The 288358-nt window shown below is 44.1% G+C and overlaps 10 protein-coding genes and 1 non-coding gene across 13 annotated transcripts; 5 read left to right on the forward strand and 6 right to left on the reverse strand.

Annotated features, from left to right (window-relative positions):
- Positions 1 to 3411: 3411 nt before the first annotated feature.
- Positions 3412 to 3484, forward strand: Trnak-uuu (transfer RNA lysine (anticodon UUU)). The gene has a single exon. It is a non-coding gene; the product is annotated as a tRNA-Lys (tRNA).
- Positions 3485 to 3810: 326 nt separating this feature from the next.
- Positions 3811 to 18317, reverse strand: LOC128301454 (leucine-rich repeats and immunoglobulin-like domains protein 3). Its single transcript, XM_053037947.1, has 6 exons — positions 18043 to 18317; positions 10541 to 10615; positions 10163 to 10444; positions 9415 to 10066; positions 9170 to 9338; positions 3811 to 9103 (listed from the first exon to the last, which is right to left on the reverse strand). The coding sequence occupies exons 1-6, from the start codon at positions 18246 to 18248 to the stop codon at positions 6984 to 6986; spliced, it is 3504 nt and encodes a 1167-aa protein (XP_052893907.1). The 5' UTR covers positions 18249 to 18317; the 3' UTR covers positions 3811 to 6983.
- Positions 18318 to 31754: 13437 nt separating this feature from the next.
- On the reverse strand, positions 31755 to 34157 carry LOC128303976 (U6 snRNA-associated Sm-like protein LSm4). Its single transcript, XM_053041085.1, has 4 exons — positions 34074 to 34157; positions 33954 to 33995; positions 32177 to 32275; positions 31755 to 32084 (listed from the first exon to the last, which is right to left on the reverse strand). The coding sequence occupies exons 1-4, from the start codon at positions 34074 to 34076 to the stop codon at positions 31770 to 31772; spliced, it is 459 nt and encodes a 152-aa protein (XP_052897045.1). The 5' UTR covers positions 34077 to 34157; the 3' UTR covers positions 31755 to 31769.
- Positions 34158 to 34970: 813 nt separating this feature from the next.
- LOC128300717 (N-alpha-acetyltransferase 40-like) lies at positions 34971 to 35651 on the reverse strand. Its single transcript, XM_053036882.1, has one exon. It carries the CDS (start codon positions 35649 to 35651, stop codon positions 34971 to 34973), a length of 681 nt encoding a protein of 226 aa, XP_052892842.1.
- A 581-nt stretch (positions 35652 to 36232) lies between these two features.
- Positions 36233 to 38983, forward strand: LOC128300984 (aspartate aminotransferase, mitochondrial). 2 transcript variants are annotated; one of them, XM_053037263.1, is made up of 4 exons: positions 36233 to 36283; positions 36382 to 36526; positions 37272 to 37779; positions 38127 to 38983. In XM_053037263.1, the coding sequence occupies exons 2-4, from the start codon at positions 36438 to 36440 to the stop codon at positions 38820 to 38822; spliced, it is 1293 nt and encodes a 430-aa protein (XP_052893223.1). In that variant the 5' UTR covers positions 36233 to 36283; positions 36382 to 36437; the 3' UTR covers positions 38823 to 38983. The 2 variants fall into 2 exon arrangements, with proteins under 2 accessions (XP_052893223.1, XP_052893224.1); XM_053037264.1 differs by lacking the exon at positions 36233 to 36283 and having other exon boundaries at positions 36296 to 36526.
- A 5018-nt stretch (positions 38984 to 44001) lies between these two features.
- LOC128303336 (CD166 antigen-like) lies at positions 44002 to 181549 on the reverse strand. Its single transcript, XM_053040262.1, has 17 exons — positions 181429 to 181549; positions 112332 to 112461; positions 98856 to 98970; positions 98297 to 98390; positions 82640 to 82753; positions 67888 to 68091; positions 65300 to 65445; positions 62974 to 63118; positions 58577 to 58707; positions 57956 to 58115; positions 57106 to 57399; positions 56816 to 56957; positions 54407 to 54606; positions 54061 to 54260; positions 47300 to 47480; positions 47120 to 47181; positions 44002 to 44499 (listed from the first exon to the last, which is right to left on the reverse strand). Exons 1-17 carry the CDS (start codon positions 181547 to 181549, stop codon positions 44002 to 44004), a joined length of 2937 nt encoding a protein of 978 aa, XP_052896222.1.
- On the forward strand, positions 87384 to 89978 carry LOC128303337 (thymic stromal cotransporter protein-like). Its single transcript, XM_053040263.1, has 8 exons — positions 87384 to 87530; positions 87612 to 87819; positions 87890 to 88003; positions 88248 to 88496; positions 88561 to 89033; positions 89166 to 89292; positions 89510 to 89666; positions 89873 to 89978. Exons 1-8 carry the CDS (start codon positions 87384 to 87386, stop codon positions 89976 to 89978), a joined length of 1581 nt encoding a protein of 526 aa, XP_052896223.1.
- A 70538-nt stretch (positions 181550 to 252087) lies between the features above and the next one.
- On the forward strand, positions 252088 to 253104 carry LOC128304029 (uncharacterized). 2 transcript variants are annotated; one of them, XM_053041152.1, is made up of 3 exons: positions 252088 to 252139; positions 252217 to 252346; positions 252420 to 253104. In XM_053041152.1, exons 2-3 carry the CDS (start codon positions 252280 to 252282, stop codon positions 252920 to 252922), a joined length of 570 nt encoding a protein of 189 aa, XP_052897112.1. In that variant the 5' UTR covers positions 252088 to 252139; positions 252217 to 252279; the 3' UTR covers positions 252923 to 253104. The 2 variants fall into 2 exon arrangements, with proteins under 2 accessions (XP_052897112.1, XP_052897110.1); XM_053041150.1 differs by lacking the exon at positions 252088 to 252139 and having other exon boundaries at positions 252165 to 252346.
- A 110-nt stretch (positions 253105 to 253214) lies between these two features.
- On the reverse strand, positions 253215 to 255267 carry LOC128304013 (DNA fragmentation factor subunit beta). The gene is made up of 4 exons (XM_053041127.1): positions 254908 to 255267; positions 254441 to 254564; positions 254184 to 254369; positions 253215 to 254102 (listed from the first exon to the last, which is right to left on the reverse strand). The coding sequence occupies exons 1-4, from the start codon at positions 255061 to 255063 to the stop codon at positions 253312 to 253314; spliced, it is 1257 nt and encodes a 418-aa protein (XP_052897087.1). The 5' UTR covers positions 255064 to 255267; the 3' UTR covers positions 253215 to 253311.
- Positions 255268 to 256567: 1300 nt separating this feature from the next.
- LOC128304176 (uncharacterized) lies at positions 256568 to 258241 on the forward strand. The gene is made up of 2 exons (XM_053041332.1): positions 256568 to 256808; positions 256876 to 258241. Exons 1-2 carry the CDS (start codon positions 256748 to 256750, stop codon positions 258051 to 258053), a joined length of 1239 nt encoding a protein of 412 aa, XP_052897292.1. The 5' UTR covers positions 256568 to 256747; the 3' UTR covers positions 258054 to 258241.
- A 567-nt stretch (positions 258242 to 258808) lies between these two features.
- LOC128302551 (cilia- and flagella-associated protein 20-like) lies at positions 258809 to 260738 on the reverse strand. The gene is made up of 2 exons (XM_053039400.1): positions 260393 to 260738; positions 258809 to 259616 (listed from the first exon to the last, which is right to left on the reverse strand). Exons 1-2 carry the CDS (start codon positions 260666 to 260668, stop codon positions 259287 to 259289), a joined length of 606 nt encoding a protein of 201 aa, XP_052895360.1. The 5' UTR covers positions 260669 to 260738; the 3' UTR covers positions 258809 to 259286.
- Positions 260739 to 288358: the final 27620 nt, after the last annotated feature.

Here is a 288358-nt window from a genome sequence, read left to right on the forward strand (position 1 = left end):
ATCATGTACATGCACCTAGCATTTCTATATTACCTAAATTATTTTGTAGAGTTGAGTTAGGCAAAAAATAAAAAGAACGTCTTCATCTTTAGAAATATAAAGGATAATTGGTATTTTAAGTACTAGAAAAAAGTGATTATCCTTTCGCAGATCTCATCTTTACACAATAATTTAAGCAATCTAGAAAAGCAGGTATACATGTGCATGTACATGATAAAGATATAGCTTGAAACGCAAGGATGACAGTTGTTCAATTGAAATTGACAATTGTGTTAATCATTTGGACAGAGTAGCTTACGCTGTGTGTCGTGTGTACAAGTGGTAGACAGTGGTGACTAATCAAAGAGACGGTTGTTATAATCAAGTGGACAGTTGTTTTCAGGACTGGTAAACCCTGTATATTGAGGTTTTCTCTATGTATCCGTCTTTCAACAGCATCAATGCAAGCCTATAAAAGTTCAAGAAATGGTTTCAATTTTGTCAATTTTAGCTCGGTAACCAATATAATACACTTCTACAAATACTCTTCTTACCAAAACTCATAAAAAAACACACACACCCCGGAACAAAACCACCGACAAAAAAGCAAACACTACCAACCGGATCGGGATCATCCCACAACCATCCGGGTCATCAACGCCATCATCCGTTCGATATTCGAACGCGCAGAGACTAAGTGCAAAGCAAAACCAAAACAACTAAAAAGTGGAAGACACCCCGAACCGAAGCTTATTTCATTTAATATGCAAATATATCCACACCGAAGCTGCATGCAAACGGTGTAAAAGCGGATCCATTTTTATGCCCTTTCTAACGAGTTTCGTCACTTCCCGCTGGCTGCGTCATATGATGAAGCAGTGAAGGGCTCCCATGGGCCATCTGCTCGAGGTTTTAAGTTATGCACGCTTTTATGCACTGGCGGTGCATAATCCTTCGCCCGTTTTTTTTCGCCCCCTTCCATTCGACCATCAAATCCATCCAGCTCGGCTAAGCGCACTACGTAATGTGGGCATTCCATTGTTCCCCTTTGCCGTGGCGCGTGTGTCTATCGGCGGCCACTAGCGCTAACTTTACCTTTTGCTGAACGGATTGCCGTTTCGTAAGGGGGAACAACCTACGCCGGTACCACCACCAAACCACTGATCCGATCTGTTTCGGATCTCCTTCCCGGGGCATTAATGATGCAATTGCGTTGAAATTTTAAACGATCAAACTTTTGATTGCATTTTTATTACCTCGTGTGAGTGTTATAATGTAAATTGTTATTTATAAACTTACATGAGTTTTGAGCAGTAAAGTTAAGCTGAATAAAATTTCGGAACAGCTCAGAGCGTTACCTAGCTTTGATAAAACTGCAACACGCAGATCATTGCTCAAGAGTTGAATGATTAATTATCGACTGTCTTTAACAATCAATAGTGGCATTGAAAAGAACCATCCCTAAAGCAACAACATGATTCTAACGAGTTGAGTATGATTTCACCAAACAAATACTGCATAATTGATGACTGATACGGCTCGGGGGAGGGAAGAGTCTTTGCACCAACGAAATATTGATAGCCTTTTGATCTATTTTTAATCCCACACAATCGATGCGATGATTGCATTAATTATTCACCAGTACCAGCACATTGTCTAAATACGCTACTGTGAACAACAACAACGACAAAGAATATTTAAAGTTCCCCAGAGACAGATTCACAAAGTCTTGTGCCCACAAGTCACCGAAGGGTAGATAATGAGTGCCAATGATGAGAACTTAATATTCAGGTCCAATTGACAGCAAACCATTGCAATTAAAAAGAATTTTAGTGAACTAATGGGAACTTTTAAGAAAAAGTTATTTTTACTATGTTAAAACACAAATTGCAACACCTTTCAATTGTTTACAACATCCGGTTGCATAAAACGTATTCGAATCTTTGTTCTCGATGATATTTCCAAGAGGTAATCCAACCGTACTGTAGCCATTAAACAGCAGTGTTCTTTTTTTATGTGCTTTTAATAAATATCTATTCTTAGGTGAAGTTTTAAGATGCTCTGGGAGTTGTCGAAACGTGCCATCTCGGTCCGAACGGTTTACGTGCCAGCTGGGGGGAGAAAATGGTTCGCCACGCCACATTGAACTGTATATCCTTGTTCTCATCGCAATAAAACAAAATACCTCTCATTACATGGCCAGTTGGTGATTCGAACGTACCGTAAGGAGGGCAGATCATCCGTACCCCCATTCAGCCAAACAAATGAGGTAAAATACCTTTCCGTCAAAAGAGGAAAGGCAAAACATTGTTGATGCTCTTGTGTTGAATATCTCAAAGATTTAGAATTTCCACACTCACACACACACAACAAAAGCAAAGCAAAGCAGCTGAAGCGACGGTATCACCCAGCCCCAAAATAAATGCATATTTCTTCTACGTTGTTGTACGCGGGCAAAAAGAAAAGTTGTTTAAAACCCGCAACCATAGCCTAAAAGGACGAGACACGAGACACAAGCACAAAGCGAACGGGCACATAAAATCGCCAGTAAAACTTTAATGCAAATTGAATTTTATGCTCAGCCCATAGCGACACGAACCGGCACGAACAGTGATACTTTTGCTTCGCGCCGTAAGTTTTTGTCCGCGGTGGCGGCGTCACTGGTGGCAAATGGTGGTGGTTAAATTTGTTTCGCCACGTCCCGTAACCTCTTTTCGACCGGATCCGATCCGGCGCAAATGCTTGTTCGGTTCAGTTTTAAAAATTATTCTCTTTTCCCGTACCAGTAAACATTTGTTACCCACGTTCGCCCACGAGATTGCTTGAAGGCGAAAGGAGAAACGACCTTGCAAGCAACGGTTGGTGCTTCCGCCTAGTACTGTGTTTAGAATGGTGTCATTTCGTTGGTTTGATCAACTTTTTTTGTTCAACAGTCGGATACAAATAACATCTGACGCTTCGTCCGGCCGAATCGTTTGCCGTAAACTGTGCAAAGAAAACGGGACACATTCTTGCTTAATGAGCAATATTATTTGAGAGAATACCGTTTCACAAATAAATGCACTCTATTTCAAGTGACAAGTGATCATTACCATAATGATCATATAGACTATCGAACATTCGACGTCTATTAAAACAAAAATTTGCTTAATTTTACCCACAATAAACGTAGTTTTTTTTTTAATTGCATAACTAAATTAATTTTTTGTAATAAAATAGATAATGTTCCCTTATAAAATCATGACGATCATGTCATAACGATCACATTTTCATAAGCACGCACTAATACTTGCGTAATGTAAATAGCGAAGTACACGTGTACGTGTGTACAGGCTACTAACGTTACTAAAAAAAAACGTTCTAACGCAATACATTGTAAATCACGACGGCGTAGCAGAACTCAGTTATTTGAAAAAGTCCAGATCTCCATCAGCCCGGATAGCTCAGTCGGTAGAGCGTTGGACTTTTAATCCAACGGTCTAGGGTTCAAGTCCCTATTCGGGCGGCGACGGCAAGTTGACACATTTTTATAAAAAAATGTTTAGTAAAAGTAAATAAAAGACGTAATCAATCTCTCTATCGATCGTGATCGAAAATAAATTTACATTAAGGATAAAATTACCATCTGATGATGATCCAAATGTGTGTGATATTGGTTGTGCACACAACACTTTTTTTGACCATTGTCATGAGACATTTTGTCAGGTAGAATACTACGTGTGGGTTAAATACACTGTTCCGAACTGATTTGAACTAAGCGATCAACTAATGTGATATATTTGATAAGGAACCGTGTAATAATCAATCCTCCATTTGGAGCTTTTTTAAGGTCATGTTTTTTTATTTTCACTCGCGTTCATTGTCTTTCCTTTTATTTTAATAAATATTGTATTCCGCATTACCGCACTATTATATCTTTTTTTACAGTTATGACCACAACATCTTAAACTGTTCTGTTTTACACTGTTCAATTTGCATTTGCCAGTTTCGACGACGTTCCCTATAATGTTAGCTTTTTTGTTTTACTACTGATGGTTAATTCGTACGGTGTAATTCATGGAGTTGCTTCATAAAATCATGGGACAATTTTACGTACTATTGTTGCACTGGACGTCAAGAATAATCGACTGAGGTTGGAAAGTAAAATTAATTACACTTTTTAATAAGTAATGTATTCGAATTCACACTAAACAAATGGTTCGCTAGTAAACATTTGGGAAACAAAACGAATAGCACTTGCAAAAGCATTTTTTGAAAACATGTTACATTCAGCATTGTGGGTTCATCTGATGACTTAACGTATTGAAGAGCTGCTCGATTAAGGCCAATTTTTATTTAATTCTTTAAGCTGTTTGCAAAATTGTAAGATTGTATACATCCAAACAAAGCCACTTGCACGTTAATGTACATTATAATTCCAAAAAGAATGGTCCCTATATCACTAGCAATAACGCACGGCATCCCGTTAGCGTTGGGTTGAAATAACGACGGCGTTGCATTAGATTTGATGAATTAAAATGCATTAAATTCATGTTGCAACTATTACTTAAAAGGGATCAAATGTTATCGAAAAAGCATTAGGGAAATATTATTAAAGTAAAACGGAAATACATTTTAAAGAATTTCAAACAATAGAAGGAAACGATGGACAAAACAAAGTTGAACTGAAAATAACAAGCTGCCGTGCGTTGACAGCAGTCAAGAATTTACTCGGCACAATGATCAAATTTGATTATGAAGAGGCGTCGATGTAGAGAGATCGGTACAAATAGTACACGCACATCTCAACAAATATCTCTTTATAACGAAAAAAAAAACACCTCACTAACTGGTACCTTCAAAGTAAAAGGTATCTTTGGTCTCTAATCAAATATTATATCTATTACAAGCCTCTCGATCCGTCTGCGAGTGTAAGAGTGTCGTTAATCAATTAGTGATCAAGTACAAATTTAGTCATTTGCAAATGCATGTTTTAGATCAAAACGTTATGAAGAACAGTAAAAGAATTTGGGAACAAAATATATGTTTGAGCGTAACAACGAACATGTCAAATTCGCAAATTTTAACCGACGTTGCATCTATGACCATTTTACGTGTACGAGAATCACGATGCAAAATTGTAGGATCGTTAATTATTCTATTTTAAAGTATCCTTCCGCTCGTGGTACCACCAACGTTGCATACTTGGTGTAGATATTTATTGGGAGCGTGTTATGTTATTAGTTGCGCTAATTTTTAGTGAGCCTGGGTAACGATTCGACAATTAAAAAGTACGCAAAATGAGGAAACAAAAGGACCAGTAAATGCGACAGTTAATGATTAATAGAGATGATGTGTAGGACAGGCGTTATGCTTGCAGGGAAACAGAATTTTGACGAATACTATAAACTATACTAACAAAACCTAACATCACAGATCAAAATTAATTAACAAATGAATCTTGCAGACATAACTTCACTGCAGATATTGCATGCTCTGCACGAGCAACTCGTATTGGAACGGGCAATGTACAAACAAATCAAAAACATTACAAACTCAATAAATTGGTTAATTTGTTCAAGGTCGAAGCTGTTGGGCAACAAATCGACATTGCTCCGATGCAAATCTTAACCTTGGGGAAGCTTGGGAAATAGTAGCAATACAATTATCACACATATTTAAACACGCTCAAACTACCACAATATTATAACTCGACATCATATTTCAATTGCATTCGTAGCAATTATTTTGCATCGCAGGTAAGGGCACGCAATCATTTGCTTATTCCCAGATTAACTTCATTCTACAATCACAATTGCAATATAATACATTGTATCATCGTATCATATATCGTCAGTGCTGTTTACTGTTGAATCGTTTAATCGATCGACGTTGTACACAATTCATATCTATCGCATTTTAAGACACGGGCATATTAATTTGAAATTTCAAAGCGTCCAAAATTCCAACAAAGAATGTATAAAAACGTAGTGCTGTTATTGGGTAACAGTGCGTAAAAAATATTCAATTTAAATCATTATGTAAGATTTGAAAATTTCCTTTTTTGCTATGCTTACACCCTATCAAACAGCGTTATGTTGTCTTTTGTGGCACTTTTTCTGTTGTGTTTTTAACGTAATTTCAGGCACTGTTGGGAGCAAATTTAAATCCGTGAAATGTGCCCCATGTCAATGTAAATAAAGTTAAATCTATTGCAAACATTTATTGTGCATTAAATAAAACAGGGTTTTTTCCTTAAGGCATTGCTTGGCAAATTATAATGAAGGTTAGATGGATCAGAAGAATCAATCAGCTACCAGTCTCTATCAATGTTTGCATACTTCAGTTTTTACCATGTTTTTTTTTTTTACTATTTTTGTCATGTATAGTTCTAGTTTATGCCAAGAGAAATTGTTACAATTAATATTAAGGAACTCACACTGTCACACCACAATATGCCTCACCACGATCTGTTAATTTGTCACACGGTAAACACACTCTTGCATAAATTTGACTAACAGCACACGAACGCTTCATTGTATCAATATTATCGTACATAGTTAATCTAGTTAAAGGAACAATCGATTATTTGTTTGTTATCGCGCACTGTTATTCAATTATGAAATAAATGACTTATGCGTACTAAACTGGTTGTTGTAAACCTTACGACGTATTTTTTGCAACATTTCCTAACTGGTATTTGGAATGAACGGAAGGCACCCATAGGGATGTGAAAAACTATAAGGCATTGTGGAACATTGTGCTGTTCACGACGGTCACCATATTCCATTCTCGATTAAGAAAATTACTTTACGACGTTGAAATTTTGAGCAGTAATGTTTTAAGTAGGAGCGTAACGCTATCATCTAAGTGAGAGTTCAAATAGTAATGGTAGAATAAATATTATTATTTCTTACTAATATGCAGACCAGCTGCTGTCACAGAGTCGTGTTGATCGTAGAAAAATCTTGGATCTAAAGGTGCCTATGTTGAAGGTTGAGTGTTGAATTTCGAGTGTTAAGACTCTACCTGTTCACTTTTCGCCTAGTGTCGTTGCTGACCACCCTCGACGATAGCTGTCGTTGCTCACTGGGAAACTCACCATTCATCGTACTTCCATTGCTGCTCCCCGTACCGATGCCACTGCTCGCAGAAGTGGGACGTACCTCCTTGTCAGGGCATTGGTCCATCGATTTGGTTCTATATTTGGCCGGTTTTTCCATTAATCGGGGGTTTTCCAGCAGAAGTTGATACAGCTGATTGACTTGTATCTGCTGTTGCGGAGCAGGCTGCATCTTCTTCGGCGGTAGGACTGGATCTGCAGAAGCTTCCAATGAGGACGTCCGTAACGTCGCTTCTGTCACTGAGCTCGTAGGTTGCATAAACACTGGAAAGGTTTGTGAATTTGGCATACGAGTTGCTATGAGAGCAGCATGGGTCGGAATTCGATCGTCTCTCGGTATCGGATCAGCGGTCGGTTTATGAGCAGCAGCTTCAACGATCAGTACGGCATTAGTTGCATTTACTGGTGGTATTGGTGGAGGAGGTTCCAGACGTGGATCGTCATCAGGATCATGCGAATTTTGGGGTGATGATAAAATGAGAGCATCTGATCGCCTCGACAACTGATACGGTTTATGGTGATGAAGTTCCTGATCACTGGTATGTTTTCGATTGAGCGAATTCAGTAAACACTTCAAATCTTCCTGACTGCCACGATGTGCAGCATTTGTCGAGCCAGTAGCAGATGCACAATCACCACCGGTTCCAGAATCCTTTGATGAGAGATCATCATCTAGATCGTCCGAATCGAGCTCCGTTGAGCGAACATTCGTTTTTGAAACTGCGGTGTAGAAACCGGCATGATCACGCCCAATGGTACCACCATCAGCACTCTCACCGTCATCATCTACGTTGCTCGTTACCTCGTTACTGCGTACCATCGGTATTAAATATTCGAAGTAGCCAGCAGGCGTGGTAGAGGTGCCGACACCGCTACGCACAATTAAATTTGGTTGATTTATCTCCATCCCGGTCGCAAGATCCAGTTCTGTTTCTCCCGGACATCCACCTACAGTACCTCGTATCCGTTTTTGCATACGATACATACAAATCATCCAAATCAACGATGTTAGCAGCACACAAAGTATAAGTGCGATCACGATAGTCATCCAAGAGTTGAATATTTTGGCGTGCAACTGCACTTCTTCCTGAATGCCCGATCCATACGAAGTACTTACATCGCCCAAAACAGACCCATGCATATCTTCCGGGCCATCAACGACGATGAGTCGAGTCGGACCACTCTCAGTAGTAAAATCGTTCTCGAAACGACATTCATACAATCCAGCATCGGTCATCTCCGTATCGACAATAACAAGCAATTGACCCTCACCCGTAACGAAATGACGCTCCGTCAATCCTATTGGCTCTCCATCCTTCAACCAAAGTATAACTGGTTTTGGCGTAGCAGTTACCTTGCATTCCAGCACACTGGCTTTACCGATTGCAATTTCCAGGTTTGTTATCGATCGACTAGCTTGCTGGCTCTCTAGCACTACAACTGAAGCGTTGGCACGAATAATTCCAGCCGGATTTTCGGCCGTGCAGCTGTACACTCCCATGTCGACAAGTTGAACATTTAGGATTAGAAAAGCGCCCTCATTCGGTATGACGTGCATCCGTCGTTCCTTAGCAGCTGGGAAATCATTGCCACCATCTTTTTCCCACGATATCTGCGGTTTAGGTTCACCCATTGCTGCACAGTCTAACCGAGCCACCTTACCCGGATCAACGCTTATATCCGATGGGGTCTTGCGAAACCTGGGATACGTTCCAACGGTTATCTTCACTTTGGGAGAGTACACCACACCGAAGCTATTGGTTATTATACATTGGTATTTTCCGGCGCCAGATTGCTGGATGTTTGGTATAATCAACTCCGTTGTACCAATCGTACCGTTTTCGTTATTTATCTGATGGATCGTATACTGTTCGGCTGGAAGCTCCAAGTTGTCCTGCTTCCACTTGAATGTCATAGGATCAGCTGCGATCGATGTGGCTGTGCACACAAGTGATACGTTAGTGCCGCGGATACCGAGCTGAGATTTCGGTTCATCGATAAGATGAGGTTTAGGGGAATCATCTGCAAGTGATAAAAGGATAAAAATAAAAAATAGTGCAATTTTATAACCTGTAGATTAATACTTACAGCAAGAGAAGTTCGATGGATGAAGATCACGGATTAATCGATTCCGCAACCAAATCGGGTAGATACATTCGGCATCGATTTGAAACACCTCCTTCCTATCCTTAATCCAGTGGTAAAACCACTCTAGCTTACAGTCGCATATTAAATTAGTCGAGTTCATAATTAAGTTCTGGAAGTAGAAATAAAAACAAACAATCATCAGTAATTGTACAACACGAAAGCAACATCTATAATTCAGTCATCACCTTTAACCGTGGTGTATCCTTGAACGCATTGATCTGTATCGATGAAATGTTATTTTGGCTCATCTCCAACAACGTCAGTGAATTCAGCCCCAGAAATGCATTTCTACTGACGGATTTTATCTCATTCGCGTTCAAATACAACCGCTCCAGTTCGCTTAAACCCAGAAACGGTCCGCGCATATCCTCGATCGTCCACGAGATACGATTACCGTTCAGATAAAGCGTTTTTAGCGATCGCGTTTCATTAAACGTGCCTTCTCCAATCGCAGATATGCGATTTCCTTGCAAATTTAGCGTTTGCAGGACGGATAATTCTTCAAAAGTGTAACGATCGAGTGACTCCAGCTGGTTGTATGCGAGATCCAAACTGATCAGCTTCGGCGTAAATTCCCATCCAGACTGTTCGATTTCGAGTATCCGATTGTGGGCCAAACCGAGATTGGTGAGGCTGGTCAGATTAAAGAATCCGCCCTTCCGTATGGTAGTAATGCTGTTGTTGTTCAACTCAAGGATCGCTATCGCTAGCAGCCCATGAAATACGCCAGCCATCAACGCTGGAATGCGATTGTTATTGAGCTTCAGGCTTTTCAGTTGATTCAAGTTCTGGAAGGTTAGACTTTGCACTTCCTCCAAACCATTGCTGCTAATTTCCCTGCAAATAGATTTTTAAATACAAACAAATAACTTGTTATAGAATCGTCTGGTCCAACAATCATTTAGAATAATATTGAATTGTAATAATACTTACAGCCGTTTCAGCGATTGCAATCTATCAAATGTACCTTTCGTGAGGGTACTCAATTTATTGAAGTTCAAGTTCAAATACTGTAGATTGTTTTTCACCGGAAATGAGCTATACTGAACCTCCTGTATTGCGTTGCGCGATAGATCGAGAAACTTCAACGATGGCAGCCCCGCCAACGCTTCCATATCGATAGTTTCGATTTCATTGTTGCTCACAAACAGCTTGGTGAGGTTTCTAACGCCCCTCAAAACCGGCAAACGTTGCAATCGATTGTTGTTTAAGTTCCTGCAACGAGAAATTGTTAGTTACGAATGAAACGTTTGTTTAATATTAAAGTAAAGTAAGTGCATATATATTTTTTTAAAAATCACTTCAACTTACAACTCTTGCAGCTTGCGAAGGTCAGCCAATTGCGCCGAAATTGTTTCGTGGCTCAAATGGTTGGACGCCAGATCGCTGAAAAACAAAAACAGAAATTAGAAAAACGATTATAAAGTGATAGTAGATAACATAACAGGTGGTTATAAATCAATCATGTTCGGTTTAATCTTCAAATTTGAGAGGATTTTCCCAAATAAGTCGCAATACTCGAAGTAATATAATAATATTCATCGAACCGGATGTTTATTACCGAATTTCGAGGATTACCAAGAACTCCATCTAAACATCACATGTTGAGATTTGCCTAACTTGGTGGCTAGAGTGTTGAAAAATAAACAACATTAAAAAAAAAACGTTTAGCCAATATAATCATACCAGCAACGTAATATTTCACCGATAAGATAAGTACAGAAAAAAAGGTGTGTTCTGCTTCACAAAATAGACACATCACGCTCGGTTACCCACCAAAATAAGCCAATAATCATTCGTGCTGGGCGTGATAAGAAGAATAAGGATTGAAAGATATGTTTGAAAACAAAATGCTACTACTTGAGGCACGTCCATATCATCCATGGTCCATGTGTTATAAGTTGCTGTTATGATTATTTCAAGTCACCCACCAATTTCCAAAATCCACCCAAAATACACACGTTACTGCAACGAGTTATTACATAATTTAATAGAAGAATTACTAGCTTTACAAGTACAACATACAATGAAAACAATGATGAAGTACATCACTACGTGATCATATGCCATAGTTTAAACATTATCATATCAATTTTAGGGGGTTTATACTATTCACATGATTTATGGCCGTGGGAACTCCACGGCAGACGATCGAGCCTATCTGTGACAAAACTTTATAATCGAATTTTTTCCCCCGACAGCACAGCTAGCGAGGGTTGAATTTGATAAATGAAGTGACTTATTAATGAACCGTCACTGACAATTGTCAAATGCATTGTACATCTCCTAGATAACGACGGGGGTATATTTTGTCAATGAACGATCATTAAAATGACATTCCACATTCCATAATGTAAATGATCGTCAGTTGAAAGCAATTATATAATCGCTCAATAATACACAGTGATGCTCAAAAGCTGAAAATAATGAGAAGCTTTTATCTAAACAAAAAACAACGAAAAATCCCGGCATTAAATGAATTCACCAACTACGTGACACGAATAAAACAACAACCAGCAGCACACATATGCGTACTGCTTGGCACCAGGCAGACTGATCCGTTGTTTCCACGGCAGTCGAGAGACGGTTTTGTTGTCAGTGCTGCACTAATGCGCACACAGTGCACAACAAACTTGCATTTGCATTGCCGCTCAACGCAGGGTAAACTGCACCATCCTATCCCTTCCGCCACATTCATGAATGGTCGAGGTCCGCAACCTCACCTTGCTCGAGCCGATCGGAACTCCCTCGGATCCCAGAACCCCGTCAGCCTGCGGAACTAACACGTGTGTAGGCGATGACTGAGTGGTATGCAATTACGCGCTGAGGTAATGCACATGCGCGGGAGGACACATCATTATTTATTTGCAAGTGGGGGTTTTCCGCACTACCGGGGCTGTATACTAAACTCGTTTCGCATGACGATTTCAACGATGGAGCCAATCAGTCTAATCAATCCGCAGGCAGATAGGTAAATTTAATGGCCAGTCATCCACCAGCATTGTGGAACTTCCCGATAGGAATTTGTCGGTAATCAAGAAATATATTGCTTTTTCTAACCTTTAAAACACATTTCATGTTAACCAATCGTTTCGGTTAGTAAAACCGTTTTGTGCAAAGGCCGATTTGTGGCCGAATATTAAGCTCCTCCATTAAATCATAATCGATACACACCCACATTCCTTTCGCTCTGCTGGTCAGTTTGTGCAAAATTAAAGTGCAACCTCCACCAGCTGACCACGATCATCATATGGATGCTGGGTGTGGTATGATCGTTTTGGGATAAAACGACACATACAACGACAGCTAGCAAATACAGCAATACGGCAACAACCCCCCTTGAAGCCGTTTTCGATTAGTCACACTGTTATTCCGCGGTGGCCACCACCGTACGATCCACAACACACGCCAGCCAGGTTCTGTTGTATCGCGTTAAGGTTAACATTGATAACCGTTAGACGGTGGAGGCAATTTGCAAAATCGTACCGAGCCGTTCGTGTGACAGACGATCAGGTTTCTCGCTCGACCGTTGCGACACCATAAAGGCCCTACACGGGAGGGACAAACAGAAACGCTCCTTGTGATAAATACGGAAATTTGCGTAACGTTCAAACATGTGTAACAAAGAGAGAACAAACACGCTAGGTTGTGCGAGCAGGAACAAGAATTTGATGTCAACCGTAATAAATCGCTCGGGTTCCAATCATTCAGCGATAAGTGAAGATTTAATCGACGTAATTTAGCCTTTAAGGTCTCTTAAGGCGACCGGATTGGCATACACTCCGAAGACACTCCATCTCGGAAGACTCAAACTTCGATCAAAATGTACCAACACACCATCTATCTCTCTGTCCAGTTAAATTGTCAACAAAATTATGATACATCGCACACAATTGCTTTCATTTTGCTAAATTCGTACACGTGCAGCTCTCTCAACTAGTAGCAAACAAACAAACAAAAAAAGATTATCTAAATCGAGGCCTCCACCATACTCACGTATGGCCAGTTCCCATCAAACACGATAACTTTGCTAATATCGTTTTACACCAGCGAAACGAGGTTGTGATAACGAACAAGTTCGTTTTGAAGTTGATTTTGCTCGTGTCGAAATGATTCGTTCGTGCGAAAAGTCTGCCTTTATCTAGCAAAACATAGATAAAAATACATCAATCAAATAGAAGTTGACTGAGCGTTCCCTAGCATTACGCGTTCCCATAAAACTAACATTGGTTGGATCGACTTTTGACTTGAAACAAATTTTGTTTAAAACTGAAACTTCTAGATTCCAGAGAACTCCAGACAAGTCCACGATTGGTTTTGGGAGAACCTGCGTCAATTAAGATTCATGGATGAATCTTTAAATCGAATTAATGGCTCTGAAACTATTTAATGAAGAATTATGGTTCTCCAAAGAAGGAATATTTTGATGATTTTTTACGTCAAATTCAAGAATCTTTAGGCACCTTCAATTTTTTAGGATCATATAGGCAAATATAGGCAGAATCAATGATCTTAACCTTCAGACAATTATGAATGTTTTGACAAATCGACTCATAATTCTTTGCAGAAGATTCATATTAATGATTGTTCTCAAAAGATCAATTAAGTACAATCTGGATCCCAGATAGCATTCGATCTTATGTCCTCCGATCCGCTTTAGTAGACCGAACGGCGACACACAAGACCATTGAACCATTACACAAAAGGCAATATAATACAAAACAAAACCCAAATAAAAACAGTACCGTACGTGCCGCCCCACAACTGTAATCGAAGGTGAATTTCAACGGGCAATAAAATTATTTCTTTGCCCAAACCCCTTTGATCTTGATGCTATATGCCACCCATTTACAAGCTCGCACCGGAACACATATCGAACACCCATCGACAGTTCGTTTGGTGATCGTGTAGGTAGCATAGATAAAGGCTACGAGGGGTTGTAAAGCAAATAAATACTTGCCACCTATCTTATCGAGGTTATCAAACCGACCACCAATAGCACGATGATAGGTAAATCAAACGTTAACTGGGAGCGTGTGCGATTCTTTGTGTGATTTAAAGTTTTAAAGTAGTTTATATATTTGGAGCAATTGGAATTTTAGAACGAGAATATAAACAAGCTCTATTGCACAATCGCACCGACACAGTTTAGTTGACATTGTGAACAAAATTGAAACAAATATATGAGAAATATGAGAATAACATTTATATACGATACAATTATTATATAATGCAATTCAATTCCCTGCCTCGCTGTTTATCGTGCGGGGGGCTCTCGAAAGCTCAAATGATTGATGTGTAAACATCAATATGTTTCTAACCGATTGTGTGTGTGCGGCCATTGAATTGATGCTATTCATTTGATTGTTATAATGCTCCTACAAATAGTAGATACGAAAGCCAGCCAGATAGTTCACTTGACGCTTTCCGATCGGTCGGCTGATCGTTAACTATCGAACGCATGGCAATGCTCTTATCGCACTGTACGAAGAATGACAAACCACACTGAATGGTTGCACCATTATCGATCATCACTGCATAAATAGACAACTGTAAAACAGTAACCCGTTGTGTGAACGCAGTTTTCCAAATAGACTGTAAACAAACTGATCGATCGATTGAAAACCCTTCCTCGGGGGGGCTGCAAAAGGGTGGAACAGATAAAGAGAGAGAGAGAGAGAGCAAAAAAAGGGCCCAATTCTTGGAAAGCCGCCTGTTCAAACACACCCGTAGAACTACGATTTCGTGACGATAAGAGAAAACCTCCGACATTGGCCAGCCTCGGGGTGTTTTTTTTTTATTTCCTTTCTTAACCTTCCTTCACCCATCACCTAGTCTTCGACAGTTGTTATCCAACTACCCCACTACCGGTGTATGTTGGCACACAAGCTATCGATAGCTAGAAAACTTAATGGTATAACCCAACCGTGAACGTTCAAATACAATTCTGCCATTCAAAATTTGCTGATAAGCAATCGGCCAGCAAAGCAAAAGCCTGTAATGATGTGCCCTCGGGTGGAACTTGGGTATGACATTTTCATGCATTATTGAACCTCCATTTCTTGGAAACAAACATCCGCCACGTTCTGTCTTTGAAATGAACGAATAAAAAAAAAAAACAAGTTCTTCTACAACCCCGTTTATGTTGCGTCGAATTGATCAGCAAAAGCTTTCGAAACCTTAAAAACCAAACCAAATAAATAATGATATCATCTTTAGAAGGAAAACCGTGTAACCGTTCGTGGAAAGCAGAGCAGTTAAACACTCCATAATGCACTCCACGATGTGTTGTAGGAAAAGGGCCGCCGCCGTCAGCGCGTCCATCGGCCTCCACCAGCAGAATAAAGTGCAGCAATTGCGCACTTTAGCGATACACAACAGCAAAGTTGTCACCAGCAGCAAACCCTTCGATCGGGAATCGAAGCCATACGCGGTTTTTCTGGTCCACCATTTGGCTTTATTTTACGCTGCCGATTCGTTGGTTTTGGCCGTGGGTAAAAATCACCACTGACGAGCAATTCGACGGCGTGTTGTGGGTGGGCAGAGAATTTGCGATAAGCCTCCACAGCAAACAACGTAGAACAAATGCATATTTGCGAGCCAATAATGATGGATCTGCAGTCAAAGTTGTTTGGAGTGTGAAACAGTTGAAGTGTAATTTGCTGAATCAGGCAGATAAAATTGTTTATATTATTTATTATGTACAGTATTTACATTATGTAAGTTCTATCGAATGGTTCTTTGGTTTGGCCAACACATAAGCACAAGAGACCTATAGCACAGAAAATTCTTCAGAAATTCTATTTTCTTTAGCTATTTATTCATGTTTGCTCAAACAAGCAAAAAGTTCTCGTTAAATACAAGAAAAAAATCCATATATTACAGACATTCTAAGAAACGAATTACCAAAACTCATTCCCAAACCTTTCTTCTCCTCGCTGTAAATACATCTAACGTGCTGAAAACCGATTCTGAATACTGCCACGGACAGGCAGTACCACTTCCGGTGGTTCTAGCTCAAACTAGACGCACACGAAACGGAACCCGCAGTGCGCATTGTCTACAACACCTCGACAACAGATCATCCAGAGCAATCTTCAATCAACACAGCCCTTCACGATCGATCGCTTGGGCAAAAGAGGGAGAGCCGCCCCGCTATCAAATGTGCTGATTGATCGATTTGGGATGTTGATGTTACTAACCAAATCTTCGCATCTTTGACTGAAGCATGAAGTGCATGTGCACCATCGGTTACAAAGTGCATTCCGTAATGAGGTACAGCAGGGAAGCGAGGGTGTGTGCCTTACATTACACCGTAAATCACGTAGACGGGACGTGGAAAAATGATGGCTGATAGTCGCTGTGATGCATTCGATAAGATGGACAAGCAACAGAAAGGACAAATGTCTTTGTTCCCCTTGGAAATTGTTTGCCTTTAACTTCTTTAACTCGTCTAACGTTGGTATTATTGCTGATCGATACTTTTGCGGCCTTTTTTTTTGCGCCGGAAAAAAATGTTGTCCGCTCTACCAAATCATCCTGAAAAGTTTTATTTGCTCTATTTACGCTAATTATGCAATTTTTATTCAGCTCCGTTGGCTGCCGACGAATCCAAATCGATCAAACTTTCGTTCGTGTGGCATAGGCGTGCATCTACTTCATGAAAGCAATCGATGAAAAGGATGGCAAAAAAATGGTTTATCTGTCTGTTTTAGTCTGCTTGCAGATAGAGCATGTCTTGTCTTGCCATTTGGTGTAATACACCAATGGTCAAGGGATAATTCGCATCTAAAATTGCTCAGCAAAGCAACTTCGAAGACTAAGCTGTTATATGGCACCCACGACCCAAAAGGTCGGTAAAGTCAAGCCGAAGAAGTTCCAGGAACTAATTTCGTAATCCCAACTTCCTGCAGAAGTTGACACACACGTCTGTGAACAGGGGCATCGCGTGTTCACCGTGGTCGAAGACCTTTCCCATTAATAAGCAAATGATCTTCTGCGGTCGATTAAGCATTTCCGAAACAGGTTTAAACTTTCCACCGTCTTAGAGACGACCTTTAGGTACACGAATTTTACTTAGCACTATGATGGATTGCATTTTGCCGGAACGACGTCCACGAGCTCCTGCCCTACGCATCTTCAATCTTTACTCCCTCGGTCGCGCGCGGATCGAGTTGATCGGCGGCAAGGTTTTTGCACGCTTCTCTGCCGGAAATGTCACCGCACCAGCCCATCCATTAATTTGTCCATGCTTATTGGCATACCGAGCGGCGGGTTGTATGTTCGAGTGCATTGGAAAGTGCATGACTGGGCGGGGTGGCATCTTTCCCGGCACACACACACACACACACTGTCCATGGATGGAGTTTGCTAAACCTCAGCCTAGTCTAAGATCCAGTGTGTGAGGTGTGCAGTGTGTTCAGTGTGACACTTCTTGAAGGAAAGTACAACCTCCGACTAGTGGTGGCCTTTTAAGAAGCGTCGGGTCGTCGGGCGTCAGAGGGGTTTGTTATATTAATAAATCAAAAAACCGTTCCAACCGCTATACGGTGAACGGTTCGGCCTCCGGACGAACTCCTCGTCCCAGTACAGACTTACCGGCACACATCAAGTGCCGAGACTGTGGGGTTTCGCATGTGGATATGACGGTATTACGGTAAGCATTCGGCGACTAATGGATGTTTAAAAACGGAGAATCCCGAGACACGACACGAGTTTGGCGGAAAATTTGAATCCATCCCACCGTCACCATCAGCACCCATCGTCCGCAACGCGGCCGACCTCACGCCCAGGTCAGGTCAGGTAATACTTACAGATTATCCACCCAGCGCGGCATCGGGAACAGCGTCTTCAGGTTCTTCTTCGAGCAATCGATGGCATTTCCCAGGCAGGGGCAATGTCTCTGACCAAAGTTGCAAAAGTTGGTGTCATCCTCGCCGTCGCCCGTGACAAACGCACCACCACCGAACGGGGACAGGCAAATGCCAACGGCAAGGATGGTGGCAATTAATCGGAGCATTTTTATTTTTACTTTACCACCGTGCCTGCCTGGCGACCACTCCCCTTTGCCTCTCCTCGTGTACGTCTATAGATCGCGTGATCCTTCTCTCTGCGTGTGCACGATCAATTCACAGACACACAGCACATAGGGGGAGTGAGGGTTGATTTTTCTGGCCCAATCTTGCTCACTTTCTCTCACGCGCGTGCTTCTTTGTTTGACAATCGTTCTACCTCATCACAGGCGGTGCTTTCGTGCGTGAAGAGGAGTCGCATCGTTTTATCGCGTTTTTATTACAAAACAAAACAGCAGCAACAACAAAAAATCCGCTGCACACTTTTGATGCTTTAGCTCATCGAAAACGGGGCACCAAGATTTGAGACAATTTGTGTATTCGGCGCGGCGCAATACTTCCAATTCCAATCTTGCGCTTCGGGTATTACTTAACCGACCGTGGGTTTCACAATTTTCGCACATCCGACGTTCACTTTCGGCATCACAATCCTGCCGGTACTAAGACGTTCGCATCCACCGGTATCATCATTCTTTGGGACACGTTCATTACCAGCTGCGGGTGATGCTGCACCGGAGGCCATTGCACAATGGGATGTGTGGGAAATGTTTGTACGTATCCTACCGTCCACGGTTTTTAGCTCAGTAGGACAATGTTCGGAGATACGTTAGGATCTCGGTGAATGGTTTTGGCTGCTTACATAAACGAAATCTTCAAACACATCGCACGTCCGGTATGTACACTGGGATGTAATTGGATGCTACATCGCACTATCGTGTGCCCCTTACCACCGTCGTGCTGATCCGTCTCCGAGATTCCCGGAAAACTCCCGGACCGTGGAAACCATACCCCGTGCTGTTACGCCACAACGTGCGCCTCTGGGTAGAGGATTCTTCACGCACGTCGAAAGAAAAAGTACACGCACTTTTCTTCTCTCCCTCTCTCACACACACAAACACACTCTCTCTCTCTCGCACGTACAAGGCCTACTTGTGCATTAAAATCGTGGTTTGTTTTGCTGCTTCAAGACGATACCATATGCGCCGTCGACGTTGTCATTCTAACTGGGAACCCAACAGTCTGGGGCCAAAACGGTGGGGCTTTCTCTTTGCTTACTTACAGCCCGGGTTTACGGCACACCGCGCAACACGAGATCAAAACACACCACTCCCACACACGACCGTACACCCACGCACTATTCGCGCCTGTGCGCGCACCAACACCAAGCAGCTCGGAGACGCGTCGCACTGTGTGTCACACACAACGGGGGGACGGGCAACTCTTGTTTGTTCGACCCACGGTGTTTGATTAATTTTTCGGGAGGTTTTTTTTCGTTGTTTGTTTGGATGTTATTGTTTGTCCCTTAACCACTAGGTGTACAGTCACGCACACACAGCAACACCAGCGTGTTCCCGCAGTTGCATCTCTTGCACCGATGAGCATAGAGCAGACCGTAGCATGCTGTGCTTTCCTGCCGCTATTTCTACCTTCCCCTGTGTCTTTTTTTATGCTACACACAAGTACAGTTGGTTTACTTTTGCTTCCATTTACCGATTATGGTAACACACATCCGTAGTGCGGTGCGATCTCGCATCGCGGGGCAGTTTTATCGCTATTTCTAATGCTTTGCGCTTATGTAAGTTAGGCATTGGTCACATGTAGGCACAATTTCCATCACTATCACCACGGTGAACCGCTTATCCAATCGTAAAGGTTAAGAATTAGTGGTGAAAAATCAATTCAAAAAGTCACACTTTTCGCGCTACTCAATGCGGAGCAACCCCCAGACGACACACACAACAGCATATCACACCGCGAAGCAACACGAACAACAAAAATACACCCTCCAATACAACACACACCGACCCGTTTGTGCCCTGTGTTTCACGATAAATCTTCTCGCGCTCGCACGTATATATTTCTCTCTCGCATGGGACGGCTACGCACCCCTTCGGTTCGAAGCATAAAGCAGCATAAAGTCAAACTGTCAAAATAAACGCGCGTTTCTCTTCACTCTCGCTTCGCTCTCTTTTTTCGCACAAAACAGAAAAAGGCACACACAAACGCGCTCTGCGCGGCGAAGGACGAACCGTACGGCGAGAGCGTCCAGAACGAAGTGAATATCTCGAATGCTGCGTCGTTGTGTTGTGCCCCCGACGATTCTTCGCGCCGGTGACGTTGTGCGTGTTGTTTTCTTTTCCGGATATACAGTGCGGCAGGCGCTAGTGCGGACACGATGGAAATGTTTCATTTCGCTGGTTGGGAACAAATGCAAGCTACAGTCTGAATAAAGACCCTCCCCACACGGTCTCGCTCTCCATAATGAACACCTTTTCAATGAGATCTTCGCATAACGAGCAATTCAAACTGCTTCTAAAACGCCCCGTTTTATTAAATCAAATTTCTCATAATGCGAACTAAAGTTAGCTGTAATTGGGAAATGCAGAACTTCAAATGGAAACATCGAAGAATTCCCTACAGGGCTTGTGGAATTACTGATGTCCAGAAAAAAGCCTCTGCATCAGAAAATCAGACCAATCCTTAACCTCCTGAAGACATTCTAAAGGTGAACGACTAATGAATAAATAAGACAAATGCTATTTCTCAACATCGATCACTAATAAACACTTGACCTTTAAACCATTAAGATAATATCATTTAATAACTACAATAACGTGATTAATGTAAGACAAATTATGTAAATATAAATAACGTTATGAACGTTATAAACATTATTACGGGGTGGAATGGGCTATTTCAAATTTCATACAAATTAAAAAGAAATGAACTTCCCACATATCGAGTGAAACTCTGGAAAGGACTAATCTCGCTATGAGAAGTGAGTTGAGTGTACTACAAAATGTTGGAAATGTTTGAATATTTAGTACTACAACAATACAAATCGTTTCTTAAATGTATTCCAGTAAAACATGTTTACAACAACACAAACTAAGCCCACAGTCAACAATGCTTACAGTTCGAAAGGGCACTTGTTTTCACAACATTTTACATGTCTAAATACTCGCTTGCCACACTGTGAGCGCTTAACCTACGGTGGAGGCGCATGGCGAGGTGACGAAACGAACGGCCATTTCTCGGCCTACTCTTTTTCTCGCTTTTTCTTTCCCACCCTTTTTACGTTCTCTGCGTGCGCACATGTGTTTTTTTTCTTTCCCGTTTTCTTCGCTTCATACTCTCCTACGCACACGAACGTACCGTTCAGCTACGTTTCTTTACACCGCACGCCGTCCTGTCTTTTCTCTCGCCCACTCATCCCCTTCGCCACCCCGCACGTCTAACGTACAACTAACGACGCATTTCTAGACATCTTGGCACTGGCGTATAGCCTGCTTAGGGGTAGCACACGGAACGGACCGAGTGAACAGGGTAAGAGGTGCGGTGTGGTGTGTTCTCGAACCGGAAGGGTGCGTTGGGAGAGGGAGAGATTGTAATCCCATCCCTTGATCGATGGACGCAGATGGATGGTGATGGTGGTTGGCAGGAGCAGGGGATTCCACCCCAACGCATTAGGAAAATACCCCCGCACGGCTCGGTTTTCAGCAAGCAGGCCATGACGATGAGGGTGCTAGAAGTGTATTGTGTGGGAGCGAGAGAAAAAAAAACGAACGTTCAAACATGCTTGAGGTGAAGTCGTTTTGTCAACCGTTCCTATCCCGGTTCGAATCGCCTGCTTACAGTGTTAGCGGAACCAATATGCACGCTAGAGGAGCGAAACGTTCTACATCGCCCTCTCGGTCGAACGCCCACGCACCATTATATTGCGTGCGTGGGGAAGATCATCTTGCAGGCTATCCGATTTTAAGCGACTTGATTTATTCGATAAAGCATAATCGGTGTATTTCTCTACCTTCCGCTCTCTTTCGCTCCGTTAGTTGCCTGCGCTGGGAAATATGATGAGACTTTTCACCAGTTGTGGATGCTGATACAGCATCATCAATTATGGAACTAACGGTGGACATCGTTTGATATAACGATCAATAGATTCTGAAGATTCACGCACCGTATACGGAGTGATACGAGCTGACTCATGGCCAAAACTAGCGATACAAGAAACCGAAGGGGATTAGACATTTACGACAAACTAACCACAGAACGGTCCGTTTTCAAACCACGTCCTCCTGTGTGTCTTTCTTCTTGTTACCATAGGGAACCGATCTTTGGAAGGTCGTAAAACAGGCTCATATTCAACGGACGGAACCCAAAGGGCTAATCCGATTTGGTTGATAGTATTACAAGAAATAGAATGAGAGCGCATTTATGGAATTAAATTTATTAAATTACCCACAGGGATATTGTGTGCCTGGTCGCGACTCGACCCGGTAAAGCAACACCGAACTCTCCGCTTAATTAATCCTATTATTTGATACGCGCTATTGATGCACTCGAGACGATGATCATTAAGGAATGCTTTAGCAAGACGAATGCTGCGTTCCTGAAACATACCCTTTATGAAGAGTAATAGCACGAAAGATGATTTAAAAATAAAAAACAAAACACCACCCTCAAACTGTTCGGATCAATGAATATCCCAGGGACATTACTGGACGAAAGTCTTCATGAAGTAGAATAAAGTATGATGTCCTTTCTTCGTAATAATCCTGTTTTTTTTTTCTTCCCTCACTCGTGCACAAAAATAATTGCATCGGAAAACTATCAAAGTGTCGGCCATAAATCACCGACAGCGACGGCAGGCAAGTCCAAGGGCAAAGGAGATTCCTTCCCGTACAATGCATCCGCGATCGGTTCGATCAGTTTGCAGAAAATTCTAAACTACCCCAAACTGCACAATACGCGCACTTTTCCTACCTTTTGTCCGCGGGGTTTCACTTGCCAACGATCTAGCTTATCTTATCACGCTTACTGGCTACCGGGTTCCGAGTGAGCGGGATGCCACATCACACCTTGTTCGGAATTTCTTTATCCTGTCGTCCGTCTTTTCGGGTGGTTCGCTTTTGCTGGTCGTACTTGAATTTTTTTTCAGTTCGTTCTCCTATTTCTTTGCCAAGTGTTGGTCTGAACATCTTTCTTTCTTTACACTTTCGTACGGTTGTTGGGTTCTTGGGTCAGCATCGTTTTTCTTTTCCAACGTGTTCCCGGCCATGTGTGTTACTCTGGGCCCTTTATACGCTGTTGAGCTGTGTGAGTGTGGCCGAAAGTCACACAAAGGAAGCATAAATCCATGCTCGAGAGGGCGAAGGACAAGAGGACACGTCGGAACAACAACAACACGAACGAAAGATCATTTTACAAACCACGCTCTTTTGGGTGACGCTTTGAAGAATCTTCTTTCGCTTCTTTCTGTTCAATTCGCTTCGTCTTCATTGTTCGCCATACGTGTTAGTACACGGCCCTCGAGCGTTTCCCTTCGTTCAATCGCAACTGAAATCCTGCCCGTTTCGATTCATTTCATTCTGCTGCTGCTCTCCGCCTGCACCGTACGTGCCGTAATATTTTGTGTGGCTTCCCTTTTGACACTTGCTTCTTGCTTTTGGGTTCTCACTTTTGGTGTTCTTTTTTCGCTTTTTTTTTTGGGTGGACTCGATGGTATGGTGTCTTGAACGCACATTGTCCAAATACATTTTACGAATGCATCTCTGGTTTGGTTACCGGGTCCGCCAGGGCATGCACACCACATGCCTGCATTGATGCACATCAATAAACTGTTCAACTGGCTTCAATGGTGCGATTCTGTACGGTGGAAGCGTTAGCTAGGAAGCTTTTACCCCGAATTGTACCGAAAGGGAATTGAGTGAACGGCGGCAATAAGGAGGTTTAAAAAATGCAGCTAAAGTTCTTTCATTTCATTTCCGTCGCTCCGAGGTAAACAGCGAAGAAAAAAGAAACACGGAAAATCCATTTTCAACGACACCTTCAAAGGACAGATTCAGGTTGTACGGAAAAAGTAAGCGAACGCAATACTAAAACCTTACACCGAAACGTACTTAAAGCATGAACCAAACAGGGGAAGAAAACACAGCAACCATAGCGCATATTATACGCACAGCCAGAAACAGTGCAGGCGTAATAAGAGAGTCAACACACCGAACAGAATCGTAACAAATGCACGAATAAGGAAATTCGTGTACGGATTCTATTTCATCCGGTGCGGTGCGAGAAGAATCTTCCCAAAAATGCATCGAAAACGTTTGTTTTTCTTTCTCTGCTCTTTCGAAAATGCGGACCACAAACACATTCTAATGGGTTAATACCAAAACACCCCGGAATATGGCGCAATACAAAGCAGAACGCATTTTAAAACGTCCGTTAGTTAGTTGGTGGCGGCACTGTCGCACCACCAGAGAATATGCCGCACCATTAGAAGCGAGAATCGTGAACAAAGGGGAAACGAAAAGCGCTTTCGAAAGTGACAAAAAGACAAATGTCTGCCAGAATTGGACGCAGGGAATTCCACCACAATCCGCCCGGTCTGCGATTGTGAAGCAGATAGCGCGATTTCCGAGATGCTCTTTGGAGATAGCTCTTGGAGGTGGTGTGCGTACCCAAATAAGGTACGGTGTGTGTAGGAGAATCCCGAAGTTGGTTGGATTTTACAGTGAGTTACTCATTTTATGTCGTGGAAAAATCAGAAATATATTTTTTTACTCTTCTAGCAATAGGGGTGAGGGGATATTATGTCAGAACACATGCTTTTAGTCGAATTAGCGTTGGACAACGAGTCTGGAGCTCTGCTTACACAGAGTGATCTTCTATAGTGAATCTAAACAAGTATAATATCAGTGAAATCATGGAATATAATTTGTTGATCAATCAAACCTATATGAATTATTTAGTCCACCTTCTTCTGCAAGTCCCACTACTTTGATTGAAAACATAATAACTTTAAAATTTATTCTATGGTGACTAATTTACACAACTTCCTACTTACTTATCTGGCCCTACATCGAGCAGCGTCGTTATTCATTTGTTTTTCCTTTCTGGCGGACGATTAAACACCCTTACTTCATCTCAATTTGAGCTTCTTGATAAGTATGAGGAATATTAACTTTAATAAAGGTTAAGTTTATTTTTATAATACTTGTTTATTATATTTTTAATTAGAATTGGCATCTTGCCTTTAGACTCCGTTGGATAATTGTAAAAATTGTTGTTCACTTGTTATTTAAAAATTTAAAAAAAAAAATAAATTAAAATTTCCGAACAGCACACATGAACCCGGGTTGATTCGAAAATTGATACCGACTGTTCGGAACCGGAGTCCGCCCGGAGAAAGACGAGAACACCGCCATAACAACCGCAGCCGCGCACGGTTCCATCAATCACCGAAAGCAAACGATCACGCGTTCGACGGGTGCTGCAGGGTGCAGGGCCCATGGCAGGAAGTTGAAGCACGAAACGATGAACCCAGAACGATCGACCAAGCGTTCGAGAACCCGAAACCCAGATGGGTAATTATGTGATTATGGTGCAATAATTTCGAATCGCTTTTGCAGGATACCCCTCTAATCAACGCGGGGTTTTGTTGTGGTAATTTTGACGCAGTGGATCGATTGCTTCAACCCCCCTTCTCGCTGGCATTGACTGGGCTCGAAACGAGATTTTGGGATTTGAACCGCCGAATCGCAAATCGGATTGGATTTCTTCTTCGGCTGAGCTTTACCACCAGCGCACACACATCCTTCCAGCCAGCTGTGCTGTTTGCTGCTGCTGCTGCACGAGCCACACGGCACGAGTGATTCTAGGCAATTATTTTGTAGCTTCTGAAGTACCTCCCTCGATCGAAGCTAATGGCATCCTTTAGGGGCACTTCGTACACGCGTCAGCCCGGTTCCATTCGATGGGAAACCACCATTTTTGGGGCTATCATTTACAAGCGGGGAGAGTTTTCGGGAATCTATTTTGAATTAATTGATGGTTCCAGCCACACATGCAGCATAATAGGGGGCGGAAGCGCTTAAGGCTGGTTATTGAAATGAACGTTTTGCTAAAGCATTGCTGTACAGCCGCAATTTGGTGCAGTAAATGATCTTCGATCTTACCACGCGTTTACTGGCCCATTACGCGTACTTCCGCTGTGGATGGATTCGCTTCAATTGCACCAAATATTTCTCCTTCCTGCGTTCTTTAACTCACCGTTAAGAGATGTTTCTGATAATTAATAGAAATATTTTAATATCGCTTTAAGAACACAGGAAACAAAGCTTAAAAACTAATTGGCTGCGGACATATTTCTTTCCTTGCGTAAACCTTTGGGATTGGTCTGGGCGTCCTTAAAGAACAGTTAAAAAGATCTTTTAAGGTATCTCCTAAAAATAAATTGCCCGGAAACCTACAGCGGTCTAAACGAACGAACTGTGTTTTCTCCGAAATGTTCATCGCAACACCATCATCGTCTCTCGCCATCAAAATTATGCATCCGTTGGCTTACCACGTGCAAAGCGTTCCATTACATGCAATAACAACCGCTGGAACAGCATTTTAAAACACGCACACGATTGGCAAATTAAAAAGCTCAAAAAAGACGAACCCGAAGGGCAAATCCCCAACACCTTCAGAAACCGGTGCGCCGTAAATTTATTTCGGCAGGATACGTCAGGAATTCATCCACTTTGATTACTCTCGAGTTTCCCTTTTGGTGTCGTTCGGCCATCGCAGAGCCAACACTACCGTTGGGGGTAGGTGTCATACATCAACCGAATGACATCAGAATGGGACGCAGCACACCTTCGCTGGGTGTCGGATGGTAATGCGCAAACACCGACGCGCCATCCCAGTGCGCAAGGCAGCGTCTGACGATCGATATTCATCGATTAGCAATTTTATGTGTTTTCGACCCAACTAAGGTCTTCCCTGCGCTGTCATCTGCCGTTCATGTTGCACGAAACATCGAACAAACACTTTCAAAAAAAAACTTGGTATCATACATTACAACATACAAGAGCACGAAAAAACAGCACAGCAAATGATCAGTTCTCGCCCAATTTCCACCTTCCACATTGCCCGAAATGGTTGCGGTAAGTTCTGGATGAAATTGATCCGTTTGCAATCGGAGAGCGGTCGCACCATAAATTGGCTTCAGATATGTAAAGAAAAGAATTGCCGTACCGTGCAGCTTATGGTACGCTTCCTAATAGGGATTTCTTCGCTTTCCGTGTGTGTCCGCGTCCGGCACATTCACCGGGCCACCGGGGTGAGGATGTCCATTTGGGACATAATCTGGCTAAATTAGGTCTGAAACTCATCCCGATCTTACCCGCGAAGAACCCTTTATCTCACGCGTACAATCATATAGCATCGGATGTGGAGACTGGTGTGAAATCACACCTAACGCCCGCGCGGTTCATCCCCTGCCTTCCTTCCGCTGATTACAAACGAACCACGGAAACACACGGACCAACGACGGGTAAACATTCGGAAACGATCCCATTTTTTGCCCCCATTATGTTTCGCTGGCCACTTTGCGAAACTGCATGTGGCTCTGCGCGTCGAAGTGTGTGCAGAAGCGAAACGGTAGAGTTCAACGCGCGAACAGACGGCAAACCTTTACCGGTACTCCTGGTTGATGGTTGTGGACCCCTTGACCACCGGTCCACCAGTACATGAGATTTTTATGTAAAACCATTGCTTTCCAGCACATTCGATCACGGGATCGCTTTGGGACGGTCGGGAATGATGCTCATTCTCGCAAACCTCGGTGAAGCTGATCGAGGATGAAAATGCTCACACAGTGCACCAGTGTCGCACGATTTGGTGGACATACAAATGATTTGATTTATCTTCTGATCTTTTGTACTATTTAGAAATTAATTTAGAAGTATATTATTTTTCTCTATTGATTATCATTTTTTTGGGAAAACGATCTTCGGTCTAGAGCTGCGAGTTGAAGACGATCGATAGAAGTTTAATTTAAATTATGTTTATCGATCTATCCTTGTGATCATTTTTAACATTTTTATGGACATAATCAAAAAATTGAACATGGTTTAACACGTGAAATATTATCCACTTACAGCAAGTTTAAAGATGTCCTTATTTCCTTAAACCAAAATAAATTCATTTCCCTTGCTGGCCCCATAGTGACCCGCGCATAGTGTGATCCCGACGAGTTAAGTACGATGTAAAAACGTGACCAACAACATCTCGCCTTCGAACCAGAAACAACGAGTGTCGATCGCCGCGAATCTGCTTGCATGCTGGCCTTACAATTGGGAACAATGGGTACATATTCACGTACATTGGTCCGATTCGTGTTGTTCCCCGATCGGTTCCGCCCGCCGACGAACAAGCGGCACAGGGAGGTGGAAAAATCGCAAACAGCATCCCGAAGGAATGGGTTGGCGATCGCGTAACGACCCAGCGTAGCCGATCGGTCGAAGTCGATCCTACGGGGCAATGGAAGAATAGCGCACTAACGAAGCAGCAAACGCGCGGGGTAGAACAGCCCTAGAACGGGCCACGGGGCGACGCTGAGAAGAAAGAAAACCGGTTTCCTTTCATTTCACACCAGGCACCTTTATTCAATTTGGTCGAGGTGTCGTTTTTAACAGATTTCAAACGATTAATTCTCGCTCTTTCCCACTTCACACGCTCACGATGCGCGGTCCGTTGCTGTTGTTATTGTTTTTTCTTCCTTCTTGGCAATGGCCACCCTTTTTTTCCACCCCTTGATCGTTGGCATGGTTGGATGGACTTGGTCGTCTTGGTTTTTCTTCCCCGGTCATCACGCACCCAACGGAAGGTAACGCTACGCTTTCGTCTGTTCTGTATCTGTTGGTGGCTGCGTGCGTGACTCCTTCGATCGATGTATGGCTGTATTTTAAAAGGTTCTGAACGTTGCCCTGGTAAACGATTCGTTCCAGAGGAGATTGTGCACGATTGCCGGGCTCCAAGAGCAACATTCGCCACGGACTTATCAAGCTTTTCCCCATCTTGCTCTTGTGTACGCGCACACGAGCTTGCCCACAGGGTGTAGGATGTGTTGGAGTATAAATTGGATTAGGAGTCAAATGTTTAAAAACTTCATTCGACTAACTACAATAAAGTATGAAACCGCTTTAAACCGCTTTAAGGGGAGCATATGAACATATTTTTAATTTTAATAGAGCACCCGAAATCACATCGATCCACCCTGTTTCTGTTTGGTGGGGTATCGTTTTAAGCAGAAAGAACCCAACTGCGAAGCCTCGCCTGACCCGGGCACGATTATTCACCTGAGAATCAGTTAAGCGGCATCATCGACGCCCCGGTTCTTGTGGAGCTGTTCAGGGAACGGTTTTGTGAAGAAGAACACCCCCAATAACGGTCGGTTCCCGGGGGAAGAAAATGAAGCAGGCGCGAAGAAGGCCCACAGAATAATTTATACAAAAAGAAATTAAATTTATCTTCGCTTATTCCACCGCACGTCCGGCCGTGACGTGAGCTTTCAAAGCTGGACAGTGGAATCCCCACCACAGCCCCACCTTCATCGCCACACCGCAACTCCGATGAAAAGATTTTCGGAAGGTTTTCATCTGCGATTTAAAGGTCTATTATATTTTATGTATTCTGTCGCTCTTGCCCGGTGCGGGATTTGAAATTTGTACAAAGAACGTACACATCACTTTGACCATCATCAGGCAGGTCGATTTTTCTTTTTTTTCCGATGGACTGAAATGTTCCGCAGCATTCGACCTTTCCAGGAATGACCGCAAACGATGGTTTGATGATTAAGCTCCAAAAAATAAAAAGGAACCACTGCTTGCTGGGGACACAAAAGGTGTGACGAATATCCGTAAAGCCACGAATCTTTATTCTCCATCTGGAAGACATTTCGGACATGGTTAAGCATCTCAGCTTGTGGGTTGTACAATGCCGATCGTTTGACTCACCACCAACTATAGTTCGAGTTTTTGACATTGAAGGATTTCATTCTACAATTGTTCAAGAACGTTTTCGATCGAAATGTTAATTCCGTGGAGAGAAGAGTAGTGGCTATCATGAAAGAACTTTAGCCATCAATTGTTCTATATAGTCACGTCTATGCGTGTGTAGATTGCAGTTAAAAACTGCGCTTGTTATTACCAAACCAAATGATGATGATAAAATGTTGGAATCCCCCATCGTTTGAGTCTCTCAATTCTTCTATTTTCAAAATATATCACGCTTATCGATAGATATCGAAATGTATATCCAGAACTCTCACAGACGACATTTACAGTCTAAAATCTACGAAAAATAAGGCATTGTGTTCAGGATCATCAATACTCTGCCGCATTCTTGGTGTAGCTGCAAGTATCAATAGTTCCTCTGACCCTCTATTGCTAAGATCAAAGTACTAAGCTCCAGACACTTGAAGCATTAGAGCTTAAAGCATCTTTCACACGAATAGTTATGTGGATACTGTTTAACAACCAGTAAGTGTATCAAATCTGCCTAGAACGTGAGTTATAAGTTTGTTAAGGTTGCCAATCCAATTATTCAACTGATATATTGTCGATGAATAGCTATTTGAATCATTCTTGACTCACTTAACTCCCGAATCAAATGCTTTGGGATTTTATGCTCCACGGTGTCTAGCAACTCATTCATAGTGATAGAATTTCTTCACGTGATTTGTTATTCCCATCTCTAAATCATGCTCGAATATCTGATCGCCTGCCTGTGCTCGACAATCGAAAAGCATCATTATAGAAAATCAGATTAAAAAGGTTACTTGCTTACTTTTTTCTTACTTTTAAATCATTTTAAATCATTGCAACGATTGCAACGCAATCAGTTGAGCAGCACGATTGTGCTAATTATATTACACAACCCAGAACACATTAATGACCAATAGACAAGACAAACAAACAAGACAACCTAATGTAGAAAACAAGATAAATTATCTTGTCAACATACCTTTTCCCTACTTAAACGATTGCTAACAATTTATTACTATTTTGCTATAAACTGACTCGGTTTTTGGCAAATGTATCCCCCCGCTACACACGCATTCGTGTCATCATACGCAAACTCCCAATTTGACGCATTTCACGCCCCAAAACAGATGCTAATGAGACAGAACTGCAAATTAAACTAGCGAATAATAACACATTTAAATTTTCCAAAACTATCCATAACGGACGCCATGTCGCCGCTACAACCGTTCACTGCCGTTTTAGTTATGAATATGAATGTTTCCATTTTCTTACGAGATGTTAAGCGTACGAGCAGCAACAGCAACACCCGCTGGTCGGATGAGCCGTGCGACCAAATAAGGCGACGGGACGCATGGGACCGCCTCCTCCCTTGGATGTGTCTTTTCGGCGTACATAAAATGGGTATTTGTTTGGTTTCATCCTTACCCGACCACCGTCCTTCTACCGCATTTCCATATTGCCGAACGATCGATCGATCGATTCGAGGGTAACTTTAATTTGCTACTGGCCTCCCACACGACCGCCTCGTCTACTGCCACCCCTTCCCAAAATAGTCCACCCGAGAAACCTTAGCAAATTGCCGAACACAATAACAAAAAAAAAGAAGGCAATCTTTATACCACTAAACCAATTCCACGCGTTTTGAGCAGCCTTTTATTTCTTGTTTTGTTGTGCGTTTCGATTTGGGTTCCCGAGACCGGCCCGATTGCCGCCCCGATTGCCACCGAAGGTGTTCCGATTGTTGGCGTTCATATTGTTTCGCCCACCGCCTCCACCACCGCCAGCGCCACCGCCGCCACCGCGGCCCTGGTTCTGGTTCCGTCCACCCTTGTTCATCTCGGCCCGGCTGCGCGACTTCGACTGCATGTCCTCCTTCACCATGTCAATCACTTCATCCGGGATGCGCAGATACTTGATCGTGCTGCCCCGGATATAGCATTCCGGCATACGCCAAAACTTATCACCATCCTGCAGGCAGAGAAGTGAAGGTTTTTTTTGCTTATTTAATCTCTAATGCTGCCCGGCATCGGGCAGAAAAACATCTTCGCTGAAATGCTTACCTTTGAAGTGCAGATGACCTCCCGCAGATTAATATTCATCCAGGTGTCACAGCTCACCAGGTGTCCGTTGTATGTTTCGCCATTTTTCAGCTCCACCAACTGCACGCGAAGAATGCACGCGAACGCACGCCAACGAAAGGTGTAGATTTGGCGAAGAAAACAGACAAAAACGAAGCGAATAATGTAGTATCTTTACGAGCCATATTGACACCCGACCGGACGGTGAATGAATAGAGCACTACAAATGGAGATCTTCCTTCCACGATAGGCGAATAGGATGCGTCACATCGTGTGGCGTTATAGCCATGAACAAAATGGCACTATTTTATAGTTATGTTTCTCGCGGTTTTTTTACAACTTAAATGAAAATGTGTTTCGTTTGATCAACATTAAAAAATATGCAAAATTGGAAGCCATCAAACGGAGGAGAAAATTATGATTGGTGAAAATGTGCTTTTTACGGCGGATGCGGCATGATCATTGGCATACCAAATAATAAATTATAATGATATAATTTATGTAGTAAAATGAAGGTAGATACGATGAACACGCACGGTTTTAATAAAGTTAGGATCGCCTGTTCGTGATAATAAGCAAAGCGTGTTGTTGAAAAGAAGATTCACATTTTCCATGGTACCAAAGTTTTCGATCGAAAGCCTTTTCAAGCGTTCTAGTTCAATTATATACTTGATAATAAACTTACTAGATAATATTATTATTACATTCCTTGCTAACAAGATTATATGTATTTAAGGGGTTTTAGTCAATTTATCAAGTTCATTCATTCGATCGGGCTTGATCGCGGTGAATAAACTACGTTTATGCTAGATTCGCTTTCAAATGTTCAGGGACATGATAATTAAAAGCATGTCCTCAACACTAGCTTTCAACTATATCTCAGACAAGTCTAAAATAAGGCGACCAAGATTTAATAAAACACGGTTAGTTTGTGCTACAATATCAATGAGAAAACTTCTTCTTGGGGTAATAATCTACAAGTTCATGCCTGCCTTATGTGATACACTAGACTATATGTTAGCACTTTATATGTCCGAGCTACGGTCCAGATGGGGTTTTGTGTCAATTCTGCGGTGTAAATAGCGATGTCACTTTCTGTAACACAGCCAGACCAACCATCGATGAGAAAACCTATCCAGGTAAAAATTATTCTTGAAAAAATAATGAGAATCGTGGGTCTAACGTAATGTAAGTGATAGAATAGATTTTCAAAGATGGGCAGTGATTAGAAGAATATTACAGATGCAGCACAATGCGAAATAAACATCTAAACTTCCAATTAAAGGCACGTACAATAACATGATATAACAATACATAAAAGAGAATAGTTACTATTCCATAATTTTCGGTTGCCGTATCAACAAAAGGATAACTTGCTGATTGCGGTACTGGCTCTGGTTCTATTGCAATCGATCAACCATAAATTCATTATGCAGCTAGGCGGTATGCAGTACAGGTCAGGATGCATAAAACATTCCTAATCAATGCTCAAATCTGGCCTAATTATTGTGCTGCATGCACAGCATTTGACAAAACGACATTGAGCAAATAAAGCCATTGCTAGACGGTCATTCATTATGCCACATTCCGGCAAACCCGCTTGTGATCCACTGTCTGCCACATCGAGACGAGTAATTCTGCTAATTCCAGAGAACTTCTCCTGCTATTATGGAACTACACTGTGGAACTACAGCAGGTATAAAAATATTGAAAATATCACCGATATACTAAACCACCAACTACCGGAACACCGTCTTACCATAGGATGACTCTGTGCTGTTTTCAATAAGGATAGCGGAAGCTAAAAGTACAGTAAGAACAAAATTAAAATGAATAAAGCGACACGCAACTAAAATACATTAAATGGGAGCATTATTACCATTGTATATCCTAAAATGTACACGATTAGAAGCAATATTTTTCTCAAACACCGAGCGGCAAATGATTTCCCGTTTTCTAAACAAAACAAATGCAAATTGACATTGGATCTTTGCTGTCAGACATGACTTGACAGCTGGCTGTACGGTGAACAGTCAAGAAAATATTTTCACGTAGGTTGTACATCAAACAAGCAGACCTCTGAGCCGCCGTTGTACCTGTTTGAAGAACGCGTAATCTCATCGGTTACAATTTCGTATGAAAATGTGAAGAAAAATGTGCACTTGTGGAGGTATTTAATTGAATTTTTGTATTCTTTATTCACACAGTAGTTCTTACAAATGTTTATCCAATAATACGTGAGATCGGGGGCGGCCCGGTGGCATGATGGTAGCGGAGCCGGTCTTTACACGAACGGAGCGGACCAAGGACTGACTATCCTGCTATGTGGTAAAATAATAAATCGATACGGCCAGAGGCCGTCTTAACGAAAAACAATACGTGAGATCGATCTTGGAACAAGATCGTTTCACGAACCTAAAGCCTCCTTTCTAAAGGGACGTTCCGAACTTTCTATCATACCGAAATCAAAATGAGACATTAGTGCCCTTCAAATTTACTGTAGAATTCATTTTATCCTGAACAGAACTCGGCCGATATTAAAATCAAAACAAATTCAATTCTATGTAATGATGTTCAATTCTATATTTATTAAACGTAACTTCCTTTTCATCAAGCTTTGAACAATGGAAAATGTCTATCTTTTCTCTTTGCTCGGCGGTCTTTATTGAAAATTCATGTTTTTCGAAAGTCTGTACACAGCTCAGATAAATTAAATGATCTGGTTTGAAAATGATTCATGTTACACAGTTGGCTGAATAGTGTTCTATTGCAGCAGTTATTGGAGGAGCAGCGATTTTTGATGTTTCTTCATAATCTCATAGCACAGAGTCGGTGCTACCAACACCTCATACTCCGAGTTGACGGAAGCTTCCTTTTTCTCCTCGGTAAAACCCAATCGATAGAGGAATCTTTTGAGGGCGATATCTCGCTTAGCCGCACCGATGATCAACAGCTCAACGCCAAGTCTATGGGCAAGTACCTCGAGCGTCTTCATCAGATATGAACCCAAACCTAGGTTTTGGTAGTTTTTGTCCACGTGCAAACCGTGAATGGTTATGGCAGTGTGTCCCATTGCGATGTTAAACCGGAAAAACACATAACCAATCGGAAGAAAGGTGGATGGCTCGTAAGCGATCAAGTAGCGCGCCCACTGCAGGAATAGATCCTTGTAGGAGGTGTTCTTCTGCCAACGGAATCCAAAGGCGAGATATTTCTGCTTCAAGTTGCGTTCCGCAAGATCGTACGCCCATTCCATGAACGATGTTTCCAAATCCTGTCTTCTTTTGCACATGATGTTGAATTCCACGTGCCGTTGGTTTTCTACGCAGCGAAATACACGACACTCCGGGATGGCATTGTTGAGGTTTGGATGCTTTGCAGCCAAATTAATATAGTCCTTTTGAAATTTGGCATATTTTTTACCACTGATACCGGACGGCACCATATACTCAACCATCTTGGCAACTGAGTCGAAGCACAACACAAAACTAATATGAACAATTCATTCGCGAGGCAACACGTTTCGCGGGCCATTGTTCTAGTTTCGTGGAAATTGGCGACTCCTTGGAGAATGGCCGCTATTGTCCAAATGCGCGATTGAAGCTAACGGGGTTTTTGCTGTTGACAGTTGGAATCTTCACATCAATAATTGGTACCGGAGTTGAATTAAAGTTCAGGACTGTGATCGATAATTTATATTTTATTAATTTCAAATGCGATAAACTATAATTGAAATAATAAAACGCAAAAACACATCATTGCACAAAAATGTTTTACACAAGGTTGGACCATTGAAACCACAAAACAAATCATGTAATTTTCTTGGCAAATGTTTGCGAGATGCGATCGTGTCTTTCGTATAAATAATTCTTGCGTTTTGCTCAAATTATAAGTTTAGTAAGAAACAGGAACATTAAACACGTTCTGCGCAATAAAACAATCCATTGTGCACTCTCCATGCGGCGCGCAACTGTCAAACACGTTGTCAATATGGCCGCCAGCACGATTCTCACCCATGGTCTGTGTTTTCTCCGGTTGTCAAAAGCGGGACGTGTTTTGATAACGCTCTGATAACGATTTCCATTATCGGTGAGTAGGAAACGCTAGGCAAACGACCCAAGATTGTTAAGCGGTAGACCACAAACAGTACAATCAACCGTGCCGTGTCGCTTCCATCTGTTTTCCAGTTATTACTCTGTGGTTCTCTCGGTGAAAAGCGGTGCGTTTCTTCGTTCCGGAAAAGATGGCCTGCTCGAAAGCCCTCCAACGCAGCTCAGCTGTTTTGTTGCGAAATGTGATGCCAGCCCAAGGTCAGCTGGCTGTGCGGGCCAGGTAAGAATGCGTTTTATCACTTCGACGGTTTGCATTGACCGGCATTAGGATTAGCTGATAGGGTCGCTGCACCATTAGTGACCTTCGACCGAATTGGCAAGGTCATGGCAGTCAGTAGATGATGCCGTGATCGTGTTTGCGAACAGAACTGAACGCACTCTAGTTGATGACGTTGGATGAGTGGTATTTATGGTTCAATGATTACCTAACGGAGTATGGTCAGGTTTTTCTAGTGAAGGATCTATAAATAACACACGGTGAAAGCAAACTAAGGCCAATGACTATATTTCTGTTGCTGGAAGGTATTTAAATTGTTACAGTTTTGTAATCGATCTTGTAATATTTTTCTAAACACGCAAAAAACATGTAAGCCGATTACACAACAAATCTGATTTGTCTGGCATTTAGTATGCATAGCGTGAAATGGCCTTTTTTAATCTGTTGTTACCCAAAAAGTTATCATCATGTTGCTGTGTCATTATCAACCGCTTTTCTCCCACATTACACTGTTAAGAAGGTGCGAATAGGAGATTTTCATATTTATGTTATCTTACCGATGCTTGATAATGTTTTAAGCAAATACGGATAAGACTTACGTATTTGTGTTACAGTTTACCACGTTAATCAAACACCTTTAAACATTCAGATGATGTTTAACATTCAAAACTATTATCAGACTTTTTTTTCTTATATTACTTTCATATGAACAAAAATTTTCTAATAATTTGTTTAATGTTTCTTTTAGCTCCTGGTGGAGTGGTGTACAGATGGGACCACCGGACGTTATCCTGGGTGTGACGGAAGCCTTCAAGCGTGACACCAACCCGAAAAAGATCAACCTAGGCGTTGGTGCGTACCGTGACGACAGTGGCAAACCCTTCGTGCTGCCGAGTGTGAAAAAGGCCGAGAAGCGTCTGGCGGACAAGCAGCTCGATCACGAATATTCACCAATCGGTGGTACGGCCGAATTTTGCAAACACAGCATCCTTCTAGCGCTCGGTGAAACAAACGAGCATGTCGCAAATGGCCTGAATGCAACCGTGCAAGGTATCAGTGGTACCGGAGCACTTCGCATCGGTGGTGCCTTTCTAGCCAGTTTCTTCCCCGGACCGAAGGATATCTACCTGCCGACACCCTCGTGGGGTAACCATGGACCGATCTTCCGCCATTCGGGACTGAACGTAAAGTCGTACCGTTATTACGATCCATCGACCTGCGGGTTTGACTTCGCTGGAGCGCTGGAAGATCTGTCGGTAAGTGGCGCAAACGAATCTGTATCGGTGGCGCTTGCAATGACGAAAGCCCCTATTATCGCCACTTCTCGCGTAGTGAATGGGTTGATGGTAGCGCACATGGTGCGACGTCAGAGTACGTCTCATTATCAGCTGTGCTCGATCTCATCGAGTACGCCATGGCCTCGCAAATGTTGTTTTGCTTCAAGTTGTTTGCACCCTTTTATTGACCAATGCAATGGTATGCGCATTTGGTATGTGTGTGCTTTGTTTGTGCCGGATGTTTTGTCTTCGTTTGGTTCAAATGGTCGAATTGGATGAATCACATTTATTTATGAAATTTTGTTTGTTCTTTTCTCAACTTTCAGAAAATTCCCGAAAAATCCATAGTATTATTGCATGCCTGCGCACACAACCCAACGGGCGTCGATCCGAAACCGGAACAATGGGCAGAGATGTCGACTGTCATTAAGAAGCGCAATTTGTTCCCATTCTTCGACATGGCATACCAAGGCTTTGCCAGCGGTGACGTCGACAAGGATGCACTGGCAGTGCGCGCTTTCCTACGCGATGGTCACCAGATTGCGCTGGCCCAGAGTTTCGCCAAGAACATGGGTCTGTACGGTGAGCGAGCGGGAGCATTTTCATTGGTTACGGGCAGCAAAGATGAGGCGGATCGCACAATGTCCCAGATTAAGATTATTATTCGTCCCATGTACTCGAACCCACCAATCAACGGTGCACGCCTCGTGTCGGAAATACTCGGTGACAAGCAACTGCGCCAGGAGTGGCTCGCCGATGTGAAGCTAATGGCGGATCGTATCATCTCCGTACGTTCAACTTTGCGCAACAACCTGAAAGAGCTGGGCTCATCGCGCAACTGGTCCCACATTACCGACCAAATCGGAATGTTCTGTTTCACCGGCATGAACCAGCAACAGTGCGAACGTTTAACGAAAGAGTTCAGCGTTTATCTGACGAAAGATGGCCGCATTTCGATGGCTGGCGTTACTTCGAAGAATGTGGCGTATCTGGCCGAGGCTATCCATGCCGTCACGAAGTAGACGTTCTATAGCGAAAACCCCGAATCGAACCGACGATTAACACATTTTTGACGCAGAGCGAAATTGAATGCATTTAGAATGCATTTTTTTCTTTATCAAGGATCTACAGTGCTTTACAACGATATTATACTGGAATGGAAAATGGAAACAGAAATCCGCAACACACAATCCGCAGTGCGCATGTGCGAACGTATTTAGGAAAAGCATTTTTGTATCACCTTCTATCTAGCGTAGCACTTTAGTGGCTTAATTTATGCAACGCGTTTTTAATACGTGTTGCGCGATTGTGTATACGGACGGATTTGGGCCAGCAAAAACAAAAGAAAAGAAAAGTGAAATTAGAAATTACACCACGAGCTTTCTTCATATCAATGAAATTGATGGTTGGCAAAGGCATTTTTGTTACTCTGGTTTTTGGTTTCTTAGCATGTACTTTGGAGATCTATTTTTGTGTTCTTTTTAAACACTATAAGTGACATGCACGCCTTATTTCATGTGTAAGGATGTTAAAACACAGCAAAAAAGTTACAAACAGCTAGTGAAGATATAGAAAAGAAAAATGGTAGTGGAATTGTGTAAGGGAGAGATTAAACTAGATGTATTTAAACCCAAAATAGATGGCTGCTGGTAGCATAACGTCTAACGTATCACTGCCTTAAATCAAATGGTTAAGGAGTATGTTACTGTTGTACATCCGAAATGTTGATATATTACGTTGGTCTTAGCCAGGTACACATTAGTAATAGAGTTCGAAACTCTGGCATATGAATCTTTTTGGCTTAGAGACTTGGCTTATTCTTCCCTTCATTTTTTCTAAAAAAACTGGACAGAAGATGAACGAACAAGAATATAATCTAAACAACAAAATCATGTATCAAGTATCGAGGTACTCGTATTCAATCTTACTTCGGATTCGGATCATAACCTAGGTGGAAACTCAGTGATTTAAAAGAGAACACGTATTTTGGATCCTAATCTCGAATTGCGGTTAGGAAGTACAATGAAGTACTACAGAGATCGACAGAAGCCGTGTATATGTTTCCTTTTCTTGCTCTGTATGAAGAGTTTCTAGAACAATCTTTGAGTTAAATTCCAATGATATCATTTGAGGTTCGTTTCGGTAGGCTCATCATTACAACTCCACCAAAAAGACATAGTCGATATTATCATGTGTGGCTTAGATCCCTTTGGAACTTATGAACTATTTGTCACTCACTATTACACACACCTCGCACACCATAATAGTTCGGTAAAATCCCCATTAATAATGAAACTATTCCTACCCATTGTCGTCGTGATGTAATTAGCAGGAGAAAAACGCGTAAAATAATTAGGGGCGATGCTAATTGATTGATGATACGCATGGACGTACCGAAACTACCGCACATTAAAGAACTAATTTTAGCGCAAAACTTGTGCAGCTTACGAGCCCAATTAGTCATGGATCTAATTACAACAGAATCCATTCGTCATTTATTAAACAACTTCAAAGTTCAGTGAGACATTCTACATTTGCCATTCGTGTGTGCCATTGTGATTTTACTGTGCATTAATTAAATTTGAAACAGTATGAAGCAACGTAAATGCAGGTGTATTGGGCCTGGGGTGCTTACTTCGTTAATTGACTTACTTTATAAGTGTTGCCAAAATTCGGTACACACAAATAGGGCTTACGCGTGTAAGTACTGTGCGGCCAAAACAATTAAACAGAAAGCTCAACCATCGACCGACCACAATCAAACAGGTAAAGTAACGGTACTCAAACAAATAGAACCGCACATACGCAAACATGCATAATTGTAAAACTCAGCCCCTCGGCCGGTCCCGGTCGGCACATGCATCGCCCCATTAGGAAAGCCATGTATGTGGGTTTTTGTAATAATTAAATACGTGTGCAAGTAAGAAAAGCACTACAACCATTGGCGAGAGTGTGAATAATGCCACGGGAAGGCCGGCGGGCAACATTGAAACGGCAAAGAAACAACACACTCCCGACTGTGGTGAGATCCTGCCGGAAAGCGGAAAAACTTTTCCACCCAACTGCTGTTATTGCAATGAGCGTTGCAGTTTAGCTGCGTGGCTGGTGTGGCGAAAACCGGGTAGTCAACATTGTCCGGTTCCCATGGACGGACCCGGGGATACTGTGTACCTCCAAGCGAGCCATTGATGGTGGTCAGTTTTCCAACTCGCCCGGGGAGAAAAATTTTCCACGATCAAACCATTATTCATCATGCCTGTGGACAACGCCAACCGGTGTTTTTCGGAAGGGAGGGAAACATTTTCCGAACGATTAGTGTAAAGTCGACAAAATGATGGTGTCTTATGCTTGGGCGAGCGTTAAATTGTGCTCCAGCGGCGCAAGTTTTCTGCTCGCATGATTTCGTATTAACATTTTGCGTTAAAATTACGACTATTCCCAGGTAGCTGCAGCAGTTGTGTACGGTAAAGTTAAATTTATGAGATTTCGCACTAGTAGGACAGATATAACAAAAAAGAAAAACAAAGCCACAAATCCAGCACAGTTTTAAACACAGGTTGTTTTGTTTCTTTTATTATTTCCAAACCGTTTTGGATGTTTATTGTTTTATTTTTTTTTGTTTCTTTGCCGTTTAAACTAACTCTCTGCTATGTTTTCGCCCTAACTTACAGACCATGTTTGACTTTTCTTTTTTCATATAATGTTTTGCTTGCTTCCTCTTATTTGTACACAACAACATTACAATTTTTGCTCTTCCGACGCATTTTTTTGTTTGTTCTTTATTGTTTTATGAGTTCCGATGATTTATCATTCTTTTTTTTCCACCCCCTTGCACAAAACCGAGGGGCGCAATGTGAATTGTTACACCCAAACTGTGTGTAGCGAATGTTTTCCACTAACTTTTTTTGTTTTGTTTTTCGCTTCTTCTAGAAATTAGTTGAAATTTCCACTTCCAGGGCACACATTTTTGCACACTTTCGGTTTGTACAGTACACCATTTGCGGGGGTCCAAACATTTTGCCAATTTCGTACATTGTAAATTGTTAGATGTTTTGTTTTCCTCTTCGATTAAAATATGTACAAATCTGCTACTCTCTGGTCTGGTGGCCTGTTTTTTTTTGTGTCAACGGGATCGGTACAAAGAAAAAAAAAGGTCGGAACAGGGAAACAGGTGGCTTATAAAATCTACCAAGTAGTTTGCGGGGTTGCATCTATCTGCCATCATGTACGTGTATGTAAAGGTTTTGCATTTTTGTTTTAAAACACCATGTAAAGTTTTTCCTTAACTACGCGCATATTTACATCCTTGTTTTTTTTAACCATCGCAGGAAGCATAAAACGGAGTCTCATTTACAGGATATGTGGGTAGTGGAAAAAAAAATCCCTATGTACACTTAGATCGTTAGGTAACCTTCGATACCATCGCACTCTATCTCTGAAACAATACATCACACTCACACACAGACGCGTGCGGTAACAGACGGTTTGAAAAATGCTCCAAACTGGAGATATGTAGGACAGTAAATAGCTACGAGCGGGATATGAAAATATAACATTACTGGTACTAAGTTCAATGGATCAATGCATGGAGTAAACCGATTCGATAAGTTCACGGTGTGATATGTTGGGCTGCTGATACTTTTACTAATAATTGGCACACAACTGTTTGAAATGGGTGTGAGTTACGGTGTGAAATGAAACTACGCGAAAAACGGTACGGTGAAATCGGCTATTGAGGCATTTCGCTGCTGGTGTAATAGCACCTATCCACCCCGTCGTGATCATTCAATTGAGCTACCTATATGCGGTGTGAGCGACCATGCGCCTCCATGAGAAATCACGCTGTAACTCTGCTGTAACGGATCGTACGCACCGCTTCTAGTTTTTAAAACAGATTACCTATCCAAGGTGTTCCATATACTCTATTACATTTACGTTAACATCAATGGTTTAGTTTCTGGATTTTTATGTTTTTTTCTTTGCTTTTTTTTTCTTTTCGCTATTACACAACGCGGTCGCTGTTTCCAAATATTCTTCTTGCAAGGGAGTGTCCCTTTGAGATCGTTACGAGTTGATCGCTTAGATTCGTTTCATGTTTAAAAGCCAAAAATAATCAATGCAAACTCCACAATCGTTGCCAAGTTTGTCTGTCGTTATAAGTTTTTGTAACACTGTTTGTGATTCTCACCGTTTCCTGTCCAAATATTGGACAACTGGGGCTGGTGTGTCGAATGTTTTTTGTCCTGTTTTGTCTACTCTTTAGTTCGCTAATTAGAAACACCAACTTTACACACTTTACTGTTTCTTGCTAGTGTTTACGGTTTGATGCTTTTTTTACGTTTGTGCTCGTGTCAGTATGGGTACGTGGAACATCTTCTGATTGACTTTATGATTTCTCTGAACAACAAATGTAACGTTCCATTTGTTGCAGTTAATTAACCTGTGACGTGGTTTTAAATGTTCGAAAAAACAATGAAAAACAAAAGTTTCAACTTCTGCCGTTCCTTCGGTGTGTGATGCTTCGTATTCCTGTTGTTTATTATTTAATTGTCCCTTTTTGTTGGTGTGTGTTACAGAGCAAGTTTTATTTTCATAATATCAATGCCTTCTTCATTATTTTCCGTGCCAAAGAGGATTACTTGAAACAAGACCAACAGCAGTTTCTTTTGAAGTTTGTTTTGCCAACTCGTGAAGCTATGATAGATTTTATAAATTCTTTTAATGATTATTTAATTTACTAACAATTAAAATATAATAGTTTGTAAACTTTTTAAAAGGTTAATAATGTGGCTAAGTTTCGTACAGATTGGTGTTGATACAGTGAATAGTTTGTTCATGAAAAAAATGATAATACAATAACACGGTATCAAAACAGAACAATGAATTTATCTAGTAACTGTCTCGAAGGGAAGTCAATCAGTCAGAGCCATTTTTTGTTTAGTTTATTGAATTAAATATATAACTTTTCTCCCACACTGATGCTTGTTTCGTACAAATTTAACCAGAAACGCTTCTCTAACCACCGCTCGTTGTTTTTCGTACCGAGATCGCTAGCTGCAAGAAGCGTACGGAAAAGAAAAATGCTCTCCTGGAAGCTCATACTACATCACCGAACATCATCATTATCCTACAGCACGTCGTGCTTGCCCGGCCGTTCTTCAGAGCACAGGGGCCAGCCTTCTTTGCGGTTTCGGAATCGAACTAGACGCAGCTTTCGGGCACGCGAGTCGTCATTAGCATATTTTTGATGGTATGTACATTGATGTCATAATCGTTAGGATTAACTCCGGTACCGGTGCCACCGTTCGGCAGCAGGCTTGATTGATGATGGCTGCCAACTAGTGTTTGGCCAGTACTGCCACCACCACCACCACCACCGCTACCGCCGCTGTACATTAGCGCACCTCCAACGCCACCAACACCGTCCAAACCGCCGCTATCGAGTGGATGTGACCCGGCCGGGCTGAGGTAAGTGCCTCCGAGAGGAGTGCCGGTCGTGCTGCCGATAGCGCCCGCCGTGACGCCACCGCCACCAGTCAATAGACCGCCGGACGTGTAGTACGGACCTAATTTAATACTATCACCCGGTTGATTAACATTCGGGTGTAATTGATTCGCCGTCGTCGGACCTAATGTCCCCGCCGCGGACGGTATCAGCAGCTCCGATGGTCGTATGTCATGGTTCGGGTATCTGTCATACTGCGAATAGAGTGAACAGCGGGTACGCGATTATTTAATTGATTTTTGATCTGGTAATTAATTTTCTGTTACGACAATAACCAACGCGTAGATTGGCAAACATTGGCAGAATCAGTGCACTCGGGGGAATTTTCATATGCAAAACTGCGAGAATTTATGTTCCGGTCCGGTGTTCTCAAGCATTTGCTGGACGTATGGCTGTGTAATGGGACTGATTGATGGTGTAATTTGAATGGGATCTTAATAAAATCCTATTTTACAGGGGTTTACAACTGTACCTAAAATTTAATGCAATTTAATTGCTTAGATGTGTTTAATGTAACACTAAAACTGCTTAAAAACTGCTGTTTAAAAGGAAGATGGACAGTAAGCTTGTTAAAAAATGAAGTTTTTATTTCAATTTCTCGAATCTAAAATAGATTTCAGGAGTAGCTGGAAAAAATCCTTATCAACATTTAGTCTCAGATACCTGCCGAACCGAATGACTTAAAGTTTTTCGTCAGATTTTTTTAATAATTATAACTCAATTTACATGAACGTATTCAACGCTTTTATTTAAAATTAATTTTCCATCCAAGGTAAAAAAAAATATTCACCAAAACTTGATTTTACAATTTTATACGAACATCTAAAAGCGTGTTTGCAAAAGCACTTCTGAGTGTGTACTGGTTTTGGTAAAATTTAAATAAATGTTAGAAGATTTTATAACAGAATTATGGTTCTAAAAATTATACAACAACCAACGTAGAATTATTTATTGCCAAACAATTTATTTGATTATAATGAAATCAATAGTCAAAACGACTAGCCTGGTTCTTCTAGTGTTAATAAAACCAAAGCACCCAAAAACAGGAAAATAAAAATTAATTTGCTCAAAAAATCAACAACACAATAGCAAAAAGACTCCCGAAGACATCTTCCATCATCTGCTGCACAAAAACCAGGATACAATACTTCATTATGACAGTGAATCGGGAGGACACTCGGGAGGAGGAAAAAAACTCGGCACAAGTATAAGCAACAGCATCCATTCTAACGACAAGCTGTTAACAAGGTGCATTAAGAAATGAGGGGGGAAAAAATACTAGTTCCAGGCGGTGAGTCGAGAACATGAAACGATAATTGACACCCAGTGACACCATCAGTCTTCCTGTCCCACCCAGCCCAGGATGTACCGAACCATGGCAAACGGACGGGGTTTTCGGGGGTAGCTCGAGGGAAAAACGGAAAAGAAAAACAACAGCAAAATGAGCACGACCACCGGCATTGCTGCCCGGTTCGGTATGGTTCGGTGAGTGGAACATTTTGACACGATTATTTGGCCGTAAAAAACAGGGCCGACCAGCAGGGCAGCCCAGGGTTTGCGTTGATGAGGGTTGTTGGGTTTTGGTTTCCTAGATGATTTGGGCAATTGAAGAACTTCTGGGTGCTGTTTACAGTTGTTGTTTCACGGATCTAACAACAACAATAACAAGCGCCGGCACAACTCTCGCCCTTGCGTGTGCCATTCCTACGGGTGTCGGTGTTCAGTGCACGGAGCAGGAAGAAGCCTTCCGTGAGCGGTTCACTCCATTCGAAAGGCCATGTTCGTCGTGTTCGGTAAGGCTTACGTTGTTATCGACAACGACTATGCTGTTCAGTTGTTGTGTGGACAATCTTAGCATGTACAGCATCGATACGTACACGGCTATTGCCCATTTCCCGCCGGCGGGAAAAGGCTTCTCCATTGGGCGCGCCAACTGCCGGTGGTACGAAAATGGTTCGAACACGTCGTTCGACACGATCACCCGCAGCGGAACAGGACAGGACGCTGGAACCGGACCAGTGATAGCAAAGAAATATTTGAACCTCGGAATCGTTTGTCTGTGCACGGTGCCGGATGACGGTGGGCCCCGGATGTGGACGGGCGGACGGAAAACGAATTTCAGCAATGTATTATTAATACGTGAAATCGAGACGGCATGCAAAGCACTCAGCAAGACACTTTTATCGCTTTTGTCAGCAAGTTAGCAAGCAGCATCAGGAACAACGGTCGTAGAGGGTGTCTTCGAGAAAATATTGTGCATTATTCGAAGTTTGATGCTTTAAAATGCTCGTCATGCAAAGAGAAACCCCGACGACGATGGCTTATTGTAGTGTGGCAAATTGCTGCAATGCGATGGAGCTTTTACAGCGGCTCCGAATAATGACATGAGTTGATGTGCAGTGAATCAAAAACGCGAAAGGATAGATGGAGCGAACAACACCCTCCTGTGGTGATATCAGTTACAACATCAACTTGCGTCTAATGGTGTCTATTGGAGGCTTATAGGTTACAATGTTTATGGCTGCTTATGTGCATGTTTTAGAACGCAACCAACCAACAACACTCAGGAAAAGTCGTTTTGTCGTTTATTTGATTAAATAGTGTGACACTTATTGTATCACTCTTCAGGAAGTTTCGCGATCGGTTACATTGTGCCGGGCATGAAAAAGTTGAGCCCTTCCCACGATCGATGCTACACTATTGATGAAAGGTAAAACTTTGCCCACCCCCGAGTGCCACGGCGGAGTGGAAAATCAATTACAGTTCCAGGAATAAAGTGGGTGGGAAAATGCTTTTCCGCGCTGCGATACTTACAAAGTTCCCGTTTGGCCACTTAGAGGAGTTGAAGCTAACGCTTTCCGGATCGTTCGACACTGCTGCAAGTAGAGTAGAAGGAACGAATGAAATACCATGACGGAAAGTAACCTTCGTACAAAAGCAAGTAAACCATTGCCGCAGCTTGATTGAAATAAATTTGTTTTAATTGAGCCTTACCGAACTGCGCTGGTATCACGTCCGGGTCCCGCTCATCCTCCATCCCATCCGGTGCGCCCAGCTTTTCGTCCCGCGATCGTCCATCGACGATCAGTCCACATCCGGTTCCGGTTCCACCGTAGCCGGTACCACTGCCGGCCGTGTTACCCTGCTGCCAGCGGGGGCTTTGTTTGGTAGACTTCTGTTTCCGTCCAGAGTCGGGTCGGGTCGGGCCAGTGTTGATGAAATATTATGCAATTCAACCAGCACAAAGGATTGCGTTTAGTAGTGAATAAAAGGGGAAAAAAACAACAAAAAACATGGATGAAAAATCGCGTTTAAATAGTGCAAGTAACAATGGGAATTAGCAGGACGTAAAGTATGGCCCGAAAGAACACCCTAAAACAAATCGTTTCCAACCATTGTAGTCGATTTTCCAGCAGATTACCACCGCCAAACAATCGACTAATTAATCTTATTGAGCGAACGTCTTTTTTTCTTTCTCTCTCTCTCTTTACCGCTTTCGGAAGAGGTTTATGAAACATGTGAGAATGAAAATGCTGCGCTTGGAGGAAAATGAAAAATGGTCAATTCATAGAGCGCGAATGATGGAAATTTAATTCACTAAGTTTTAATAATATTTTGGGACAGCCCGGTGGTCTTCACACGATCGGATCGGATCCAGACCAACCCCTCGGACCCTCAAGGGGTTCCAAAATTATTTCATTTAATTTCATATGTCATTTTTTGTGTGCCTCAAGGGTTTAATAATTTATATAATAACTTAAATCTATACGAACTTAAGGTAAACTGACTGAACAATGAAGTAAGGAATCCCGTGAAAGGAAAAAGATTAAAAAACAGGAAAGAAGGAATGTAACAATGAAGAAACAAAAGAGAGTAAAAAAGAAGGGAAAGTAAAAGAAAGAAAGGCAAAACATAAAAGAAAGAAAAAAAAAGATTGTTAGGAGGAGAAAGAAAGAAGGAGAGCAGAGCGAAAGGAAGCAAGAGAAACATTAAAATCGAAAGTGCCGAAGACATCGTTGAAGCTCCTGAAACAAACAAACAAAGGAATCGTTCTGTCCGTGCAGGGTCGGACGAAGGGTGCGAGAAGGAACATAAACAGGAAACCTGGGCCAGATGAGTCAATCCCTCTAAGGAGGAGACTGGCAACAAAACATGCTTGGATTTTTTTACGCCAAGAAGTCAAGGTGTCCAAGGTTTGGACTCTAAGCCTAGTATTTGGCATCGAGAAGGGTAAGAAGGGATCGGGGAAGGGAATTACCGAAAAAGGCGTCGAAATATAATATTCGAGAAGAATTTTTGAATCTGTTCTAATCTATTGATGCCATATTGGCTAGTCGGGTTCCAAATGACAACATCAGCTTCAAGGATGGAACGTACGAGAAAAAAGTATCAGACATCATCAGAAGGTCGTTGAATTTACAGGTTATGCGAATCAACAGTCCAAATGATCTACTGGCGTTATAACAAAATGTCTTGAGGTGTATTGAATTAATCGGCTTTTCATAATTCCAAACAGTCTTGTACAAAACGCACTAAGTCTGGTTTGTAGATAAATGTCAATATTGTTCGGATTCTCAAGCTATTTCCAAGGTTAATGGAGGGACTCATTATCTTTTTCATCGAAGAGTAATTCTATTGTTTTGGGGCTCTCCATTCGATCTGATAAACCGGAAGGTGTGGATCAGTTGTCAATTTTAAAATATTGTTTTTCTATTTTTGGAGAAAATAATTTTCTTCAACACAGTAAACATAAACTAGAAAAGTTCTAAGTTCTAACCGCCTGCACTAAAAACGCGAAGACAGCAAATTTTCTTTGGTTTTCGTACAGTCAAAAGGAAGTAAAAAGAAACACAATATCAATTTAAAACACACCCAACCCAGCAACACAACAGTGTTATGTCTTGCCAATGATTTTCGTTTGAATTATAAAAAAACTGCCTTTCCCCAATTAGAACGATGTGTTCCGGTCGTGTATGTGTGTGAATAATAGTGAGGCAAAATCAATTTCATTCTCATTATGCTTTACTTCCCTTTGCCGAAAAGTGGAAGCGCCCACATTTAAATTGCAATTTTGCCCTCGGTTTAAAGCACTTTCTTTCTCCCGTTCGCCGAAGTCAAGAAGTTTTGACATCTTGCCAGATTTTTTGTTTGTGTGTGTGTGTGTACCGTCTCGCTTTTCTTTCTCGCACCGTGACACGAGTGACAAGGTGACGGGCTGAGTTTGCGTTGCCAAACGGGTGTCGGGTGGAACTCGCGCACACAAGACGTACTTTCTATTGTTTAATGAACGAAACATCATTCAATTATAATGGGAAGCGCGGAGGAAGCGTGAATTAACGTCGCGAAAAACAAAACGGTTCGTGTCGTTGGGTCGGGTCGTGGCCGTGGTTTGTGGGTGGTGGTGCAAAACCCCTCCTCCCTGCGCTGTGGAAAATTTCGCTTCCAGCACGTCCATTCCATCCGGCCCTACCGGGCGTCTCCATCCGTGTGGCACTCTGATTATCAGCGTGCCATAATAAATCCGCGGGCGAACATGTCCTTCAAGTGTATAATAAAACAGAAATAAAACATCGAACTCCGGCCGGTGCCGGTCAGTGCCGGTCGGTTCTGGGTGAGCACTTTTCACTCCCGGAGCAGTCCCAGGGAACACGGGAATTTGTTTTCTGCCATTGTTGTTGCTGGTGCTGCTCCCACCCCCTGCCGTTATGCTATTCTTTGCCCGACCGACTTTGTGGCCGGGACGGTAACATAAAATGGTGCCCTCCGGGGTGGAGCCGGAAAAAGTGAAAAACGAAGATTTAATTACGCCCCGGAACAAGACGCGGCGGGAAAAGCGATTTTTCTTTATTCGCACATTTCAACATTCATGCGACACACAGTTCTATTTGGCGGCCAGCCGTGCCAGCATCCAGCGGAGCGTGGAGGTCAGTGGGAATGAATTTTTGAGATGGCTTTTTTTCTGCCTTTTTGTTTAAAGCGTGAGCCTGAGCCACGTCTCGCTTAAAAGAAAAAAAAAAAAGAAGCAAGAGAAAAGCGCCGGGCAGTTAGTGCCAGCAGTGCTGCTCTTCCGGTTTGTTGTTTTCGGGGCTTACGATTGCTGTTCCCTTTATAAATGGGGAGCACACAACGCTCGGCGCTCGGTGGAACGACCAATTTTAAGCGCAAAAAACCATAATCTGTTGGTGGAAAATAGTACGGAACTATGGAATCTGGTGGATAAGGGCAGCAGATAAAAAAAGAAGAAAAAAAAACTCCACCACACACACACACACAAACAAGCAAAATTTACGATGAAGAAAACAGAGGGCGCCCGAGCACACGAACGGAGCAACAAAAAAAAACGAAGCTGAGCTGTAAAAGACAGAACTGCGCGTGAAAGTGATAGGAAGAGCTTTTACTAGCTGCTGCCTTCCGGGTGGTTCCGCTCCTAGACGACGGTGTGAGCTGGTGGTGGTGGTGGTGCTCCCGCTGGTGCTAATGGCTAGCGAAACAATGCCGAAATGGCTAAATTACGAGCGTACAGCGCGACGAACGCTTTGACGGCGGATTTTAATTGCATTTAATCTAATTTTCACCCCAACACCTTGCAAACGGGCGCCGGGTGATGGCTGTTCCACACCGGGATAATGCAGCAATGGGTGCCGGTTTTGTCAGAATTTTAAAGAGCAGTGCTCGGTTTGGGGGAACGGAGACAAGCAGTTGCCTTCCGGCAACCCACCCAGGCAACGTTCGAGAAAGTTTAACCCCACACCGCCCGCCCGCCCGTCCCGGAACAATGGCTGCCTGGTTGAGGGGTGTGGGGAGGTAGAAGAAATCAGGCTCCGGTATCCGGGTTTTGCGGGCTGCCTGCTGCAGCAACGGTTGCAGTGCAACACGGCACCCCAGCTACACCGCCCGGCGGTGGTACATTGTGTAGAAAGATGAAAAATTGTTTCTCATCCAATTAAGAACCAGACTGCACTAACGGTTCGTTACAAACTCGTGCGCGGAAAGCGAACGCGTGTACAGCGGTACGGACCGAAGAAAACACGTAACACACCACCATCACTAATTCTCGATCGTTTGTTCGGCGGATGTTCTTCCGGCGTAGGTACCGGGAAACCCGGCCGTTCCATCCGACCCGTTGCCCACATTAAACGGCTAAACAGGTTTGGTTTTATTTTTCCAACCATGACTTTTGGTGCTTTCGTTTTCTTCTTCCTTGAAATGGCAACACAATATGCACTGGCACTGTGCACGAATGAATGATCCGCTGATCAGGGGGGGGAAAAGGTGCAATAAGGGGGAGGGGGCGGGAACGATTCCCGCTCCACTCGCGTCCGACCAATTGCCATTCAACGGAAGTGCATTATCTCGAGCCAGTGCAGTTGTGCGAGACGCGATGCAATTGCGAAGGATTTGCGAAAAACATACCGCAGCGCACCGTGCGTTGTATGCAAACATCGGGGCACGCTGGAATCCCTGGGAGCCTGGTGGGGGTGTGTGTGTTTCATTATTCGCCATTGCCATGGATGGACGTTTTATCGTTTCGATCGTTACTTTCGATTGAGGCGTTTAGCCATAACAATTTCAAGCGACTCATTGCGCTATTTAAATGTTGTTCTAATTGAAATGATTATATTTATGTACATTGTAGTATTTTCTTCCATTTGCATTGTTCTCTAATCACATACAGTTATTTGATATCGATTTGGGGTGTTGTTTCATTCTGTTGAAATATGTTTGTTTTGTTTAATTTTCTACCTTTTTCATACAAGTATCATTAGAAATTGTTTAATGTTTAAAGTTTAAAGTTTAAAGACTTATTTATTTAATGTTAAATATTTATTAAATTATTTCTTAGTCCCAGAATTATAGTGGATCATCTCACTACACAACTTATTCTATCCAATGATCTTCAAGGAACATTTATTTAATTTCAGCCATTCTTAGAAACCACTAAAGATAATTCTTTTACAGAAAAAATGATCTTTAATCTGATCATTCCCATCTGATTGACTTAAGTTAACTAAAACAAGTTATTGAATAACGAACAAGATAAGTTCGCCTGTCAACGTCGTGCAAGCGAAAAGCCTTCTGAAACTTGGAGTTGAAAACATTGAGGACCAGCTTTTTGTAGTTAATTCAGATCAAAGATCGCGCACGTTCGCGGAACATGGCTTAGACCTCATTGGTTGGTGGCACTTCAGTAAATCAGAAACTTATCAGAGCACTAAGCAGATGGCGAAAAACGCCGGGAGAGATCTTAGTGAGATGATCGACATCAACATCAATAATTACCAGCTGTTATAGGACAGATTTCCCAAGCAGTTCTGTTAGGTGTCCCGTTTATCGAAGGCGTCTACAACTTCAATACAAGTCCAAAGTCATGGACGATACGTATAAGATCGTGTATTGATAACCGAAACTTACAGAAAGTTAGTAGAAAAATTAAAATCTTTCTCGTTACCATCGTTAAGCAACAAATTCGTGAGAGAAAAGCACTCTCAAGGCTTGAAAAATTGTTGAAATGGACTCTTAAAGTCAGTCCACGTCAGTTCGATATTTTTCTTTTTTTTCAATTATTCATCCTACGGTATCATTACTCAGCTGTAATGATTGGAAGATACGATACACGGCTATCGGAGATATCTAACGCATCACATCGTATCGAACGCTGCCGTTGTTTGATTTTGCTGTTGTGACAATTCCTTCTGTTCTAACCCCCCTCTTTGGGCCCCTGTTCTGTCCACAATAGAAGGGAAATCATTTTCCCATCGCCTCGATGCGGATGCCAATGAAAGACGCTTTGCGAAGCGAGCGGTACGGTTTTGAGATAGGACAAAAACACGTAAAGCTAGTAGCTTTTGTAGCAGTCATATTACATGCCTGATGGTGCTGATGCAGGTAGCAACACACACACACACAATCACTCATGGCTGTCCTTTGTTTGGATCGGGTTTCATGTTATTCTGTGACTTGCTTTTTCCCAACCTCTCGCCGCCGCCTCCTTTGTCGGTTTGGTCGGGATGGTTTCGAAGATGTGAAAAACAAGATAGGAAATGACACAATCACACGAATTTAGTGCCGTGGTAGCGGTAGGTGTGAGGATTCTCGTAAGGAAGGAATGAAGTGTGCGAAGCCCGAAACCAACAGTTCCAGTTTCCGTTTCGTTTCTGGCAAGCTGGCAAGAAAAATCGTATCGTGAAATCACTGTTTGATGTTTTACATACGATCTCATTGTTTTGTAGCTGCGCTGTGCAACTGGAACGGAAAACAAACCAGTGGGTGATTGTTGCCGTTGCCGTACAGGGTGGTTGATTGACAAGTTCTAGTTCTAGGGGTAATGATTTTGTCTACCTAATGATACAAACTCTGGGCTAGTATGGCTTTAGGGACAGTGCCAAATTGAAGCATATAAGACATGGCATGTTTTTTTTCATTAAAAAATTACTGATAAATTTCTCAACACTCTTAGAACCGTCATTGCTACTAATTCTAAACAACACAAAAAAAAATAGAACTCGAAGCAGGTTTATGCTCCGCTGACGCTTCAATCATTTTGCGCAACATCCGATAGCATTGAAGAAAAACGAGACCATTTTGAAACTCTACTCGATGTGCCTTTCATCGGCATTGTGTACTTTGGTAAATATTTGCCACATTTCGTACTGGCAATGGTTGCTAGATTCAATCGTGCACAGGAAAAATTCTGAACCTCCTCCCCCCGTCACCAGCGAAAGGTAATGCATCCGCCATTTTGCTGCTTTACTCACCTTGGCTAGGTTGTCCTGTTTGTTGTTGCCTTGCTTTGAATTACTAACTAAGTCATTACTAACGTTCGTGATGGTGGTGCTGGTGGCGGTCGCTTTGATGTAGTACACACGGACGAAGATAACGAAACAGAGCACCAGCAGCGTCAGCAGTACCCCGAACAGGATCGGTGAGATACTATCAAGCGAGTTGCTCGTTAGCACTGTCGCGCAATGTGTCGAGTGTGTGAAATGGTGAAAGGGAAAGGGATGCAAGAAAAGAAAGCATGAGTCACGTGTGAGTTACCGGGCGCGTGTGTTCGCTGTAAAAGGGGGAAATCATTTTCGCTACCTTGAAGTGGGTACCTACCGGCGCGATTTTCCACACTGCTCTCCAGGTAGAAATCCTTCACCACTATGCCCTGGCTGCGGCCCTTCTGATTGACGGCGTAAATGATGGCTTTCAGGGGGTTGTCGTCGCCGATGTCGTCATACGCACCGCCGTAATGAATCAGATTCTCGAGCGATTCCACCAGAAAGTACGGTTCGTCCGGGTTGGTAACGTTGTACCTGCAATGGATTGCGTGGAAATGCGGGTTAAAACCGGAAAAGTGGCACCGACCCTCACCCACCCCCACCGGATGTATCAGTTGACAGGTGGTGTCGCACTTGGTTTAATGATACTCCGACCGATTATCGAGTGCAATCGATGTGCGCCCGGTCGGAACTAACACTTACGGCGGCAATCACGCGGCATCGTGTAACAGTTTGTCGACTGGGTTGACGATTGTGCAGTTTATTGTGCAGGCGGATGTTTATCGCAGTCACGATTTCGACATTATCTCGCATAATGTCGGTGCAGAAATAACAAAGCCAACCAAGGTAACAGTTGGGTCAATTTGTTTCTGTTGTTCACGGTTGTTCGCGGCAAGTGGGCCGTTAGTTTTGCAATATGTTATCGGAATATTGAATTTCGAATTTAAGAAAAGGTAAATAATTCGAAAGATGTTCAAACATTGTAAGGTGGATTGTTTGAAGCTTTTCATTCTAACTGGAACACAAATAGTTTCAATTTGTTTTGTTGCAAAATTTTGAAATATTTGTATATATTTAAATTCCTGTGCCTACCGTCTAGAGCAGGTAACTTATAATTGTAGTCATTGTGCTTTACATTTTACTAAATTACTTTAGTAACACAAGTAAAGCACCCAAGTTACTAAAGTTATTAAAGATTAAAGTTACCTATGTCTGAGGTTATAGGATATTGCAGTAAATTGGTGAAAATAAGCATAAAGACACCCACTCTTTTTGGGGTTTGTTAAGGCCAAAATCTTTAAAGTGATTATATAAACATTTGATACTTTCCTACATTCCATTCCTTGTTTTCAAATGAATTGTAATGTCCAAGGAATAAAGTAGATAAAAATTTACGCAGTCTTCAAGATACGGTATTATAGCGGACTACTATAATCCGGGAAAAATCCGCGTAACTCGAATTTCCGTGTAAGTCGAATCCTGGTGCAATTTCGTTTATGATTCAAGGTCACAGAGTCGAATGCCTTCTGTGCACTTCATTTATTCAGCAAATCAGGTGATTTTTACAAAGAATATATTAAAATAAAGTAAGAACAAAAGTTTTATATTACACAGAATAGTATTTTCAATTTTTCACACAATTCAAATTCAAACAATACAGAATAGTATTTCAGTTGTCAATTTTTTTAAAACTGCGTATCTCGGGGACTGCCTGTAAACGCATCATGTTTAGTCCATTGTTTTTAAATTGTAGATTTCTGGGACATGTCTAGGTTCCATACCAATACTAATTATTTTGCAGTTTTGGAGCATTACCACATCAACTAGACTAATATGCTTGTAGCTATAACTTGCCATCATTGCGTTGAATATTATGATTTTCACCATTTGTATTACATGGTGTTTTCCAGTCATACTGCCAGTAATGCTTTCCCATACTATTTTTAAAATATTCCTCGAATCAGGAGCATTAGTTTGCAAACCTTTGTAATTGACCAACAACAATTGATTGCATCCCCAGCAAATACTGAGGTGCAACAGAAAACGGGAACGAGAACAAATAAAAAAAAAACATTCCATTGTAATGCTTCACCTTGGCAAGATGCATTCTGTTGCCGACAATAACCATACCCATCGTGGCTTGTTTGGTGTCTGACATATGGAATGCCGATGTTTTCTGAAGAGCGCTTGTTTGGTGTTGCAGCATCTTGTGGGTTGCACTGGGGTTTTCATTTTACCGTATAGGTATTTGCAATTTCTCACCCGGTATCAGCAGTGCTGGAACCGGTGTAAGGTTTCCTTCTCTTTGAACATTTGTCGGTTGAACGTGATTTCCGCGCTTGGTAAAACACGCACACACACACAAACATGAGGATGGCAGCGAGTGTGAGGGTTGGACTGCACGACCCTGCGACGGGGAAGATAATGATGGAGTGTTTCCTATTGTTGGCAGCTGGTAAAGTAATGCAACACCCAACAGAAGCAGCGCAATGTTACACCGAAAGTGGAAGTGATTTGTGTTTGTCCCGGTGCATGCAACGGAATTGGAAGTGACGCATCATCGGGTGGTGCGACACCATCGGGAGGGATTGATTGTCAAACACACATGCACGTGAGTAGTTCGAATTGCACTTCAAGCACACACTCAGACGAATTCGATTGCGGTGCCGCTGCACTCGTGTAAGTGCAACAGACAATGTGCAACACTCCCGGCGGAAGAATGGTAGCACAGAGCACTACTTACCGCACACGACCGGTCCGGCTGGAAATCACTTCGAGGATGAAAATTTGCGGCAAACCACCATCGTACCCGGGCAGACACTGCACTTCAACCGAATGCTGCGTTTGATTGTTTATCGAGCAGTTTTTCACCGTCGACGGAAGTCCTGGCAATGGAAGAGGGGGGGGGGAAGGGAGAGTAGCAAACAGGTTGGAAAATCCGGGAGAATGTGTCAACATTAACGAAAATTCGTTTATTTACACAATCGAAGTACAATAAAATGGACGTGACAGCCGGGAGCCTGGGAAACTTACCTGCCAGTACGACTTGAAAGAAACAGGGCCAATCTTGCGTGCCGACCTCGTTCTGACCCCAGCACGTAAGCGTCCCGTAGTCCTGATCGCTCACCGGCATGTAGCTGAGCAGACTGACGGAACCATTCTTGACGTAGCGCTCCTTGCCAATCTTGAGCGTTTCGCCGGAATTGTTAAACTTCCAATTGAATTGCCGGGGCGGTGGATCGGCATGCACCTCGCACGGTATTTGCAGTGATTCGCTCCGGAATGCACCGACGATGATAATCCGATCGGTAGCACATACCGGTGCATCTGCAAAGAGCAAAAAAAAAACAAAGGTGTGGAAATGTTTTATCCAACCATGTCGATGAGGTTTTTGCAGGTTCCGGTTTTGTGCTAGAAGTGCAGTGCAGAAGGATTATTGTTTCTGTGCTGTTACAAATCGTTTCGCTTTTAATTGATTTTGGTGCATTGATTTGATTCCGAGTTTATTTACTGCGCTATTTACTTTCACCATTCGCGCTTTTCACCATGCTGTTTGTTGATGTTTCAATAGCAATGTAGGTGATTTATGTACTATAGAATTATATCAAATTAATTATTTAAATTAAGTAATAAAGTTTAAGTAACTGTTTAAGAAATGTAGTAAGGACTAACTATCCGGCTACGTGGTAAAATAAGTCGATTTTAACGAAAAAAATAAAATAAAATTATATCAAATACTATACTCTTCAATATTTAAAAAAAAGTACTTTTAATTTTAAACATCTTTACCAACTGCAAAGAATTTATTATTGCTGTTAAAAGCATATATGCTGTGTAATGGGTGAGCTTTCATAGGTTGCCATGGTAGCAAGGATGTACTTACACTTCACCCGTAACGCTAGCTGATTGCTGACTGTTTCACCCTCCGCATTGATTGCACTGCACGAGTAATTTCCGGACGAGTTGCGGGTAACCTTTTGCAGCACAAGGCTCTGATTGGATCGTATCACCCGGGCGGAGGCATTGTGAGTGATCATAACACCCTGCAAAACAAACACACACAATGTACAGCAAAGCGTTAGCTTTTTGAAATTTAAAGAAGAAAGGTGCTACTGCGATTAAAAAACCAAAAACCATCTCCTCCTTCGTTGCTGATTGAAGGGTGAGAAAATGTGGACCGGGTGTGGATAAGTTACTGCTTTAGTATGTATTAAATCGAAGGTGTGCGGTTTTTGGGTCACCAGGATTGCATTATACCGGCTGCTCAGCGGAATTGAAACATCTTTTACGACCCAATTGCATCCCAGGGGGATGTACGCGATCGGCGGAATTTGATGCACAACGATACGCCGACGAGCAATTCGTCCATGGTCCAATCGCTTTTACCGCTCAAAACACGCCGGTACTTCGCCTACTGAGAGTTTCCCGGACGGATGTCCATCCTGGGTGGGTTGGGGGGGGATGAGAGCGGAAACGGAAAGAATTGACCATAAATAACACTTACGTCGTGTAGCCAGTGTAATTTTCTCCACGGAGGATTCGCTTGAACGTGACACTCGAAGTAAACATCGTCCCCCTCCTTGATGTCATCCGCCGATAGTGTGGAACCGAGCCGCAGCGACACAATCGGAGGATCTGAACTCGCCAGATTAGAAAGATTGAATGCATCGTTTTGGAATTGTGTGAAGAGAGAGTGAGAGAAAAAGAGAGAAAGAATAGTAGTCTTCTGGTTAGAAGGACGAAGGAACCGTTGTTTTTTGTGTGTGTCCCGTTCGAAAGGGAACGAGAGAGACCCGGCTGAGCGACAAGATGGTAACGAAAGGAAAAATAAAAAAAAAAAACGTACGATCCAAATTTGGACACAATGGTCAAAATGGTGTTTCTCGTAAGCGTGTGTGTGGGTGTGGGTGGGCGTGCGTGGTTTTTTCGGTTCGGCACACCGAGTGTTGGCAACATTCTGGGACATCCGTTTCCCGATGTCACATTCCCTATTGGCCTCACTGCACCAAACACCTCCCGCTCGGATCACTTTGCTTAACAATAGCGTGACGCAAAAGAGATAAATCATTCGGGCTAATCTTTTTCGTTTTTTCTTCTTCCTTAACGGCTCGTGGGTGGAGGGAGGGGGCACCGGGACCGGCAAATCGATAAACCAGAATTTCATTGGTTTTGCCTCAACCAGAACCTTTCCCCCAAGCACGCTGCAAGGGATGGGACATGCACACCCGACATACGAAACCGGTACGTGCCCGGATCGGTGCAAAGTTCTTGAGACAGTTTTGCCGTCGGATGGTCTTTTTGCGTTTGCGGATTGGGAGGGATGTAGCCGTGCCCTTCCTCCGGCATGTGGGTCTGGTCCAGTTCTGCGGGGGGTTATATCGCCCGCAAAGTGAAACGGACCGGGCGCGAAGGTTGGTAGAATATAATGCTATTAACTCGTTTGAGCCTTTTGCTTTCAGTAAGGCGAAAAATTTGTAACTCCATTGTAATCAAGATATTAAGTAGATTAAGGATCTATTTTGCTCCCGGAGAAAATGTTGGCACGGAACGAAGATTCTTTGTCTGTCAGGGTTATGGGGACCCGTTCTTTTTGGAATTGTTTTCTCCCTTCAATAAACACACGACTTCGAACTTTAAACGAGGATTTGTTTGGCAGCGGCATAAATTGCTGAGATAATATCAAAGGTTTTATGAACTTTGTTGACGCTAGGGATGTAATGTGATAGATTAATTGCAATTATTGGTGATACGAACTGGATTACAAGCGCTGGGAGCTATTTTGTGCTGTGATTTTTTTTTTGTATTACTTACAAAGAGTTTTAATAAATTAATCAATACGATAATGATAAAAGTGTATTAATATAAAATTTGAAGAGTATCTCCAACATGCTCCCGTAAATATTGACGTCATTTACTTGCTTAATTTAAATTTCTATCTAAACCCTACTTACGCTTGATTGTACTACTTCCATTTGCAATTTATCTCCTACATCGTATGTGTACCGACTCACCCATCTTGTGTCCGTAAAGGTGTGAACAACCTGCTGCCTGCTTTCTTCGCAACTGTGTCTAAAAACGGGATTGCTCAATGAAAAACATATCCCACCTTGCACTTGCCAGGCTTTCCGGCGGGGGAAAAGCAACTGTTAGTGGTCGGTAATGCACTTTCCTGCTAACGTAGTTTGTCCATTTTCGTTCCTCGCAAGCTCGCTCCCTTCCGCACTGTGCGACTGCGAATCTTTACCGAACGCGTTAGGGGCGATCGAGGAGAAAAATCATCCCTTCGATCTTGCTTCGTATGTAAGGAATTTGCTTGCACGGGTACGGGGCATCGTTATCGATTCCGACCATTCCACCCGGCATAGGGCCGACAGCCACCGGGGCTCAGCTCAAAGAAGGAAGAAGGATGAAAAATTCAGCACTCTGCACTAATATCATAAATAAAATCTTGCATTTGGGTTAATCGATTGGATTTGGTGCTAAGCTTGTCGTGCGAACGCGATGTGCACAAGATTTCACCAGAGCGTTCCGAAAACGTTTTCCGAGCCGGCTGGGTACCCGCTGCGGTATCTTAACTTCGGAAGGTAACACTTTCGGTAACTACGAGCAGCGAGAAGGAAGGAAAAGAAATTCGGGATGAAGCGAAAAACTCTCAATCCTCTTTTTTCAACGGTGCACTTTTTTTTCGTCTTACCCGGGTGAAAAACTTTACTGTCTGTCTATGTGTTTCTGCTAGGCAACCAGAACGGCATTTGTTTCCTGTACCAGCTGGTGCCGCTTTCGGTGGACCAAGTTGGTGCCAGGTTGAGGATAGAACGAATGGACCGGAAAATCGAATATTTAAAGTGCATCAGTGCAGTACCACGTAGCAGTGTAGCATGTGTGGTATGTTGCTTTCGGGATTGTTTCCCGATCATCCATTCCCAAGCGGACGACGATGTACATGGGTGACGATGAGACAGAAGATTAACGAACCATTTAGCCAGTAAGCAGCGCTGGAGAAGTAGATTTTACCAGTAACTTGTCTTTGGGATTAAAAAGTTTCCAGAACGGGAAAAGGTGTGTATAATAGGTGCATTAATTTTGCAAATAAACCCTTATTAAATTATAAAAGTAATGCATGCAACAAAAGTACATCCAAACAATAGCAAAATAGAATATATAAAAGAGCTATAACAAAAGAAAAGAATATAAAAATATTACAATACAAAACACCAAGTATTGATAAAATACAAATTACATTAAAATATAGAAAAAATAAATAAAAATCAAATAAAAGAAGCATGAGATAAACAACATAAAACTGAAGATAAAATAATCTTTAAACAAATATTTCAAACTTGTCAAACGGTGTCAAACGGTTTAAAACGTTCACACTGTCCACCGGTTTGATGGCAAAAGGTCAGCTACCGTTTCTAATTGCTAATTAGGCAGATAAAACATAGTTTTCTCATTCATTATGCGCCAGCACAAAAATTCATACATTATTCCACTACCGTCCGCTAGTACGGCGCTGCTGCTTTCTTTGCTATCCAGCCGAAAGCCGTCTCGCGCCCCCCAAAGTTAGAAACTGAAATCGTACATTTGGTCGACAGTAATTGTTGGTAAAGTGTTCGCGTAATGCGAACAGTGACTCAGATGGTAAAGCTTAATCGAAAAAGCTTGCACAAAATTTTAGCACAAAAGTTTTTAATTATAGTCACCGTGCGCAGCGAGTAGAGGACGCCGGACGGAAATTCGGAACCCACCGTGTTTTAGTCGCGGGCGCGCAGTTTGCTTGCACGAGCAGGAGCAAGACTTTGAAGGAATGCTTGTAATGGTGGTTCAAATAAATTAGTTACACTGCTGAGGCCGAACAGTGGCAATTCTGGGCCGGCGTGTTCGCTATCCTGTACGCGCGTCTTCCGAACCAAACCGAAAGCCGTACGCGAGCACTCCGTTTCCGTTTCGTTTGGCAAAGGTTTGCCGGAGCAGTGCCGCTTTTCTGTACGGGGTGTGTGTTTTTTTTTTAATTTTCCGAACTTCTCAAATCTTGGTCACACCATCTTAAGATTCGGTGTGGTTCGTAAAGTCTTCGGCGTTGGGGTGGCGGTTTTTGGCGGGTTGAGTACAACGATAAAGTTTTATCAAACATACCGAATCAAAAACCGCAATTAACTCGACAATAAAAAGCCGAATTGTGTTTTGCTTGCAAAAAGGGAAGAATTCGACATTCTGTGGCGAAATGGAACGGCCTTGGTCATGGGTATCGTGGGACGGATGCGTTTAGACTGTCGGTAACGTCTCGCTTACCACCGGTGGTTGCGTACTTCCCATTGGAAAATGATTCACAAACGAGCGGGTCCCGGAATTGCATGACGACCCCGAAAGATGCGAGCATCTACGGTGGAAACATTGCATGGGTACGTGGATGGCGGTGACGGGCCCGTCCTTCTCCTCTACCCACCCCAACTCCTCCTCCAAATGGAAGCAAACGAAAAGTTCTCCACACCTCCGGAACCGGCCACGAAACGGACGCAAACCTTCCCGTACAAGACGGCACACTATAAACGCGAATACTTTTTTACGATTGTTGATTTGAATTTAATTTTAATTAATTTCTTCGCTTCCACGCTTTGATGCGCACGCTAAGGGAGCTTTTATGGGCTCGCTAGTAGCGTCGCGCATTTCTACAGCCGTGCCGGGCAGGCCGGGCCACTGCTGCTCGCGGTGATGGTGAAGACGGTGGCCGACTGGCAGTGAAGTTTCGAATTTATTCTACCCGCAGACATTCGAAGTTCTGTAAACTTGCTACGAACCATTGCGCCAAACAGTGGGTCCCTCTTGTTTCTTTCGGCATTTTTGTCAGGGTTATCTTTATTCACAACATTTTTTTTTGTTGGCTCTACATTTGCTACTCACAGACAACTTCAATCTTCCAGGATGTTTCCAGAAACAGTCCGGTAACGTTGGGGTTTTCCGCCCGGCAAGTTATCAGCTTACCGTCGTCCTCGGTTGTCGGTACGAAGCTAAGCTCCGAGCGGGTGGTGTTGTTCAGTATTTCCTCCTGCGGGTGAGTTGGAAAAACGGGAAAACCAAGCAGAGAGAAAGAGAAAACGAGAGAGAGAGAAACGAAAAAGAATGATTTCATGAAAATTATTGCGAATGTAAAATTTGATAGAGGGCTAGCAGCATGGGAGGATAATTTTATGGCGCACACAGCGCTTTTTTTCACCGTCCTCCAGCAAAACGCAGGGTGACGGCCGTAACGGACGATAAACGATTTGGTTTCGGTCAAGTTAACCTCTTTCGACGGGAAAGCGCACTTAATGGAATGAAATACAAAGCACTTTGAATATTAGAAATTGATATTAGAGAGTCACCGCCGCATGGAGTGGGTGGCAATAGATTAGTTTACGCTGAAATTCTGAAGAGATGTGTTTAGGAAGCAAAAAACATCATGCTTATCCAACTATACGCCATGTCGAGTTGTTATACTTAGTATTATGATACTCATCTTAATCATGTACAATTCGTTTCCCTCTTTTGAAGTGACCTCGTCTGATCGCAGCATCAGTTGATGTACGACCGTAAAAAACTCACCAACAATAATTTACTCGTTCAGCAATTTCTTTTATTGCCCCACAAGATTAAAACGGGGACACTCAACTAAATGTTTCATTTATTTAACTGTCATTCTTTCGCAGAAACAAACGGAAAACACTACTAATTGAATGTACGTTCGGTGTTAATTGCGCTGCGCGAGCGAGTAGTTTTTCCATTTCACAAAGTGCTGTATCATGTTTTGCACCGATACACCGCCACTTTCCTAGCGGCAATTAGATGAAAGTGCTAAATGTTTTAGCATTTGTAAAAATTTTATTCGAATGAAAATGCAAACAAAAAATCCCACTCCAATTCAGTTTTGTGAAAATTCGTTCACTTTGAAGCGATGTAGTGGCGAGCGACGATGATTAAGCGATTGGTGCGAAGTAATCAACAGACATGCTTTAATTTTTAGTTTATTTGCTTGACATCTTAACCAAGCCGCTATGTATCATTAGGTTGCAGAAATAATTTAATATATTGCAATAAATAATAGAGACTTTATATTACGCAGATTAATTAATGATGATTAGGATTATTTATTGCAACAATGAAAAAAAAAAACAGTCAGGACAATTCAGATGGAATTACAATTATCCAATTACCCCTTGGAGCCGTAACTTTAAAGACAGTTTTGTATTTTTGTTTCAATCTGGTTCTGTTATGTCTTTAACTACCGGGCGCCTCCATCAAAATGTACTGGCATCTGGGCAAAAGTACTAGGCGCCTCCATCAAAATGTACTGGCGAAATTTAAATAATTTAACACTTTTAAACATAAAAAAGCATGGAAATTGTTTAGAGTACGATAAAAAATAAATCATTTCAAACGTATGTAGTTTGTTGGTGTATTTGGTACATATATTTACTGTAGAATTCCCCCAATCTTCAATGGGTAATTTCAAGATATTTTAAGAACATTTAAAAACAACAATCTAGTAGCAAAAACTTTTCGCTAGGCAATACTGAAGAAGACTTAGCTTATAAGCCTACTATGAGTATAATTTAAACAACTTCTAGACATCGAACCACCAAATACACCTAGAAACTCATTGACCAGTCTTGGACCAGCCAGTAGAACGGTCCGATTCCTTATTGATTGATGCATACTATCTTTATTGCTTTCGTACTAGAGCAGATTTTACTGTGCGGTCGGACATGGTGTCTGAATACATTCACTCTGCCCGTTAATGCAAGAGGCTGTATTTCAAAGGCTTTTGTTGTTAAGGCTTTAGTTAGTTTGCTCGATCCGACCAGACGCAGACATTGCAAGGCAAGGTAGGCAATACTTAGTTTACGGATGTACGTCCATTTTCATAAATTCAATAAAACATCCCTCCCCGTCATGAAGAAGCGTGTGTTCTTTTTCGTTACGGAGGTCCACATTTGACCATCCCTCCTAGACGTCCGGGAGTAAGACGAATACGTACAGTACGGAAAACAAAGGGAAACCAAACGACCAGGGACTTTCGTTTTCTTCTCTCTTTGTTTGTTTTCACGGCCGAACGATTTCGCCCCTTGTTATTGAGTGAAATGAACGGTTCTTCCTTTCCCATAACTTAGCCATTCGGCCACAACCTCACTTTGTGGCAAAAACCGTCCACAGCGGGGCAAGGGTCCCGGGGTTTTTTTTCTATACTAACCTTTGCCCGTCGTAATTGTCGCTTTCCTTTGTACCAGGTTATAATCGCATTTGGCCTCGAACCAACGCTTTCGCAGGAGATTTCATATCGTCGATCGGCTACTAATGGCGTCTGCGGGTTCATTATCTTCACACTCAATGGTTTCACTGTAGTATATTGTGCCGGACGGGTTGCAGGCGGGTGTTCGCGCATGAAAAGAGTAGTGAGTTAAGAGAGAAAAGGGAAAAATAACACAAACGTACTATATAGAAACCAGTAAATATTCCAGATTACGAAACGGACTTCTGGGGGCAGGTATGCCATGGTGCTGTACAGGAAATAACGACCAGAGAACCTTACATTGATTTTTTCGCTCATTCGCTATCTACAGTTTTATTTTTTGTAAAAGAAATTATTCTATCCCTTGGGAGGAAAAAGGGCCGTCAAGGAATTCGGGGAGCGATTGTGTAGTTCATAATTTGCGAGCACCAAAAAACCAATATTATTTTCAAAATTTGGACAGTGCAAGAACAAAAGGATGTGGTAAAGAAAGTTAATACGTTTTGTGGATTGGATAGACTTGCTGTGTTAACGTAACTTATTATGAGACATTTAATCGGAATAGCGGTCATTTCGTAAAAGTAACTTCAGCACGATTGTTTGAGGGTAAACCGACACAGATGGAGTACAACAGTCAGATGAAAGCGAACCGAACTCAAGAATTTGATGACCGAAATGATAATGAAAGAAGATACGCAACCCTACGGGGCACAAAAGCTATTGTGTAACATTGTTGTGTTCGTTGTTGCAAAAATAAAAAAAAGGAGTCAAATGAATTATTGCTTTTATCATGTTATCGATAACTCTTTCATCTTTTTTTCTTCCCTCGATAGCCTCCGGCTAGGTCATTTAGTGGTGTCAAAATGATTTCACTTTTTCCCTTAAAACCCTACCCAATGTTCGACACAGGTGATGCAAATTCGGTTCTAGTTTTTGCACACCCTCCAGGGATCGTTCTATCGTATACCTGCAATACCCAGAAGATGGAATGAGTTATCATTTACTGTTCCTATTTTTTGAAGAGTTTTTTGTGCCCTTAGGAGTCGTAGTAGCCGTAGCACGAAGGGAGAAGATTAATATTTTTTGATAAAAAAAGGAAAATTTTCCTGAAAGTCGTATCAATCAGGCAAAAAAGGAATTTCCTTGTTTGTGTCCAATTCCGTTGTAGCAAGTTGTAGCCTTTGTGCAATTTTTAAGGAATATCATTTTACGGACGGTTGAAAAATGCTGTTTTCATCCAACAAGGGCAAATTAGAGGGTATTTGGAATTTGTAAAGCTTTCATCACATTTGATTAAAATTACTCCTTTCTATTTATTTAAATAAACAAACATTACCATATAACACATGTAACAATTCATACGAGAAGATTCCCTAGAATGCGCTAGGAAAAAAACACATTTATTTGAAGCAATATATTGAACATTATTTGCTTTTCTTATGAAACTTCAGTTTTGAAATGAAATGTAAAGATAAAAATCAATACGAACCATCAAAATTAGCTTGTAATAAAACAAATAAATCTGGTAAACAAAACTTTCAACAGCTTTTTCAACAATAAGGGACAGGAAGGCTAACAATAATGGAGGTTCTGTCTCTAAAAAAAGAAAACTGATAGGTGGAATTGTTTCAGCGGAAAATTTAATAAATACCGTTAAGCGTACATCATGTTTTCTGCTAAAAACGAGTGTATGGAATTCTGGATAAAATCACAAATAATGCTATGGGTAGAACAATGGAGTGAAAAAATAAATAAGGAGTGTAATACAAGAGCGATAATAATAAAAGCAATAAATCAGCAACAAACATAGACTTTGCATCATTTTAAAGTTTTAAAGGAAATGCCCTACATTAAAAACTGTCAGCATATAATTGTCACGTAACAAGAAAGAAAGGGAAAATCTTCCAAGACCAGCAGCATCCGATCAAGCCGTCCGGAGGGACACAAGATATTAAAAAAAGAGATGTCGTTAGAACAGAGAGAGAGAGAGAGAGAAAAAAAACAATGAAAAATATGGTACGTTTTGCTTGATCATGCCGCCCATTGCAATTGAACCGTTAGCTCAATGGCGATGCGAGAAATACGATGACGAGCTCAATTTTCGCCTGCAAGAACTTGGTACAAAAGCGATAATGTTGTTGGATGCTGGACCTGTACCAGAAGACGGTGCGGTCATTCCACAGCTCCCCCCATCCCCCAACCCCACGGTACCGGTGTAGTGCGGTATGGTCGCAAAAGTAATGAGATTTTAATGAAATGAGAATTCGACAATCAGATGGATTCATCCCGCCGGGAGCAGCCGGAAACCGGAAATCATAATCCCGGGAGAAAATCTTTTGCCCATTAGTTGGCATTTTCTTTCGATCGAGTCCGGGGAAATAACCGGGGCAGCGCCAGTGCACCGAATTGGAAGACACATTTGCTTTCGTTTGGGGTTGGATAAATGTTTAAAATGGTGACAATGATTTGCAGCACACCGGTGAGGTGAGGACGGGGCAAAAAGGGGGCATGTTCCTTCGAGAAAAACCGTTTGCACGCTGTCGACTTACGATGTAAATCCAGCACAAAGCTGCTTTCCTTCGGTTCCACCAGCAGCGTGTTCGTTGCCTGGCAGGTGAAGATGGAATTCAGATCCGAGCGCTGGATCGCTGGCCATAGCAACCGATTTTCGATGACATCGCCAGAATTGTGCTCGTACTGCTCGTCGACCAGGATGCCGTTGATGAGCCACTTGACCGAGGGTTGGGGCCGACCTGCGTGGAATGGGGCGAGTGGAAAACGAGAAAAGCGGTATTTAGATTACTGTTGCACAAACACTAGCGCCACTAGCAGGTGAATTGTTCAGCGAATGCCGATCGGGTGGGCCGGACCGGGTTGACATTGCATATTAAATGATTCCCTCGAGTAGCATAATTTCGTCGCAGCTTATATTTTCGTGCTAGTTTTGTAGCTGTTGGTTTCGGAAATATTTCCACCTGGTATTGGTATGGGCGCAGGAAGGACGCCGCTGTCCAGGTATTTGTTTTGCTTAGAATGCGAATGTTTCTAGTCCGGTTGGTAATTTGGTTGGAAATATTTCATTGTGCAGCGTAGTGCAAAATTCCATCGATGCGTAAGTATTTGATCGACATAATATGGGGATTTTTTTTTTGGTTGATAGCAATATGGCTATGCCACGAGAAATGTTGGTGGTTTCAAGTACTGGGGAGCTTTAAGGTTATTACACAATTTTTGGGCCGGATCTTCCATGAACGTAATGAGCACGATCGTATTGTGTTGATATTGCAAACACTGTACACTATTGTTAATAAACGTAACACAACGCATAAAATTTAAACTAACTTGATTCATAATTACAGTTGTTTTAAAGCCAGCTAATGCAAATATTTTCACTGTAAATGCATTGTTGTTGATTTCTACTAACCGGTCATTACAGATTAATATGAACCATTGATTTCCGCCTTAAACAACGGGTAATTTTATACTCGGCTCAAAACGCTTTTACCCATTGTGTAAATTGAATACATTACCGCACACAGACACCAGGCCCTGGTACGCTATGGCGGGCAGACAAGAACAGCACAAAAAAGCGCACCTTTCGCACTATTGTTTTTGTCCAACTCATCTGGTTAGTTTAATTATGGATTCACCTGCCCATGCGGGGGATTCTTTACACCCATTTACCGTCGCTGACGTACTCGGTATGTGCTGGCGGTACAACAGTTTGCCAAAAGTGTAACCATTCGATTAATTAAATCTGGTGGTCCGACGATGAAACCACGCTGATGTAGATTAAAAATATAATTTATTACTCCACGGTGGTTTGTTCTGCAATCAGCTGCAGGTCTGTTGGGGTCTGTTGGGCCGCCGGTGCTAAGGTTGGTTGAGAATAGAATGCAGCTGCCCCTCCCTGTTTTTTTTGCTGTCTGTTAACAATCTGGCTGTTTAAAGTTGATCATTTTCAGTTTGCTATTGTATGCGCGGGGTAATGCAGGTTTAAAAATTACCCTACTTTAACAGGATAAGCTTTTCACTGTGTTGTTGGGGAAATGTGATTTGAATGGGTTTTTTTTTTAACAGAATTTTTATCTTTAAATTTCTAATCTGAAGATTTTTGAAACCTCCCAGAATGATTCAAAATTAAACAATCTTTAATTAATGATGATTTTGAATTTAATCTATTTTTAAAAAATTAAAATTAAAAATTAAAATTTTTAATTTTAAAATACAAATATAAACAATATAAATTATGAGTTCATTAAGAAAGATGAAAATTCGAAAAACATCTTCAATCACAGCAACAAAAATTGTTTGTATCCCGTTAATCCTTTGTCTACTACAATAACATATTTTTCAAACAAACAATCGTTGACAATTCTCTATCAACTTGAGTGCTTCCAAATATTCAGTTACTTTAAATTTATTAAAATCTTTTCAATACCTCCAGCATTGTTTTCGACATCTTGCATCTGCCACCAATGAAATCCACTCAGGCAGAAAAAAGTCTAAAAGTCGTTCAAAACCTCATTTACGTCAGGACTGTCAGCTTACGATCCTCCCATCGAACGACGGAAGATCGGTAGGAAGATGGCCGCGTTTGCTTGTGTTACTCTGGAAGCCAAACTTCACCCTTCACCCGGCACGGTTACTTGATTTTTCGATTGCACTTTGAGTCGATGTAAGTGGTGAATTAAAAATACCACGAACATTTGTGCACAAGCAAGCACAGCAGGCTGCTTCCACGAACACACACGCGCGTGCACGCTTTTGTGCTCGGTATTCTTATCTTGCTTGGGTTGCTTTCGCCGGACGGCAAAAAAAAACTCCTTAATACCGGCATAATCGATCGATGGCAACACATGAGCTGCAGTGCGCTGAGTGGCAATTATTCGAATTCTCTGAATTCGTTCAACGGCAGGTCAATAAAAAATAAATAACCATTATCTACGTCTGAAACAAACGCGCTGTTCGTTGTTGGCTTGCGTAGCGTGGGGAAACGTTCGGCCGTGGAGGACGAACCTGTCGCCAACGGAGTGTGCAACATCTTGCCACTGATTGACACTGATAGGAGTTAAATTTGATATTGATTCAACCGCTAATCGATTCTGACTACTCAGCACCGTGCGATATTCGCTGGAATTTTGCAGTTTTGATAGCTCAAGCTTTTCAATAGAATTCAGGAGGATAAAAGGAATGAAAATCGGTACAGTTTTGAGATATTCCAGTTAATAATTAAGTAGTGTAATTAAGTAGTGTAGTAGTGTTAATTTTCAAACTGTATTTTAACTTATGCATTTGCATGTTCAAAATTGTGTATTATTTCAGTGGCGTAGACATGATAAATAATCAAAAAATAAATTTATAAAAGTACAAGCGCATTGGCAAATACATTTTCAATAAAAATGTGCTACAATCTGAATGAGTTTTCCATATCGTGCAAGGTAATTAATAGAAAGTGTAAAATTCCTGACACCACGCAACCGGACCATGGCGTATTACTCAGATTGCATTGGTTAATTTTCCGTTCTGGCTCGTGTAATCTCCCTGCTACACGACTAGCGAAAACAAAATGGAAATCACGATAATTTGATTCTTTTTGCTTTGGCGGGTCGCAACAAAGCAGTGTTACCCCGAAATTAATTCCAATAAAATAAGCAGCTATAAAATCAATTCTTATCGTGTGAAAAAATGTAAGTGGTTTCTCTGCACGCAGGTCCTCAGCGGATTTTGCGCCCATGTGGTTTTGGCAGTGTATGTGTGTGTGTGTGTGGATCGTGGAAAAAACATTTCTGCATTTTTACCCGGCAGCCAAATAACCGCGCACCATAGAACCATAAAACTTATCGATGTGGTTTCGCGTGAACTGCAGAAATGAACGAATGGTTTTGTGCTGAAGGTTGGGATTGGAAAATAATAACACAATGCAAGAACGTACCGCGGCCAAGGTAAGGTACGGTGGAAAATACTGTTCTTATGGCAATGCATAGCTGCATTGCTTCCAGAGCAGCAGTGTGGAACTTTGTCGTGTACAAATTGTTGCTAGCACGGAATGAATTCGATGCACCAAGGGAACGTAAGCTGTGTGGCACAGGATAAGCACAGACCCGTTGCAGTACGGGTTGGCCAAGATTGCATGCACCCTTCCGATGAATGGTTTCCGAAACAGGTGAGCTGCTCCATTGGAGGATTGTACGTGGCGTTTTGCACTTTTGTTCGGAACAATAGTTTATCGAACGTTTGCGCATTGAATGGAGCATATAAGCGAGAGAGCGAATAGCATTCACATATTTCATTGTAATTCAATACAATTAGAATCCTTGGAAGAAAGTGTGTTGTAAAAAGTACTCGCAAATAATATGCCAATTTATTACCCCCAAGTAGACATCATTCCAATGTCGGTGGAAATAAATTCCAATGGTTTGATATTGGATGTAGGAGGAGACAATTGAAGATATGGTTGACTTAAACGCGATATTTTTCGTATTAACAGTATAAAAAATACATTCATGAAAAAATGCGTTTAAATGTGTTTAATTTGTTACAAAACATGTAGTATTGTACTTTAAATTCTGTGCCGAAACTCATTCGACACTCAAAGTACACCATGTCCACTGTGCTGTTGTATCGGCATCTTTGTACGATGTGCTCTCCGACCGATAGGTGCTATTTATTTATATAAATTATTTACACTTATTCCCACATTCTATGCATTTCCAAGCCAAAATTCGTCTCCCGTATTGATGGTTCACAGACGACACGGCAGCCCACGGTCCCGGGTTTCGCCTTTCTGTACCGATCGTTTCCGTCAGACGAGAGCGTTTCGTTTCCAATCGATCAACCTATGCTGCGCGTTGAAACCACTGCCATCTGCGAGGAAGCGGGCCGACAGCGACCGACCTTTCCAGCGAACGAATGAATGATGGATGTCAGGAAAAACCGTTTTGCAGTATCGATAACACATGTCCTTCCCGTACACGTCCGCCACACGTTTCCTCCCGCGACGCGCAGCTTGCCTAGCCGTAACCACAGCCGCAGGAATGCTTCTTCGCATAGATCAGCTAGTATCAGCAGATTCGTTCCGAGCGCGTAACCACCACTTTCAACTCACTTCCGGGGTGTTTCTTTCTTGTTTTTTTTTTCTTTTGCATAAACCGGATGCAGGGAAATCTGGAATGTGATGAGAAATTTATTTTGGCCCAACTCATGACAATGCCGTTCCTTTTCTCCCTCACATTCGTACCACCCGACACTTTTATGTGATGCCGTCGTCGGGTCGTGCCACGCGGTGGAAATATTGGATTGGTGGCAATTTTGGGGGCTGGGTGGGCCGGCTGCACATATTCCTCCCAGTAATCGATCCTGTTTCGGAATTTTGTGCTGACAGTACCGAACGTTGACGCGTGACGACACGAAGGGTGTACGGCAGGGAAGAGTCAGCCGGAAATGCGTTGCGATTATGCTGGGAATTGGTATGTGGAAAACAGTTTCTCTTTGTATTTAGGACAACTGATGGCAGTCGAATGTTTTTTTTTGTTTGTTTCTGTGTGGTTCAATTTCAATTCAAAGACTGCTGACTTTCATGCATCATAAAATGTATGAAAATCGGTACGGGGAGACCATCATTGCTGCCGGCAAGACCACATTCAAATTGAACCTTTAAAGTTTACGATGCATAATGAGAAGGTGTACGTGGAAGGGAAGGAAGAAGAGCAAGATGCTACATAAATTGTAGCGTTTCATTTACAATTAATATTTAAATCTTTTATCTACTACTAGGGTTGGCTTATGGCTTTTTATTTTTTTATATTGGACATTAATTCTATATAATAAGCGTTATTGAGGTTTAAGATCTATCGTCCTTTAAAGTCCATTACATTCAATTTATATAATTAAAAAATGGCGTATTGTAATTCACAATGCGCTTTTAAATAGCTTTCGTTTCTGCTCATCCATCTCGATAGAGCAAAAGCCGTCACAATATATAGCAACAAAAGCAAACGACACAAGTAATTACAGTAAAGTAAAGTAACGTGAAAGCTGACTTGAAATGAAGCTATGCGGTTGGAAAAAAGACGACATCACGAAAAGTATCGAACGATCGCTGATGCATAAAAAGCGAAGCGAGTGATGAGTAGTTACCGCAAAACGCATAAGTGACAGCAGTCTCCAGAGCTGTCACGTTTGACATGTGATTATCATGTCAATACCGCTTCACCATTGGCATGGTGATTACTCCGTGAGACATTTCCGGTGGGAAGCATTTTCGATGGTGAAGCTCGCGCCAGTAAAAAAGAACTCCACAGTTGCACAATTACTTTGTTTATCGTGCCGATCTTCGGCGTGTACTGTGGCACACAATTTCCCTTTCATTCTTTACACCCTTTGGGCCGGTTGGATACATGGCTCGGGGAGGGGGGGAAAAAAACAACCAACTACCGGGCAGATTTTCGAAGGGATGAATTCCATCAACGCTATCGGAGAAAATTTATTTGCACGAAATATGTAAATCTGTGACACGTTTGAGCTGTGCGTATGGGTACGCCACCCAAGCGCTACCGTGCCGTGCAAAAAACAAAAAAGCATCCGCATGGTTTCATGATCAATGCATGCAAAAAAAAAACAACGCAGAATATGTAGCAGTCACTGTTCACCAGGTGGAACGGTGGGTTCCAAGCAGGGCGAGGTAAGAGGAGGAACGAATTGCTTGGGTGCCGAAGTACACCGGGGTGGGATTGTCGTGGGATATAGCGACCGGGACAAAAAAAAATCCGGATTGAGATATATGACGCTTGCGAATGGGCACATTTTGTCACATAAAAGCGCGATACATTACTGTACGGTTAGCGCCACACGCGGAGCCGCCATAATCGACGTGCTGCTACTAGCCGGCGTCACACTTGTATGCGTTTATTCCGCAACCATTGTGTACGCACGTGAATGGCTAGTATTTTTAAGGTTATTTTTTGTTTGTTTGTGTGTGTGTGTTTTTTTTTTCATTGCTTTACCACCATTGCAGTTTCCTATCACGCTGTAAATCCGGCCACTTTAATACGCAAACGGTTTTCGCTTTATCGCCATTTTGGGCGAGGGCTTAGTTGGAGCGCTATCTGGCTAACCAGTGGGGGTATGGCCCGGGGGTGCCGATGGGCATGTGATGGGTGATCATGTTAAATTATGGTCCCAAGCAATAGTCTTCATGTTGGCTGCCGTGTTTTATATGTATACAGCCGGTATACACACAAGTAGGTGTGCCCGTATTGTTGTGTCGCCGTTTTCTCACTCTCCCTTGCCTGCACGTTGTTGCTTCGTTATCAAAAGCACCATATTTCAACATTATTGCGCGAAGATAATATTTTCATATTATTAGTTTACCCCTGGCAACGGTGCATCTGCTCGGCATGGAAGGCAATCTCTTGCGCGCGTTTGTTTCCATTGCGCTGCAATGCAACGCGGCAAAGCGGACGAATTGTTGGGTAAGAAACGAGATTTGCAGCAAACACCGGGGACCGGGGACGGAAAAGGAATATGCAATGGGACGCCGGCCGCATCACGGACCTGGCACCGTGCACTGTGCGATTGTAGATCAAAAAGAATCTCCCAGACGTATCGTAATGTTTTCACCAATGTCATTGAAATATGAAGCTCAAGCACGGAAGCAGGGGCGGAAAACGCATCCACCATCGGTGGTGGACGGTGCTGCTTTGTAGAGCAGCATTAAAATGATGTAACGGTTGGCAAAATGCTTCACAATATGAAATTATTGCGCTTCTTCAGCCGCTTGCAATATTAAAGTTATGTGGTGAAACTTCGGGAAGGTAGAATTTTATATTAAAACTTGAAAACCGACAAGATGAGCTATTTCAATCAAGCTTTTGCGCTTCGAGTTGAGAGCTGCGTGAAGTTGGTGAACATACCAAGCTTTTGATTGCAATTTTTTTGGATTTATCAGTGATGAAAGTGACCACAATCGTCCTACAACGTTTGTTGTCTTGAATTGAACTCTGGTATGTTTACTTTGGAGAACAAGCAGCAAAAAATAACCGTAGCCGAACAAAGCGTGCGATTGCTGGACGTGTACTACGAATTGCAAATGATATTTCAGTTTGAGCTTTTTTTTACGCATGACGTGCGCAGCATGACGATCACTCTACGTCCTAAAGCTAGCAGTAGTAAGGCATGCGACCAGTGCAGCACTGGGGTAGTGGTCGATAAAAAAAACTATCGAGCAATGATCTAAAGACGCACAGCAAAATGGCTTTTTGTGGCGGTGGCAATTTTGGTGCAGATCAAAGACCTGCTAAGAAAAGAAATTAAGCTTTTACTTCTCCCATCCAGACCCGGCCTCCGACACAAGAAAGAACGAAAAGATCTGAAGAGATGGCAAACAGGAATTGGGGGAGGGAGCAAAAAAAATTTAATCATTCCCCAAGGAATGCGTGTCATAAACCACTGAATCCAATCAGACGATTCATGATGCAGGACACGGACACGGGTTCGCTCATTCGGAAGCACAAACGATTCGGGCGACATTCTGACAGTCTCGGATGAACGTCATGCCCCAAAACCGAAGCATGTCCTCTCGGTCCAATCGGTGTCCCCCTTTTTTTGCCGTGCAGTTAATTTTGTTGGTTTTCTTCCAGCCTCGTTATTCCACACGTGTATGCCCGGGAAAGAAATTCCGCTTTGCGTTCTTTCTTGCCCCTCACAACCATTGTCTTTGCCTTTCCTCGCACGTATTTAGGTGCCTATTGGCACTGTTCGGAAAAATCTCGGACAGAGGAAAACGACCTTCACCACAGGCGGGTGGCGTCTTGGTTGTGGCGTGCCATAATCGGGTGGGCTTTCGTAAAGCCGATCATTCGATTTGAGGCAGAAGGGGACTGTTTTTGGGCGGTAAAGCCACTACGTACGCAGCGGTCAAACGATCAACCCTGACCATTCGACCATCCCATACGATCGATTATCACGTTTTTAGCTCTAATATTCTGGAAAGCGTCAAATGCCGAAGGGCGGACACCGAACGACATGAGACCATCCCGTCCCGGTCGTGTGCAGAAGACTTTTAATTCCAATATTGGAAGGATGGATGAAAACCAATTTATTTCCCATTTACTTCCAGCGACCAGGATGCGGGGGGGGGGAGGTCATCGATGGGCTGCGTTATGCTTTACCATGTACGCTGCTGCGATGATTTTTCCACTACACAACTGCATGACACAGCGTGTGGCGACCATCCCATCCGAACGCGCTATGCACGTTCTGCACACGGTCTGTGGAATCGCCGGTCGTCGGGAGTTCTTCCAATATTTACGGTGGTGGTGGTGCGTAAATCCTGGCCTATCGATTGACACTGCAATCAACGTTACTCAAACCATTGCGCGCGCTATTCGCAATCGTATCGTTGTATCGTGTTTTGTAACTCTAAACTAGAGCAATGATCGATGGTGGAAAACTGATATTGAAAGGATTTTAGGAATACTAACAAACTAACAAAGCATCATTGGCTTCTCAGAGCTTTGAAGTTGTGTTTTTCGGAAGTACATTAATTTAATTGCAATTTAATCTAATCGAAACTTAGAAACTCATATTGAAATTAGGGTGACAGAGTTTCATCAAAATGTATGTTTTGTTGTATGTAGAAAGGTTGTTCAACAAATAGAGTAATATAAAATTCAATTTGATCATGAAAAAACTTAAATAGGTTAAATTTAAAATCACTCTGCAATAGAGCACACGTAAATTTAGTCAACATCAAAGTTAGATTACTTAAAGCATTTTACTGTAAACATGTTGGCTATTGAAGCAACTTCAAGAATGGATGCATTGATTAAAAATAATTATATAATTATTATTGTAGTACCTAAGTGAAACGTTTTAGCAAAGCAATTCTAAAATATATTGTTTAAATTATATTGTACATGGATTTGCACGTTTTTAATAAATGATTTTTTACGTTATAATAAGTAAATGGGAATAAAAATATTGCAAATGGCAAAGCTTTGGTACGTTCGTCTGAAATTCGCTACTTTCTAACCGATTTGCTTTAAACGAACCCATATTAGGCACGGATGCACCTGATGCACCCGATGCTGCAAAGGATCATTAATTTCAATTTCAAAATCCGGTACCGAACCGACCCCGCTGTGTTGATGGGAAGGAAGAACCGAATTAGGTGCCGATGTTTGACGCGAATCAGCCGAAACGGAGCATATTGGGTGGGTATTGATGAGTGATGGAATTGTGATTGGCAGGCTAATTAAATTATTTACCGTGCAATGGCAATGGCGATGCGTCCGCACAGCACACCGTACGTGTGCATGTGTCCAGGAAAAGCTGGGACATTGGTTACCGTTCTGTGGTATTTTAGGTTTTCGTGTGGCAAGTATTATAGCCTGCAGAAGGACACCTTGCCGTTGCCATAGGCAACGCCCTAACCGACGTGCAGACAGCATGGCACGAATCTTCCGCTGGGGAAACGTTTCACGCGCGGGTACCAACGAAAATCAACGAATCGATGATGTTGATTGAACGGTGATAAATTGGTGAGTAGTGCCGATTTAATAAATCTTCAAATCAGGACACCTCCCGTAGCTGCTAGCTCTGCATGCTGAATACAGCCTCACAATGGTACCTGACTCATGAGCAGCATCGGACGGAATGTGGGATGCCGGTGCTGGAATTTGGACCCGTACCGTCGCAGTACAGCAGTACAGTACGGGTTTGCTTTGCCAACGGTTAACGAAAGGTCGTGTGAAGTTGAATTTCAGGAACGTCTAGGAAGCAGCTATTGTGAAAATGGTTTGGGTTGTCCAAACCACAACGAAGCCCATCGTACATCGGTGTCTGGAAAATGATTAATCGATACAATGGTTAAGGGTTAGGTTCATAAATACCATACGTCAGCGGACGGATTCTGCTCGAACTGGCCCACTGTACGGTGGTGAGCCGGCTGAAAGAACTGTAAAAGGAGCCACGGAGCCCTAGAATTGACCGCACTCATGAGTGACTGAGGCTTCAAATATCTTCATCATATTTACTGCCAAACGATACTTTTGCCCCAAAACAATCATCGCAAGCGGAAGCTTCTTGCAGTGGTTGAGGCTGAGAATAATGATAAATGACATGCAGCGTCTCTCGATAGCAGGAGGCATTCTAGCTTCAACAGCCGAGGCGATTTATTTTGCTGCCATTCAGCTCAAAAAAACGTCAAACTATTTATCAATCCTGCCGGGAACTGTACGCTCTTTGATGTACTCGACCATTGGACCAACTTGGGGAATATCTGTGGCGTTTTCGTTTTTTGTACTGAGAAAATAAGCGTTTTTGTTCGTAACTACTCATCATTTGGCTCTTGATGAAGGTAGCCAAACTTTATTTATTGGTTTTGTTGTGTTCATTAGGGATTTTCGAATTTAAGGGGCGGAGTTATGATAACTGTGAGGTTGATTTTCAGCAGATAAATGTTGATTAGTGAAAATAAATTACAAAAATTAGGGTTTAAATTATTTAACGTACTCACATTAGGTATCCGAAAGTAATGCAAAACCGATTTATTTCATGATAGCATTTTCCTTATCTTCCCACTGCGGCTGCTTTTGAAGATCATTTGATTTTATTGGGCATACTTTAACCGGCACTATCAATAATATATGGCGCTTAAATGGTGCACACGAAACTATTACAAACTGAAATCATTTCATTTCCTTCCTACACAGCACACCCGGTTATGAAAAACTGTCTGGGAAACTTTAACTTTAATAATAAAACATTTTTCAATCACACCGTGCTAAGGCAATGGATAAGTTAAGCTGTTGAAGAGCAAGCAGCACACACACACACATACACTTCCACACCCAAACATTCCCGGTGAGCTTCCCAGTAGCGTTCATTTCACCAGCGGAAATAGCTCTCTGCTCGATAAACCTCGACCTCACCCACCGGTTCGGGCAGAAAGGTGACGAAAAGTGTTGGAACCTTTCCGGTGTGGTGTACTTGGTCGGGCCGCTTGCGTATGCGTATGTTGCAGGTTGAAGACGGCTGCTCGGTGGGTTTTGTGGGCGAAGGCGACGAAAAGTTGTGTATAAACTAAACCATAACTTTAGTACAAAATTCTATCGCTCGCACTGTGCCGGCACCGTGTTCCAATGCCGCCGGTGGCCGCCTGACCATGTACCGAGTGCGTTCCGGGGTTTACCTTTTTGCATGTCTTTAACTCGGCCAGCTCCTAAACGGCATGCAGCCCCGGGTGTGTATGGGTGTCGTGCATTGCTTTGAAGAAGTTTTGTTTGCTGCACTTATCCTCTTATTTAAAATCCTCTCCGTAAGCTTTACGGTTCGGTTGAAATTGTTCGCTTTGTGGATGAAAGCTTCACAAGAACCGGGCCGCTCGCAGTGTTATCAACTGTTTGCATACATGAAAAACTTTCAGTGCCTAACGTGTACAGGTACGGGTGTGTGTGTGTGTGGTAGCATGAACGAAATTTTCCTGCTTTGGAGGAAAATTGAGGAATCGTAAATAGCAGTAAATGCAACGATTCGTACGAAGGGCCCCGCACGACCGGGAACTTTTTAAAGGCGAGCTGAAAAGTCAGTCCCATGACTTGGGGGTTTAGTTTTTAAAATACTGCGCTTTACCAACAGCGCTGCGTAGGTTTTGTTGCATATTTGAAGTGAACGATGAGTGGATAAAGAATGACGGAGAATATAAAACGCCACCGCAGAATGCAGCAGTGAAGAAAGTATTGTAAAAAGCGTGGATGGATTTTTGTTAGATTTTACCCCTTCTCATAAATTCAGCAACTCAAACTCTTGGAAAATTAGCAAACATTACATTCTTCCGTACGTTGAACCACTACGTGAGAAGGGCAGAAAAATAAATTGGATCAATGTACAATTTGAGTAAAGTTTTGACATCATCTACAAACATCAGTGTAAGCATGAGGCACATTCGGAGAGCCAACGCATTTGTTGAACTCCGGTAATGGAACATGCCGGCATAAACTTATGAAACATTTAGGAAACAGGTCAACAAGTTCTATTAAAACATTTTAATGTAACATTTTTAAATTTTAATTTTAACAGAGATCATGCAGATGCCCATGGAGACGCCTAATACCCATTGATTCATGTTTTTCTTTATCGCCACAACAACCTCAAGGGGTCTAGGCCTGCCACATTTCTGATATTCTTTTGACATTAGTTATCTGTAGTGGGATAGTCAGTCCTCCGTACGGTGGATTAGTCCGGATTGGATTTCGGATCGATTCCTGTCGTGTGAAGACCGGCACCACTACCAATACACCACCGGGCCTTTCATTGAATCGATTCATCATCCTCATTGAATAGACGAAAAGTAAAAAGACCTAAACAAAAAATACGTGTCTGCCCTATGTCCAAGATAACAATTGACTTTAAAAGCATATATTTTCATTTTACCACTCAGACAAAAATGTATATAATCGAGATGAGCATAAATATTACGAAATGATTTGGATTTCTAGTGTCGAATTTTGATTGGACCCAACTCATGACTTCCTTTGATTTTATGTTTTTGTTTTGTTTTGTGGATTATAAAGATGACTGTTTTCTTCCAAAATGTTACGAAAATTAATAAATCTGATCAAAAACTTTTAAAAAATGATGGCATATAACAAAAGCAACACAATGAGGAGCTTAAACCACTTGTAGAAAAGGTCTTCTTAAGATGAAATATGTAATTTCAACATGTTGATTGTACTGATACGGGTAGGTAATCCAACGAAAAGCCGCGTTTGACATAATATTTTTAAAGTTCTAAAACATGAGTTTATTCTCAGAAAGTGTGCTCACAGTTTGTTCCACAGCCAACATGTGCGAGGGAATGCTTTTTAAAGATGATCTGATAGAATATACAATTAAATCGCTAACAAAGGTATGCCAGCAGCACGTGTCCTTCAAATCATTATTGCAGCTAAATTGAGAATTTTGATTTGCCTCTAACCCGTAGCAGCAACCCGTCGCTATTCTACGTTGAAACTCACTCGTCGCTTCGAGCTCTCCCTGCACTGGGTGATAACCGGCTGGCAGGGAGCACAATAAAAGCACCTCGCTTGGGATGTGGCTTTTGGTAGGACAATCCCACTACCACTCTGTACCGATTTAAGATTCAATTTTACGGTCTTTTCCCAGCGTAGATTATCTGGCCTGCAATCTAGGTCCATCGATGGATCTGATGTAAAACGGTAGCAATGACTTGCGAATCCCTACAGGTCTCGTCAGCAGGCGTCCCCGACGGCATGGATGCATGCTGTTTGATCCTTGTGTGCCGGGTACCAGCATATTGTGTACTAGGTGTAAGGAAACGCTAGGTAGCTTGACGCTTGTGCTCTGGCTACCCCGGTGTGGACACCGGGAGGATTCCACAACGGTTCGCAGTAACCAATGGGGATGGATAAGTTAAGATAGTGCCGGTTCCGGACTAAAGAACGACTGAGGTTGAATACTGCGTTTCCGGCTGTGTAAGTCTTGCATACTAATGAATCAATTAAACTTCTGTCATTATCAGTGTAAAATGTACGCTTTCGTGACGCTGCAAGACGGCCAGCCGGCCGGCCAGTGCCCAAGTGTTCGTCTGGAAATTATATGAAGTTTCCCTGCAGTACCGGCCGGGATTCATTCACCGCTGTTGCTGCGCTGTGATGAAGAACTTGATGCAATAATCCTACCACGATCGAGCGTTCGAGCGGCTTGTGGGCCGATAGTTTTGGTTGGTTTAATTGAGGTTAGGAACTGCTTCTTGAGAAGTCCCCGGTTCGTCGGGCGCAACTTCTTCTGTCGAGTGTATCCGGTTGTGCTGTTGGCAAAGTAACTGCCAATAATTGCATTAGGAAAATGGACTCTATGATGATGTGAAAGTAGTGTCTTCGAAATTGAATCGAAACTGCTTCGAATGTGTAACTGCAGTGCATGTCGAACGAGATATTAAGGTTGACAAGGCTTTTGAGTGACAATCAAATGGTACGATATACCTGGTAGAATTATTTTGGAACGAACACACGGATGTGAATCCGATTGGTGTAATAATTGTCCTTAATTATCTGTCACAATCCACAGACGATTGGTGAGATTTGCGAGAGCTTGCAAAGGAATGCATATTTCTCAGTAGATTCACCTGATTGGCAAAATTTTCTTCACAATATCTCTTATGCAAATATCGACATCAACCCAGGTTTGGGTTAGATTTATCTACTGACAATAGCTGTAGTAACACGTGCTATGGGAAAAAATCATTCAAAATAACATTCATGTAAATATTGTACTTACCTCCAACAACACGGCACGTTAGGACGATGTCGTCACCTTCCTCTTTGGGTCCAAGCTTTGTGCTGTTCAACTGCTGACCCCACTGACTAAGAACCACGGGATGCTCGGGCAGAACTGTAAGAGTAAGAAAATAATATACAAATTTAAATAATTTATTGAGAAGACGTCGGGAATGAGCTTTTGTTTTGTATTTAGTTAAGCAAATAATTGATAATCATATAACATCGAAACCTTATAAAAATGATTGTTGCGACATTTCTTTGGCCTAATGATTTACTCATAGACCCAGTTTTGCTCTTGTATTTCACACATTTGAATACGGACAGCTCGGAAAAGTTTAGAAAAACAGTTTGACATTCGAACATAAAATGGATCCAGCCAACAATAAAGCTTTGCTCTTCTACAATCCGGTCAAACTTTCTAGATTTCCGTGATGGAACATTATTCTACCGGGCAGTGTTGATTCGTTTTTCCCCCCCCGAACCGCATGTCGCTTGCAATCGCAGCTCTACAATCTATGGTAAAACTTTGTTTTTCCATTTTTCGCCCCCAACCTTCCGCTAATCTAGTTCATCTACTGAGCAGCATCCTGATAACTCGCCCCATCCAGCGTTGTAGTATCGCAAGTAGAGGTGTAAAACACGAACCCGTGAGGGCGTGTAATTGAATCTCCGAAACCTAAATTAATGGGAAAAGTTTTTCACGCGCCGTCAGGTGATTCCTACTTGGCTCGAGACCACCGCACCGCACCGTACGGGGCGCAATCACTGCCGCTGGTAGCGAAAGCGTGAGACAAACGCGGAAGCCAAAAAAAAAAAAGAGTGAATGAAATATTGAACCACCCGGAACGTGTACATCCAAGAAAGGACGTTCGTCGTACGGATGTTTTATGTCCCTGTCCAAACAAACTAACCGTACAACCCCCCACCCTGTACGCTACAAAGGACGAAGGACATCAGTCTTGTCGGATTTCTGCACCGTATTATCGCAACTAACTGGCAAAATGGCAGTTATCAAACAGTTCCTGCACCCATCCTCCCCACATGGTAAACACATGAATCATTGCGGATCCGACGACGACGACGACGACCGATGAGTGCTCCTTGCCAGTGCTGCCCGTGCAAAAGTGTCCGTACACGGAAGTATTTGCGCATATGGCCGGCTGCAGATTCGATTTCTCAATTTGGCCACATAAATTGATTTGATAACTTCTGTATAAACAGTTCATTCAAACTTGCTTTTGGCTTCGGTTCGGTTTTTGCAACTGTTTGCCGAGCATAGATTGCATCAAAGCCGGGATTATCAACAGATTCGTTAGGGACGAGACAGGAATTGCATCTCCCGGATCCGGAGCGTCTAGAGCGAGATAAGCCCACTGTATCAACACTCGCAAATACACTCATACACACACACTGGAAGAATGTGGAAAGGTAGCCGGAGACGGACGCTTCTTTCGACCCAAGAGGGAACAAACCCGGGTACGATATCATCCAGTGCTGGAAAAACCTGACCAATTTGTGCTTATTGAAAGTGTCATCGACAGGCAGCATAAAAAATTGATTCACTCAACACGGGCGGGTTGGGGTAGTGGCTTCAGCCCACCACAGTGGGGTAGCATTTTAAATCAATAAACAAAACGAAGATGCATGCGACTATTTGTCGAGCTTGCTTGTTTGACCATTCATTATCATATCTCCTGTAAATCGCTGTGTACGATTCAATCGAACACGTGAGAGTCGTTTGCGCAGTGTTTAGTGAACGGAGGGGTGCCCAACTATGGGCACATTTGCTCGGTAAGGAAATCAGCACGCACGTGTAGCGAAATTCGTGTAAATACTGATTTATTTTTATTGAATACTATACATTATAATAATTATTCTATGCTTCATTTTTGAAGACGAAATTCTCTTCGCTTTATTGAAGTTTAATTCTATTCCAATCATACTATTTGACCATGCACTTTACCAATGTGTGCACGGTCCCGTGCAGTAGCACGGGCAAACAGTTCCATGGGTACAAAGGACATTTTGATTTCCATCCCCACAAACGATCAATATACTCGATATCTCCTGTGGCGCTTCAAGGAAATAAAGCTAGTTGTGGGCGGACGGATTTGCATTTTCCTTTGGCAGCTTCCGGTTCGGGTGGCCGGGGAGTTGCAACCAGATCGCGCTATTTGTGTGTACAACGGGAGAACAAGTTTATTGGCTGGGATCGTGTTTGTGCTTCACCGTTTGTTGCTACCCGTAGTCAAACATCGCTAGATATTGGGTAGCCTGCAACTGCCTTTGGAAATTCCTTGATGCACTGCTGCTTCCGTGTTGCTTTTATTGCCATTGCCAGTAGGGGTTGGCTGGCGTGTGGAAGCGAGGAAGCAAACAGACGGTGGATGTCATCTGGTATCGGGATAACTGTGTATGTCTGGCAATACTATGTACACAACACAGTAAAATACTTGACTACCCTGTAACCATGCATTCTCGGAAAAAGAGAAAAAAAAAAAGACACACGGGAGATGCAAGAAATCAAGTCGAGGGGACCGTTTTTTAGTGTTAGTGGTGTACTAAAGTTAATGCGTTGTTTTACAACTGGAAGAGAAGCTTTCCATCTTTAATTGGAATTCTAAGTTATCTGGAGAAATAAAATTGGTGTTTGTAATGTTAAAGCTTGACCCAAGTGCAATTAACATAGTGCTTTAATGTGAAGAAGTTGAAGAATAGTAAATTCAGACGTTGAACAATATCTCGACAGGGCGTGCACTTACGCCAACTACCAACCAATTGTTTAATAATTAATTTTGTGATAATTTCCCGCTATCCATTAACCACGGTGGTCCAATCGTAACACCTATAAAACCACCCCTTCGAGTAAAATAAGCTTTATTGATGGCGTTCCAATCCGGACGGCTAATACGTGGCCGGTCATCAAAGATCGATGCTAACCGAAACCACAATGAGGTCACTAATCCAACCACCCAACCTTGGGAAATGGATTATATTGGTTTCCTTGAAATAAAGCACAAAAACTCGCAACCCCTTGCTTGCTTGCCACCTTCTCCATCCTCCAGCGCAGCGGTCAACGAAATTCCAGCACGTCGCAGTATTTGCCGTGTGTTTTGCATGTTTTTGCTTCATGCAGCCCCCACCCCTCCCCCCTCCCCTTTCCAACCGGTTCCGGAAAGTTGAGCATTGAACATCGTTTTTCAATAGCGTTCATGCAGTTTTCTAGTTGTTTCGTACGGCGAACACGAAGGATGCTGTTTACTTTAAAAATTTATTTTCACGTCACAGCAGCCATCGACCGTCGGGGTCGGAGAATGGTCGTAGGGTTCGAATAGTTTATTTTGGTTTTGTTTTACGCCAGGCATTGTCGGTGCACATGGGCAGTGCTCGGTGTGTGCACCCGTACGTTTCGGACCGTGTGGTTTGCCGGTACTCACATATTCTGCACCAAACGATAGCCCTTTTTCCGGGGCCTGAATTTTGCATACAGCAAACAAAATTGCATCGATTGAATACGGTGAAAGTTAGATGGTTTCGGTACGCTGGTTGTGTTGTCTAGACGCGGAGGCTTCCCGTTGTTTAGTGAGCGCACGTCTTGCGAGACGATGGAACCATAAATTGGGGATTCTGCTTCTGCGGAAAGAAACGGATCGCTGCGCAGAAGAATAGCTGATTGAAAAATTATTTCGGGACAGGCAACAAGAAAAGGTGTCAGGCACCGGAGAAATCTGAGCGCTAAGATACCTTTTGTGTGTGGGCATGGAAAGGTTCGTTAAGATATTGAGATGTCGGGCGTATAGTTTGTGTGAAGGGCGATGTTACAATGTGATGAGCTGAAAATAATTACATCAGACACACGAGCTGACGAGCTTGTAGGTATTTTGTTTTTTGTTTCTATGAAATCGGAGCTTTTGTGTATTGTGAAGAGTTTAACAGGAGAATGAATTTAAAATGACAGTTTGAAATCAAGTATCAGACTTTCGTATCAAAGCAGTCCGTTCGCAGTGTTTCGTACGTAAAGATTACGTTTAGAAGTGTATCTTCTATAACTCATGTGAAATTATTTCCGATAAGCCATTAAAAATGTTGCATAATTAAAATATTTTTATTCAAGGTCAATGTTTCGGCTATAAAAAAACAACATCTCTACACCGGCTACACGACCCAAAACAATTCCGGTTTTAACTTCCGCGCTAGCAGCGCGCCAGTAAGCTTTGGTTAGCATGTTCGAAAATTTACTTCCAAAAACCTGTTTCAATGTTTACCGATCGAAAAGCCACCGCCGCAGCATCGCACCAACACCGGCGCAGCGATGCTGTTCGGTTCGGCGCCGCAACCGAACAGCTGAGGTATAGTACCGGTTTGTGTGGGGTTTTAAGCCAACCCCTCGCTCCATGTTCTATTATTTGTCATTTCGTGCTCGGAAGATGATGCTCTTTCCATCATTGCGAACGCCAGCATCCATCGTGAAGGTGGCAAGCGCTGCTTGTTTAACGGATGCACGGTTCAGTGTGAAGAGACTCTTGTGCGCGAAAAGTGGCTTTTTTTGCGCTATGCTAAATATCGTCGCACCAAACTCGTTTTCTAAGCGAAGCGCAACAGAACAATGTTTGAATGTGCTCGGTTTGTGGAAGGTAGTTAAGATTGTTTGTCATCAGCGTTGGTTGTGGTAGCAGTGCGCGGATAGCGAGATAAAAACAAAAGCCCGCATAACGTGCCTGTGACAGTGGGTTTTAGTGGAAATGGAAAGCGGTGGCGTAAGTGTAATGACACCCGTCGGGCGAATCTGGAGCAAAGTGAAACACTTCATCACCATCGAACCGGTGATCGTTTTCTACATCTTCGGTGTCGTTTGCAGCACAGCGTTCAAGGTGTTTGAGTACGAAAAGGTAAGAGGCCATTGCCGTCTGTTGTCTTCATGGTATTCCGCGGTACGTCGAATGAGCGCGTTACGGACGATCTCTTTGTAGGCCTGCGTTACCAAGCTCGGTGCCGACCTGCGGGTATGTGAGTTTTTCGTTGAGCTCGAAGATGATGACATCTGTTCCGAACCAGACGACACCAACCGCACCATTGCCGGGGTGGAGAATTTCACCGTGTTTCGCAGCTTGGTGTGTGAAGCGCAGCAACAATCCACCAACGAGGTGGTGTTTTTGAACTCATATCGTAGCATTATTGGTGAGTTTTGATTTAGGAAAAAAATAGCATGAAGCACATCATGAGTTGATGGATTGTCCATTCATTTCAGTGGGCATTATACAAGCGGTAGTGCTGCTCTTTGCTGGCAGCTGGAGCGATCGTGTTGGGCTGAGGAAGCCATGTATTCTCGTGCCGATCGCAGCCGATATCGTGGCATTCTGCAGTGAGCATTCATGACCGTTTAAATCTATAATGATCTTCTAATGGCATCGTAAACTGCGTGGCGTTGTATGCTGGTGGTGCAGTGAACAAAAAATCTAATCATTAATCCCCTTCATTAAGCTTCATTCATCTTTTCCTTTTTTTGTTGCGCCCAGCACGACGCCACGCCAAGATAAATAGAGGAATATCAATAAGGTGTGCACAAAAAAAAAAACTCAACCGATTTTTTTCGTTTCTTCCTCAAGTTTACATTCTGAGTGCCATCTTCATGCGCGAAATACCGCTGGAGGTGGCGGGCATATTGCCGAACATAATCATCGCATTCAGTGGTGGAATTCCACTGGTCGTTACCGGCATCTACAGCTACTTAACCGTATGTACGGACGAGAAAGATCGTACCTTTAGGTTCGCTTGCACCGCAGTTGTGTACGCCACCATACCGATCGTGGCCAACTTCTTCAGTGGACATCTGTTTAAGTATTTCGGGTTTATAAGTAAGTGGAACTATGCGGATAATGTCGCATCTAGATTATTAAAGTTTATCTTCGTGTTTTTTAGAACTATGCGCACTTTGCATCGTCACTGACACCATTGGTCTGCTGTACGGATTGTTCGTCTTGAAGGAACCAACAGCCGGGGAATCTTCCGCTACCAACGAAACAACCAACGAGGCAAAGGAAAACCAGTCCAAACCAACCCTACGCCAGCTGTTTGACATTAGCCTCGTGGTAGATTGCGTGAAAGTGTTTCTAAAAAAGCGAGACTTCAATTGCCGGAACATCCTGTTTCTGACCGTGCTGGCTTACTTCATCAACTACGGTGCCCTCGGAGACGTGGAATCGGCCGCCATCCTAGCGTACGTCCAGTTCAACTGGATAACGAATCTCGGCACCTGGATATCGTACGATCTGCTAACGACCATGCTGGGAACCCTTCTGGCCATGGGCGTCCTGAGCAAACGGCTCGGTGTTTCGGATGCGATGATTTGTGTGTTTTCCGTGTGCTTCTCGTTGGTTGGAAAGCCGATCATGGTAATAACCGTTGACGGGTGGATAGCGCCGATCGGCCGAGGGCTGGCACAGAATAATTTAGCTAATTGTGCCCCGCCGGCAACTGGTACACGTGTGCACGATTTCACTGTGCGCTTTCTTTTATCTTTGCAGGCCGTTGCCGTGGCGACCGTGAAACCGTACCTGTACTACGTCGCCACCTCGATCGATGTGTTCGAGGGTAGCAAAATGATCGCCATCCGGAGCCTCGTGTCGAAGCTGGTCGGACAGGATGAGATTGGTAGGTTGGGCGCATTATGGACGACAGGGAACGAAAATTGGTTCCGACAGATACACTGGGCGGGTGAATTTATTGATATGGGCAGGGTGGAGGTGTTTTGGGCTTGGCTGTGTCCGTGTCCGCATGCCGAATTACATTGGTCCCATTTATTTCACGCTTCGTTATCATTCCCTTTTTTTTCTCTCTCGCTCTCTTCGGTATGATGCTCCGGTTGTAGGAAAAATGCTGTCCATACTGGGAATTGTGGATTCTGCCCAGGTTGCCATCTATCCGACCATCTACAGTACGGTTTATTTGCAGAGCCAATCGTTCTTCGTTGGCAGCGTGTTCCTACTCAGCGAAGCATTTCTGCTGGTCTCCTTGGGTATTTATGGGTACGTTTTTTGTCCTAAGCCCTGATAGTTCCGATTTTCTCAGCACGGTTGCATCCCGAACACTGTATAAAGGGACTTTACCGCGCGGGGGACACCTTGAGTGGTGTGGCCCCCCAACCTACTCAGCGATCCATTTCGACAACCGATGATGACGATGTTGATGATGGTGGGGTTTTTTTTTTATTTCAATTTACCTTCCATTCCAGAATGCTGTACCTGATGTCCCGACGATCTGAATATGATAAAAACAGAGCACAGTCATCCGCCAAGCAGGGAATCGATAATCCTGCAGTGGATATTACTGCACTTTGATGGTTTTATCTGCATACCCACGAACGTCACTGCCATCGGTTGCACTTCCCGGTGCCTGGAGTGTCGCGAGTCGAGCGCTATTTCGTTTGCATTAATGCGGACCAGCGAGACTGTGGTCGGAACAGTGCAATAAGACACCCGGCCGGGCAGGAAGGATGCGATTGATTGGACAGGAAATTGTTATTTTCCCTCCGCATATCGGTTGGGAAAAATAGCGCATCGGCAAAGGCTCGGTATGGTTAAGTATTGAAGATATTCCTTTTTCCGTCCTTTATTTCATTACTGGGTCTTGGCGAGGGTGACTGTATAAACAGAATCATTTCGCAATAATTGGTTTAATGACATCAAGCCAATGCGTTACGCTCCATTAAATGTGATTGGGTTGGTTAGCAATTGGATATTATTACTCCTTAAGAGATGAACGGAATAATAACCTTCGAGGAAAACTAATATGTTTTCATATCAATATCTTAGTGACTTTTTGGATTCCTATGCTACCTCAAAACATATCCGCCCAAGCTCATTGGGTATTGGGCTCCAAACTTCATTTGTGTTGCAAGATAAATGAGAAATTATTATGATACAAACAGTTTTTTTTTGTAAGAAAAATATGAGCAATGAAAAAAAAACGGACCGAGAACATTATTTTAAGGATGACACTAGAAAAATGGTCACTTTCGTGATTGATTAGTAGCATAAAGTACGTAGAACTATGGGTTAAAATAGATTCCTTCTTTTTCTTCCACCTGAGAGAGAAAAGAAACTGAAATTACAATTTCGTTAAAAAAAAACCCAGACACCATCGGAAGCTTACTTAAACCCTTTAAGGAATTAAGCGATTGTGGCTTTGACTGTTAAGTAACTTTGTTCGCTGGCTCCCGAGAAATTTTGAGTACTGATTAGCCAAACGTTGTTTTACAGGAAAACTACTTGGAACCTTGAAGTCCCTTTTTCCGAGTTGTTCCTTGTTGAAGAATAGTTTAATATTTGGAATGTAATGCTTTTATAATATTTCTGAGATCTTTGAGTTTAAGGAAGCATTATCCTTTGAAAATACGAATCGTTAACCGATTCTACCAGCGCTTAATTGTACATTAGTCTGAGATAACTTACTATTCCCGAAAGCACTAAAACTTTTACTACCTCATTAGAGCGTAGATTCAATCGTACATTCTTGCCACGGCTATAATAGTGCTCCCAGTTTGCAATAGTTTGCCGAACAGAGAAGACAGAGATTTTACACCAACATTGGTCGCGAACTGAAGTCTATCTTGTGCTCATTGTGACCGTGACTTCGTCCCAGACAGTGGTGCCTGTCCTGTGACACTTTGCAGGATGGTAAGTTGGTTGGGTAGCATATGAAAATTATTATCTTCTTAAAGTGTCCGACACCGACAGAGATAAAACCATTCCACTTTCACTACTGTGCCCACACGCACGCAGCAAAAACAAAAAAAAAAACCTTTCGACAAAACGTCAAGGATATTCACTCCTTCATTCGAGATGGTACATTTAATTGGTGGCAAGGGTCATAGAAATAATTACGTTCCTGACACCCGAATGCATAAATGGGCACGGTTCAGTCTAACTTTACTCTCGCCGGCAAAGGAAAAGACTCGAAAGGTTCCCTTAAAACTAAGAAGCCTTCACTCCAGTGCTGTGAGCTGTTGAAGGTTGGCAGCGAGTTTTTTTTGCGTTTTAACAAACTAATAATATGAGCACCGCTAGCAGAAGTAAACGAAACTCGGCACGTAAGTTTTGCAGGAGACAGATGCATTGGTGAATTCGTTTTCCCTTGTCCGCTGTCGTGGCGGCAGGTATTACTGCGAATGCTCGTGTCCGTCGTTAGTACCGTTCCGCAGTGCTGGGAGAAGCTTTTTATGGAAGGCTATGACGGGAGCTAATAAAAAATTACGATATAAGATCGCTCAGTAAAGTTCTGGTGCGTTATGTTCATGCACTGTGAGCGTGGGTAAAGTTTTGAGTGTCTGTATTTTGTTTTGTTCCGTTGTCCCACTCGAAGTGTTCTATTTCTGGGTTCCGCTTATGATTGGCCATTAAGTGTGAGAATCATGCCGGTTGACGGGTGTTTTGCTGCTTAAGATAGTAAACTTGGGGCTTTTGATGCCACCTGTTAGGGGAGGGGCACAGAACAAGCGAATGACCTAGGTTTGAGTTTACGACCTTAATGAGCATTAGAATGACTGAAGAAGGTTGATGCGCGGATTTTTTGGAAGATTTATATTCAGTTTAAAACATGTTTTAAAACATGATTTAATCCAGGACAGGTTGAAAAAATTTAAACGTTTGCATAAAACATCCGAAGATTAAATGAAAATAGTGCTGCATAAATGGTTAAAATCCTTAATGATCTGTAGCAATGTGAAAAGTAAGGAAATCACAAAGCGGAACGAAATCAACAATTTTCATTTTTTGTTATTCATTTGCGTTTATTTGGTAGCTTTTCGTTCCTTTTGGTATCCTTTCGATCCTTTTCGCTTCTTTCGCTCCTTCCACTCCTTTCGCTCCTTTTGTTATAATCGGTACTTTGTTATTCATTGCTTCTTTGCTTTGCTACTTTCGTTACTTTTCATTACTTCTCGTTACTAACGGTACTCGTTCCTTTTGTTAATATCGTTCCTTTTATTCCTTTCCCATTTTGTTGCTTTTCTTTGATGTATCAAAGTGACGATTTACCTACCTTTAGTTGGACTGTGTAAGTTCAATAGAATGTTATATGTTTACTTTCCGTTTGTAGTTTTTTAACTACTCTAGATGTTTATTTACCTGGGCTCAAAAATGGTGTAAATAAATAAAACAAACCACAACCACAGAAGACAAGCGATAAATGGTTTTTTCGCCATCAAACAATGCCTTGAAAAATGGAATACAAATAAAGGCGGTACGTACTAACGTACCTTCTCATTAAGACGATGATTAGTAGTTTGCATCCATTTAGTCAACCGGAATTAAGCCATAAACATGAAATTGACGGTTGAAATGCTCGCAAGATTTGCTTCATTCGTTGCGAGTTTCTTTCCTCGCCGTTCCTTACCGTTAGTGGACAATCCGCAACACTGTCACAAAGAGTGAGCAAGAGCATTGAGCAACCCCTAACCTGTGCAAGGCGTCTGTTTATGCATTGACAAAAAAAAAACCACAACAATGCAAAAACAAAACAAAAAAAAAACAGGCGGAAAACTAGGTGTTGAAGAAAACGGAACTAATTAGCTTCGGAACGGAACCGGAAGCAACTTAATTAAGAAAAATGATACCATATTCCACGCGAATCGGTGCCCTCGTTTACTCGGGGCTGCAAACGGGCGCAACTTCAAACTGGAGTGAAGGATCCCTCAAGGATCGTCCGGGGGCGCTTAGTGTCGTGAAGTAGCGCAAGTACTCGGAAGCCGGGAGGAAAATATAGTTTTTCACACCACACCTCATGCGTACTGTTTCGCTTAATTATCCCGCTTTTTTTCCTTCCTCTTCTGACGGAGAAGATGTTGGCTTAATTGATGTTTATTCATTCATCTTCCGCTAAGTGCATTGTTTAAGGGGAGCAATCTATGCATAAGCGATTGCGAGGATGAAAGATATTTAATAGGTAAGCAGCAATAATAAACCACGGATACAGGGCAACCGAATGTTGGTAAAGAATGATAATAATATTGTTCAATTTTAACTGCAAACCACCGACCTTAATTTCCAGTGGGTTAAACTGTTGTAAGATGTTGTAGGAGAATACTATTAGCCTGCTGTAAGCATTAGGCAAGAAACAACAGTGTTTCTATTAACAGCAAAAATGAATTTAATGATAATTTATTGTAATCTTATGCAGATTGCACTTTGCCTCCAAAGAGAAAAACAGCAATTTCTTCCACAATGACACATTGGCGTGCCTGGCGGTCTTCAACATGTGTTCATTAAGTAGATTGCATAGGAATTTCTACCACAAAAGTGCAACTATTAACTGGTTGTTTAGTATATTTGGAACACACTTCCAAGGCTTACGCGTTAGTTCCTTCGGGCATCCACGGCGATGGTTGTGCTGTGTGGCAAGATTTGCTAAAAGCATTCGCACTTCCGGTATCGGGCCAACATCTAAAGCATCGACAATCGACATCTCTTGATTCCCTCGGCCGTGTGCGAGAGTTATGAATTTTTCATACGTTGTTGATTGATACCCGGGGTGATGGTTGAACCAATGCACGGCTCCTTTGACACGATCGCGAATCCATCGGTTCGCGAGCGTCTAAGGCATGCTAAGCTGGCCCCGACCAAACGGCCAACTAATGTACTGCCGAGAACGTCAGCAGGTGTGATGGACTAGGGAAAACAAAGTGCGTCGTCAGCGATATGCTAATCAGCATCGTCACCAGCTCGCTTGGATTCGTGCAAAGTGTCGGAATATTGGGAAATAATTCAAGAAAAACGGTATCCCCGTGACACACACCTTTTCGGCAGAAAGGGCCCGCCACTTTCGTATTCCTTTTCGCTTGATGCAATCCGGGTTTGAGGCAACGACCGCTTGTACTCCGACATGCTAATGCCGTTTGCCGTCGAACAAAGCTCTAATGACGGGTTCATTAATTTCGTTATTTCAAATACAATGTCTTCCAAGATGACAATGAGCAATCTTTTTCTTCTTCAAAGTCGTGGAGTGAGTGTGCGAGAGAGAGAGGGTGAGAAGAAGAGCAAATTGAATTTCGCAAAAATCAAATGAATTAAATTCTCAAATTTCCTTACCGCTGAGTTGGCGCTGCAGTATAAATATTTACTTATGCAAATGCTTGACGCCGGCTTGGGAACAATGGTGGCTCCGCGCGGGTATACATCCTGTAATTGCGAAGCAACACTGCTAACGCCGGTGCGCGATGACAAATCAATATTTGCCGAAGCGTGAAAATCCGATTGTTACAAAAGACCGAACACTTCAACACTACAGAACAAACGCTAGTGACAACAGCAACGCTGAGGAAGAAATAGACGACACGAAACGGTTGCTACAGTTGGGCCTGAGAGGTTGCTAGGATCTTTATGAAGATGTTAGTTTTTCATTTCTCAGTCCATTCAGCTCGAGAAGAAAGCTTTCATTTGAACATCGACAGTCAAGTGGAACAATTGGTTTCGGTAACTTTCCTTCTAGGAACAGCTTTATTGGCTGTTAGTGAGATTGATTTTCACTACATTTTCATGCAAATGGTGGAATAGTGTAGTAAAAATTTGTTACGCATTAAGTTCTTGTAAATTGGAGTTCAGAGACTAGAAAATCTTGGTAATTCACTTATTTGTCTAATACTGTGAAATTATCTTTAAATAGAATTACATATATTATCAAAAATATTAGAAATTCTTAAATAAAGCACAATAAATCTTGTACTTTGGCCCATAGGAAGCAAAGCACCCATGTGCCGGAAGCTCCCGATCACCGGTGGAACCTCCCTTTTTCTTTCGCAGCGCCGCCTAATGTCAGATTATCATGTTTCGAAATAATTTTTCGTTGTAAAACTCAACAAAAGACGCAAGGAAAACGAGTGCGTTTTGCCGCTAGCGTAATTTGACAGTTTTGCTGTAGTGCCGCAAGGTTATCCCGCACCTCCGCCCGCCGGTAGCGAACGTTGATGATTTTATCGATCCCGGGACCCCCCTCCCCCCCGGGTTACATCAAAAGTGATGGAAAACTGTATAAATTAGCTTCCAGCGCCGGTGTCAAAAAACGAAGGGCGGTCGCGTGATGGCAATCCGGGGTTGTGCTGGTATCAGTGCGCAAAAAATACCCCGAGACCGAGACAACGTGGAAAAACCATTCCATTCAAGCCATGGTACTTTATCGGTAGGGCCTCCGGTTTTTTTTCCGGATTTTGGGGTCTCAAAAAAATGTGATTTTAGCGTTCTACGGTCCCGAAAATTGTTGTGGAAGTGGAAGCTTATCGAGCGCTGTTTTGTTTCTGTGCGGGGTAGCTAATTTGCTTTCGGTGGGGAAAGAACCGGTTACATTAATAATGTGGAAAAAGGTGTGTTTTAGTTTTTAAATCTTGAGGATAAATTTGTACCGCAGCGCGACTCGAAATGATATATTGACCTAATCAATGTGCAAATTTGATGGATGACCCATTGCCAGGCATGTGTTTGTGTAAAAGTCTAGCAAAATTATTTGCAAGTTTCCGACAGGTTCTACGATTTGATTTGATTTCGTAATCGAAAACCCTCCAGCGGATGGTTAGGAAAGTTTTATTCGCAATGCATTTGATTCAACAAGAGCACGCCCGTTGGCAAAGTCTCAGTATATTTAGGGTCCCGCTGCGTAATCGATGGTCGGGCCCCGGTGGTCACGTGGGCACCGTAAACGGCACCGGCCAGCCAACCGGAATGGACTGATACTAGCAAAGATTGGCGCCGAAAAACACCGTTACCAAGGTGCGCGTTGGGTCAAGTAAGCAAAAATAAAATATACGCTGTACTGAAAATTTATTACTTCACCCGAATCCGATCATGGGTGGACGGGTTTTCTTCGGTTTGTTTTTCGCATTTTCCGGGACCTGCAAATCGTTAAACCGATGCGCTGGTGCGGCCAATGGAGCCGGTCATAAATAACCTGCCGCTGGGCGAACGAAAGGCAGGCTGAAAAGGTTAGGTGGTGGTGAACAAATAAAAAACACACACACACGCATCTACCTCCAGTGGACCGTGTACCGAAAGTAGCTGAAAATCTTTCACAACCTACTTGACAACACCCTGTTTTAGGTTGATCCATATTCGATTTTCGGGGCCCTTGAATTGCTCACCATTTTACATCGCTCGTAATGCGGCGCTGCGGAGTGCGGAAAGTGTGATAAATGGTGTCTGGGGGAGGCAAGTGTTGCGTGTGCGCCCGTGTGTGTGTGTGTATGTACTGTGTGCCTTGTGTGGAATGTATGGGCCGGCTCTGTAACCGCTTGGCCGATTGTGGCGCACCGATGCCCGAGCCGACCAGCAGAAGAACCTAAATCTGCAATGGTTTGTTGGAGGCTCAATCAACCGGAACTGATGTGTTTCGAAATTCCATAAGAAAACCCACGCTTCAATGGCGCCGTCTCCTTTGCTGGCCGATAAGTTGTGGCGTACTAAGATCCCACCCCCAACCGCCCCAATTGGTTGTTGTTCTGCAGACGCAGACAATGGACATTGATCGATTATGGATTGCTGAGCAGTGGCGTCGATGCCTATGCGCTCACATCGATCGTAATTGGTCAAGGAGGCCGACGTGTAGCACAACGGAACGTGCCGACGAACCGAACCCAAAAGCACTCTGGGCGTAATAATTTAGTGTGTGCCAAAGATACACGATACTGGCATTAAGAACTTCGTTAGCACATTTGCCGGTGCCCGATTCGCAAATAAACATGTTGGAAGGTGCGTTTTTCAAACATAGCAACAACAATGACGTTGGAAGGTTCAAAAAGGGATATAGTTTACAAAAATTATCATGAGTTATTAATTAGCATATTTTCTATTTTTAAAGTAACACTTTTCTTTTATGACTATTCAATTATTATTTAGCATAATAAAAAATCTAGATCATTGTAAAAGTTTAAAATACCCCAAAATTGGTCGAAATATCTTAAGAAATTCATAAAGTATCCATGTTATCTTAAGATTTAAGACGGATAAGATTAAATTTAAACTAAAAATGATTGTAATATTAATTCGGTATACAATTTTTCAAGTCCTTTCTTCGTGTGCTATAAGCTCTGAGTGATCTCCGCTTTCCAGTTATCAAATATAATAGAAACATTTTCCGTTCTCTTAAAGACAATAACTCCCACTTTCCTGAAAGTCGTGTTAAACTTTGTACTAGACAAATAACCCTGTAGGAAAAATTCCCTTAAAGTCATGGGCATGTTAAGGCAGGTTATGTTCACATTTCGCCTAAGCGTAATACGTCCTGACAAACATAATCTGATGTATTACCGAGAGTGTAAGCACATAAAACACACACACACACACACACACACACACACATTGCAGGGAAGAACAAACGCTTGGGCAAAGTATTTCTCTCAATCTAATTTGCCAAAGTACCCGTTTTGCCTACCGCTCGTGCCGACGACAAAAGGATTAAACATGAAATATGCAACAATGTAAAATGTCAAATTTGGCAAATATTACGGAAGTCGGGCATTAGCGTGGATGGATGGATCAAGCGTGGTGAACAGATGGATTAGTGCACAACCTGCACTGGGAGAAGGGTACCGGAGGACACACCCGGTGGGGAGGGGGGAAAAACCTGAGGTAAAAACATTGCAAATCATCTATTTATGGCGCTTGTTTGTACTCACTGATGATGCTGAGATTATATCGAAAGCTCTGTGTTTGACTGGTACGAAAGTCAACCCGACAGCGGTAGACACCCTCGTCATGGCGCCGGACGTCCTAAGCAAATATTTGTATCGCGTTGTACGGAGAATTCCAGCCCGGTCCCAAATTGACGGCAGGCGTTTGGTGGCGGTGGTAGCACGGCGAAAACGGCGTCAATGCGTAGTACGATGGTGGGAGCGCATGGATCGGAGAAACGGAAGCGGAAGAAAAAAAACGGAAACGATCAGAATCACAGCACAGGTTTGAAAAGTTGATGCTGTGGGTACAGCAACAAAAAAGAGGAAGCACATTTCCTGCGATGTTATTTTTCATAAGATGAAGAAGGATGTTAACCATTTGCCAAATGTTGCGCGTTCGAAACTTGAAAGTTGTTGAATTGCAGCAGGATGTGAAGGATGATTTGATTTTTTTTTTGGTTGCTGTCTTTTTGGTGTACATTATTGATGTAAGAGACAAAGTTTGGTAAGGTTACAAAAACATGCGCTGTGACAGGACTTTTGACCGATGCTGCTTGCTTACCTGTATATCCAGTGTGGCCGGATCGGTGTCGGTGTTGAAGTGGGCTCTGGGTCCAAAAATTTCCGGTGCTGACCAATGGCGTGCTTGCTGTAAAGGTTTCCCCCGTACGTCAAAGCTGCAAATAAAAGGATTCAGATTGCAGAAATAAATGTTTGCGCTTTGTGGACGGCCAACCGTAGAGAAAAACTCAGGATTGAAATTAATCTCATTTGATTTATTAATTTGTTTATTTGTTTTACGCCAATACTTTGAAGCAATTTTATCAATCAATCAATCAATCAATCATACATCAGTTACGTATAGGTGAGAATCAATAAAAGTAATTACAAAACATATTGTATTTCGTGTAACATAAGTGGGTAATACAACAAGTTGCTGTCATTGGCATTTAACTCCCATCAGACATATTTAATGCTTGGAACAGATAGTGTTTCATTCCTGTTTTCACACATTCCTTTCACTGAACGCGTCGGATATTTGAAAAGTCGTACGTTACACTTTTGCTACAGGCTCACCTTACTGACACATGGCAAGTGATTCCTCGAGGTTTGGCGTCACTGCTTTATCGCAAGCACTTTGCTTAGCAGGCGACAGTTTTCCCTTTCCCGTACCCGTACGCAAAGAAAATTGCCTGCCACCGTAAAGAGAGAGTGGCATCATTATGCTCGCTAGCAGGGTTATTCCCCTCACTGGCTGACGGATTCTGCTGGCAAGCGAACGAAACCCTCGTCGGTCGTTAGAAAACGATGGCTTAATGGTGGAGCAATTAAGAAACGTGTGTATGAGAATGGCTTCGCTTTGATGACACTAATTGCTAAATAAATTTATTAAAACTTTATCGTTTCTATACGGGCTGCGATCGGCATGTCATCGGCTTTGGATGCTGGCGTTGGATGAGCAGACAGTGGCTAGGTATACGTGGTCACCCTAATCGCCCTTACTGGAATATCGGTTTAAGCGATTTTTACCTTAACTGTTAGCATGTTTTTCGGGGTGGTTTTTGGTGTTATGATTTTAAACAATTGGCAATCTAAGCTATTTGATAAATATATATTAATTCAGTAAGATTTGCACCGTTTGCAAATTTAAATAAGCGTCTTAGTCTTATACAGGAAAGATTAAGCAATAAACCAAGCTCGAGTATCTCATTAAAGCTGCTTAACAGATACGTAAAATGAGTTGATTATTGAATAACAAAAAGAGTGAATGAGCGATTTCAAAAGTGTAGTTTTTTCTTCTACAAATTGCCAGTCAATTAAAGATGTACTTTAAAGAAAAATAATTTTTCGAAACATTTGTAGGATACTGCTTATGACTTTGTATTTAAATAATCTTTTAATTTATTTTGTCCTGTAAGATTTCCATTGTGATTGTTTTTAAAAGTTCGAACAAATAACATGAAGTGTCTGAAATGGAGGCGCCTGGTAGCGTGTTCAACATGCTCTTGCTGGCTTGACGAAAGCGGATCGTAAATTGCTCACATAACGTGTCTTACACACTTGCGAGCGTTTTGTATCGAAAGGCAAAGAACAAGCGTAGCTTCCTTTGTATGAAAGTGAAAATGGTTCCGGGAGCATGAATGCGTCAGCGCGCACGAAGTGAAAACCCGTATCAACACGCTGGTGACTTTTATCTAAACTTTTCGACAGCCCTCTTCAGCGCGAACGCAGCCCGGCCGGCCTTGTTGCGAATGATTCGCGTTCGGCTTGACGCGTGTCGCTATAACGTGTGACACATATTAACGTGTTTCGCATTCGCGTTTGAAAAGAGTGTTATCAGTCAACACGGTATCGGACGGTGGCAGGGGCGGTACGGGCACGGCAACACAACGTACAAAGACAGTTGATGACGTTTATTAAATGATTTATGTTGTTCCGGAAATGTTTACGCAGTCGCTATTGCCGCTTTACCGGTTGAGCGTTACCCGGTGCGTTTTGTTTATCGTTCCGGGCGCTCCTGGCTGACGAACGGGCTACGGCAAAAGCGAACGAAAAATGGCCGACCGTTTTATGCCGTTTGCCGTGCATGGGTACCGTGATGAGTGGGTAATTTGTTTCCCGTCGGTGCGCCGTTTTTTCGAGATGGTCCGAATTGGCGAAAGTCGGCAAGTCGAACGCAAGGAAAGAATGATGGATGAGTGAAGCCAGCGTGTGCCATAGGTATCGTTCAGTTGCGCTTGTGTTGGTTTGGTAGTTGGTAAATGCGCGGATTCGGAGGACCCCTCCACCGTGCACCTTGGATGCGAGATAACCTGGACACATGCAAGACGGAAAGTTGCCAGAGATTTGGCAACAACGGAAAAAGAAGTCGTTCGATCTAACATCCATGGATCCGGTGATTGATGGTTCTAATAAGCAGCAGGCGGCACATTATAGCTTACGAGCACCAATATGGGACATCATGTAGTGAAGGTTAGATTGAGAAGTTGTTAAATTCAATCGCACTAGCAAAAATTTCAACCTAATGTTAAGCAAGGCAAAAAACGATGATGAAAATTCAAGAAAAAAGAGAAATTTTGCAATAATTTGTTTAATAATTTAAACAGAGATTTAACAATTTATGCCTACAACAGTTCTCTCTTTAAAATAGTGTAATGATGCAAATTTCATTACAATTTTCCCCAATTGTTAGCCACCATGCGTGGCTTCTTCGAACGTGCACTGGGTGGAAAAAGGGCAGCCGAAGAGTAGTTATTTCAATTTCCAACCCATCGCTTCAGTGCACAAATTCTTCGACCATCAAACATGAACGAAGAGCAATTTGTAAGATCCCTTGCATGGCCGTCACAACTGCACAACCGGCAACGAAATTCAACCACTCGGGAGAAGCTTTGGTTGGGGTAGAAATGAAAGCAAAAAAAAAACAGCAACAAGTTATTTCCCATAACCGTTACCATTCGGCCATTTGGCTTCGGCATCGTGTTTAGAATTTTCAACCAATTTGGATGAAAATTCCTTTCGTGCAGTCGCTTTGCCAGCTGAGCTCACATTCAATGGAAAGCTCATTACAAGGGCAAAATGAGCAACAAAAAAAAAGCAGTTTGAATGCTCGAAAGCGTACTGCGACTGGCTCAGTCCGTCCGTTGTAATCAGTGGACGAAAGCAATGAAACGCGCTCCCAAACGGGAATCAAGTCGGGGTCATTCAATACAAAGCAATCAAAGCTCACATGAAGCCCCGGAATGACCAAGGGCGGTGGTATAACGTGCCTTAAATCGGTCGATCGTTTTGATAAACTTAAAGTTGGTTTCGCCACCGCTGGTTCGTACCGACACCCGGGACGGCGAGCGAGAACGGCGCACAGAGGAGGACAAAAATAATGGCAAACATTTCATGGTACCGTTGAATCACGGTTTCAGCAATTTCTTGGTACAATTCTTTGTCCAAGTTCCACATTCTTGCGCGGTATTTCCGCTTTTCTTCAGGTAGCGCAACACGCCTTCAGCGTTTGCGGAATGCGCTGATAAGGATTTGTGATGAACAATATTAATTGTGTTTCCGCACGAATATTCATTGTTTAACAACCCATTCGCTGGCAAACGGCTGGCAAGCCAATGGCAAAGACGGCCCCCGTTAAGACGTTTGTTTGTTTTGCATGTACAACACATTCGGTTGATATTTGAACATGAACCAAACCCAGGCCGGTACGGAACGTTTCGATACGTGGAGAATTCGTTTCGATGGTTTAAAAAATGTCATTAAAGATTAGTCTTTGTGTGTTGCTTTTATCGTTTTTGTATTAGCATTTCAGCAACCGCGCACTCACGCAACACTGACGTTTTCATCATTATCGATAAGAATTTTAAAATACCTTGACAGTGTACAGTTCATGAATTATTCAAACATAAAACTTGATAGTTGATCTTGATACTGGAATCATGATTCAAATAAACGCAAGTTATTTATTGTCCAGAAATAAACTTTTGACAATCTTTCTACTCAATTGTCATAAAATTTCAAATAGAACAATTCATATTTTCATATTCTTTAAAATAAAATAAACTTTACGCTGTTAGTACACTCCGGAAGCCTGAACAAGTCTCTGGCACTGTTTAGATTTTGAACCTGTAATTTAAGAGAGATTTCATTTTATAAAATACATTCTTCAGAAATAGAGAGTTATTTTATTTAACTTGTGCAAAACTTCTTGTTTGTAATCGATGTATCCATCACAATTTAAATCATTTGGCATTAATGTCACGTCACGACTTAAACTAACGCATCCCTTCAATATAATCACAAACACATTATACCCGTAAGTGGTTAGTTGCATCACACTTCCATTAAATTTTGTTTGATTCGCCACGAAGAGAAGACGCCACTGTGACACTGTAGAATTTTTCAACAAAAAAAATATACTGGAACGAATTCTTCTACTCCACGAAGATCGTACGACTGTTGCCAACACCGACAGCGCGATACTTGCGAAGGAGCTGGCTGCGGTTAAGGGTTTCGCTTTTGTTATGTTTTAATTATGTAAATGTACAATAATCTTCTGCAGCGCAACGGATTACGGTATCGACTTTGTGGCTAGGGGTTTCAATGGGGGGGAGTGGGAAAAAAAACCCCACGGATAAGTGAGACACAAAAATTGACAACCGCTAGACGCTGGGGAACACTTCACCGCTACCTCATCGTTCGACAGAAGACAAAAGTAGCCACCTAGACCTGGCAAGATGTGAGCGCAGGAAACAGGTTGGCAGGTTAGTGAGCGAACGGGGTAGGTTAAAAGGCAACCCATTAGAAACGGTGGCAAGTAAACGCCGAACGTCAGTGTAGGTACGGGTTGCTGTTGTGCGCTGTTCACGAGGCGAAAAGAAACCCGTAAACAGCACGAGCAATCGAGAACCGGATCGGTTATGTTAAACCAACCGATTACAACTACTCTGCGGTTTAAAGAGACGCTTTCGCTTTACGCTGCGGGCAAAAGTAGGCGCTGAACCAGGGGAAGCGATACGATTTGCCGGCAGCCTGTGAATGTGTATGGCGTGGGTTAAGCAAGCTCTCGATCGATTTCCTGACAGCCAACGTGTTGATCCGGATCCGGCGATGATTGTTATCATTCGGGCAAAAGTTACGTTATCTGCGGCTTAGTTTACTGTTCAACCTTTTGAGGCCCCCCTCCCGTTTCGATCATTCGATGACATTTAAAGCTTCTCATTTAACAAATAATATCCAGCCGTGGCAATGTGTACGGCATTATTCGGTATTAACGCCTCCAGTAATGATTTGAAGCGGGCTTACACATGACATTAATTGTGTTGCTGAGCATTCAACACTGTGCTCTGATTACATTGCAAAATAGCTGAAGCTTTGCCAGCTGTAATATACATTTATTAGTTCCAGAAGATCCAATATAAACCATGGTTTAATATCTTTTTCTAGCCAAAGCGGTGTAATATGCTTTTAATTCAGTCTTTGAAAAGCATGAGCAATAAAAAATAAAAGTCTTCCAGATTGAATTACACGAAAGAAAGCGGTGTGCTGCTGATAACACGATATCCCCAAAACCCCATCTAAACCCTGACAACATTGTGTAGCCAAATTTGCCTTTTATTTAGTTAAAGTGTACCGTTTACCTTTCTACCATCGCTTGCGACACACGTTTGCGATTCATTAAACCCTAAATTCATTTCGTGCCATTAAACCAATCTTTTAATGTTATTTTCCGGGCTTTACAGTCTTGCTCGGGGTGAGCGAAAACCAAAATAGCCAGGTGAAAGCAAATTTACCATTTCCATTTAACAACCCTTCACAGGCTAGCTTCTGCCGGGAGCAGCGAACGTTCGGGGAGCTGGTTTGTCTCACTTGCTCACATTAATATTGACATGCCCGTGTGTCACCCGACTCAGCAAAGGCACGTAGGTTGCATCCACACTCCACCCACCTGGGTGCTAGGGTTTGAGGCTGTGAATACCGTCCTTGTGTCTTGCCTTGTGTAGATAATCGGCCCCGCAAACGAACAGGTGAGCAGCGCCTGGTGTCTAGGGAAAGCATCAGGTTTTTGCACCGTCATCAAAACCCTGTCGACATGGGCTCCAGTTCTAGAGGACATCTTCAAGAGAGTCTCTATCCCGTCATATCTTTATAGAACGTGGCAGCTCATTCATATTTCGCCTTCCTTCTTGGGTTTGCTAGCAATTTTCAGCGCATATCGCACGTCTCTTGCATCCGATGCTTTCGTGGCATCGCCTTGGTCCCCGTGCTGGCGATGGGCTTTTGTCGACATCATTCTGAAACGACCGCTTAAAGAACCATCAGCCTTTTCAGCAGCTTTTTTTCCACCCCCCGGTGTGAGAGCATAGAGTGAGCGATCGAGTGTGGCGCGGTGTGGCCAGTAAAGAGGCGTAAGAAAATATCGTCCTTAAAGTGAAGAAAGTGACACTCTCTCTTTCTGTAGTGCACTCGTCTCGGCTTCGGTTTGTTCTCCCACCGGCTCACAGAATGTCGCGGAGCGTGCATGTGCAAACCAAGGCTGAAGGAGGCCCTGCGAAACAGCGAATAGTGTTTTCATTTCCAGACCCCTGCAGGGAAAGACCCAAGACATTAATGGAGCAATGCGACGTACCCTTCAGACATGGCGATCTACACATGCGACCGTTGCAACGGTGAGTCTCAGTTACAGCAGGTACAGGCGAAAGAAGCCTTTTGAAACTTCTCCGCACTTTCTTTAGAACGCAAACAAAAACCTATACTTACAGCTCCGAGTCTCTATGGCGCAAAACGATAGTATCGGAAAATTCGTACTCTCCCGGGTGGTGATGCTTTTACTACCGAATGCCTTTACCGTGTATTCGCGATGATAAAAATGGGTGCTTTTAGAGTAGGAAAAGCAAAGAATAAAGCTTTCCTCCCCGGGTCTATGAAATACTGCTCTTGGCTGTGATGCTTTAAAATATGTAACATAAAGGAAGGAGCTGTTACGAAGAAGGCACACAAATTAGGGCGAAAATCAGAGATAGATAGACAGATAGGTAAACAAGCGAGCGCAAGGTAGATAGCGAAACGGAGCAGTAGAACGTTAAGATATAAACGAGCATTCATAAAATAACCGTGCATTGTGGGGAGGGGTGGGTTGGGATCATCTACAATTTTGCATAAATATTTGTATATACTACACACCAGCATACAGTACATAATTTAATCCCCATTTCAACGGTTTATTGCTCCAACAACCCAGAGAGCTTAAATTAGGACGGCTTTGAAGTACCAGAGGTGTGTATCGCTAGGTCGAGCAGAGAGTGTGGAAAAAAAGCCAAATCTTTAAACAGTTGGAAACGATGATACGAGACTGTAAAAAGGAGATCGTGAACCATCCTCGTTCTCGTGTGGAAGTGGTTATTTTTTGAGAGCGAATTCAAGTAAATTTAATGGGTGCTAAGGTAACATGGTTTTTAGAATAAACACATATATTAATTTAATTTTATGTAATTTCTGTAATATAAAATATTTATAATTTAGATCTGTTTAGTATTTTAAAAAAAACTATCACGTGGGGAATTTCCCTAGAGAGATTCGGTAACAAAAAAAAATAATAATAATTTCTACTTAAATTCTTCTGGTTTCTCGTGTTTTAAAATGTTTGAATTATATTGCAATGAATTTAGTGATCATTTCTTATGTGTTTCATCATCAAGCTGCTGTATTGAAGTGCTTTAAACATCTCTTGCAACGCATCATTGCTCTTTTGAGAGGCACGATTCTTGAAACCAAAATATTAAACAACACAAAGCAAGAACCTCTTTCAATATACTACAAAAGAGGTTTTTTAGCTCCGGCTAGCATCAAAGATATCCAACGAGCAGCACAAGTAAAAGCAGCTTAAAATACCTCAGTCCATTATTTTGCATATATCGTTCAGCCACAAAAAAAAAACCTTTAAACCTTTTGACTTGAAGGCTTTTGCAGAATTTGATAAACATGTGCGCGGTTGTTAATAGAAATAGGCGGCCATTTGGTTTATTTTGATTGGTATCCATTTCAGCTAGCCTCGTGCGCGAGAGTGTGTGTGTGGAATATGTTCCTGATGTACGATATGCCTTCCTCCCTCCCCGGAACGGATCGATAACCGGAAGCTCATTGACCGTTTTGGATGCCGTACACAGATTCACCGTTTTGCCGAACGGTAAGTGATGCGAAACGCTTTCCCGAAAAAAAAAATAGGTGGGTGTCCGAGCTTTGTTGATTATTTTTCGCAAAAAACCTTTTATGAAATCGAACCAATTTTAGGGAAAAACGAATCGGAAACGCATAGGAAACGGTCAAACGCTATGAATAAATTGTGTTGTAAAAAATCGTCCCACCCTCGCTCCAATCAGTTCCACCAGTTACGAGGTGATTTGTGTTAGTTGCTGCAGGTCGATTTGATGCTCTGTTCTTGTTACACCGATCGAATGGAGGTGGAATGTACATCAGCGACCGTGTACCCTTTTCCACACTGTCGGACAATTTTGGCTTCAACCGTAGACGAGGGGAATATTGTAAACGTAAGCGTATTATCATGTCCTTCAGGCAAAACCTTTTCCTGCGATTTGGGATCTTGTCTGGTACGGAAGGGACAGCCCGAAGGGCCTATTTGGGACAGTGTTTGTTTGAGTGATATATTGCTCAAAGGTATCAGCGGATGCTGGTAGGGTTCGGGAGTATCCGGCGTAGAGTAGCGACGGTAGGGTTTGGTAGCAATTTTTACTAAAATTGATAATAATTCTTCAAAGACATGTGAGCATCTTTTTCAATTATTGCTTTATGTACCTTCAACACACCAATAAAGTGATTTCAGGAGGGCAAAGGTGGGCAATATTCTATAGAGCACTTATCAATAGGATAAGAAAATAAAAATGAGCAATTAACATTAAAAAGAATTGTAAAAGAATTTTCACAATAAAAAATCGAATTTAATTCCAAAGTTACTAAAATGTTTCCAGCAGCATGCATGCCTTACTGTGTCGCGAAAGCTTTGTTTACAGTACTTCAATTTCACACTTTTACATAATCGTTTCAGTCATTCGGGGTTTCGCTTTTAACTAAAACGCCATAACATTTTTACATCCCGCTTTGCCGCGCTTTCCTTATATGAAATGGCACATCCTTCGCGGAAAATCCTTTCCAGCCCGCTAGTCCAAAAGCACCTGCTCTATCACGTTCAACCACACCAGCAGTCTCAATACATCCAGCTTAAGGAATGATTTTTATGTGAAATATGCAAAATATTCATTGAAGGCACTTTTTTATAGCCCGTCGCAAAGTACTGTAAAGTCGGCACCGACCGCGACCCGGAAACGAATCCGGCCCGGATGGCCCCCCAAAAGAAGGTTCAGCGCCGCAATCGTCGGCGCCGTGCATTCGTTTCGCTGACTGTCGAATGGCAAGTGGGACCGGACTGCATCAGACGGATCGCAACATTTCTTGCGCTGTGCTTCGTCATATTTCATGCACCGTGCAAAAGCTGTGCGCGAATCACCAACCCATCCAAAACCCGCACACAGAACGGTCGCCCTGGCCGGGCCGGGATTGTCACTTTTGCCGCGGTGGAATCAACTTTATTGCACACAAGATCACTGGCAGGGTTGGGAGGATCATGAAAATAAAATTGAAAAATTTAGGAAGCCCACAATGAATTTATGAATATCCAACAGTCCACGATTGCGAAGAGCCAAGCTGATTGGGGCGCAGCAAACGTCGTTAGCGTTTTCACGATGCCTTCTGCTACGTAGGCATCTCCGAGACCTTGGTTGGAATTTGGGTTTGAGAGGGCCGGCTGAGGTTGAGTATGAGAATGGCATTTGCATCAATGCAGTGAGGCATAAATTTGCTAAAGACCTTTTCACTCCGGCCAATGCTTACGGCACCGATAGAGAATATTTAAGGTAATGTTTTTTTATTATTTATTTTTACTTCCTTTCATTATCCGTTCCGGCATCAATCAATCTAAAATAATATTATTGAGCTACTAAAGCATCAATACTAAATTAATCTACTGTGCACAAATGAATGTGATTGGTAATGAGATTAACCCTGCAATGCACTTTGTATTGCCTGAGATAATGTTCAGAAATTTTATATATTATACATTAATTCCAACATATACATTTCCTTTACGTATACCTTATTGAGGCCCATACGGTACTGTATTTTTGCACCCGACGAATAATTTGTTTCAATAAAACCTCGCCCATACAGTGTCACAACAGCAGATTCAAGTGAACTGTTTTGTATTCATTTGAAAAGCTTGATCCACTTTAATTCATTAACGTGAACAATTTTCATCACCTTCACCGGTGGCTGGTGCGGTTCTTGGAGATTAATTGAATATAATTATTATTTTCCCGCCGTTGGAAACGCAGTCCTTATTGTCGCACTTTACTTTTACACTCATTTTACCGCGCGCGAGCGAAGTTTAGCGCATAACGGCCACTGCCGTTTTGCCAGGCGCTAAGTGAAATAATTGCAATGTCATAAGTAATGAGCCTTGGAAGTGGAGAGCTCAATTAATGAGAGTAATGGACCACTTAGCAGAGGTTTTTTTTTTGGGTGAAAGGAACACTTTCATGCGGTTTTTGTGGTAATAGGCGAGAACCGGTGTACGGTAACAAACATTACCAATTCGATCGGATTTTACATTCCGCGATTTGGCTTGCGAGTCTGGTGAGGGGAAAAACAGAGTAATTTAATTATGTAACATTTGAGCGCGGTTGTTTGTTAACGCGGTGTAATGTGGGGAATTAAATTCCAAAATATGTTCTTTTTTCTCAAACATTAGATTTGTATGTAACGCTTCCTTTTGTTTGTTATGTTCCCTATCCTTGTGTTAGGTTGTGGAAAAAAGGCGTCCGCATCGTACAGCTCTTTGAAGTAGCATTTCATAATAACATAACGATGATTTGCTAGGAACATGAGATGATCGCTTAATTTCATGCGAAACGTAGAATGCGAAGCAACATGGTCCGTACACAATGGCGGCGCTAATTACCACCGAATGAATCAACAAAATTGTTTGCCATCCCAGTTGAAACTGCTGCTAAATAGCAATTAGAGTTTTCCTCGCCGCTTTACCGTAATGTGTGTGTGTGTGTTTTAGGGCACACTTTTTCACACATCCTTGATTTAAAGTATGTTTAAGCTGATCGAGTAGAGTGTTGGGTTGTGCTCATAAGTTGGACATATGAACATTAACATCATCATGCTTCAAATGAAAGATTCTTTCCACTATAGTATGTGCAGAGACTGATAGTGAGTGAACTGAAATCATCAGGACAAAACGAGAAAAGCAATGCTAATACCACGCAATAAACATAAGGAGAATGACGTCGATCATGGCATGCTGCTGTACCGCCGCTGTGCCTATCACCAGTAAGGACACCAGTGATAAGTGTGTGTAATGAAGTAGATTGAATGAGTTTCTTTTTGTTCCTGTCGCCTCTCGACACGATACATAAATCGCTAACAAGCAACCTGTTGCCGGTTGAAGTGGATTGACGTCTGGAACAGGCATTTGCCACGGCTCTGTTGGCTATTTTCTAGTGCGACCATTATGCTGAATCGTTGAAACTACTGCAGCAAGAAATCAACACAATTCAAAGGTCAAGTGATTTTGGTTGGTGGTTAGGTTTATGCTGTCTTTGAGCAGAATTGTTGCATATGTTTTTACTAATATCAAACATCTACTATTTATTACAATTGCATGAAGAAGTGGTTTTGAATTGCAAATATTAAAGAATAATAAAATTTCGTCGGTGAGTTCAAGTTTACCTCCTAAGCCTTTCCTCCTAAAAAAGAAAGCATTTGAAATAAACAGGACATAAATTATGCGAATCGATTGACTATTGCCACTAATGGCGCAAAGTTTGATCGTTTCAAATATTTATTTGAAAGCAAGGCAACAACACGACAAATGTGGCGAACGTGTCAGGAACGGTTTAACGTTAGCAAAAGACACTGTCCCAAGACCAGAAAGAGCCTAACAGCACACGCACCATCCCGTTGGGCCCAACTTCTCAGTAATGTCAACTTCATATGAGTCCCCCCCCCAACTCTCTGCCTCTCTCTCTCTCTTTAAAGGGAAGGACTATTCTCGATGGGCACGTTTCAAATAATCCCTTTAGGGTAATGGTTGAATTATGTCGCGTACCGTGTGCCGATTGGGCTGGGCTTGTTTTGGCCCCTGTTTTCGCTTCAAAAACCTTGGCCGCAGTCCCGATAGAAGCAGTTTGGGTGAGAAAAATTGAAATAAATGTACCTCAAGTAGGTATGGAGCGCTGAAACAACGAGCCTGCACCACAATCCACTGCGAAGGTAAGATAGGTGTGGGAGTACTTCATTGTCGTGGTCTGGTTACTGGAACAGCAACAGCTGAACGTTGTCACCACAGAAAGGGGCCGATTCGCCTGGCTCATCTGGCACGAACTTTTGCTGACACAAATTATCTCTTATCGCCTCTAGAGTGTTTAATGGATGAGAAGTATTGTGTAACGCGAGCTGTATATCGTCTAGGACGTTGAGTCTTTAATTTGTGCAGGATATTTTCTTAAACTCTGCTTTTTAAAGCCATCATGGAAGTGAATTTGGTGGAGAACGATTAAACTCTCGCAGTATCATAGGTTTATTGCTTTGCGATAAGCAAGGTAAACTTCACAGCTCCATCCCGTTAACCTTCTTCAATTGATGTGTTCAGAATGTGATTAAAAAAAAAAAGAAATATGTATGTCAGTGGTTCGTGATGAACTGATAATATAAAAGCGAACAAACGCTTTCCCCTTTCCCGCGGTACAATTGTTTGTCTAGCACATGAAGTGAAAGGTTTCAGTCAAAGGTTATGTCATAAATTAACCATTCTCACGTTACACCTCGTGTATCACGGTGACCTCTTACTGCTATGGTGCCGTTTCACGGCTAAGCCGATGTGCGTGTTGAATCTCCCTCCTCCTTCCCAAAAAGAAAAAAAAAACCTAGGGTAATTAAATAGTTATCATGGAAACACTATCAGGGTGTAGTGTGAAATCGTTGAAATACGAAAAACGTTGGCATATACGATAAATCGCGGCACGTACATTACTAACGAAGAGTTTCCAAAAACTTGGTACATTTACTATAGCTGTGGTGTATGGTTTACCTTGAAAAAAAAAAAAACATTCTGGGCACACCAATTGGGGTGCTGCGTGTCTAGTTTCAGTTCATTATTTGTCGCGAACAAGAGTGTACCAGCAGTTGGATTCGTTTGAATTCGTGTTCCCAGCATTTGCGGGCCATTAATTGGTGTTTTGGGACTGGCAGTTAAGACTGGCCTTTTAAGACCAATTGATTTGTGGTGAATTATAATCATTTAACAATACTAAAATAACTTTTCCGGTCTTAAAAACAATAACTATTTTTACAACGACATGCTTTGGGTATGGTCAATTCTTTATAAAATTTAAAATGATTATATAACAAACTTTTTCTATAAAGTAAAGAAAATAATGTTTTAAACTGGCTAACATACCTGTACAATGGAATGCCGGCGTCATCCTTGAACCACAAGACCATGTAGACTTTATCCCTGGAAGGTGCCGATAAAGGACAGGGCAGGGAGATCTTCCGTCCTTCTACAGCCTGTATTTCGGAGGATTTTACTGTGGAATAAAAAACATTAAAGTAAAATGATTAGCATCTCTTCGTATTAGTATATTCAAACTGGAAATGTAAATTTCGGTAAAATCTTTATAATGCTCGATCCATAATTTTTAGAAACCCCAGTTGCAAGGCACATTACAGCTGGGCGAAATCGAATAAATAATAATTTCAGCGTGAGAAATTCGGTCAAATGTGTCGAGCTGTCAACACGCTGCCGGGACGACAATCTGGCAGGCTTGACACTTCAGCAAGGATTCTACCATCACACAAACCCCACGCACGCACACGCACACAGTTTCTTCGGCGACAAAGATTAAGTGTATGATTAATGGAGATTCATATGTTCCTGCCAGTCAACCGGAGCCCACAGATATGCTTCGTCAAAGTGACCCAGAAGCAGTTCATGTTCTTTTGGGGGGCTGATGAATAAACTTATGGCCTTCACGGACACGGGATCAACGCCATGGCAATGGCGCAATCGAATGATGGATGAAGCTGCTGAACGCACGAACGGTTTGGATGAAAATTTCCGTATCCTGCAACAGGGCAAGCGGCTGGGTTCGAGACAGTCGACGGTGGTATCGGCGGCAACGGACGCTAGTCGAGTGGTGGCCGAAGAGTTGAAGATTCCTTTCCACTGGTTCGTTGACAAATAGAGATGTGAATGGAAATCGTTTCATGGGACATGGTATTATCTGTTGATATATGATCGGTCATCGTTATCAGACCCGTGCGGATTAGACGGATGGAGCGCAAAGTAGTATTTATAGTTCAACAATCCGTCGATGGTCGATGGTTCGCTGTAAGCGGTTCTACTATCGGTTCTTGGGCGTAGGGCAAAGCATGGGAATTGAAGGAGCAAACAATAATAAAGCGAGTGTTTGATTCGTGTACAAAGCAACGTACGATACGATTCAGCTACCAAAACACACACATAAAGGGTATGATCCGCTTAACCCTACGCTTCGAACGAAGATAGGAAGGAAAGGAAAACATTAAATAATTATATAAATAAATATTAAGTGTAGTACTAAGTCTTGTATATACATATAAATATGAATGGGTTATGCTGCATTCTTAAAATAATAAAATATAAATAGCATCGAATGCTATAATGTCAGCAATCTTTTGCTGAAGAAACTATAAAACAAACACATAATTATTAGGATTATGTCCAATACTTTCCAAAAGGTGTTATTACGCACCATGAATAAAGCAAGCGATAATTTTATTAACCATTCAGTTTGAAGTGACAGTGATGGGTCGGTAAAGTGTGTACTACGTGCATGTTCTTGTACGTTGAGAAGACAGAATTACATGAACGTGTTAAGAACTGGAATTGTTGCAAGCACACGCCGGAGTATAATCATGCTCAATGGCATCTGTATGCTGGAAGCTTCAGAGTTCACAACATGCTTTTATCTATCGGATTAGGCAAGACATAAAGAAAGCAGGTGAAAGAGAAACACACTCTGCCCATCAACGGAACCGGCCAACAGAAGGAAGACAACTGTCCTAATCTACCGTCGGTCTTGGTTTTTGGTCACATATGGCGATGTACGTCTGGTGCTGTAACCAAACCGGGTCGTCACGGCCATTTGGTGCTCTGTCTACGGTGGTCGCCATCACTGTGGGCAGGGCACCGTACGGCGATGGAGGCTACTTTTACGCATGGTTAGGCCCGGTTGCTCCGATGCTGGCAACTGTAGCGCATTACTCAGCAAATCTACCGCCAGCCGGTAAGAGTACTTTTACCGTCTCGACCGCAACACATTCCTGCCGGGGGGCAAACGAGATCCCGGCAGTGGGAAAGAACAGAGTCATCAGATTACGTATTTCATTAAACAAAATGCCAGCTAAACAGTCGACTTCTCTCTTCGCCTTGTTGCCCGAGCCGCGAGCACGGTTTAAGGTTTGGTTTGGAGGTTTGGTGTTTGTTTGAAGGTATTAATTTGCGGAAGCCACAGTCGATTCGTCACAAACAGGTCCGTTTTGCTTGGTGCCCGGTCGTAGCTGTCCTGCTGATGGCTGAGTTAATTCGTTTGGCGAAACGTGTAGGCCGTGCGGTGGGACAGTGACAGTGCGATCGTGGTAAAGCTTGTTGGATGGATGGATTTAGCTGTCAGGAAGTCATAGTCTGGAACAGGAATTTGTGAGATTTTTTCAGAGACGGAGCGCGAGAGAAATGGAAAGCAAGACCATGAGAAGGACAAGGTAAAAATAGTCTAGAAACGAATTCATCAATCCATAAAGTGTGCTCCGTTGTGAAGTGTGCAACAGACTTCTCTTTAAAATTATCTATCATCCTTCAACAAAGGTCCATTTAAAGAAGTCCCAAAAAAAAATAAAGGAAAGCTATGAAACCAATCTTAATTTGGAAGATTCGTGTGCGGGAAATAAGTAATGGATCCATTGCATATTCAAAGAACTGCCACGTTAGCGTAAAAGCAAAAACGTGATTATCGCCCGATAGCATCCGCGTAGACGGTCGTTTTGGTCCGTTTCACGCCTGTCAAACTTTGCCAATTAATATGCATATAATTCTACTTGCGAGAATCTTACGCTCCGGTGGCAGCGGGAAGCTTCCCCCGCGCGCCGGGCTCGCTCGCACTAAATGGTGGGAATTACAGACAAACATTCCGGACGTCGTTGGGTTTAACAATTTGCAACTGGGGTCCTTCCCCGTGCGTGGCACGTTTTCTTTCGTTGTTGTGTTTTTTTTTTTGTTATCCCTCACTCTCCATGTAGAGGAATATTTTTCGCGTAACGTTAGCGCTAAGCTTGGTGGATTATCTCCCTGCGTCCAGCACTCGGAATCCAGCTGTTTTGCTAGGTTTGTTTAGTTTCCTTCTTCCCAGTGGTACTTGTATTCGAACGGTTATATCCTAGCCGGTTGCTGAAAAAGTTACCCGATAAGCTAGGCAAAATTCTAGCGTTGCTCCGATTCAGAGACGGAAGGATGTGCTTTGGCGATACACAGCCACGCTAAAGGGATTTCTTAATTTGTGCGTAAAAATAACTCAATTACGATGAATGGAGCTTAGCGCGAGAGCTGCTACACGTGACCTAATTTGAATTGAAAAAGTGGAAAGCGTGAAAAATTGTGAAGAAAAGTTTGTTTGGAGCGTGGTAATCGGAACAGCATTGTTACAAAGACACGGTGGTATTATCTATGTGTAGTTGTCAATTGTTTCTGTTTGTTGATGACATTTCCAACAGCAATAATTTAAGAAATTAAATCAATTATTTTTGAATAACAGAAAGAAATTTTCTGTTTTTCATTAGAACGATCCGGATGTGATATTTCCCTCGGTCCTGTCGTGTGAAGACCGGCGCCGCTACCAATACACCACCGGACCGCGCCAAGAAAGGAATTAATCAATGCTATGAAATTGTAGCACCAAAATTGCCCCAACCAGTTACATACAATTACTCGAAGATAATGTGTACCGTCAATTCCAAAAGACACGTACCAGAAGGCAAAGTTTGCTGCACTGTGAAAAGTCTTGTTTGCTTCGTACATCGGCATGTAAAATGTCTCCTTCGTATGGTGGCGCATGATTCACCAACCAAAGCCAACTTGGTTCCAGTTCAAACACGCTAAAGAATGTAGAAATGTACACACCCGCCTACTTGCTGTACGCTGACGAGCTTCTTACCGTTGGTGTCACACATACATGACCTTCGGCTTAGTAAATACACACAAGTAGGCTGGTAATGTGCACGAACCCTGCAAACATTTTGTACGCCTTGAAGGGAAACATAATTAGCGATCTGTTGAAAAACGCAGTGCAACACATCACATGATGGTGCAAAACATGGTAACCGCTGCAAGTCTGAGGCTAAAAAACACATTACTTGCCACTTGCTTCTTACAAACATTCCCCACAGTACAACAAGAACAACCAGGCGCCTCCATCGAAGAAGAATCCGTTCAAATCATGCTTCTCAACCACGTGTGAGAGGGAAGAGCTGCACATGCAACTCGTTCGGCAAGATATGAAATTTTTGTGTAACTTGTACTTTGCGCAGTTTTAAACATTCACTCACTCTCTAAACAACAAAATGGGGACCGTTACGCGAAGGTTGGACGAATTCATGAAACGCTATCTGCACTGCCTGGAATGTCACAGGCACAGCGAGTCAAAACAATACCGAGCGTGGCTTTTGTTGTGTTGTTTTATCATCATTCACACCCACCTGTATTTAATGCAAACCTCTGTTGCGGCTTCCTCACACCTTCGCTGTCCGCGCAAAGCACCATGCTATCATTTGTAAGGTTTTGCATTGTCACATTGAACCCACCATTCTTTCTTATCAGTGACATTTTCTTCTGTTTGTTTCGTTTTGTTGCTGTTATGGTTTTGGGATTTCTCCGGTTTTTTGTTGTTGTTAGTTTTTGTCCTTTCGAACGCTTTTGTTCTATCCTTACACCATGTCGGATGGTCGGAAGGAAGAATCTTGTCGAGTCTGTTTAGGGGTTTTTTGTTTTGTTTGTCATAACATTAACTTTACTTTGTATTTAAGTATTTTAAAGTATTTCTTTTACAATGGATTTAAATGTTATCGAAACAAGTTCTACTTCAACAGCATCAATTTTGTTGTGTTATATGGAAAGGGTTGCTACTTTTATAATTACACAAAAGTGTTCCTGTTCACTCCAATGAATTTTAATATTATTCAATGTTTTCAAACTTAATAAGAAAATATAAATGAATGGAATAAAGGTTTTATTTTCTTCCGTTCCGTATATCAGGATATTGGTTATTTAAAATTTCATTTACATCGCACGAATAGCGAAATGCAGTGAATGCAATGTATTTTCTGGGAAAAGTTTCAAAAAGCCAAAACAAGCGTTGCGCAAAGAGCAAGAAAATTATCCGACAAGCAAAATTGTACGGCCAAACTTCCAGATACGTTTAGCAGCATGTGTATTGAAATGGTTCCAAGAAATTTATGATTATTAGTTTTCCCACTCGACGCTGGTTGGGTTCGCGTGAGCGAAATTTTAGCGCGTGGGTTGTTTTTTTTTCCTTCATCAATTGCATAGCGTCTTGCTGCGAAAGGGCTCCTATCGGCTGGGTAAGTTTATGAAAAAGCGGCCAACTCTATCGAAAGGGATGTGGGAACACCATCTCGTGGTATATTCATAATCCACCGGCCCCAATCTACGGTTGGCAATTTTCATCATCAGCAGGCTAGGCAGCATCTGTTCGGTGTTCGAACCTTCGATTGCAAATCATTCCGGGCCCCTTTCTGCCGTGGATACATCGACAAATGCAGGCAAAATTTCTACGAAATGCGGCTAGGACTAAGGGCCCGGGTATCCAACACGTGGCGGTTCCTTCGTAAACAAACATCGCGAAGGGTTTTGGGTACATTTCTAGGCCTATCGCTCCGGCAATTGCTCCGATCCCTTTACGTTCGAGACCGCCGTTTCGGCGGATTACGGTACGGTGCAAAGAACGGTTTTGGTTCTAGTACAATGGGTTGATGAATGGATTTAATCGCAAACTAGTGCAAATCGTGGTGCGCGGATTATTTCTTATTCGCCCGAACATCAAACACATTCCACGGTATGAATCAATTCCGAAAGGGAGAATTTCGGGGAATATTATTTTCGATCCGGCTCCGTTTCGAGTTTCCATACCGTGGAATATTTCTGCCAAAATCTTGATTGAGGTTGAGCGATTACTGCGAACAGATTGTGATCCCAGAATGTGTTGAATTTGCCTTGTCGTTCTATCGAGAAATGCTTGTTGGGTAACAAATTAAGCGAAGAAAATAGGGATCTCAAAAGTATATTGGATTCTGGACCGCTTGCGGACTATTATTAATCTTAAAATCAAATTATTTGAAACAATGCAATGAAGACTTTATCAAGAATTGCAAAAAGTTTCTCTGGACGACAGACTTCTAATTTGACATGAAGTTTGTTACAACAAGAAGTCATAATTAACAATCTTTTCAACCTGTGCAACAAAGAAAGAAGAGTTAAAGTTCGAAAAGTTTCAGCCTGTGATGAGTCGAAAGTTTCTTTGGAACTATTGAAACATTTTCAGAATAAGATTCAACTGCCTTTCTATACAACTTCAACACCTGAGACTTCTTCAAGTTAGAAGATTGTACGATGATTCTTAAAATAAATCAATCAATACTCCAGTATAAAAGCATGTTCTTCTATGAACCCCATGCTTCCCCAATTTTATGGAGAGTGATTTTATACCATCTAACCCATTCTATATGTACTGCCGAACTTTTAAAGGTTCCGTTTAGCAACAGTTTGATGAGCGATGTTCTGCTGGAACCAACTTTTGCACACTCCCTTCTTGAAACACGTGAGCTCGATTTTAGCAGCATAAAACCACCTTAACCAAACAACACCACTAAGTATGCTTTCGCGGTTAACAGAGCATTGTGATGGTTCTAATGGAGCACCAGGCTGCCGAAAGACTGTTTGAGAATGTTTGTAGCAGGTAAAACTTCGAATTCGGCGCGTTCGGTTTGCATTGTTTGTTTTTATTTTTGTAACTCCTCGAACGTCGACATTCGTATATCGAGGTACCAATGGTAACCCTGCGAAACCGTGCGGGCCGTGGTGTAGATGACTGCGACGCACCATCGGGCCAAAGAGCAAAGATACGATTGTTCACATAAAACGCATTAGAATCGATCGTAGACAGCAGCGGTATGAGTTTCCACTTTGCAATACTGTTTTATTCATCATCGGTGGCTGTGTACTGAATAATTCCGCGTGCAGGCTTTTATCGCCAAACCATTCGCCTAGCATCACTATGCTAGTTCCAACTCCATCGCGTCGAGCATCATTTAAATCTAGCTGAATCAAACCGCCCTAGAGTGATTCAGCTGCGTAAATAGCTTACCATATTTAGCTGAACGTATTACAAAAATAAATTATAGTTGACAAAGTTATGATAAAAGCTAAAAATACTTCGAAACTGCTTCCATGAACTTATGCTGTTCAGTGAGGTGTAGAATAATTTATCGTGAGGCCAAAATTCAAAATCGTCTTCATCTCAGCAATTTTCATCAACCATCCATCCATCCATCCATCCATCCATCCAACCAACCCAATGCCGGTTCAACCAACCGTTCATCTATTCAGTGATCGACCGATTTAGCACTGTGTTCGTCGCTCACCACGCGCACCACACCAACCGGCCGATCGGGAAATCTTACTTGCCCGGTATGTTTTATACCGGGACGCGTACAAGTGCTAGCCTTGCAGAAATTAATCCTTTTACACGCCATTCATCACGCCGATATCAGTGTCGTTACGAATGGTTGCACCGCGTAGCTTAATCGACCCGAACCTGCTTGATGCCATCGTGGGGGGGGGGGGGGAATCGGTCCGGGCCCGCACATTCCGCAATGCATCGCATCGCCGATGCCTTTGCCGGGCCATTATTATTGATCTGCTTCCGGGCGGTTGATGCCGGCTGGAGGCGGTTTTATTACCGCGATAGACACCGTTCAGCCCGTACCAACCCGGGGCAGGATATGACTACCTTGACGAAGGACGCCAACCGTCCTTCCATCCCACCGTGCGGCTCCGTTCCACCGTTCGCATGGCTTTTATTACCATCCTAGACGCTGCACAGCGTCGTGGAAGACAGCATTTCGCATCTCGTGCACGTCGGTCGCTGATCGTTTTCTCGGTAGACGCCCAAGCTGGAAGAAATGCCAAAATGCTGCGACTGCCGTTTGTTGCTTCCGGTCGGCGCGCACATTTCCTATTTTGATGGCAACCTACCAAGCGATCCTATTCTCTCGGGGGCCCTTTTGTTAGATTTATAGACGCTCAAATGAAGCGATACCATGACAAGGTAGAATTATACGTAATTTCCTCAATGTTTTATGAATTTATTATGTGTCGGAGCCCACATCCGCCTTAAAGTAGCTTGCGATCGATTTTGTGGCACCGACGTTAGCCTAGTGTATGGATAGAGTGATATAGGTTGCAATGGGATGAAGCTACGCGGTGGTAAAATGTACACCTCGTAAAACAAGGGAAATTGGTGTGGGTGTGTGTTTACAAATTTGGCTTAAATAAATCATAACTACCGTACTAAGTAACTTGTTGATTGACTGGTGTTCCAAGTGTAGTAGAAGAGTTAAAGCAAGTTATACATTTCAACAGCGGATTTAGTGACATTCCGTTCAGTCAATTTTTACGTTACAGAGTGAATAACAAGCTAACTTAACCTTGAAGTAGGCAACCGGATACCCGGGTATTTTTAACTTTAAACTGCGATTAATTTTGATTCATTGCTTTATTGCGTATTGACCTGAAATTTTCAGTAGCCTCCCAACTATTTATTTCCGATTTTTTGGTGTATACATTGTAACTTTCCACAAGCAGTATGTATTTTATTTTGATTTATTTTAAACTTTACCACGTAACTTGGCAACCAGCATAACCGGGTATTCCAAACATTTTGTACGGAGCATGACACTTCTCTTCTGCTTCCCTTTTTGTTGTGTTTATTTTCAAGTCAAAGTCAATGGATTTAAAATTTAAAATGGATCGTTAGTTTTATCATAACATTTAAAAGAACATAATTAATGAATCAAATAGATTTTAGATATGGAAAATAAACAAACCACCTTTTTTCAGATTTCCTCCAACTATTGCATTGCATATTATGAAACTCGTGAGAGCGATCGCCAGCGCAAGTGAGATGGATTCTGTGAGAAGTCTACCTCATCTCTTGCTCAAAATTACCGTCGACTGGTACGAAATTCCATACAAACCAGCTTTTTTTTTAGATTGCCGATACCAGGAAAGCATCCACGAAAGAGATAGCACCTTGTACAGCAATTTTGGTCGAAAACCGCCGAAAAGTATGCAATATTTAAACACTAACTTTCCCGTTGATCGAGTAAAATTTTGCAGCAATTTTGCACGAAAACCGCCGAAAAGTATGCAATGTTTAAACACTAACTTTCCCGTTGGTCGAGAAAAATTTCTTCGAAAACTACCAGTTTTCGAATGTATAGTACCAGGAGAGCATCCACGGAAGAGGTTGCTCCTGGTACTGCGCCGTAAGGTATGCAATGCTCATACACTACCTTAGCAAACAAATGGCAATGCAATGCGCCGTAAGGTATGCAATGTATATACACTAATTTATCATACAAACCAGCTGTTTTCAGATTTCCGATACCAGGAGAGCATGTTCTTTAAGAGGTGACATCTTCCATTCCCCTCCCCCCTTCCCCCTACCACCATCCTCTTCCCCTTCACCCACCACCCCTTCCCCCTCCCGCCCTTCCCCCTACCCCCCTTCACACATCAAGATGGCGGACAAGATGGCGGACAAGATGGCGGACAAGATGGCGGACAAGATGGCGGACACAAGATGGCGGACAAGATGGCGGACAAGATGGCGGACAAGATGGCGGCCAAGATGGCGGACACAAGATGGCGGCCAAGATGGCGGACAAGATGGCGGCCAAGATGGCGGACAAGATGGCGGCCAAGATGGCGGACAAGATGGCGGACAAGATGGCGGCCAAGATGGTGATCAAGATGGCGGACAAGATGGCGGACAAGATGGCGGACAAGATGGCGGACAAGATGGCGGACAAGATGGCGGCCAAGATGGCGGACAAGATGGCGGACAAGATGGCGGACAAGATGGCGGACAAGATGGCGGCCAAGATGGCGGACACAAGATGGCGGACAAGATGGCGGACAAGATGGCGGCCAAGATGGCCGACAAGATGGCGGACAAGATGGCGGACACAAGATGGCGGCCAAGATGGCGAACAAGATGGCGGACAAGATGGCGGACATGATGGCGGACAAGATGGTGGCCAAGATGGCGGACAAGATGGCGGACAAGATGGCGGACAAGATGGCGGACAAGATGGCGGCCAAGATGGCGGACACAAGATGGCGGACAAGATGGCGGACAAGATGGCGGCCAAGATGGCCGACAAGATGGCGGACAAGATGGCGGCCAAGATGGCGGACAAGATGGCGGACAAGATTGCGGACAAGATGGCGGACAAGATGGCGGCCAAGATGGCGGACAAGATGGCGGACAAGATGGCGGACAAGATGGCGGACAAGATGGCGGACAAGATGGCGGACAAGATGGCGGACAAGATGGCGGACAAGATGGCGGACAAGATGGCGGACACAAGATGGCGGCCAAGATGGCGGACAAGATGGCGGACAAGATGGCGGACAAGATGGCGGACACAAGATGGCGGACAAGATGGCGGACAAGATGGCGGCCAAGATGGCGGACAAGATGGCGGACAAGATGGCGGACAAGATGGCGGACAAGATGGCGGCCAAGATGGCGGACACAAGATGGCGGACAAGATGGCGGACAAGATGGCGGACACAAGATGGCGGACAAGATGGCGGACAAGATGGCGGCCAAGATGGCGGACAAGATGGCGGACAAGATGGCGGACAAGATGGCGGACACAAGATGGCGGACAAGATGGCGGACAAGATGGCGGACAAGATGGCGGCCAAGATGGCCGACAAGATGGCGGACAAAATGGCGGACACAAGATGGCGGCCAAGATGGCGAACAAGATGGCGGACAAGATGGCGGACATGATGGCGGACAAGATGGTGGCCAAGATGGCGGACAAGATGGCGGACAAGATGGCGGACAAGATGGCGGCCAAGATGGCGGACAAGATGGCGGACAAGATGGCGGACAAGATGGCGGACAAGATGGCGGCCAAGATGGCGGACACAAGATGGCGGACAAGATGGCGGCCAAGATGGCCGACAAGATGGCGGACAAGATGGCGGACACAAGATGGCGGCCAAGATGGCGAACAAGATGGCGGACAAGATGGCGGACATGATGGCGGACAAGATGGTGGCCAAGATGGCGGACAAGATGGCGGACAAGATGGCGGACAAGATGGCGGACAAGATGGCGGCCAAGATGGCGGACACAAGATGGCGGACAAGATGGCGGACAAGATGGCGGCCAAGATGGCCGACAAGATGGCGGACAAGATGGCGGCCAAGATGGCGGACAAGATGGCGGACAAGATTGCGGACAAGATGGCGGACAAGATGGCGGCCAAGATGGCGGACAAGATGGCGGACAAGATGGCGGACAAGATGGCGGACAAGATGGCGGACACAAGATGGCGGACAAGATGGCGGCCAAGGTGGCGGCCAAGATGGCGGACAAGATGGCGGACAAGATGGCGGACAAGATGGCGGACAAGATGGCGGACAAGATGGCGGCCAAGATGGCGGACACAAGATGGCGGCCAAGATGGCGGCCAAGATGGCGGACAAGATGGCGGCCAAGATGGCGGACAAGATGGCGGCCAAGATGGCGGACAAGATGGCGGCCAAGATGGTGATCAAGATGGCGGACAAGATGGCGGACAAGATGGCGGACAAGATGGCGGGCACAAGATGGCGGACAAGATGGCGGACAAGATGGCGGCCAAGATGGCCGACAAGATGGCGGACAAGATGGCGGACAAGATGGCGGCCAAGATGGCGGACACAAGATGGCGGACAAGATGGCGGACAAGATGGCGGACAAGATGGCGGCCAAGATGGCCGACAAGATGGCGGACACAAGATGGCGGCCAAGATGGCGGCCAAGATGGCGAACAAGATGGCGGACAAGATGGCGGACATGATGGCGGACAAGATGGTGGCCAAGATGGCGGCCAAGATGGCCGACAAGATGGCGGACAAGATGGCGGACAAGATGGCGGACAAGATGGCGGCCAAGATGGCGGACACAAGATGGCGGACAAGATGGCGGACAAGATGGCGTCCAAGATGGCCGACAAGATGGCGGACAAGATGGCGGCCAAGATGGCGGACAAGATGGCGGACAAGATGGCGGACAAGATGGCGGCCAAGATGGCGGACAAGATGGCGGACAAGATGGCGGACAAGATGGCGGACACAATATGGCGGACAAGATGGCGGACAAGATGGCGGCCAAGATGGCCGACAAGATGGCGGACAAGATGGCGGACACAAGATGGCGGCCAAGATGGCGAACAAGATGGCGGACAAGATGGCGGACATGATGGCGGACAAGATGGCGGACAAGATGGCGGACAAGATGGCGGACAAGATGGCGGACAAGATGGCGGCCAAGATGGCGGACAAGATGGCGGACAAGATGGTGGACAAGATGGCGGACAAGATGGCGGACAAGATGGCGGCCAAGATGGCCGACAAGATGGCGGCCAAGATGGTGATCAAGATGGCGGACAAGATGGCGGACAAGATGGCGGACAAGATGGCGGACACAAGATGGCGGCCAAGATGGCCGACAAGATGGCGGACAAGATGGCGGACACAAGATGGCGGCCAAGATGGCGAACAAGATGGCGGACAAGATGGCGGACATGATGGCGGACAAGATGGCGGCCAAGATGGCGGACAAGATGGCGGACATGATGGCGGACAAGATGGTGGCCAAGATGGCGGACAAGATGGCGGACAAGATGGCGGACAAGATGGCGGACATGATGGCGGACAAGATGGTGGCCAAGATGGCGGACAAGATGGCGGACAAGATGGCGGACAAGATGGCGGACAAGATGGCGGCCAAGATGGCGGCCAAGATGGCGGACACAAGATGGCGGACAAGATGGCGGACAAGATGGCGGCCAAGATGGCGGACAAGATGGCGGACAAGATGGCGGCCAAGATGGCGGACAAGATGGCGGACAAGATTGCGGACAAGATGGCGGACAATATGGCGGACAAGATGGTGGCCAAGGTGGCGGCTAATATGGCGCACAAGATGGCGGACAAGATGGCGGCCAAGATGGCGGACAAGATGGCGGACAAGATGGCGCACAAGATGGCGGACAAGATGGCGGACAAGATGGCGGACAAGATGGCGGACAAGATGGCGGACAAGATGGCGGACAAGATGGCGGCCAAGATGGCGGACAAGATGGCGGACAAGATGGCGGACAAGATGGCGGACAAGATGGCGGCCAAGATGGCGGACAAGATGGCGGACAAGATGGCGGACAAGATGGCGGACAAGATGGCGGACAAGATGGCGGACAAGATGGCGGACAAGATGGCGGACAAGATGGCGGCCAAGATGGCGGACAAGATGGCGGACAAGATGGCGGACAAGATGGCGGACAAGATGGCGCACAAGATGGCGGCCAAGATGGCGGACAAGATGGCGGACAAGATGGCGGACAAGATGGCGCACAAGATGGCGGACAAGATGGCGGACAAGATGGCGGACAAGATGGCGGACAAGATGGCGGACAAGATGGCGGACATGATGGCGGACAAGATGGCGGCCAAAATGGCGGCCAAGGTGGCGGCTAATATGGCGCACAAGATGGCGGACAAGATGGCGGCCAAGATGGCGGACAAGATGGCGGACAAGATGGCGGACAAGATGGCGGACAAGATGGCGGACAAGATGGCGGACAAGATGGCGGCCAAGATGGCGGCCAAGATGGCGGACAAGATGGCGGACAAGATGGCGGACAAGATGGCGGACAAGATGGCGGACAAGATGGCGGACAAGATGGCGGACAAGATGGCGGCCAAGATGGCGGACAAGATGGCGGACAAGATGGCGGACAAGATGGCGGACAAGATGGCGGACAAGATGGCGGACAAGATGGCGGACAAGATGGCGGACAAGATGGCGGACAAGATGGCGGACAAGATGGCGGACAAGATGGCGGACAAGATGGCGGACAAGATGGCGGACAAGATGGCGGACAAGATGGTGGCCAAGATGGCGGACAAGATGGCGGATGAGATGGCGGACAAGATGGCGGACAAGATGGCGGACAAGATGGCGGACAAGATGGCGGACAAGATGGCGGCCAAGATGGCGGGCAAGATGGCGGTTAAGATGGCGGACACAAGATGGCGGACAAGATGGCGGACAAGATGGCGGCCAAGATGGCGGACAAGATGGCGGACAAGATGGCGGACAAGATGGCGGCCAAGATGGCGGCCAAGATGGCGGACAAGATGGCGGACAAAATGGCGGACAAGATGGTGGTCAAGATGGCGGACAAGATGGCGGACAATATGGCGGACAATATGGCGGACACAAGATGGCGGACAAGATGGCGGACAAGATGGCGGCCAAGATGGCCGACAAGATGGCGGACAAGATGGCGGACAAGATGGCGGCCAAGATGGCGGACAAGATGGCGGACAAGATGGCGGGCATGATGGCGGACAAGATGGCGGACAAGATGGCGGACAAGATGGCGGATAAGATGGCGGACAAGATGGCGGACAAGATGGCGGACAAGATGGCGGACAAGATGGCGGACAAGATGGCGGCCAAGATGGCGGGCAAGATGGCGGACAATATGGCGGACAATATGGCGGACACAAGATGGCAGACAAGATGGCGGACAAGATGGCGGCCAAGATGGCCGACAAGATGGCGGACAAGATGGCGGACAAGATGGCGGCCAAGATGGCGGACAAGATGGCGGACAAGATGGCGGGCATGATGGCGGGCATGATGGCGGACAAGATGGCGGACAAGATGGCGGACAAGATGGCGGATAAGATGGCGGCCAAGATGGCGGACAAGATGGCGGACAAGATGGCGGGCATGATGGCGGACAAGATGGCGGACAAGATGGCGGACAAGATGGCGGATAAGATGGCGGCCAAGATGGCGGACAAGATGGCGGACAAGATGGCGGACAAGATGGCGGACACAAGATGGCGGACAAGATGGCGGACAAGATGGCGGCCAAGATGGCGGACAATATGGCGGACAAGATGGCGGACAAGATGGCGGCCAAGATGGTGATCAAGATGGCGGACAAGATGGCGGACACAAGATGGCGGACAAGATGGCGGACAAGATGGCGGCCAAGATGGCGGACAAGATGGCGGACAAGATTGCGGACAAGATGGCGGTCAAGATGGCGGACAAGATGGCGGACAAGATGGCGGACAAGATGGCGGACAAGATGGCGGACAAGATGGCGGCCAAGATGGCGGACACAAGATGGCGGACAAGATGGCGGACAAGATGGCGGCCAAGATGGCCGACAAGATGGCGGACAAGATGGCGGACACAAGATGGCGGCCAAGATGGCGAACAAGATGGCGGACAAGATGGCGGACAAGATGGCGGACATGATGGCGGACACAAGATGGCGGCCAAGGTGGCGGCTAATATGGCGCACAAGATGGCGGACATGATGGCGGACAAGATGGTGGCCAAGGTGGCGGCTAATATGGCGCACAGGATGGCGGACAAGATGGCGGCCAAGATGGCGGACAAGATGGCGGACAAGATTGCGGACAAGATGGCGGACAAGATGGCGGCCAAGATGGCGGCCAAGATGGCGGACAAGATGGCGGACAAGATGGCGGACAAGATGGCGGACAAGATGGCGGACAAGATGGCGGACAAGATGGCGGACAAGATGGCGGACACAAGATGGCGTACAAGATGGCGGACAAGATGGCGGACACAAGATGGCGGCCAAGATGGCGGACAAGATGGCGGACAAGATGGCGGACAAGATGGCGGCCAAGATGGCGGACACAAGATGGCGGACACAAGATGGCGGACAAGATGGCGGCCAAGATGGCCGACAAGATGGCGGACAAGATGGCGGACACAAGATGGCGGCCAAGATGGCGAACAAGATGGCGGACAAGATGGCGGACAAGATGGCGGACACAAGATGGCGGACAAGATGGCGGCCATGGTGGTTGACAAGATGGCGGACAAGATGGCGGACAAGATGGCGGCCAAGATGGCGGCCAAGGTGGCGGACAAGATGGCGGACAAGATGGCGGACAAGATGGCGGAAAAGATGGCGAACAAGATGGCGGCCAAGATGGCGGACAAGATGGCGGACACAAGATGGCGGACAAGATGGCGGACAAGATGGCGGCCAAGGTGGTTGACAAGATGGCGGCCAAGATGGCGGACAAGATGGCGGCCAAGATGGCGGATAAGATGGCGGAAAAGATGGCGGACAAGATGGCGGACAAGATGGCGGACAAGATGGCGGACAAGATGGCGGACACAAGATGGCGGACAAGATGGCGGCCAAGATGTTGGACAAGATGGCGGACAAGATGGCGGCCAAGATGGCGGCCAAGATGGCGGACAAGATGGCGGACAAGATGGCGGACACAAGATGGCAGACAAGATGGCGGACAAGATGGCGGACAAGATGGCGGACAAGATGGCGGACACAAGATGGCGGACAAGATGGCGGCCAAGATGTTGGACAAGATGGCGGACAAGATGGCGGACAAGATGGCGGACAAGATGGCGGACACAAGATGGCGGACAAGATGGCGGCCAAGATGGCGAATAAGATGGCGGACAAGATGGCGGACAAGATGGCGGACAAGATGGCGGACAAGATGGCGGACAAGATGGCGGACAAGATGGCGGCCAAGATGGCGGACAAGATGGCGGCCAAGATGGCGGATAAGATGGCGGAAAAGATGGCGGACAAGATGGCGGACAAGATGGCGGACAAGATGGCGGACAAGATGGCGGACAAGATGGCGGCCAAGATGGCGGACAAGATGGTGGACAAGAGGGCGGACACAAGATGACGGACAAGATGGCGACCAAGATGGCGGACAAGATGGCGGACAAGATGGCGGACATGATGGCGGACAAGATGGCGGACAAGATGGCGGCTAAGATGGCGCACAAGATGGCGGACAAGATGGCGGCCATGGTGGTTGACAAGATGGCGGCCAAAATGGCGGACAAGATGGCGGCCAAGATGGCGGCCAAGGTGGCGGACAAGATGGCGGACAAGATGGCGGACAAGATGGCGGAAAAGATGGCGGACAAGATGGCGCACAAGATGGCGGACAAGATGGCGGACAAGATGGCGGCCAAGGTGGTTGACAAGATGGCGGCCAAGATGGCGGACAAGATGGCGGACAAGATGGCGGTCAAGATGGCGGCCAAGATGGCGGACAAGATGGCGGACAAGATGGCGGACAAGATGGCGCACAAGATGGTGGACAAGATGGCGGACAAGATGGCGGACAAGATGGCGGACAAGATGGCGGACAAGATGGCGGACAAGATGGCGGACAAGATGGCGGACAAGATGGCGGACAAGATGGCGGACAAGATGGCGGACAAGATGGCGGACAAGATGGCGGACAAGATGGCGGACAAGATGGCGGCCAAGATGGCGGGCAAGATGGCGGACAATATGGCGGACAATATGGCGGACACAAGATGGCGGACAAGATGGCGGACAAGATGGCGGCCAAGATGGCGGACAATATGGCGGACAAGATGGCGGACAAGATGGCGGCCAAGATGGTGATCAAGATGGCGGACAAGATGGCGGGCATGATGGCGGACATGATGGCGCACAAGATGGCGGACAAGATGGCGGCCATGGTGGTTGACAAGATGGCGGCCAAAATGGCGGACAAGATGGCGGCCAAGATGGCGGCCAAGGTGGCGGACAAGATGGCGGACAAGATGGCGGAAAAGATGGCGGAAAAGATGGCGGACAAGATGGCGGACAAGATGGCGGACAAGATGGCGGACAAGATGGCGGACAAGATGGCGGACAAGATGGCGGACAAGATGGCGGCCAAGATGGCGGACAAGATGGCGGACAAGATGGCGGACAAGATGGCGGACAAGATGGCGCACAAGATGGCGGACAAGATGGCGGACAAGATGGCGGACAAGATGGCGGACAAGATGGCGCACAAGATGGCGGACAAGATGGCGGACAAGATGGCGGACAAGATGGCGGACAAGATGGCGGACAAGATGGCGGACATGATGGCGGACAAGATGGCGGCCAAAATGGCGGCCAAGGTGGCGGCTAATATGGCGCACAAGATGGCGGACAAGATGGCGGCCAAGATGGCGGACAAGATGGCGGACAAGATGGCGGACAAGATGGCGGACAAGATGGCGGACAAGATGGCGGACAAGATGGCGGCCAAGATGGCGGCCAAGATGGCGGACAAGATGGCGGACAAGATGGCGGACAAGATGGCGGACAAGATGGCGGACAAGATGGCGGACAAGATGGCGGACAAGATGGCGGCCAAGATGGCGGACAAGATGGCGGACAAGATGGCGGACAAGATGGCGGACAAGATGGCGCACAAGATGGCGGCCAAGATGGCGGACAAGATGGCGGACAAGATGGCGGACAAGATGGCGGACAAGATGGCGGACAAGATGGCGGACAAGATGGCGGACAAGATGGCGGACAAGATGGCGGCCAAGGTGATTGACAAGATGGCGGACAAGATGGCGGATGAGATGGCGGACAAGATGGCGGACAAGATGGCGGACAAGATGGCGGACAAGATGGCGGACAAGATGGCGGCCAAGATGGCGGGCAAGATGGCGGTTAAGATGGCGGACACAAGATGGCGGACAAGATGGCGGCCAAGATGGCGGACAAGATGGCGGACAAGATGGCGGACAAGATGGCGGCCAAGATGGCGGCCAAGATGGCGGACAAGATGGCGGACAAAATGGCGGACAAGATGGTGGTCAAGATGGCGGACAAGATGGCGGACAATATGGCGGACAATATGGCGGACACAAGATGGCGGACAAGATGGCGGACAAGATGGCGGCCAAGATGGCCGACAAGATGGCGGACAAGATGGCGGACAAGATGGCGGCCAAGATGGCGGACAAGATGGCGGACAAGATGGCGGGCATGATGGCGGACAAGATGGCGGACAAGATGGCGGACAAGATGGCGGATAAGATGGCGGACAAGATGGCGGACAAGATGGCGGACAAGATGGCGGACAAGATGGCGGACAAGATGGCGGGCAAGATGGCGGACAATATGGCGGACAATATGGCGGACACAAGATGGCGGACAAGATGGCGGACAAGATGGCGGCCAAGATGGCCGACAAGATGGCGGACAAGATGGCGGACAAGATGGCGGCCAAGATGGCGGACAAGATGGCGGACAAGATGGCGGGCATGATGGCGGGCATGATGGCGGACAAGATGGCGGACAAGATGGCGGACAAGATGGCGGACAAGATGGCGGATAAGATGGCGGCCAAGATGGCGGACAAGATGACGGACAAGATGGCGGGCATGATGGCGGACAAGATGGCGGACAAGATGGCGGACAAGATGGCGGATAAGATGGCGGCCAAGATGGCGGACAAGATGGCGGACAAGATGGCGGACAAGATGGCGGACACAAGATGGCGGACAAGATGGCGGACAAGATGGCGGCCAAGATGGCGGACAATATGGCGGACAAGATGGCGGACAAGATGGCGGCCAAGATGGTGATCAAGATGGCGGACAAGATGGCGGACACAAGATGGCGGACAAGATGGCGGACAAGATGGCGGCCAAGATGGCGGACAAGATGGCGGACAAGATTGCGGACAAGATGGCGGTCAAGATGGCGGACAAGATGGCGGACAAGATGGCGGACAAGATGGCGGACAAGATGGCGGACAAGATGGCGGCCAAGATGGCGGACACAAGATGGCGGACAAGATGGCGGACAAGATGGCGGCCAAGATGGCCGACAAGATGGCGGACAAGATGGCGGACACAAGATGGCGGCCAAGATGGCGAACAAGATGGCGGACAAGATGGCGGACAAGATGGCGGACATGATGGCGGACAAGATGGCGGCCAAGGTGGCGGCTAATATGGCGCACAAGATGGCGGACATGATGGCGGACAAGATGGTGGCCAAGGTGGCGGCTAATATGGCGCACAAGATGGCGGACAAGATGGCGGCCAAGATGGCGGACAAGATGGCGGACAAGATTGCGGACAAGATGGCGGACAAGATGGCGGCCAAGATGGCGGCCAAGATGGCGGACAAGATGGCGGACAAGATGGCGGACAAGATGGCGGACAAGATGGCGGACAAGATGGCGCACAAGATGGCGGCCAAGATGGCGGACACAAGATGGCGGACAAGATGGCGGACAAGATGGCGGACACAAGATGGCGGCCAAGATGGCGGACAAGATGGCGGACAAGATGGCGGACAAGATGGCGGCCAAGATGGCGGACACAAGATGGCGGACACAAGATGGCGGACAAGATGGCGGCCAAGATGGCCGACAAGATGGCGGACAAGATGGCGGACACAAGATGGCGGCCAAGATGGCGAACAAGATGGCGGACAAGATGGCGGACAAGATGGCGGACAAGATGGCGGACACAAGATGGCGGACAAGATGGCGGCCAAGATGTTGGACAAGATGGCGGACAAGATGGCGGCCAAGATGGCGGCCAAGATGGCGGACAAGATGGCGGACAAGATGGCGGACACAAGATGGCAGACAAGATGGCGGACAAGATGGCGGACAAGATGGCGGACAAGATGGCGGCTAAGATGGCGCACAAGATGGCGGACAAGATGTTGGACAAGATGGCGGACACAAGATGGCGGACAAGATGGCGGCCAAGATGGCCGACAAGATGGCGGACAAGATTGCGGACAAGATGGCGGACAAGATGGCGGACAAGATGGCGGCCAAGGTGGTTGACAAGATGGCGGACAAGATGGCGGACAAGATGGCGGCCAAGATGGCGGCCAAGGTGGCGGACAAGATGGCGGACAAGATGGCGGACAAGATGGCGGAAAAGATGGCGAAAAAGATGGCGCACAAGATGGCGGACAAGATGGCGGACACAAGATGGCGGACAAGATGGCGGACAAGATGGCGGCCAAGGTGGTTGACAAGATGGCGGCCAAGATGGCGGACAAGATGGCGGCCAAGATGGCGGATAAGATGGCGGAAAAGATGGCGGACAAGATGGCGGACAAGATGGCGGACAAGATGGCGGACAAGATGGCGGACACAAGATGGCGGACAAGATGGCGGCCAAGATGTTGGACAAGATGGCGGACAAGATGGCGGCCAAGATGGCGGCCAAGATGGCGGACAAGATGGCGGACAAGATGGCGGACACAAGATGGCAGACAAGATGGCGGACAAGATGGCGGACAAGATGGCGGACAAGATGGCGGCTAAGATGGCGCACAAGATGGCGGACAAGATGTTGGACAAGATGGCGGACAAGATGGCGGACAAGATGGCGGACAAGATGGCGGACACAAGATGGCGGACAAGATGGCGGCCAAGATGGCGAACAAGATGGCGGACAAGATGGCGGACAAGATGGCGGACAAGATGGCGGACAAGATGGCGGACAAGATGGCGGACAAAATGGCGGACAAGATGGCGGACAAGATGGCGGACACAAGATGGCGGACAAGATGGCGGACAAGATGGCGGACAAGATGGCGGCCAAGATGGCGGACAAGATGGCGGCCAAGATGGCGGATAAGATGGCGGAAAAGATGGCGGACAAGATGGCGGACAAGATGGCGGACAAGATGGCGGACAAGATGGCGGACAAGATGGCGGCCAAGATGGCGGACAAGATGGTGGACAAGAGGGCGGACACAAGATGACGGACAAGATGGCGACCAAGATGGCGGACATGATGGCGGACAAGATGGCGGACATGATGGCGGACAAGATGGCGGACAAGATGGCGGCTAAGATGGCGCACAAGATGGCGGACAAGATGGCGGCCATGGTGGTTGACAAGATGGCGGCCAAAATGGCGGACAAGATGGCGGCCAAGATGGCGGCCAAGGTGGCGGACAAGATGGCGGACAAGATGGCGGACAAGATGGCGGAAAAGATGGCGGACAAGATGGCGCACAAGATGGCGGACAAGATGGTGGACAAGATGGCGGCCAAGGTGGTTGACAAGATGGCGAACAAGATGGCGGACAAGATGGCGGACAAGATGGCGGACAAGATGGCGGACAAGATGGCGGACAAGATGGCGGACAAGATGGCGGACAAGATGGCGGACAAGATGGCGGACAAAATGGCGGACAAGATGGCGGACAAGATGGCGGGCATGATGGCGGACAAGATGGCGGACAAGATGGCGGACAAGATGGCGGATAAGATGGCGGACAAGATGGCGGACAAGATGGCGAACAAGATGGCGGACAAGATGGCGGACACAAGATGGCGGACAAGATGGCGGCCAAGATGGCGAACAAGATGGCGGACAAGATGGCGGACAAGATGGCGGACAAGATGGCGGACAAGATGGCGGACAAGATGGCGGACAAGATGGCGGACAAGATGGCGGACAAGATGGCGGACAAGATGGCGGACAAAATGGCGGACAAGATGGCGGACAAGATGGCGGACACAAGATGACGGCCAAGATGGCGGACAAGATGGCGGCCAAGATGGCGGATAAGATGGCGGAAAAGATGGCGGACAAGATGGCGAACAAGATGGCGGACAAGATGGCGGACAAGATGGCGGACAAGATGGCGGACAAGATGGCGGACAAGATGGCGGCCAAGATGGCGGACAAGATGGTGGACAAGAGGGCGGACAAAAGATGACGGACAAGATGGCGACCAAGATGGCGGACAAGATGGCGGACAAGATGGCGGACATGATGGCGGACAAGATGGCGGACAAGATGGCGGACATGATGGCGCACAAGATGGCGGACAAGATGGCGGCCATGGTGGTTGACAAGATGGCGGCCAAAATGGCGGACAAGATGGCGGCCAAGATGGCGGCCAAGGTGGCGGACAAGATGGCGGACAAGATGGCGGACAAGATGGCGGAAAAGATGGCGAACAAGATGGCGCACAAGATGGCGGACAAGATGGCGGACACAAGATGGCGGACAAGATGGCGGCCAAGGTGGTTGACAAGATGGCGGCCAAGATGGCGGACAAGATGGCGGACAAGATGGCGGCCAAGGTGGCGGACAAGATGGCGGACAAGATGGCGGACAAGATGGCGGAAAAGATGGCGGACAAGATGGCGGACAAGATGGCGGACAAGATGGCGGACAAGATGGCGGACAAGATGGCGGACCAAATGGCGGCCAAGATGGCGGACAAGATGGCGGACACAAGATGACGGACAAGATGGCGGCCAAGATGGCGGACAAGATGGCGGACATGATGGCGGACAAGATGGCGGACAAGATGGCGGCTAAGATGGCGCACAAGATGGCGGACAAGATGGCGGCCAAGATGGCGGACAAGATGGCGGACAAGATGGCGGACAAGATGGCGCACAAGATGGCGGACAAGATGGCGGACAAAATGGCGGACAAGATGGCGGACAAGATGGCGGACACAAGATGGCGGACAAGAGGGCGGACACAAGATGACGGACAAGATGGCGGCCAAGATGGCGGACAAGATGGCGGACATGATGGCGGACAAGATGGCGGACAAGATGGCGGCTAAGATGGCGCACAAGATGGCGGACAAGATGGCGGCCAAGATGGCGGACAAGATGGCGGACAAGATGGCGGACAAGATGGCGCACAAGATGGCGGACACAAGATGGCAGCCAAGATGGCGGAAGAGATGGCGGACACAAGATGGCGGACAAGATGGCGGACACAAGATGACAGCCAATATGGCGGCCAAGATGGCGGCCAAGATGGCGGACAAGATGGCGGACACAAGATGGCGGACAAGATGGCGGACAAGATGGCGGACAAGATGGCGGACAAGATGGCGGACAAGATGGCGGACAAGATGGCGAACAAGATGGCGGACACAAGATGGCGGACAAGATGGCGGACACAAGATGGCAGCCAAGATGGCGGCCAAGATGGCGGCCAAGATGGCGGCCAAGATGGTGGACAAGATGGCGGACAAGATGGTGGACAAGATGGCGGACAAGATGGCGGACAAGATGGCGGACAAGATGGCGGACAAGATGGCGGACAAGATGGCGGACAAGATGGCGGCCAAGGTGGCGGACAAGATGGCGGACAAGATGGCGGCCAAGATGGCGGACACAAGATGGCGGACACAAGATGGCGAACAAGATGGCGGTCAAGATGGCGGCCAAGATGGCGGCCAAGATGGCGGACAAGATGGCGGCCAAGATGGCGGACAAGATGGCGGACAAGATGGCGGACACAAGATGGCGGCCAAGGTGATTGACAAGATGGCGGCCAAGATGGCGGACAAGATGGCGGCCAAGATGGCGGCCAAGGTGGCGGCCAAGATGGCGGACAAGATGGCGGAAAAGATGGCGGACAATATGGCGGACAAGATGGCGGACACAAGATGGCGGACAAGATGGCGGACAAGATGGCGGACAAGATGGCGGACACAAGATGGCGGACAAGATGGCGGACAAGATGGCGGACAAGATGGCGGCCAAGATGGCGGCCAAGATGGCGGCCAAGATGGCGGACACAAGATGGCGGCCAAGGTGGCGGACAAGATGGCGGCCAAGATGGCGGCCAAGATGGCGGACAAGATGGCGGACAAGATGGCGGACAAGATGGCGGACACAAGATGTCAGCCAAGATGGCGGACAAGATGGCGGACACAAGATGGTGGACAAGATGGTGGTCAAGATGGCGGACAAGATGGCGGACATAAGATGGCGGACAAGATGGCGGACAAGATGGCGGACAAGATGGCGGACAAGATGGCGGACAAGATGGCGGACAAGATGGCGGACACAAGATGGCGGCCAAGGTGCCGAACACAAAATGGCGAACAAGATGGCGGATACAAAATGGCGGCCAAGATGGCGGACAAGATGGCGGACAAGATGGCGGACAAGATGGCGGACAAGATGGCGGATAAGATGGCGGACAAGATGGCGGACAAGATGATGGACAAGATGGCGGTTAATATGGCGGAAAAGATGGCGGACAAGATGGCGGCCAAGATGGCGGCCAAGATGGCGGCCAAGATGGCGGACAAGATGGCGGACAAGATGGCGGACACAAGATGGCGGGCAAGATGGCGGACAAGATGGTGGACAAGATGGCGACTAAGATGGCGGACAAGATGGTTGACACGATGGTGGACAAGATGGCTGACAAGATGGCGGACAAGTGGGAGGAGGATAGTGACTCGTGGAAGGTGGGTGGTGACCCGTGGAAGGTGGGTGGTGACCTGTGAGAGGTGAGTGGTGACCCGAGGGAGGTGGGTGGTGACCCGTGGGAGGTGGGTGGTGACTCGTGGGTGGTGGGTGGTGACCCGTGGGAGGTGGGTGGAGATACTTCCGATTTCATCCATCTCACTTGTACTTGGGATTTGCAACTTTCGTGAAGCGCCGGGAAGTAAGTGATGGACGGAGAAGAGAGGGAGAGGGGGAAGGAAGATGTCACGCAAATCATGATCACTTGGTATCGGAAATCTGAAAACAGCTGGTTTTGTATGGCATTTCGTACCAGTCGATGAAAAGTTTGAGTGAGAGATGAGGAATACTTCCCATTTCATCCATCTCACTTACACTGGCGATTGTCCTCACGTGTTTGATAGTATGCAATAGCAATAGTGATGGGCGCCTAGAAGTGATCGATGGAGGAGGAAGGGGGGAGAGGGGGAAAGAAGATGTCACTTCTTGAAAAACATGCTCTCTTGGTATCGGAAAGCAGAAAATAGCTGGTTTTGTATGGAAGTTCGTACCAGCCGACGGAAAGTTTGAGCGAAATGAAGGATGCTTTCCGTTGCATCCATCTTCCTTACACTAGCGATCGCTTGATAATGTGCAAAGCAATAGTGATGGGCAAATTTATTCCACGCTGCAAGTTATTTCACTTGCAGCGCAAATTTATTCCACTTCTTGAAAACATGCTCTCCTGGTATCGGAAATTTGAAAACAATTGTGTGCGCGGCTACGATAAAGTGGTTTTCACAGTTGACCAGCTGATTTGGTCATTGGACAAATTTGTCAGCATTTTGTCAACTCTCGTGGCCTTGCACCTAATGGATCAAAGAATGCTATAAAACATAATCAATTGTTAAAATAGTTCAGTATGTAGAAGCTCACCACAAAAAATCAACCGTTAATTTTTGTTCATCGCCTAAAATATCGACGTGAGCGAATGATCATGGAGGTAGTCTTTCAACACAAAAATTTGACCTAGCATTTTAGTTTTCAAATGCTAAAAGCTATGCAATTCTTACCGACTGTGCATAACACAAATTATTATTATTATATAAAATTTGCGTTGTTTATTTAATGGGATACACAATGTTAAACAATCCACTAAATAATAAATAAACAAAAAAATCGAAATTCAAAACTTAGTAACTCGCTCATTCTGTATTGCAAAACAATGCATCAAAAAATGAGCGATCTCCCGCCAGGATATGCAATATATACGCTGGTCAATACCTGGTATACGTGAAAGGAGGCAAAGGCGTAGCTCATCGCGAACAGACATGCGTTCATACGTATGACTGAACATCCGAGTTAGGAGATTGCGTGTGATAAATACCTGCTGCAGGATAAACAATAGCGATTAAGTTCACCACCAAATGCTGATGCTTAAGTGTTTTGTTAAGTTAAGTTAAGATCGAAGAAGTATAACTGAGTACAGCGAGCGAACCAATTCGATGGCAAAGTGCTCCTTGGATGCTGCAGTTGTAAATTCCACCACGTGCAGCTTCTCGATCGATCAACTTCGATGCACGTATAATTGTAGCTCCATTTAGAAGAGTACAGGTACAGTAGTAACTGATGTTGGTGGTGATTAGGGACGGCCCAGCCGCGGATCAAACGGTAGGCGGAGTAGGCCTTCTTACTGCGCTTTTCCCCTTCTCTCCTGCATCGTTTTAAAAATTAGAGGCCCCAACTATAATTCCGCCCTGGGCCTCCAAGGGGATTGATCCTCCACTGATTGGGAGTAAATTTGAATACAGTTTTTTAAATTTACATTTTATTTTTTCATTAATTACGAATGATCCCCGAATGATTCATTACGAATAAACGAATAATTACTTGTTTCGAATGTTATTACTTGTTTCTTTTTAATATTATAATACGTGTGATTCGTTTAGCATTCCGACTTACAAAGATTTGCAAGAATGTAAACAGGTAGAAAGCATTGTTTAGCTACGAAAATCGCTCATTGTATATGTCAAAACGTATGGAATACCCGGGTATGCCGGTTGCCAACAAACGTGGGTAAATTTGGTTGACAACCCTACGGTTAAAGGTAACGCGATGAACCGTCGGAAATGATTTAAAATATCTGCTGACGATGCTTAGCCACAAGATGATTAGGTATGGGGACAGTTAATTAGTCGTCTTTGAGCGTAATTGGTACAAGTTTCCGATATAAATGAATCCCAAATTGTGGTCAGGTTCAATCGTTGATCACGTTACGAAATTTGCGAAAAGCGATAGCAAAGCACTTGCCAATCAAGTGCGATAACAAGCAGCAACACCGGTGGCGGGCAGCTTTACGGATACTGTCAAATGGAAGCTGTTTAGCAACTGATTAGTGGCAGCGGTGATGCGGATCGATTGAAAGGCGAGCGGTGATGGTGCAACCATCTACTTTTGCTCACTTCTAATTTTGCCTCTCGCACATTCGCATCCCATTTAACCGTTTTGCGAGAACGTTTGCGTACTGCTTCTAGCTTACCCGTACCCGAGATCAAAAGATCAATTAGTATGTGATGAGTGGTTGATGAGTTTATGTGCATCGAAAGCCAACGTCGACACGGCGCTGCCGATAAGATGCTCGTAGCGTTCAAACAACTGGCAGCGTCCGGCTCCCGAGGTTCAAGGGAGGCGAAGGCATGTTATTCATTCGCAATCTGATTATACTGTGATTTGATTCCGCTAAGATCTGCAATGATGAATGAAGGCAATGTCGGACAAATGTCATCAGCATGTCCTTTATTAGTTTCCCGTACCGGTGAGAGTGATGTTCACAGTATCCAAACGCTGTTGCGGTAGCGAGTTGGGAACAGCATAAATGGTTTTTTAATGATTTAAGAATGCAGTGCTGCTGGAGCAGTGATGGCTTTGACAGGCACAATTGCTGTCATAGCTCTGTCATAATCTTTAATCGGTCGGTTAAAGGTGCCGTGGCGACTATCAGGTGGTAACTGCTCGAGGGGAAAAAACAACACAATGGCGTACCCGGATCGGATTCTGTGAAAATATTAAGCGTTGAAATATTGATAGGCCATTTTTGACATTGATGGAATTCCGGGTAAGGTAGATGAAAGGTTAATTCGTTAGAATTGATCCAAAATATTGATTATTTGAGACACTGAACATGACAACTGCTTTGTTCAATATTTCTTATCGGCGTACGGACATCTTTAAACATTAGAGTTCTGAAAACTGATAAGCAACTCTTCAAGCTTGTATCATCGAAGTCAACCATACTCTTTTGATGTTAAAATAACTCGATTTATATTTAAATAAAGCTTCATACAGTCTTTCCATTGTCACATAAATAACTGACGAATGAAATAACCATACCAAAACTGTAATTCCTGCCAGAAGTTTGTTTTGTGATATTTCACACATCGATAGAAGTTCGTCATGGTGATGATGTCTCCACCATGAAACGGCATGTTTACTAACAAAATCCTTTCAGACGAAGGATTTACCGCACACCACACACGGCGCGAGACCCACTAGACAATAGCATCTAGACGACCGAAAAGATTATGTGTGCAACCCCTGTTTTTCGAGTGCTGATCGTGGGTACTGGTAACGACTGGACAGGTCACAGTTTGCCCAGCGAAACATGACCGAAATGAGTGAGCATCATTTAAATGAAACGGAAACCATTATTCTCACTGACAATCGTGATTTTCCGAAAAGCTTTTGCTCTCGTTTCACCGTGCCAGTAGAATATCAGTGGCTGGTAGCAGTCTGGCAGCAGCATTAGCAGCAGCAGCAGCAGCAGTAGTAGTAGTAGATCAGTGAAAATGGTGAATGATACGAGTGCGGTTGAATAGAAAAGATATGCCAGGCTTACCCATATTTTTCCCCCCATATGCGGGCTGCGCCAGAGGTTGCGCCTTTTGGGGCAAAGACATGACAAAGCCTGTGCCTTTGGCGACCACCACCCCCCCGGGGCGGGGATTAGTTGATGTTTGTCCAGGCGTGATTGTTTGTGTCTCGCTACGCTACGTGTGTGTGTGTGAGTCTCCATGAAGCGAAACCCAGCAAACCGGACATTCTTTCTATGGGCGAGCAGGGATACGCAAAAAAGGTCCTTTCCTTCTTGTTAATTCCACTTTTGTTACACTCTGTTTGTATGTGTGTGCGCGTGTGTGGTAAGGACATGTTTGGCCTACGTTTCGGTCTTTCAGAACGACTGAATAAATCCTTTAATCTGATTTTTAGAATCCTCTACATTTCGACACAGCACTCATTCCAGACCCTGCACGCGGACCCTGGCCCTTCGTGTTTCGCAACATCTTTGCGTTTGCCTTCCGTTTAAAACTCGTTAGTATGATTCCCACACGCATTGTATTTGTCCTAATCCTTTGTCTGTACTTTTGTGGGTGATACAAATTTCGTACCACATACAGAAAGTTTAAAATCCCCCTCTCCACCCACCCAGACCGTTGCCTTGGGGTTTCCTAGGAAAATCCGGCATGGTTCGTGACAGTGTGCGGGATTGCATGACCACCAGTTTCCCGGGAAAACTGGGAACCATACCGGTGGGTTGATCATTTGTTTCGTGCTACACATCAAAGATGACGATTATGGGCTCGGTCCCAGTTGACGCTAAAACATGTATATTAAGAGCAAACCACTGTAACGGCTACTCGTCATCTTACGAAGGCTGTATAAGGGGAGGCTCAATGTGCCCCCCAGGAAAAAAAGCCTAACCGTGAGAAATAAACCTAACAATGTACCTTTTTTTTAATTTGACCAACGATTACTTCACACGGATGGTATGGTAGAGATGTAATAGCAAAACACAAAAAAGACACAAAATGAACGCTCCACACACTACAAGGTTTCAGGTTTCATTCATTCGTATGACTTGCTCTAATCGCTAATTTGTTGCCACCAACGACTGATTTCCTGCGTGACACGGTGGACTAAAAATACACACCTTGGTGATGGGTTGCATCACTTACGTCAGAGGCTTGGGCGTAGAATGGTTTTAATGGATTTGCTGTTCCGTTGGGTTTTTTTTTTTTTTGGTTGTCGTCGACAGCGTTGGTTTCACATGGGATGTATTTTGGGGTGATTTCACCATGTCCGGGCTACCGGCATGAAAGGGCCAACCCGGATCGTGTGAAACGATAAAAGGCATCCTGCAGGGCCTCGCGTATCCCATGAATATGTGTTTAATTAAAAACGCACTCGAATGTTAACGTGGCATCGCATCCGCGATGTGGGACCGGTTTTGCTGATGCCCTATCGTCCACGTGTTGTCAGCTAGCCTGTGGGAAAAGCTGGATTGTTGATAAATCGATCGATGAGGAGCAGGTTGGATGGGTTAGGGAGTTTTGCTAGGTTTATCATGTAGAGTAGAATCGAGTAGACCTCGGGTTGGGAAGATATTAATAGCTGATATGTACAAAATTTGAGACCAATCCCCCGTAGCAAGGACTGAATATCCGGCTACGTGATAAAATAAATCTAGTAGGCCAGAGATGGCGGCAGGCACGATCTAGTAGGTCGTTACTTCAAGAGTATACAATTTAACATTCTAACGACATTCTGAGTCTTCTTCTGACAATCAAATGGTTGAAAAGATAATGATCTTATTTTTAAATTTATTTGTAACTGTTCTGTAATGTTCAGATAAGTCTTCCAACTTTGAGGAAAACTCACCCTATTGGACAATTATATCACGGAGTTCTAAGAATACCAGGCCAAAACTGCTTGAAGATTTTGAGTTCTTTATTTATCGACCTACCAAAATAAACTCCATGATTTTCTATTTATGTTTACTGGAGCAGTGTACTTGTTTTCAAATAAATTAAAACAGTAGGTCTATGTTGATTCTACCTGTTTGGTGAGAAATATTTCATGTTTTCTTTTGTGATATTTCCCACGCATCTCGTTAGGAGTAAAGAGTTTTCAAACATGTAGCTATTATACTCTCTTTCGATGCATAAAAATACTTCTTATAATTACTTCCTCCCCGCCATACACCATCCCAGGTTAATCTTCCATGCCCGAGCGCATTTACCTCCTCGGAACGATGGAATGTTCTGTAACACAATATCACGTACCATGCAGCGCTGCGTGGCAATACTGCCTGCACTTTCCAATTTCTGATGCACCACTAACGAGAAGTTCTCTCGCTCGTTACCGGCCCCCCCTACTCTAGTTACCCTTTATGCAACTACATTTTCGTTGAAGGATGCTTTCCATTTGGTGTTTATGAAGAACAAACTTTTGCCACGAGATCGAGCTTCCGCGCTGAAAAGATGAAACCCCACCACGTGTCTGATGCTGACGCGCACACTGTGGGTATCCCTGTTTTAAAATTGCATCCATTAAAAGCGTTCAGCAAAGTTCCAACTTATTCCCCGTGCGGTGTTTTGCGTGCTGGCGGAAAAGATTCCTTAACGCTGCTTTAATTATTACCACATTAGCATAAATAAAAACTTTCCACCCCACATTGCTGGGACGTTACGGTGCGTCAGGTAGGACGTGAGCGCCATATACTGGAAGGTGAGAATTTTTAATGCATTTTTGTTTCGCTCCTTTGTTGCCGTGAAACCAAGATAGTGTCAAAACATTCAGTGTTGAAAGTTTCGTTAATGATGATCTTCTTTTTTACCGTGACGTAGGTTTGGGGTGGATCTCATGAAAAATGGTGACTGATATGAGGCGAGGTGAGTATCATCTTTTATACTCCTCTGCCATATTCCGGCAAATGAAGTTCGCAACTTGAAACTTTCGTCTAAAGAACGTTCGTAAACAATTGACAGAAGCGTGTCAATTTTTATTCAACGTTTCGTTCCCATCCCGAGTAGGCCCATCCCGGGACCGTACCTAGGCGCCCAAGCAACTGTGGAGACGAAGTTTGTCTTTCTTCCGGGATGTGCCACATACCTTTCAAATTCAATTTGCATGGAAAGTTGCGTTAAACTTTTCCCTACCGCGTCTTAGCATGAACTTGGCTCATAATTTTAAAGTTCGCCGTACTTTGCGAGTAGCAAATCCATGTTTTCCACACCACGGGTCAAGAATCGGGCAAGATTCTAACGCGGTGCGCCCCAAAGGAAGCTACTCCGGAATCCGTCGAAACTACTTTGCTCATTGAGAGCAAAGTACGGAGAGATGAAGAAAAAAAAACACGCACACTCAGCTGTCCGCAAGGAAAAAAAAAGACCGGAAAATGTTAAGAGATGTTAATGGTCATGATAATCCGCAGCCAGGGAGCCATCGGGGCTCGAGTCGGGGCTAACGCCGCGCCGACAAGCAACAGCATGAAAATTGCGGCACTCTTGCTTGCGTTGTGTGCTGAATGATAGGTTAGTCTAATGCTGAATCAACTATGAAATAGTACGAGCAACATCCTTCCAGCCATGGTACAAGGTACAAGCAACACACAAAAACTTGCCTGCCACTTGTGTCTTTTTCCGCTACTAAATACATTAAGATGAAACAAATACTAGGGATGGGAAGAAAAGTTGTGCATAAACGGTGCTAGGGTAGGGCAGCGTTACAAAAAAGCGGTTAAAATTATAACATGGCAAAACATTTCCTTCCCCGGTGCGGGAGAGCCGGCTGACCTTCTCGACGCGCCGCAAAACACAATATGGATGGGGTTCCGGCATTCGAAACGTTTGCTCATTAAAATATGCTAACCGTGTACACTGTGCCACCCACCGTTTGCCGCTTGGTACCCACTTTCCCAAGCAAAGGTTCCGAGCTCGGAAAATTCACCTACCAGCTAAACCGACGCCGTCCGTTTGCGGGCCCGAGCGGAAAATCGGCCAGCAAAAATTAACATTCGCTAAAGTTGTTGTTTTTTCTATACTCTCCTTTAGAGTTGTGTTTTCTTTTTGAAATAAAAAAATGGAAGAACGAAAAAAAAAACAACCATACCCAAACACATCTCGGAAGGCTTGCAAAAGTCTTGCAGAAGGAGGCGAAAGGTTTCCCTAGCCACCACGCATGGCAGGGCGCTAAGCCTATTGTAGGGGGCATGAGCAGATTGAACGATACGTACAATTTAGTGAATCGTATAATTAAGCCAAATTTATATTCAAATCAAAACTGCTTAACATTTATACGACTTCTTGCCCCAGTGGCCGTGCAGACCGTTAAAGCGAGGAAAAAACAACCCCGAAAATCTAGTGGTGAATTCTCGCTTTCTGTTTTCCTTTTTTGTGCGATCAATGATTTTTCTCACCTACCCACAACCCACATTCGCACCTGTTCCGTGTTGTACCATGGGAAAAAGAAAACGAGAAAGTGACGGGTTTTTAAGTGAATATGAGGATGCCCGTGCTCTTGTGTATGTGTGCGTGTGCGTGTTTCCGTTTCGCCCTTAAGAAAAGTTCATTTACCATTTGATACGGTATTTTGGGAAAGAAATTTCAAACACTTTGAATGTAAAATGTGCCAAAGTGTTGAATAAAGATTGCCAGCTGTGACATGTTTTGCAGGTCAAAGCTGAACAATTTTCCGAAAGTTAGCAGGCGGAAAAGTTTCACCAAACTTAAGCGGCAGGAAAGAAAATCTGGAATGGAATGATGTTTGCGAAGAAAAAAAAAACAGCTGGGTTTTGAAATGAAGTGAGAAAATACTAAAGGCTACAAAATCTTACGGATAGCTTTATAAAAAGGTTCACATTCTGACTTAGGTTGCTTTCTTTTTGCTGGATTTTAAAGCAAACAGCTTGTTAAAGTCTTTCTTTTCAAGAGGAACAGCACTAAAGTTTAAGCTGATTTTGCTATAAATGTTTATTTATGTATTTTTTTGGATTTGCTAAAATATTTAGTTTTAAAATGAAATTTCGATTCTTTAAATGCAGGCCAAGGTAATTATTATCGTTTGATTTAAAATTGTCATAACTCTTATTTCCACAATACGTAGATGGAAGTGAAAATGTTGTTAATCTATTTAAACAATGCCTTTTCTACTGACAAATATTATACATACACATGGTAAAGGATCAGTTAAAACATGCAACCACTTGTTAAAGTTTGATAATGAGTCAGCAAAGCAAACATCAAACCTAATAATAACAATGCCCATCAGTAACGAGCAATTCGGAAGCACAAGCCAATTATTGATAACGGATAAATCACAGCAAAAAGCTCCAATTGATTACACACAGCGGCGGATCAAACGGTAGGCGGAGTAGGCGGTCGCCTAGGGCCTCGCCGTGTTGGGGGCCCCAATAAATTTGTGCCTATTGTTTGATTTTTGAAAATTTTATAACAAAGTTAAATTATAGCAAAAAAAAAATTAATTTACAAGGTAGAAAATTGATCAAAAATATCTTCCTTGGTTATATAAAAATTTTTTTTCTATGTGATAAATTAAATGCAGAGAAGGATATCGACTTTGTGACTTTAAAGTATAAACGAAAATGCACCAGGACCAGGACACTAATTTTCCCGTTGGTCGAGAAAAATTTCTTCTAAAACTACCAGTTTCCGAATGTATAATACCAGGAGAGCATCCACGGAAGAGGTAGCTCCTGGTACTGCGCCGTAAGGTATGCAATGTTTATACACTAACTTTGCAACCAACTTGCAATGCAAGTTTGGTGCAAGCAAGAAACTTGCAGCAAGATGGCGCGCAAGATGGCGCCCAACTTCGTACTTGCATGCAACAAACTTGCATGCAAACTTGCATACAAACTTGCATGCGAACTTGCATGCAAGTTTTCATGCAAGAATTTGCTTGCAAGAACTTGCATGCAAGTTTGCATGCAAGTTTGTTGCATGCAAGTTTGTTGCATGCAAGTACGAAGTTGGGCGCCATCTTGCGCGCCATCTTGCTGCAAGTTTCTTGCTTGCACCAAACTTGCATTGCAAGTTGGTTGCAAAGTTAGTGTATAAACATTGCATACCTTACGGCGCTAGTACCAGGAGCTACCTCTTCCGTGCATGCTCTCCTGGTATTATACATTCGGAAACTGGTAGTTTTCGAAGAAATTTTTCACGACCAACGGGAAAGTTAGTGTTTAAACAATACATACCTTTCGGCGGTTTTCGAGCAAAATTGCTGTACTAGGTGCTACCTCTTCTGTGGATGCTCTCCTGGTATCGACAATCTGAAAACAGCTGGTTTTGTATGGAATTTCGTACCAGCTAATGGCGATCCAAGTAGTGGCGTTATGGTTCTCCTTAGCGCATACAAACGTTTATATATAGAGACTAGCTTACTAGGCCCGTTTACAGGGCTACCCAATAGAACTCTGAGATGTACGCAAGGGAGCTTTCTTTCCGAGACTTTGCTGGTGTTGTTACATCATGTTTGAAGTACATCTCCCTAACACCGATAATGCCGTAGCAAAATTATGGGCCCCCCTTGAAAAATTCCGCCCTGGGCCTCCAAGGGGATTGATCCTCCACTGATTACACAATAAGTGTCTGACTTGTAATTCATAAAACTATCATCATAATTCGGGTGCGAAAATGAGCCTCGAACACTGCTCCATACACACATACACACATTTCGCGGTTGCCACTATTTGGTAATGGATCGTTCCGAAGGATAGCGCACCCCCGATGGAATGTATGTAGATTACACTGCTACCGAGCTTCGGTAATGTTTCAATTTGGATAATTTTATTCCTCCTTATTCCCAATCCCAACAAGAAATCTTTCCACCAGGTTCGAAGTTCCACCGGCGGGTTAAGCATGCTTTTCAATGCGACCCTACTTGCTTACCCACACACCACGTTCCATTGGCGGTTGTGCACGATAGTGCCGGAAATATAATTTATTAGAACATTTTCATCCGCCGGAACCATTTCTTGTGCCGGATAGAGGGTGGGTACAACCGAAAGAGTTAAGCAGCATATTTAACTTTCTCGTGTAAAAAGGGAAAACATTTCAATTACGCTAAAATTTGTCTTCGGTGCAGGAGCAGGAGGTCGGTTTTGCCGTGCTTCGGATATGACAGCATCGGATTTTGCTGGCTTTATGGTAATTCGATTTGGTTCCATCACCTCATCAAAACAAGTGTATTACAATAATGAAAGGTTACCCCCTCGATATTGAATGAACCCCGTACTAAGTGATTGTCTAAAAAGTATCAGGATGTTTTTTTTTTTTCAAAATGTTACATAACAGTTAAAATATTGTTGAGTGATTGCTCCCAGTGCACTAACTACATTTAAGAATCGGGCAACAAACACTAAACCATCTGCTTCACACATGTCACCAAAATTTGTCAGCTTTGCTCTCTCTTTCAAATAGCGTTTTCTAAAACGACATAAATCAAATTATAAATTGTTAGGTGTATCGGGTGCAGGCTGTTCAACTGTGCGCAATACAAACGATGTTCGTTAGCACCGTGCACCGTATTTATCGTCCGCACCACACCGAGTGGCTGTCAAACTGGGTTGCAGCGTGATCGTTAGCCCACAACCCAAAAAGTCAAATAATTTGATGGGTTTGGTGAAAAGTTCTTATCTTTCGTTTGGCCCCGCATCCCCCCAGAACCGTACACGATCGCTACGGAAATCGCTTCGGAATCGTTTGAAATTATTACCTCAACTAGACGGCTGATTCTTGTGTTGCAAAGGCAAGGGCTGAAAGGAGCCGGTCGGAAGGGTGGAAGGGTGACCAAATTTTCACACGACAAAGTTCATCTCAAGACAAAGTTCCGAGATTTCTCGCACGTTGGGCTTCTGTGTTGTCGCTTTCCCAAGCGTGATGGTGGTATTTGGTTTGTTTTTGTGTACCAAACAACTCACACACACACACACACAAGTGTTCAACCATGCACACACACACTTGAGAGTGTGTAGAGAGGTCCGCTTGCTCTGGTACGTGTGACACGAACCCGAGCGGTTAACTCGCATCCGCTGCAATTGCTGGAGTGAACCCAGAAATTTCCCCATTCATTGGACCAGCTTCAGGCTGGGGACACACACCCACACCCACACACACACAGAAACCATTTGGCGTTCTGGCAGAATGGCACTAAATAAAGCCTAATAACAGTGCTGCAAAGGGAAAACACATAAATACATCACAAATTAAGTGGAACGCCCGCTCTCGCAGCACTGGAACCCATCAGTGAAGCCCAGCCAGCCATTTTCAGACGGAACCGGTACGCTCGCCGAGATGGACGGTGGCTGCACGGCAGAGCAGCTGCTTTCAATTGGATTCCATCCACAATGTTCAACCGGCCGGTGCAATCGAGGCTTTGGGTTGTTCTCGGAAATACCTCGATAGGATTCTATTCAAACCGGTGAAGTACTGCCAACGGTTCATCCACCCACCGGCGCACTAGTTTACTGAGTCTGGCAACAACAACAGCAAAAATGCCCCCTCCCCCCCCCCCCCCCCCCCCAACATGACTCCATCATTCAATCACTCCCGCCGGGCCACTAGTCTTTAATTCGTTTATATCGGAACACATTCGGACGTTCGGCGATAACGATAACAATCTTCGTGCGGCATCTCTCCCGCTCGGCGCAATTAGTTTGAATTCTTCACCTAAGTTCACCCTGCGGTGTACATACGTAGTGGAATTCAATGGTTACAAAACCATTTTACCATTTTACAACAAGTTCTGCAACTTCCAGGAAGTACGGGGAAATGAACAAAAGATATTCAGGCGAATATCTCAACTTTCGCTCGGCGTACATGCGAATGGTGTTAAAACAATTCATTAGCATAATTGATTCAGTGAACTTGGTGAGCACCAGTGCACATCTTCCTTCACGGACATAAAATCATGCACAACATTAGATTACCCCCGAGCTGGCTTAAGCCACTCCAGATTGCTTCGCCCAATGCAACCGTTCCGTTTGCCAATTGTTATCTACGATCAATTGGTCGGGGCACTGTACATTTACCCACTGGTCCGTGCTATCACCAGCAGGCAATGAAATCCTTGGATCTTCCCCCACAATCGAACCAAAATGTGCGTGTGCGTGCCCCCAAACGGCACAGAGAGGGGCGGGGAAAGAAAGAAGATTGAATCTATAAATTTGGTCTAAATTGAGAAAGTAAAAGGATTACGAAAACCCAAAACATAATTTCCCATCGGGCTTTGCGGGCCATACTCTACTACAATGTAGCATGTTGATTATCATCCGAAACGCAAGATTACAGACCGAGGAACTCTTCAAGAAGGTCATGTGAATTGACGTTCTGCCCTGGCGAGACTGAGATGGGCTCCCGTTTCTTGATATGACCAATTCGTTAAATTGATTTGCGAAAGGATTAATGGATGCCCCCCCCGGCGGTGGCAGGAAAATCGGGCAAGGGTGGTCCACATCGGTGAACCACGTTTGCCGACAGCTAACCATTCACAGTGGGGCAACCTAATTGCACCCACTGATGCCGACAGCGCGCCCGTTCGATGAAGCGAACTCGAACTCGAACACCAAACGATGATCCTCTCTTTCGCCAAAAAGGGTGACTTTTAATTCTCACACATGCCGCTCGAATACGGTAGGCTGATAAGAACACGGTGCGTGTGGGTGGGTTCGGGTTGGAGGAGTATTTTAACATGCCCCTCTAATTTGAGCCCATGATTTGGGATCGGTCTCGAAGGACCAGTTTTTATCGGGCGTTGCAGGGAAGATTCCAAACCATTGCCACCGAAGGTTGACTGCGTGGGGAGGGAGATGGGGGGGGGGGGGGGGGGGGGGGGGTTAATTTTAGGGATGGGGCATGAACTTTGCGCTGTGGTCTTGCTTGTGGCCAATTAACAAATGTTTAATTTAATCAAGATCTGCAATTTGAATCCAATTTAAAGTGGTTGGTAATTAATTTTCATTCTTATTGACTGGCTTATCTAGCGTTAGGACAAGTAATGAATGCTGTGGCTCAAAGAAGGAATATATTAGGTGAATAAAAATCAAGTTCTATCGCTGTGTTTCTACTAAAATATGTTTTGAAATTCGCTTTATCATAAAAATGTTTTCAAAAAACTTTACGAAAAATAAGGCTTTTTCTTATGGCTTATAAACAAGACTTGGGTCATACTGATACTGTCTACCGTTTCGAAATGATCAGACAACCACAAGTACCATTCAATTGAGCATGTTTTGTGTGAAGTCTCCCCAAACCTTTTGGGTATATTATAACTGCATTTGAAAAACTCAATTTCGAAATAGCACGATTGGTCCCCGGAGACTGAAGTTACGGTGCGGTACGAGAGCACGTATCTTCCTCGTGCACTTTCGATCCGCCGGCTCCTTGCAGAAGTTTTCACATATATGGGGCGGCCGTTTCTTACAAAACCCAACCTATTCCGAAGACATACCAATAGCAGTCATATAAGCGGGTCAAATTAAAGAACGACGATGGCTTCGAAAAGCAAATAAAAAACGCTACAGAAAAAAAAGCCAAAGTCCAAACCATTGCCGCGCAAACGCGCCCAATCGTATCTGCATGGTACGAAACCAAAACGTTGGTGGCGCCGTAGAACAATCATGTAGCTGTTTCTTTTTTTTTCGGTGTGTTCCTTCTTACCCCCAATATTGTTCTATTTCACACCTTCGGGCAACACGTTCACTAGCCGCACCTGCTAGAGTCTGTAATAACAATTTGGGGTGGTTCAGAACGATACCGGTCTTACGTTTTCCACCAGCACTATCGTAGTTTCTTGCGAGGCTTGGTCTTACCAGTGCCCGAACACTATCTCCCACAGGGCCACCCCCGCCACGTCGTATTTTCACCGGCATCGGGGCATCACCGGGCGAAGGCCGATTGCAGCTGGGAGAGGCTTTAATTTTTACTTTTATTCCTCTCCTCGTTATCTTAACGGCTTCATAGTGGCCCCGAAAATGGTGTAGTTGTGAGAAAGGTTTCGCTCGTGACCGTTGTTGTTATCCTTTCTGTGCCGGGCGAATGCCTTCCGAATGCCTCGAACTCGTAGTGCCCGTGCGCGGAGAATGCGGACGCGGGCGGCTGGAATGTTGCCGCCGAATTGTTCCGAAACAACTTAAGCTTGCCCAAAATCCCACCAAAAAAGCCCCTGCCCCACCGCCGCGTCGCGTCGGCCGCACGGCGGATGGGTGATCTTCGCTCGCAGGACAGTGGCAAGAAAGTAGCGAAAGGCAGGATAAATTAAATGAATTTATTATACAGAAAATTGGATCTTTGCACTGTAGAAAACCCTGGCACAATCATTCCGCTTTTCGTTTGTTGGAGAAAGAAGAAATCGCACCGCCTCGTACAGTCATCCACCGGGTGACCCGCTGAGAACAGGCACTCCGGAAGGCACTTGCTGGCAGCTTCGGTGGCGATCGGTGGGACACACAACGGTCACTTTGGGCAGAGGCGAACACATGAAGTCATGTCCGGGGTGTCTCTCTCCCACCGGATCGGATCGGGCCTTAACCGGGTGCTACATTTTTCATTGCATAAACTGTTTGGGAAAGTTTGTCATTCCCAGTAAACTTTGCAGCGAGCGGGAGGATCAAATAAATTCATTCTCAATCCCTTGGACAAGGGCCGACTTCCAGCGTTAGGTTGGGAAAGTAATGTAGAACACATGGCCGTATATATCCTGTCCGCTACTTAGTTTCGTTCGCCAACTGTTACCAGGAAGTTTCCCGTGTTTCCCTTTCTTTTTTCGGGGCTCTCTATCGTCTGTAGGCTCTGCTCGATGGCACTGCAGAGAGAGATGTACGGCAAGGTGAACCAAGCGGACCAGCGTTCGTACTGCTTGGCTAGCATCGCATTCCGAAATGTACTTCGACAGCGCCTGCCGGACGGTCATTTCAGCAGTGTGTACCACAAATGAGTATCGAATTCCTCTCGAACTCACAACTGATGGTTCGTGGGTTGTTGTTTTCTAGCGCACACACACACACACACACACACACTAGCTTGTCGCTTCCGTTACATTCCATCACGAAACACAATGCTTGATGGGGGAGTCCTTGACTGGCCCTTGACCAGCTCAGTGTTTTTCGTCCTTTCGACGAAGCGAATAAATTAACCGCTCCCACACAAAGCTACAAAAAGCGATGGTTGGATAGATAGGCAAGCGGAGCCGACCACACGCCAAACGTGAAGCAACTTCAGACGCTTTTCGGGCAAAAGCTTTCCGTCATGTCACGGTGAACGGTAATGAGGCCGGCATGCCGACCGAACGGATGCCACGGCCAGGAACAACTAAAATGGCGAAGAAAAATTAGGCAAACGGAAATGTTAACTCCAATGACAACGGACTCGGTCTCACCGTGGGCCCGGGCTACATCGTCGAGAGGCCCTTTTTTCCGGTGCCGAATGACACACGTGACATGATTCGCTAATGAACGACGTAAATGGACAAATTGAAATAACGATGTTCCGGGTCGGATGTTGATCGAAAATCACGCTTCACCATGGTTAAATTAGGAACGGCGGACGCCATTCGGCGTGAAGGAGGCGGCAAGATAAGAAGAGAGGAAAAAAAAACGTGAAATTCCACCCCAAAATTGTTGTTTGTGGAGATGTTTTCGTCACCAGGACACCATCAAACTGACACCAGCCGAAAAACAGATTTTATTCCGACGACGGCGATGAAAGATTTGAAGTGCGCGACAGTTGTGCGAAGAAGTGGAAGGAAAGCAGTAATGACATTGGACTTTTTTTTTGTCAGGGAAAAAGAATCGCAAATCGTTAACAGAATTAAAGAACGATGTTACTTTGAAGTTCAAGGTAAAAATGAAAAATATGTACGAGTATTATGAAAAGAAAAGTAAAACACGAGAAGTGCAAACAGCTATGACAACATGATAACTTTATAGTTAAATAACACGTTAAGACATGAGTGGTTCGAAAACAGGTAGCTTTATATTGGGTTGTGGAAAAATGACTCTGGTAACATTTCAACGAGAAAGAAAAATAGGAAATTACTTGATGATAGATTCGGTTTATATAATGTATGCATTAGTACTTTTCACCCAAACTCGCTGATTTTCTTACGAGTCACTATAGACGAGTTTCTCTTCTATTGGTCAATTCTGGTCGTTTTTAGTCGATCTTCGATCGATCGTTTAGTCGAATAATTTTAATTATTGCCCATACCAAAGTGGCTCACAATACACGATTTACTTTCAGTCCCACCAAATACACAATAGTACCTTCCTGGCTGTCACTTATGTTTTGAGCTCTTTTTAGCTTCACTCTGTAATATTTTTGTCTTTAATTGTTGCTTTCACTTTTTACAATAAATGTGTTAGAAAACAACACCAGAATAATAGTCGACTAACGAAGTTTCACAATTATATAGCTACCAGCGTAACATTTTTTTCTTCTCAAAGCTGTTATTTAAAATCCTCTATTTACGGACCTCTCCGACTTCCTTCCATCCATCGATGCAGTTGAGCAACGCTTAATGAGACGATCCAAAATCGAATGCACCGAAACATTCAATTCCATCACCATTCAACCACACCTCCAAGCCGTTAATCAATGGCAAAGTAGCCCGGGCTGCTTTAAACCGTTCTTAATGCGCTTTACGTGACCGTTGGCTTTTGTGAGCGCCATCGCCATCCGACTGGCGACCGCCCAGATATCGCACCAGCTACGAATGGTTCGCATTTTACCGACCGGCCACAGGTCGCATGGATGCTGCCGGTTAAAGATTTTAATAGGATTTCCTGGATGAGTAAATAGTCCACCAGGTTCTCCAGCTACGCACCACGGTTGCCGCAACATGGCTTGCCACGTGGCATCTGACGCTGGTGTGGGCACCGACCGACGAGCGCTATTCTTCTTCGATCAGACTCAGGGTGCGGTTTTAGTGACGGTGCGAAGCCCATTAATGTTCGGGGCGAAAATCGAAGCACGAAACATTTGCGCTACGGTGCGAATGCAACATTTCAAGACTTAATGGGATAATGGAAACCATTTCCAGTTCGCTCCAACCGATGCTGGTACCGGGCCCGGCCCACCCTACCCCCTGGGGGAGGGGAATGGGGAATTGGTAGGCAGTTGATGGTAAAAAGGGCCGTTTGCGAAGGGCGCTATGGGTCGATGCTTGGATGTGAGAGTGCATTATATTTGCACTACATCTACAATGGCCATCGAGAGGATCATCAGTTATTCATATCTCTATTAAGCCGGAGAAAGCAATGGATATAATAATCGTAAACGTCCGAAACAAAACCATAAACATTGTACCGAAGAGGCAATGGAACCGAATCGAACCGATGGGTGGTGTGGCCCACCCGGCTCAGGGGGCGCTCTACAAGCGATACGCAGAGAACGCTCGCTCTCTGGTTTGAAAGTTTATAAATTAGATTTTTTGCATATAAAATAAAAATATATTTTATAAGCAGCAATTTTCCCTGCATCTTTGTACATGCGTTAAATTTATGCTGTAACTTTTACGCAAACACAACACGCACTCAAACGAAACGCACTCATTCCCGATGGCGCACGGTTTACTTCGGCAGGGCGAAAGTAATCTCGGGCAAAACGAAAACGTGATCAAGTGCGAGTGCTCTGTTTAACTGCTAAACATGGCTCACATACGCGCCACAGTCGGTAATGAATTTTCAAATTAACACGAATTATGATATCGGCCCAAAAAGCGGTCATTGCAGCAGACGAGCAGGCACAATCGCACACCAGAGTGACAGACTTTGCACCTTCTTATGGCACAGCCCGTGGAATGGCAGCGTGTTTACCGCCTGCATGAACGATGCACAATCTCCCAGCAGAGCCTTCACTGCAGGCTTTCTCGGCCTAACACTAAAAGCCAGCCAGCCGGCCAGTCAGCCAGCTAACCAAGAATGCGTTAGACGCCGGATCGCTCCCGTTAAGCGTCAGCTTCATAAATACCTCAAAAGCCACCGGGTACCGGGTTTGCTCGCCGAACGGACGGGTGCGGTCGATGGGGAAGTGTTTGAAAGCAAAACCGAAACCGTACGCATACCGTGTCCCCACCCCCTTTTCGCCGACGCGGCGGTTGGACGGAAGTCTGTTGGTTTAAAATTATGAACGAATTTGTGTCTCAATCAGTGCTTGCATTGTGTCCCCACGCCCCCGGGTTGCCCATTGTGGCAGTTGGCAAACCGAACGGGAAATATACGTTCAGCGGTTTTTGGAGCATCGCACGATTTTATGCTTCATTCGATATGTCCGCCGTCCCGGACGCGGTGCGTTTGTTTACCCCATGTAGTGACCCGGGCCGGCTTCGAGCCGGTTTCGGGCCGTATCGGATCGGCATCAGCTTTCCGCGAGCTATTAACATCCCGTGCTGCCGCTTTATATCCCGGTCGGCACTATGGGGTTGGCCATTGTTGATGGTAATGATTTTAGTGTTGACTTAAGCAAACACCGTCCACACGCACACGCACGCAGGGTCATCTTCGGTACGTGTTTGGGGCGTGAGTGAAACGTTTTGCCAGTGATGTTTAAAATTCTGCTAAATGCACCGGTCCGCTGCAAACTTCGATCGAGTACATAAAGCACGCAAACGAGATGCACAGCATCCGTGTGGTGCATGTCAGCCGTTTGCGATTATGAGCTGCGGAAGTTTACTCACGACACAGTTGTATCATTGTATCACGTGAAGAACGCATCTTGAACGGTGCTTTGAACAGTGCAATATTACATTATTCCTTTGTTACGGTGCATTATTAAGTGAGAATCATAATGAGAAACCATGGTTATATTATATTTTGTTTATTGACATGTTGTGTACAGGTCAGGGGCAAAACAAGGGGTGAAATGCGGGAATGCTTAAATATATAAATATGTTCAACACTGTTTACAATCTGACTGCATTGGTTTGATGACGTAATTATGTCTACCATGCGAGCCCGAATCATCGTCTGCCAGCTGAACGAATGCTAAGTACAATAATGACGAAAGTAAATAAAAATGTTTACAAAACCGGAACTTTTTAACTGAGCTATTTACTTATTTATCTTGAAAATTTTGTTTTCAAAAGTAAGAATAATTTTTAATCATGAATTTGCTTAATTAAAAATTTGCTTTAACGATTCATGTAGACAATCATTTGATGGAGATGCGCTTGATGTTGAGGAAACAATTCTTGTTTTCGTACAAATTCTTGGTATTTAATTTTTGTATTTTGCACAAAACGTACTCACGTCCGTACGTGTAAATTCTATTCAGCGAATTTCCAGCTTTCGAATTGGGAATCCAACGTTGTTTTGACGATAATATTGTGCTCAAACATTAGTATAACTTAATTTGCAGTTGTTACTACGAAAACAGTCGGAGTTTCGCATCAAAGTTCTAACTTCTGGTGTCGCACCCGAGCGAAGAAATTTCAAAAAAATACTTTGTTATACGACCAACATCTTCCTGAAGGTTAATAATTTAATAATAATTTAATAATTTAGTTTCAACTGATCAAGGAAAAAGATTTTATGATTCTTTGTCCAGACAAATGTTATCATAAAGTATCAATGTCAACGAGGAAGGACTGTCAAGCGCCAAAACCACTAAGAACTTTAATAAATTGCTAACATTTCTGTTTTGGGTGGCCTTTGACAAGGTTGTGGCCAACGGCTTATTGTTCTATAAGCAGGTTTACAGAAAACTTTAGTGCAGTCAATAAGCTTTAATACTTCAATACTGGCCCATTTATTTTAAATACATTCGTAATAACAATTCACTTGGACAATCATTTGATAGATATACAAATGGAGTAGGATAATATGTATTAAAACATAATTGTTGTGCTTAAGCTATTATGAAAGTTGTCAGAATTCATCGCTCCCAGCAAAGCATCTATTATTTCGAATAGTTGGTTCATATATATAAACATCACCAAAGGATATATTTCACAAAATCAATATTATATCCAAACATTTTGATTTTTGGAAGCAATCCGACCCCACAAATCTCTCTCCCAAACCAACCAAACAAACGTAAACAGCAAGTCAATGCTTAGTACAGTTGGAACATCGTTGCTAAAATGCCAGAACCTCGTCCAATCCGTCCAGCAAAGCGAAGAAAAAACGCAACCCAAAAGAAAAAGCTTTCGCCAGGAATTTTAAACCCGCCCGGTTCTGAGTGAGGCTGGCGAGTAAATAAACCTTTCTCCACCCATGCTCTGCGCCGACGTTCTCTACTCCGACAGCCCGTAAGGATTCGAATGAAAAATGTCAATGCGCACGGAACACACAGCAGCAGCAGCAGCAGCAGCAGCTGGCAAGATGGCCCCGTGGAGCAGCAACTTGGCAATCGAAAAGAAATGCGTCTTCGTTAAGATCCTCGTGCTAAGCAGGGTTTGTCCGGCAAGAAATGGCCAGCAGCAAAAGTAAATAAATTTCACCCAATCACTCACAGATTGTTTTTATTGAATCGAAACAACAAAATTGTATTCTGTAAAAACACTTCATGCGTTCACGGTGTGATGGTTCTTACCGAGCCCGTGGTTTCAGCAAGCGCCTTATCTGATGGCTCTCGCCCTGGGTGGGTTGTGCAAGGTTTTTTCCTTCGCTGTATTTTCCGTTGTTGTGTTGCTCTTTGCTTTAGTTTTTTTTCCCTCCCTCCCTTCACAATCCTTCCAAGGGCCAATTGCGGAGTGTCTTTTGCAAGTCAGTGAGCGGAGCGTACTCGCGCTGCAACCGCGCTTGGATGTGAACACGGATTTTGGGCATCCGTTGTACCAGCTTTTACTTGACGTGGCAGATATTGGCAGAACAGCCAGTCAGCCAGTAACGATACACCCAGCGGGAGAGGGTCGATTCAGCAAATGCTGGCCATTTACTGGCGAGCAGTCTCAAAACATTGGCAAAACGTGCTCCCATGACTGCTGATGGAAATGTAATCTAATAAACGGCCAATGGGAGGGTGAAGGTACACCATCCAAGGTACGAGTGATTTATTTGTCCAACCCAAACACCCGTCCAAGTTGTGCGTTCCTGGCCGATAGGCCAGAAAGCCATGAACCCCGGAGTGGTTCAACAATGGTGCGGAATTGTTTGCACATTTTAACACGTTTACACTACGGCAACAGAAGGATTACATGGCCAATGCTGCTGGTGTAATGGTTATTATTGGAAGGAACGGAATAAACATAAGCATCCAGCAGGCGTTGCTATTTTTGTAACACGTTTGAACGCTATTTTTTTTTTTTTGATGAAGTGTTTTAACCGATTACATTATCTAATTTAAAAATAATCTTTTCCTTCTAAACTGATCGATCGATCTGATCTTCATCTAGAGAGTATTTAAAAATCAGAATTAGTTATGTTTTATCTTCATTATTTTGGAGAATCATTATTGTTATAAATTTTTGTTTAAGTTAGTATCCTGGAAACAGTACTCCTAACCCACAACACTCATGCCTCGAAAGGACAATTAATTAGTCTGCCTCGGTTTATGAATATTTGTCACTTAACGAACATCGTTACCGTGGCAGTGGAAGTTTATTGGGGCCACTTTCATATGCAACAACCGCTTGTTAGGTGCAGAAGTTCCCGGCGGGGTACCAAAACATCGGCCATAACTTTTAGCTCATAATCGAACACAATAAAAACATCCTTTTTACAAGAAAAATGATTATCATGAACACGAGCCGTTTCACGTTTCCTGGCGCTTCCTGGCGCTTTTCTCGGCGCTTCCTGGCGTCCGGCGACTTCATCACCCCTAAAAATAGAAGACGGCTTTGGTCGGGACGGGACAGCAAGGAGCACGGGAAGGGACGATCCTGTATGGCCTCTCCTTCACGGCACTCACCCATCACTTAGCACTCGAATGATTCGAACCTCCCTCGTCCGAGCCATTCGTTGCAGTAATCGGCCCAGAAGTGGGCCGTTATTATATTCCAATATTTATTTTTCAATAACGATCCACAATTTATGATTATGGTTCGAACGGGCGATTCGCTCCAACCCCCGGGAACCCGGGCACTGTAGGAAACGGAACGCAACGTTATTTGCAGCCGTCTTGGACAGTGTTTTTTTTGGTTGTTGTTGCTGATGCCGTTGTTGATATTTTTCATCCATGGTTGCTTTGGCACGAAACATTTCCATTCCGTTCTTTAACTGGTGGTTGGTTTTTGTTTTGCTTATTTGGCCTCCTATGATGTAAAAAACACTCATAGCCACAAGTAAGAAATGCTCGTCCGTTCTTTAAGACCAGAACGGGAAGGATCTCCCGTCAGCCAGTTTTAGTCTACTCAGCATTGGGAAGCAGTGGGTAGAAGATGGACCGGAAGTAGGCGCTTCCATCCTACACTGGCCGAAAGAGCACCCGATTCCAATATGAAGTGATTGTTATTGTTATTGCCGTGTCGATGCTTGGAATGGTGGCAGAAGTGCGAAACCTTCACCATCATCATTGACACCACGTATCGGTGGGCCTGGGCCATATAAGTCTATCAGCACTACAAATGACACGGGTTTTTTTCTCCCTCCCACACACATCCACTAGCAAAGGCAGCCATTGTTTGTTCTGTTCTGAACGTTTGTTGTTTTGTTCCTCTATAGCCCGGCTGGGCCGTTTGGCATGGGTTTTTTGTGTTGTACATCCTGTTGTCGGTGCTGTACAAAAACACTTCAAAGCATCATATATCTATTGAAACTGCTGCTTTAGATGTGACCGGTACTTGAAGTTGGAAAGCATCTTCAGTACACTTTGTGGAGTTGTTTGTTGTAAAACATTGCGTGTTGAATAGAGAACGAATTGGCGGGGATTTTGATAGACATTTTTGCTTTATAACCGCCATTTTGAACTGTAAAGTTTACAAAAAATAAACTTGAAAATCTATTTCAACCACTTCAACGATTGTGTCAAAAATATGAAATGTCTCCACAATACTTTTCTTCCCCAGAGCAGTGGAGGATCAATCCTCTTGGAGGCCCAGGGCGGAGTTTTTAAAGGGGGGCCTATAATTTTGCTACGACATTATCGGTGTAAGGGAGGTGTACTTCAAACATGATTTAACAACACCAGCAAAGTCTCGGAAAGAAAGCTCCCTACATCTCAGAGTTCTGTTGCGTAGCCCTGTAAACGGGCTAGTAAGCTAGTCTATATATAAACGTTTGTATGTGCTAAGGAGAACCTTAACGCCACTACATGGATCACATTTTCTACAATTTACGTACATTTACGAATCCTGAGTAGGCCAACGCCTTCTACGATTTTTCGCCCAAGGTACAGTTTTCAATCGGTTTACTTTACGGTAACAATCAGAGAAATTTCTTAGAAACCTGTTTTGCTCATTTTGATGTTTTAGGCGATGAACAACACAATTGTTTTCAGATTTACGAAACCAGGAAAGCATGTTTTTCAAGAGGTGACACCTGCAGTGTGGAATAAATTTGCCCATCACTATTCCATTGCATACTATCAAATCCGTGAGAGCGATCGCTAGTGTAAGGAAGATGGATGAAACGGAAAGCATCCTTCATCTCGCTCAAACTTCCCATCGACTGGTACGAAATTCCATTCCAACCAGCTGTTTTCAGATTGCCGATACCAGGAGAGCATCCACGGAAGAGGTAGCACCTAGTATAGCAATTTTGGTCGAAAACCGCCGAAAGGTATGCAATATTAAAACACTAACTTTCCCGTTGGTCGTGAAAAATTTCTTCGAAAACTACCAGTTTCCGAATTTAAAGTACCAGGAGAGCATGCACGGAAGAGTTAGCTACTGGTACTGCGCCGTAAGGTATGCAATGTTTATACACTAACTTTGCAACCAACTTGCAATGCAATGCGCCGTAAGGTATGCAATGTTTATACACTAACTTTGCAACCAACTTGCAATGCAAGTTTGGTGCATGCAAGAAACTTGCAAGATGGCGCCCAACTTTGTACTTGCATGCAACAAACTTGCATGCAACAAACTTGCATGCAATCTTGCATGCAAGTTTCCGCATGCAATTTCTTGCATGCAAACTTGCATACAAACTTGCATGCAAACTTGCATACAAACTTGCATGCAAACTTGCATACAAACTTGCATGGAAACTTGCATACAAACTTGCATACAAACTTGCATGCAAACTTGCATGCAAACTTGCATGCAAACTTGCATACAAACTTGCATGCAAACTTGCATACAAACTTGCATGCAAACTTGCATGCAAGAACTTGCATACAAACTTGCATGCAAACTTGCATACAAACTTGCATGCAAACTTGCATGCAAGGTTGTATGCAAGTTTGCATGCAAGTTGCATGCAAGTTTGCATGCAAGAAATTGCATGCAAGTTTGTTGCATGCAAGTACAAAGTTGGGCGCCATCTTGCAAGTTTCTTGCATGCACCAAACTTGCATTGCAAGTTGGTTGCAAAGTTAGTGTATAAACATTGCATACCTTACGGCGCATTGCATTGCAAGTTGGTTGCAAAGTTAGTGTATAAACATTGCATACCTTACGGCGCAGTACCAGGAGCTACCTCTTCCGTGGATGCTCTCCTGGTACTTTAAATTCGGAAACTGGTAGTTTTCGAAGAAATTTTTCTCGACCAACGGGAAAGTTAGTGTTTTAATATTGCATACCTTTCGGCGATTTTCGACCAAAATTGCTATACTAGGTGCTACCTCTTCCGTGGATGCTCTCCTGGTATTATACATTCGGAAACAGGTAGTTTTAGAAGAAATTTTTCTCGATTAACGGGAGAATTAATGTCCTGGTCCTGGTGTAATTTCGTTTATAATATAAAGTCACAAAGTCGATTTTCTTCTTTGCATTTAATTAATTACATAGAAACAAATGTTTTGTATAAACAAGGAAGATATCTTTTATCAATTTTTTACTTTTCAGTTAATTTTTTTGCTTTAAATTAACTCTGCTGTTAAATTCCCAAAAATCGCACAATTGGCACAAATTGTTTGGAGCCCCCAACAAAACGAGGCCCTAGGCGACCGCCTACTCCGCCTACCGTTTGATCCGCCGCTGCCCCAGAGATATTTGTTTTTCCAGGACGCAATGTCGTATACCTTGCGCTATTCGTCCATTGAATGCTCCTGCTACCAGTTCTGCCCGGAGACACCTCCAGAGACGGAACGCGCGCGCAGATTGAACAAACTTTTCGTTAAACTTTTAATTAAACGGACAATTTATTGTCATCATTTCGTGGTGATCTTAATTCGCAATCTCAACCAATTATGGCTTTATTAATTATCATTATGTTTAACGGCCATTTCGGCCTGTTTGGTCGTGCCTTCTCTTCCTTCTCGCCATGCTGTATTATGCATCGCAGCACGACTGCAGACTTCATAGCTCTTGGACGCGTTCGGGCGTAATACTACTACTCGTGCTGTGTCAGATTAACATTAGGTTTATTTCTTTGGTTTTCTTTATGCATACCACTCCACCACATGACGAGTATGGAAGGAAGGTGGCGGTTCTACGAGCCGTTGGCCTTTTTTTCTTCTTTCCCCCCCCCCCCCCCCCCTCCCCTCTACGCATTTCGATCTCACCGAAAATTAACCAGAAACAACGCCATCTTCAATAATCATTAGCATCAAAGTGGTGGATGGATCACCTTCGGATCTCGCTCTCGACCCGAACGATGTGCCGATTCAGCGGAGCAAATGAGCGGAAGATAAGAATCACTAGAACCAAGCGGGTGCTCTTAGCCAATGAACTGTAGCCCACAGTGCCCGGGTATGCTGTAATGCTCTGTGTCGAGCTCTCGACCATCGCGTCGTCTTGGTGCCCATATCCTAATGGGCGCGAAAAAGGCTTCACGGCACGCTCTGCCACTTGACGGAACAATGTGTATCTCCGCTTTCATTAAATTTTAATCCTCATTCTATTAAGCACCATTAAATTTAATAGTGCTTGGCACGTAAGCTCACTCACACTCGCCCATTTTGGCTTGCTGGATGTTCCGCCCCTCAAAGGCCGGGCCCGATAGTTCGTGCCGCAAGCGGAAGTGCCGTCGGGTGCTGTGCCGAAAGATTGTTACAAGTAGAGCAGCAAAAGGGTATCTGCTTCCTGGGCTGGCAAAATACCATCACTAACCCTCCAGGCATGTTACGAGGGTTTTTTGGTTCGTTTCATGGTTCATTGAACCATCCAAACATACACATATTTTATTCCGCTTGCCATTGTTGAGTGAGTTTCAGGAAGTTCATTTTTTCTTATTCCGCTGATCATTTTGCCATTCAGTGGCAACAAACGCACACGAGCAAAGTCATGTCTTTATTCCGGTCAATCTTGCCGAAGGGGTTGCGAAAAGGATTCTGCATCGATTGACTCGTGTGCCGTCATTGTTATGTATCGCCCTTGGCATATGATCGGCACGAGTGATATCTCTTCGTCGTCAACTAAACAACTATCAACAATGATAGAAAATCCGGACCGGCTTAGGGTATGGTCTCTTATTCAACTAGTGAGTAAGTTTGGTCGTGACCGTGATTCGATGTCGTGGTCGTAATTCGATTTAAGAAAATACTGTCCTTTTCCACAAACTTAACTATAGACCAAACTATCGGCCAACTAAATTATATTACTAAAAATCCTACAAATGCAACACCACATTTCAATACTATAAATGATCGTAATTTAAGGTGAGTGTATTTAACAACACCCAATAAGAATAAATTAAAGTTAATAGCAAGTAGTTCATAAATATTTTTTTTTTTTCTTTAAACTAAACACTTAAAGCTCTCTTCTGAACAGGAATTACTCAAAACACTGTCTCTAATATAAACTTATTTTGGTAAATACTACCACGGGCTGATAGAAGTGAGCGAATTCCTCGAATGTTTGGGATTGAAAAACACTTTTAATGGCACCCTTTCCTAAATCCACTTCGCTCCGGGGTATGTACTTCGAAGCATTCCTTCAAAGATCACTTGAAAAAACCCTTGGATTTCGATCTGCCGCAGCTTGCACTAGCAAAAGATGATAAGCTTTCAACGGTTTAAATATAAATGTTTTAACTTACACTTAACAGTGCTAAACAGCTAAATATGGAGGATGCTAATATGGAAGCATCCCGTATATCAAGCGATTCATTGTATCCGTACCGTACAGCATCATAAATGAAGCGACTTAAATTAAATTGTTGCACTCACTATTACTGGCACGAATGTCAGTATTATCTCAATAATGAACTATAGTTTCCATCGAAGCGTGCGCAATCCAATCATAAAATGGGTGTTTCGCAAAATTATGGCGCATAGCACATGTCTTTAAAGGTAAAAGGCAAGACAATTCAACCCAAATTATGTTTATTCGGCCGACCGGAAAACTGCATTGTGTGCCGCCGTAATGAATTCCACCAGCCAGGCTACGCACGAATGGGCCTCTGGCCGGCAGCATTCGAGTGCACAGGGCCGGCCAAACCAATATTGCTTCCCTGGACCCAGCAGCAATTTCACCACCATCACCACCAGCTCTCTTGCTCTGCTGTGGCCGTTGTTTGGCGTTGAACATAATTAATTAGATGTCATTAATTCGAAACTGACCATTAAATATAAATATTGATTATCAAAGTAATGAATCTTTATTAAGCGTCCAAATTGTGCGACCGAAACCCCGGCCACCCGGACGCCCCGATCGGAAACAAATTTACGCACACAATCTCGCACCGTTGCGGTGGACCGTGTGAAAAGAATGTCATTTGTCAATTGCTGGTTTGACGCCATTGTTCTTCCGAGACATTCTCGATCGATACCGAAGCTTCGCTGTGGCGGCAGGAGTGTTCGGTGGGGCGTGTGTTTGGTGCGCTCTAAAATGTACCAACACGACAGCACACTTTCCACCCGTTGTGACATTGGAAAGCTTGGTTACTGTTATCCTTAAAACAACTCACGAAATAGAAAAAGGTTGCAACAGATCAAACAAGTTCGTGCAAAAATGATGCCGTTTCGACCAGCGAAAAAGATACGCTAATTTTCGCTGTAAATGCTTATGAAGCTCCCGAATCAAATGGGAATACCGAGAATTCAATGTTCCATTCGAGAGTCACTTGGTCACTTGGGCGTACCATTGGGCTGCACAGAACCAATTTAATCACTGTTCATTAATCAAACTCATTTCGAGCCGGCGTAATGAATATATTCCCACTACCTTTGCTGTGTGGCTCTGCCAGCGGAAGCCGATGTAAACCACAATGTTGTTAAGGATCGGAACCGATAGGAACGATTATTGGCTTGGGAAATGCAAGAGTTTGCGAGTCGTACCATTCGCATCTAGAAATGATGGCATGTAGCATTTTAGAATATTACAAGCAATTCTTACAAGCAGCCGCTTCAGCAGTCAGTGTGTTTGTGTATATCCGTCCTTCAGGGAGCCATCAACCTTTCCGTCTTACAGCGCTGTACGATAGTCATAGCCAATCTCTGATTAAATCGAACACAATCTTTCACTCCAAGACTAGAAACAATCTGTCATAAAATTTGTCAGCAATCTCGTCGGACGGGGCAGCCTTCTGCTGGAGGTATGCCTCAGTGCAATAGCGTGCGCCAGTGAGCGTGACGTGATTTGGTAGGCACCGACGAGAACTTCATCTTAAATACAGCGCACAGGCATAGGCAAGATGCCCATGCACGCTTCGTTTGCTTTCATTCAACTAGACCCGGCCATGGGACGAAAAAATGAGCAGAAGACAAAAAAAAAACGCTCGCACAATCGCAATGACTGGCACGAATTTCCGTCAGGGTGAGCATCACGATTGACAGCAATGTGAAGAACTCTCGGGCGGGAAGGACTTTGGAATACTTTTCCATAAAACCAGGACTGGTGGAATTCGCACGCACTGGAAGCTGCTAGAACTAGATCACATCCCCAGCAGTTAGCAGTTACACCAGCAAGACCCTTTGCGGACGCTTAAACTTCAAAAGAACGTAGAAAAACCGAGGCATACCGAAGCGATGCCACTGTTGCATGGTCATTTGCTTGCCACAGTGAAAAACACACCGAACAGGAAAATGCTCTGCCCGTACTTCAATGGTGGCTTAATCATTGGCCAGTTTCTTTTTCAGCATGTTCCGGGTATCGAAACGACGCGAGCAAGCTCCGGGCTCGTCTGTCCAAGGGGTCCGGCCTATTCCCCCTCTCATCACCAATTCTTGCGGGAAGATTAATTTGCTTCCGGGCACTGCACTTGCTTCAATTTGGGTGAAAGTTATCTTTTAATTATTTCCTTCTTTATCCTTCTGATTTGCGCCGGCAAGGCTCCACACTCTAATAACTCCTAAATGAACTGGTACTGTTTTTGCACCAAAACGTAGATATGACTGACTGAAAGGTGGCAGCACCGATGTACCAGTAACGCTCCATACTATTCCTTCAGGCGCCCGAAGGAAGAATGGCGCACAGTAAGACCCGAATCAGACAAAGGCGCTCGGAAGGCTTTCGGAATAAATTCGGACAGCACCGTGCTGGATAAGCCTTTGCATGATGATGATGTCGGTGGTGCCCGGTGGTGGTGGTGGTGGTAGTGTTTCTTTATTGCCTCGAGGATTAGACACGATAGAAGTGTACCCGGATTGGGCGACACAGGTTCGATGTGAGGGGGGGGGGCGGAAACACCCCGCGCTATGCGGAACATGGAAGCGAAAGCTTAATTTGCACTGGATGAACCGACAACCCGACTGGAACCGGCAAGTGTTCGTATCTCGTCTGATTGACGCCTTTGGCTTTAATCAGGAGGTGTTGAGGATCAAGTTCTAAACGGAGGTGGCCCCGGTTCCATTACCACCGCAGCTTGGCCGCGCGATGCATCGTTGGAACTCACATGCGACTAAAGACACCCACATTGGTCAGAAAAGTTCTGTGCTGATAAAAGACTGTACTGAATTTGATTGGCTTATAATAGTATTAGTGGACCCAGATCCTTGAATCGCTTGCAAAATGGGGAAGTTGGAGAGAAGAAAACTGTGCCGTAAGAGGTAGCACATCGGATTAGTACGTTCGGATTTGAATTCCAATCACTCTGAGGACATTTCAAAAAGCTTAAAAACCTGTCATTCAGCCTTGCTGCTGCAAAAGAATCTCTGCGCCACTTACATTTGATTAACTTGTTGCTGAAGAATTGGCATACTCTTTGAAAATTCTACTAAAGCAATCGTTGGCGTTATCAAAGTTGATTCAATGTATGTAAATTAACGCAACGTAGCTCGATCATTCCATTAAACCCTTGCAAAACGAATAATGGAAAGGAGCGGTTCTCATATAAACATTTTGCGAGAATTACTGTCGAAATAAAACGGTCCGATTGGTTGAACATTTTATTAGTTTAGTATAAAAATTGGGGACCAAATTCACGATCGCTCGGTTCGCCCTAACAACGACCATATTTCTTCCATCCCGGGACACGCACCCGACGGCGTATCGTTGCCAGCTGTTCAATGTTGGATTGATGGTCATAATCATGTATGACACTGTGACGATAGCTTCAAAGCGTTTGAGCTGGAAACAGTTGTCCTCAGGACGAAATCGCCCATAAACCTATTGGGTTCATGTTTTATATCGATACATGCGAAGATGTGTGCTTTCTCCGGAATGATTTTCTATGGCGCTATAATATTGAAGAATGCTGAGCGCTCTCGAGGAATCCCATACACATTTCGCTGCACCACCGTACCAGAGCGGTGAAATTGGATATTTGAAACAGAAAATACCCGGGCTCTATGTGGTTGCAGGGATGGATGGGACGGGGAATGTGGGAAGCGAGCAAAAAAAGAATCCCAAAAAAACCGAGTGGAAGGATACGTCAAAAAGCGTAAAAGCATCGTCAATCATTTGCGCTACGGTGGCTCGGCAAGTTTTCAGCTGCAGGCAACAACAACGGGGCAACCGTGAGTAGCCGTGGCAGCCAAACTAGCACCGCGCCGGCTGAGTGGCGGGTACAAGTTTCGGTAAAATATTCGTCCATTTCTTCAACTTGACAAGTACAAAGCGAACGTTTTATCATCGAAGAAAAACGAGAGTGCAAAAGCAAGAGTCCTTTTCGATGCTTCTTCATATAAAATATATGTATAAACTGCGCTGATTTTTTTTTCCCAGCCATTCTTGGGACCGCAGCCAATCGTGTGTTTCATTCCAAGCGCGTTGGAAGAGGGTTTTTTTTTGTTGTTTGATTTGCTAGAGACATGCTGCACTCTGGCGAATTCTAGTGAAAGCGTAGGATGTAGATTTCGTTCGCTTCTGTGATACGCAATCAAAGAATGTCTTAAATTGAAACCTTTTTTTCAACTCTTCCACGAAGAATTCACTTTAAATTTTCGATATTAACACTCGTGTGAATTCAAATGTGATTTAAACTGTGCATATAAACAGTGGACGTAAACTTTGCCCCTAGAAAGAAAAAAAAGCACTCTAACCACCACGAAGGCTGCGGTTTGTCACACGAAACCGTTTGTCCCCTTTACCAGGTCATCATCCAGCTTTTCGTTGCATCGTTGTCACATTCGATCCACTGGCTGACGGAATGGCATTCCATCTTGCGCCCGGCACCAAACGGCTGCAGTGCCGCGGCGGAGAAGCCCGACCAGCGCGCGCAAAAGGATCCGCAACAGACAGCTCGGTTGGTTTACTCAATCGAGTGTGAAATCATATTTGCTAAACTTCGTCCTACGACCGAAGACCTCGACGAATTTCGTCACATTCCCTGCACACAATCCCACAAAGCACAGGTAATTTCGTTTTTGCGAATGTTTTCCCCCACAGCATGTTCAACCAAACTGTTCTCTGTTTGGGGCGATGGCATAACGAGCGAATCTCTTACGAGCGTTTGTGAAACTTTTCTCATATCGTTTTCTATTTGCACGCCAACTCGCTCGCCAAAAAAGAGGAAAAACGAGCAAAACGGCGAAATAAAAAAGGCGAAAAAGAGTGCATACCCGGTTGTAACGATACCCGGTGCATCGTCCAAAACTGTCATTCCCCCTGGCACCGATGGAGTTAACTTTTCGTTACGAATCGTGTCGTCTTCGCACGGTGGGTTTTCGCCTGCCCCGATACTGTTCGTTAACTTTTGGCACTTGGACAACCCAGGTGGAAAAGTGGTTTAGGGGGCAGTGGGCGGGGGGGGGGGGGGGGGTGAGCGAGGAGGTTGAAAGAATAGTATAACTGCTTTTTAATCGCAACAAACCCCATCGATTTTAAGTTGAATGTTGTCGAAATTTTCACTACCGTGATAATCACAAGCGGTGACCCACACACACCTCTCAGCGGCACCTGTTTCAATTGCTGATGGGAATGTTTTCAATGTGGATTTTTATTGTTTCGTGTAGATAGTTTAAAATTAAAAACGAAAGAACAGAGAACGGTGTGGCGACACCTGGCGGTACTGATTGACATCTGCAAACATTTAGTGATGGAGGAATAGCGAATGAATGAATAAATAGATAATTCAATAAAACGGCGAAAAAATTGAGAAGAAAATCATTGAAGATCACCTGAAAAAATGTTATTGTGAAGCTAATTCAATATTTTATTCTTTTAAAATTAATGGTAACTTATTACCGGAAATGCTTTGTAAACACGAACCATAATCATCCTTAAAGACCTAGCTTGATAGAATTCAACTTGAAGAAACTTGATGTTATCATTATCCATCTGAATAGCCACTCTACAATATTCTGTACTCGTACTCGTGCTATATTTGACAGAAAGCGCTTCAACACTACTAGCTAAAATTTATATGACTCAAACTGGTCGATTATTCGTTACCCAAGATACCTCTGCAAAGGGACCAGACGAATGGTGACGACTCGGAAATAGGCACATTATTATAATGGCTTCGATTATGGCAACAAGCACTTCGGGAGCGATGATCACTTCTACCGTAAGAAGGAGCCTCTTTAGTCGTACCATCCTTTTGCGTTCAATGATTTAAGCCTTATCGATAGTTGTTCAGACGCTAGTCGAAGCTTATTTGAAGCAGAAGCTCTCAACCGACAAGCTGCTTTGGAGAAAGTGATGGAACACAAACAATCTAATAGATAGAGCGACGACGCTTCGGTCAGGGTACATGTACGTAAGGTTATTCAACACTGGACAGTCGATTAGAAAGAAGCAAGAGAGGTTGTCGGATTTTTTCAGTTTTGAATTGAAATTAATTTATAAGAGTACTCTTTCATTCTGTAAAACTTTCATAGATAATGGATTTTTTACCGTTTTTATTTTCTGTAAAATTAGTAATCATTGCAGATTTAACTATTTTAAGCTTTCCATTGAAACTCCTTCGAAAGTACAAAGGAATATCAATATGTAGCTAACACCATCTGTCCCAAAATCCCAAATAATTCTAGTGAAGCGCAGGTGAGAGCAGCGTCGGAACAGATTCATGCCATCACAATCTCGTGCAGGTACGAATAAAATGCATATTAAGTCAAAACGGCACAACAACAACAACAACAGCAAAAATCCCAAAGATGTTCTGCACAAAAATATCCGACCGTACTGCTTCCCATTCACTGCACTCGGCACGCTGGCCACCGTACCGGATGCAACTTTCTTCCGTTGTTACGATGCGCTATGACTTTTATGAATTTTAAATTAGCTTGATAATCTGGCATTTGTCGGCTTATGGTCATGAACACGGATACGGGCAGGAATGCAACTGCAGTAAGCAGAAATCATGGCAGAACGGCCAGTAGCCGTGCAGACACGGAACAGAACGGGGATAAACTATTGCAGCAGTAAGAGACTCATGTATAAGAAAATCTTTTGATGGCACCACAAGCAATACGGTGCGCTTGTGAGGATGAAAGCAAAGTATACCGCTCTCGAGGACTTTCTTTCCATCACGGGATTCTTTTGTAGAGAACTTTCCCGCACCGCGACGTATGCCGCTGTACAGCGGAACTGGCAAGACAGCATACCGACCGGCAGTAGCCCCCCCCCCCCCCCCCCCCCCTTCTCTTACTACTCGACATCCACTCAAGGCTGATTGTTTCAAAACACTGCAGATGCTAAACGCAGAAGCTAGCTGTCGGAAAGTTAGATGCAGTTCCTTGAGTTGAAAGCCGTGTAACTTTAATAAGATTCCATACCACGATTTTCATACATCTGTTTGCATCAGGGGATTGCATGTTTCTCTGCTTGCGCCAAATCTTGAATAACGTTTTAATCGTTTTTATGTCGCTTCCGGGACCAATTTAAGATATTTTGTATTAGTTTCAGCATAATTTTATCTGCTCTGCCAACTTTATGTTTAATTTATTTTAATTATCTGCAAAAGGTAATTTACAAACTGGCACGCCCCGCAACAAATATAAACAATCATTTATAACTTTATTTCCATCATCATAGTAAAGGGTCGACTATTTCGTTAAACTTCTTAGTTTATAAAATGTAGAGCAAGAATCCACTCCTGTTCTGTAAAAAAACTAAACGGGAAGACTTTTTTTCGGTTGATTCTATCTGTTTAATGTTTTTAATGCAATCAATGCAACTTCCACGTACAACTTACATTCTGTTCGAATGAGACTTTCATTTCCTGCTGTCACTGGTGTTGGTCGGTTGGTGTTGAAAATATCTTGAACCACAACAAGAAGCATTATATTGGAAAACTTGTGAGGACTGCATCTCATCGCATGCTCAATAGCACCTCGTATCTATTAGAAACATTTTTCATAGTGTCACGGAAGAAAATTGCATTGAATGTTGCACATGTTCATGTTCAAAAAGGTTCAAACCTTTTTAAGAAAATGCAAGGAAAAGCAATGAGAAATGAGAACGCAACTGTAGGTTTGATTGTGGAATATACCATTAGAGAAGTTGGATATTAATCAGACAAAGCTATGTAGTTATAATAATGGAATATGGAATGGAAAGGAATTCCTATAATGAATAAAACGCAATAACTGTCCTTTGCTAAATGCAAATTTAAATATATTCATGATTTGGACTTAAACGAAAGTTATCATGCTTTAGACTTCAATAAATATATAATGGCGAATTGTCCTGAATTATGAACATGCATGATAAATCGAATGCTTAGTGATCACGTTTCTCGCGATCATTTATCAAGTCGAAATTAATGAACCCTAGCATTATTCAGGCATTTTGTATCATTTTTATATTTTCTCACTTCTTTTGCTTTCTACACGTTGAAAACGCAATAACCATTTCTCTCTCTCTCGCTCTCTCTCACACATACACACACGCATCATTTCCATACACTGATTTGGAATGCACGGTACGCTGGCATCATATTTTGTTTTTCATCGAATCGATACCGCAATGAAAAGAGATTAAAATCGGTAATTTAATTATGACGATTTTTAGTTCTTTTTCAGCTGCCCGCATCGGAGCAGTACGGGCAAAAACGTGTACTACACACTAATAATCGCTCGATGTAGGCAATCGATTGGTATTTTGAATAAATGCACCCCAAAAACCCCCATGCTGCAGGCGACACGGTGTGTACTGGAAATGAACGAGCGACCACCGCTGCTACAAAGCGAACAGCAAAACTACGCAACAAAAGAAACACTAAAAAATCACCACACCCGACTGTATAAGGCAGGTGGTTAAGGTGTTCGGGTGTATGTGTGCCCATTTTCCAACGAGTTTATCATGATGGAAAATTTAAACGATTATCGATTGCCTGGGAAAGCGGCAAATTGGATTAATGGGTATTGTACGGTCATTGAAAAGTAGTGATGCAAATTACAATGCACCGGCAAGGTAACGAGCGAATGCAAGTTTTAATGAAATATTATGAAGTAGACGAACAAAAGTTCGTCGAAAAATGGAATCATGTGCAGATTGTCGAACATGAAAGCTACACGGGGGTAACATTTAGTTAACAATACTGTTCCGCTTCATTGTACCGGTTTTGCAGATTAGACTCGAAATAACATGGAGTAGAAATCATTCGACGATTTACTTGCTTATATGGCGCTATAACCACCTTTCACATCTTGACTAATAGCAGAAATTCTTTAAACCGCTCACGATCGTATGTATCTCCGCCCACTTCCTAACAATTATGGCCTACTACGCTTCACCTTAAATGGGCACTGGACGATACATGCTGATCTGTCCGGTGACATTTTAATGACAACACTATCCCACCGAAAATTAGATCCAAAGAGCCTACTTTGATGCACAATACAGAGTTCATCACACAACTCACAGAGTTTGGCTTTGTAGCTACTTTTTCGTTGTCCTTTCACATAAACGTTAACTAGAATCGTGCCGAATGTTTTTCTTTGCGGACTGGGACTAAGAGGTTTTCATCCATTATGGGCAGAGTTTATGTCTCAGCTATGCTTTCGAGTAAAATCCCCAGGCACGTATTTTGTTTTTGTAGTTTTCTCAGACTTGAGAATGAGTAATAGGCACCCCGGCACGTATCAATGTTTTCTTCAGTACTGACAGAGATATTAAAAGTGAAGCTAATGTTCGTCATTTGCAGCGTGGATAAGATCTGAGCTACGGTGGAAAGCCTGTTTGGGAAGCCTCTCTGGTATTTACCTACAAGTAAATCTTTTTGTATTAGGGAATATAATGTTCCTATAATAACTCTTTGCTAGCTATTTATTTGCTACTATTTAAGCAGTGAAGTAAGTTTTGATTAGAATTGAACTCATCACCTGTGAAGCGTTAAACCAAACCCATGGAAAGATAACATTAACAGTGCAGGTTCATCTCAACTGTTCGAAAACTTTATACCTTTATGTTTTATTTTTCGCAATACGTTAGTATAATTTCTTCACTACAGAAAAAGCAATTAGAATTGTTCCACCAACCCCATCCATCATGGGGTGGAACATTTTCTAGTTCATTTTCAAATGAATGAAAATTTTACCCCATGCTACTGGGCCGTTTTTTGTTGTTGCGCTTGCAGTAATTTAGTGGCCGTTTGCACGGAGCAAATCTGAGTTTGGTTTCAAGCCCACACTACCCCGCCCGGGGGGGGAAGGTAAATGTTGCTGCTTCGCCACATAAATCTCCGCCGGCGAAAAGGACTCAAAGGGTTTAGCACCTGTTCCATTCCGGGAACGTTCCGTGCGCGAAAAATCCAAGCATGCTGAAAAGGTTTATCAACAGCCGCCAGCAACATCCAATCCTTTTCAAAATAATCCCACATTGCCGTACCGTCCCTTTGCCCTTGGCACGTACCGTGGGAGTGGGTTTTGGTGGGGAAAAAAAAGCTGGCAAATCGTCTATACCATCACCGGGGTTTTGGTAAAAGCATACTTTCTAACCTCATAAAATTTATCAACTCGAAGCAAACCGTTCCCTGTCGGATTCGTCTTCGTCGCTGTCGGTAGAGCTGTTTTTTTTTTGTCCACACTTTTACCTTTGTGCCATTAAATAAACCGGCAGCGATTATTTAACCACAGTATCGTACGAATAAATGTTTTTCTTGGCGCGGCTAATGAAAATTAAAACCAACTTGTGAGATAAATTGCTTAATGTTCGAAATGCTAATAAACTCAACACGAGTTTGAAAGAAGCGATGCGAAAGAAGTAAAATAAAGCATTATGTATTTAAACATTTTACTTCATACACTGTTTTGGGGGGCTCTTTACTTGTATGCTGACGGAGCATTTTTAATATTTCACACATGTGTTTTATCTTTCTTTCGCGATGCACATGAAGCAATAAACACACAATTTGCTATAATTTGTGACACAAAACATGTCGCGCTATGCCTTTTTTTGTGTAATAAATCAACCGTTTTTGGATATAAAAAGATTTATTGCGTACAAACACTATCGCCGAAACACATTTCGTTAACGACTGCGAATCCACCGGAGCACATGACAATTCGCTACAATATCCGTGCATCAAAACTGGGTTTAATATATCTGGAACCACAATAAGCGTAATTTATGATCGATTCCCAATCCCAATTCGCTTCGTTGCAGAATTGTGCGAAGTTACCGATTTTTACAACGTTCTGCAGCACAGCAAGGACAATCGTGAGGAATGTTATTAGAATACTGAAAAACACCCAGCACTATACCGTGTACCTTATGCAAACGATCATCTTTCTCGATTTAGTTTATACTTGCACAAAGATGGATGGTTTACTGGATGGATGGAAATCTGCGGCAAACAGGCGGGCAATAAAACCCACCCAATAGCCCCCAAAGAAAAAAAATCGTTCGATGAAAGATTTTTATAGCAGATAGCGATGTTCAAAAAATAAGTGATAAAGAAATCATTCCGATAAACAGACGGTGGAATCATGGTGCCGAATAAATCGGATCGGAAAAGATCTGGAGATGGATTGCCCGAGTTGATTGAAAAGTATCAGTTGTACCACATTCCGCCTCACTCCTGCTCAGGAGTATGCATTCTGAACCAGCTTATGCTGATGGAGACGCATGGTCAGTCATGGTACAGATTTTTTCATTTCCGCCATTCTGCAGTATTTGCAATGGGAAAATCCGCTCTTTTACAGGAGTATCATTTCTTCGGGGCAGAAAATGATAGCACAACCTTTCGGGACAAAGTTGCTTTTAGGTTTGGAGAAGTGATGATATTCGATCTTATTTAAGATACTTAGTTATGCATGCGGGAAATTGGAATCCCTTCGAACCCAGATTCATATCTATTCATTTGTAGCTAACCAATCCAACTACACCGATATGATCGATCGTCCTATACTGTAACTAAAGCTAGTAATTGTTTATACCAACACATCGGGGCAAAGATAAATAGTGCAAATATAAATGAATATGCAATGCAAATAATAGTTCCACTACGGCGTAGAACAAAGTCAAACAAGTTTCACGTAGAATGAAGAGTCAAACAACTTAATTACCTCGTCTTTGGTATTGAATTAATGATTCTTTGTGAAGGAAATAAGTGTATGCGTTCGCAACATCCATTGCACCCTCTCGAAACGTTCCCAGATGGTTGCGACAAACAAAACGACAGTTTGGCTCCTGTCGATTCGTTGGTTGACCGCTTAACCTCCGGCATAAGGACGTGCAGCAAGGTAAAAGGAAATAACTACCAGATGCCGCTGTCTGGGTAGGTCTTGCGTCAATAAATTAATATTCAACTAACAGCAGTTGTTTATGTGAGTTAGTGAATAGTTGTCATTACTTAAGCTAACACCGGTTCGCCATTTTCCATGAAGGATTCGGACGGTGCCACTCGTGTGCCGGCCGAGTTCAACGACAGGTCGGTCGACCACCGAAACCGCACGTATGCATAATGTCAATGCGCGAGTATATCGTAGCGAAAGTCCTTAGCGTCCATGGCCGTAAACAATCGACCATCGTCGACCCATACCAACCAGAGGGTTCTACCAGATCTCGGGAACCCTTCCCAGCGCACGGCGTACTGTGTGACTTGCGAGGCGGTTAATAATTGAAACAGTCTTGTTAACAATACCACTCCCTTGCCGAAGCAACCTGTTTTGCAACAGACAGGGCCATAGTGCGTCGGAAGTACAAAGATTCCTTGTCACTTCTAGAAGTGCCTCACACGCCCAACCGTATCCCACCGCACATTGTGCGCCGTACGAAGTCGTCGTACATTTTACATACCGAAGCCCGTAAGCTTTTACATCCACGAGAGCGCCAGTATCCACGAGAGACGAAGCGCAAGGGCACATTGCAAAATTCAAATCAATTAACCCTAAGTAAATATGCTCGCGCCGAATGGGACGTTAATTTTGTCATGCATAATGGATGCCAGCAGCGAAAGAGGGCGTCACCTAGTCACTAATGTTCGGAAGGTTGGAGCGGAATTTCCTGCCAGAATCAGGAACCGGTAGGTAATAGCCATCACGAAGTCAGATGGAAATGTGGTACATAATTTAAACTCTAACATATGTAACGGAACCGGTACGAACGTGTGTTAAAGTTTAAAGCCAAATTAAATTCTCATCAATTGATGAAAAGGCCTTACTTGAGTGTCTAACTCTTCACAGCACTATGCATGAGGTGTTTAAGTAACAGTCATTTCAAATCATCATCGATGCGAAGCCGTCATTTGCTATACAGAGCATAATTTTAATAAGCAACGCTCAGGTGTTGGTCGTACAATAAAAGCATTGAGTGAATTCTTTTATTTCGCATATTTACTGACACTGTTTTAATAGTCTTCGATCATCATCATGAAGACGCTGTGAACCCACTCGTAAAGGGCTTCATTTATCATGAATAGTTTATCGTACCACTTGGACAACTGCATCGAGGATGCTTGGCGATGAGTCCATCGCTTGGATTGCAATTTCCATTTCCTTAAGGACATGCAACGCCAGCCCACCGCTTGATGGTGCCATGATGAATGAAGCCACTTCTTGAGACCGGGAACCCGGGTGCAAAACTACGTTAGGCAAAATGATCGTCAGGTGGCACTCCAGTTGATGTGGCAGACATAACCGGATGGATATAAACTTCCTCCATCTGCAAGTAGCAGAACCGCCACACCGGGATCCCGGGGAACCGGCCATGGGCGCATATCGCGAGAGTTATCCTGGGTTATGCTTTTCAGCGCCCTTTGCTACCGGGCGTGCAGCGAGGCACGGAGTTTTACGATGAATTATGAAACCTGCTAACAGCATTGCGAGGTTAAGTGAGGAAAAGTTTTTTGTCGTCACATTCCACCGGTACCGGACCCAGGCCCGGTTCCATGTCAGGCTGGTATATCCATTTCTCATCACACACACACACACACACACACACACGTCCGGAAACACGGGTTTCTGGTTTGAAGGCGGAAGATGAACCTGTGGCTTCACCAGGGTCTTACTTCACTAGTGCCCCAGTTCAGCTCGCACGGCACGGGCACTGCAAGCGTACTGCATAAGGATATATTGTGACAGGTGACGAATCATCATCATCACTCCTACACGCGTCTATCTTCAGGATGACACTTTTCCGTGTTTTGTTCGAGACGAAATGAAGCCTCTTGCGTGACACTGTGCGCGCTTCCAGCGCTTCTCTTTCGCGTTTGCGTAACACCCTTCAGCTGGCGGTGTCGCAATCGGTGAGAATAATAATTTTGAAGTGCTTGCCCTATGCAAGCGAAACGGAAGAGAAAGGAAGCATAAAAAAACACACCCTATCGGGAATGAATGACGTACAATAGTGGTCTGGTCAACAAGTCTTACAGCGGTGTCATGGAATTCAATTCTAGCAAAGTTTTGCTGGTTTTAATCATAACCTATTGAACTGTCAAAGCCATCATGCTATTTTTAGAAATTGAATCGGTTGCTTTGACGACCCCATCTCGAAATCTCATTCGGACTGTTCCTTCAACACAAATCGTGAATGTCTTATGTTCTCTAAATTATGTTTTACAAACGGAAATGTACTTTAAAATGTCCAGAAAAACAGAAGAGCTTTACCTCCGACTTGAAACTTGAATCTAAAAATAGTCTCCTTTCAATTTTACCTTTAGAACCTGTAAACTTTCTCAACGGACAGAGACTAATCGTTTGTTTTTTTGTTTTCTTAAGAAAGCAACAACCCAAAGCGAAATACCCTTTCTGTCTCGGAAAGCTTTAGTTCTGCCCCAGTTGCTGTCTACCGTTGAGAGTGCGTAAATTTTAATTGTCAAGATTAACTTTTACATTATCCCCCGTCTGCCTCGCACGCATCCATTAGCCGATAAGCCGAAAGCGGGAATGTGGACCGTTGGCGCAATGAAAGAAAGTGGGAATATACCCACTTAACAAAAAGTTCCTTTCTTCCGGGACGATGCTTCAGCAGAGTACTAGTTTTTGTATGACGGGGAGGGGGGAAGGTCAGGTCAAATTTGACAGTCGTAAAAATTTAAAAGTCTGCGTTCGCCCCCCAATGTTTAATTGACTTAATCGACACTCTTTCCAGCTTCTTTTCATCGATCCAGCTGAAGAAGGTTGCCTCCACGAAGCAATTGTTTCAAGTGCCAGAACGATGCCATGACAATTTGCGCCAATTTAACCCTCTTCTCGTTGAAGGTTTGAAGTTAAAGGTAAGGTACTTTCCTTTCTTTATGCTTTAAGCAACTGCGGTTGATATCGTGTGATTAGCGTAAGAAGAGAGAATTATGTTTTGCCCCACCTATTTAAAATTATTTTAGGAAAAATTAAGAAAAACATCTAAACGTTAGATTTGATCGTTTTTAATCAGGGCAATGGAAGTGTAATTCAAAACATAATAAACACATTGATAAGTTCTTTTGTTCTATTGAGTTGATGCTAGCAATAGAGTAAAATTAATGCTCAATTTCGGGCTCAAAAACCATTTTCCACCTTTTGATTCTACGAACGCAATCAATTATTTTCTAGATTCAAAATAAAATAGTACACCCCGTACAGATGCTGAAAAAGATGCCATCATTTCCATCATCGCGAAAGCACAGAATCACTTAATCTGCCCAAAATCCCTCTGCCTAACAACTGTACTCGATTCCAGCGGGCAGGAACGATATTACGTTTCCATTTCCTGCGGTTTCACTTTCCAATCAATCTCGTAACAACACATTTTTCTTCGTTTTGTACCGGTAATACTTTTTAAAAAGGTTGCTTTCTTCTCTGTCGCCACCGTGAGGCAAGGCGGTGTTCATGACTGTCTTGAGTCGGACGGTATTTTTCCGTTAATTCCACCGAGCATCAGCTGGATCAAAACGATGAAAATCTAGGTTAAAAGGTGCGAAGGAAGCGAAGGTGGTTCGAAGAATTTTTGTCCCCTCGCCCTGAAATGCCGCATAAAACGCCGGAGCCAATGGAACCGGTGGCGCATGGGAAAAGAGGGAAAACGGGAATCACGAATGGCACAGGTACCTTTGGCAAACGTCAACAAGTTCTCAATCAATCATTGTAGCCCAAGTGTGCGATAAGCTTTTTTCGTACAATTTCTTCCACTAGCTGACGACACTCGGCGTGAGCAGCCTCTTCACTTCAACACGTTGGGTTGATTCATTCATCAAACACAAGGCAACAAACTGACAAACGAGCAAACGAACGATTGGACGACTGGCGCAAACACTGCGAGGAATCTTCTGTCGTCTACCTGCGCAAAGAAATAGGGACGAATGGTACGTCGAAGGTGCTTGAGACCATTGGAAAAATAGAACCATATGAAGGTGGCATTGTTTCAATAAAGATTTTCTCTAAAAATTACAAGACAATGCAACATCTTCAACATAAAATAAATCAATATTATCTTATAATAATTTCTGCTAAAGCTTAAGGACACTTACCATGCTTCTCCTTATCCACTGCCGCCTGCTGCAGACCGTTGGTATACTGTACAAAAATAATGTGGATCACGATCAGATTCAACACTTGGTTAATGATGTTGCATTTCATTTTTCGTCGCATTTTCTTTAACACCTCCGGTACGATAATTTCACTTCACCGCCTTCATCCACACTAGCTGTGCATATTTTTCAACAAGCTGGAAAAGAAATGTGGTATTGTAGCACTTGCCCAGCACTCGCGAAACCATCGAAGTGATGCTGCATTCTTGCAATATCATCCGCACTACACTTTATACTACTTCGCTCTGGATGCTTTCCTGCGCAACGGCTTTAGTTGCGGCAAAGAAGCAACTTCATTTCGATTTCAAACACATAAAAATCACTCGTACTCGAAATGCACTTATACACCAACAAACACACTCACACATATATATATCGGGACCTCCTTCACCTGGCAGAAGATCGTTCCTATCGTTTTACTTCTTCTGCAGCAACTACAAAAAAAGCAAGCAACACTTTTATTCAGCTCATAAATGGCATAGCATTTCCTCGCTGGACCGTAAAGTCATTCATTAAAAGAAAATGGCTTCAAGCTCTCCGTTACAACCATGCTGCACCAGCTCGAAGAAATCACGCTTTGCTTTGGTAGCAATGAGCGCTTGGGACTGCCGTCACTATGGCTAGCTCACGAGATGCTTTTGCACCGCCGGGGATAGTGTTAACTTGGTCAATGAGTTAATTATGTTTTACTGTCGATTTCCACCATAACACTCGGAGCAGAGTCGGTACGAAGGCGAAGGACTTTTCGAGTGACCGAATGGCTGCGATTGCTCACTGCGCTGTACATCATCGAACCCACATACTATTCGGCCACATCTTATCGCGTTGTCACCAGCGGGGCCTAATGGTTACCATCGGCTTAAGGTTGTGTTGGCGATTGCGAATCGATAAATTATTGCCTGCCCCACTGGTGGTGCCACCGCGCGCGGCATGTCTGCCACACCTGAGAAAGAAACAATGCAAGAAACGCGATGAGTTAGTGGTTTTTGAAAGGAGATGGAAAAATTGAAACATGAATTACGGCTACCAACGGCGGGCTGTGTGCGACTGCGGGAAAGAAAGCTCACCCCGGTACGCCTGTGAGCGCAGGACAAAAATAGCACAACGGATAGGTTTCGGTATGGTGTATCTCATGAACATGGCTAAATTATGGCTATGTCCCGTAAAATAAACCATGGATTAAGTGTCGTGAAATACGAGACAAACAATAGCAGTGTGCCTTTCGTGCCGGGGATGTTTTTTTTTGTGTGTGTGTGTGTGGCCACGAACGCCATGTGGTGTACCTTTTTCGGGACGGAATTGGGTACTTGACATTTTCAAGTCAGCTTCGGTGAGAAATGCCAGATACGTGGCTGTAAAAAATCATATTTTACCAAACAACATAAACTTTCCAGCGTGCGATGGAAAATGTAGTGGCTCACTGGCTGTTCGGAAGACATTAGGCAACGTTTGTTATTGTGTATAAAATTTGAAATGTCTTCTTCATCCCAATCCGCCATGCAACAGCTGATTTTAACAGCGGGAAGTTGTTTCGTGTGATAAAATGAGAGTGTATGTGGCAAACTGCCAGAAAAAAAAAGATGTTCCATTTAATATACTTTCAAAATGGAAGTTACTCTGGTGTGGTGCACTAGACACACAGCATTCCCGCGCTCTAATGTTTTGGAGGGAAAATTCAAACAAAAAAAAACTCGGCCCCGCAGCCACCAACACTGCTCGCTTTTCAAACTGTAAGTGAACGACGGCACAATGGAAAGAAGGACGAAAATCACCACGCAGCGCCCAAATACCAAAACTTTTGCCCAACCAACCGTTCAGCTATCGCACAGCCAGCACAGCAAAGAACAAACTAACAAACAACGTGCAACATTTCTGAGCAACATAATCGCTCTAATTAGTTCGCAACAGCCACTAAACTGCTGGCCTGGAGTGGACACACCAGCGTGTGTGCGCGCGGTTTCGCCACCGTTCCACCGTGCAGTGGTGTCTAGGTGCGGCAGTCGAACACACGGTACCACATGTGTTAACTTTAAACCACTGGTATGTATATTCCTTTCGAGCATATTCCCCCCCCCCCCCCCCACCCCACTAGGAGTTCACTTTAATATGTTCCCCTCCCACGTTCACCCTCGCTGGGGGATGGAGCTGTGGGAGTAACTTTTTCCCAATTTCCCGTTTAAACTTTTGTCACCCGTAGTTGATTCCGATGGCATCCCGATATCGATAGAGAAAATTGCTTTTCCGTTTCCCGTGTCAGCTAGTAATAGTACCCCGGCTGGGTGGCAGCAAGCTCCCGGAAAGTTTGCCCAGTTTTCGGTGAGATTGACTGGATGGAGAAAGAGGGGGAGAAGAGAGAGAGAGAGTGGGAAGCGTTCGCCATCCATAACATCACCCATCCAAGGCGAAGAGCCAGAGCAGAGATCTATCATCGATCATGATCAAGAGGCGAGTGAGCTGAAGCTGGAGGAAACGAAGTACCGAACTTTTGGGAAACGATCCATAATGCAGCAGAATGTAGCATAGCGACGGAAATTGATATCAAGAGTAGGCATCCCAATGGTAGTGATATTTGAATGTGTTCCATTCCATTCCACCAGGAATGGCTAAGAATAGCCGTTGCCTGTCCCGGATGGTACAAAGTTCTCCCACACCAGGAAACACCACCAAAAAAAAGTTCCAACGTTTCCATGCTAGCTTATTCTTCCTTTATTGCGTCGGTTCGTGCGAAAGTATATTTGTTTAAGAAGCAGCCCTCTTATATATGTCCTCTGTGTGTGTGCTCTATGTGTGTGTGTGTATGTGGTCAAGGGAATGTATCTGCGTAAGTCGGTCACATTGGCTGATTGGTTCTTACTCGCAGCCTGCTGCGTCTACCATTCCATTATTGGAAAAAGCCCCATTTTTATCAAACAATTCACGTACCACACACAGTAGGCGAAACAAAAATCGTTTTGAGATCCTTCGGAAAGCTACCCCCGCTCAAGAAAGGAAACTTTCTTTCTCGATCGTTTAAAATGTCCACCCAGCGGTGGTCAAAGTCACAGTCGCGGAAGCGGAAGGACCAAAATTGTGATTATGGAAACCATCACGTCGAACAGTGCGCTGAGCGTTCGCTTCGTTCGCCAGCTCAAAGTGGCTTGGCAGTGTTTGCAAAAGAGCGATTTAGCTTCGGGTTTTTTTTCCCTCCAGTTTTTAGGAAGCACATCGATGACAACTTGTTTCAACATCCACATACTAGTTCAAACGCAAAAGGATTTACCAATCCTTTCTGCTGCAAGAACTTTCCACGGGGCCCTGAGCAACAGCATACCTGAAAGCACTTTAACCCATTTAACCCTCCGGCGCAAGATCCGAAACGGATGCCGGGCACTCCGGGTCGAAATCTAAAGCACCGAATTGGATTGGGAGGAAGGGTGTTTGTGTGTGTATGTGTGTGTGTGGAAATCGCAATTCAAATCCACCACCCCGAAAAACAACGATACCGTCTCGTCTGGTAGCGGGTTGCGATTTCAATGCGAGATGGAATTCATACATATTTATCAACTAACATCATTAGCAGTAATCATTCCGTTTCGTCCGAAACCGTTTCATTCGGCAGTTCCCGGGCCCGACCCAGGCCGTCGTGGCGGTGCCCCCAACAATCTCGGAACAGCATTTCGATATCCGATTGACTTTCGTTGTGTTCGGCTCCAAGGACACCCAAACACACACACGGGGGTGGTTGGACGTTTGGTGTTGGGATTATTCGATTCGAGGGTGTTTTCTTTTTTCTTTTCTTCTTTTTTCGAGGGGGGATGAGGGGAAGATGAGTAAGCAATCGGAGCACTCGGGAAGAGCTCACGAGCCACGGGGTTTTGGGGCGTGCGTTTCAGTCTGTCGGCCATATTTACTCACGTGTCCACCCGATACACCAGCAATGGTGACCGGAAATTGCCACGCAATTTGGCACAGGGCGATGTGCTTGGAGCGAAGGGTTCTCGTGCTTTGAGGAGAATTAGATACCTGCACTGCTACCTTGCGCTTCCCCGAAAAATTCCGATATCCCTTCGCGTAGACGTCCGCAATCAAACAATTCGGAACCGGCAGGTCAAATACTAAGCAGCAGCAGCACCGACACTGTTTGTCGTCAAACAAAAGGTGAAGAATATGTTTGTCATGCCCGAAGCTTCTTGCCCGGTGCTGCGAGGTAAAGTGTCTGGGTGGTGAATACCTTCATTAGATATCCCGTACGTGGCCGTGGTGCGCGGTTTTCGAACCCGGGCATAGGGAGTGCGTTTGCTTTTTTTTTCTTCTTCTACTGAAGGTTCGGCGAATATTATACACCGTCCTTGCACGTGTCGCTCGCCGTGGTAAGGGATATCATCATGACACCCGCACATTATGTACGGTTCAATTGAATGGTTTGATCCTGATTGATTTCTCTACTCGGTGGGAATACTTGATGAGTTGACCCGCTGTTGGCCGGATCGGTGGCGGCCACCGAAGCAAACAAAACACCGCCTTTAACTTCGCCGCGCTGGGATAATAAATAAACCGAAACGCGTCTAGCGTGCTGGAGCAGCTTTACGCAAACATTTCTTCTGGCATTTACACAAATGCTAGTGGCTGATGCTTTGATGTTTCATCACACAGAAAAAAAAAACGCACACATACACTTCGCTCACCTCGGGCACAAATGTTTATCCATCATCAGCTGATGATTAATTCAATTTCGAGTACGTTAAATAGAATGGAGAAGCAAAAATTTACGTTCAACTTGTTTTTCGCTCTATTGTATTGGAAGGAATACACTCCCATGCCCACAGCTGAAAAGCTGTCATTTCACAAACAAAAGAAAAAGAAAATCAATTTGGCAAATGGAATCAAATCACGGCCAGACATACCCCAGCTAGCGAGCGTACAACGCTCCGTTGCGACAGTGCATCTTGTCGTCTTGTCTTCCAGAAAATGGCATTCTGCAAAAGTACCAGCACCGGCTGTAAATGTCGTAAAAGGAACGTCGCTGGGGCAAGTTCCGGTACCATATCACGGCGCGATCCGGGGAACGATCGAATGGATTGAAAAGTTTTCCTTCAATCATCTTGCCAAACCCCCGACCGCCACAGGCCCCCCACCAAAAACGGGAGGAATAGTGAAACGGATTTACTTCCTAACTCACAGTGACAAACGATCCGAACGATTTTCTCCATTACACGACGTTCGCCTAGATTATCGGAGCAATCGGGGATCGGGGCGACCGTTCGTCGCCGGGGCTCATTTCCAGGCAGAGTTCATCGGGATTCGAAAGGTTTGCCACCCGTGATGGTATGTGTGTGTTTTTAGCTTCATTCCTGTACATAATCATTGTCACCGGGCTACGCTTTGGCTGTAGGAAAAACTTTCCCCACGACCGAATTCTTTGTGCCGTGTGCTCCAATGTTTCCGAAAGCGAAATGACCGTTGGTACCGTGTCCGTACCAATAGTCGGGAAGTTCTCTCGTACGATTTGCACCCAAGAAAGTTAAATCTAATTTGCTAGATTTACACTTTTGATAAGCTTCTCTGCCATACATCCTCATCCTTTGCGGACGAATACAGCGAAAAGGTAGGGTCTCTGGAGCTTTAGCCTTTAAAATCCCAATAAGATCTCAATAATAATAAGCCAGGATAGAAACATGGCGCAACTTCATTCGGCTCAAACTTTCCACCCCGCCCGTCTTGTGTTCGACTGATCGGAATCGGAAATAAACTTCATGCGGGGAAAGGAAACTTATAACAACAAGTATGATGTGCAAGCATTGAAGTGAAACTCGGTCCATCTGACAAACAGACAGCATCGAGGTATGAAGATCGAAAACAATTCAATTCATTTGGGTTTTACTATGCTATTTGTAATTAATTTTCACACTTTCCCAACTACTAGGCGGTAGCATCAAATGCGTGAGTTTTGAAAGTGTTTTAAGGAACATTGCTTAATTAAACAATTAAATATATAAATATAATTATAATATAATATATAAAATATATATTATAATATAAATATAATTTAGTTTTATATACTAAAAAAAACACAACAAAACATTTTAAACAAAATGAATAAAATAAATAGAATAAATAAAATAAATTAAATAAATGAAAAAATAAAATAAATAAAATAAATAAAATAAATAAAATAAATAAAATAAATAAAATAAATAAAATAAATAAAATAAATAAAATAAATAAAATAAATAAAATAAATAAAATAAATAAAATAAATAAAATAAATAAAATAAATAAAATAAATAAAATAAATAAAATAATTAAAATAAATAAAATAAATAAAGTAAATAAAATAAATAAAATAAATAAATAAAAATATATATATAAATAAATAATGAATAAATAAAATATAAATATCTTAATACCTAAGCACAAAGATACATTACTTTCTTGTTTTCTTAAACCAAACGTTGAAGAAGTGATTTTTCGATTTCCATTCACTGCATTTCGTCTAACGTCTTCCCACTCAGCTTGGTACTCATGTTAGTACCTTTCGCCCTCGAACTGTTGAAGTGCTCATCCACATAAACACAACAGTCAGCGACCTCGAGATGGAACCGCGTCGGAATGGGTGCCGGATCCTTCGCACTTTGTTATCTGAGTAATTTATTCATAAACGTACAATGGTAGCGATAATGTGTTTGCCTTCGTACACGGCGCAACGCGTCGTGCAAAATCATACTCAAGCACAGCCAAACACACCGACACCGATGCCAATATCCATCCCACCATTATGCCATAAACAATTCAACCACCTTTTTGTTTCCCCTGTGATTGAACCGTCTTCACCGATGTCGGCGATGCCGTGCGCGTCAATTCGCGGCCAAACCGGCACGATGGATGGATGGTAAATGAAGCGGGAAAAAGAAAGTTAACCCACCGTCGGCAGCAAGGATTTTACCACGCGAGATGTATTGTATGCACACACAGACACACACACACACACACACACACACACACACACACACACACACACACACACACACACACACACACACACACACACACACACACACACACACACACACACACACACACACACACACACACACACACACACACACACACACACACACACACACACACACACACACACACACACACACACACACACACACACACACACACACACACACACACACACACACACACACACACACACACACACACACACACACACACACACACACACACACACACACACACACACACACACACACACACACACACACACACACACACACACACACACACACACACACACACACACACACACACACACACACACACACACACACCCACACGAGGGTATTATAGCGTCGGTTCAATTCACACCAACATCAGCGGCCGTTCGGGGCGAAACAATTCCACCGAAGCGCGTGGTGGGCTCGGGCGCAGGGCGAGTGGGAATGATTTATTCAGAAAATATAGCACATAAGAACGAATTATCTTTATGTGGAATGATTGATTTTGACTTTTTTATTTGCTTTGAGCCGGCCCCGACCGGTGGTTGGTCCCAGTGCATCGCTGGGCCGGCATTGAGATTTTCCATTTACAATTCGATCCTTTTCTTTCCGTGCGATGTGGCTGTTCTTTGCCGATGCTTGCCCGGGCCCGGCTTGATCGAGCGTATGATTCTTTCTGGGCGTGTTGTGTGTGTGTGTGTGTGTGCATTCTCCTTCCCGGCTTATGCTCGACTGGAGCACGATTGAGCGAAAGTACCATTGGTGCAATCCACCCGGAAAAACGAATCTTCTTCAATAGAATTCTAGCAAAACGTTACCGATCCCGTTACCGGTATGCGCTACCGAGGAAAATCAAATTGAACGTAAGATAATTCAATCCCTCGCGGATAACTTGGTATGAAAGCCGGTTAGGAATGCAAAAGCGGTTGGTTCTATGGGCGATGGTTACAGATTAGCGTTCTATGAAAACAATGGCGAGATCATTTGGCAACGTCCGAGTAATTGTAACGGCAGGACGCAAGATGAAAACATAAAGTGGGAAGAATAAATACGAACCGCTTAAGTGCTAAGAATGGAAATCAACCTCGATATTCGATATGTACATTGTAAAAGGTAATAACTTTACGTAACAACGGATTGGAAATTATATAATTCGATTTAATTGAACACGCTTTAAAAATGATGAGGGTTATTAACAAGTTGAACTATTTTCCGGGACCTTTTTAGTTGCGGATTTTTTTGTAGTAACATCTTCAATTACAGGGTTAACATATTTTAAAACTTTGAACATTAAAGTAATCATATTTCAGCCGAGTTCACTCGTGGTAGAGTTCGCACAAGGAAAAACCCCCAAGATATTGTGAATTGTACAATAGATTAGGTTACCAATAACTATAAGTAACCTGATCGTTTTTCTTGAGTATGACGACATTTCTGATCTTCTGTTTTTTTTTCTTCTTTTAATTAAACAATTCTTATCGAACATTTTAAAACTTGTTAACCTAAACTCCGGAGTTTTAAATAATGTTTCTGATTTTCCTTTAGTCCTAAGTTCAGCGTCGAAAGCTTCCGGCGCGATCGAGTTACATAATCGCACCACTTATTAATTAATTATTAATATTTTTCTTTAGTGACTGTTGTAAAAACATTTAAAGTAGAAAATATTGAGCGAATGCCTTCTTCCACTGTACAGAAATGATGCGTATGGGGGAAAAAATATATCTTTGTTATTATGCCATTAATAGCAATGCACGTGTTGTACAACGATGAAGCTATAATTTTTGCATTTCCCACCAGTTGGATAATATTTATGCGATGGTCGCAAATTTACTGCCTGCTAAAAATCATTTTTTCGGCCATCTCAATCCACTCCGCACGGCACGGCATACGTATATTCACGCGCCATTCACTGGACTGGCCTGGAACTTCGAATTAAAAACCCCATTCGGAAATAAACGAGAAGAATCATGCCTCAAAGCCAAAAAGCCATTGCGCTCTGCACGGGTGCATAAGATTTGTGTGTGAGCGAGCATTAAAAGCGCCAGAAATGTTTTGTTGCCTGCAGGCGAAAATAAAAATAGCGCACCCGATATTGTTCTGGTTGTTATTTTATTGCAATTTCATTTTTATATTGTGTTTCAGCTGTGATTGGTTTGTGTGTTCGTTTTTCTTTTTCTCGCTGTTTGCTTTTTGCTTTCTGTTGCTCTAGTGACCATCGGCACTCGGTTCGAATATCAATTCATTTTGTGGCTCACCGATCGGTGAGGCCAGCCCGAGCACGCGGCGGCCAAACGCAAACTGAGTACGCATTTCGCACACGGATTAATGCACTCGAGCATAAGTAACGGCCACTCAGTGCCGGACCCATCAAATTTATTGCTGCTTTATCAGATTTCCCCGTGTGCAGTTGGGTGTGTTTATTCTACGAAATAAGTTCAAAAGGTCCAGTTTATAGGATATCATGTTGTAACCGTTTCGCACAACACGGCCAGTTCGCGGCCGGCTCGTATGGGATTCGCAGGAATTGGCAATTAGTTTTGGGATGTTTTGTGATTTTTTGCATATTTGTAGAACGTTTTAGTAACATTTTGCAATGATATTTTCCATGCGTTCGACAGAAATTTTTTTTAAATATCAACTCGATTGATCTTATCGCGTATGGATGCGTTTTTGAAGTTTGTTTTGGGTACTTCGAGAGCATTCGAAAGCAGGCAAGGATGTAATGCGAATGTACATTCCCTTTAAACGCAGAACAAATGTATCCTGCAGCAACACATTGCGCTTGGAAGGTACCGACCACACACACACCACGTCGTTGTCCATCATTTCACACTTTGTGCCAGGTAGCAACGCGGTACGAGCGGTACGAGCCTGGGGAACGATTTTTGATCTACTCCTACGTGCCCGGAATCGAAAGTGACCCATTTAGGCCCATCCGGGGGCTAAATCTGTTTGCCTCAAGCACCACCATTTGATGAAGTGTGCGCCGTACGAAGTCACGCCTTCGCCTTCGTGTGAAGATGGTGCAAAACACAGTTCACGTTTTGTTGCGCTAGTTTGCACCTACCGCCTGCGGCCAACTCTTGCCTTGCCTTGGAATAAAAGTTTGCCTTTGTACCACCGGTCCCATTTGCCGTGCACCCGCGTCCATCCTCGGGAGAACACGCCGGAAATCGGTTCGCTCCTGCGGTTGGCTTCACGGGTGAAGGGGCTCCGATCAGGATATGCTCAAGGTTTATGATTCGTTCGTTTATAATTCATCCGTTGTCTGGGTTGCGTTTATTTTCCTCCACCAGGCAGCTTACCCAAACCCAACACGGGTTCTGGCGGGTAGAAGCATTCGGGTAGAAGCTCGTACCCAGCACTCCCGAGAACTCGAAAGTAAAATGCCAGCCTGTTGTATTGCAACCCAGATTATGAAAACCGCTCTGTTGGCGAACGCTCCCATATGGCAAATTCGTCATTTCTTTATTTAACCATCTAGCACCCGTTTTTTGTGTTTGTGTGGTGCTCTTTTACTTGCAAGTGCCAGGCCGCTTCCGGATCTTTACCAGCACTTTTGGGCGCTTAGTATTCATCACCTTATCCACGGGATGCGTGGAACAACACGGCAGCCAACGTACGTCCCAAACCGGTTGATCTTTTGCGGTGCAACCGGTGTGGCGATAAAACACTTAAGCTTTTTAGCATTTGACGCGAACAATCATGCGTTTGCAGGGTTTTTTTTGGGGCAAACTCACTGCTCCTTGCAGGTGACAAACCGACAGTAGATTTCTTCACGATCCATGGCCTACTTCGCGCCGTGTGTGCTCGTTAAACGGACGGCGAGTGTGAGATTTTCAATTTTCGTCAAGTGAATAAACAATTGCACGCAACGTGCCCATAAAGCAGAACAAAGGAGACGGGGATGTTTTCTTTTTTTTTTCCACTCGCATCATCAATGGGACGTGACTAAAATTAAGCGAATGCAAAAAAAAATATTAGCACAATTTGTATCGCGAACAAACGTGCGCCAATTACGATTATGAGCGTTAGCATAATGTAAATACGAGCACGTCATGGGTTAATTCAATGTGGCTTATTTTCAGCTACGCTGATTCACTTTTGTGTAGCTGAAGTTGCAAAAAAATATAAGGAGTAGCACACATCTCACATGAGCGAAACATTCAGGAAAAATGGAATTATATTTAGAAAAAGAACCGTTGTGATTTCAGTCCTAAAGAACTGTCAGTTTGTTTTGCTCCGTATGGGAATTTTTCCTTCTCCGCACAAGGAAAGTGCAACTTGTCCCGGTTCACATGAAGTGAAATAGAAAAAAAAATCCCAAGAAAAGACTTCATCCATTCGTCATTGCTCTCCAGAATGCAAAGCCAATCAATGATAGCGTAAACCAAAACGAAAATTCAAAAAGAAGAAATTTGAATTTAAAATTGGATGATGTGTACTTAATGTTTTCTTCCAGAATTGTAATTGCAGACAATTAATTCTCGGAATCGGATACATAAGTCATCAAACGTGAATGGAGTTGAACTGGAACTGGTTTCTGGGAACTGAAAACATTACAAGAGCATTCGCAAGTTGGAATTGTATTCCTAATTTATCAAATATTTATTTTTCATAAATTAAATTAGCAATAAGAAATGTAACATATTTATCCATGGACTTCGACTTTGATTCTGAGGCCCTTAATATGCTCAGGGTATCGCTTCTCGGTCTTATATGCTTTAGGAAATATTGAATATGATCATTAAAAATTTGGAGTCAAGCACGAAAAAATAATTCTTTCTAAAACAATTTGAAGAATTCTAACGACATTGTAAATAATGGAATTTTAGTGCTCAATCTTCAGTGCTACATAAGATAAAGTTCTTCAGCCTTGTTAAAACAGGCTAATATAGTAGTAGTTTACTCATTGTAACAATAAACCCCTTGCATAATGCATGATACTTTTGACTTTTGATTCCATGTTAATGCTTCGGGGTACTTTATTTTGATTGTTCCTAATAAATAACGAACCGATTCATATTTAAACAAAAACGGAGAGCATTTAATTACCATTCCGTGAAAACTTACCTAAACAACGACGTGCAAATATTGCTTAAATACCCTTATTAAAACTTACACCGATAAACTTTCTTCGGCAAGTTTTTCGTCTGCAGTCGTTCTAACGGTGCCCCGTTGTCATATGTTTCGCAGGGAAAGTAAATAACACAACCACCCTTCGACCAGCGTTATCGTGTTTCACCCGTCAAATGCAAAGCTTGCTTGCCCAGCGGGAGCTTCACAGCTAGTGTACCAATTTGAACGCCGGTCCGACCGAACCACAGTGAATCAATAACTTTAATTAATTAGCAGTTCCAAAACATTCACCAGGGCTCAGACCCCACGGTGGTCGTCCAAAAACCCGAACCCGGCGCAGTCGTGCGACCGTGCACAAACTTACACCGGTTCATGTTAAAAGAAGTTTAAGTACCATTATGTTTGCTCGATAGACTACCCGGTTTGGGCATCTCCGTACCTCGGCGGTATCCTGTGGCGCTGCTTCGGGGGGGTTTTTTTCGCCGCTCCGCTTCGCCGGTGCAACGCGCATCGGGGCCCCGCCAAAAACGCACCTAGCAACTTTGATTGGTCACCGTCGTTTGCGTTTAAGGTGGAAATCGGACGACGCTACACGAACCGTTTACCGCCACCGCCATTTGCCTTGATGGAGGTTATTGGTTTATGGGCAGAGTTGGTTTTACCTTCGGTTCACCGACGTTTTACCCATGCTCGTTGCGTTTTTTTTTTGCGGGGCCCCAAATTGCGCAATGTGAAAAGCAAACAGTACTGTACGTATGAGCAAGCAAATCAGTTCGCATGCCAACCCCCCGCCACTGTCGTGCTTTTCTTTCACTCAATTTATTTAGCTGTCGAAAGTTGTGTTTTTTACACCACCACCACCACCACCACCACCCGGCGCACCGACGGGAAGCACTCCTCGTTCGAGTTCAGGTGCCCGTGGTCAGGACTTTTGAAAAACAGGCACTTTTCTGTTTGATTGCGCTTCAAGTTTTTTTGCGACTCCTTTTCTTTTTTTTTTTTGCTGGCTGCCCCTGTATTTCACTATTTTTCCATTTTGTCACTTTTTGCCGGCCCGCTTTGGCTTCGGCATCGACTGTTGCCCACATGTTTGATTGGGAGCGTGTCATGGGTAGGCAACCTGCCAAGAAAGAGTCTTTTGCAACACATATCTTTGATCGTTTGTTTTCCCTTCTACCCCAAAGCCCTCAAATGTGGTTGAAGCCAATCCGAGCGTGACGTCTCCGGGGTTTCCCATTTTCTTTTCGGTGGCAGCCCCCGGTACCCGTCGAAAATCAATTGCAATCTTGCTGATGTTCGTGCACCCGTCATACACGAGGCAAGGTATTGCAAAAAACGAGGGAGGCGATTGGTTAGATTGAAGGTGTTCCCGGTGTTCCTGACAGGTGTGGAAATACTATTGCCTTAACGTTTATGGCTGCCATGAATGCGCTGGCAGGAGGAATGTTTTCGAAAACCCCAATGCGGAATGCAGTTTCAGAGCGATCCGAGAAACAAATGCCTGAGATTCCAGCAAGGATCCAACGGTTTTCTCATCGATCGTGTGAAAGCATGTATGCAGATATGACAGGGAAAAGCAATTCGACATCGGATGGGATAAAATGAAACCAATTCGTATTGGTAAACAAAGGAATTGGTTCTTGTGCGTAAATTGAGCTGGATTAACATGTTGGTTTGGCGGATACATTTGAGGTTGATTTGCACGCAATTTATCTATCAAACAAATGATTGTCATACCCTTGCTTCATCTTACCCTAGTAGAGATGGATAAACATCAACATTGAAACCACTTGAATCGTTGTGAATTTTATCAAAAACCAACCCAACTTACTTAGACGGCATAGAATTTGTTGCTATCGATGAGATCTCAAGAATATGTCTCCAAGGTCAACGATCATTCAAATCGTGCTTTGAAAAAACATCCACCTAACATCACCTTTTCAACCTAGCTTAGCAAAAGTTGTTCAGCGATACAATACTTTTCAATCAAACCGAAACGGCCAAGATATATCGGGACGTACGAAAAAAGAATCCCTACCTCGCTATAAAATATCACCCAAGTAACGCACAAAACCCACTAACACAAAACGTGGGCTCGTCAGGGCTCGTTTGGAAAGGAGCAAAGAGAGATCCTGCGTCATAGCCGTAGACTCTCGACTCTGTTTTCGGCATAAGTAGTTTCCGCCTGTATACCTTCAAATCCGCGAAAAGCTCGCTGGCAGCGGATATTCAAATCCGTCCGAAAATTCCCATTCAATCAAACGGATCCATCACAAGTCACCCATGGCTTTGCGATAATTCTGTGCCGATCGTCTATTCTTCTGATGTTTTGGCGAAACGAAAAGGTATCGGCAAACGGGTTTGTGTAACAAAACAAAAAAAAAAGGATCCCAGTAACGGATAGGCCCAGTTCTAGCAAAAACCCTTTCAGGAGATTGGTCTGTGGTATCGTAAATCTATTCTTCCAAACACGAGCACGGCTGTTGATTGATTCGATTTTTCGGTAAAATTTTGCTGTTACTTTAAAATACTTCCATGTTATGGTTTGCTAATGCAAGCTTAATATACTGTTTACAATATGGTCCTGTTACGTGATACTTCATTCTGTTTTCTATTTCGTGTAAAAGTCTATTAAGCACAATTTAATAGTGCTAAGCGTACTTGCAACACATTTTCAAAGCCGTTAGTGTGTTACACATTCACATGCTTAATTCATAGTACAACTTCCCAGCGACATGTAGGCTAAATCTTGCATCATTATCATCCTGCCACGCTGTAACTTCTCTGTTCATTTCCGATGAACCTTATATTTCTCTTCATCAAACGCAATAAGCATGCGAATAAAATGTGGCCCATAAATTTTCCGCTCGCCTGTAATAACTGTCACGGTATAAACACTTTCCTTCAGGCGGTGAAAAGAAGTAAAGCCGACGGTTACGCTTGGTGACCGGTGCTGGCGCTGGCGAGCTGCTGTACGGCTTCTTCAAGGGGAGTTGCGGAAGCGGAACGTAGCTTGTCGAAGGAAAAAGGGAAAGCGGACGAGACGAGCCACTTTTACGCTCTATTCGTGCCTCGAACTAACTTGGCCCACAGCCATCGCTGACGTGAGCGATACGCCATCCCGGAAGTGGCTGGAACAAATTTTCCCTCTCTGCTATTGGGGGCCGAAATTTTTGCCGCAAGGGTTTATGATAGGCGTCCTATGCATTCCAAATGATAGCCCCGCTACGCCTCCAACCAGCACACATACAAAGCCATTGTACTGCTTTACAGTTGGGACACGGTTTTCCGATTACTTGCGTCATCAAAGGGTCTCCATTCCAAAGCAAGCGAGAGTAGTTGGTACGTGCAATGATAAAAGGACAAAAAGACTTGTGCGGAGAAAATGTTCCAGTCAAGTCCAACATCGAAGAAATAAAATAAAATCTTCAAATCTGGTCTTTATTACCGAACTAGCAATGGTGCGCCGTGAGTTAGTTTAAAGAGAATTTTAACAATACAAATTAGTATATTAGAAGTAGTCAAAGTTCGTACTTTCCTTATAGTTTACAGACGCAATGGCGTTGTCTCTGTACATTTCGTCGCAAATTTGCCATTTAATGCTGCTATCCGTCGAGCAGCACTGGGCTTATTTTGCCAAAGTGAGATGAATTATTAAAAGCAGTTTGGACAAAGTTCATGATCAATGACAAATAAAAAAATCCTCACGGTACTACATTTTCCCTCGGCTTTCAGACCCATCACAAGTAGCGCTCCCCTCCCGCCGTACATCCAGACGGGAAACATCTCCACGCCTGTACCGGTTGGACCGCGCCGCAAGTTTAGTTTATGATGGAGAAAAGTTGTTCAATTAGTGGAAAATGGCGCAAAATTATGGCTGTGCAACCGAAACGAGTGAAAATAAGTAAACCTTTTGCAGAAAACATCTATTGCCTACAAAACACACCAAAGCAGGCCATGTCTTTGCACCACCGCGTAATGCGATGGAAAGTAGTCAGAAACAAATACTAACAAAACTAGAAAAAAACACGACTAACTTGGCTATTGCCGTGGTGCCAAGGGTGTGCCGGCGATTTACGACTGCGATTGTTTATGGTCACTCACCAACAAGGGGTGGGAGGGAATAGAATGCGAAAATAAAGAAACGAAAAATGCTTTGGGGCCCTTTACCAAACCTCAAATATTGTACCGATTTCATTCATTCTTCGTTAGTCTTGTCGTACAGCTTCTTAGAAGTTTTTCCATCATTTCAGCGCAGCTGGCATTTATCCTCATTAGAGTTGTAACCTTTCGAAGATGGCGGTTAGAGTAGTCATTTGGGTTGTACATTTTTTTTGCACAATGTGTTTTACAACCATTTTTGAATGTTTGTTATAGCATGTTTCCACTGTTTGCCGTATATGTGCTTTGACTCTTCATTCATTCAATCGTCTAGACGATGTTGTATGATATATTAATGTTTTTATTCGTTTGCTTCATAATTGAATGAAACTATAGCAGTAGGATCCCAAATCTCCGCTTGCCGATTCTTTCCGTATTGCAGTATTGCAGGCTCACGAAGAGATTCAAGAGATAAAAAAGAAGAAATTGAGTGTGAAAAATTGCACTACACAAGTAGACGATCCTCGGATTCATGAGAAATCATTTTTAAAAATCGATACCTCAACCTTAAAGAGCAAAATCATGACAGAAGGCATCCAAATACCGACCACTACATTTTATAAACTGCTTCAAAAGTTTGCCTCCGCACCAAAAAACAAACGCCCATCTCAAACACATCTTTGCCGAATGGCACAAGTAGCGAGTAAAAGATGCATTCGTGTCCCGGCAAAGTGCGGCCATTTGTTACACAAATTGCAAAGTAAACTGTTACAGCTAGATTGACCGCAATTCACTTAACGGTACAAATCCGTTCCATCATCATTACCATCAAAACATGATCATCTACTTGTGGGCCCAAAACCCAGCGTTCGCCAGCGTGCCAGTGCCCGTAGTAATCGTGATTCATTTCATTTCGGAAATTGCCTTCAATCGTCAACAGGCCTTTTCTTTTCTCAAAAAGCCACGAAATTGGCTATCGCAAAAGAAAAATTTGAAGCGATTGAAGAAGAAATTCCTCAATGCGGAAAACGGCACCCACCGAAACCGAAATCGCTGGATGTGTTTTTTTTTTGTCCTTTCGCTTCCCCGTTGGGTTGGTAGTAAGAATGGAAGGAAAACACAGAAAACCAACACGTTACCAGCGTGTCACAAATAGTGCAAAAAAAAAACAGAAAATGTGGTTTTTCTTTTCGCTTTCTTGCTCGGGAGAGGGAAAAGAAAGGAGACTCCCTACGCCATCTGTATTCCTTGCCACGGTCAATTCACTAATGGTAGTTTGTGCGGAATAAGGGACAAACACGCTCCACGTTGCTGCGAGGAAATACTCGCTGCAAAGGGATGGGTTTTTATTTTCACTATGCGTTCCCGCTACAGCTGCTCGATATCGTCTCTCACTTCTCACGGAGGATGTGCGACAGCTTCTTTTTGAATTGAGTTAGTTGAAAAGTCTACTTCCCGTTGATGGGGAAAAATAAAAGAAAAACCATCCCCCTACCCATTGCATAGGAAAACAGAGCTGAGAATAATACAACTAAAACCATTGGAATCGCTGCGTCTGGCTACAAATGGCTGGCTGGCTGAAGGAAGAAGCACCCTCCGGTGGGGCGTAAGCCACTCGAGAGTTGGCGTAGCAAATTTTCAGAAGTCAGAAGATAAGCCCAAACAAACGCTGAAAAGCCATCAAAACCCGACAACACCCGGCAGCAAGGAAGGGCCCAAGTTGGTGGTGCAAAGAAACAAATAAAGGCTTTATGATTTCACTCTAAACCTCATCCCCTCCTCGAAAACGCAGGAAAACTTTCTTCCTTGACGAACAGGAAGCGGTACTACGCATATAAGAGCGAGAGTGCAACTCGCTGGTGTAAAGCTGATGCCAGGAACAAAACCCAACCCCCCAGCAGTCAGGAAACTAAAAAAAGAAGAGGGAACACTCAAAGAATTCGCATAAAAGTTGATCCGAAAGAAATTTCAACTTCCCTTTTTTTTACCACCGTTCTCTCTATTTCATCGATGATGAGCGTATTTTGTTCCACCAAATAGAATCAACTGGAAGGCGGCTTCCGGTACGTTCTGCCCGGTTTCGAACGTTCGTCAAACCGAAAACTGCGGACCCGGGCCCCGGATGACTGAGGGACATATTTTAAGAGATTCGCTACGGAAAATTGCTGCTGCACGCAGATCTTCGGGTTGAAATTGGAAACTTTTCTCTTAAGCTCCATTTCGAGGATGCCCGCTGGATGCTGTGCGAGGCGACTGAGCATGAGGAGACCAAACCGGCCAATGGGTTCGAATCAATAAATTTTCCCTTTCGTCATCAAACTAATTGACCCTAATCAGATGGGACACAGGCGGCCCGAAAAATAGGGCCAGCGCTGGGGCGCCTTGTTCGTGTTGCCCTTTAGTTTGGCCCGTTGAATTGTGATGAGTGGTTCTAATGGAATTAAAAAGTTTTAGCTGAAACCCTACCCCCAAGGCAAACGGTTGTTTGGTAGATATTTTGTCATCTTTCGCTCATCCTCTCGTCGCTGGGCAACTATTGGTGGGCTTGAACAAACCATACACCAAATGTGGAAGATTGGCTTGAGCGCAACAAAAAAAATTAAACGCTGTTTCTGTAACCTGTTAGCTGTCCGATTAGAATGATAAGAACCCGATGGCTTTTAAACATTTTAATGCAATTTTCATGTTTCCTCAGTCAAGCCGGGAAATAACTTTCTCTTGGTAAATTGTTCTATAATCTTTTGAAATACCGATTATTACCGTTATCAGTCTTTATCTGGATAGTACCTTTCCAATAGATAAATATCTATTTCTGGGTAAGCATTTAATAAAACCTATTATGGACTACAATTAATTCTTATTAAAATGTTTCCGATTCGGAAGGCTGGTCATGTCATTAGAATGACACCGGACAATCCAGCTCGTAAAGTTCTTTTAGGCCATCCATATGGAAAGAGGAAACATGGTAGGCCAAAAATTAAGATGGAGTGATGGCGTGGAATGTCAGATTGACAGATGACAGCTTTTGAACTGCCGGTTTAAAGGACTCCTGCAGCAGGCAATGGCCGCACAGATGCTGGCTTAGTAAATAGGTAAGATTTTGTTTACATTAATATCTCCAATTACACTGTAGATTTGAGTGGTTAGTAAAGAAACAAAACTAATCAATCTCAAAGAAAGATTTACCTGAGGTTGCACAATTAAAGAAGCATTTCTGTACACAGTTAGACCGATAACATTTCCGTCAATTGTGTTGCAAATTCTGCGAAGTTAATAAAAGTTACCATTTCGAACCAATAAGAACAATGCCGAAGTGCAGAAAGAATACCATCTGCTTACGAAGACGGAGCCGAACTTAATGAAACTTTCATTGGAAATTAGATTAGAGTAAACATCGTTTACGAAATTAGCAAAATCGGTGGTCTGCTGCCGAAGATAAGAGTTACTTTCAAAAACGGGGGGAAGCAAAAAACCTTCACGTGAAAACAATACCGCGATGGACGGGATGCGATAGGGGGCCATTTAAAACTCGTCTTGACCATACCCCGGAAACCGGGAAAGGCAAACGTGTTTTTCGAACGGTCCAAATCATAAAAAGCAACCGCGCCAACCGCTCTGTACCCTCGCCGTGCTCCGTACCCGTGCGCGCCGAAATGACCAAGTTGAAGAAAACGCAACAATATTGAATCTTCCCGCCACGGATCGAGTTTTAATTAATTTCGGGGCTCATATTGTTTCTAACATTCTGCCAAACGAGGTGGGGGAAAAACACACTGCTTCTCTGGCGTGCGTTTTCTTCGTCGTTTTCACTGTTGTTTTGTTATTACCTTTCCATTCTTGGGCCAGCGAAAGCCTTGGCTTTTGGGTTAGCCGGTAGTAGATTGTTTTGCTCCGACTACACCACACTTTGAAGCTCATTTCATCGTGACCGAATGAAATCGATACCAGGCTTACGGGGGTCGTGTTTCGGCCAATCGTCGATCAGCACGAAGCTTCGCTCCTTTCATGACGGTCCATCCTTGCCAGGGCAGTAGGGCCACATTTGAACCCATTTATGTGTGACCATCCTCATCGTAACACCTCGCCATTGCGAACGATTCTACGCTCCATAGCCGTAGCTCCCGCTCCCTGCGGCCGGCCTCCCGGTAGAACCCGGGCGATAAAAGGATCAATGAACTAAATGAATGCAAGCACGAAGCAAAAAAAAAAACACAGAACAAAACAAAAAACGGACACCAGCTGCCAGTCTAGTTGGCTTCGGCGAAATCAACAAGGTCACGCGGACCATGGTGACCAAGCCCTTCCGGTTCTGTTGCACGGCACAGAGGAAATTCGACGACCCGTTCTGAGCTGAAGGGGGAACCGGTACGGGTACCGTGGGGAAGGCTATTTGCGAATTGGTTCAAATATTTATTTTTGTTTGACCTTTTTTTCCCTTCTTCGATGCTTTAGCCTTACCTTCACAAATTTTGGACCAGTCCCAGGCAGCAAGCTTCACACTATGGAATAGCCGTTACGCTTTTCCATTGATAGCTGTTGGCTGGCTTTTTTTTTACTCTCCTTCCCTCGCTCTCTCTTTATATATGTCTCGTTTCACTTCACTGCCGGTCGCCATTTGGGCCTTTTCTTCTGCGAGCAGCTTCATCAAGAGACAAAGTAAGTAAAAAACCCTAACCTACCCGCCAACCTGCTTGTTCGGCCACGACGCGCACCACGTGCGCGCTTTTCTTAGGCAAAAGTTTCGTTTCAAAAATTGCGTGACTCGCATTCGGTGGCGAGCAATATTTGGTAAAAAATTTCAATTAAAATTCGAACACTCGCATAGACTAAAATGAAACTTTTTCGCCTCCCTTGCCGATGTGTTCCCGTGCAGCATCGATCGCAGAGAATGTGGGACGTTATTTATGATTAGGCCAGATCGGTACGACGGCTGAACGTTTTCCCCATTTTGGCGGGAGAAAGAGCAATAGAAGAACACACACAAAAAAATACACACATATTTTTCTGAAGAGATTTCATAACAGATGAGAATTGGATGGGCGTCGGCTTCGTGCGGAAATTGGAATTTGCATCAGCTCGACTATTTGCGTACCCGAAAAATATACGGCTTCACTGACAGGAGTGCTCAATGGAATTTACGCCTCTGATCTACGAACGAAGCGAACCTAATCTATCACGATAGGGAAAAATACTTGCTCTTATCAAGTATCCGTCAGTCGGTTTCGGTGGGCGCGTATGATGTTTGCGTCTTCCGCTTATTCAATTTACTGATACCGTTCCTTTGTTGGGATTAATCAATTTTCGGATGTTTAATTCGCGTCAAATGGTACAAAAACAAACACCCAAAGAAATTCCTAAATTTTTTTGTGAAGCAAAATCAAATATTAACAAAGCGACTAACACAACGTAAAAGGCGTAGTTCGCACGAGATAAGCAATCAAAGTGATTCATTATTTTAGCTGCCGAGACGATAAAACCCTCAAGGTGCCTACAGCCACAGCAGCAGCACAGGATGGGCTTTCATACGATTGATTCCGCTCACTTCAATAAAAATGAATTATTGATTTAACCCCCGGGCAAACATGTTCACCGACCGGCTGTGAAATCTAAAACGACCAAGCGGACATTTGTTGCTCTGGCTGCACGCATATATCACTGCATAAACGAGCGGGTACCACCATTAAGACATCATCCGTACAAGTGCATTAAAAGTGTTATGCGATGTCAAACAGGGCCCGAAAGTCTTTGTCCCGGGCATTAGCCCTATTCCCTGTGCGCTGTGTCATGTTGCGAAACGGCACCGTACGGGAGACAGTCGAGCATTCGGCTGGACGAACGCCATCGCCGGCCGCAACCATCTCAGTCAATCCCGCATTCAGCAAAAACCCCCGTGACACTGCACACACCCAACTCCGGCCAAGTGTCATACATCAACAATCCGGGTCCTTCGCTTGTGTTTGACTTATGTGCTCAACTATTGAATTAATGCTGTGTTTCCGTCCTTGAAAATCTGACACAGCTCGCAACAACAACAGCAACAAAAAAAAGCAACTAACTCTCACACGACCCCAACGGGATGCTATGCACTTTAGACACGGAGCTCAGTGCGCTCTGGGCTAGAACGGGCTGGATGTGTTTGTACAAACAAAAATAATGCCTCGATATATTTGTTTCTTCCCGGCCCGCCCTGTCCGCAACAATTCCCTGGCCGACGTTTCGATCGGTAGCCGTGGGATGCTGCCTACCATCACGATGGTCACTCACCGTTACGAGACATGTTGTGTTTGACTTTGGTTCACGTGCTCGGAACTTCACTCGATGTGGAAACACACTTGCGACACACACACACACCTTAGCCCAACATTATCCTCGGTTGGTCTGCTTACTTTTTGAAGCGCCACAGCAAGGGTGCAGCTTTCTCAGGACTAGGCGAAGAGAAAGAACTGGTCAACCGTCTGTTGGCGCAGTTTGTGTGTATCTTTACATTTTCCCATCGAACACGGTTCCCGGTTGACTAACGATCAACAAAGGCGCGCGGGGAAAGAGGCGTGAGCAGAGCGGCATGTGGAGAAACGAACTCTTGCAAATCGCATATACGGTTGTACATTTGACATATCCTTCCCCGAGTGTCACTTTGGCAACGGGTCGAAAAAGTCAAAAAAGCTCTCGGAACAATTGTGCAACTCGTTGCTTTTAGTCGCTCTTAAGAGGCTTGCTTTGAAACCGGGGAAAACGTTTGTCCATTGTACCGTGAATTAAATTTATTCATACGTAGGTATTGCAGTCTCATCCCTCACTGAGGCTTTGTTTGTTTTATGTTATGTGGGAAATAAAGGGTCAAGTCTTACTAGCAGAAATGGATTGTGTTACTGCTCAAGAGATTTTTATTGGCAATATTATTAAGAGATGAATGTTATTTCTGCAATTTATCTAACATCTAGTATGTCAGAGGTATTTGCATTATTAGATTACTAAAACCATCAAGTTCAGAGGAATTAACCAACACTCAAGAAAACAAGTTGATCTAAATTCTTGGGTAAGATATGTAATCCAGTTTGCAGCACGTGTGTAGTATGATCCTTGATGGTGATAAGATTTTGTTAGAGAAAAATCGCATTTCAATCCCTTTGTCGAATAGCTTCGAGTTTATTTAAGCTTTCTATTGGCAAAAACAAAGAGCAAATGATTGGTAATTCTTGTTATCTAAACTAAATGAAAATGTCAAAGAATTTTCATTTATATTTTACCGCAGCCGAAATATCTTCAACTCTGTAATATTATCGATAAATAATATCGACTTTCACAAACTTATTGTTGAGAAATTGAGGCGATAATCATATTTTTTAAAAACATTCCGTGCCAAAATTCAATTATTTTTTATTAACTTCACTGTATGTTTTTTTTTTTTTTTTTGTAAAGTAGTATCGATGAGTACTAAATTTATCTTCTATGGCATGGACCAATTTACGAGATCTCTAATTTACTTTTCACCTCTAATTTAACAAAGATTATCTTCCACCCATGCACGAAATCTTGGAGAACAGGGAAAAACTTGCGAAAAACCGCAAACTCTAGTGCGAACCAACCCCTCCGCATGCCTATATAGGTTAAACGGAATGAGTTCTGCCAGCTTGATCGTTAGTTTATACGTTACACGTACGAGAGCGAATATACTACAATCCACTCGAACGGAGGATGCCTCGCCCGCCCCCGGGGGGGGTGGAGGGTGCAGGATGAACGGCGTTGCAAACCGGAGGGAAAATCTAGCAGAAGAGTGGCCTAGCGTTTGCACCGATACAAATCATGGTGGTAATAATAATTACAACACGAATCCCGTTATAAATATCAATTAGCTAGCAGCTGTACTTTATTTTCATTTCCTGTCGAGTCGCCTGCCAGTGGAAAGGATTGTTGAGAAAATTATCGTTCCATATCACTGATAGGTGGAAGTGGCGTTTGGGGGCGTTTGCCCGTCCCTTCGCTCACTTGGTGGGCCGCGCCAAAGCGAGGAACCGGATCAGACCCAAAGCTCGTGTATTATCGCCCACGAACGCGGCCGGGGGCAAAGCGGGCCGCTCGGTTTGGTGCCATAGGGCAGCATAAAACATGAAATACAACCGTCGGCAGAGAAATGGTTCCTCCGGCCATCCTCCGGCGTCGGTTGCGGGCCTCGGGAAGGTGAGATTGTTTTGCCCAAGACGGTGGCCCGCGCGCGTAGGGGTGAACGAGTTTAGGGAAAGAAGTTTTATGTTGACTAGGGTACAACTTCTGCAACCCGGTGGAAGAAATAACTCATTTCACTTTTAGTGCCATTCTTTTTTTTGCTACTGCTGCTGCTGCTGTTCCTTCCGCACATTGTTAGTTTCATTTTTGTTGGTGTGTTTTGCGCTCGTACTGCGCGTTTGTTGCCGTCTCGAGCATGTTTGCAGCGCTACATGACAGCGAGAATGGAGTGAAATTTTGTTCGGACACACGCTGAAGCATTTAGAAGTAACTCATCATTCGTCTGCGTGGCCCACACGAGGAGTAAACAAATATTTCTTTGTGGGAACGTACCAGATGTAACAAACATTTTGAAATTCTCAACGTGAAACGCTTTATGATAAGCAATACATTTGCAAATTTTAGTATTTGTTCATGATCTGCTGTTAACTATTATGAAGACTGAAACTACGAATTATTACTTATAATAAAAAAATAAAAAAAAGAGTTTTGTTTTTATCCACTTGATGTAAATAACTGACAATTCAATCAGCTTCAAGTTTAACTATTTAAATTTTTATGATATAAGTAAAATGTCTTTAGGAATAGTTTACAAAATTGTAAGAATTCATATCACCCATTCCTTTTTACTTATTCTAGGAAATTTTAATGCAACAATCCAACTTCCTTTGTGTTGAGTGGTCGTGTCCTGCCTTCTGAAGACACACTCTTGGACACTCTTGGACATAAGTGGTTGAATGGACACCAAAAGCACAAAAAAAAAACGACGCAGCATAACTTTAGCACAACAAACGATTCCATTCGTACATTGCAAATAGGATGTTATTCATCTTCAACCCGTTGCACCGTGCGCGTACCATGCAAAACTTGCACTCGCAGCAACTTTAAGCGCAACTTCCCCATAAACCACCTGAAGCGATTACATACATCCATCCTCCGTCTCTGGGAGTCTCGCGGCTCCCCTTCCCCTTCCCCCTTACTACCACACATACGGCAAGTTTTGCTGTTCGACACCGTAGCGAAATGTTTGCCGAGCAAAACATTAAGCTCTTAACTCACGTGCGCTGCGCTACTACGGTAGGATTTTGTTTTCCTTTGCTGCTCCCAATGCTGGCCAATCACGGAATTACGCGCGTGGGACTGTGGGCGGTGTGCGGCAGCGGCGCTTCGCCTAATGGCGAAAGCGGGCTAAAGAAACCGGATAAAAATGAGCCAAATGTAATCTTTTATCCTTTCCGCATTATGAATGTGTATTCGTTGCGCTGTACTTGCTCCCATACCCGTTCGTTCGGACCGGGTATGCTGTACGTCGGTGGGACGCGTTTGCACTCAAACGCAATGGCATTTGTGGCATGGTTTGGGAAAGTATTTGATATTTTCCTCGACCCTCCACATCAGGTTACGCTCATGTAAAACCAACCAACCTAACTGAACCGTACAAGCGGGACGGCGTTTCTTTTTTTATTTTCACCAATCCATGGGATGATGCTCGTTACCGGCGTTAGTTTATTTTACACTGCTCTTATTTGTACTTGAAGAGCACATGCAAATATCCTTCTTGCCGTCGTGGTTGTTATTTCTTTGCGCGGTTTTTTTTTGCGTCTCTCTGTCTCTCACGCTCCCTTCAGCACGTTCAAACACAAATAGTCATGTTGTGTAAGGATCTGCATTTGCGGTGCATTATCAGCGTGCACGGCGTCAGCAGCAGACCGAAGGAATAAAACACTTTAGCCCATGTTTCCCCGTTTTGCGATTATGTTTATCAGTCGTAACCATGGCCACAGCTTAGAACATGCCTAACGGAAACACAAACAAACTGGGTTTTATCGCTTACTGGAACTTTAAACTACGAAAATGTTCCAGCAGACAGTTTTAAAGTCATTCAGAATTGAACAGATATAATAGAAATTAACGATAGAAAATTTAACAACTCAAATAAATAGTGAATAATTAATAATAAATTATCATAAATATGTTGTGTTGAATAATTGCATAATGTTGATATTGCGAAAAGTCCAAGATAACGCAAAAAGAAACATTAAGAACAGCAGCAAAATTGCTCGTCGTTGAGTTAAATGAGAGTCAGGTGGGTTGCACGAGGAAAAGTAAGGAGTTTACAGCACAAAACGACTTCTGGCCCCAACAAACGGCCTACTAAGATACACATCCATCATTGCCCAAAAACGGATGAACCCCGGTTTTACTTTCCTGTGCTTTATTTCCTTCCCGCCGCAACCCATCGTAACGTACGTCATCAGGACGTGTTTTTGGGGTGGGCAGAATATTCCCCGCCCAGCTACCAGGAGGTCAGTTGTGTTGCCCGGCATGGTACGGTACGTTCGGTACGGTATTTATTTACTCCTTTCAACGCGTCCCGTCCATTGTTTGTGCAAAAATATTCATTTCCCAGCTGAGACTTTTATGCCCCTCAGGAATTATTTCTTCACAAATGTCTTACCGGGGACAGAACGCGGATGCGGTACGCCGGTGCGGTAGGGGGCTGGGGGCAACAACAAAAATACAGCTCCGTGCGGTTTTGTTGTTCGCGGCTTGATTGCTGTATGCTGGTTTAAGAATAATGTTTCACAGCTGCCCAGCGTGGTGAGATAATTTATGACAACTGAAATGAGGTTAATTCGCTCACTGGTTTAACAGTGCACCAGATGGCTCCGATGGGAGTTTGCGAAGGTATGCCATTATGCCGGGCAATTGTACACCACCACTTGGTACACATTTATGAGCGCTACGAGCTACGAGGAAGACAAAAAAAAAACCCGGCCCGTGTAGTCTTCGCTGAGGTCGGTAAGACCACTTGTACCGTAAGCTGCTAAGATGCACAGGAAATGGGTGGCACAGAAAAACTATTTTCCCCTCTAGCATTCGTTTCATTGCAATAGTACCAGGTGTGATTACTAGCACCGGGTACTAGTGCCCGATAGTGTAGTAAAGCAGATTTTTTTGGAAAATTGCATCCATTTAGCGCGGTACCATATTTTGCGCAATGAGCGCTCATTAAACGATAGCAGAACCGAACCAGGCACGTGCGCAAGGATTAGTGAACATCACATAAAATATAATCGGTTCGGTGTGTTTTGTATCTCCTTTATGTTTTGGCAGCCCTGGTAAGCAAAACATTCGCTGTTGTTGCCTCTTTTTTCTACTACAGAACTGTAATTCTTCGACATCTTAACGAGGAACATGCTAAGCTAAGAATTTTCCAAAACAAATAAGTTCCACAGAGTTGGATGTTTCAAATATTATTCAGCGGCAATTTCAAATATTATTCAGCGTAAAGCAATGAAAACTTCCTCTTAAGTAGCCCTTTACCCACACCAACTCTAGACCTGCCATTTCTGGCTTGCTTTGATTATATTTATCCGTAGTTGGATAGTCCTGCTTTTGAAGGAATGTTACGGATTCTATACCAATCCTATCGTGTGAAACCGGCACTCCTATCAAATACGTCACCGGACCGCCCTCAGGAAAAATGAAAGCAATGGGAAACGCAGCACAATGGAATAACATCATTTCCAGCAAACAACAAATGTAATAATTACATTTAACCTTCACTCACACGACGATATAATTACGTTCAGTTAATGAACAGAAACCGGTAATTCAATTTAACGCCGATCCCTTTTTACCCTTCCAGGGCGAAAACTAATCTGCCCATGCGGCAGGCAACAGTTCTCGTTAAGCAAACTAAGCGTTTGCTAATAAAAACAGGTTTTACCTAAACCGGTGCTGCACGGAGGTTTTCACGAGCATTTTTAATGCCTTGCCCAACAACCTCAACAACAAGCAGCAACAAAACAATACCAACCGCCGGAAAACGAAGCTTCAAAACCTGATCGACAGGTCCAAGGCCCCCCGCCCAAAAAAAAAGGGACATCAAAAAGGCATCAACAACTGGCACTGGTTGGCACTGGTGAGTTAATCCGTTGGTTTTATGGCACCGTTGGCAAAACCCCGGCCAACCCTGCCGTACTCATCAACATCAACACCTTGGTTTTGGCACCGGAAATGACCACTGCCCAGGAAATGGCCTCATCCGTGGGCAGAAAAACTTCATCACGAATCATTAGTCTCCGGGCTGCCCAACTCGGGCTACCGGCCGAGCGGTTGAAGAGGACACGAAAGACGTGCCCGGGGTGGGGTTGGTTTTTGTTTTCTTCTGCCTCCCGGTTTTTGCATGGTGGAAGCCCCAAAACCGGCGGGTTGATTGGCAGGATGTGGTTTGTGTGGCAGTACAATAAAACCGGCCTCATCAAACTCCATTCGATGCCATTCAAATGCCATAAAAATCTCATTTAACCAGCGACAAATCGGTAAAAACGGGCCCACCACCGTTGTCTACGTCTACGTAATGGAAGGTTTCCTTGTTTTTGACCGAATGATTGAAGAATTGCTTTTTTGTGCATTGCCAAGGATAGCACCGGGCTTAGCTAACGCGCACGTTGAGAGGCCACACAGCTCAAGCGTTCGAAAAACTACTCAACACAGCGAACCAATAATATCTTAGGAGTAAATGTCTTAATTAAACGTTTGGGGAGTTTTTGCGGATGTCAAAATAATCTAAAAGCTGTTACGCTAAACTCATTGCCCTCGCCCGAATTCGGCACTAATATAATAAAAAAGAGAGCCCAAGTTTATCAGTCGAAAAGCCAGATAATGGTTGGTCTTGTTGGATATTTGTGCGTTTTTTTCTTGCGTTAATTGTGCACAGTGAATTAGATTAGCTTTAAGCACATGATGGGAGGGACAAATGAGTTGAATAGTGTAAGGCTTCGGTGTCACTCATAGAAAAAAATATATGTGTAGGAATGTGACACGTTTCCTGCCAGTCAACGTACGGAAGAAAACATGTTAATTTCGTTCACGTTCAGTAAACATCATTTATGTACGATGCTTGTTGCAAAGGATCATTCTGATTGATGTCACGCACAGACTCAACGAAAGGAAAATATATGGTGTTTATGATTATTATTATATAAATATCCAAGACGAAAAAAATATTCATTCAGAAACAAAATTTGAATGAATATAATAAAATATTTATTTGAAATAACATAATTCCATAATTATGTATTATTTATCTTCTTCAAACCACATGATATAACATTTAAGAAATTGCCTTTTTCTCTTTGAGCTATTTGTTAGCGCAACTTTAACGCTGCTGGGTTAAGATTACTGTAAACATATTTACATTGCAAGTATCTTACATTTCTTGTTTTGCTTTTGAGCTCATTGCAAGTTCCTTAGCCATGTGTTGTGCACTTGTTTTATTTGTTCACGTTCGATTTATGTACTGAAGCTGTCGATACATTTTGTCCAGTTTGCGTTTTCTTTGTATGTTTTTTTGCCACACTGCCATCCTTCCCGGGTCAATGTTTGTCAACTGGCCATAACAATTTTATTATGATCACAGCCCACCAGCGTACCGTAAAAACGTTTCCTCCTGGTACCATATTTCCCTCTTCATTATGGCTAACGACAGTGGTGCTAGAATAGTGATACGGAAAAGGCCTTTGGGCTTCAAAAGCGCATTGAGCAGTACGAAGTTTCTTTAACTTTTGCTTAAGTTTGGTAACTTGATATAGAATTCACTGCAAAACATTTGTTGAAGCAATTAATTAAAGAGAGCTTTTCTTATATACGAATTGTAACAAAAACGAGCTCCTAATATAATTCCCCTTCTCTGTCCATTGCATTAAAATGATTTTCTACTACTTTAATACGTTCCATGCTGCAGGGCCCAAGATCAGCCCCTTTCTGAAACAATGATGTAATCATTTATTATTTTACGATTTCCCCCATAAACTCACGATTCGCTGTAACGAGTATAGAGGTTCGTTTTAACGATAATCAATAAAATGTCGTTCCTCCTCCTAAATACGCCCCTACCTTCATTCCACGCGTCAGCAAACGAACCAAAGCAACAAAACTTTTCCGGCAAAGTTATGTTGCATGGTGCAACCGAACCATTTTCTGGTCAAGGGGAAGCTCAAGCAAGCAGAGAAAACAAAAATTCCAGAAAGGACACATAGACACAACATCTTAAATTACGGTCGTTTGATAGAGGTTTCCGTTAACATCCCCGGGTTCCATTCACCGTAAGCGGACGGAAGTGTTTATGGCTGATCAAAGGCAAGGCAAGTGTTTTCCGGCTGCACACAAAAACACATCATATCCACCAGGCAATCGAGTGCGTGTTTTAGGTGTGTGTGTGTTAGTGTGATTGGACAGGAATCGACACACATTATATGAAAAGGATAATCTTCCTTGCGCCCGAATTTAACGACTGTCTGGCCAATGAGTTTTGCTGGAAATTGAGTGATAACAAAACACGTACAGATGACTTTTACTAATTGCCTACTATCTTGGCACACCAGGCGCCTCCATCGAGTGGTACAAAATTCGGGTTTTTGGAGTACCTTTAATGGAGCAGCCTGGTGTTTTACTGATGGCAGCTTCACACTATCCAGCAACCGGGTAAAAATAAACAACCATTATGTGGCAGGCATCGCCTACTAGACCACCAGGTCTTAAACCTCAAAGTGTCATGTCAATTGAACGTATGTTTGTAACTTATCGTGCATCCAAAGCGAGCTTTTCAAGCCAAACTGTGTTTGTTTTCCAACTCGCATTTCCCGCAATTCCATTACCACTTGTTCTGTTCTAATCGCTAAATACACAACCATGCCACGATCAAGATCGTTTCACAAACCACGATAATCGGGACGATTTCCATTCATCAGCCAGCAATGCATAATTGAGACATAATTTACTGCCTACCCAATTCGACTAATTGCATGCAAACTGCACTCTTCTTTACAAATAGATGCGATACATGCACCGGTACCGGTAGACGTAGAACGAACGGGAAATGAAGTGTACAATCGCCAACGGAATGAAAACATTTCCCCCCAAACACACACACACACACACATTAGGTACATGCATCGTGAAAACTAGACGAGTAAACGTTTTCTTTCGCACGGGTCAGAACCACACGCACGGTACGCTACCGATTGCCTAACCAAAGAGAAGAAAAAAAAACCTATCGCTGCTTGGATCTACCGTGGTGAAGCGAAGGAAATCAAGCTGAAAAAGAGTTACCACCAGGTGCCCTTACCTTTCCAGCTTTCGGTTATCCGATCCTAGGTCAGGCTCAAGGTGGAAAATGCAATCCGTATTTCACCGTTACACGGGCACACTCCGGTCGCCGCGAGTTGTATGGGATTGTGCATTACGGTGCGCTCCAATTAACTCTTTTACCGCGCCTTACACGGGGTCTGGCGGAACGCCAACATACCATAAACATATCAGCGGGAATGATGAAAACCGTTCCACAGCAACATGATCGTATCGGATTTCATCCTTAACGAGCTGTAGCAGAGTAAGCAAATATCTTGCAAACTGTTTGCAATGATAATTTTGCTTCAGTTTGAACAGGTATGTTACTTTCTACATTTTATCCTTATTTTCTAGTCATTTTTTATTATTCGAAACAAAATAGAACAATTTATTTGTTTGTTTGTCAAATTATGCATTTACCAATATTCTTGCTGGAACATTAGGATAAATTATGAGGAGTTATTACTGTCATAAATTGTTTATCTAATGTATGTAAAACAACGTAAAAAATGTTATGATTAGAACGATTTCAACCAAATATAAACGTACGTATTGAACTTCTAAGAATAACAATAAATACATTGACTCTTACTCAAATTTCAAGGAAAATCCCTACCTTTGCTCAACTTCTGTAAAAAAAAAACGAACTCAAATATCAAATACACTTTCATAAGCAACCGGAAACTTTTCTTCTCATCGTGTACAAAATGAAAAAAAACACAAGTGGTGTGCTTACACGATTCAACCACTCATCTTCGTGGAGCATTCGTAGAAGGTTCATCGAACAGTGGAGTACTTTCATTCTTTACAGCCTTAAAGCTCAAACCGAAGCTTCGCTTACCTATACGTCAAAGCATCCACCGGGGCCGGATGGTAGTCATGAAAAGTTTTTACCTTCCAAAACCCTTGCCGACACTGCCTTCTGCCGGCACAACCCTGAACCATCGACGACATGTCCAAAAATCAGTGGGAAAAAACGTGGGGACCTTACCATTCGCGAGTAAGCCACAAAATTTGAACCACTTCTCATAAGGTAAGAACTCGGAAACATGATGTAAGGATTTTTTCTGTTGTTGTTGTTGCTGTTGCTAGAAATGGGTTTCCGGCTTCCGTATGAAGCATACATTCGCGGAAAACGCATAATGGGGAGTCGAGTAAAAAAAAAGGGGCGAGATGCTTATGAACGGGGCACGAGGGTAAAGATATTGGAAGCGCGAAAGTTCCCAGGGCAGGCAACATTCCACGGCCGAACGAGGAGAGCATGATTGGTACGATTCTGACAGCTGGCGTTCGCAAAGTCGTACGACAAAGTAACAACCTTTGACCGAGAACGATTTCAAGTAGCAAGAATAGGTCGTAACAGTTGCTGTTGTTATTGGTAGTTTGTTGCCCGATGTTGTTCCGCAACTTCACAAAAACCCCCCGGTTGCTGGTCGAGGAAAAGTTCCCACCCCGATTTGCCGAGGACAAGTTTTCTTGTGCCGTACCGACACTATTCCGGGATCATGCGGCGCTCGGTACACCCATCCCTCATCGCTGGGTGGTTGTGCCCTCACGCATCCACGTCACACGCTGGAGCCCAGCACGGTGGAGCAACTGAAAATTTCCATCGATAAGCAAATCCGCAACAATAGTTGGCCTTGTTTCCTGTGCAGGTGCCGTTTGTTAGCCAAACGCTCCAAACTTTCCCACCCTCGAACCAACTCGCTGGGTAAGGTTGTCTTTTCCTTCGACGTACACAAAAGACTACGCCATCAAGTTCCGGCACACCTCAGAAGCACCTCAGGTCCGGGTGCCTTCGGGTCGAGTGCTACAGGAGTTCATGGGTTTTCAGCCCGCCCCTTTGCTACCACATAACCAAACCGTCACCTCCGCAGGCAACAACTTGAAGTTTTGTCGTGTTTCAGGTTGGATTTTCAATTAGATAACAGTTGCACGTCGCAATCCGCCACAGCGCAGCACTAGCGCGAGTGCACAGCTGCAAACTTACTGCCATCAACGATTTTTAGACGACGACGACGACGACGACGATATTAACATTTGACTCTGATTTGTCTATCCAACTAATGGAAATGCTTTTTGGGAAGTGAATAGAACCAACCACGAAATCCATTTGGACGACAAGAGCAGCTGGAAACTTGAAACAATTTAAAAACACTCCCAAACTGATTGCAATTAAATCTTCCGAAAATCAAGAATTACACACTTTCAAGTGAACTGCGAAAAAACATATCTAGTAGGCATGTTTGGGTTATTAATGACGCTTGAGCTAATGAATATTATTGAAATTTTTCTTTATCTGCTGTGAAGCTTTGTTAGCTCGTGTTTTGGATTGTTCTCGTTATTTTCACCGCACATCGCTTGGACCCAAGACATCCAGTAAGCAAAAGAACCAGATCAGATGGAATGCGATAAAACGTCAAGCAGGGTGCGGGAATAAACAGGGTGATGCAAAAAATATTTAAAAGGAAAGTAAAACTATTTTTGCTGCACTTCATTTTTCTTTTTCTTAAAGCTTCCCGACCGACAACACACACCGAACCATGGCAAAGAAGAAAAAGCTTTCCCAGGACCGGAAGTAACTTTTAGCCCGCATCGGCTGGGATACGTTCATGAAAGCGCCCGGATAGAAGCAGTGAAAAATTGGATTATCGTGAAACTTTAGCGCGACTTTGCCACAATGCATGGTGCGCACTCCCTTCCACCGATTTTCCTGACATTCAAACATCCTGATCCTACACCGGCTACACATTTCGACGGTCCGCTACGTCTTGGCATTGTTTGCAATATTCCCGGCAAAGCATCATTACGCCAGAAGACTAAGCTACAGAATGAAGGAAAAAAAAACAAAACAAGCGCCACAGTTGCCTCCATCTAGGTTGTTCACAGCAAGGCGTTGGAAGTATTCGCACGTATGCAACATTTCCGTGTTGTTTCTTTTTTTCTCCTCTCTTTGCTCCCGCTCTTGTATACTTTATGTTTTCCACCGTGTGCATGTGCACATACTGGCAGTCGATGTGTTTCATGATCGTTTGATCGGTACAGATCCCGCGTACGTGCGCGCGTACTTGCGATCCTTTAAACAGCACCAGGTTGGGCAAAGTTTCAACTTTAAATGAATCTCGGCGCTAGTTAACTCCTGTCCCCGATGTCTACTTTACTCAGCGCGGCGAAGGGGGTAAGCCGATTTCTTCAACCACTCAACGCACGAACTCGGACTGTTTTCTTCCTTGAAAAGTTTCCAATTGTTGCACCATTGCTTGCGTCCAGACGCTTAAACACACTGGCGCATTTTACGATGCTTGTCAAGCACGCGTGCACATGCAAGCTAAAAGGTAGGACTTTTCCCAACCCAAGGATCTTCATGCACACGACTTTCATGCACTCGCATGTTCTCAAATGGTGTATGGTTGTTTGCTGGGGATTTTATTTTTTTTCCAGTCCAGGCCGCATTATCCCTTCAATGCTAGCTTGTTTGAAAAATTACAGTTAAATAGTTTGTAGATTGTTAATGAAATATTTACCACCAACTACCGATCCGCCAGGCGCCAGACCCGGAACATCACGCTTACGAGCAAAGGTTTCAAACCACACCTTCCAGAGACAACAGTGGGCAAGTATGTTTTGCAACTTGTGCTGCACAAGGAGCAAAACATTTTAAATCAGCCAAAGTATTTCAAGAATGCTTGTTAGAACGGCACCAAAACCCAGGCCGCTGGGTGCATAAGGCAAAGTTTCATGCGTATCCCTGACACACTCCTCGCTGTACCAGCCCGAAGCGGGAGAGAGAAAAAAAATGGCCCGAGTGCGGGAAACTTGGGCAGGCCCTGGCAAAATCGCCCAACGAGACACTTCCGCCGGGCTGTCAATTTGATTCGAAATTAGTTGAAAATTAATTTCAAACTTTATTCGTCGGTCCGCCGCAGCCCGCCACACCTGGCAAGTCAATAGACGGTTATAGTTATGAACTAATTAGTGGAAAAGGAGAGAAACCGATTTTAATAACAAAATTACCACTTTGTCTTTCGCACTCCGAGTGCTGAAGCATTGTTTTGCCGGCTAGACAGGCATGCGCTGGTAGCATAAAAAGTACATGTTTATTTGTTAATAACGGTACGGTTTTAATTAAAAAACATTTAATGTCTTCTTTGCTATATTCTGTTTGCTTTACTGTTTTGCATTTTGTACTGTGTTTTTTCCATGAATACTTAAAATTTCAACTTATCATAGTTTTTTCATTCATAACAATGTCTAACAATAATCATCTTACAAAACATTTCTTAGAAAACTATAAACTTAACATAATAATCATTCACAGCAGTTATTTTCAAATAGCAATCTAAGGTCTACTTCGAAACGGTTCTCTTCTGTAGTTTCTTAAGAATTGACTTCTCCTGAGTTCAGTGCAAGAAGAAAAAAAAGCCCCTGCCTGCCTGCCTTAAAACATTGGTCCCTTGCAAACAATTCCGAATTTTCCAGAATTTTATGGCCCACATCGGATTATAGACTGTCACGTATGCACACACACCTGACAAGCCTTTCATCCCATGGGTAAACTTGCCAACCGAGGAACTAGCGCACGTTTGCTGGAGTCACATTCGACGAGTCAACGACAATCCTCGTCGGGTCCCCTAGGGCACGCCTAGAACATCAACGGTTTTTCCCATTTTTACTCACCGGACCGTGTACCTTTCTAGGATTTTCAGCTTTTCCTCACTGATGCTTAAAAGACGCCCCGTTCGAAACGATGCCAGGCACAGAGCTTTCGCTTGACTTTCTTAAATTCGGTACCCGTTTCATTGCGAATTGGCGTCAAATCCGATCGATGATTTTGCTTCCGTCACCGAAACTGTTCCTGGAAATTGCTCATGGTTTTGCTGCTCTGCCGTTCCGAACCCTGTTTCTTTTTCGTTCGCTTTATTCCAGCACCGTGCGCAGCTGAAACGCTACCCAAGGATACAGCTAAACTTAAAGACAGCCGGCAGAGGTAAGCGAACAACTTTCAGACTTTCTTGCTTGCTTAACCCACGTTACACTGGTTTAAGGTACGCTCTAGGGATCATGGTGCACATAAAACAAAAAGGAAACAATTCTAAAAGTCTCTCGCAGCCATCAGGCCAGCGCCCCGCAAGCGGAGCAGGTGAAATAGCATAACGCACATGAAACGCGTCTAGGTTTGAGTAACATAAGGATAATGGGGCAGCAGGAAGCAGGCGAAAAAAAGCACATCTTCCTTCGTATCCTTCAGCAGCCACACAGCCCAGGCCGAAGACGGGTTGCTCCTCCACCATGGTTCGTAACACATCAAATATCACCGAGCATTTCGACCATTTGGGGCCATTCGGGCCACCATTGTTAGGCAGTCCTTTGAGGCCTAGTGGTGGGAAGAAATGTTTGCCATTTTTTTTTTTTTTTTTGAGTACGGTAGTCCACCACCGGGCACGAAACCGGGCAGCGGGAGAAGAAAAATGAGCGTAAATAAAATCACCTAAAAACTTTATCGTTCGTTACAAGTTGTAACATGGGTTTGACCTTGCGGCTCCTGATGTTTGTGATCCTTGCTTTTTTATTATTATTTTTCAATTCAACTATCCCAACATTTCATGCTTTGTTTCTGTTGGAGAGTTATTGAAATAAACTACCTTTCCTTTTCTTAAACAAGTAAACTTCATGCTTTACTATGCTACATCAAAGCTTTGTATTGCAGATAAGTCTATTTTTCCATCTTTCCTGAATGAATTAATTTCCCTTTTTTGTTATTTATTGTTCCAAATCAGATGTTCTAAATATTATAAATGCCAAATTCTAAACCATGTCTACTACGATTTCAATTTCGATGTACAGTTTATGCAAAATTAAAGTCGAACAAAGATTTACTGCATGAACGTTGCACGTTACTTACGGTAATAGTAGAAATTGTTTACTACCAATAAGCAACATTCAGACATCGCATTTTCTTTTTGGGAAATTTCTTGATGACATAGCGCCTCCATATCTTGAAGAATTTCATCGATACTACCCCATTGTCGCGAATGATCACGAAATGGGAAATCTATTCAAGGCTTAAAAATGGCCCGAGGAAACGAAAAAAAAAAACCAAACACGCCACCGAAGGATTTTCCATTGGACCGGGAAAAGACTTCCCCCCCCCCCCCCCAGAAGGAAGCGTTCACGCATTTCATCCCCTCTTTCCACTTATTTGTTTCGTTTATTTATTTGTTTTCTTTTTTCTTCACTGCGGTTTTACGTCCGCGGCACCGCAAACTTGGCCGCGAGTGGCTGAAAAGCCGGATCGGAACTGATGTGGGTTATACGTTATTTGCACATGTACTTTATTTTTCATTTTTCGCACACCGGCGATGGCGATGGCCCACAATGCGACGAGCCGTCCCGCATATATTCTGATGCTTTCAGCGAAAATCGCACACAACATCGTGGAAGCTAAGAATCGTCAGTCAACTTCCACCCATGCGATTCGTTATTCGTGTGTGTATGTGTGTGTGTGTGTTGGGGAGTCTTTTTTTCTTCTTCTTATTATAATATTCGAGGCACACTTTTGATACGCACTTTGCGGCGTTAAGACTCACTTGAAAACCTTCGAAAAGCTCTTGCGTATGAGTGGTATAATGTCTGTCGGCGGCTCACTTTCATTGTCGTGGTTATTTTTCAACTTTTTCCTTTTACTCCTCGATTTCATTTTCTTGCGTACTCTCTTTCTTTGGAGTTTTTCAGGAAGATGGGGCGGGGGGGAGTGGGCCTATCGAAAGCAGGCATTTATTTACATCTGACACGAGATACATATTTATTTCACTTCTCACTTACATTGCGATGTCAGCACGGTTTCATGTTTCCGTGACTGACAATGGAAATAGGCTTTGCGTTACAATTTTGCGCGCTTTATGACGTTCGAGTTTGGAGCCCGCGCCTATGGTGAGATGGAGAAATGAATGCTATATCATTTTCCGACAGTGACAGTGTTCCTAATAGTTGTTATTTCCTATTTTAATGCAGAGCAAACCGATAAACGCGAATGGAAATTTATGCTTCCATGATGTGAAGTGATCTGCAACTTCCCATATCTTACATCCACCCTGGATATTTGTGTTGTATGTACCATATGTATGAATTTTATTAAATGTTTTATGAGTGTAAGAGTTTTGCGAACTCTAGCCAAGGAATGGCGTATAGCCGGAGCACGCCATTGGTACATGCGATGTCGGTAACTCAATGTTTTTAAACAGAGAAAAAAGTAGCTTAAAAAAACCATCACATGGTTTTATATAAGATGCATTTGAAAGTATCCCCATAACTTGTAAAAGTAAAAGCTACTAAAAAGCTCCTTATTTTTCTAAAAAATCTTAACAACTCATGATTAATAAACTCAACAACGATGCTTTTTAATGTATAATTCTTAAGAGCAATGAAAATTGTAAGCACATCTTCATGTACAGCTGCGGCTTCCATTCTGGTACATATCTGTTACGCCTCATGTCCAATTATTTTTCTCCGAACCAAATAGCAATTCTACGATTGTATCAACCTCCGTTCTCTCTCCCCGCGCACTGAAGTGTGTGGGTAAATTGAATTAGCAGGAAAAAAAGAACCCTGTCCAGCTTCCAGCGAAGTAAAATATGCAAAAACTTATACCATTTTCGTGACCCAAACACTAATTCAACACATCAAACGCCACTCGGCTATCCAGCGGCGACAACTTTTTGGGCCACCGAAGGCGTTAGTGCTTCGGTTTTGGGAGCAACAGTCAACAACAATTTAGCCCAAAAAAACCCCCTATTACACCAGCATACGGCCAACGGGCCAACTCGTTGCAAACTCCCCACGCAAAAACCCATCACGACCTATCGTTATCGCAAACGGCCATCGACAAATTTTCCACAACATATAATTCTTCGAAAATTTAATTCCCTTTTCCCACACACTGTTCGCCACCGCTCCGGCAAAACTGAAACCCCGCTACGCGCAACGTCTTGACCTGGCCCGCCATTCAAGGGCACCGCTAACGAAGCAATTCTGGGCACTTGGGGGCGCTTAAATGCCACGGTCATACCCGTGGCCTGGAGGATATCGCGACGGTGTCGCACTGACGTGAAACTGTAAAACGCTAACGATGCTAGCCATCGGTTCGCCGTCTCGCTGCTCCAATGCACCGCTCCGCTGCTCAGACACACCGGGAACGAGATGGCGCGACGTGTTCCGTCTTCAACGGCACACCGAGGCGACAGGACACCGGAGTTCAAAACTCTAGACACCTTAAAATAGCAATAATAATAACAATAACAGCAAAACATCTTAACTTCTCCCACCTTCACCGCGCTTTAGAGTGGCGACTTCTTCGACTTCGACCGCCCCATGCCCAATGCCCCATGCCTCCTTTCGCTCCCCAAGATCATGGAAGCCAACTTATCGCAATCAATTTATCTGGACTGTGCTGGAAGTTTGGATTCTTTTCGGTTCTTTCCATTCTAACGGTGAGGTGGTTTCGCTCACCGAACTGTTGTGTGTACCTTGGTCCGATCCTCGCGAGACCATGGCGGTGATTTTCCTCTAACAAACACACACACACACTTAAATCTCCTCGATACCGCTCATCCCGCCGGCACTGCACCGATGCCTGTACGTAGCACGAGAATGCCAAACTTTTCTGTGCATTTATAGCGTACGATTTAGAAAGAAAAAATGCGGTACCGCACGATTGCATTTTCCGCAACTACACGGCCCAATTCGTGGAAAGGTGTGTCCGTTGGAGGGGGGTACTGTGCAAGGTGCGAAGAGAAGATCGCTTGATAGAGAAGCTAATGCAAGAACTGAAGCCAAAAGTTTTGGTTCGACGTTGGAGCCGAAAAGTAGAGCTCACTTAATACACCGACGGTCCCACTTTTTTGTTCTCCTTTCTCTTTCCTTTTCTGCTGTTGTATTGCTGGCTATCATTGTGTTTGTTTGTTTTCCTTTTTTTTTTTGCTTTGCTTTGCTTCGCTTATGCTTGAAATCTGTTGCCAGGAGCACCGTCTTTCCCGACGCTCCTTAGCTGATAAATCATTTGGCAATGCTTTTAATGCTAATCTCACTCCCGGGGGCTTATTACCTACCACCCGAACGCTGCTAGTACGCCGTGCCACACCGCACGACCGCCTTATTCCCAGCCCGTTTTCCAAATCTCCATCTATTAGAGGATTTCATAATTTTCTGGTCGTTTCGCTCAGATAAACTGCACAACTTTCGCCGCAAATTACGAGATTGGTGAAACAAGCACGGTAGAACACATTTTTATACGAAGAACGTGGAGCCAATAATGTGTTCCTCCTGTCTTGTCTCATTCTGCAGCATTCAAGTACAGCTTTGTTGGTTAATTTGGTTGGTTGTGAAATATCACACCATTAGAGACGAAACCTCGAGTTTAAAGTTGAGGTTATTGTTGAATTGTTGCTGGGGCTGTCTGTGAAGTACTGTAATGTATATCTCAAGGTAAAGCATGGACAATTTTCTCTTTCTGGAGGGCGAAAATGTTTTTTTTTGTTCTGTGAAATGATGCTGGGACACAATTAGCAAGTGACATTTATTCATTTCTATTCGTTATTCGTCTTGTTTTCTTTATCACCTTCTTCGACTGAGGACTTTTTTTCCAACAGTCTTAAAATTATTCTCCAGCTCACATAAATGTTTCTTTGTTAAGTTTCGTTATTTTTCATTATTATCTTGAGGACGACGTCCTTGCTCCATTTACAGCTACCTAAATTGCTAATATTTATTATTTTCCATCCTCTTAGAGGGTTTTATTCAATTTTAAATGCAATAACAAACGAAAATTTCTCAATTCCTTTTATTTTATGTCATTACTCAATCAATCTATCTATTACTATCTTTACAAAAAGGACATGATTTTCCGCCAGTTCGTGCCTTGTTCGTGAATGTGTCCTCCCACCAACACACAAGCAACACATAACCATAATTTGGGATCGATTAGATCGAGATGCTGTTTTTCTTTCTCATCGGTTCGTTTGTCACCACGGCACTATGCACCACGCGCCAACCATCGCTAAACCAGCGTACGGAAACAGAACCGAAAATCAATCGTGCACAAATTCTCGGCCGCATTCTGCCACGTCTCTTATCAGCTATCAACGCAATTGGATCGTGACGCTGCGCCGCTCTCCAAACGGGGGGTTTTTTTTTCCTCCCCGATTGTTGAAAAGACAAACGACACAATGAACGGCGGCGACCTTTTATTTCACTGCCACCGGTTTGCCGCCCCATCACGCTGCTGGGTGGACCGCCGGCCTGGCCAGCCGGAAAATCCCAAGAAGCGGAGCAAGAAATCGTTATTTCCTTTTTTATGATTATTATTGACGATGTGATGATAACAGCCTATAATTCATGACGCCTTGCCCGGGATAACGGACTCCACTTCCGTGCGGTGCGCGTGCTGGGTAGAAAGGAGAGCGCTTAGTTGTTGTTTTTTGTTTTCACCACCACCCCAGCAGGGAACGTCATCCGCAGGGCAGCTGTGGGAAGCTGGCCGGATGTGAACGTTCTACGATTCGGATATTGCCTACCGCTTCGGCACATTTCCGATATATCTGGACTGCTTTTTTTCTGGGGATTTTCGTTTTTCGTTGTTTTGTTACATTCACCGGTACATTCATGTCGATCGGCACGCTTCATTTGTTTCGCAAAACGTTTCAACATCAACTGTAGCATTTTGCAGGCAACCCAACGCCATCGGGCGAAGGAAATTAGATAACAATATTTCCATCTTCAAATCGGCTGGATTCGTTTCAATTTTTCTGGGGCTTTGATTTTTGGCGATACGTTCTGTTGCCTTGCCTCATTTCATTAGCAACGATTTGGCAATGAAGCGAAGGCGGTGTTTTTTTTTTTTGAGAACGGAGAATGAGAATTGAGCTAAGAAACAAGGTGAATCTAATTTGGCTTCCATCAACGATCCAGGATGTTTTCTGAGCATGAGTCGGAATACGAAGGCCACATGAGAACCCAGTTCAATGCAATACCAATCAAAATTGTACATTATTCAACCTTATTTAGGCAAACCGTACATAATCGAGGAAGCACAACACCTCACCGATTGAATGACACCAACACACACACACACACAGACACAAACAAGTTACACACCTGTCCAAAGACTCATTCAATCCAGGGGATTATTACCTTTTGGCTATGCGTTGTTACCGCCGACGTCAACGATTTAAGGGTGTCGGGACGGAAGCGTGACCGTGACGATTTGCCTTGCTGTTTTCCACCCTGCTTCGCCCGCCGATCCAATCCGCTATGATCCAGTGCACCTTCGGCGAAGCGCCTTACGCCGCCGTTCCCGCACCGAAAACCGCAAACACGTTTGGCCAATCAGCACTTGTATTAATTAAATTGCCTTTCGCTGGGAAATGGGGCCATCCGACCCGATGCGAGTCACAAAGCACTGGCACAGCACAACGAATTCTACCGGAAAAACAGCAACAAAAATCCGCAAGATTTTCCCTTTTTTTTATTTTTTTTGTTTGCCACACCTGCTTCGTCTTACTCTCCACCGTGCCCCACTAGCCCATCGACCTCGTTTCCATGCTGGCACCTTTTCGTTTCGGGCTATATATCCATACTTATTTCTCAATCCTCCGGTTGGATCGACTCAAGCGGTGTGGCCGTCGACGCACTACACTGAATTTTCCACACGGTGTACAATTTTTCCGCGGAAAAGCATCAAACGACACTGGCGACAACGGACGGCACCGCACCAAACTCGTACACACACACGCACTCGCCCGTATATGCGACCAATTCGATGGCCGATAACTCACATCACTTGAGGACCACGGTGGCCGTTTGTTGCGCTTCGAATGACTTGCATCGGCCTAAAGTGCCTGCGTCTCAGGTTACACACTGGAAATGGAGTCAGGTATTGCAAAGGGATTACTATCGCCGAATTACCGATGGTACCGTCGATTCGTGGAACATGAAAGTTTCGTGGGTAAGTGTTGTTTTTCTCTCTGAGTTTTCCTAGAATTTCTATTTCTACTTCTATTATCTATTTCTTAGAAAAACAAAGAAATTTTGATTTCTACTTAATTGTTAATTATGTTATTCTTAAAAAATCTCCCAATATTCTTATTTTCCATTACTCAAATATTATTATCTAAATACGATAATTGCTATCTGTTACTGTACGTTAATGCTGCGATTTTCCGCGATTCAATGTCTTGCGGCGATAATGAGCTATATAATCTCGACAAAAAATTGTCTTCTCGGTATGCCCCAAACCATTTAAGACCAACCTCTTCAATACTGTTCTCAACTGAAAAAACACGCAAACATCCCTACAATTCCCCCTAGGAGGCACCGGAAATATTCTTGCAATGCTTAGGCATTGCAGGGAGTACTAGCGTCTGACCGAAAGCCTCTTACAGGCTGGCAAAGAAACGTGTCCGTTTTTGTGACAATTTTCCCAACGCGCTCACAACAGATTAGTGTTGTTTAATGAATTTAATTAATCCTTTTCTACTTCAGTCCAAACCTTCTCGGGAAAAAAAAGTTGTATGGTTTCTGTTTAAGATGGTCCCGCATCGTCGTACTGCGACTGTGAGCCTTCGGTGTTAGAAGTTCTCGGATGCTTAAAGGATGCTTTTCCCACTGCTTTCTGTCCATGTACGTTCGCGTGTGGCTTTTTTTTACGCCGATTGGCCGATTTAATGTCGATCTGGAACTTAGCGTGCCCATATACAGCAACAAAGCACAACGTCCCTGCCTCGGAAATATTTCCCCAACATGACTTAAAAAAGTATCCTGATACAGATTATCTTGCTCGCTTCTTTTTTTTTTCTTTGTTCTCACATTATCTTAGCTTATCTGCTATTCTTCCTTATGGAAACAATTGGAAGTGTTTTTTTTTTTTGCGTACATCTCATCCACTCCACTCATTTACATTCGTACAAACCATGGCAGAGCAGTGGAAAGAAAAAAAAGACCATAAGTCTAACAATGGGTGCGGGAACAAATGCGAAGCAGAAGCCAGTAAAGTTAGGAGAACAAAAAATTGAACCAACCAACCAGCAGTAGCCGCGAGCAGCAAAGCAAAATATTGCAAATTTTCCACTGGCTTGAAGCTCTCCCCGGCTCTTTGTGCGATCGTGCCCCAAACCGTGCCGTCAATTAATCAGATTTAATTTGACGAGATTATTCTTTCTTGGGTTTTGCAGATTTTTTTGTTGTTGTGTGTGTATGTGTATGTACCTTCACTTTCATTTCTCATTTCCGCAACACGTTCGCCTCCACTTCTGCACCTTCGCCGTTTCATTACTTCGAGCACTTTGCAAATCCTTCAACGTTTGAACTTCTGCAAATCCTCCCCGAGGACCGGTTGTCGGTATTGCGAGAACATACTTTGATGGGATTCAACTTCTCACTCCGTTTCGTGGAAAGTTCCAGCCCACCAGCCACCCCAACCCACGATCGAATGCGCTCGGAATGCTAGTTAGGCGCAGGGGAGGACGGCTCAAAAACATTCACTCAGACAGCACAAAAAAAAAGTTACCCAAAAAAACACACATTCGCTAAAATGCGTCTCGGCCGGAGGAAATGAGAACTTGGAATTAGAAATCCCCAAGGCCACGTTAGGCTGGTCAGGGAGTCGTTTGAAGATACGTCGATACGTCTGCGTCAGCTACCCATCACATTCGATGTTACCACCCGTCTGAGAGCGTAACGAATCACATATGATGCTTCCCATTGAAGCTTTTCATAGCCCCAACAAGGATGTGTTGGGCTAAATTAATCTTAACAGTTCGATGCTTTCGATTGCCGGGACCCATGTTATGCCCGAAGATTTCTTCCCTACTCTGATTCCACTTATATTCCATTTTTAGATTCCAAAGTTCTATCTTGTGTAAGATAAATCCGGCCATCAGCCACCGGGTCTGTTTAAATCAAAGTTTTCTTGACGCGGTATTCTTAAACATTCTTTGCTTCATGTAGAGCACTTCAAACGAATAATCCTGTTCACCACCACACCGGTAACACTTGTGAGGTTATTCTAGGAAAAACTTTCCGACCTCGATTTACCACCCAGCACGACCACAATCAACACATTTCTGGACGATTTTACACCTTTTATTCCGAAACGGAATCACCACCCGCTCGAACATTTAGCAATCATATGACCAATGCTAACCATTACATTCACACCTGCTTGCCACGAGAACTTCGAACGGTTTTCGAACGTGGGTTTTGGGAACGATCCCGCACGCACCCTTCGTGAAGGAAAAGCGATCCGCGTAACCAAACGCACCGGACGTCCGTCAAACGTCAAACCGCGTATGCGGATCACACCCGACCAGTGACAAATTGATACTGAAGCAAAAATCGGGCCCCGCTTCGGGCATTCCCGAGCGATTCGAAGGCAAACCACGGTGCTGTTTGCTATGCTTCGCTCCCAAGAAGGAAGCGGAACGTGTGGCACACGGAGGGCGGAACAATCGGATGAAACTATGTTTCCTGCAGCCAACGTACGAGATTCTGTTCACATCGTGGAATATTGGAGTAATGAAAGAAGAGAGAGGCGAGTTTCACAAGTACACCGACATACTACAGCTCACCGAGGGCTCAGTGAATGGTGGATATGGCGTACACTTCTAAGGAATTTTGTTGGAAATATTTCGTACCGCTAAACAACAAACCGGTTCATGCAAATGAATGCTTCAACTGCGCATGCGCATCCTTCACATGCAGCAAGGAAGTTGCTATAAGTTGCACCGAAATCGCAATGGTGGGAGAAAAGGATATGTCGAAATGAACACAAGACAACAAGAATGAACCATACCGACTGCCGGTTGTAGCAGGGATGTTGCAAAGAAATTGTTCAAATTGTGCGTTGGTGGGGATAAAGATTTTTGGCGCGTGAACAATGCGAGAGTGAAATGAATCGTTCATTCCTCATCAAAGAACCTTTCCAACGCTGCAACCATGTTGCGTGAACTCGGTATGATGAATTTACAGTTCATCTCAACACAGAACCGTTTGATACAGAACAAAATATTTAAAAGCCATTTATTTCCTTCTTTTTTTTTGAAGAAATAAGTTGCTAACGTCTAATTGATCACAACGCAAAAGTATCAAATAATTTTCTGTCAAATTTATGTTACACCATTCATCTTCTTCGCCTTTTCAGTATCATTGAGGAAACCCCAAATAGGACATCCGCGGTGAGGCATATCCCGGAACGGAAAGGTAAAATAGCTGTTTCCGTACGCGCGGCAAAACATCTGACGTACGGTTGAAAGGAACCTGAAGAATTAAATTTAAATGCCTCTTCTTTCAACCGAAAAGATCAAGTGCTGCTGATAACAAAAAAAGTGATCCTACTCTTGCCGATGCTTCCGGTACATCCGGTTCGCAGTCTAGTGCCACAGACGGGGAATCGAGCGATGGAGCAGCAATTTGAAAAATCGTTCAACCATTTGAATTGCAACGTCGTCTTTTGGTCGCGAGCCTTGCCGGCAAAGCAGACCGAAAGCTGTCGAAATATTTTCGTACATGCTTTTTTTAGAACCAATCATCCGCTTTTTTTCCGGAATCTTTGGTACCAGCCTGTTTCGCACCAGGTTTGCGAAAAAGAAGAACGGCCTGAAGTGAAGCGAACAGTTCCCGTTAAAAATGATTATAGCCTACTTTTGGCCATTAGTAGAATCCCTACGAGAGGGCGAACTTTGCGTTCCGGCCAAAACGCCGAAACGTCCCATTTCTCGGGGATGAACAGCCCTCGGTGGTGTTTCACTTTTTCCCTCTGTTTTGGCCCGTTGTGAGTTTACTTTCCTTTTTGCACATTCCAACCATTCCAGCAGTGCACTCAGTCGCATCTTCATTCGTCCTCTGGACGAGCGACTGCTTTATCGTTGCTTCGTTCGCTAATTTCCTTTGTGTCGCAGCTACTTCAATATTTCCTCACCAGCGTCAGAACACGTGTTGGGAACGTTTTGGATGAAAGAAGTTTTTTTGTGAAAAATTTGCCTACAATTTAAATGAAAATTACTTCGCAACAACACAATTTCCTGGGGAGGAAAATCTGTGTGTTCTAGGCCAGGATGTATTAGAACATGGCGCCATATTTAAGATTCCGCCGAAAAGAGAACCATGTTCGACAGCCACCTCTTCTTCCGGACTGTTTGCACTATGAAATGCAGTTTTGTTTGCTACCATGCTTCATGGACTTAGCCTAATCCACGCACACTTCTAACGAAAGAGAAAGTTTTTTTCCGTATTTCCATGCATTTAGATCTGAGGAGGAGGCGTGAACACGTTAGCATACTTAAATTTGAATATAGCATGCTTTGCTTCCAACACTATCTCTCGTGACGCATTCGACAAGGTGTGCACAGCACGGTGAGCTAATTATTGTATGCTGATTAGTATGGAAGCTTCCTGTAAGCGTATATCCTGCACATGTTGTGTGCCATTACTCACTGATAAATTCTCCCCTTGTTCAACTCTTAAGTTTAGTAGCGCCGTATGAAGAATTGACTATTCAATTCTTGAAAGGAGTCAGCAGTCAAAGCGGTGAGTAATAATGTAATAACAAGATTCAATTATATAGTCCGTTGAACTAATTCTAAATTTTGGCGCATTCAAATTGGATGTCACCAAACTTCCACTTCTTGTCAAACAGAAGAACAGAAGTTGAGACGTGAAGTTAGCGAGGAGTTAATAAGCAGGAAGCAGAAGTTGATCAAGCTTTTGCAACTGACGGATCAGTTGCGTTTACCTGGTCGTGTTGTTATCGAAAACTTTTCGACAACGATTTATGATTGATGTCGTAATTCTACAAACATTGCTTCCGAGGGCACAAAAATGCACAGTATCGTTATCAACGCTTCGTTGACTATTTGCCAACACCAGCGTGTTGTTTCTTGCAAACTTCGGAGCAAGTATGATTTCTCTAGGCTATCCCTCCCCGCCGAAGGCTTGTTCCGTGACAATCGCCCATACAGACGACCTCTTCATCAATCGTTCATCATCGGGGCCCCGGAGCCGCGGCCGTGTTGTGGTTGTGTTTTTTTTTTCTCTAATCATTGTACCTACTGCCTCTAACCCTGCCAAACTCTCTCCCCCTCGCCGCTCTTCTCCCTTCCCAACCTTTTCTCCTTTTGTTCACCACGACAGCCCGCATGGGTAAAAGTTCACCCTTAACGTTCGCTTCCCACGACATCTTCCTCTAATCGTCCACAACATCCTCTCATTATCTTCGTTTGCTGCGCTGCTTTTATTGCCCAACCGTTGCCCCGGCCGCCCGCTTATTGCAAGAACTCGGCCAAGGACAAATGACGAATACGCGCCGACGAAGACGACGCGAGCAAATAATTCAATACGTCAACTTGAGCGACGAAATCGAAGCCTACAGCATAAATCATTAATCTTTTCGTTTTCTTTTCCTTCTGCAACCCCGCGTTTTTGTATTGTTCCGCGTTCGACAGGCGGTTGCGCTTGCCGGGGAGTCGCGCAACGCGTTTGGTAGCAAGGTATATGGTGCCGGTTCTTCCCTGTCCGGATTTGAATGTCGTTTATTTTGGCTAAACTTATCGTTAATCACAGCACACCCTGTGCCGACGCAGAGCAGGCGGGTGGAACGAACCGTTGGTGATGCGGGAAATTTATTTCTCGTCATGCGGTCGCGGTACCCACCCAAACCCTTGATTAAGCGGGAATGATTTTTCTCCACCGCCCGGGATAAAATGCTTTGCTGATGATGGGTTCATTTTACATTACCGATCGCTCATGATTCGCACGGTGCGAGGCATGTGACGGTCTGGCCGGTCCCGGACACCGGAGGTATAATGGAGAATGGTTGTGCCAGTTCAAGCATGTACAACTCATTAAAAATAATTGAAAATCAAGGATGGCAAAAGGCTTGCTGGTCGAAAATATGACCTTTTGAATGAGCTGCCAAATGTTGTGTGTGCCGAAATATCAACAATTTTGACAAATTTTTTTACAACCCTATATAAATTGTTGTTTAAATAATGTACGTTTTACAAGCATGAATTGTGTTTCGGTGTCATTTTGACAGTGACATTTAAGATGACAAAGGTATTTGTATGAGTACGTACGTACACATCCTGTACTTACAGGCAGTGTGTGTATAACAAATCGATGAAAAGTGTTGTTTCTTGCGTTTCTTATGTTTGTTTTTTTGCTCTTTATTTTATGTTTTATCTTGTCTTCTTTTCTTTTACATTTTCTATTTTTACATTTCAATTTCTTTTACGTTTTCTTATGTTCTCTTTTTTTTTCTTCTTCACACATGTTAATTATGGCACAAAAGTAGTAAAGGTTTTTAATAGTATATCATCAAGTTTAACTTTCTTATACAAAAATCTTCTTGAAACCCATTTCTAGGAACGTATACTTCTGTAAAAGACCTAAACAAGTACATATCATTCATGCTATACCGTCGTAATAACAACACCGTCCATTCGTGTGCGTTTCTCAGTAATCAGGTGTAGCTGCACCCCATTTCTCGCCAGTGCTGTTGATAATTGATTCAAATTTACTGCTTAGCATGTAATAAATAACCTTTTCCACAGCCAGCACACTCGCTCACCAAACGGCAAGCACACCATAAACACACACTTGCTGCAATAAAAGCTCTACAAAAGCTCGCATCCACACATCTTCGAGCCGGGCTGCAGCGCACCGAGTGCGGGAGCGAGCAGGGAGAGTTAGCTAAAAAATAAACCAGATGTGCTAATTTATGTACATCTATGCACCGGAAGACGATCCTCGAACAATAACCGGAAAGAACCGTTTCCCAAGAACAAATAACAATCAGTAGATTTATTGCCCCCGTTGTGTTTTTCCTTTCCGGTTTTCGGTGGTACCAAACCCACTGTGGCCGGGCCACACGCTGATCGGCAGCGCTCTATTAGGAACAGGACGAAACCCAGACACCCATATTCCACTGTTTTGCTCCCATCACCTGTGCCAGCCGGTCGGTAAACTACACTCACCCGCAACGGCTGGTTCCCGGTGTTCGGTTACGATTTACAAGCACCGTGCTGACGAGTGAAGGGAAATGATTAGAGTAGAGAACCATCGTCTTGGGTAACCGGGGGCTCAACAGAACAATAGATCTTTTGCGGTGCAAAACCTAAAGCGATGACCCAGCAAACTACGGTACACCCAGGATCGGTGGGGTAGGTTATCGAAACATCTTTTTAGAACATGCCTTCGGCGCTTCTTTCAGCAAAGAAAGCGTACCAGCACCTTTCAATAAGTCGGTACTTGAAACTGCTTAATTCCTTGTTCGACGGTGTGCCAGTTTCACTAGTGCTGCACTGCATTGTGCTGTATTTTACAAATAATTTCACACCGTACAGTGTTCGTTTACCGCAAGTGCATATTTTGCTGATGCAACCATTTCATTCGTGTAGGATAAACATACCGCTCAGCAAATAGAGCACCCACTAAGGATGCATTTTCCCATTCATTCAAGTTTTACACCGCTCACATGGTTCCATGTCTCCCTATAGAGCTAAAGCTACTGATGCATGTACATTTGGAAAGTTCAATTTTTAATCATTCCGTCAGAATTCTTTCAACATTCGTGTTCAGTTCCCCATAAAGCAGGTTGATGTTATCATCAACCAATGAATGTAACTTAATATTGTTTAAATTTTAAGAAAATCACAGTCGTTTCCTGAGCTACGCGACACTCGAGTTACGCGATTTCGAGATACGCGAATCTCAAAACTTTTGTTTACAAAACAGTTTGTGTAATTTTGTATGTGGAATTTAATTTCTTATTTGTCAAATTTCAAGTTTTCTCAAAAAGACGTCACATTATAAACATAAATGTTGGTAAAAAATTAACCTAATTGTCGAAATATACGTAAACATATCAATTATTAAGGCGCTTTGCTCCATGAAAAGAAGAAATCGATCTCTGAATACTAAATATAAACGATATTATAAAAGGAATTCGAGTTACGCGAATTCGTGTGGCACGCATTATTTGTGTAACTTGGGAAAATACTGTATATCTTCTATACATTTATAGCTGAGCGTAAGAAATTTAAAAAAAAATGCCAAAATCCAAAAAGAAAAAATAGTTTTAAGGTACCAACGTCAGTTATAAAATTTAATGATTCTACTAATAAGTACATTATGAACCATGTGCCTACTCATCCCTTTTGAAAAGCAAATTAAATCTGCAGTGTACAGCACTCGCTATAGTGACAGATAATGCAATGTTGCGATAAGGCACTGAAATTCTACGAGCTCACATTAAAGCATAAACAGAAAACTTGTAGCTCTAACGATCATATCAGCGTCCATAAAGCTGAATAACTTTTGCTCATTAAAAGTTCTGCCTGCACGTCTGCATGGCTACCACTGAAGGTCTCACTAAGTCATTGATGGATCTGTATGGGAAAGCACCAATCATATCTAAGATAAGAACGTCAAGCCACTAGTTTATTGTCCCATCCCTGGACACTTGTTTAAAATTGTTCGAAAGCCGACCTGTTTGGCTCGCTCCGTGCTATGTGAAGACGCGGAGTGAACATCGGAAAAGGCACTCGAATGCGCTTGGGGACGGAAACGACATAAAGTAAAAAATATTACATCCAGCGGTAGCTCTGGCCATTCCGGTAACTTGTTCCGGTAGGCTTGGCAATGGAAGGTGGCACACGCTGCACACGAACTTACATGCTCGCAGAGCCGCGCAGTAAACAAGCAGGCTTAGGCAAAAAGGAGTTCTAAGCCCATGCATGTAGCCGCGGGGAGCTTGCCCGTTTTGCAGCTATTTACCATACGGGCAACGGGCTCAAAGACAGCAATGCATTTAATCACCTTTGAGGTTACGCAATGCACGGCAATGGCAGCAATTCCGCTCCCGAAAACCGCATGGACAGTTTACTTTGGCATTGTGGTGTTTGTTGGCAGGCCGGAACAACAGCAAACTCCAAGACGGAACTACCGTTTTGCCCTGCAAATGGGTGGTAAAACTACTGCATTCATCTGTGCTTGCGTCACCATGCTTGCAACAACCCCCGGCAAACCCCGCTCGGAATGCTGTTTGCCGGTGGGTTTGGGTAGGACGGTCTTCGCATGTCCAAATCTTACACCGCATCGCAAGCGGTGGCATATCCTTTTGCCTGCAACCAGGATGTGTGCATACTGCCCGGAACCCAAATCTCTCGTGCCTGAATTAACCCATTTTGGGCTACTTTTTTCCTGTTTGTCTGGTTTTAAACCGACCACTAAAACTAAGGCCGTTCGGGACGAAAGCATCGCAGCCTATTGCCCATGGCTCATCAACATTATCATCCTAAACATCAGCATCAGCAAGATCATCATGAAATGCAGCCCCGTGCAGCCGGACCCAACCCCCACCCCCAAAACCATCCCCACCACTGGCTCCCCATTTGGCTAAATGGGCTGCAGTGTGCATAATAACTGCTTCGTTTCGCCATAGAAACGTAATCAGATGGTTCAGCTAAATTTACTCCCACTCCGTAACATATAAACTCCATTCTCTTGCTGCACGGCAAGTTCTTCACCATCCACGCACCTACACGATGTCCCACACGGACAGCGCTCCTGTTCTCAACCCTTGTTTCGTTATCGCCCTACGTGTCCTGCAACTTGCAAGTCGCAAAATGCAAATGCGACTGAATGCGAAAAACCCGAAGCTTCCGAGTGCAGTTCTAGAAACCATTCCTTCTCGCGATCGAAACAAGAAGCAGCTGAAGCCGGCCAGACTCGTGGCATGCATATGGGCACCACGGCAAAAGGAAAGTGCCTTCGGCGATGCGAACTCTTCCGGTTTACCCCTGGGTTCCGGGGGTGGGGTTTTTTTGTTGCCGTCGCCGGATCTCTCTGCAATCATCGCCGCACGGGGCGTCAATGTCGCTTGTTAGGCGTCTTGTAAAAGGCAGTCCCCTGGACCGGCGCCCCGATGTTCATTGGTGCCAAAGTTGCACTGCGATTTTCATAACTTTTCTAAATAAATTTATTCCACAGTTTGTATTCACTACTGTCTCACACCTCTGTCTCGTTGCGACCCGCGCATCCGCACCGGTTCCGGGAACAGTGCGCGTGGACAGTGATACCTTACACTACCGAGCGACAGCCAAAATTACGCTGGCCACACAGCACAGTACCGGTATACCTTCGGGCCAGCCGTCAGAGACAGATACTTTCGAACGAATATTCCAAGCGTTTTTGCACCATTCGACGCCTGAGAGGGTTCCAGGTTCATCATTCCGGAATTGTGCATGAGCCCGTTTGCGCACGGCACAATACAGTTGATTTCGCATGTAAATTGATTAGTGTAAAATTTTCCACAATTTCCATTCCATGAAACGATTTTGTTCGCAATATTTTATAACGTTTATGAATACGTTATTGAAAGTTCTGCAGTATTAGGGCCTGTTGATATATTTTACTGCACCATGCTACAATAAGTCTTTCCGTATCATTTTAAATCATTTGTGAACACGTACTACGGTCTAGCATATCACTATCCTAGTAATTAAAAGAACCCTTATTAAACATAAGTTCCATCCTTAGGTATCAAGAAGTGCTTAGAAATTAACATAAATTTCAAATGTACCTAAACAACTTTTTATAAGAAGCATCTGTAAAGGGCGAATTATTTCTAACTTGGCCCAGTCTATTTCAACCTATTTGAGCCTGATTATGCCGCTGATTGTCACACTCTTGATCCTTGATCCTTGATCCTCTTCTTAACTCGCTACATTCCCGAATTTCTAAGATTGTCGAAATATTTTTTTATCTCCTTGATGGATTGTCAATCTTTCGAACGATACGACGTCTGGACAGTATTTGATACTGAAAGTATGAATTTATACAAGGGTTTTTTTACCTATCAGAGGCATGAGGCATGAAAATTACGAAATTGTAGGTGTTGCCACGGCGGCAACCGACTATTGTCACCCGATTTATATTAAAGTGAGACAATCGCGTATTTTAACAATCCAAGTTTATTTAAACGGCGCTAAAAAATCACGTCGACGTCTCGGGTTCCTTGGGTAGAGTGCCGGTTGCCGGTCGAGTCCTTTCCATCAAGGCCACTCGGTCATTCCCCCTTGGAATCGGGAATCCTCGTTATCGTACCGATCGCGATCGCTCTTCTAGCGCCATCTGTCGTCGAATCCTCAGTTTGGTCGACTTGGGCAGCTGTCAGTTGAATTGACCGTTGATTTATCAACAGTAGGATTTTATTACGAAAAACAACTATAAAAACTTCAAAAAAAATTACAAAGCTGATCAAATTTTACCTTTTAATACATTCTAAATTACCATTTAAATAACGTAAGAGTAATGAATATGTACTAACACATTTAAAATCATGTAGTTAAGCGTATATATAAGCCCCCAATCGTTATACACTGTAGGATACTGGGCAGGAAGTGTAATAAGTTCCTTTCATGCATTTTCCGCGAAATTTAACTGTTGTCCAACTAATGGCCAACGTCCAGCGCTCATACTTTCGCTTCACTATCTACGCTCACCCCCGTATCCAACGTCAAACCGACCAGCCCCGAACCAGCCAACGTGATGTTTTCTCCGGGGTCAATCTTTATTCCCGAACGTTCCTGCTTGCAGATAGATGCTCCATCCCAAACCATCCTTTCTTGCCCACGTCGCCCATTCGGTCGCACTATCCATTGAAACAGAAACCAAAGCGGAACCTCATCTTTATGCTGACTGAGTATGCAGCAACGATAAACTATACGTGCCCGGCATGAGTGTGCGTCTGTGTGTAGGATCTCGGTTCGTGTTCGTGTGTGTGTGTGTGTGCCTGCTCCGCGTGCTGCTTATATAGCCATGTAGTCCATCCGGTCAGCATCTCCCTTGCCCGTTGCAACCCCATTCGGGTTCCTCCCGCATTCACTCAACCATCTCAACCTCAAGGCTACTCTTTCGGTCCTCGAAACACTCCTCGACTTTTCGAGCTTTTCATTTTCCCAAACACCAAACAACTTCCGGAGGTCTCCACTACCCGGGGAAGGGGTGCTCGATCTGGTGTCAGCCATTCTTGTTATTACCATTGTTATTACATACACACTGCCTTCAAGTCGGTGCCACAGCGCAGATTACGATGACGATGTCGACTGACAAGGGAGGCACACCCCTTTTTACGGAGCTCCAGAATGACCCCTCTACGCCCCCCCTGGGGGGGTGAGGGTTGGTTAGTCGGCTGAACGCAAAACCTTAGAACGTTCCGGGTGAAATAAGTGTTTCACTGTATATCGCTTGCGGCTACAATGGGAAAAACCCGTGGAATAAACGGTTCATACACCACATCGTAAACGTATAACTGTTCTGCATGGCGAACGGTTCTGGTTATTGTTGCCGGATAAGATCTTTGCTCGTTGCAGTTCCTTCCAAATTTATCTTCCCTCCTCACCAATACCTGGCGGGGGGCCTCCCGGTCCCGTGCCCATTACCACACATGATGAATGCGACTTCATATCCGGAAGTCGAAAGACCACGCTTACGGTGTGCCTTCAAGCGACTGTCACGCCTACGGTCAAACTAAATTAAGAACCAGGAAGAGGCTCCTTTTTTGGGTGCAAAAATGAGTTCCATTAGCAAACATCGATTCACGCAAGGTTTATGATTGATTGGTGCTGCCTAAAAACAACCAACGCAGATGGAATTATTGAAAAAAATATTAGAAAACCAGCCTTTACCGCTTCTTGGTAAACAACCAGTATCAAATCAGGTTAGCAAAATGATACGTTTGCTCTGTTTGGAAACAAAATACCATCAGATCAGCGTTTTTTCCCCCCCATGTATCAATCACGTGGCACCCTGTCACCCGTTCGGGGTTCATCGGACGAATTTTCGGACGGATTTCGTACGCTTTCATCTATGGTGTTTGTGTCTGTGGACGCGAATTCATATCTCATGCATAAAACGCTCCAAAAACGCTGTTGTTCCCACCAACAACACGGTTCCCGGACTCCTGTTTGGTTTTCATTAGGCTGAAATAACAAAACAGGCAAATGCAATCGGTTCGCATTGCAACACGGCAGATCAATTTCGGCAGATGTTAATAAGTGCCCGAATGCTGGACCCCCACCCACAGTGTCGTAGTCGTCATTAGTTATCGAAGAAAGGGGTATTTTTTCAAACTTTCTCAACACACACATCGACGGCCCATTTTTAACAGCTCCACTCGTCTAATCGCACTCGAGCAGAGCAAACAAAGCACGTGGTGCTGATCATAATTCGGCCAAAGGGAAATGTGTTGAAATTTGCATGTTGCTTTATTTCAGGTTAAGTTGATCTCCCTGCGTTACGCGTGCCTGGACGATCGCTGGACCAGACACGAGTGCCCGTCGCCCTGTGTGAGGCATTGATCGTCGTAGTGTTGCTTTTCGTTTTCATAAACTAGGACCATGTTCAACACGTCATCCACACTGGCACTGGCAAGCAATTGAAATTTTCCTATTATACTCAAATTGAATTTAGTTGGGTTGATTTCGTTTGGCTGTTTTTTTTTTGAGGACGGGAGAGTTTCTTCATTTCAGCCTCAAAAGCAGCATCTTGTGCCGCCCGAAGGCCAGACAAACTCCCGTACGCGATATGCATGAAAATACCAACCTTGCGTCAACCTTAGCGTCCTATCGGGCCGGTGCAGTCGGTGCAAGCTCAGTAAAATACGTTCCCTGTCCCCGGCACCCGGCCCGGGGAGATGTGTTGCTATTTTTGCTCCTCCAACCCGGTTTCAGCCCCACCCCGCGGAACCATGAATGTCATCCTGGGGCTGGGGAATGACATACAGGTTATGGGTGAACCATTTTTACTCACTCAGTTCTGTCTCACCTTCCACACTGCGCCCGATGCGGAAGCTGTGCACCGTAAGCTTCAATAGAAGTTGCTATTGCAGTGATTTCTATTCATGAGCAGAGAAACCATTTCATTTGCACTCGAAACCCGTTTCCCATGTCCCGGGTCCTCCCGCTTCCTCCACACCGGGTCACTCCAGACTCCCAGCCCAAAAAAGGGGAAAATAACGTTTTGGTCCTATTTTCAATACCATTCCGTCATGCTTGCTGCCAGCTGCCCTCCCAAAAACGCAACACGTCGGCGACGCAGAGGGCGGCAGAATTCAATATCACAAAGACACCTTTGCCGCGCTCTACCCATCTCTTCCCGCTCTCCCTCATCTTCGAGTTCCCGGTTAGGGGAGGGGGGGGTGGGAGGCAACGGTGGCGTTCAAGATGGCGAATGTTAGCAGGCGTGTTAGCACGGCCACTCTGCATTATGCGCACTCGGCAGCTCACAGTGTGAGGCGTTTTATATTATTGCAACACTAGCATGTCCCGGACACTGGACAACCGGTGCCTGGGTGCTGTAATTGTAAATATCACGAAAATATTTTTCCCCATGATTTGCATACGTAATATGCATGGTGGAACAACGAATATTAGAGACCGGCGAAACTAACGCTGCAAGTGAATCGTGTGCCTGGTCGACCAAAGTTCAGTTCATAGCCTGCCCGACGAGAGCTGGCTGAAGGAAGCGACCAGAAAGAGACGTATGTGCAGACATACAGCCGGTCGACTATTAAACCGCGTTACGGTTCGGGGTGCAGGCGAAGGATAGAAAGAAGCAGTGCCTTCTTTGACTTCATGTTGTCCCAGCAAACAAACAAAACAAAAAGCAAACCAGCACGTCCTAGCATGTCTATTAGTTGGTCTTGGGAACGTTTCTGCGCGTGAAATTGCATTACCATACGAACCATATGGTATTGTTTTTGTTTGCATTTTCGGCTGAAGCTGAACTTGTTTTTGATCCGCCGCTGCTAAACAAAACACACACCCACAGTGCAGGGCCGAGTACCAGTAACGCAAATCATTGATGCAAACAAACTAATTCAAAACAAGCGGTGATATGGATGGCTATACGATATGGGGAATGTTTTGCACAGAACAGATAATTAGCACAAAGAGACTCATTTCCAGTCGTATGACGTAAACAGCTCGTGGGGGTTTTATTAACATTTGTGCTTGGAAGTTTTATTTTTAACAAAACAACGCACGTTGTACGTTGAGCATTAGTTGGGAAATAAAAATCTAAAATTTTACATTGCATGCAACCCATTATATTCCAGGTCCATGCAATCTCAAACAAAAAGGCATTAAACTGTTATAATTAAATGTTATAAACTTATAAACAATTACTGCATTTATATATCTTCGTAATAGGATAACATCGTACTGCACTTGGAAAATAAGGCTATTTGAGAAATCAAATTAAAATATTTAATGTTAATTTTATTTAGCTTATTTTTAAAATACAAATATAATGACTAATACATACGCCTATTATGATGGATCTTTTTTCCACGTGATCGTTCTGTTGCGCACTAAGTACTGGGCGTCTCCATCACGTTGAACATTAGTTGGGTCATAGATATCTAAAATTTTACATTGCATTAACCCATTATATTCCAGGTCTATGAAATCTCCAACTAAAAAGGCATTAAACTGTTATAATACAATATTATAAACTTTTAAACAATACCTTCATTTAGATATGTTCAGAAACCGAGATATATAGAGGATTGTTTGCGTAAGATATTTAATGTGCTGGGTTGCAATAGGATAACATCGTACTGCACTTGGAAAATGAGGCTGTTTGAGAAATTAAATTTAAATATTTAATGTTAATATTATTTAGCTTTTTTCAAATACAAATGTAATGACCAATACATACGCCTATTATGATGGACCTTTTTCCACGTGATCGTTCTGTTGCACACTAAGTACTGGGCGTCTCCATCACAATTTGTTCTTTGCTTTACTTACTAGCCATTTCAGAGTAATTTCCATGTATTACATGCTCTTGATGAGAAGAAGATAAAATCTACATCAAAGTACTTTTCGAGTACACCCAAGATAAAGTACATTTATATAGGTTGGAGAAGGAAATAGATCTCAACCAATAAAAATAGTTGTTTGTAAAAGTTTGAAACAATAATACTTTACTTTAGTTTAGTACTTTAGAACTTTAGTTCAACTAAATCTTTATCATATCTGTCAAATTTCTTGAAACATCTGTGATAAACAAATTTTAAGTATAATGAGTTCCCTTTTTTCTCAATTTGGTCTTTAAAATCAATTTAAACTCAATACCAATATGGCTTGGCCGTTCTTCATGAATAAACTCATTGCAGCTCTATCCTCTTTGCAGCACAAAAAATAGCTCTTCCCAATGTTTCATACACACATGTTGCAACCTTACGTCTTTTCTTATGATGGAAATCTTTGCGCTTATTAATTCACACTCAACAACTAACGTAACATATTTTTAATATTTTTTTGTTGTGGTTATATTCAACTGCAAAAAAATCAAATTCAAAAAAATTTCAAAAAATTCAAATTTCATAAATAGTTTTTAATGAAGCACCCTAATTATGTTCGTATTATCGTTTAACGTTGTTCACTCATTAACAACACTTGTTGGCGTAATTTGTTGAAGTACGTATTGTTCTAACCCATCCGCCGGTTCTGGAACATTTGAGTATTTGAGCTCGTTATGTGAAATTTACTAAAATACCTAGTAATATTATCTAGCTTATTCGGTATTTACATTGCTGCGTGTTTATGGTTTACACTTATCATCGTCACCCTCATAAATCACTATACCCGGTCACCCGGTCACCCTCGTTAGACTGCCACGACACAACAGTATCAGTCGCTGGCAAAGATATGTAAAACGCAACATAATGTAAATTGATTGATTGAATCTATTTCCTCCAGATTTATTTGCTTTGCTTAGCAAGGAAGGATCGAAGTTTCCGTCCTGCCGCCGAACCGTTTACATCATTCACGCCGATTTGAGCCCCTCATAAACAACCATCAATCCCCGGGAAGGCCGGCTGACGGTGTGGTGCGGTTCAGCCGCATTTGAGCAGCTCGATGTCTTGCGGCACACATTTTGGAAGCAGCCGGACGATTCGTGGTTTCCGCCCCAACTACTCGTTCTAGCTGGCAAGCATAACTTTCTGACGCAAGCCCGCCAGCCAATTTGTCGATCATGTGGTTCGCGTGCCGGATAAAAATTCCCTAAAAACCGGAAACGGAATGGCCCACCAGTGTGGTGTATGCCAGCGTTTTGAACTATTTCCGAATGGAGTTCCGTCAAACTGGTTGGCTTTCTGTGTTGATTGATGATAACAGTATGACAGGTTTAGGTCAAAACAGACTCAACCAAATTGTTGTGGTATGGATGTTCCTCAGCATTTTTCGGTAAAGTAAACAACACTGGTGTCCAAAGCAAAAAACTAGTCAAAATATCACAAAAGTACTATGAGAGCCTACAAAGTTACAATGTTTTTCAACAATATGTTTCAACGTAAACTGTTTTATCAAATCTCAAACATCAAACTCGAGCCAAAAGGGGGTCTTTACCATGCCCGTATCGGATAACAAGAGTTACTTTCAACATTCAATTCAAACGCTGGATGCACTTTACGTCTTTGTAAAGGTAAAGGGTGCTAAAAAGTGCATACTTGATATCAAAAGCATGAAAAGCAATCTAAGGCTGTCATCCTTCAAGCCACACGCTGTACATTGCGCTTGTGTCTTTTGACGCATCCTCTCTTCGCTGCAACACTTCACGAAGCTGGCCCCTTTCTACGGGACACCTGGGACATCTTTGGTGAACATTGCCCAAGAAGTGGTATGTCGAAGGGCCACTAAAATGTGGGCACCACAAAGGACAGCCAGACAGAATGGTTCTTCTAGCTCGATGGTTCCACCTGTACAAAATGTTTTTGTTTCACTCGGTGTTCGCTCTGCATAGAAAGAGCAGCTTTTTTCCCGAAAGACAAAAGATTCCACGATAGAATGGTATACGCTTAGGTTCGTGTTATCTGAGCGGTGGCAAAAAAAAATCTGGATGAGTTCTGACACTTTTTCACTTTCAATATTGAGCTCATTGAGTTTGAAGAAAAATAAAACTGTTGTATAAAAGCTGATAAGAACCGCAAAAGTTATGCAAAATGTACTAGTGGTAGTGGTAGTGGATACTGTGCTGACGAACATTCTTTCCATCAATTACCCACAACTTATTGCTTAAACATTCTCAAATGATAAAAAGGATTTCAATACGCCATTAGATCACAAATTCAAACAATGGATATCATTTCCATCGCTAACAGCCGCTTCTTTTCATGATTACGAAAAACAGAAAACTTTTGACTCATCAACTGTTCACGATAGATTCAGAGCAAGATGGCTGGACAAACTGCACACACTAGTATCGGATTGGGCAATCTTAAATCTCAGAAATTACTTCCGGTCCTTCATTGCCAAATTGGCGTAATGACAGCGATTTCGAATAAAGGCTGTCACTTAGGCAACGGTTGAGTTGACGGTTGGGCCAGCATAAGTGTTATGTCAAGCAATCCACTCAATGGTTTCAATCGAACGCCCTGCCGATCCCTTTCAGCGGTCAAACACTAACCTACTAAATGGAATCAATTTTCTCTACAAACACAAACAGTTGGGCTTGATTGTTGATAAAGATAGGCGAACGATTACGGGTTTCCGTATTGATTGATATCAAGGCTTTTATTGATGAAACTAATCGAAATCCCCTTTCGTAAGGCCGTCTCTCTTCGGTCAAACTTTAAACACACTTGTGTCAATGTTCATATTAAAAAGCACTAGAAATTAAACGATAATATGATGGATAACATATTACATTATCAATAATATTACAATATTATGTCTACATATACAAGCATAATCGTTCTGGGCCTATCAAGCAGGCTGATTTACTACGAGTAATAAAAAAAAGTGAATATCTCTTCGATTTCCCGTAAATAGAACTTTTCACAAACAGACGCAATTTAAAGTTACTTTGTTAATTTATTAGCTTTAAGCGGGTTTGCTGTCACCCCAAAATGTGGGTGACGCAGGCCTAATGCGTTGGAAGACGTCACCCGAAATTGGGTGACATGGCAGTCAAGGTGTTAAAGGGTTTGAAGTTTTTAACAGTTAATCCTATTGCTTGTTCTTGTAGACCTTGTTTTTATCTTTCATATCAAATTATTTGCTCACAGATTTCCCATTCTCACAATTTACTCCTTGCTTTATTAACTGTCTAACAGCTTTTTTCCAGTTCTGTAAGTCAAAATTTCTGTGACTTTCATTTATTTTAAAGCAGAACATGTGTGTCGTATCGCTTTCAACCTCATTCATGTTCCAATCGTACCGTAATACATGATGCCCAAATCAACTCACTCGATTATCCAGCCCGGCACCAAATTCAATCTGACGGCAACATCATCTAATAATCTTTCAGAACAAAGCCAATCGATCGTCAAACATACTCAGCAAGCAACGAAGTGGACGAATGACTTGTAAGTTGTTTGGTTTGATTGTCCACGGATCAGGGACCCTTATTGCTCGAGCGAGTGATCCTTAGCCATTTAAACTACGCTTGGCAAACAATGGGCCCGTCCCCAGTCTCCAGTGCTTCAGCATCTTTATCACTTTGGCTAACAGTGAACCCAAAGATATGGCTGCGATGACAAGAATCGCCGAGATAACCGTCGAACGAAAGAGGCCAACAACAACAACAAAAAAACACATTACCCTGTTCTTGCTACACTGCTGCCCATACCATCTATCTGTCGGCAGAGACAAACGCGCCCGTTGCTTGTGCAATTTCGGTTAAACGAAAGAGCGTGAAAAAAGGCGACAAATTGGAAATGCATTGGAGCTTTCATCGCCTTTCGCTAAATCCTTTCCGTTCGGGTCAACGGCAAAGCGAACGGACCTGTGGTGCTAAAGGACCGGCGCGAACGAGCCCATCAGTGAGACGACGCCAAGGCGCCAAAGCGGTTCGTGTTCAAACACCGACCGAAAACACCCGTTCGAACGAATCGAATAGATCTTCAGCCCATTCAATCTAATAGCGAAAGACAAACAAACATGCACCAATTCCATCAGATTGAGGAAACTGTCGTACCGCTTACCACGTGCGGATTTGCATCGTATCGTCGCTGTAGGTTCAACGAAGGAACAGTGCTTATCATACCTTAATGTGAAATTGATTTTTTTTTGTTGCCCAAATGGTAAAGCAATGGGAAGCATGAATGTACATGGATGGCAAAACAGGCCGTGGAAGAGCTGACGCATTGTGAAACATCAATAGTTGGAAGGAAAATTGAATGCGATTAAATTCGGCCAGATAGCCGTGATAATCGAAATAAGGAATTGCTCTTAATATCCTTTTCGGTTGTGATAATCCTGCTGGTTGAATTGAAAAGGGAATCATTAACAGTTGACTGTCAGGAAAAGAAAACGCTGACTCTGTTTAGGAATTGTGTCCAATTAATTCTACGTATTATTATTAGTGATGGGAATTTCGTTCCGAACCCTTTTAGGTTCATTACGTTCCTTTTGTGGGAGATTTTTTTCAAACCTGCTCAGCCGTCAAATTTAAAAAACCTGCGAATCTCCGTATTCTCGAATCCCGGGGACTGCCTGTATTATTATTAGTGATGGGAAAGTCCCAATTTTTCGGAACAGAACGGAACCAAGTTCTTTTCTTCAAGGAACCTAGAAGGTTCATTGATCCTACTTTCACGAGAAAATTAAAATAATCCTGCATGATATGATTTTTATATATTCGTTACCATGATTAAACTTATTAATATGATTCATTGACAGTATTTGGATTGCAAACAGTGCTGAATGTAAATTTGTTACTATGAATTTTTCACAACTATCAACGATATTTTTTATTAGAGATTCGATAAAACGATAACCAACAAAAAAAAGGCATACACATTTGTCATGTATTTTTTTTAACCACCGCATTTGGCCAGCAGTACAAAAAGATAAACAATTAAAGGAGTAATAGTCACCCCAGCCCGAGAGAGACCAGCAAGCACAAACATAAATCCGAGTTACTTTTCAGGATTTCTCTTTTTTCAAGCCAGACAATGAAAATCATCATGTCGAGTCATTAATGTGCAACATTGCGCGAGATTTCGGCTTTTTGTTGACGCTTTACGCATTCAGGCGCGCTGTCGTGCCGCTGTCGATTTGGCATAAATACTTTGTGTTCGAGCATTATTTATGGAGCGAATGTTTTGGATTAAATTTGTGTTAATTTATTAATTCCTCGGGCAGAAATGGGGCGTCGGTGGGGCAGCTCGTTGATGCAGTGACAAAAATTGACTTTCGCCCGTAGCGTAAACGGAGGCAAACTGACCTTACCCCCTGGTCCCGATCGTACCCTTGATGCAGGCGTACGGTGGCGGAATAATACACGAGGATGGCAATTTTAAAAAAAGTGGCTCCAAAGCACCAAATGAAAGACAAAAAAAGAGGTAACATCAGCTTTATCCGCTTGAACCAACCTCAACCAATGAAACGCACGAAAAGCGATATTCGTGGGATATATAAAATGAAAAACCCAAAATCATGTCTGACGAACAAGCGATAAAAAGTGATGCAGCAGAACAGGCAACAATGGACGCTCCTGCACACAAATATTTCTCGTTCGGCGACCAATACTCAAAAAAAATCACAAATGTGAAAAACAAAATACACTCATTCATAAAATGTATAAATCACACAGACCCACAGAATCCGAACCCCGAGTCCCGTGTGGTGAGCAAAACAAAAAAACAGAAAAGAATCACTGCAAAGTGTGTAAATACGGCAGATTATTGAACAGCATCATTTACACAGCGTGTTGCGGTGCGACATGCGGGAGCCTGGATTGATGCGCGAATGCCTGCTGGCCCACGGTGGCTCTCGACTCGACTAAAATCGGATATAAATAACTATGGCAAACAGCAACAAAAAAATGAAACCACCCACCCACACTCAACCCACAAACGCTCCCTCCCTACGGGCACGGTGCGTAACACTTCATCAAAAGACACGAACAAGTGATTATGGGCCAGCTAGCCAGCGGATCGCCCGGGTCAACGGGGTTCGCAACACTAGTGGGGATGATTTATGGGGACAAGATTAACCGAACCGGAGTCACACACCGGAGTTATCATCTGCAAAATGCAGGCAAGAGTGATTTTTACAACTCCGCCAATCATTCCGTCATTTGCCAATCGGATAGCTTTTTTGTGTGTTGATAGAACACGCAACGGAATATTTTTGGAGAACAATCCAATGAAACTTCACTATTGCACTATTGCATGTGTGTGTTCACTATTGGGACTTACTTCGAGCAGGAAATGATCATGTTCAGAAAGCTCGTGCAGGCTGGATACAGCTGAACTGATCATACATATAACTTCTACATTCTTTATTCTGCAAATCTGCTTCTGGTCACACGAAAACAGATTTAAAATTTAACATATTAGTTAGTTTATAGCACACAATCTAAGCAAAACGGTGAAACATTGGTCGAAAATACCTTACTTTCTCTTATGGTTTTCTCATTATTTTATTTAAATGTATTCTTTAAACAAGTCATACCATTGAATTAAGTTCAGAGAAAGAAGTCTGCTCTGTGCCTTCGAAGTACAAACGAAATTGCACCAGGATTTAACTTTCCCGGAAATTCGAGATACGCGGATTTTTTCCGGGTTATAGCGGTCCGCTATAATAGCGTACAGTGTAGGATCAATCTCCTTGGAGGGGGGAGCCCATAATTTTGCTACGGCATGATCGGTGTTAGGGAGGTGTACTTCAAACATGATTTAACAACACCAGCAAAGTCTCGGAAAGAAAACTCCCTTGCGTACACCTCAGAGTTCTGTTGCGTAGCCCTGTAACCGGGCCGCTAAGCTAGTCTCTATATATAAACGTTTGTATGTGCTAAGGAGAACCATAACGCCACTACTTGGATCACATTTTCTACGATTTACGTACATTTACGATTCCTGATTAGTCCAACGCCTTCTACGATTTTTCGCCCAAGGTACAGTTTCCAATCGGTTTACTTTACGGTAACAATCAGAGAAATTTCTTAGAAACCTGTTTCGCTCATGTTGATGTTTTGGACATGTTTTAGGAGAGCATGTTTTTCAAGAGGGACACCTGCAGTGTGGAATAAATTTGCCCATCACTATTGCATTGCATACTATCAAATCCGTGAGAGCGATCGCTAGTGTAAGGAAGATGGATGAAACGGAAAGCATCCTTCATTTTGCTCAAACTTCCCGTCAGCTGGTACGAAATTCCATACAAACCAGCTGTTTTCAGATTACCGATACCAGGAAAGCATTCACGGAAGAGGTAGCACCTGGTACAGCAATTTTGGTCGAAAACCGCCGAAAGGTATGCAATATTTAAACACTAACTTTCCCGTTGGTCGTGAAAAATTTCTTCGAAAACTACCAGTTTCCGAATGTATAGTACCAGGAGAGCATCCACGGAAGAGGTAGCTCCTGGTACTGCATACTACTGGAAGGTATGCAATGTTTTTTTTTTGGGAAACAACTATCGAAAGCTGCTACGATCATGTGATTTTTCTTGTAAATCTACTTTGTCAAAGAGTACAATTGTGCGCGGCTACAGAATAGTGGTTTTTCGCAATTCACAAGCTGATTTTATCACTTGACAAATTTGTCAGCAATTTGTTAACTCTCGTGGCCCTGCACCTATTAAGAAGAATTGCGTTCTATTCTAAGCCCATTACGCCGAATAAGATCACCGGAGGAGAAGGTATAGCTGAATAGATTTAAATGGAAGTCCGACAATATACCACGGATGTGGCGGATAGATATAACTTCAAACGACCCGTAAACAGAGACACTTCCTCGGTAATTATGACGCTACAACTGAGAGCAACAGATTTTCAAAACTACTCAATTTTTCTCTTATGTCTTTGCTGCAGTTTGTTCTTTGCTAGATGTCTGAAGAGTTTCAATTAATGTGAAATTTAAGAAACAAGGAATAAGAACATTTAACGACACTTTAGGTTCGACGTCATTTGAAATAAGTCAATCACAAATTATTATTCTTCCTATACAACTATTCTTGATCTGTGTCTTTGGATAGGATTTTAAAATAAGGCTAGATCATAAAACGACTTCCGCCCAAGGAGAGCCCTCAAACGATCAACTCCACACCTCACTTCGGTGTCTGGGTCTCTATTTCATTTGTCAGCCCGCCAGTAACCATTTATCTCAGCAATTGCTAATGCTGCGTGGATATAGCCACGCGGTACTATTCCTACAGGATCTTACCCATCAGCTACGGGCAGCTTGTGCCGAAATTGTACGCCATCTGTTAGGGAACGGCAAACATTAGGCTTGAATATGAATAAGCGGTCGGAATTTCCATAAGCGTAAGCATCTCGTGCATCCTGCGGTGTGGTTACTGTATCTGACGGTCTCGCTGAACGATACCGTCGGCTGTTGCTCTTCAACTAGCTCCAGCAATCATCATCATCATCATCATCATAAACATTGGCCTCGTTGTGCGATGGTAAATAAAAATGGTACGGCCAGCGTTACGCCTTCCTCGTGTGCCGAAGGTTCTAACTGCACGTAATGCCTTCCCGGCGTACCCACTATACGGAGCCGCAAATTCTGATTTCATCAGAATTCTAAGTACATTTGGAATGAATTAGATAAAAAAATAGATAAATTGACACCTAAGCACACGCATACGTCATCCGCGACAGCCGAACAAAAATCGTCGCTAACCCCCAGTTTAGCTTCATCGTTTACCGGGTCGTGGTAAAGATTGTCTTGAGAGTCATGAATATTTAACACAAAATTGTCACATGCGTATCGCACGGTATCTTGTGCTGCTCTGTAGAGCAATGCCGCAAAATGACACAATTTCACAATAATTCTCAAGGATGCGCTCTAATCTATGGTTTTTAATCAATAAAAGTCTACAATATGTTAGTACAAGCTCACAAACATGCAATGATCCATTCAATTTAAAATAAATCTATACGTCTCACTTGATGTGTAGTATTTTTTTAAATGTAGATTATAATAATAGAACTCATACCTCTCAGTAATTACAACGCAACTCGTCTTACTGAAGACGCATTGAAACGAGTGAACGTAGTTATTATTTTGTGTCCATATTTTCCATCTACATTTGCAATTGCTTGTGTACTGCTCAAAAGCATCACAATTGCGTACCTGTCAATGCATCAATGCCAATACCTAACCAAAAGCGGTGGAATACTGAGCAGAAAACTTCAAACACGTTTGCATAATACAATCAGCAATTTTCGAACTGAACTCCCGTTTCGCACACATATTTTCCTTTCGCTTGCCTAGCCATCCACCGTCATCCAGCGGTGTAAGCGGAGTAAAAAGTAACGAGGATCACTCATTTTTTCAGGGAAAAAAGAGGGGAAAATGCCACAAATTAGCATAACAAGTCACAGCCAGCCAAAGCATCGCACGAGCCACCGACAACCAATCTACCCCGTTTTGTGTTCGTCGGTGGCTCGTGTTTTTTTTTTCCTTTGGAAAAATCGCAACTTGGCTGGAAAGTTGCCCCGCTACGTGTCGATCGACAGATGAAGAAGCTTCTCAAGAAAGATCCATGGGACGCGAAATGATTCACGCAACCAATCAAAATGTTAATCCTTCGCACCAAGCAGCGGATAGCGGCGGTGTTCGGTTTGCGAAGATTTTAGCGTGTCGAGGGGTCGTCCTGATGCATACAAATAGCACGAACTGTGGCTGGTTTTACTGATGACGTCAACATGTGTTAATGGTGTTGCCAAACGTGGGGCGACATCCATTGCCGTTTGCTAAAATGGGGATTTCTTAGAAGGTAAATGGGAAGCTAACTCGTGCAAGGTAACTGACATTTGATTGAAAAGTGTTCCAAACATAGTATCATCTAGTATATAACTCGTTTTCTTTTTAATTTGTTGTACTGTCTTAATGAATATTGCTTAGAAAAATCAAATAACAGTTCGAAATTGTTCATTTTATCAATGAAATATTCAAATTCATTATTAAGAATGCATTCATTAACGGCGGGAGGCTTTCAAATTGTCGTTTTCTACGATTTAATGATTCCAATTCCTAAGTGATACTGTGTTGAATTGGCAACTTTACCCTGCAGTCGATTTGCTAGCAACACAATCATTGATCACGAAATCATTAATTGGGTTATGGTAAAGGGTCGACCTAGCTAAGAACTACCGACTACGAAAGAAGTCGCGTATTTCGTGAAGTAAAAGAGTATTTCATGCAACAAGTTTCAACCATAATTCGTTCCAACGATGCTATCGAGTGAAGGCATCTATAGCTGGAGTTTCGATAATATATTGGGAGGACGATGGCCCCTTGCGAATTTTCATGAGCTCAATGGAAGACATCTTATCAAAGGAAGACATATTGCTTTGGGTACGATCTGGTGGTTTATTGGCGGCGGCACAGATCCCTGTAGGGCAAAACCGAGAAATCCAAGCCGGTTCGTTACCTCGTAGGTAGGACTGACTATCCGGCTACGTGGTAAAATAAGTCTAGCCATCCAGAAATGGTAGGCATTACCAAGTAAGTCGTTTACGCAAAGCAGAAGAAGGATTTAAGAATTAAGATGCTTTATAGTTAGTTCGTTCCAAGCAAGAATTATTGACGTATTGTTTATTATTGTTTTTTAATGGCTAGATGTTTTGTCCATCGTAACCATGTATATCATATCTATCGTCCTTCGAATGCTTTCAAAAAAGAAAAGGCATTCCTGGACCCTTCAGCATTGCGTCGTTTCCTCATGTCTGACTCTCTATCTAACGTGTGAAATTTAATTAACACGTTCAGCGCCGTGTCAAAAACGTCCAAGGCGATTTCCATAGAGCATCACCCAATTTTGAATGATGCGACGCTGAACGTGTTAAACATCTCACTCGTATATCGTTATGCTATATCGTACACCATCGTGCAAATAACCAACCGTATTTTTACATATTTATTTCCAGTGCAGTTTTATTGAAGTTTAAATGCTGGTATAATTTCAGTTCAGTGTTTTATGGAACATTTATAGCAACCCGTTTGACAATGGATCCGTTTATATTGTCACGTTGATTTTTTCATATTTCATCTGACAGCTGTGCCGTTCAAAAGGAAGCTACGCGCTTTTTTCTTCTCAAAAGAGGTACTTCCTCCCAAACTCGGTAAGTTAAAGCAAGCGAAGATATTTATTACAACGATTCCCGTTTGCATCTGTCGCAGCATCTATTGCACAACTTATTCTAATTCGAGGCGTCACGCTGTTATCTCGAGAAGCTTTTCAAAATGGCATCTGCGCGAGCGTTTGCAATTTTTAACGAGAATAAGGCCAACGAAAATCAAATCGCGGGAAGTAAGTGTTTCAATTTAGCATACCTCGCCAACGGTGTCCTATACGGCATTACACGAATCTTCCTTTTTCACAGAAAATATTCAATCGCTAAAAGGAAGCGAACCGCGATCCTCGTCCGCTGTTGCGCTGAAAGATCTAACCAATAAAAATAAGACACACCGTACCATTGTGCACCAGGATGGCAAAGGGAAAGGCAGCCATAAGCAGGAAAAAAAGATCAAATCAGCCACGAGTAGCATTTTGCATACAATAGGGCTAGACAAGGAAAAAGCTGCACCTCGCAAACCGTCCCGCAGTTCCTATGATGTGTTCTCTCCCCAACATGCTGAATACGCCTGGGGGCAAGCGGCCTGCCTGCCGGATGATCTCCTGGAACGGATGATCGATTGCAATGGAGTACCGTATGAGGTCAAACGTAAGCCATTGTCCATGGTCCGTCCGGATCTGCGCGATCTACCGGACCTGGATGTTTACCCGCCTGCGGTGCATGAGTTCATGAAGGAGCAAACCCTAAAACCGTTGGATCTACCTGATTTGCCACTAGCGGAGATTCCGCCATTTGATTTAATATTTTAGACAGTATCAGTTTTATTATGTGCGAGTGTATGTTGTAAAAAATAATGTAAATCGAAATTGTTTGTTTAATTGTGTTTTGTAGACGAATAAGGATGTTCAACATTGTAAATGCAAAAAAGGTCATATATTAAGAATAGTCCAACATGAACTGAACTGATGTGAATAAAGGCCAAATGAACTAGCATGCGATAATGAACGGTTTCTCTTTACTTTCTCCTAACAATTGCGCAAAAGCAAAAGAAATAAACTGGAACTCGCTTGTCCGGTAGTATAGCGAACACATTATTGCGCACATGAGGTGAACGTTTATTCGTAGAATATATATATTTGGCTTAAATATTTGACTTATTTACGCGAGATCGTTGGCACTACTTAACTAACCGGCTGTCCTACAGCAGTGCGTCCTTCGTGGAACGTAGGTTACGTTGAAATTGCTTTATGTACTTATACTCCTCACACCGATCGCAAATGATCGTCCCGTTCGAGATCAACTCGTGGACGGTCTTGTCGTGGCAAACGATGTGCACCAGCTTCAGGTTGCTGAGTGTAAACAACTCGAGAAAGTACGTTATCACAGACAATGTTTTGCCCTTACGGCGATGCAGCTTGCAGATCGCGCCACCTTCCCGCGACACCATGCGTTCCACGTTGTCCAGTATCGAGGGCAACACGGTTCGGCTGATCTCTATCTGATGGTCCAGATTCCACACCTGGAACAGGATCAAATTTTCCCGACTAGCGTACGGATTGATACGATGGCTAACGTACCGGCACCGTTCATCCTTCCACACGCCCATACATCGAAAGTCTCCAAGTTCACTGCAAAGTGCCACATTGTACGGATCTATTCGGCAGTTGGGTCCGAGCGAGTTCTGCACCAGCAACTTCAAACGTTTCGGTGGAATCCGTTGTGCGTCCGGTTCATCGGTATTATCCGGCTTCAGTTCTAGCCGCCGCTGACAGCTACGATCAAACATGCAGCTAAAATAGTCAAATCCCACCAGCAGCTGCCGGAACAGTTCGAGCATTTCATCAATTAGCTCTCGTGCCATCGGGCTGGCACGGTACATGGAGCATTTGGTGAGCTCATCCTTCGTTTTGTAAAAATATCCACGAATCCGGTCCTGTCCTCGTCGCTTCATAACTTCCTCCTTTGTCTTCACAGCACGATCGTCAATACCTCCAGAGGAAAATCGAAAGCATATGGAATAGTGAAGAATTGTGGATTTCGAACGTTTCAACAATATCGCTACTCGCTTACCTACAAACCACTCTGCATGCTCTGTTCGGGCGCTACGTTGAATCAGATCATCCCGGCCACGCTGGGCGTTGTAAAGAATTTTCGAAATTTCCGGCTGATTATTGCTCACGAATTGTTGTGCTAGTTCGCCCGCATGCAACAGATCGGTGTGGGCCGATTTAATCGCGTTGTACATCAGCTCAAAATCTGTAATTCGACATAAATGAACTGATCCGGTCATTGCGCTTAGCATAGATTGGATATTACACAAATTATACCGGTTTTCACGATCGTATTCTTGCTCGCTACGATGAACAGTACCTGAGCCGGTAATGTCCGAAAATATTCCTCATCGGTCACCTCGACCCCGTCCTGGGCAAGATATACACGGCATTCCGAAATCTTTAAGACAAGAAATTAAAATAATACATTTTACTTAGATTTAAGAATTACACCGAACCCCCAAGAATGTCAGGCAAGATTTACTTCCAATATGACCTTGACACATTAGCTATTTACGTACCGAGTTTTACCGTGCCATCTTAGTCCCATCAAGGACAATTATCATTCCCGGATATGGTACTGGTGACTATAAAAAAGCATTGACCTTACAGCTTATGCATCGACAGCTCGATAGGTGCATCACCGACGCCACAATCGGACGCCAAGCTGCCAAACAGGTCAATGCCATTGTCCCTTGCCACATACACAACCACACACAATCCAGGGCGATCAGGTTATTTACCTTGAATTTTTCGGACGCCTTTGCCCGGAGCATGCGAAGTGAATCAGCTGCCACGCCGTACTTGCGACTCCGTTCAACATCCGTAATTTTGTAGCCTTGCAGGGGCCCGACTCCGGTGGTTGTCGTTTTCTCCTTCGCCGAGAATAGGTTAAACATTTCCGTTCTGTTTTTCAAGCGTACTACTAACGGTGAATATCTGAAACCGTAACGTTAATGCCGCTTGTGAAACCTGACGCCCGTTTGCCGGATCAAACACCGAACACTGCACGCTTGAGCACTTCGCGTTGTGTTATCCTGACGAAATGATGACTACGATTGGTACACTAGGCCACCTCGGCTGCGTTTGATTCCCACGGATGCAGCTTCCAATGATAATGACCTTTGGCTCACGGAACGTACTGCTTTTCCATACGTGGGTCGTCGAAGAACATCTTGTTTTTGTTGTTCTTCCCATCTGGCAAAATCCCACCCATACATATACAAAACCTTCTCAATAATTTCTCAATACCTTCGCGAAAGGCGTCGTTATTGAGAAGGTTTTGAACATGTGTGCGTGTTCGTGTCCCTCCGGCGTTCGTGTCCTCTTCGGGTATCGAGACATATTTCTTTCCATGTGTTAGTGTTAGTTTTCCCTTCCATTTCTTTCGTTCTTTCGGCGACAAAGGAAACACAGTACGATGCACAACACTTGCTATACGAAATACTTTACTTTATTTTTTATATAAAAATAATTATAAGGTCACTTGCACACTACTTTCACTGCACTTAGAAAATAGAAACTGTGAAAACACTGCGAAACAATAGAAAAAAAAAACACTTTTACGGCTGAACGAATGCAGCCTTCCCTCGCTGAGTACATGACTGTGCGGATGACGCTTCCAATGACGCCGTCGGTCGCTCCTGGAATCGTCGTCTGAAACACAAGGAACCAGAGAAAAATGATATTAGAAAAGGTCCCAAACATTATCCTACACTTTATCTTACCTTATGCAACATGATGCACTAATATTTCACTGCTCCACGGCCGACTTACAAGCGGCCATCATGCAAGTTGCTTCACCACAGCTGAGCACAACATTTACCGACGGCCTCACGGACTGTGTGCATGAGTGTGTTCTTCTTTCGCTCTCGATCTTTTCCGATCGCGGTTGCAATTGCCACTACACATTGACAAAATTGAGTAAAAAAACGATTCGTATTGCTCGATACGGTAAATTCGACACCAACACAAGCGCAAACGCGCTAAATTTCGTGTCCGTACAGCAAAAACCGAACGCAAACTTCGGGAAATGTCATATGGGTTGTTTACACGACTCTTTGTTTGGCAACAAATGCGTTTGCGCAGCGTTCGTGCAACAGGCCCCGCACGAACTGCCGCTTTGACATTTCGCTTCATTTGACACAAGAGATCCGCACGGATAATTTCGTTCCTCGATTGAAAAGCGCTTTTCATGCAATAGCTCTACATTATTCCATCAATACACTTAACAAACAAAAGTAGTATCATAAATGTACAATTTTGTAAGGGTATTCTTTTCGTGGAAAGTACGTTTATATTTGGCAAAGAATCAAGCTGTACATCATAAACCGTTACCGCGTGAAACGTAAACAAACATACGAGAAATGTCAGGTGAATATCAGCGGCTCTATTTATGCATTCGTTCGCCAATTTCAAAAGATAAAGTACTTTTGCTAAGAAAATTGCTTAGCTCCTCATAAGAACAGAAGATAAGTAGCTTTAGTGTTCATTCGGCAGATTGCGGTGTCTATTTCGGGATAGAAAACTGTACGTAGGATAATTTCGTTACTGAAAGTGAAGTCGGCAACACGTGTTGGCAACATGGCAAGCAAAATAACAAAGATTGTGGAATTAAGTCCACAGCAAAACCACCCGGTTATATGTAAGTTTCTGTACCGGAACAATTTGTTCTCACCTGAATTCACGCATGTTTTCTGTATCATACATAGTGGAAAATTTTGGAACATACCTGGAACACAGACAGCACGATATGAAATGTTTGCTAGCGCACGACCGAAGCGCATCGATGGTGAGTGAAGGCGTTGGTAACGTACTCCTGGTGACGGGTGAAAAAGAGATGTACTACGGTAACATTAAGGTGAATCCAGCGGAGTCACAACAGCCCGACCTGTTGCACACGTTCGTGGCCCGGCGCAACCGGACGACGGGCAAGATAAAGCTGTTCGAGGTTCGATCCAGCACCTTGATGCACGTCAGTCACGATCGCCCGTCGTACGAACAGCCGGATAAGGAAACGAACAATTGCCGTTTGCAGAATCTACAGCGAAGGTTCAACCCCCGAGCGGCGTACATGCAGGAGAAGGCGATAAATAACCGCATCGATCTGTCCGTGATGGAAGGGAAGCTGCAATCCCTGTTGGCCGAGACCGTGGTGAAGGATGTGGAAGATTCGTGTACGACCAAAATCACTACGGGCAATGACGATTTGCAGCAGGAGCTTCACACCAAGGCTAACCCTAACGCGAAAACGCTGGCCTATCTGTACGATGCCCAGAAAGTGATCGGTGCGGATGTTTGGCGCAGCCTAACCGAATCCGCCAAAAAGTTGCTGGAGATCCCAGTCGAGAGTTTCCACATGGCCAACAGCTACCTCGAAACTAAGGTAAAAGCGGTTATGCAATCGAAAGAACCGACGACCGAACCGAATCTTGCCATTCTTCGGACGTGTATGTACATGGATGTGTTGGCGCTGCTGACGAGTCGCAAGGCGTATCAGTTAACGAAGAAAAACCGCAATGTTTCGTCCTTCACCAAAGTGCTGGACGGTCCAATCCGGCAGCTCTTTCTCCAGCGTGTGCAAAGCATTTCGTATACGACCGATCAGGTCACGAAGTATACACGCAAAAAAGCGCTGCTGTACTATCTGGCACTGGTGTTTGCACTCGAGGGCCGTGATGTGGTAGACATGAACTTGATTCACCAGTCCCTGGAAGTACCACGCAACGACGTTGCAATGTATGGTACTATTGTTGGCGCACGGTACAATGCTAAGCAGGACCAATTCACAATCGGAACAGTTCAGTCGAAAACGGAACAAATTAAATCCGAGAACCTTTCCGAGTTATTGCAAGGATCGCGGCTTGGGAAGCGCTCGAGGAGCAACTAAGGTTGGGCCTAGTTTCACGTGACAGTTGAAGCAGAAGCAGCAGTTTTGCTCCCCATAATATTGCAATAGTCTCATCGTCCAACACCATCCACATAATTGCCCTTTTCTAAGAGTTCTAATGACTAACTCTCCGACGTGAAGTGCTAAAGGAGTATAGTTTTGTACTGGGTGTCCCTGCGTCAGCTTATCTTGTGTTACTATTTCTTTAATTCAATAAAAAATCAATTAAAACCCTTACCTGTAATCGTCTAACGCGTACTTCGAATGACTCCAGTGACCCATTTCTTGTTTGTTTTCTTTAAATCAACAGTATTTTCTATTGTTGGCCTGCCTTTCTCCGAGCGTAAATTATTTTCCCTTTTCTCGACTTGCCAAATTAGGGTTGGTTTAATTCCCAAGTTGCTTGCTTTCTCCTTGGTGGGTAAACAATCGTTAATAAACCATAAAATGATAATTTGTAATAGTACTTGCTGAAGATTAACAAGATACCGAAGATTCCTAGGCATAACGACTCATTCGACTTATGAGCAAAATTCTGGAACAAATTACAGGGAAACAAAATAAGACACTATCCATGCCACGCTTCATTTGGTTCTCATGTTTAATATTCGATTGGAGTTGTTTTCAATCTATTATGCAAATGGGAACAAATCTGGATATCAAATAAAATAAAACGATTAAAAAATCACCCTCTTTAGCTTATTTCGCAATCATTTATTTAGTTCATTTTTTATAAATATGAAATTCATGGCAGTTTGTATCTGACCTTAATGTTTGTTCAAACATTCACTTCGCCTACACCTTCGCTCTGTCACACTAAACCACACGAATGCACACAGGATATGTGCCCATAATTTGGTTGTTTCTTATAAAAATATCTATATGACTAAAATTATAGTCTATAACACACAAATGTTGTAGCGTGTAATGTAACAAAAGCAAAAAAACAAGCAGCAAACAAAAGAGCACATCATATCTACTGCAATACTTATTTAACCTTTCTGAATGCGCCATTTAGTCTATTACTATCGTTTTTATCTGTTTTTAAGGACACTTCTATATCATATTTCATTTGCCAAAAGTCTTTCAGTGCGTGAAATTTATGCAAATAAAACACTATTTCGAGCAGCAAAATAAAACGATCTGAAACACCCTTAACTCTACATGTACGAAAATGCGCTCAAGTCTTGCTTCAAACACTAACCCTAAAGACTTTCTTCAATTAGTTCGTTTCTAACATGCCTGCTGCTGTGCGATCGCTTTCGATTGCGGCTTTTGAATGGGTAGGAACAGTTTAAACTCTGCCGGCAGTTCGTCCTCGGAGTAGAGTCGATCGGAGAAGTATACACGCCGTATCCGACAGTTGGCATGGATCTGAACGCGCAACGTTTCTACGTAGTTGGTACCGTACGCACGCCGCGTAAAGTCGGACAGATTGAACTGGATCTGATTCCAACCTTCGTCAAGCCTCATCGGCATGGTACAGATGAAGGGTTTAACGCGGGTCGTCGACTGGTAGTTGCTGGCCCGAAACCGACGACGGACATTTTTATCATCCAGCACCTGTCGTGTACGGAAAGGAAGATTAAAAAAAGAAAGCGTAAGTTGCGGTCCAAATCGAAACCATTCCGAAAAGTGAATTTAGCTAATTCATTTAGTGAAAGTAAGGACAGAATTGTCTAGGGGCCTAATTTTAAAAGGAAAGGTAACGATGGCCTATTAAATATTAGCCTGCTAATCGTCTATCGTTTGAAACTTCCACCCCCAAAAAAAGACTCAACGGAAAACCTGCCAATAGACCGCAACAGACAGAAAGGGGACAATGATTGTCTTGAACCTGATTTGCCCGAGTACGATAACCCTCGGGCAACACTTAAACAAACTTCGGTTTTAACGGTCGACGTTGCTACATGATTTCATGGTGGTTAATCTTCCTACAAATATGCCCATAACTGGCTAGTATCTACAAATATTAACATTTGGGCGATTATTATGATTGAATCAATGTTCCAGATGTTTACATATCCATAATAAACACAGAAATAAAAGCGCATAACCCGCACGCATTTCCGCAGCCTACTGATTGGTTTGTTTTGACAACGGTCATGACACTTGCCACTGCTGTTTCCGAAGGATTTTAATGCCGCATCGGTTGTTATGTTGAAAGCATTGAACTTTTCACATGCCAGATTAAAAAAAAACAGAAGGGAGGACTCTGTTGGCATATGAGCTTTAAACGGCAAGGCCTACTGTGCGTTCTTCCTATAGAAACACTATGCTACGCCAACTACGATTGTCACCGGTCTACGCGAGAAGGTTCGCTAACCGGCATTACTTACCTGCACCTCAAAGGTGAAGTATTTCTTCAGATTTTTGATAATCATCACCAGGAAGGGAAGTTTAATGCCGAGCGTCTTTTTCGGATCGGCCGGACACGTTATGTACGTGGTGCTAACGTTTGTGCCAATGATTTCCAGCACCAACGATTGGATGTCTTGGTCCGTGATGCGCTTGATGTGTCCATTGCGAACCTTTTTATCCCAAATCTGAAGTGGTTTGCTACCTATGCTGTACAGTATCGACAGGAAACCCGACTGGAACGTGTTTTTAAACATGTTGCCACTTACTAGCGCTCTGGGGACTATGGTTTAATGTTGCTCCGTTTGCGGAATGCGCTCTGCTCAAGAAAGCGGGCTCTTTTGCCGAATGAGTTTTGTGTGAATGTGTGTGTGCAAAACGACAACTGTCAAATTTGTTTATAACACAAAGAGCACGTCCGCTGAGAACTGCGTGGCGAGTGGGCGAAATAAAATTCGCCCTATTTTCCCTTCGATGATAAAAATGAGTGTTGAGCAATAAAAACCTTTAAATTAATGGCTTTTATTCACAAATGGACCATCAAATGTAAATTAAGTTGCAATATAAAACTTAATTTAACTATATCAAACGACTACTTCCCAATAGAGAACGCTAGTGAAGGCAACAACGTTATTGCAACTGCTAGTACATCTATATCACACATAGATGGCGCTGATGTAATGAACGAGGTTTCCGACAAAGCATTGTACAGGCAGTCCGCAAGATACGCGGTTCTTCTCATACGCGGATTCGGAGATACGCGGATTTTTTCCCGGGTTAAAATGATCCCTTATAATAGCGTATCTCGGAGACTGCCTGTACTGCATGAATTTTGTTCCTTCGTTATTTACAGAATACGCCTGAAAGTATGCAATACTTATTTTTTAACACAATAATGTTTTTATTTCTCTTCACACATTTTTAAATGAGTCATTGTCTAAAACTCATGATATGGCTAACATTAAAAGTAATTAACTTAAGCTAAAGTACCAAATTTTCTCTTTCCTAGATATAATTGTGTGACATTCGCATTTACGTTAACAGCGCCTGATAGTATACTATCGTCTAACAAATAGGGTTACGCTGTGTAGCTACGGGACAGTTAGGTAATATTTTGGTATTTTTAAGCATCGTTTGTGTTTTTTAAAGGCAACTTTTATGTTTACAACTTCACATAATTAACACCGAAAACATTATTCTTCGAAATGTTTTAATTACGAAGACATAGAAAACTTACGACGACGTAAAATATTGATAACTAGTAATTGTTTTGCCTTTGTTGTTAAATAATACCGTTTTTAACCTTTTACATCCGGTTTTTTTAACCTTTAAGCTTTTTACATGAATCTTATTCTCTTACTACTCTACGGATTATATAGCAGGCAGATACAGATAAGATAGTAGGCTAGGTCAGCAACGAATCGAGATGAAGGTGCGGTCCTATACAAGTGACCAATAAGGTAGTGCAGAGGATCGATAGGAACCATGTTGGTGATAACCTATAAAATTGCTCGGTATGATACTTATCCGACTGAAACCAGATCACATAAAACACTCCAAACTGATAACCTGGCCAATGATCCAAAAAGATTTGCCTTGAACAACTCGACAGGAATCTTTATTTTGTCTTTAAAATGATCATGTTGAAGTGATATCTTCGCTGATAATATTTTGCCATGCTCTAATGTTTATTGTAATTCTTCATTTCGATTTACATTGTTTATCCTTGTAATGCACTGATTTTATTCCACACTCTCGTAAATCAATAATTTCACTAGCAGAAATTACAATGGTTGTACCAAACAGAAAAAGTTAAACGGAAGAACGGAAGAACGGAAGAACGGAAGAACGGAAAAAAACGGAAGACGGAAGATGTTCTCTCAACGACGATCGAATAAAGAATGTATTTCTGCATGACAGTTGCGCAGCAAGCTGTCATGCCCAATTAACGGATTTACATTTTGACGTTTAGCGATCAGAACAATGATATACGACCGGTCATGATCCTACAGGACATTACATCCTATTACTTCTGTTACATTAAGGTCAGTCTAAAATTAGGAGTTGCTACGTGGTAGGTATAGAGCATGCGCCACATCTTCCGCAGCAATCCTATCCACTTAATTCTAGCGTTAATAGTGTCGTTCTCTAAAAATCCGTCAGAGAGCGCTGTGATCGTTTTGTAGAAAGGAGTTTAAGGATGTCAGCCTGAGGTACTATTGTTGTACTAAGCCAGGCACCAGTTTGTCAGAAGAATTGTAAAATCTTTTCATGGCAAATGTTTGGAGTCTTATATTCCTAGTTAAGATAATTCAAGGAAAACACATAAAATAACTATCATTTAACCAAATTGCATATTGTATATTGAAGTTTGAAGTAGTCATGATTTCAATAGGTATGGTATAGGTGGCGTACAAAAAAGAATTTAAAAAGAATTAAATATTTCTCTCGCATCGTAAGATTGTTTCGCCTCTTATTCTATGCTTTAATTGAGCCCTTGATTAATCAACATGAATAATATAGATTGCTGGATTCACATTAACACCACCCAGTCTCTCTAGCAGAAGATCGCTCGAAAACACCAACCAATGGACGAATTCTTGTCAGCACATAAAGTGTACTCCAACATGTGCCGGGTTTTTTAAATCCACCAGAGCACCTGATGAAGTACAATAGACATGTGACAAAAGGTGTAAGACAGCCTGGAGAGTCTCCAGCTGCCGCCACCAGGTACGATTCTACACGTCGCATTCGGTTCGGGATCGTCTTCCGAAGCCGTTGCTGTACATACATTGTTGCGTAAAGTTATGCCTCTGAAGCTTTCTTGGGGACCGGGACCATTCATTGAACGTCCCAGCTCATATTCGTGTGCTGTGCACACATACACACACACACACGTACAGCACAAACATGAAGCCGGAACACACTGACGTCAACCGGAAATCGACACATTAATTATTAATAAGCGGCTTCCACCGGTCACTTTTCGCTCGATCGTTCGCATTTTGTCCTATCGCGGGCGCGTTTTGCTGCACCGTGTTTCTTTCTTGGGGGAGCGGAGGACCATGGTAGGACAGGACGGACCAGAGTTCGCGATTTCCTTTTGGCCCATGCGTTTAACTGGCGCGGCGAGTGTCTTGCCGGGGTCTGGAAGATAGGCAGAATACACGAACACTGGACGATGCATTTTGGGCCAAATGGACAGTTCTCTCTTTCGTTCGCTTTTTCCAGGTTTCGAGTTCTATATCGCTTCTGTTCCCTTTTGAAATAGTGAGCTGATGTCCAATGATGATGATGATGATGACGATGATGGTGTGGATTGAGCCATCAATGAGCGATGATGATTCACCTCGAACGATCGCTTTGGATCGTTTGCATTCCTTTCGTCCAATGCCCCACCGGCCATTCCAACCACCCCCTCTCCCTTCCCCTAGACCACTTTGCACACACTTCCTTCCTGTGTTTGCGAGAATGGTATGGAAAGAGGCTAGAAAGTCGGGGGAGGGAAAAACCGCACTGTTAACGAAGGGTGAGACAGCTTTACCACATCCGGTAAAGAAATGTGAAACGAGAGGGAGCGGGAGTGGGAGCGAGTCATTGCGATTGGGTCGGGATGGGTGTTGGTGTATATCGCTGGCGGCCGCAGTTGATTCATCTTCGCTCGCATGCAGATCAAATCGGCCACGCTGAAACCATCGTGATCGTGGATGGGGATTTTTTGTGTCTGTACGATTGTGTTGTAGAGGGAAGAACCGCGTTGCTATGGATATTGCAGTCACTCCTGCGTTGTTCGAAATGCATTTGCGCATCACTCGAAATGCGTTGGAAAGCTGAAATTTGACACCTCATGGTTGCTCTGGTGAAGAAAAGAAAAGAGCTTTTAGTAAATTTTGAAGAAAAATCAAGTTTTTTGTAAAAAACAGGATCATTAAACTATCTATTACATATATATAAAAAAATACACCAACTGCTTAACGATTTGAGCGTTGTTACTGTGATGGCACGATAATGATGATAATTCCCAGTTCCGGAGTGACACGTTACACAACGAGCTTAAATCGTAGCGGAGAATTAAAGCAAAACAAAAACCACAACACATTCGCCCAAAAGCAACCAAACCGAAAAACAGAACGCGCTGCACCGTGAAACTACTAAACATTGTACGAATTATGATTGACACATGTATCCCGCCGAAAAGATTTCATTTAGTGCGTGCCTTTGGGTGGGGTGCCCACACATTGATGGCGCGTGTGTACGCCCGAAATTAAATAACATCAAATAAATTCAACCACCGGCGACCACAACACGAGCGGATGAAATACTCCTTCGGAAGGAAAATGCCATACCCCCCCCCCCACCGCCTAAACCCTAAACAATGCAAAGAAGAAACAACACCGAGTCAAGCCCACCTTCGCCAAGCCAGCGAAACGTGCACGGATTGCGGAGGAAAGTCTTGGGCGTGTGGGTGGCGTCATTCCCGATCACATGGCCATGCGGACCACACGTACCAGTACGGGCGTGCGTGCGTTTGTGTGCCGCATGTCCGCGGCTTGCGAAGGAATTCCGCGTGAGGCTACAAAAATAACCGAAATTCAAAGATGAAGTGTGTTTGCGAAAGGCAAAAACAACAAAACTTTACAGCGTAAAAGAAGCTTCGGAAAGGGGATTTTGGGTGGTGGGCTTGATGCTAAAAATAGGTTTTGCTTCAATAATGAATAATGAATGCCCAGTCCTCTTTCACTTGCGCTTCGGCGCCCACCTCCATCCATGTGCCAAAAGCAACGCCCGGTGAGAGTAGAGAAACTTACACGTGGAGACGTGTGGATCCATCCGTCCAGGTCCGATGGTGTTCAGACAGCAACAGGTAATAATGAAGGTTAGTTTATTTTGTGCAAATATGGCGCTAGGAAAAAAAAGAAATCAATCAAACTCCATTTGGAACACTTGGAAGTGAATGTGGAATTACCGAACAAAGAACAAACTGAAGAAAACACTGAAAATTGAAGCCTGATTGATCATTCGGGCCTTAAACGCCGTCGACGTTTCTTAGCTGTCATTTTGACAGATTTCAAGCTATATATATACATTAGGTGTACAGTATACTGCAAGGATACTAATTTTAATTATTGAAAAAAGGCTTATTTTGATCGTAAACAAAATTGAAATTGAATTTTTAATCTTATGGACACTTACTAAGGTGTCTCCAAAAAAACTCCCTGTCCATAATAATTTCATTCCAATCGGCGCCCGATCAATGCTAGTTCCTTCCTTTTCCAGCAAGTAACAACCGACTAAAACGCAAATGAACCCACAGACTTCGGCGTACGGAGATCTCACCTTCCTTCTTTTGCATCCACAGTCGATCTTCCAGCGTATATTTCTCGCCCGTCCATTGACCATATATAGTATGGTCCCAAGTTTCTTCAGCAATTCGAACAGGTTCTACCAGTTCCGCACATACACGCAGCATCCCCGAGCACCTCGAGCAGGACGAGGACATTCGACGAGGTTCGAGGTGTTCCATTGCCGCCGGGGCCGTTGTCCTTTACGGGGCGAGAAGTCGCGCAAGCCGTTTTATCAGCGCTTGCCATTCACAAACCGTGTGAGATTTGACGCCCTTGATTAGCTTCGGATCGTTAATGTGCTACCTCAAAGCTCGAGGGTGACTGATTGGTTTTGGCAATGGGAATGGAGAAGCACGACATTGCGCTAGAATGCGGATATTGAGCAATCACAGCAGAACTACAGCTTTACTGGAGCTGGTAACCTTATCAGAAGCAGCGCAGTGGTAACTCTCGAAGTTGGATGAACTCAGCCCCCTTACACACGCGTCACCACCGTGTCACGCTGATACGGTGACTAGCGCGCGCACAAACACACACACGGTTCGGCATCCACCATCGCTTCCAAGTGACCTAAAAATCTTGCCATTAATCATCGCCCACGGGGAAAAAAGGGCGCTGCGCCTCGCGTTTATTTGCGCTGAGTCAGCCCTGTTGCGATGTGCGATGTTTGCCAAACCTTAAATAAAAACAGGGTGCGCTTAATCGTTGATTCAAAAAACCAACAAAAAAACATGAACAGCCATGCGAGACCCAGCGATTTGGTGCACTATCTCTTGAAACTTATATTGGACCAGAACAGCAGCAAAAAAAATGTATAACCGCTGTCACTTAATCGATCTTTGATCGTTGAAACAGCTAACTTTATGATTGTCGATCGATATTGGAGAAAAGGGGGTAACGATCTTCATCAGCATATTGCGTCCTAATTTGCGTGCAACGACCTGTTGGAATGAATGTAACGGGAGGTTTCGCCAATCGTTGTAATCAATTTCGCTCGGCAGCGTACACGGGATCTGGTCTTGCTCGGAATGGCAAACGTAAAGCATGCCGGTGTTGCTAATCGGTAAATTTGGCCACTCTCCGCTGATGGCCAAACAAGGGATCGCCTGACGTCACCGGGGACCGGCTGCTGGCATGCACGCCACTGTAGAGAGAACCTTGCGTTCATTACCCGCAATGTATATTACGCTGACGTCAGCCCTTTCGGCAGTATCTTTCCCTGCTGAACCATTGTGTTGTGCGTTGTCCGTTTGCTGTTTTCTGTTTTTTTTTTAATATCATGCTGTTTGTGTCCTACTTGTTACATGAGGGCAAGGCGTGCAGTGCTGACCACTGGGGCCTGCCTGCCATTTGCTGCTTACATACTAGCCAAACATCTTTAGTTCCCTTTTTTTGTGGAGGGGTGAGAGGGGGTGGGAATGTGATGGGGTGGGACGAGGGCCAGAAATAAAAGTGCGCACAACGCACAACAAAACGAACACGATCGTCATTTTCGTACCGCTGGTACACAAATCATAAAACACACACACACACAGATATGAAGGGGTGTGGAGGGTAAGGGATGGAAGAGAGGTCATTGACTTGGCAGGCTGTTTGGCCGCAAATTCCAATCGCATTCCAAAATGCTCGCGCTCGTACCACATTGCACGTGGAAGAAGACGGTTAAGATACGGCCAGGCAGGTGAAAAAACGCGAGCCGACTGGTGTATGTGTGTGTGTGTGTGTGTTTCGGTGCGGTCTCCACTTAATTGCCCCCATTCGGTACGAAGATAACCGGGCGCGACACGATAAACGAAACCGTCTTGATTATATAGCACGGGAGGCTTTATGAGGCGCGTTCGAAAATGGAACGTTTGGGGCGATGTAACGCCGCCACGCGGTACCGATCGGTTGCGTGGCGTTACGCGTACGACTTGGTCTAAACACTAAGAGAGAAAATATGCTAAACACGGTAGGTTAACGTGATTATTACTTCCCCATTCTCCCAAAAAAAAAGGAAATAAGAAGCCATTATTCTGACATTTTCACGGCACACTGCATTAGCGCTTCAGCGCTTGTTGATCGACTACGATCGGCGGATCGATATACGTCCAATATTTACTCGCCGGATCTCTCTACCACCTTCCACAAGCAGTGCGCCGTCCGGGCGCTGTGTGTGTGTGTGTGTGTGTGGCGCCGGGAGGAAAATAAAAGATGTTTCTCCCACCCACAGCAAACCGGCCTCGAGTGTACAGGCGCGCGCGCGCGTCAACCCCCTTTCAGGGGGGTCTCCATCGCGGTGTGCGACCACATTTGCAACTCGATCCACACACACACACACACACGCGATTCCCGGCAGCAACAACCCTCACTTTATCTTGTGCTCGAAGTCCTCGAATCGATTGCGCGCCTGGTTCGCGGGATGTCGCGACAAGCAGCGAGTAAAATAGTAATAAAAGCAAATACACATAAAAGAAAAGCAAGAACGGCCTGTAGAAAACACAGCTGGTTAGCAGCAGCGGCGCGCAGCATCTCAGCAGGAAAGATGCTCTGTTCCGCGATATGTTGCCAAGGTTGCCTTCTCGCTTGTGTCCGCATCCTATCCTGTGCTTTATCTCTCTCTCTCTCTCTCTCTCTCTCTCTCTCTGTGTTTGTGACTCTCTTCTTCTCTCTTGCAGTCTAATCGACCGCGTCATTCATCTCGCGAGGACACATAGACACACACAATAGGATGGGATTCTTCTCGATCGCGTATCATGAAGAAAAAAGAACCACCCCTCCCCGTCGGGGGGTTGTCGGTTTTCTTCCGTGACAGCCACCCTTGGTTTGTTTTTCTTTTCTTCTTGCTACGCGCTGAAGGTTCTTTACCGACCACGGCCAGTTCGAAGCGGAAGAGACACCGGAGTGCCTGGGCGCTGTGCTACGATGTGCTAACGGATTTTACGTTTGCTATTGCGCTAAGATCTTGCACATGCTAATCATTCACTCTTTGTCGTATGAGTAATTCCCGTTCCTTACTGCCACTTCCGGTCTGCAGAGCATTGTCCCGCGATTCTCTCCCTACTACCTGTTCTCCTGGGCCCTGGTAACCCATCTCCTGAAGGACCCTTCTGGATGCCTTGCGGCAACACAAAGCGGTTTGTGCGTATCTCTTGCGATGCAATTTGTTGCCCGTTCAGACGGGGCCGAACTCGCAAATGGGAACACAAAAGACTCAAACGTACGAGAGATTGCGACGGCCAGACGCATCCACAGTCCGTTCAGGCAGGACCGCTCAGTTTATGGCTTAACAACTTAATTGTTTATTGAAAAAATAAACGTCCCGTCCGATGGGGAACTGATTCGTGTAGGGTTTTTTTTTGCCGGGTGGGAAGCAAAAGGGAAGCAATCGCTCGCTTATAATAATATCCCTGCAGCCATATGCTACCGGTCATCGCTGCTGGGTCGTCTTGCGCCCAGCAACAAGCTTCGCTCTGAGTCTCTGAGTCGCTGTCTTAACTCTTAACGCATTTTTTTTTGTTCTGTTTTGTTTTGTGTGTCTGTTTTGTACGAATGAATCAAGAAAGCGGAATGCGACACCCTTTTACAGCTCCATTACAACCATTCCGAAAAGGCCGGTTGAAATCCGTCAGCAGGGGATGCTCTTTCGCACAAGATAACAGCATATGTCATAAAGCAATATAAACAGGATGCAATTGGCTCCGTCTGGTGAACCGAACACATGCACACACATACACACACACACACACACACACACTCTGTCCGAACATGTCTTCGCCATTAGCCCACTTACGGATGGCAACGTAGCCATAGCCTACTTGCGATATTCGATTGAATCGACAGTGAGTGTGTTGTAAATTAACAAAACAAAAAACGCATCCCCAGCTCACTTAGATGATGATCACCATAAACACGCTTCCGCCCATATTTCCCTCTAGCTCACAGTACGTCACACAGTCGAACCTCACGTGCGTTGCCGTCGATCGATTTCAGATCTGTTGCCAGCAGCACAATTCGAGAATGTACTTTTATCCACATCTGTACATCAGACACACAAACATCCACGTATCCACGGTGGCGACTCTGACGCGCATTCAATGTGACCCATTTCGTCCTATCATCACCCTGCTCGTCATCACACTGCGCATAGCACCGCCGCGCGTGATATGATGATAATCGGCCGGTGCCGGGGCAACGATTTAACACCGGCACAATTGCGTCGAGCAGGCGACCCTGGGCCGGCAACAGGTTTCCGACCGGGATGGTTCGACTCACCAACGATCACCAAACACAAAATAAAAAAGACGTAAAAGCTAAACTCCCTCCGAATTCCATCGAACTTGCGTAGTGTACGTACTGGGGACGATAAGCGTGCGCAGCACATGACGTAACAGGCAGCCTGGGCTCTTATCTGGCAGGCATTTCGGTGTGTCCGGTGGTTTTGGCGACACATTTGCGCACGCATTATCTCAACTGCTCAAGCTGAGAAACACCCAGTACGCATACAACCAAAACCAAAACCACGCATGGGCGTCGCTGGGCGATATCAAACGATGGGTGTGTAGCGTTGTTAACATTGGTGATGTTGTGGATTTGTTTCTTTTTTTTTTTGTTTACTCCTCTACTCACTCGCATGCGAAACAATCTCAATTATTGACGACGACCATGTCGCGAGAGATCTCCGAGGAGATGGGATGTAAAAATAGAATAAAAGGGCGCTGCTGCTGACGAGCTCTGTCACCCAATACACCTAGAAGACGCCGCAATAGAAGCGCATGATGTGTCTGCCGCTTATCACCAGTAACCCTTGCACTGGGTGATGCTCCAATTCCAGTTCCAGTGATCAGAGTGCTACCACTTGCGTATGGCGTGCGGAAACGGCAAGAGTGACGTGCGAATATCTTCGCAATTCCTCCGAATTTCGGTCGCTAATATGAGACCCAGAGTCCCATTGTACCAGAGTTCGTTTAGTGAGCTCCAAGTTCATTGCTAACATGATCGTGGCAGTTCGCCCTGTTCCTAGTTATGAACCTCACGTGGAGTTCGTTGAGAATTCTGCCTTCAACGCATCATCTCACTCGGTTCTGACCAGTTTGCCCATGACGAGGTTGAGTAATTTGAGCGTTATCCCACTGAAGGTGACCGAAGTGTGTTACAAATGGACCGCGGAATTCTGCCGTCGCACACTTTATCAACCCAAACGGCAATACCGAACATAGGGGGGGGGGTCGGCAGAAAAAAAAGGCAAGACGCGGCCAGGTTTCTTGTCGCCATCTTGTCGGCGCACGCAAACGCACGGCACAAAAAAGGGTGAATTGAATTATGTTTTACCAACGCGGATGGATAGTTTATTTTTGTCAATTGCAAAAGGGCTTACATACTCAGCAAAAAGGGGACACTGAAGGTTGGATTGAGTGTGTGTGTGTGTGCCGAGGAAAGCATAAAAGGACTGATGTAAGGTGTTTTATTGTGATTTAAAAAAAATATACTTTAGGCAAATAAAAAAAATCTCTTGGTAAACCCCCTTAACGGACATTAACGAAAAATGAATAATGAATCAACAAAAAAAAAATTCCCCACGAAAAAAATCATAATGTTAAAGATTTTTTTTTTGTCTTCCTGGGTCGCTAAAGTAGGAACTCATCAACTCATAAAAACATCACTTTAGCGTGGCCAGGAAGCAGCCCGGCGAAAAACTTGGAAAGTTGTCAAAAGCACGGAACAAAAAACGGAAACTAACCTTAATTCCTGGGGGGAAACACCGTTTTTCTGTCGGCATCTTAACAGCTTGACGACACTCCATCGAAACGCCGGATGTGCCCGTTGCAGAATATACTGCACTGATTGTTGATGTGTTGCCGTCTCACCAACGACGACTCACCTGTTGCTAATGCTCCGGCGGTTTGGCAGATCTTCGACGTGCGACACTTTCCGATGCTGTGCTGCGTGTTATGAACCGAACAACGCGCGCTACTTCAGGTACCTGACTGTTAGCGAATGTGTATCAAGTCCCGGTTCCTGCTTAGCGCGTGTCATTAAACGGTTCAGGCACAAACAAAACGATGCGCTGTTGTCCCGTTGCTGGTGCATGCATCCGACGCGCTAAACGCCACGCGAATCTCCGATCCAGTTTTTTGGCCCTGCCAGCGATGAACACACACGGCCCACTTACCTTACGATCTGCTGCTGCTTTCGGTGGCGAAGTTGGCGTATTTTTGCCGCTTCAAATGTGTGTAACTTCAACCCCATAGCAACAGGGAAAACGAGCTCGGTCGGCGATCGTGATCGTGATGGGAATTTATTAATGTGCCTCAGAATTCGCCCTCTGGGGATGGGAGCACTTTTGGGAAATTCCGCTCATAAGCGCGACATTGTTACGCGCAAAAAATAGATTCATCTCACAAGGACACTCGATGTGTTGCTGGTGTCCCTTCGCCCTCCCCCTCTCGGGACCCCGGGCCCGAAAGGAATAAATATGTCCGATGAGATGATCATCACTCGTGACAGTGCGCGGTGTTTCCCAGAATCCATCAAACTGCTGGTGGTGGTGGTGGTGGTGTGATGATAATGCAGTTAAACAGTGCCTCGGTCTCCCGGTCCCCCGTGTCCGTGATGTACCGCACAGTGCTCGGTTATAATCTCTGGCTTCCTGTTAACAATGCGCGCATATTTAAATGTACAAAAATAGCTCACCCTGTGCGCCGGATTGACCGGAAAGATGGAAAGAGGGCGGACACAGGACAGCGAAACGTTCGAGGGTTGTCTGGCCCGGTTTTTACGCTGCTGTATCACCGACCGTACGCCCAAAACCCCGGCCGGGGTAGAGTCGGCAACAGTGAAAAAACGATAGAACATCACGTCCCGAACAACACTAAAGTGAGTGAGGCATGTGTTGCGGCCCATGTACGTGTGGAGAGCGTGTGTGTGTGTGCGCGCGCGCGCGCTCGAGTCGCAAGTTTATTTTCTTGGTGAGTAAATACCTTCCCACATTCAACCATTCTGTGTGTGTGGGTTTTTTTAAGTAAAACACTAAAAAACCATTTTATTTTCCCTTCTCTGGGGCCAACGATCTGACGAGGCTTTAGCCGACACGTTTCCTATGTGCACTCAGAGCCCCCGTTGTTTGCTGCATATGTCACAGCGGTTGGAGATCATCTCACTGCTCAGTAGTACTTTGAGGTTTCAAGATGCATTTACCGGAACTGGTTAAAGTGATTGGATACGACGTCTCACGCCAGATGTTCCCTTACCTACAGAGAGTTCCTAACTTCAGACACGATCACCTCAGATTACTGGACGGTATGAAGGTGCCTCCTCAATATAGTCCAAAACCCCAGGTCCAGGTCCAGGCACAGTTGTTGCACAAAAAGTACAAGGCTCACCATAAACAGGGCAAAATTCGCGACCAGAATCCAAAGTCACACACACACACGCACACACACACGCACACTTGAAATTCCACCGAGAGCGGGGCAACGACATTCCCAAGGCACTTGACACATCTAATCGCGCCCAGTTACCCCCGGGACTGTCGCTGACTGGCTGACTTGGCTGGATACATTAAAATGGACCAAGTGGTGGGGCCAAAACAGGACAAAACCAAAAACCAAAAAGTACAACCGAAGCCCTTTACCAACGCACGCTAGAACGCATCGTTCAAGGCTACCGGCCGTGACCTGCGTGTGTTGAAATATTCAACTGGCGGCGGCTGAGTGAGTAAAAGCCAGACCAGAAAGCACCGGGTAGTTCCCCGAGATGGCACACGGAATGATAATTCGATACCGAACTTTATCCGGTTTCCACTTGGTTTTGATGGTCTTCGCCATTTTCTGTTTTTTTTTTTTTTTTTGGTTAATGCAAGATTTATTTTGCGTTTTTTTTTCACGATGCTCTCCTTCTCTCGCTGGCTCACTCAATCTTGTTAATGCGCGTTAAAATGCCATGCACCGTGCAGTACAACTAGAGCGTACAGCATTCATTGTCGTTGTTGTCGCGATCGCGATGAAATTATTGTTCACGGGGCATTATTCAACTTGTCACCACTCTGCTCCTCTGAACTGAACCGCAGTTTTGCTTCTTTGCGCACTTATATCCTAACAGGGGGGGGGGGGTGTTTTTTTTTTGCGAAACGAACTACTTCAAGGCGAGAACACACACTGTCGGCACAACTGTCGCTACCGGATCTCGATCGTCACTCCGGGTGATGGTCGCACACATCTTCACCAAACGCTCAAGTCCGACGGGAAATCCGGACGGATGTCCAAAAGCGCACTGTCTCCACGCGCCGCGGTGATCGACAACGTGGGAGATGAGTCTCCGTGTGAAGCGAAGTTCCTGTTTCCAAGCCCGCACACGATGCTTCTACCGCATGCACACCGCACACAACCGGGCCCCATTCCACCGAGAGCCCGCAACCACACCACACCAACAAGAGCCGGCCACAAAATGCACACCGTCGGTTTTCGCACAGTCAGTTAGCTGTAAGGCGGGGGGGGGGACAAAAACATCCACCCGGCTATCGCGGTTCGGCTCCACTCGCGGGGGTATTTTTTGTATTTGCTTCTAATTTTGCGCTATCGCGGTATATCGGTGAGCCGCGCCGGTTTTTGGATGGGGCCAACGCGCGCTGTTGCCACACCGGTTGCAATCACACTCGTCGTGCACGGTCGCGATGGTCCACTGTTATAAGGCACAGCCACCAAACGCGACCGCCGCGCCCGGTCGCTGTGTTTGATGTGGCAGCGAGCCAAACGGTTGGGGCCACCGTTACCGAAGCACCGAAGCCGTTCGCGACCGATGCGCACTGCTCGGCGCTCAAGAAACGACTGACAAATAGCCGAGTCGCCGAACTGCGGTTGTGTGTTCTGTGTTTTGGCTCCTCCGCTTTGCCTTTTTGCGTGCGTGCTCTCGGTCCCTCGCCTGCCTGCCGTCGTGTGGCGCGAACCTCCGCGCGGGACCGGTGTTGCGCATACATTGCATACAACTAGAGTCGGCCGACCGGCTCCCTTGCTTGTTGTTTTTCCCCTTTTTCCCCTCGGCTTTTTCCCCCTCCCCCCTCGAGCACATTGCCACACACACACACACACATACACGCACTCGCGGCGATTGTCGATTTTACAGTACCGGTCAGGAAAGTTCCAAGAATTGCGTTTTGTTGTAACCGAACGGCCGTCGGTTGCGTCGTATGCGATTGGAGTTTTCTTCACTTCCACATCAGCGCCATTGACACACCTTCCCGCTATTTACCTGCGGCCGGGTGCAAGAATCTGTTTGCGGGGAAAAACAGCAGAAATGACAGTCCATCTATTTATAGCAAAATGTGTAACTTACCAGTATTTTGCGTTTGTTTGCGGAAAGCGGAAAAGCCAAAATGGGATGGCATTTTCTGCAGTTTGTTTGCAAACTTCGACTACTCAGTTCTGTTTTGTGCGGCACTGTTGTACGATTCGTCCCCTGTTTTTTTTTTTTTGCTATCACACATTCGCTCAAACCTGCGTACACCGTCCAAGGACTCGGGGGCTGTCTTGCCTGTCGGCGTATCGACTAGCAAACCCTTTTACCCCTCCCCGTCCTCCCTCTCTCCCTCTCCCGCTGTGTTGTTTCCCACCCATTCCAGCTGTCTGTGCCCTGTCTCGCCGACGCTGCGCACACACACTCACACAAACACTCGCTCTCTCACTCTCTCTCTCTCTGTCCCTTTTTGCTTATGTGTCTGCAAAAACTACCCCTATTTCCTTCGTTCTCCTTACATACTTACGGCCAGCTCCTGGGCCAACCACAAGGGCGTACTTGTTGGGTCGTCCTAGTCGATGTCCTTCCGTTGCGTTCATTTGCGGTCAACACCGGAATGATTGTATGCTGTTTTTTTTTCCTTTTGTGCAACATTTACTGGCGGCTGTGTGAAGTGTATTTGTGCAAAGCACACTGAGCACTGCAAAATTCATTTTGTTAAAAGTCCATACATTAAAAAAAAAATAAACTAATCAAAATATTAAAACAATATATTTGTTAAATTATTTGCGTTAAAAAAAACAAATAGTTTAAATAAAGCTTACAATGGGGGAAAAAAAATTAAAAAGTCTACTACCACCTTACTGCCCAAGGGTTCCATAGTGCATTTTGCACGGAAATTCTCCACCATCGGTGCAAAAGTTTGGAGAAGGGGTACGTTTTATTTAATATAAGGCCAGCAACCCTGTACGTTATGTACAAAATGGTCTCCCCGCCAAACCCACGCGCGCGCTCTCTCTCTCTCTCTCTCTCTCTCTCTCTCGCTCACGTTTGCACTTTTCGCTGTATCTCTCTCCGGCGCACGCTCGGATCTTCTCTCTCTCTCTCTCGCACGCGTTATGCTGTCCGCATCATTGCTCTTCACCGTTTCGGTAACATAAGTGGGGAGCCACTGAAGGGATGATCAACCCCGAACGAATGAACGGAATGGTTGCAAGCAAAACGATTGAAGGAGAAAGAGAAAGAGCAGAGAGAGAGAAGGAAAGAGCGACAGCGTACCAATACAGATGAGTACGCGTGCGCCTTTTCAGCGTCAGCCGGTGCGGCGCGCGAGGCTATATGAAAGCAGTACATAAAGGCGGAGGTCGTCGGCGTCGACCATCATCATCACCATCATCATCACCATCATCGTCGTTAGCAGCATTTGTGTGCCACGGTTTCCCATAAGACGGACGGGGTGGGGTGGTGGGGGGTGGTGAAGGGATGAAGTGGGGGGTGAATAGAGCAGGGAAGGTATAATTTTTGGCAAAAATAAGCCAGACAGATGGAGACGCACAACGTGACAGGATGGTTTCGCGAATATGATCCGCAACCCACCCCACACCGCGCAAGCCCGACCTTCCCCAACCGCACTCCGCAACCCTTGCAAGCAGACATATATAGTCGCACACACGCACACACTGTCACAAGACGGACTGGGTTGCATTGCACTACCACCAACAGTCCGGGGGAGCATTGGCCCGTCGATGAACATAACCCGCGACAACCGGCATCAACCGACTCCCAGCTACCCTCCCAAACCTTCCCCCCCCCCCCCCCCCCTTTTTTTTCACTCCTATCAAAACCGGGGACCCTCGCTCGGCACCCCAACCTCCCCTCCCCTTCCCGTTGGCGCACGCCATGGTCACACGCTACCTACCCACACCCGACTTTCGGTGGCAAATGTTTCGCCCGTTGACGCACGACAAAACCGAACGAAGACGGCGACTGCAGCGAACGGCAAACACAACACGCAGTTCCAACAAAACGGCAGACACTGTTCGGAGTTGTTTGCCAACGACCGCCTCCGCCTCTTCACCCAACGGTTGCTTCCTTTTTATTTCATGCCACTATCATTGCCACGCATCCACCCACGGGGGTGGCCTAACCGGGTCTGCCCTTCCCACCCGTAGCCCGACGCTTCCTGACATTCCGAGCTGGTTCGTTCATCTCCGACGGCAAGGCGACTCCGTCCGCCCACATCGAAATCACCCCCGTTCTCCTCAACCCCAAAAGACGAGTGCGAGAGAATATGTGAGAGAGGAAGAGAAAAAAAGGGGGGATGGGAGGGGGGGGGAAGAAATAAAGCCCGCCACCCGACCGAAACTGACCCCGAGGAAAGGTTGCTGTAAAGCCAGACCGACGACAACGTCGACGACAACCGACTGGGTGCACGTCCTTGAGAAATGGTATATTGGCGGAGTCGGCGATGGTTTCCCCCCGTTTCCACCCGTGGCCTCGACGTGGTACCCCTTTGCCGCTCCGGCGACGCGTCGAGCGTATTGGAACGAGAGCTGAGTGGAAAAACTTGTCCTTCGTCTACCGTCGTTTGGAGATCCGGTCATCCGTTTGCCGGGTACGGCGAAGTTTTGCTACACCACGACACACGGTGCAAAAGTGCATTATGAGATGTCGACGTTAGTTCCAGTCTTTTAAAATGTTGTTTATTAAATGGGTTTTTTTTTCTAAGGGTGTAAAGAATTTAATAAGATAGTTCTAAAACGACATCCAATTAAAATGAAGATCTCTTCCTAGGAGATGCGAATTAAAAGACATTCCACGATCGCATCAGTTTGCTGAAGTTTGAACGTTTGAAGCATTAAAATTAATTAAATTATACAAAAGCCTCTCCCTGTGATCACCCTGACACAGGCATCCGTCTTCCTGCCCTTTTTTTCGGACGGACCAGATGATGATGATGATGATGATGATCAGTGCCTTATTTGTTCTTGCTTCCCATGCCATTCGATACCGATCGTTCAGCGTCCTAATAAATCACTTCACGTTCACTCCACCCCGTCGACGTGGTAGTTCGTGATCTTCGGCATAGCTTATCGCCTTTTTCCCTGATGCTGCCGATCAAAGAGGAATCGATTAAATCAAGAATCCGGTTCCGCCAAACCAGCACCAGGAGGGAGGGAGTGAGATCCAAGAGAAATCTTGATTGGGTGGTATATCAGCTCCGATCGCGCCGATCCATCGGTTTTTGATCAGGTGAAAAATTGATTGCAAATTTACGCTTCACATTCCGGCCCATCTTCCTCCCTGAGGGAGGCCGAAGGGGTAGAAAACCCGATTGGCAATACGGTCCATTCATTCGCTCCTTTGATTTGTCTTTGCACTGCACATCTCCGCATCTCCACCCGAACCCCGGGCACTCCACTGAAACGGGACTGATGGAACTCACGGAAGGAAGAAGATTTGCCGCCGTTCTGTAGCATAAAATATGAGCCAACTACCACCAGCAAAACCCCCATGGGGGGTTGGGTCCCACTGGTCTAAGGCTCTCCCAGTGTCCCGGATGCCGAGGATGGCATGCCTTTGGCACCACAAAAACCCAATGGCCAGTGAACGGGCAAATCGGGTGTTGAAGATTTTGAGCGCTTTTGAGTTGATGGTTGATTTCTGGTTGTTCGTCTTCGCCGTCTTCGGTTTGGCCCACCCGAACGCTGAGGGATGATCGTCTCTCGCACTCGGGTTCGTGTTGGTGCATACACCCAACCTCCCTCCTCCCATTCAGGCCCATGTTGGTGTATCGGTTTTAGCAGTTTCGCGCACTTCTTCGCCTTTGGCTTTCTGTTCGGCTTGTTCGCAAAATACTTTAAGCCACGTCCGCCACATGAGTGCATGCAACGGTCAGGTCCGATCCGATTCTCAAGTGGCGCACGCTAGAGTGGAGCGCGATCGTGCGGCAGGCCGAACCGGGATGGTGTTAGGGCCGTGCGGGAAACAATAGAAAAATGCGGATATTGAGGAAGGCAAGTAAGCGTGGCCAGGTTTGTGCTAAGCCAGCGCCGACCGAAGGCGATGGATTCGCAAATGTGTACGATGTGAACATGCCCGCTTTCATGCGCAAATTCGTCTGCGCTTCGGTATGCTTATTTGCTTATGCTTCCGTCTCGTCCCAGCCTGCTCAGCTACCGCCCGCTTTTATGAGTCGCTGCTCGCGCTTACTCGCTGTGTGCGTGTGTTTTAAATCTCGCCTTTGCTTACGCTCGTTCTCTCTCTCTCTCTCTCGTTTTCGGTTTTTGGTACCGTTCTGCTGCGAATCGCAAACTAGCTGCGGGGAACGCACCAAACGGAGACGCCGGGCAGGCAGCAAATGTTAAAACCATATAAAATCACTTCACCTTGAATCATTCATCCGTTCAATACACTCTTTGCCTCACATCGAACGCTGTCCGCACACGGCCGAGTCGCTTCCTCCTCCGCCTCCAACCGCGAACCGATCACCAACCGTTGGAGTTTGAACTTTCCGATCCTTAGTCGCCCGCCGGACAGTTCGGGCTGGCCATGCTCTAGCCGGTACGATCCTAGCAACGGTCGTCAAAACCCTCTAAGCCCTGCCAATATGTCAGTGCTTGTCCTGGGGGATGAATGTTTGGCGCTTCTTTTTGTTGTGCCCCGTACCCAGAACGATCCCGGAACGATCGTTCGGCGTGCTGCGTGAAATAAAACGAAATCGATAAACCGGGTTGTTGGATGAGCGAATGAACGCATTCGTTTCTTTGCACACAAAAAGAACAATTTAAGCCACGGGTGAGGCAGGGAGTGTGGAAGGAGAGAGGGATTGGGGAGCAAGAACATAAAAGCGACGCTGAACACGAATCTACGAACAGAAACTGCGCAAAATTGCCGACAAAAATGGACGCTGACGCGCGAAGCTGAGGCAACACAGTCATTCGCGAATGTTAATTTCGCAAGCGTTTGGTTGATTGTAAGGTTCTACAGGTGTCATTGATCGGACGGAAGATAGAGCTATGAAATTCAAGGTACATTTTTGAGGCTTCTTGTGACAAATAGTCAGTACCGTGCATTACATGGGACTAGAAAGCAAATTTCTAGGATTTTTCAAAAGAAAAATTACCTGTCTTGATGCATTGCAGGTGTTTCCATTTTCCAAGACAAAAAGAAAATCACACAACAGAACCTTTAAAGTATTGGTAAAGATAACATCTGAATCTAGTGCTTGCAAATTCTGGCGAAAAACGCGGACGGTTACTACCAAATGAATAAAATATTGCAACAAAAAAATCTCTCATAATTTTGAAATAAGCTTGCAGTGTACAAATTTGCCTTTCATGCGTACATTGCGATTTTTGTCACGGTGTAAAATGACCACCGAATCGAAAACGCGAAAGAATCCTGTAAAAGGAATGATCGTAATGGAGGCGCCCAGCTCCTTGTAGATTATGCACTCACAAAGGAGGAGGTGCTGTTTGTTTTTATTACTTTTTTCCTTAAGTTTATTTAATTATATTATTTTATGAAAAAAAGTTCGATAAAGTTGGGCTCCAATCATGCTCTACTGCTCTACTGGGTACACAATCCTTCACTGTGACCTCGACTTCACACACAAGATGACCGTGAAGTGTTTGCAAAATTAAATATCATTTCATCTTCCCATCCTCGACATTCTCCCTTTCCAGCTCCCCGAATTAATACCCCTCCCCCCCCCCTCCCCATCCACTCCTTTATGCTAGAAGATGGCATTTTTTCTATAAATAAAAAAAAATAACAAGCAAATGATTTGCTGTTGGGCGACATGTTTCAGTCCTGCAAACTAGCGCGAGGCGAGGTGACTAAAATAGCAAAAACCGGAAAGGAAAATTAGTGTTTATAGACGCTGCTATTAATGGAACCGGGTTGGTTGATGTACGGTTTGATACACCGCAAAACACACCAGCCTACCGCTCGCTACAACACACGGGGCCCGTTTTTATTGTTCACTTCACGCGACACACGCGCATCACTGTTGGTGATGTTTCATTATTTCTGCACCGCCAAAAACATGAAAGATCGCGTATCGTTTCCGCGTGCAAGAAATTTTCATCTTTCAGGATTTGGTGTGTTTTTTTCCCCCCTGCTACAAGGTTGCCATCAACAAAAAGTGTACACTCCGGCCACAGCGGCGTTCGCCACCTAAATAATGGAGGGGGGGGGGGGGGGGGGTCCGAAGAAATTCAGCCACAAACCAACACCACCGACAATGTGTGTAGTTTGATGGGAAAAATCAAAACGACACGAAGTAACGCAGCTGCTGGCACAATTAACGCACCAATTTATCTGCCCAGCTTTTCGAAGTCACAGCAGCAGCAGCAGCAGCAGCCGGTGGATCCGAACGAACTGGGAGGCAAGTCAAGCGAACAAAAAGATAAAACTCCGTTTCTAAGCGTTCAGCCCCGGTGGGACGTGAACAGGAAAACGGGTGAACACCGATGGGGTGCGAGTGAGTTAGGGAAAATGCAGAGAAGAAAATGGGTAGCAACGATAGGTAAGAATTTCGAAAAATGCGTGTCAGCTAAGGCCGTCGAGCTAAAATTAAATGCAAACGTAAGACCAACGCAACACGGTACACACATGCACGGCGCGCTAGCTTAGATCAGGCAAGATCAGGCTGGATCGCGTATACGTTTTGGGGTTGCATCATACTGCTTCATGCTACATTAAGACAAACCGTTCGCTTATTCTAGTGGAATGTTCAATTATTGCTTCGTATTTATTGATTTGGAGCTAAAAAAAAATGCTAACATCACTTTGTACAAGCTTTCTTTTCGCATTGCGTTGAGCCTTTTCATTTTATTAAAATTTGAAAATAAACCAGCATTAAAGAATAACAATTTATAATGGGGAAAGAGGGCTTTTCTATAAGAAAAATTAAATGTTTTATACCAAATTAGCCTTTGAGCTACTAAACAAATGAGACTGAAGTTAAATTATCTAATCTGAGAAAAAAGTTCGCTTTTTCCTTTCTATTCGCATTATTCATCCATTTATTATTAACCAATAAGCGAAGAAAAGCAATAAAGAAACGTTTACAACACACACGCACAACGCAAGGAGAAAGATCGATTGGTGGGGTTCATCTAATTAACCTCGCCCTCCACCAGCCCCACCACACACACAAAAAAAAGCTACCAAAACAAAACAAGAAAAGCAGATGCGTTAGAAGCGATCGGAAATCACCGAAGACAAGCGGTAATAAAATCGACAAACGAACAGTGCGTACGGACGTGTGCGTGTGCGTGCCGAACCGTTGCGTGTGTTGCGTTGCGTATCGTAACTGTATCCGCGCGGGCTGGGTTGCGGCAGTTTGAGGCGCAAACGGGCAGGCGCAACTGTGTCTGAAAACGCACCGCGCCGTTTAACCCAGTCCAGAGGCTTAGGGTGCCCCCACCGGGAGCGGTGCGTACGGTGGGACCGAACGCATCTTTTTTTTTCGGGGAACCTGATCAATGGTGGAGGGAAGCCCGATGCACGCATCGTCAGCCAGCCACCGTTGATGTTCGCTTTCGTTTCTCCTCTCCGTCTTGTCTTCTCTCCGCCCGACGGTGTTTGAGTGCGTGTGTTTGATTAGACGGTGTAGAGACTATGCGTTAAAGCCGTTCGGTGAGGATCGAACAGTTTTCGTTCGTGTGTGTGTGTGTTTAGGATGTACACGATCGATTGATGAGATCGAACATGCAATTCGGTTTTCATGCTGCCAGAGATGTTTGAAGCCAAAGCGATATACACACACACACACCCCGGACCCGGAACGAACATTAGTGCGCGCAGTTCTTCCGTTTCTTTGGCGTTCTCGTCCGGTCGTTCGGGAAGCGGACGAAGCATATATGTTCATTCTGCGTGTTTCTATCGCTTTCGGGCAGCGATTCGCCGTGCTTAAACGTTAGCCGTTGGTTTTGCTGGTTGGATCACGTTGATGATGAGGAAATTGATTTTGTTTCCCTCCATTCACTCTACTATTTCTAATTTCTTTTTTTTTCGATTTCGCGCTGGCTTTTGCTGCTGTTTTATTCGCTTTCAGCCGTGGATTGAACTGGTCCGTTTAGGCGTTACGTTTTACCAGCAGCTTGGGTAAACATTCCCAATTAATAGAAAATAAAACATTTTCTAACATAAACAGGCAGTACATTAAAGTTTACGTCGAAATTTTGACTCATCACAATTTATTTTATTATTGAGATTGAATAAAATTGTTTCAATCTACAATTATGCCAACATTAAACAGTACAATCTTTAACAAGATTGACACGATGCGCAATCGCGAATGCCAATGCAATCGACACGACACAGTGTGCGTCACTGTTTGATTACGGTGCATAAGTGTTTTGCAACCAAACTGATCGAGTGCAGTATGACTTCATTACCGAGAAAGCCACCATAACGCGATGCGCCATGCGGTTGACTCACGTCGAAGTGGTTCGGAAGTTCTAACGGCAATTCACAGCAACCGGAACTTGGCCAACCATCGCTTGACTAGTCGCCGTGGACGAGTGAAACCATTTAGCTGGAAATTAGTCAGCGTTAGTCACACCAGCGGTCGGTTGACTGCTCGTGATTCTTCTAGGTAAAGACGAAAAGAAACTAATCAAAGCGAAGCTACACCGTGGGGACAAATTCGCAAGAATGTGTGTATAAGTTGTTCGATAAGTCCTGAGTGCTGCTGACGTGTTCCGGGAAGGTCGGCAAAAGCAATTCTGTTAATCACAATACAGTTGTCAGCCGATGGCTCAGTCATGGGAAAGATTGCAATCTTTATGTTTCATGTGTTATTGGAACTAGTGATGGGAAAATAGCCCCTGAACCGGAGTCAAAAATGTTCGGAACTCCAGAACCGACTGTGAACTAATGCCTCCGAAGCTGACTCCGAAGTAAAATTACATGTTAACACTTTGAAGCTTTCAAAAATTCATATTAAAATGTTTCTTAAAAAGTATTTTATTTAAAGGTTCTTGGAGTTATTAAATTAAAAACCATTGCAACCCACAAGGTGCAAGAAACACACGAAAGCTAATATGGGAGATAAACGTTGATATCACATGACAAAGAGATAAAAAAGATATACGCTCACCAGAGCTAGTTCAAAGCCATCTTCGGAGCCAATAGTGCGGAACCGGTTCCGGAGCTGTTGGTGCGCTCCGAATCGCACATCACTCATATGATAGATTCTTGAAGAGAACAAATATTTTAGAGCGATATTATTCTACGATGTAAAGCATTGCTTAGTTAAAAATTATTGAAAATATGCTTTAAAATTGTTCATTTTATCTAATCACTATATTTGTTATAACAATTTTTATTTTTATTATCTCAATAAAATTAATTAATCCTAACAGTGTGAGAAAGTGTAATAAATAGATACGTTCATATAAACTTACCCAATTCCAGCGAATGGATGAATACTTCAACCCGATCCAATTGGCGTATTTCACAACGATCTGCAAATAGACGTAAAAATAAAATATGGCGTTATTAGGAGTTTGGAAAAGCTCCAGTAACAGCCGTATGGGTCCGAAATTTATCATTGAAGCGTTTCGCCACTTTCGGTAGTTTTCTGGCAAAGCGCACCGCACTCTTCGTGGTGCACCTCGCCCCCTCCCGGAATGTAAGATCATTGAATTTAATGTAACCGCGTAACGAACTGGAACCGTTTGTTTTTTTTTTTTTTTGGTTTGCTTTTTCTCGAAACATACTGAACCGATTGCTTTTTCTTACACATTTGCCCGCTTCCATCATTCCTATTCGGATTGGTGTTTAAAGCTTAGTTATTGTTGTTACCTGTTACCGGTCTTTGCTTTGGCCCGGTTTGACCGTGCCCGATCGTGCCCATTTGCCCTTTACCTTTCCCACCTCCCGCTCCCCCGCAGAAGGAGGAGAACCAAATTATAGCACTCATTTTCCAACACTTCCTATTATCGTGCCGTGATTTGAAAGCGAGACGTTAAGGTGTAGGAAAGGTTTTTTTTGTTTTGGGTTCAATTTTTGTCATTCAGTTCCTTCGCTGCGTAAAATTTAACAGCTCTTTCGGCGAGGCCCGTGAGTAAATAACTATCGAGCCAATTAAAGGTTTCTTTCTACGCGGCACGATGCGCGGTGCTAATGGAATGTGTGGCCGGCGATGAAAACTGTCCGCAAACCTTCCAAAAAGATCACCTCATTGCATAAACGATCAATGGATAGTTATCGACTCGGTGAAATGACACCGAATGGGAAAGGTCGGGGTCGTGAAGCTCGATAGTTTGCTGATCGATTTTAATCTTTTATGCATTTTAATTCATCCTGGAAACCTCCTTTTTTTATTTTACTTTAATCATATATTCCAATGTTTTTAAATAAATATTTATTAACTGTAGGTGCAAAACCCCGAAACACTTTTTAAATCTTACGCATTCTCTTTACCCTGGCCTCATCAATGGAAAAAAGGTAATCTTATTCCGAATGCATTTCTTGTACTGCACTTGGCAGAGACATACACACCCACTGACCCTCAACCAAAACTCGCATCTCCTGCACGGATGTTTCGTACCTTTGCCGTGTTGCTAGAAGGTTTGCCAAATAGGTCAGCACTTAATGCAGCTACCTTCCTTACCGGATAGCTTCGATCAATTGACACGAAGGCCAACAATTTGCAACAGCAGCCAACACCTTCGGACGGCAGGCCTCGAATGGTTTTGCCAGGTCCCAGTCTCTATGGTCCACCGTTCTGTTTGTCGTTAATTAAACGCACACACACACACAACTGTCCCCGGGGTTGATCATTCGAATGCCAACCATTGCATCGAGTGGTTGGCGGAAATCTCATTCATAAAATGCGGGGTGATCTTTGGAGCCGGGCCGTCCTCGATCGCCACCACCGGGGGTCGGGGTTTGCCCGGGCGACCGGATCACGCGGGCGAGCGCGCGGGTGAATTTAGATCAAACGTTTTCTCCTGAGCCCGCGGGGGACAGAGAAACCAGGCCAACCAGGGTCACAGACCCGACGGGAAGCGTCAGATGCCGACCGCAATTGCTGAGCGGTTCGTCATCATCGGGTGGAATTTATGAATGAATGATTTAAAAATAGCACGTAGAACCATTTCTCACTGCCTGCACTGGGACGACGGGGAGGGACTGTTGATAAAATGACTCCATCCGTGTGCGTGTGTGTGTGTGTGTGTGTGCGTGTGGCAAACATTTTTTTGTTTGTCGTGTGTGGGCGGATGTTTCTATCTGCAATTGAGTTTGACGCAACGATAATGAGCGCCTGGTGGCAAGTCGCTGTCCAAGGCACCTTCACCCATTAGTTATGAATGTCTAAAGCGCTCTGAGAACATGCTAGAACAGCCAGCAAAATTTAGAGCATGGAGAATACGGCAAAGTGAAAGGAAAATAAATATATTACGGTCTAGCAGCAGTGATCATCGTTCCATTTTCGACAACAGCTTCAGAGGGGGGTTACGATGCCGGCTTGAAAGATGCTCCCATTCTTCGCAGAACCAGACGGAATGCAAATTTCATACGATATACGATGCAACCAAACTGTGCGAGGGAGGGATTTTACTTTATACTGCAAATACAGTAAATAAATCAACTGCGTCGCGGATTCTCCGACGTGAAATCTTGTTATCGGTTTCGACTCTCATGGCGTGACTCGGGCTGGCTACCGAATGTTTCAGACGGTGTTTGGTATTTGACGCCCACACACAACGTCAGATGTTGGAATTTAAATTAATCTCGACTGCTACGCTAATTTTCATTAACTCACCTTTAATACTTCATTATTACGATGTTGCGTTGTTTTTTTATTGCTCCTGTCCTTTCAGACACCTACTATACCGTACCCTCTGGATGGAGTCTTTGCACTCTGGCTCGCTCAATTGCTTCAACCGCAACCGTTTATGGTGTTCGTTTGGCCCGGACAGCGAATGGTCGAACGGGCTGTTAGCAACCGAAATCCCCTACACATATCCGGTGCGGCGAATGAGCTCAGGATGACGCATCGTCACCCCGGTTCGGCGGACCGAAAAAATGACGTAAGTGTGCGAAGTGCTAACACTGCCCACGTAATCAGCAGGACTTACCGGTCAACAGTCAGCCACCCCGGTACAGACCTGGTGTCCTAGCCTCCCGGTGCCTGGCTCTGCGCCAGGCTGGTCACGATCTACTTACGCGTTGTCCGGTCCGCCGCTGGTGATAAGTTCGTGTGAGAAAAACAGATGAAATGAAGGGTGCAAACATGAGTCGTGAGGACGCAACGGGTAGAACATGTAGGAGAGGTGCAGCGACAAAGCCGAGTCGTGCCACCGAAACGCTCAACCAAGCGCCACCCCTTATCGGCAGGATGACGCCGGCCATCATAATCCGGCACACGAATCGTGGCGTCGTCAACATCAACACCATCGTCGCCAGCTGGACGTCCTCGGCTGGTGGAAGTCGAAGCACTGCCGCAAATGGAGCGGAACGGAGTGAAATCGATACAGTGTCGCTGTCGGACGACGACGGATCCCACTTACGTCAGGTCGGCGAAGAAGAAGCCATGAAGTGTGTCTTCCTCCTCTTGGCAGTGTGTGTGTGTGTGTGTGGGAAACGGTCACGTTCGCCTATACTGCCTGTAGCCTAGTTTCGTCGCGTCTAGATCTTCAGACTGTTCGGGCGAAAAGTTCTGACCGCATTTTGCACAAGTATCCAATTAGAGTGGTTTCGCGTTTTGCTATCGATGTCAATGACAAGCGTACCGGAGCACCGGGAGGTGGTTCGATAATGAAGAACTAACTGCTTGCTCACTCGGTGTCTTCGGTGTCAAGGTGTGCGGCTTTGCAGGAAAGTTTCGCACCGCGTAGGGAGATAGCGATACAGTGGCGCGTTCTGGTGCCAGTTTTATTGGACAGATTTCCATTTTCGGTTCTTCCCTAGCGGATCCTAATAGGTGTAACAGCAAATAATCCACAATAAACAATACGGAACGCATCGGGAATGTATTCGGCACGGTTCAATTGATGGGGCGTTCCAACATTGGCCGGCGTTTTTTTGCTTTTCTTCATTTGCAGTAGGAAGCTCGATTCGATTAAGCGCTTCCGGGGCGTTTTTTAAGACCTTGAAAGTTTCGAGACGAAACGGCTATCGATTTTGGGCACGGCGAAGTGGCGAAAATTATTGCGCATTGAAATTGGACCACCGGCCTGACGAGCTGTTGCTAATTTTTGCGCAACATTTCGGACGCGACGCACATCGGAAAACGCAGCGCGTGAAACAGCCGGATTCCATTTGAAAGTGTAGCGTCACCAGCATTCGTCGGAAGAAAAAAAAAACCGTAATTACGACGGACAACCTTCACTAAACTTCTTCCTCTGCTTGCTGGTTTGGGAGGATGAA

This window comes from Anopheles moucheti, chromosome 3 (assembly GCF_943734755.1).
Source record: "Anopheles moucheti chromosome 3, idAnoMoucSN_F20_07, whole genome shotgun sequence".
Classification (NCBI taxonomy): domain Eukaryota; kingdom Metazoa; phylum Arthropoda; class Insecta; order Diptera; family Culicidae; genus Anopheles; species Anopheles moucheti.

What these genes read in the sequence shown, in the direction of transcription:
- LOC128301454 (XM_053037947.1), bottom strand. Translation starts at nt 18,248, where the DNA reads ATGCTCCGATTAATTGCCACCATCCTTGCCGTTGGCATTTGCCTGTCC. An exon ending in CCGCGCTGGGTGGATAATCT is followed by an intron (nt 10,616 to 18,042) that starts GTAAGTATTACC and finishes TTTGTTTTTCAG; the next exon opens with CGATCTGGCGTCCAACCATT. An exon ending in TTGCAATCGCTGAAACGGCT is followed by an intron (nt 10,067 to 10,162) that starts GTAAGTATTATT and finishes ATCTATTTGCAG; the next exon opens with GGAAATTAGCAGCAATGGTT.
- LOC128303976 (XM_053041085.1), bottom strand. An exon ending in CAGCACAGAGTCATCCTATG is followed by an intron (nt 32,276 to 33,953) that starts GTAAGACGGTGT and finishes CTTCGCGTGCAG; the next exon opens with TTGGTGGAGCTGAAAAATGG. An exon ending in AGGTCATCTGCACTTCAAAG is followed by an intron (nt 32,085 to 32,176) that starts GTAAGCATTTCA and finishes CTCTGCCTGCAG; the next exon opens with GATGGTGATAAGTTTTGGCG.
- LOC128300717 (XM_053036882.1), bottom strand. Translation starts at nt 35,651, where the DNA reads ATGGTTGAGTATATGGTGCCGTCCGGTATCAGTGGTAAAAAATATGCC.
- LOC128300984 (XM_053037263.1), top strand. Translation starts at nt 36,438, where the DNA reads ATGGCCTGCTCGAAAGCCCTCCAACGCAGCTCAGCTGTTTTGTTGCGA. An exon ending in CAGCTGGCTGTGCGGGCCAG is followed by an intron (nt 36,527 to 37,271) that starts GTAAGAATGCGT and finishes TGTTTCTTTTAG; the next exon opens with CTCCTGGTGGAGTGGTGTAC. An exon ending in GAGCGCTGGAAGATCTGTCG is followed by an intron (nt 37,780 to 38,126) that starts GTAAGTGGCGCA and finishes CTCAACTTTCAG; the next exon opens with AAAATTCCCGAAAAATCCAT.
- LOC128303337 (XM_053040263.1), top strand. Translation starts at nt 87,384, where the DNA reads ATGGAAAGCGGTGGCGTAAGTGTAATGACACCCGTCGGGCGAATCTGG. An exon ending in CTCATATCGTAGCATTATTG is followed by an intron (nt 87,820 to 87,889) that starts GTGAGTTTTGAT and finishes CATTCATTTCAG; the next exon opens with TGGGCATTATACAAGCGGTA. An exon ending in TAAGTATTTCGGGTTTATAA is followed by an intron (nt 88,497 to 88,560) that starts GTAAGTGGAACT and finishes CGTGTTTTTTAG; the next exon opens with AACTATGCGCACTTTGCATC.
- LOC128303336 (XM_053040262.1), bottom strand. Translation starts at nt 181,549, where the DNA reads ATGCGACGAAAAATGAAATGCAACATCATTAACCAAGTGTTGAATCTG. An exon ending in AGTGGATAAGGAGAAGCATG is followed by an intron (nt 112,462 to 181,428) that starts GTAAGTGTCCTT and finishes TTTATTCCACAG; the next exon opens with TAAAATCCTCCGAAATACAG. An exon ending in AGCCGGACCGGTCGTGTGCG is followed by an intron (nt 54,607 to 56,815) that starts GTAAGTAGTGCT and finishes AATCCATTGCAG; the next exon opens with GTACAACGTTACCAACCCGG.
- LOC128304029 (XM_053041152.1), top strand. Translation starts at nt 252,280, where the DNA reads ATGGCATCTGCGCGAGCGTTTGCAATTTTTAACGAGAATAAGGCCAAC. An exon ending in CGAAAATCAAATCGCGGGAA is followed by an intron (nt 252,347 to 252,419) that starts GTAAGTGTTTCA and finishes CCTTTTTCACAG; the next exon opens with AAAATATTCAATCGCTAAAA.
- LOC128304013 (XM_053041127.1), bottom strand. Translation starts at nt 255,063, where the DNA reads ATGTTTAACCTATTCTCGGCGAAGGAGAAAACGACAACCACCGGAGTC. An exon ending in GAATACGATCGTGAAAACCG is followed by an intron (nt 254,370 to 254,440) that starts GTATAATTTGTG and finishes GTCGAATTACAG; the next exon opens with ATTTTGAGCTGATGTACAAC. An exon ending in GCATGCAGAGTGGTTTGTAG is followed by an intron (nt 254,103 to 254,183) that starts GTAAGCGAGTAG and finishes TTTCCTCTGGAG; the next exon opens with GTATTGACGATCGTGCTGTG.
- LOC128304176 (XM_053041332.1), top strand. Translation starts at nt 256,748, where the DNA reads ATGGCAAGCAAAATAACAAAGATTGTGGAATTAAGTCCACAGCAAAAC. An exon ending in GCAAAACCACCCGGTTATAT is followed by an intron (nt 256,809 to 256,875) that starts GTAAGTTTCTGT and finishes TATCATACATAG; the next exon opens with TGGAAAATTTTGGAACATAC.
- LOC128302551 (XM_053039400.1), bottom strand. Translation starts at nt 260,668, where the DNA reads ATGTTTAAAAACACGTTCCAGTCGGGTTTCCTGTCGATACTGTACAGC. An exon ending in ACTTCACCTTTGAGGTGCAG is followed by an intron (nt 259,617 to 260,392) that starts GTAAGTAATGCC and finishes CGTACACGACAG; the next exon opens with GTGCTGGATGATAAAAATGT.